The sequence below is a fragment of the Aethina tumida genome, chromosome 1 (assembly GCF_024364675.1).
Source record: "Aethina tumida isolate Nest 87 chromosome 1, icAetTumi1.1, whole genome shotgun sequence".
Taxonomy (NCBI): Eukaryota; Metazoa; Arthropoda; class Insecta; order Coleoptera; family Nitidulidae; genus Aethina; species Aethina tumida.
The window spans coordinates 16,653,068-16,910,945 of NC_065435.1; the positions used below are offsets into that span (position 1 = coordinate 16,653,068).

Sequence of the window (257,878 nt, forward strand, 5' to 3'; positions counted from 1 at the left end):
CATATTTATAAAATTGTGGGATCATATTCCTAAAATTTCGGCATATTCTATATTTTTTAAACATTTTTTAATTTATATTTTGTTAAAACATCCTTATATTATTATTAAAATAATTAATATAAGTCGACGAGTCCTCAAATTCACATAAATTGTTTAAGAGAAAGTTACAAATTAAACTCTAACCCTAACGCTTGTTATTTATTCTCCTTCTATCAAATATAATCTATCCATGGTACAGTGGACAGCCTTGAATAAAAATAGATAAAAATCAGAACAAAAGATATTATTGAAAATAATTACAATACTTTCCAGACATTGTAATTTATTTTTTATATTTTCAGTTTAACACCATAAAAATTTTCATGTAGCACAAAATTTAAAATTGAACAGTTTACAGCAGATATTACTTTAAACGAACATATTAGTGGATTTAAATGATCAAAGGAATACCACATTCAAATGCCACTATTTAACAATACTACAATAGTACGTTACCTGCGTGTAAATACAAGTTTATATTAAAGTGCAAATTAGTTATTTTCAATATACAGTAGGAAAATAATACACATTTTATTTGAATATAAGTTTATTGTAAATTCTTTGGTTAAACGTTATATACAAATATAATTTTACTGCCTTAAAAATACAAATTAAAAAAGAAATGCAATGTAAAATAATTCCAGATCTATTCATAATATTCGAATCAATAAATTTTATCCAACATTAAATGCGGTTTGTGAAAATTTAATAAAAATGTATAATATATATTCATCTAAACTTAAAATATTGTATATGGAGTTTCACATATATTCGATGGCATTCAATGCCGTTTAAGTACTATAAACTATAGAAAATTACTATAAAATATACATAAATTATGCTCTTGCTGACATAACTTCTTTGGTAAGTATAGTCTCACATTTTTCATATTCGTCGGTTATAACAGATCTATCAAGGTCGGCATTTAAGACGACAACTGGCGCAGGAAGGGAGTGCAAAGTTTTATAATATAACCAATCCTCATGAAGTTCATGTAGGGATTGGAGATACTCTAACGGTACCGACTTTTCTTCAGCACGATTTCTTTTCATCATCCTCTCGTACACGACTTCTGGCGTCGTCCTCAAATACACTGAAAATTTTTTAAAATCGATTTAAATAATTGTGGACATTTTACAGAAAATAGATTCTTACCAATTAGGTCAACATCAATATTAGCCTGTGTTGTGACCCATTTAAACCATTCGTGGATCACTGATACACTCGGTCCTGCTAATAAATTGTCTCTCATCATTTTCTCAACAAAACAGTACCTATAATTAAATTATTGTTAAAAATATACAAGATTATATTATGAACAAAGATATAGGGTTATTATAAATTATTTTAATAAACACATCATTGTCATGAACTGCCCCTTTAAAATAATTATATAAATATACTATAGGCATCTGTCTGATGTAAAATGGTATTTATTAGTTAACTGAATGTAATTCAGTCAATATTTTACCTAATAAACCTAAAACTAAACTAAACTCTTGCAGAAAACATGTGAATGATCATTTTGACTTAGAAATCTAATATTCTAATGTCCTGCCTATTTATATAAAATAAAGCATAAATATTGAAAATAATATACTCCAGCTGACACACTTCACAAATTGTTAGAGGGGGTCACACTATAAACTCTAAATAAATATATAAATAAATTTATTTAAATGTATTGATTAAATACAAAATACAAATTTTAAAAAATATATATTCTAAGATATTTTAATAAAATCACGTAATTTAACTTAAATTTGACTAATTTCCAATGATAACAAATTCAGTGTGATTAACAGAATTACTTACCTAGCACTGTAAATTGATCTCTCCATTAGTTTCACAGGTTCGGTGATTGGTTTTGTGTGCTGCTGAAGCATTGTTAGCTGCACATAGGATTGGAAAGTGAAGGCCCACTTTTTCGGATCCTCATACATGTAACCCTTTAAAATGCAAATTTTCTCTTTACACGAAAAATTCCAATTGCATAAAATAATTTACCAAGAGATTGTAGCCTTTACAATTCCTCCACATTTCGATGGGCTCGGCCAGGACGCAAACATCGTTGTTCTGCTTGAAATGATTCAGAAACGTCGTTTTGCCGCTTCCGATGTTTCCCTCCACGATTACGTTGAAGGGGCGATTTTTGGTTTCTCTCAGTGTATTGGCCATTTTATGTATTAAATTACCTGGTAATTATTAGTTAACAATTAGCACAAGAACGGTGAACAGCCAACACGATGGGTTATTCGAGGTGTGTACAGATTCAAGTGTTTGTTGACGCTGTCAATTTAACCGCGCAAATGAAGGGAATTTTGTTATATATTGAACACATGAGGTTTTGCCAACCTCTGATTGGTTCGATTTTCATGTTCAAAATTTAAACATGTGCGCATTGTTGCATATTTTTTTATTGTTTTGTTTTTTACAAACTTTATATTTTTACGTGGGATGCAATAATGATATGAAATAAACGTATTAATTTATAAATTCGTTTAGTACGATGACATAACCTATACACACACTCATGTAACCTACTTTAATTGAACTTGTCTACTTACTGATTTTCTTCATTTTCACACTATGAAATAGTTAAATGTTATGTCTCGTATATAAACGTGTTTAAAACATACATGCACCGGGTATTGCATGAATTGTTGTGTGTGTACACAAACTAAACCCTCGTCTATTTACATGCAGTCAATGTGTCTCCACTTGGTACTTGTGTATCTAACATTAAACAACGTAGAAGTCCCCTTTAGTTAATAACAATTATGTATCGTTATTGACATTAACATTAGTAATGCCGGATTGTTTCAACAAGAAAGTCGCACGATGGCAGTGTAAATAAATATTTTACACCGATTGTATTACATATTCCAATTTTTAGTCTATATTGTTGAGAAATGTTTAACACTAAAATAAGCCGTTGCGTGCATTTCTATTCATAAACTGATTAACTACACTACTGATTTGTAAATTTCTAACGAGTTCTTTGGAGAACAGAAATTTACAGCAGCGTGCGCAAGGTCAGACAGAACAACGTAACAGATCAAACATAATGGCTGTTTAAATTTAAAATTTAAACGTGTGTTAAATATTTTTATTTTGAAAAAATCTTACTTACGAATTATAAATCAATTAAATAATATAAAAGTGGATACTGTGAGTCACAGCAAACAGCATAATTTCACCATATGGTTCATCAAGTGCAGAAGTAATAATAAATATATTTAGGCACTAGACTTCGTTGAATTCGACGATACGTAGGTGCAACATTTTATTTGTACGCACACAAGCACATATGAATTGGTTGGAAATAATCATACTCTCGGACAACACATTTTATTCTCAGAATATTGCCTCAATTATCTAATTGGTGACATTTTATGGATATGTGTAGAATATTCAAGGTATATAATAATGTTCATTTGGAATTTCATAAATATGCTAGAAAATATATTCATCAATCTTTATTAAAATAATTTTAAACATTTTTATTTATTCGGTGAAATCAATGATATTATCATTCAAAATTTTATTTTTTTTTAAACTAGATTATATATTTACTTAAATTTTGGTTCCCCCTTTTTGTTACATTTATGAGAGGTTTGTTTTATTTTCCCTTGTATGGAACTTTTGAATTATTAAAAACTTTATTACAATTCTTATAAATATTAAGTCAAAGTATAATAAAGGATAATGTTGCAATAATTATGTTGTCAAGATTATGGTGTGGTTGTCAACGAATTAATAGGGGATTCACCACAAATATCCACACTGTAAAAGGTGAATCCCAAAATTACGAGATGAGGGACTTTATCCAGCATTCGGGATATAACGACAATATAGATCAAATATAATTTTATCTTTTAGGTTTTAGCTTGTTCTATGAGTAATATTGGAAAAACCACCCTCAAACACTACAATTGTGGACATGTGTAACAGTTTACCTAAACTAAGGTGACCAACTATTTTTTGTTCAAAAAGAGTACACTTTGCAAGTATTTCATAGGTGAAAAAAACTTTATTTTCTTTTAAAAACATATTTTTCTTCGGAATGGATTCTTTTTGCTAGATGAGGATGTTCGTCTAATAATAATCCGAACAACTTTCATATTAAATTTGACTGTTAAGACGACAGGAATGTTTTTACAGAATGTTGCGACTTCTCACTGCTCCAATAATCATTACCTAGTGAAAATACCCTTTCAACAGCAGCATTCGTATAAAATTATACAAATGAGTACTTTCAGAGTACAGGATTTGAAGAGTAGGTTTGCGAAAAAAGAGTACAAAACTCAGTAAATGAGTATAGTTGGTCACTTTACCTAAACACATGTTTAAAACTATGTTTCACTTTTTTAATATTAAAAAATATTGAATTTAGAATAAATAATTAATAATAATAAGTAATGGTTATTATGGAATCTACAAACATCAGATAATGAGACCGTAGTTTAAATGCAAATTTTGACAGATCAGCTGATCCCAACACAGTGTTGTCGATTATAAGTAAATTCCCCATTTTAGGACAATATAATATTAAAATTTGTACATTTCTGAGTAATTTAGTAATAAATAATTAATTGACTGTTACATTATTTACATTTTGCTTTATTGGCTCAAACTCAGAACAAGTGAAATATATTTGCAAATGAAAAGAATAACACAAAATCTACAAAAGTGAAATAATTGTGTTCAAAATCATGTAAGTTATTTCGTACATTTTCCAAACGGCTTTAAGGTAACGAAATATTCTAAAAATAAAAAAAGAGATTTGAGAAAAACCCTCGTCCAAGGTAATGCAGAAACAGCAAACTGACATCGCCGCAGAGACGGCTGTCACAAAACACGTCAAGTTATGTTTCTCTTTTAAAACGGTTTTTAACAATTTTAACAATATGAATAATCAACGTTTTTTGTAATGTTTGGAAATAATTTTAATTAAAATCAAAATGGCCCAGTCTAAACAAAGTCCGCAGGAATTCATTAAAAATGCATTCACACCTCAAATAGCAGTGATATCAACAAAACTCGTTGAACAAAGCTGTAGGAAGAATAATTTGAGTTTTATTGATTTGCTTCAACCCTTTACAAAACTTACTAGCGATGGTAAGGTTCTATTATTACTTAATTGCATAAATATAACCATTGTGTTTTCAGTACACTACAAAGACCCTACAGGTTCTAATGTCACCATTCACAATATCAAACTTACATTCTTGGATGTTAATACTAGACCCCCACAACCCACATTAGCTAGAAAATTTCTGAATGCATCAGTTAGTGAAGCTCCAGATGTACATAATAAACTATTCGTGATTGGTAAATACAAATTGGACATACCGTCATCAACACCTTGGTATGAAGCATGGAGGGACATGTTTTTAAAAGTGCAATATCCTTCTGATCATGAATATACAAAGCACTTCCTTGCCTGTGTGCTAGTTGTCTCAGCTAATGACAATAATCCTGTTGAAACCTTCAATCAGCTGAACCAGGAATTGAATAAGATGCAGAACAGTGCACCAGGGAAGTTGCCAAAGTGGTTTAGTGCAAATGTTTTAAAGTATTATGTCATATTAGAAGATGTGAAAGAAAGCAACCCAACAGTGTGAGTATAAAAAATAATATTTTTTTGTAATGAAAAGGAAATAATTAAAATTATTCCTATTGTATTAGTATTTATTAAGTTTAGTCTTTGTTGTCAAGTTATTTTAAGATGCTGATGATAGCAATATTTCTATTTTTTGTGTTTGTCAATTTATTTAATTTGTTTCATTATTTCAAAAATCATGGATAAATTAAATGAACTGTTATTGTGTAGTTGATACAATTATTGTCTGGCACCTTAATTTAATAAAGTGACATTCCTACACAATGCTTAGAGAAATAAAAATGGTTCTAAATTGTAGGAATATTTGGAAAATTAAGGAAAGTTAAGATTCCAAAAAAAACCCAATTATGGCTCTTTAAAGAGGGTACTTAATATTTAAAAATTAATGTTTTAATGATTTTTTTGTTTCATAATTTGAAGAAACATAAAAAATTGTAATCAAACAAAATTGGAACAATTTTTTATTATTTCAAATATCCTATTTATTGGCTTAATATAGGATATAAGTCATACTATAATAAATAAATAATGTACAACTGTCATTATCAAAGTAATTTGTTTCTATAAATGTTATGTCATAATTTATGACAGTTAAACTTTCTAAATTGTATAGAAGTCTAGAAACTAGTAATAATAATAAACTAATATTGTTTATTATTAGTGCTGCCGAGGCTTATAATGATATAAGAAATGCGCATGGGGCCGCAAATTGCTTCCTTCTTAAAATGAATTCAAGACCACCAGGACCTAGCCAGGACCATTTTCCAAATCCATGGAGTCAATTTATCACTAATCGAATCGATACCAACCAGAAACCCGACAATTCACCAAATTCAGCAAGATTAAATTTAGAAGTGGGACAAGAAGCCAACGAAATTAAAAGTACAGTCGATTATCACCCACTTAGTCCTGATAATGAGGATATTTCGATGGTATGATTAGTTACGTTTGTTAAAGTGTCCGTTAGTTAAATTTACGCGATTTCCAGAACGGATCTATTAATGAAATGAAAGAGAAAACGGAAATTAACGTTGCCCCCGGAGGCCACGGAAACTGCATATCTAACGATGATGTCGAACAGATAAAAATGATGATTTATGAATTCACTAAAAATTGCCTGCTTCCATACGTGTCCAGTCAGATGTTGCAATTGAATGATGTAATATCCAATAAAAAGGGAATGAGTAAATCCTTGTTTAGTGCCACAAAAAGATGGTTCAGTACCAATAAACCTGGAACTGGGACTATCACAGTAAATAATTTAATGTATATCTGGTATACTATAAACTAATAAACATGTTTGATTGTTATATTGTTGTAGTTATGCAACGGATGCTTCCGAATTACAAGTTAGAAGATTGGGTGATTTATATTTTATGTTTGGGAATTATTCTGCAGCCTTCCAGGCTTATCATCTGGCGAAAAGGGACTACCACACGGATCAAGCCTGGCTTTATTTTGCTGGTGCTCTTGAAATGGCTGCCCTTGCAGCTTTTATGTCTGGGGATTCGAACAGGAAAACTTTGGATTATATGGAAGAAAGCATTAATACCTACCTTACAACGTGCAAGTGTGTACACCATCAACATTTAATAATATATTTACACACTTAAATCGTTTTTGATTTCAGGATGCCACAGTTCGCAACCAGAGCGACAATATTAAGTTCGGAGTGCCTGAAAGCGAAGAACATGTACGGTGACGCTGCCTTACATTTGATCAGAATGACAAGCGAAGAGTCAGATTTGCGGTCTGCATTACTACTGGAGCAGGCTGCTTATTGTTTTCTACAGTCGAAAATGCCTAGGAAATATGCGTTTCACATGGTGCTTGCCGGTCATAGATTTTCGAAGGCCGCACAAAGGAAACATTCCCTCAGATGTTACAAACAAGCTTTTAGAATATATGAGAATACAGGTTGGGATTTAGCCAGCGATCACATTCATTACACCATAGGTAGGCAGGCAAACAATTTGCAACAATATACAGAGGCCGTTGAGTCGTTGTCCAATTTGTTGACGGAAAGCAGTAAACAGACAGCCCAACAACAAGCTACGTTTTTAAAGGAATACCTCACTATTTTAGGCGTGAGTATTTGTGTGTTTTAATAACTCTGAGTTTTTATTTTATTTTACGAAGTACTCGCAGTATTTAAAAAAAAAATAGACCTCAAAAAGATTAAACTCAGTACTCAGTAAAGTATTATTGTGAAATAAACTAGCCCAACATTTTACTCTTGTTTAAATTTTTGAAACTGAAATGTCAATAATTCAAGAATGAATATTCATTTGAATATTTGAATTTCAGTAAATTTATCGAAATCGTCTTAAAAATTATGAAACTCAGAAAATTATTGTAGTGGACTTACTAACATCTTACTTATCCTGCGAAAACGTACATCACTATAATTTTTTACAGAATAAACTAAACAATGAGAGTATCAGTGATGTACCTGAGTTACCAGTTCCCCTGTTAGAAAACACGTCATTAAAAGTTCTAGTTGGTCCGACGAGACCTCTGACCACCCCCGGAAAAACGCCTGCTTTAGGAATAAACTTTAATACCGTTGAAGATGCACAATCGGAATCGAAGTGGACGAGATTAGAAGAGATGCTTCTGACTGAAGCAGAGGGCAGCCCACCAATGGTATTCAAACCTATAATTACGTTGTATTCAATTAGTAAATTACAGAAACATGTTCCCATCGCAATTGTAAACGAGCCTATTCAAATTCAGCTGACTTTGAGTAACGTTTTACAAACAGTATTAAATTTAAAAGATATTTATCTGATTTGGAAATATGAAAACGATACCGATACCGTAAGCAATGAAGATGACAGTGCTAAATCAGATGCGTTTGTTAAAACACACACGAATAAAAATATTATTATCGAGGGAAATCAAAAATCTGATATTATATTATCATTAACTCCGTTGTCTATAGGAAAAATAACTATATTGGGCATATGTTATACGATTACAACAACTGACACAATTTTTATTAAAGGAAAACAACTCTTTGATTTACCTAAACTGCCATTAAAAAAACCCACTGATAAAACTACTACTAATAGTCAATTAGTCATTAATATTGTACCGCCAGCACCATGCTTACAGGTAATTTCATTCACTTAACACCTATGTGTTTTAGTAATAAATATTTATTACCCTTGTAGGTAACATTTTCAGAAATTAGTATGGACTTTCTCACAAATGAAATGCAAAGAGTTTCTGTTGATTTCAAAAACACTGGTTCCGTACCATTAACTAATATAATGATAGCTACTTCGACTCCAAACTTATTGAGCAGTTGCGAATTCAAAGATCCTGAATATTATCCTGGAAGTGACGTAATGTCGAGAGAAAAGTGGGCAAGAAAAAATCATATCACTTCGGTGCCTCTGCCGGGCGATCGATTGGAACCTGGCAATTTTGTCACTGTGTACATGTGGGTCAAAGCTCCAGACACGAAAGGGCCCAAATCTGTTGATATATTAATTTATTATGAGAACATTGAAGCTAAAGCTGTACCAAAGTAAGTATTGCAAATGGTATATGTGACTAAATTTGTTAAAATTAATATTTTCAGATATAGATTAGTTAGACACAGTTGGAATTTAACAGTACAAGAGTCAATATCTGTAGATGTGTCACTTCAAGAAAGTCACAATGCAACCAAAGTGGAAGAACTGGTAATGGCAATTAAAGCAACAAATTTAAATAAAGTTCATAGCTCAATATCAACTGAAATCACCTTATTAAATGTTGGAGTACTTAGTAAATATTGGAAGCTTTCTAAAAATATTATTACCCCTAAATATATAAATTTAAATACACAGGAGTCTGCCCACATATTACTTAAATCAAGGAGGGTGGAACAAAACAAATCTGTATTCTCTCTCATATCATTATTTAACAGTGATAGAAAACACATACAACATCTAAATGTGGCTTGCCTTTCATTTGCTGTAAAAGCTGAGCAATATTATTATAATATTTTAAGTGATCAAGGGAACAGTGATAAAGACATTTTTAAAGAGGGTCTACTGTTTTTACAATGGCAAGCTTCAGTTACTGACGCCAACAGTAAAAAAATTGTTTATGGTCAAAATCTTTTGCCGTTAGAAGTTAATAGATACAATTCCAATCAAATAACAAAGGAAGTTGATGCTGTGGTTGTCAATATCAACGATAAAGGCACCGAGAAATCAGAGCAATATGAAAAAATGCTGCAGAAACAAGTGGTGTACAATTTACAATATAAATCTAATATTACTCATGATTTTAATAAAAACAAACTGTGCATTATACCCGTTGAATTGATATTGCATAGTGTGACTGAAGATGAAGTGGATGTTACAATAAACACTGTTGATGCCTGGTGAGTATAAATAAATGCAACATTTTACTTATTTGAATGTGAATGATGTTAAAGTTTTTGTTAATATTTCAGCATAAAAATAAATTACAGTTATGCAACGATTGCTTATCCGTTGGCGTCGACCCAAGTTAGATGGTTGGGTAAAGGAAAAATCATTAAAAGACTAAAACCATTATCGACTAATTGCGTAACATTAAATTTAGTGGTGTCTAGTCCAGGAACATTTAATTTGGGTGCACGTATTGAAGTATTTTGTAATAAAATTAATGAGCGACCAATCCTTCAATCTAGTGAGCTTCAGTCGTCTTTGATTGTGAAGCCTGCTGTAACAAGCTAGCTTTTAGTAAAATATCATTTATGTACATTTTTGTATTATCATGTGTTTATTTGTTATTAATATGTATAAATATATATATTTACAATCATAAAAATACTGAAAATAATGTCTAATTAAATTATTGTTTATATGCGCTGTTTAATTTTATATGTATCCTACGCTCTAATGTTTATTGAATAAATCTTTTCTGTGTTTTCTTTTTTACAAATACCATTCAATGAAAAACGGAGACTATCTATTGACTTCAAAAATAATTGACTGACAGCAGAACAGCTACATACCGTCTTTTTCCGAAAATAAGACACTGACTTACTTTCTTTTTTGGTCCAAAATACGTGCTAGGGCTTATTTTCGGGGGAGGGCAAAAATAAAAGTATATTTATATATTTTTATTAATATTTATTTTATACAATACAGAAATTTAAATTTATTCAATTACAGTCATGTCATCTTCTGGAACATCGTCATAAATAAAATTCTGAATTATATTCTAAATTTCTTTCAAATCCATTTCCTGTTGAATCATTGGTCCGAATCTCTCATGTCTTGCGATATAGCTATCGTTAAATGAATACTTCTTGTCTAAGTAGCCTGTTCGTAGTGCATTGGAAACATCATCATTTTCGGGGGATGTCTTATTTTACAAAAAGTTCCAAATATCACGATAGGGCTTATTTTTGGAAAAAGTCACCAAACTTATTTAATTGATGAAATTATATGATAATTCAATCCAGTTTGAAGTACCTTCATATTTTCTTAAAGATTAATATCAAAATTGACTTGAAATTTACCTATATATGTATATATATATATATATATATATATATATATATATATATATATATATATACCGTTTGGAAAGTCTTTCATCCTATTGAATTTTGAGAGAGACATCATGTATTAGTAAAAGATTCCCACTACGAAGCAATTTTGCAGACTTTTACTGTCTCTGTTGAGCATGATGTCTCTCTTAAAATTCAGTAAGATCAAACGATTTTCTGTTGGTTTGGCGAACTCAAAATATTTTAAAAATCTTATCATATTTTTTAAAAAATATATAATAACTAATAAATAAGATAATAAAGGACTGGGACTTATTTAATAAAGCTAAAACTGGTTTACAATGTTATTGCCAATATAAAACAATATACTTAATTAAAAATACAACAAGAAAACGTCCTAAAAAAAGAAACAAATCCTTTTACATACAGATAAATTAGGAGAATCAGTAATTGAAATCACTTCTTGTTTTGAAGGCAAATAAAAAATAAATTAATTGAGTTATATAATATCAGTGTCTAGTAGAACAGTCTCACTAAACGAACAAAAATTATAAAGATGTATTTCAATAAAGAAACAATTGATATCGAGCAAGAGTAAAGTTTGCACCAAAAAATTTAATAATTATCCTCCAGGATTTTGATGAAGAGTACTTTGGAATGATGAATCCAATCCATGACTTTGTATAGTACGATTACAAAAAATTATTGGTAAAATGGATCGTTTCATGTATAGAGATATCATGAGGCACATGCCTCAATGGAACCATTTGCCAATGATAATTTACCAATTACATGGATTTTTAAGCATGCATCCAAAGTTATTCAAAACTGGTTTAAAGATATTGGGGTTCTCCATTCAAAAATCGAAGACCACGAAATAGATGAATTGTGGTTAAAGAACTAATAATTTAATTTGACTTAACCATTTCATTAAACAATTTTTTAAACTATAACATTAAATATTGAATAATTATATATTTTTTTAATGTGTGCTTTGTACGAAACACATTTTATTTAAGATTTAATTTGAGTAGAAATCATTTTAATTTGGGTAGAAAATGAACAATTATAGAAAGAATGAATCGTAATTATTTTAAATAAAATATAAAATTGATTGTATTTAAATAGAGATGTATATTTGTGTAGTATTTCTCTGGCCACCACTGTATAATATTATATTTAAAAGCGTCAATTTAAATTCTATAATAAATCCATAAGACTGCGTCATTACGGTGTCACACATATTCTTTGTTCTTACAGGAAGTGATTTAATTAAAAGCGAGTACGGTCCTGTAAAACATTCAGTTTCGTGTCAGCATGCCAAATCAATAAAAATCTGAGACAAACCGGTCTCAACGTACAAAACACGAACGTTGTTTTGACTAAGAGAATATAGGATTTGGTGATAAATGTTATAGATAATTAATTTGGTGTATGTATGTGATATTAAAACCACTAAATGACTGCACGATATATAATAAACAAGTAAATATCTGTTATATTGTTGTTTCAAAATCGTGTATGAACGTATCGAAAATTCAGTGTGCTCTCTAGGTCAGATGCATAATGCAGTAAATTTACTTTGGTATAAGTTGATCAACTGGGGACGATGTATATTGGTTCCTATTTTTATCTTTTATTTTCTTTTCTCGATGATCCAATCTCTATTATTATTAAATGTGCGCTAGAAAATGTGTAACTATGTTTTCTTCTTCGAGACTATGTTTGAAAGTGGTTTTATTTAACAAGCTGTGTAAGTGTTTACTTGTAATGTTTATTACTTTGATTTATTTTAATGCTTTTTATTATTTCAATGTGTTTCATCTGTAACCTTCATTATTATTGTTTTTTTAAATTTATAAATATATACATAGGTACAATGCGGTTAGGTTCTTCTCATATAAAATTCATTTAACGGTACTTTATTGTAAACAAAACAACATGCACAGAATATGTGTCAAAGTAACCTAAACTTTCATTGTTGTCGTTTGTTCATTAAAGGCTACTTCCTATTAATAGTGTTGCGATCATTACAATTAAATTTATACATTATTCAACACGAAATTACCCAAATGTTCTGTTTAAAAAACGGACTAATAATTAACATGAGTACATTTCCATAAATAATATTTTAACGAGTTTAACTATTAAAAATTATAAATTATAAACATTAATAACACTAGTTTACAGATTTCGTAGGGTAAAATTTTCTTTAGAATTTGAAAATATTAATGGTTAAAGGTAAAGTTAGCCCCTGCTTTTGAAATATCCTCAAAAAATTAATATTTAGGTAAATTGCGGTTAAAGTTACATATTGGTACGTAAAATAGATATTTTTTATAAAACTTATGTATTTTTAAAAACATGCCATAACATAAAAATATTTATTACTTACTCTATAAGAGATACTAGGAATTTGTCTGTGAGCTCAATATGTTTGTAATAAAGCCCTTTACATAATAAAATAAAGAAAGCATTTGTTTTTATTCGTTTTTTATCACTCCTAAGCCTAAAAAATTTTGAAAAGAAGCCATTTATCATATAATGGCTTAAAAAGTTTAAATTAGACTAAAATACCACTATTACATACCAATATGTGCCATCATATTTTTCAAAAATATATTTTTGATATCTACAAATACATGTTGTCGAATTCTACATAAAATTTTGTTTTAAAACCACACATATTTATTTATTTTAAAAAATAACATTTAAAAAATACAAATTAATATTATACAAGCATTTTAGCATTAGATACGTCAGTACATCTGTCTGTGACTTCATTTTGCTTTGAGTAATCCAATTTAAATGTGGTTTTATTGATTTCAAAGAGTATTTAGCGAGGAAGTTTTTAGTTAGGTTTCATCTCTGTAGACCTTCAGAGTTGCTCATAATCAATAAATGTGGAAGTGGTCGTAATGGAATTTCACTGGATCATCATGTTTTCAATACTGTCTGCTACTTAATTAATTATATTAATAATATTATTTAACCATTTACATCAATTTTAATGATTTTAATTTTAAATGAAGAATTAATTAGATTTTAGTATTTAGAAATTATCACATTTAATCATCTAAAATACAAAATTAAATAATAAATAAAATCATGGATTTTTGAAAATGGTGAATGCGCCGGTTTAAATTCAGATTAGAACAGGCAAATATTCCTTTAAAGAAATTAGTCAGCAATAAATCAAATTACTTTTTAACGTTATACTAGTTTATATGAAGAAATGCATCACGTTGATTTTTCTAAAGTAAAATTTTCTTTAGTATTAAAAGATTGTTTTTTTAAGTAAATCCTTGTTTTTTGGAATATAGTTCATATACAGAATGTTTCCAATGTTTACTTAGTTACAGGGCATCAAAGTTAATCATTTATATTCATTATTTTTTATAAATTAATGTTTACATCAGATCTATAAAAACCCAAGAGATGGAGATATTTAACGAGGCATACCTGTTATAAACATAACATGTAACATGTACAGTGAATGGCAAAAATGGTGGTTTCCAAATTGCCTTTGCACTGTATGTGGTGCCCTCTATATATTTAACTTGTTCACTCTAAAAACTCTAATAAAAAATGAAAACATATTATTAACTTGAATGCTCTGTATCTCCGTAATTTTTAACTATCGTGCTAAGGTAAGATATGGCAAATCTTCAGATTTTCACCTAGAGAATTGGCGGCAGAATTCTGTACAGATCTTTCGGGGACATCCTGTATATGTAAAGTAAATTTTCTTATTTTTTTTTTGAGATAATACATTATTAATTAGATTTTATTATTTAAAAATTATCACATTTGATTATCTAAAATACAAAATTAAATAATAAATAAAATCATAGCTTTTTGAAAATGATAAATGTGCTGGTTTAAATTTAGTTTAGATCAGGCAAATATTTCTTTACAGTTATATATACAGAACAATTTTCCATATCCAGTATTTTAAATATTTAAATGTCCATTTATTTTATATAAATAATAATCCTACGTCGTCAGAAATATCAATTCGACTGTAAATTAGTCAGCAATAAATCAATACGTCGAATATACTAGTCGAGTTATACCAGTTTTGTATGAAGAAATGCATCACGTTGATTTCTCTAAAGTAAAATAATTTTCGTTGGTATTAAAATGTTAATGGTTTTTTAAAGTCCCTGTTTGAAATATAGTTTCCTCGATTTTTACTTAGTTACAGGGCATCAAAATTAATCATTTACATTCATTATTTTTTGTAGGGTACTCTAAAATTAATGTTTACACCAGATTCATAAATACCCAAGAGAAATTATGGAGATATTTAACGACGCATACCTGTTATAAACATAACATGTAACGTGTAAAGTAAATGGCAAAAATGGCTGTTTTCAAATTGTCTTTGCGCTGTATGTGGTGCCCTCCGCATATTTGAATTGTTCGCTCTATAAACTAAAAAATGAAGAAAATTGAAAATAAATAATTAACTTTGATGCTCTGTATCTCCCTAATTCTTAACTATTGTACTAAGATAAGATTAGACAAATCTATAGATTTTCACCTAGAGAATTGGCGGTAGAATTCTGTACGACCTTTCGGGGACATACTGCATATCTATGTAAAGTAAATTTCCTTAATTTTTTTGAGATAATACATTTTTAATTTAATTTTAGTATTTAAGAATTATCACATTTGATCATCTAAAATACAAAATTAAATACTAAATAAAATCATGGATTTTTGAAAATGGTGAATGTCCAGTTTACATTTAGTTTAGGTCAGACAAACGTTTCTTTACAGTTGTAAAATATACAGAAAAATTTTCCTTATCCAGTATTTTAAATATTTAAATGTCCATTTATTTTAATTTAATAATAATTCTAAGTCGTCAGAAATATCAATTCAACTGGAAATTAGTCAGCAATAAATAAAATTACTTTTTAACGTTGGTTATACTAGTTTATATGAAGAAATGGATCCCGTTGATGTTTCTAAAGTAAAATATTCCTTAATATTAAAATGTTATTGATTTTTTATAGTAAATCTCTGTTTTTTTGAAATATAGGTCATATATAGAATGTCCCCGATGTTTACTTAGTTACAGGGCATCAAAGTTAATCATTTATATTCATTATTTTTTATAGAGTATTCTAAAATTAATGTTTACACCAGATCCATAGGTATCCAAGAGATGGATATATTTAACGAGGCATACCTGTTATAAACATAACATGTAACATGTACAGTGAATGGCAAAAATGGCGGTTTTTAAATTGTCTTTGCGCTGTATGTGGTGCCCTCCACATATTTTAATTTTTTGCTCTATAAACTAAAAAATGAAGAAAATTGAAAATAAATAATTAAGTTTGATGCTATGTATTTCCGTAATTATTAACTATTGTACTGAGATAAGATAAGACAAATCTATAGATTTTTAATTAGATTTTATTATGTAGAAATTATCACATTTCATCATCTAAAATACAAAATTAAATAATAAATAAAATCATAGATTTTTGAAAATGGTGAATGTGCCGGTTTATTTTTCGTTTAAATCAGGCAAACATTTCTTTACAGTTATAAAATATACAAAACAATTTTCCATATCCAGTATTTTAAATATTTAAATGTCCATTTATTTTATATAAACAATAATCCTACGTCGTCAGAAATATCAATTCAACTGGAAATTAGTCAGCAATAAATCAAATTACATTTTAACGTCGGTTATACTAGTTTATATGAAGAAATGCATTACGTTAATGTTCCTAAAGTAAGATTTTCCTTAGTATTAAAATGTTAATAATTTTTTAAAGTAAATCCCTGTTTTTTTAAATATAGGTCATATATAGACTGTCCCCGATGTTTACTCAGTTACAGGGCATCAAAATTAATCATTTATATTCATTATTTTTTATAGAGTACTCTAAAATTAATGTTTACATCAGATCTATAAATACCCAAGAGATGGAGATATTTAACGAGGCATACGTGTTATAAACATAACATGTAACATGTACAGTGAATGGCAAAAATGGTGGTTTTGCGCTGTATGTGGTGCCCTCTACATATTTGAATTGTTTACTCTAAAAATAAAACATGAAGAAAATTGAAAATAAATAATTAACTTTGATGCTCTGTATCTCCGTAATTGTTAACTATTGTACTAAGATAAGATAAAGCAAATCTATAGATTTTCACCTAGAGAATTGATGGTAGAACTCTGTACAGACCTTTCGGGGGCACCCTGTATATTACAATTATGGATGGTAGTTTGGAGATACGTGCTGTTTAATATGAAAAAAGTCATTTTTTAGTCTTCTCAATTTTCTAAATTTAAAGTATATAGTACAAAAAATGATAAAAAGCATTTTTGCTTGATTGTATAGAATGCCCTCTTACGAGCAACTCTGAATTCACCGGTATTTTTGAAGTTGTTAATGGTATAAAAACTGAATGTTATAAAAATGTTTGGGTACTGACATAATAACAGTTAATGAAAAATGTTTATTTATATAAATAAAAATTTATCAATTTATATTAATATTATGAACCAACTTATAAGGAATAATATGCTCAACTATTGAATGAAAGTCATTTGAATAGTTTTATTTCATTCATATAACATTATGTTGCTTATATATAGTAGTATACAAAAAGTTGTTACTGATATATTATTTTATATTTTCATGAAAATATATGATATAAAGTTATAATTATTAATTACTACTCATGTAAAAATTCATATGAAAATAATATCACATCAACTATCTTAATGTTTCTGATTATTGTCGTGTTACGATTATCATATTTTTCGTAAAACAATAAATAAAATCATGTGTAATAAATAAACAATAGATAACGGCGTCATATATTATTTTGTAGATTATACATTAGTTTAGTTTAGTGACCACAGAAAACTAATTTAATTAGTTTAATTGTATTTTTATATTTAGCTTAGCTATGATCACATTAAGATTTTACAAATTATATCTTCGTTTATTATCACTCTACATACGCATAATTTAACTTTAATATTTACATATCACTATTTGATTAATTTGCGATTATGAAATATTTTAATTATAATTGCGTATACGAAAAATGGATTAATTAAAAAAATGAAAAGTTTAAATTAAATTTGCCGGTTTTCCATTTAGTTCCTGTGGTAGGTTGGTGCGCTCTCTCAATGTGTCAAGATACTAAAAGCGTACAAATGTTGGTAAAGTAGATAGCTTGAGATCGTTGTGCAGTGACGTATCAAAGCCTCATAAATGTACTATCCTGTTTTTGAAAAGTTGAGCGTTTAAAAGAGTAGTTAATACTGAGTTGCATCGCCTACTGAGATTTAAGGTAAATATGTGTATTTGTAAGGTATTGTGAAACGGTAGTAGCAAGATGGGGACGGGCACATGGCACAGCTTGTGGTGTTGTACGCCAATGGATACTGCAATCTAGTTTTAGAGGGGTACAGCGTATACTGAAATAAGTAGCTTGAGGCTAGCTTGCAATCCAGTGTACCGTGGCGGGATGGAAGTTCCTTCCATCTTGGTTCCAACTCCTTGTTAAGAAGCCGGTTCGTGTTCTATAAAAATAAATTTAAAACTAATACGCTAAAAAAGAGGTTATCTACGTTTGAGTTTGACGATTTGTCGGTTATTTCAGTACATAACTTGACTGCGGAATGAACTAGGTAGGATGATTTAAGTCTAGGCTAAATCTATTCTTTTAAAGTTTAGTATGTAAAGGGGCAATGGCGTGTGCCAAGTTATACGAGGCTATTATTGAGTATGAAACTAACAAAATTTGAGGATTCTGATATGTAGTTATGCTGATTGTATGTACTAAATTAGCAAAACTGAGCTTTAAACAAGGTAACTTGAGCCAGTATTAGCTGAAAACTCTTCCAACCTAACCATCACAAACACATGTTCCAACATTTTATTTTTTGTTTCAGTTTGCACTGAAGGAACTCAGGCTTATGTTCGAAACTTTGTAAGTAGCCTAGTGCATAATAAAATTATGGCAGTACCAAGCCGAGCTAGAGTATATACAGATGTTAACTCACACAAGCCAAGAGAATACTGGGATTATGAAAGTTATGCAGTTGATTGGGGTCAGCAGGATGATTACCAACTTGTTAGGAAACTTGGCAGAGGAAAATATAGTGAAGTTTTTGAAGCTATCAATGTTACAAACAATGAAAAATGTGTAGTTAAAATATTAAAGGTTTGTATATTGCATGTTTTATTTAATATTCATTTTATAACTATTATAATAGTTTCTAAAATTATTTAATTTTGTCTGTGACCTATACATGTAAATTGACAGGTGTGCATTTTCTTTGTCGATACATGTCCATATACATTATATATTTTATTTTATATTTTATAACAAAATAATTTTTACAAAAATTATGTAAATATTTCAACATAAAACTACTAAAATAATAAACATTAATTGGTGTTAATTTAACTCAACATATGACTATTTGAGATAACAAATGTGCTCAGACATGAAGCATATTGCAATTTAAGAATTTTGTTGTCCTTATTTGAACTTTGATTAATAATTGAAGATAGTGTAAAGTTACACTGATATCTTGATGTTATTCATAAACTTGATGTAATAACCAATATTTTTTATCACTGAACCAAATTTGTTTATACACAAGCGGAAAACGATTTGTTTAATGAAAATTTAATATGTATTTTGAACTTGAACTTGTGCATGGTTTAATCAATCATTTTAATTATTTTAAGACCGCATTAATAAGTCTTAACTTATATTTTTGATATTTTTCAGCCTGTAAAAAAGAAGAAAATTAAACGAGAGATAAAGATTTTAGAAAATTTGAGGGGTGGTACAAATATTATTACGTTGGAAGCTGTAGTGAAAGACCCCGTCTCTCGGACGCCGGCGTTAATTTTCGAACATGTGAACAATACGGACTTCAAACAACTTTATCAAACGTTAACAGATTTTGATATTCGTTTTTATTTATATGAATTGCTCAAGGCTTTGGATTACTGCCATAGTATGGGTATTATGCATAGGTAAGATTTCCAAAAATATCGATTTATTGATTAATTATTGATAGATAAAATTATATAATTCGTTTATTGGTTTATCTCGTGAACAGTAGATTATATATTTAAATTTTTTTAGGGACGTGAAACCTCATAATGTTATGATTGATCATGAAAATAGGAAATTACGTTTAATAGATTGGGGTTTAGCTGAATTTTATCACCCTGGTCAAGAATATAATGTTAGGGTTGCATCAAGATATTTTAAAGGACCTGAGTTATTAGTAGATTATCAGATGTATGATTACTCGTTAGACATGTGGTCACTGGGTTGTATGTTAGCTTCAATGATCTTTAGAAAAGAACCTTTCTTTCATGGCCATGATAATTATGACCAATTAGTTCGCATAGCCAAAGTCCTAGGTACTGAAGAGCTCTTTGAATATCTAGACCGATATCATATAGAGTTAGACCCAAGATTCAATGATATATTAGGAAGGTAAGGGGAAAAAATTTAAAATTATATACATTTATATTATTTGTTTGATTTATTTACAGACATTCCCGGAAAAGGTGGGAGCGTTTTGTTCATAGTGAAAATCAACATTTAGTATCTCCTGAAGCTTTAGATTTTTTGGATAAACTATTACGTTACGATCACTTAGAACGCCTTACTGCACGAGATGCTATGGATCACTCCTACTTTTGTAAGTCTATAATAAAAGTCGATGAAGAATTAAAAAACTATGTATGTTTGTGATAAAAATATTGATTTAAAATTTTATTTGCAGATCCAGTAGTGAAGGAACAATGTAGATTGATTTCTACAGTATCATCTTCCCCTACTCCACTCACAGGCAACTTGTCTGTTGTTGGAGTGGGTGAGTAGCAAGCAGTTAAAACACTATTATATTATTTCATGCTATCATAATTGCCATACCCACGTTTGTAAAATACCAGATCAAATCATGTTTTGCTAGGTTTTCATTTATCATAACTACTTCTTTTACACTTTTTATTTTACAAAATTATTTTTACAATTCTTTATATTTCTACCAGTAAATAATAGGAACATCTAGATTTGTTACCATACATTGTAACGAAGGAGTATGTATTCTTTTCCATATGCAATGTACTATATTGTTAAAATATGTGTATTGTAATATTTTTTCTATTAAGAAGTTCATAATGGAGTATGTTCACAGAGAATTATTAGTGGATAATTAAGTTAACGGTAGCTGTAAATTTCTGTAATACAATCTACTAGTAATTTTCTGTATAAAATGTAATGATAGTGATACTGGAATAAAAACTATGTAAATTATTTATGTTTATTTATGATGAGACTTCTGTATTTAAAAATGGTCACACAATATTGTACAACCTGTTACTGTACAAAGATTGCTGTTTGAATTACAGCAGCTTCAAAATATGGGTCAAAACAATACTAAACATTAATTTGTATTAAGAACAATTTAAATAATTTAAATTGTTTGTTCTGAGTTATTTCGTTTGTAAATTATCCTTTTGCAATAAACTTTATAAGAAAAAATAAAAATGTACATTTTATTAACACCAGCTTTTGGCATTTGTTACGCCTTACCAGTATGTTAAAAGTCGTTTATTAGAATTAAATTTTGTTTTACTATTGTGAATACACTGGCGAATCTAAAATTTAGCGGTAATATATTTTTTTATTTTTAAATTATAAAAGAAATATATGTTAATTTACTAATGATGCCTTCCGCTGTCAAATTGTTATTGAGACGTCACGTAATTGAAAATAATTGTATACTTTGTACTTTACTCAAATTAATAAATACTGATTTTGAAAGAAATGTATTCTTGCTTTTGTTCTACATCAACTCATTCACATTTCATCTACATAACTGATGAAATCCAACAAATCTTACCCAATTTTTTCTATTCCCTATAAATTTATTTTTTATAGAGAAATATATTTTTAGGAAGGTGACTTCCTATCGCTTTAAGAAAAATGGATCCTTAAGTAACATCAAATAATATAATTAATATTAATATTTTTTTAATTCAATAATAAAAATAAAGAAATTGTGTCGACTCTGTTAATTTTAAACTGCTGTGTCCACTGACCAATCCTTTAATCATAATATCCATATCCAAAAGTTACCCGTTTCCATTCCAGAAATTTTAAATACATATACGTATATAACTCTATATAAAGATCTTGTATAATCAGAAGTGGTTACAGTTAATTTATATAAACTACCTTAAATTTCACGTAATAATCCAAATTATGTATAATTTTGTTTGTTATTATATTTTGAAATATAAATCATAAATATATTTAAGTGTAAATTTAATATTTTGCGTACGTTTTATATATTTTTTAAATCGATATTCGACAAAACACGGTTGCTATGAGACTAGTAAATAAAAATTGATGGCTGGCTAGTGCTAACAAAGTGAGAGTGATTGGACAAGGTACTCTTCATATTGTTTTCTATCAAAATTTCGCTTGGTTACCAATAACTTTGCGTGTGTCGGTGTAGGAAGTTAAAAAAAGGTAGCGACATTTATAAATTTACTAAAAGACATGTCATATTATGTATGCTGTATTAAGTAGGTACAATCATGCGAAACGTCTAATATTTAAGTAAAAATATTTAAGATAAAATGGGAATTAATTCATCACTTAATCTAGTAATAATTATAATTATTTTAAGTTCATGATATTTTCATTAAATGGATAATTATTTCTACATGTTTTTTTTTATTTTAATTGGTATCTTAAACATTAGTTAAATGTCAAATTGCATTTAAGATAATTAAAATGATGCCGTTATGTGTGTAGTATTACGTATGGCTCAGAATATCTCATAATTCTCTGCCTTTAAGCCACAGTTTATTCAATATTGATATTTTTAAATAACTTTCACTTTTTGATTAGTATATAAAAATTGTAATTCTTCTCTTCTTTATTATCAAAATAAATAAAAAATTACAAAACACCAACTAAGAAAACAAACAAAAAAAGAAAATAAACAAAACTGTTATTCTAAAATTGTTAAAAATATACGATGCACTATTTAAATTGGATGTCACTGTATACAGGATGTCCTTAAAAGATCAGAAAATCTCGAGGTGAAAATAAATCTATTTGTCTTATCTTACCTTAACACAAAAGTTGACAATTACGGAGATTCAGGGGGTCGAAATATTGATATCAAATAATTATTTTATCCATATTTCTAGACTGAAGGAAGAAAATTAAAGTGTTATAATAATACCGATGAACATTGGTCAACAAAATTTTTTTTTTTTTTAAATTCTGTATGCAAAATTATATTATAAAAAATTAGTATTGTTGCAGAGATAAATAAAAAACATTAAGTAAAATGATTCAGTAATTGAAACAATTATTTTAATTGTTTCCGTAAGTTTTTCATTGTTATGGAAACTAATAATTTGAATATTCGTATTGGTTTGCAAAAGCTTTATCAATATAGCAGAATTTCACATGATGTATAAATTGATTTCGAAGTATTGATCCACTTGCATATTAGACTATATATATTTTCATGTTTATATAACATTATCACACATATGTTTTGAAGTTAAACAAGCATGGAAATAACTTTTATATTTTTATGTTCCGTTTTATTTACAATATTTATGTATCTTACTCAATTCGAAATTAAATTGACCTATTTTGACGAAACTAATGCTACATGCAATATATCATGGAATAAAATTTAACCATTCAAAAAATAATTATTTTCCTCACACCAAATCTCTTTTTCACATATATAAAAATTAAATCAGTGTAAATTAAATTAAATTGAACTGGCCAATCAAGTCAAAATTCTAAAGTATAATTAATATATTTTTGTACAAACTTTAGTCTTGTTCGAGTATTCCTTATAATACCAATGATTTCATCAAATCTCTTTTTCACATATATAAAAATTAAATCAGTGTAGGTATCCTTGATTATTAATAAACATATTTTAGATACGAAGAATGAATTGTTTACCATAGGTTCTATTCTCTTGAACTTGGATTTATCTCTCCAAAGTATTACAAGTTAAAATTTTAAAGGATAATTAATATATTTTTGTACAAACTTTAGTCTTGTTCGAGTATTCCTTATAATACCAATGATTTCATCAAATACCTTTTTTAGATCTTTATTATAGACGGTGATTAAATTAAATTGAACTGGTCAATCGAGAACGTCAACTTGATTATCTTTTGAACAATTTTAAATAACTATGGAAGCTTCTGATCATTATCATACATAAAAATCCATGAAACTGGTAAATTATGGTTGGTAAATGATTCCATTACATGTCTCTATATACGAAATGGTCCATTTTACCAATAATTTTCTGTAATTGATGGTCTTCTACCATAACGAGAAAAGATAATCCAAATCCTAACGTTTTCTCCATCGTTTTTGTAGTGTATCTAAGATCCAAGGTTTGGAAGACGAAGAACATATTGTTTACCATATGGTTCTATTCTATTGAACTTCATCACTCCAAAGTACTTCAAGTCAAAATTCCAAATATATTTAAATCTAATCTAAATATATTTTTGTACAAACTTTAGTCTTGTTCAAATATTCCTTATGATACCAATGATTTCGTTACTGAAATACATTATATTATGGTAAAATTAGTGTAATTAGCAGCCCTTGTCACCTTAATATCGTCTATTAGCCCAATACCCGCTACATATCAAGACTATAAAACAACAATTTCTAATTCAAAAATTACATTTGTCCTAAAAAAATATCTATATAAATAATGAAAAGGTTTTTGTTGTTCTTTTTTGGTCCCCCAATTCAATTTATATATGAAAATCTGAAACAAGTAATCTTGAGTGACGTTTTCAATCAAATTACTTGCTAAAAAAGAAATTAGTAAATTGAAAGGGTTAATTATCGTTTAAGGCCCAGTGATCGCGTGAGTGGATTTCACGCGATTCGGGCTATTTCCATTGTGTTCTAATCATTATTAGTGTTAGGCGTGTATTGGTATATTTCTATGTATCGATTCTACTCTATCGCATGATATTCATTTTTAATAGAACATTGTTATGCTGCCAGTCTATACCAGCATATTCAGCACATTAATTGTTACAAGTAATTTTGTTTGTGTAACTTCCTGATTTTATGTACAAATGTATTGAAGGAAGTTTTACTTATTAAAAAATAAGTTCGACACGCAAGCATACTTTCGTGACATCCTTAATATATGGATTATGCCATAAATGGATTATATATCTTTCCTCCTGTTCTCCAATAAATAAAAAAGAATGGGAGACACAATAATATGAGTTCAAGTTTTAAATTTACATCCGAGAAAATAGCTAATAAAATCATTATTATCAGCTTCCGGCTTTCATATTGGAAAAATTTAGAAATATTGGCAAATAATTATCGATATGTTGCACAGAAATTTCAATATCTTTTTAGATGTCGAAGCATACAGGAATGAGTCCTAGGTTGAGCATGCGTGGAGGTGCCATGGTTATGAAAGGAGTTACTATTTTCCTTGCGAGCGCCAAAAGTAGTAAAACCACTACATGTCAAGCTAACAATAAACAAAAACATAAAAAGAAGAAAATGTCAGACAAAGATAATGTGTACAAATGTTCACCAAAACTACTAGAAGCTATAAAGAAGGATACACTCTTTAACAAGTAAGTTTTAACAAGTAATAGTATTTTTACATTATCTTATATATTTATTTCAGAAACGAAATAGAAGCTTTGTACAAAATATATCACAAACTTGTTACAATAAATAAGGTGAAAGGAAAAAAGGCTAGTTCCAGCGCAAATACTTCTTCAGTTATTGGGAAACAATCAACAATTACAGAAGTCGGTAATTAATTTCCTCCTACAAACGGAAGCATATTTTTAATATTTTTCAGGGTATTTGTCGAACTGTTTTTCGTGAAATACTCCACAATACATTCGACATAGTAACTGAAAATTCCCTGATGGATAGAATTTTTGGTGTGTGGGACAAACAAAATTACGGATTAATTAATTTGGAAAATTGGTTCTTGGGACTTTCATTATATTTGAAAGGTTCAATTCCAAAGCAAATTGAATTTTGCTTTTCTGTTTATGACTTGAACGCCGACGGTTTTATTACCAAAGATGAAATGTTTCAGTTACTCAAGTAAGTAGATTTTTATTTTTATATCCTTTATCTTTAATTTCAAGTCGACAGGTCCATTTCTCATTTTCATAAAACTGACATATATTTTTATATCGGCTGAAAAAAATGTTGCTGGTATTTTTATTATTAGAGGGTAAATCAATTTTTAGTTTAACAACCAACAATTTTTTTTATAAAAACCATACAATTGAAATATAGTCATTTAAAATTATACTGTACATGTAGTTTAGCAAAACTGAAAATATTAATGAGTAAAATCATATAACCTATTTTTATGATAAATTTTAGACCTCATGAAGATTTCAGTAACAAATGGTTTTTTAGTATAAATTGGCATTTTATAATAATGATAAGTGAAAGCGCCATCTTTTACACATAAGACATATTTATTTAACATTATAAATTTGCTAATATGTAATAAATTAATTGCTTCAATACTAATGTTACCGAAAATAATACATTCGTATTTTAAGAAAAATTATACTGTACATATAGTTTAGCAAAACTGAAAATATTAATGAGTAAAATCATATAGACTTTTTTTATTATAAATTTTGGACCCTATAAAGATTTCAGTGACAAATGGTTTTTAGTATAAATTGGCATTTTATAATAATGATATGTTAAAGCGCCATCTTTTATACATAAAACATATTTGTTTAACATCCTAAATTTACTAATATGTAATAAATTAATTGCAATACCAATGTTACCGAAAATAATATATTCATATTTTAAGAAAAATTATAGTGTACATGTAGTTTAGCAAAATTGAAAATATTTATGAGTAAAGTCATATAAACTATTTTTATTATAAATTTTAGACCTCATGAAGATTTCAGTAACAAATGGTTTTTTTAGTATAAATTGTCATTTTATAATAATGATAAGTGAAAGCGCCATCTTTTACACATAAGACATATTTATTTAACATTATAAATTTGCTAATATGTAATAAATTAATTGCTTCAATACTAATGTTACCGAAAATAATACATTCGTATTTTAAGAAAAATTATACTGTACATATAGTTTAGCAAAACTGAAAATATTAATGAGTAAAATCATATAGACTTTTTTTATTATAAATTTTGGACCCTATAAAGATTTCAGTGACAAATGGTTTTTAGTATAAATTGGCATTTTATAATAATGATATGTTAAAGCGCCATCTTTTATACATAAAACATATTTGTTTAACATCCTAAATTTACTAATATGTAATAAATTAATTGCAATACCAATGTTACCGAAAATAATATATTCATATTTTAAGAAAAATTATAGTGTACATGTAGTTTAGCAAAATTGAAAATATTTATGAGTAAAGTCATATAAACTATTTTTATTATAAATTTTAGACCTCATGAAGATTTCAGTAACAAATGGTTTTTTTAGTATAAATTGTCATTTTATAATAATGATAAGTGAAAGCGCCATCTTTTACACATAAGACATATTTATTTAACATTCTAAGTTTATTAATATGTAATAAATTAATTGCTTCAGTACTAATGTTACCGAAAATGAATCATTTGTTTTTTAAGAAAAATTATACTGTACATATAGTTTTGTAAAACTGAAAATATTAATGAGTAAGGTCATATAAACTTTTTTTATTATAAATTTTGGTCCCCATGAAGATTTCAGTAACACATGGTTTTTAGTATAAATTGGCATTTTATAATAATGGTATCTTAAAGCGCCGTCTTATACACATAAAACATATTTGCTTAACATTCTAAATTTACTAATATGTAATAAATTAATTGCTTCAGTACTAATGTTACCGAAAATGAATTATTTGTATTTTAAGAAAAATTATACTCTACATATAGTTTAGCAAAACTGAAAATATTAATGAGTAAAGTCATATAAATTTTGGACCTCATGAAAATTTCAGTGACAAATGGATTTTAGTATAAATTGGCATTTTATAATAATGATATGTTAAAGCGCCATCTTTTACACATAAAACATATTTGTTTAACATTCTAAATTTACTAATATGTACTACATTAATTGCTTCAGTACCAATGTTACCGAAAATGAATCATTCGTATTTTAAGAAAACATACGAATACTCTTTAAGTATTGTTTAATGCTATTCTTATTAAAATATACATAAGTATGTTCCAATTTTAATGTATAGTTAAAAATTACCACGTATGTATGTATACACAATACATTATAATATAATTATCACTGCAAATATGCACATTTGTTTGTACATATGTACATATATATTAATATAATAAAACAGTAACATAGATGGCACTGATCTAACTTCTGTGAATTACCGGGTAACAGGTAACAAGTATTATTTTTAATTTGGATCCCAAATCTTCAGTACTTGCTTATGTCAACAGAAAGGTTTTTTAATAATCAATTTAATTATGCTAAAATACATACAAAATTAAAAACTAATGAATAAGTTATACACACAGTCGTAGCCAAGTTTTCTGGAAATGCTTTGTAATCCCAATGATCTCGTTTATAACTTTATTGTATTACCTATAACCAGTTGCTTACTTATTTTTGTTTTGTTCGGTGTTTTATTAATCAATAAAATAATAAAAAAATTTATAGCCAAATATAATATAATATTTATTTGACTAAAATTTTTTTCGTTTCCAAATCAGATGGACTTAAAATGTTTAAAATTTTTATATTAGAAGTGATATTATACAAGGTGTTTCACAACTTATCCGAAAAATTTTAGCCACATACTCAATGTAAATTGTAAAAATTGTAATAGAGCAACCGGAAACGAAATAAAAAATAATTCAATCCATTTATAATTTAACTGTTGTTCCCATTAATTTGAATGCAAACTTTGTTCCACCGAATTCAATTTTATCACACTGTATATATATATATATATATATATATATATATATATATATATATATATATATATTGTTATGATATATAACTTATTCGAAATTTTTAAGCAGATATGTACTTCTAAATATTAAGTCGATTTCTTAAAAAAATTCTAATAAAAGTCCAACAAAAAACGAGATAAAAATTATTAAAGTTTGTAACTTATTAAATATTTATTACAATTTTTCTTATGAATATTATACTGTATATTATATGTAACATAATCTACAGATCTCAATGTAATAAAAAAAAGATGATTGATAATCAAAAAAGGTATAAAAGGCAAATTGCAACAAACTCTTCACAGTCCTTCAAACAGCTATAATAGGTTGCTCATAATCTGCGTCTCCGGGAACAACAGCGAGGACGTTGGAACTATTCCGACGAAATTGTATAAGACGGGCCCAAGTTGCTTGCAGATCAATGAAGAAAACTTTGAACAGTTTTTGTAGAGTAAGGTTTGCTACAAACTTTTATCTCGTTTTCTGTTGGACTTTTATTAGAAATCGATTTATTATTTAGAAGTGCATATCCGGTTAAAAATTTTCGGATAAGTTATGAAACACCCTATATTTCTATATATATATTGAAATGAATATATTTTTATTTTTAAATTTCGGCCAGGCTCAGGTCTGGGAGACGTCATTAGTGCTAGTGTACTCTTATATATATTTCAAAGAGAATACAATACAATAATAATATAAATATAATATAATTCAGTTTTTAGATTGTCCTGGCCACAAATTGAGAATGTTTTGTATGGGCCTCACATATTTAGTTATTTTTCTTATTTTATTACAGGAATTGTCTAATAAAACAACCTCAGGAAGAAGATCCGGAAGAAAGTGTTAAAGATCTCGTTGATATTGTTATGAGAAAATTCGATAAGGATAAAGATGGAAAGGTATCTTTACAGGATTTTCAAGAGACCGTTACAGAAGAACCTCTATTGATTGAAGCTTTTGGAAAGTGCTTACCTTCTGAAAGATCAAAGGATACTTTTCTAACAACTCTAAAAATTACGTGAATATGTTACTTACATATATCATAAAATTAATTTTAATTATTATAAATAAGAATGCCCCAAATCTTCAAGTAGTTTTGATAATTTGTTGAGTAAGAATTATATTAGTAGTTTTTTTACAGCATGAGTGTCATCTGCGGCTTAGGCTAGGCACTTATCTATAAATATCTATTTAAATATAATATATAAATGATAAAAGATGTTTTATTTGTAACAACCATCTCCCTTGTCAAAATTATTTATTTTAGTAAGTGAAAATAATATAAAAATAGTTACGGTGTTTAATTTGGAAATTTCTCGAGTAATAAGAAAACAAAAAAATTGTTCATAATTAAAATTTAATTAATTAATTTAATTTTGATATTTAAAACAATTTAAACATGATAACAGTGCCAATATTTAAATGTAAGTCTATAGTTAATGGTTTTGGCACTAAATCCAACAGTGCTTAGAAAAATTTAAGAGTTAAATGTTTTGACTGTTTCGTCTGGAAATGCCTGAAACATCTAAATATTTTTAACATATTTAATACGATCACCACTGTATACTAAAAAATTATTTTGCATAAAATCCCGAATGCAGTCGTCCTTTGAATATCAGAATATGTTAAGGTAACACAAAACAACGACTGCACGTTATAAAAGAATACTTCAGATAGTCTTGAAAACTGGTCCCACTTTTAATCCGACTTCCATTAATTTTATCATTTTTGACCTTATAAACTAGTCAGAAACAAGGCTTTTTTTAAGAAAAATAAAAATATTAAAAGATCAAATTAATAGATACGCAAAAGACAACAATCTTTAAAAAAGAAAAATTATTTCAACACAATTCAAATGTTTAATATATTGTAATATGTGCAGTGCTGTAACAGACTCATTGTCAGATTCGCATAATGAGCAGACGTTGAGGTTGAAGGAACTAAAACTACTAACCTAGACCTTCAAAATTATGTTGGACAAGTTCTTAGCAGGGAAACTTGTTTATAGTGAATTCCGGCGCAACATCGGACACTTTATTTAAGGGACACTCTGTTACTAGTGGCTTTTACTTGTGTTATCAGTATTTTTGCATCATGAATGGAATTAAAACGAACAGTCAGTAAGTAGTATTAAATGATTTGTGCTAATTAAATAATGTTTAATTGACATGCAACAGTTGATTTCAGTCAAATTTTAAACTTTTGTACTAAATATAACTGATTATGTGTAGTTTTTTGACGAACTAATAGATTATTATACAGTTTTAAACTAAGAAACTTAAACGTAAAATCAGAAAAGACATATTTTACATATTTTTACACTTTGACTATAAGAACAAGGACGACAACTATTATTTATTTAACTATATCCGAAACAAAATTTGTCAAATTATTAAAAATGTGATACAAACTTTTGTTTAAAAATTAAATATTAGTAAAATAGTTTATTTGTTTCGGTACTCTGATGTCATTCGACGACCATTTACATTCATGCGAGTTTTATATTATAATAAATTGTTTTTAATTGTCTAAAGGTTACAATTTCCATGACAAACCAACAAAATTGAACATTATTCTATTCTAAAAGTAAATGTTTGTGTACTATTGCATGCGTATTGATGTTAACAATTACAACTCAAAATTACTTGATAGATAATTGGATATTTTACAGAATAACTATAGAAGGGAAAGTGGAAGTATTTTGTGTGTGTTTATAAATTTATATTTTTTATGGTGCATTGAATATTGTTAATTTTATAATATTTGAATATTCGTTGTCGGTACTCTCACTTATAAAAATTTTATTGTAACATAGTTGAGATGATGAAGTCTCGCGACAAAACCTGTTCTATTAAATAATTATTAATTAATACATTTACTAACTAACGTTGTTTATATCATCATTAAAAATAATAGAAATAATATTTGGATTAACTAATGTTTTGAATGTTGAAAGATTAAAAATATTTTGTTTATATAATAGTATATTTGACAACAAATCTCTGTCGATAATTTATGAAATAAACAAGCTATTTATATATGTATTAAATATATCTTAAATGAAGCTCCTAAAACTTAATTTATTCATTTAAATTTTTCCAATTTATTAATAAAAATTATAAGAGAATTGATCTATTATCCAATCAAATTGTAATAATTTAATCTATTGTAATATTGAAATAGGTAAGTATACCTATAAACTATATCAGTTTCAAGGAGGAAATCATTACATATTTAATAAAATTGATGTTTCTTGAAGGTTATGTTGTTTTATTTATAACAATATTTATACGATTAAACATCTTCAACATGCATTATAAAGCAGATAATTTAAAAAAAGTAATACAGAATATTAATTAAAATTACTAATATCTATTTACTAAAAAAAATAACACATATTTTAATTAATAAAATATATATTTATTTATTTTTAAATCAAATTTCTCATTATATCTTACTATTATGAGTGTGAGACGTAACCTTATTAATAATCTATAACATTTACGTATATTGCATAATGTGTAATTATTTTTAAAATTATTGTTATTATGTTTTCTTTTATTTTAGGGGTTTGAAAAGTAATTTTTTTCTTATGATTAACTTTAAAATAATTTTTATAGAAAAAAATAATCAATAATTTTCTACAAGCAAATTTGTGGTGGGTTCTTGAAACTGAAGAAAACAACGTCAGTTTTGACCTTCTCTTCAGAATTGTGACAAAAATAAATAATAGTCATATAAATGAATTAATTTATTATTTTGCAGCTTCATTAAAGTTCCTAATAATTAATGTCGTAAAAAAACATCTTTTCTATTAACTAAAGCTTGTCTGAGTGAGAATTTACCTGAACTTGGTCAATGTGTGTGTGTGGACTCTAAGTTAATATACAAAAGTCATCAAAATCTTTTTCGGTTTAAGATACTATCCCACCAGGTTTTCCAACTTCAAGCTATTGTCCAGAGAGCAAGAACTGACGTAATCAACTCTTTCTTCGTCGAATGTAACAATACAATCAATAAAAAGGCACATTTGTCCAATTTTTGATGAAATTCATTGCATGAAGCCTCTCTTTAATCATTCATTCATCACAGTTTAAGACTGGCCCATTTTCAAACATGTTACACGAGAATTTTGCTCGAGATACTGCTCACTTCTTTGTTGGTGCAGATTTCAGGACGACCTTGACGTTGTTCCCCTTTAACGCATTCAGTGCCACTTTTAACAGACGACAGTTGCAATGATCATTTGGACTCTTAGTTAATATGCAAAAGTCATCAAAATCTTTTTTGGGTTCAGATACTGTTCCACCAGGTTTTCCAACTTCAAGCTATTGTCCAGAGGGCAAGAACTGACGTAATTAACCCGTTTTTCGTCGAAATTCATTGCATGAAGCCTCTCTTCAATCATTCATTCATCACTGGCCCATTTTCAAACATGTTACACGAGAATTTTGCTGCTTCACTTCTTTGGTGGTGCAGATTTCAGGACGACCTTGACGTGGTTCCCCCTTAATGCATTCACTGCCACCTTTAAACATACGAAAAAGTTAAGAAATACAACACTATCAGTAACAAAATATATTTTTCAGCAAACCGCCGAACTTATTTACTAATCAGTTGAGGGATTTGGCACACATAATTGTAGATTTTTTCATATTGATGGGCTATGTTGTTTTCTACATAGGAGAGACAATTTTTAAAACCATATTCCCAGCACAGCTTAAATCAGTGGAGAATGAAATAGTACTAGTAAGTATGATCACTTCGTTTGTTTTTACCTGTTAATATTACTTTTAACATTAGATTACTGGTGCTGGACATGGAATTGGAAAAGAATTGGCACTACTGTATGCATCTAAAGGGGCAAAAGTTGTTTGCTGGGATATTAATTCAGAAACCAATAGTCAAACTGCCAAAGAAATTGAAGCACTTGGATATGCCAAAGCTTCAGCCTACATGTAAGTAAACGTTCACAAATATAATACATACAAGGTGTAAGATTTGTACAAAATTTTACCACCAATTATCCAAGTGAAAATAGATCTATTTGTCTTAAGAAGATACAGAAGATCAAAGTTGATTATGAGGTAAGTGAGGGATAAATAGCTTTTTCGTCCTTATAGGTGTGACATATCGAACAGAAAAGATGTTACAAATACGGCCAAGAGGGTCATAGAAGAAGTAGGAGACGTCACAATAATTATAAACAATGCAGGAATCATGCCAACCCACACCTTAGAGGAGCACACTGAAACTGAAATCGATCGCATCATGAAAATAAACGTCTATGCACACTTTTGGGTACAAAACACCTCTTTGTAAATGTAACCTAGTTCATGTTTCTGTCACTTTAGATCATTCAAGAGTTCCTTCCTGGCATGAAGAAACTGAACCACGGACATATTGTGGCATTATCATCCATGGCTGGTTTAATAGGATTAAGAAATTTGGTGCCATATTGTGCATCGAAATTTGCCGTAAGAGGTCTCATGGAAGCGTTGAAAGAAGAACTTAGACAGGAGAATTATAATATTATGACCACGACGGTTTACCCATATATGGTGAACACAGGGCTTTGTAAGAAGCCATTTATTAAATTTCCCTCTTTAATGCCACTTTTGGAACCGAAGGACGTTGCCCAGTGTATAATGTCAGCTCAAAGAAGAGATGTATTTCATGTGACAATTCCAGATTATTTACTGTTTCTAAATAATTATGTCAGGTAAGTGCATATTTATTTCGTTTTTTATGGTTATAAAATATTCAGATATAAATGTTACTAGTAAATAATAAAATAATTTTCTGTATACTTATAATTTTTATTGTATTTGGAATATAAATAAATATTTAAATTAATATAATTTAACGGTTATGCAGAGAAATCCCAACAGGAAATAATTGCTATAATGTTAAAAAATTGGAAAAAAATCTGTATTTTTATTTATTTCACGTTCACAACCTTGATTTTTTAATTACAATTTTATTTCGAAAGGAAGTTAATTTAATTTAATGTACATTTTATTCCAACAAAGAGACTGAAAAAATTGAACAGTCAAACTGAAGTAGTAAATTCAGAGGAGTAATAATACATCACTCATTTTAATTTTTATTTCAGGTTGCTTCCAGTGAAGGCAGGCTTGAAGCTGAAGGATTTCATCGATTCGGGCGTGGAATCTGATCTATAATCGAAAATGTTTAGGGTACATAAAAATTACTATTCATCACACTTAAATTTGATTTACAATAGATATTTTTTCTTTAAATGTGCAATTAATACTTAAATTAGAATAAAATCATATTGTTTTTTTACGTAACATTTTGTAATTAGGTTTTTGTATTTAAATGGAAGAGTAATAATTATTATCTTATCAGAATTGTAAATTGAATTTTGTAATTTATTCATAATATGCATTAATAAACGATAGTTTTCTCATTATTCTTTTATTTATTTTTCAAAACAAAGACCATTCTTCTCAGATTTTTGGAGGCACTTAAAACCAATTAAATATAAAAATTAATAATGATCATTTATTTAATAGAACTAAAAAATTAAACAGTTTAATCCTAAAATAACGATGATAAAATACAATACTAACATTAACAACTATTAACAGAAATAAAGTAAATGTTCCAAACAAGTTTAGTAAATTTGCATGTAACTTTATCATTTAATAAAAGTTATATTACATGTTAAGTATATATGTATTGCGTTAATAATGTAAATAAAGTTAGTAATTTCGTTGAAGTATTATGAGTATATAATTCAGAATGCATTAAACAGAAACAAGCACATTAACAAGTCGATTGTCCCAAGTGTATATTGTTGTTTAAATTAAATAAAATTGTGTAAGTGAAAAATATATTTATTATTACAATTGTTCGAAGTAACAAAATTCAATTTAAATAAAATTTTATCAACTAAATAAAAATGAAAAAAAATTATTGGTAACAAATTTAAATTACTTTGAATGGGTACATTTGTAATTTAGAATACGCACAGAATCTATCTTAAAGTTTTTTGTTTTTATTTATGGTAACTAAAAAGACTACAGATAAGATGAAAATATTTGATATGCGCTTACCTCTTGAAAATTGTTATGTTATTTTTAGTTTAACTATGTTTTTATCAATAAGATCAAAGTGCGGCCATTTGAGTTAATTATTGTATCTAGCCACATTATTATTCATAGTACATTACGGTATACTTAGAGACTAAATAATTAAATTCATAGAGAACTCCAAATTTAAGCACCCCCATTGGCTAAAGCTTTCGCAATATCTGCTGTGGTATTTGGCAATTTTTCTTATCATAATTTATGAACATATGTCATATCTTGCTGTTGGAATTTGACCAGTTATTTAAATATATATTTTAGATTGTAAACGTTATATATAAAACACTAATTTCAAATTGTTTGTTTTAGATATTATTTATGAACCTGGCACAATGCCTTAAAGGTTGATAGAGTCACATGTGCAACAAACTGAATGATAATACGTTTATTAATGATAAGATAAATTAAAGAGCATTTACGGGTCAAGTTGAATTTTGGATACTTCATTTAGAAGTGATTTATCACGACAACAATACCAAAGTTAAAAGTTGTGCTTGAAATTAAACAACATGAATAAACTTAAAACAAATGGTCTATCAGAAACGTAAGTATTATTTATACTAAATTTTTTAAATCTATTAAATATTTGTTATAATCATACATCACAAAATTTTAGTAACATTTACATTTATAATAAACTAATGTTAATATGTGCAATAAACATTAAAATTACTATTTTTGAATTTCATAATTAATGGATTTAAGATGTTCACAATTTGCATTTTCATAAAGGTAATATTTAATTCTGTTGAACTAATTTTAAATATTTTTCCTAATTTACCAAAATTATATTATTATTATTATTATAATTAAAATATTATGCGTATAAATTAATGTTACTGTGATTTTCTTTAAGTTGTTGATAAACATTATTACACTTTATATATAGTACAACTTAGATATCTATCTAATCTGTTTGTTGGTTGACAATAATATTCTGCCACTTCTAATACATCTACTTGTAATGATTAATGAGGCTTAAAACAACGCATTAGTTACCAAAATTAGAATCAGTCCTCAAAAAAATAGTTTTAGAAAAGCTTTCATAATGTTGAATTTAAATATTTAGACAGAAAAAAAGAGTCTAAAATCTGTTATCAATTTTATTTTTGTTTTTCACTTATTTTTTAAAAAGTAATCGAAAAAAATAAAACAAAATATTCCCAATTAAATTCGTAAAATCCATAATTTGCCTGTTGCTTCAATTCAGTTCAGTTTTTCACTTGGTACCAGCAAATTCCTTGATGAAGTGCTCTAAAAATCTTCCTTTATCACAACTGTTCTGTTTTTTTATCCGTATATAATAAATAATAATATATAATGTAATATGTCCTAATCAAAATAACAAACTCTTAAGATAAATTGTATATAAATTGTAAATTTAAGTGGTATTTTAAACTATAACCTTGTAAAAAATGTATCATAAATTATTCTTAAGTTAGGCAAATCAAATTACACAAAACGTGAACAGAATTAAAATAACAAATCTCTTACTTTAATTATTCGTAATTTATTACATCATGTAACGTATATAAATTATTTTTATTTTTCAGGAAAACAGAATCAAACGCATTAGCAATTGCGCAAGAGATTGCTTTGGCATTATGTTTGATTTTAGCCTTTTTCGTAAAATTACTGTACTATATTGGAGACTCCATATACAATACTTTTAATAAACCTCTTCCAAAATCTGTCAAAGGAGAAATCGTTTTAGTAAGTTATTAACGCTTTAAGATGCACAAAATTAAAATTAAATAACGAACACTCTATATAAAATTGGCCACAAGGTATAGGAAAAGTAACAAAATTTCTCACCTTAAAAATACCTTTTAAATTTCACATAAATTGGGCAATTATGCACAAAAACAAAAAGAAATAAATTTAAACATTACAGTTAATTACGTTAAAATTAAGCAATTTCCTAGACACCGATTTATATTTTAGATAACTGGCACTGGCCATGGTATTGGAAAAGAACTTGCCCTTTTGTATGCATCAGAGGGTGCAACAGTGGTTGGTTGGGACATAAATGAAGAAAATAATAAAAAGACAATGGAAGAAATAGCCAATAAAAATTATCCTAAGGCTTATTCATATGTGTAAGTATATGTCTTATGACAGTAATTTGTTTGTTTACTATTATTATATATTATTTCTTTGCATAATGCATGTTGACCTTTGCTAACTTGTTGTTAATTGAGCATATAAACTTTAATTCAACGTCATTGTACATCAATTTCGTAATTTTTTTTAAAAATAAAATATTTACCACCAGAATACAACTAACTGCTAATGATAAAATTTTATGTGGTATTTTGTTTATTAGTGGGTTTGCTCAATATTTACTTTAATATGGGAAAATGTTTGATTATTGTTCAGGTGCGACATCTCTAATAGAGAGAACGTACTTCAAGTAGCTGAAAAAGTTCGTAGAGACGTTGGAGACGTTACAATTTTAATCAACAATGCTGGTATAATGCCAACTCACCCCCTACTAGAACATACACATAAAGAAATTGAAAAAATAATGAACATCAACGTGATGGCTCATTTCTGGGTACTTAACTTAAATAATTAATATTATTGTAATAATTAAAATATATAATTTTAGACGATTGAAGCTTTTTTGCCAGCTATGAAGAAGAACAACAACGGACACATTGTTGCTTTATCTTCAATGGCCGGCCAGTTAGGTCTGGTCAATCTTGTGCCATACTGTGCATCCAAATTCGCAGTTAGAGGTATGATGGAGGCCCTCCATGAGGAGTTGAGAAGACACCCCAAAAATAATATTCATTTAACTTCCATCTATCCATTCATGGTGGACACTGGCTTGTGCAAAAACCCCGTTATTAAATTTCCTAATTTAATGCCCCTGCAGAAACCTAGAGAAGTTGCCGAAGTTATCATGCACTGCCAAAGAAATAACATTTTGGAACGATCAATTCCTGGATACATGCGTGGTTTCGTTAACGTGCCAAGGTAACGATGAGCCACACTATTTGATATATGTAATAATTTTATTATTTTTTTTAAGGTGGTTTATGCCATTTAAAGCTGCCCTTGACTTGAAAGACAGCTTCGAAGCTTTTGTGGACACAGATAAATAACTTTCATAACGGTGTATACCATAAGTTTTTATTTTTCTACTTGTTATTGCTTTACATGTCATGTACATGTATCCATAAGAAAAAACAATGAGCCATTGCACAATTTTTTGTTTAATTAAGAAATACCTGTTTTTTTATTAAACCACAATAGCCATAAAAATTACTGGACCATTTCCTAAATTCATTCATTGTTTATCATTTTATTCACTCACTGATGCATACTACAATGTTGCAATATGCTTTAGACAAGATTATCCTTGGACTAAAAAAAAATGTTGACTTGTATTAGTTCAGTCGGTAGGCACATTTATATCGAACAATTTCGACGTGTATTTTTGCCGTAATTGAATTTGAAGTAATTGATAAAATTACGCAAAATTATGTTGAAGGATTCTGAGTTAACCTTTAACGATTAATTAACACAACAAACTTATATTATAAACAATTATACTGTGACTATTTTAAACTTGATTTCGTGGGGAAATGACCCCCAAAAAGCATTCAACTATATAAAAATACTACATCTGTTTTCTTACGAAATCACTGGTGTTTATAAAAAATTACTAAAAAATTAAAATAGAAAAATGAAGCCAAAATTGTCACTCAAATTTTTTGCTTTACTGGTACCAAAAAATACAAAATTTCTTAATTGTGAAGTAATTCCTATGAAATGACTAGAGCCAAAATTAGTACTACTCCCCCTTAATCAGATGGGGCAGGGGACACCCTGTATATGTATAAAAAGTAGCTAACTGTAAATGAAAGAAATGATAATAAAATAATCTGGAGTAGGTAATAAAAGCATAAATATTACTTGGCAACTATTTCGACATAATTTATAAATTAGAATAAAAATATGTTAGCATTTAATATTATTCACCAATGCGGTTTTTTTCAAGTGAAGGCCGTTTAAAACTATTTGACGTGTTAATTGAGGTACCACATATATTAATAATTTCACAACTTTACTGCAAATCAGAATCATTGACATAATTTGCAGTGAAGTGATAATATAGATTACTTACTAATATATATATATATATATATATATATATATATATATATATATATATATATATATATATATATATATATATATATATATATAATATACACATATATGTATGTGTGTATAAAAGAAGCATTATTGATTTTTTACAAGTTAGTACAACATAGTACAGTGTACTAATATGTGCTTAAGTTGATAAAATTACATTAACGTTAGTTTTTATCCATCGCCACCTCTGTTTGTTTGTAATAACTTCATTATCATTCTGAAAAGACTAGTGGGCACTTAGAAAATTAAAAATTGCTATATGTAACGAATTTGACGTATTTTTTTTAAATTTTATATTTTCTGTTGTCATATTTCATATACAATTCAACCACAAGTTTAAATATTAATTATTATACATAAGCATATATTATTTTTAACCGATATCATCTATAAAATAAAAACCAACAAATAAAATTTGTTTGGTGTTGGTAGAAGAAGTGGTTTAATTATATTGTTATAAATTATCGCCATCTTTGTTTTTTTTTTTTTGAGAATCACACAATGGCCCTAAGATAACTAGAGGGCTCTAGTAACTAAACGTAGTGAAAATCACAAAAATCGAATACGACGAATAGTCCAAAACAAATAATAATTTCAACTAAAATTTAAATTAATGAGCTATTTCGACATGTGTATAGTTAGATATTCAGGGACAAAATAAAATCTACCACAATAATCGTTCGGCCTAATCATTAATAATAACGAGCCTAATTGGTCTATTAAAAAAATATTAACAACACTATATTAAAACGTGGGCTCAAAAACGAAAAAAGATATTGCTTTCAAATCATAACAATGAATGATGGTAGAAAAGGTTATTCGATTAATAATTTTTCTGGAAGTAGTTTTCCAATGGTAATGAAATTCTTACACGCAAGGTTTTTCAAATGATCTTGACAATCAATAATTTCTTCGTTCTTGGATGTATAATATAATATTAGTTAATTTATAATATAGTATGTTTATAACAGTACCAACAAGTAACGATGAAAAAGTTAATGATATTAAATTATCAGTTTAAGAAATACGAACACTTAATTTTTATAAAATATACCCATAAAGTCCAAAAATTGATGTTTAAGAATTATTAAATGTACATATTTGTTATATGAGTCATCTTTTTTAAAAAATACATTTATTAAATAATAGTGTCTGCCTCTGGCAATATCTAATCTAATAGTTACTTAAAATACAATAATTATAATGCTGATACGAATATTTACTATTTTATATACATTTTATATTTTTACAGCAATTTTCAAAAATTTAATACCATTCTTCATATGTCATGGTCACACACTTTTCCATCATCTATGTTCCAATGAACATATTTTGAAAATTTAAGGTTGAAATTAGAATGCATACCTTGAAGCCACCAAAATATAATGATCTAGACCAAGTTCGTGTATCTAGTTTAAAAGTTGTTTTTTAACTATAATTAATTTTATTAATCAAAAACTGATCAAATATCGAAGAATAACATCTAATAGAAAATTAATTGAGTATTAATGTACCCATTATTTGTATTCACATGAAGAATTTTAACTTAGATACATAACATATTATGTCCTATAAACATTATTGTCAAAATTGTGACCACATTAGAACAACAGCTAAATATAAAAATGAAATTTTTGAAATAAGAATTAGAATGAGGTCTTCAAGGCTTCATTTTTTTAACCCTTAATATATTACAAATATTGTTAAAAGTGACAATAATTAATCTGTTAGTCAAGATGAGGACAACAAAAAATGAATGTGCAAGTTTATCTATATTTAGATCTTTTTTAGCACTACAGTGTTACTGTTGACACTAAGTATGAAATCAACTAAATGTTTTGGTTGTGAATCGTATAACTATAGTAGAAAAGTTTCTTCAATATTTGTATTCACATGAAGACTTTTAAATTAGAAACATATTATGTCCTATAAACATTATTGTCAAAACTGTAACCACAGTGAAGTTGCTACGTTAGAATAACAGCAAATGAAAATTTTGAAATAAGAATTAGAATGAGGACTCCATGCTTCATTTTTTAACCCTTAATATGTTACAAATATTGTGAGAATAATAGCATCACAGTGTCACTGTTGACACTAAATATCCAATCAATTAAATTATTTGGCTGTGAATAGTATACCCATAGTTTCTTCAATTCTCTGGGAAGTCCCCTATTAAATCCTATTAAGTTTAATGGCCTATACCTGCAAATGTTGACTTCGAATCTTTTAGAATTTTTAGAACAAATTAATGCACGATACTTGTTAACATTCAAGTGTTTTTTTTTTGTCCCAAAATTAGTTTAGTATACTATTTATAGGATATTGGGACAAGGCTGACCACCAATTTATTTATTTCTGATATATAAAAAAATATTATACTTTAGTATACTTTTGGAATCAAAGAAATATAATTATTATCCTTACTCAACAAATTACAATTTATCACAGTTAAATAAAAAATTGTTGGCAATAAAATAATTATCTAAAACATGTTTTAGATGTGAAGATCTTTGAACTTCATGACGAAATAGTTGTCAACAATTTTTTTATTGATATTGCATAAAATGATTTCCTTGATTTTAGATTTTATAATTTAAATATATATTCTTCATTACTATTTTGAAAGTAGATCATAATCAATTTATTTCAACGACGTTTTTATCTTTAAATCTTCGCAAATAACGAAATTATTTGCCAAAAACCTTGGTACAACATCCTGTAAAACTATTCACGGATTAATAATATTTCGGACAGTTAGTTATAAACACGTACACACTAATAACGTAAAAAATGACACACATAAAACTAGTTTTTTATATAATAATAGTTAATTCATTAACCTTACTCTGCATTGTCATGAACAGGGTCATTAGAACCTTGAGAGGAGCGGAAACCTTAAAAATATATTTATATTTGTTAATTTGCGTCCCCAGGCGAGCTAACAGTATACGTCCGACTTTTAGCAAAGCAAGATCTAAAACAAAACATGACGATTTACGGAAAATTGGTCCAGATCATCATTTCAAATCCGAAGAAGATTTTAAGTTAACAACTGATGTCGATGGATGTGAATGTGTGCCGGCTAAAGTGATTACAGTTGTGGATGGATGTGTAGAATAAATCTGATTTGTATACTTATTACTGATAAGTAATTAGTTTTACGAAAATTCATTGTTACATTATGTGTTAAAATGTGTTTATTTAAATTATCTTAGTTATTGTAAGTACACATATTGTTAAACATGTATAAATAAATTAAACTGTTAAACTCATTTATGGTATTATTCTTTTTTATAACATAAAGTGAAATAATTTTTAAAGTTTATGATAGATGAAATTTCAGGTAAGTTTTATTTGAAATATATAGACAAGATATTATTAAAATATACAGGCAACCCAAGTATAATAAATTTGAAAATTATATCACAATTTCTTTATTCATCTATTCCTATTTCAGATTAATAAATTTCAGTTATTGATTCATAAGTAAATAATAAACAAAAATTGTTTTGGATATCTAAAATTTACTCCGCCCGATAATGATTTAACTGGACTCTAGAGAAAATATATGTTGGATTTTCCCATATAATTTCAGTAATAATCATTATAACACAGAAAATCAGTCATATTTATCTTTCGATTAAAAGTCGAATCAATGTCTCGTGTATTCTCCAATGCTTTCGAATTCTAATAATTGGTTTAATTGGATTGATCCAACCATTTACCTATACAATGTGTTTTTAGATTATTTTAAGACAGGGAAAGTTTCATTCCATATAAATTGTAGCGAGTGATGAACTAAATAAAACTTATATTTAGAACAGAATATTATTTTGTTAATATTTTAATTTTTAATTTTGAAAAACATTATAGGATTATCACGAAAAAAATAATTATTTTTTTATTTAAAAAATATATATAAAATTTTTCAAATTGTCCAATTTGACATAGAAAGCCAATACTGGATTATAAAGTTAAATAATTTGCATCCCTTAGGTGACACAATGCCCTCTGTCACGTATCAGCTATCATTAATCAGTGGAAAGTTAAAATAAGTTGATAGATTGGCCTGTACAATCGCCAGATCTTAATCCAATCCAAAATTTGTGGTAATAATTAATAAAAACAACAATTGAACCCATTTTATTTCAATTTCAAACGTATAAATAAAATAAAAGAAGACATTTATAGAGTACCACATACTTTTGATTAGATGTAGCTTATAAACTTTCAAAATTGCTCATCTACAGAGGACGTTTTAAAACAGAAATGTTGACGCCCTCTTTTTTTAAGTTTATGACAGAGGAAAGTTCAGGTAAGTTTTAAATATATAGACTAGATATAATTAAAATATACAGGCAATTCCAGATATAATAAATTTGTAAATTATATCAAAATTTCTCTATTAATCTACTTCTATTTCAGATGAACAAACTTCAGTTATTGATTTATTAGTAAATAAAAAACAAAATATTGTTTTGGATATGTAAAGTTTACTGAGTCCAACAATGCCTTCACCATGGACTCTAGAGAAAATATATCAAGCGCATCGTATCCATTAATGTTGGATTTTCCCATTGAATTTCAATAATTTTGAGAATCAAATAATATTATAATACAATCATATTTAGATTTCGACTGAATGTCTTCTGTGTTCTCTAATACTTTCGAATTCTAATAACTGACTTTATTGGATACAACCATTTACAATGTTTTTTAGATTATTTTAAGACATAGGGAATTTTAAATAGAAAGTTTCATTCCATATAAATTATAGCGAGTAATGAACTAAATAAAACTTATATTTAGAAACGGATATCATTTTGTCAATATTTTAATTTTCAACTTTGAAAAAAATTATAAGATTGTCACGAACAAAATAATTATTTTTTTTTAATTTAAAAAATATATATAAAATTTTTCAAATTGTCCAATTGGACATAGAAAGCTAATACTGGTTTATAAAATTTAATAATTTGCATCCCTCTGGTGATACAATGTCCTCTGTTACGTATCAACTATCACTAATCAGTGGAGAGTCAAAATAAGTTGATAGTCTGCCCAATCGCCAGATCTTAATCAAATCCAACATTTGTGATAATAATAAATAAAAACAACAATTGAAACCATTTTATTTCAGTTTCAAATATATTAATAAAATCAAAGAAAACATTTATAGAGTACCACATACTTTTGGTCAGATGAAGTTTACAGAGGACGCTATAAAACACGAATGTTGACGCTCTCTATTTTCAATCAAAAGAAATATATTTAAAACCTAACCTTAAATTTTACAGTTGTCTTTCAACTTTGACAGAAGAAATGTTTATATGGAAATAACCTGTTAATTTACTGTGATATTATTATTATCTTTCAATGACTCCTAAACGTTTTTAAGTGCGAGTTTTTAGTACGAATTGTTAAATTTATGTTCATTTTGATATGTCGTTATAGTTAATAATCATGACTGATGAATATTTAAAATCCATAATTGATGGAGTATGTAAAGCTGCTCAGGAACATAATATAGGTCATTGTGAAGAAATGGAGGACACAACAACAATATGTAATGGCAGTAGGAGTAACAATTTGCACAACTCAAACAACACTCTTTTGAATGGACATTCTCAATCTCTTGACTTACCGGTAAGTAATTATTAATATTTTGTTCAGTATTATTAACACGAAACTATTCTAGACCTTGATGACATGTGTCACATGCAATGGATACTATGGACCATCCTTTGAAGACCCTATTTGTTCCACTTGTCATGCATTTTTATACCCAAGCAGCGCTTTAATACCTGAGAATTTATCTGTGTCTTATGAGGTATGTATGTGTGATGTAATTTACTAGTTTAATATTTCAAAATGTAAACAATTATATTATTTTAAAATATTACAATATCCAAAGAGAACATTTCTAAAGCCTTTTTGGATTACCAGTACTTCCAGATAAACAAACAATGAAATAAGTTTGAATTATGGAATACATAAATTTGCAGATTATTCATATGTTACTGTACTTATTATTACATATTTGCTATAATTTGTTAATATGTGTCTTTGTTTGATTAATTAATTTAAGATATTAGTCAGTTCTTATCTAAAACCATTGTGTTATTTTAACAATTTCCTTTCATAAGATAGTGACTCAGTTAATTAGTGATTATAGCCACAAATATTTGAAATTTAAGTAAAATTATGAATTTGTTTTACATTCGATTCCATTGAAATCATAAATTATTGTAACATGACATTGGCATTGAACACTTTTTAATAATAGTTTTTTAATAGTCTAGTGACAGTGATTCGGGTAATGAAGAGCCTGATGATGGAGGAGAAATTTTGTCAGCCCAAGACCTAATTGCACCAGATCCAATAAGGTCTGTAGGAGCTGAAACTCTAGCAAGAGAAATACAAAAATTATCTGAATTTACACCGCAAATGGACCAAATCAACATTGAACTGCTGCCCCCAGAAGGTAATAAAATTTTGGCACATAATGCATGTAAATAAAATGATACATTTCAGTCTTGATAATCATGTTCACCTATTTGGACGAAATTTCTTTATGGAGTATAGGACAAGTATGTACTAGATGGAGAGAAATACTGTTTATGTGTGTTAAACCAGAAAGATGGAGAGACTACACAAGAAAAAGATGGCCGTTACTGCCTGTGTTAAACCAAGATCAAGATTGGTATGAGGTAAATGGTCTATAAAAGTGGTCAACAAGAATGTAACTATAAATTTTTTCAGTTGTATTCATCCATGATGCGTAGTTCTTGTTGTGTGAAATGTATAAAGTCTATGTCTTCTATAAAAACAAACGCAAAATGGGATCACAACTCTTGGCGAAGACATAGATTAATGACGGAAGTGCGGTCAATGAGAAACGACCCACTAGACGGGATTGACGCACAAAATTTAGATGAAGCTTGCTGTCATTGGCAGGTAATGATAATCATTTGATATATTTGAAAACACACTTAAGTCACTTGTGTCTGAATTCTTTGTGAGATTTGCTAGTTTTAACTATTTTAGGCAACAATTGAAGGTCCTGCTGGAAGTCCATATGAAGGAGGCTTATTCTTTTTATATATTGAAGTACCCCATACATATCCTTTGGACCCTCCAGTTGTCAGATTCATTACAAAAATATTTCATCCTAATGTTTCAAGACATGGGGACATTGGAATTGATTCTATTCTTCATAACTGGTCATTAGCTTTAACTATTAGCAAACTGTTGATTTCCATACAGTCTTTATTAACTGATCCTTATTGTGAAGTAAGTAAAACTTAATTATTGCAAATAAAATTAGTTATTTATTTATATTTTTTGAACATTTTAGGTTTGTATGGAACCTCTAATAGGACAATTATACATGAGAGACAGAAGACTTTTCGATGAAAATGCAAGATTATGGACCACCAAATTTGCAATGCATGATATGCTGTCTCATTAGGTTTAAAATTACAGGACGAAATTGAAACATGTTTTCAAATAAGAAGTATACTGCGACTAGATAATCATATTTTGCTGTTACTGATTGGAATCAAATGAGACGTTGTACACGCTATATAAGTACCTCGATTCCATTTAACTAACTTAAACATAAACGCGACACTAAATCTACTACACATGTTCTGTAATACCTTGGAATATTCACGTAATTTGTTTATTTTAGACATAACGTTCTACGTTGACTTTTATCTCGTTTATCTACATTCAAGTAAATAAAAGAATTTTTATTTTAAAATTATTTTATATGGTATATAACTTGAAACTTTTTATGTTACACAATATGCTTATAATTTACTTTTTTTAACAAATGTTATAGCAACATGCTTTTGTGTTAATATAAACTTTTTTAATGTTAGGTTTTAATCATTCTGTATTTCTAATGGAGAAACAACTTATAGGTGTATATTTGCATAGTTACTACGACACATTTACGTAATTTACATTTTAATCAATGATGTAGTGTAATGCATACATGTAAACAATCCTAAATGTTGAATGAACCCAGTATTACTTGTTTCTTTCTATTATTAGTATTTTTTTAGTATTATTTAACAGTGCAATATCAGTAATCCCAGTAACGTTTAAATATCAACAACTACGAAACGTATTTCAATTTCTCCATCTGTATATTATATTTTTTACGTTTATTAAAATATATGTGATATACAAACTGAATAAATAAGTACAACGGATACGTGTGTTTCTGACTGTCTTAGTATAGATAAATCTATTTTAGCACCCAGCTCAGTTCCTTTAAATCAATCTAATTTATTTCGTTTTAAGTATATTCAAATAAATTAGTTTATCCTTGCAGCTATTATGTTTTTAATGATTGGCTGAAAACTAATACGAATTAATGATAAATTTCGCCATAACTGGAAAATATTTAACAATTTATAAATAGAATATAATTTGGTGTAATCATTGATTCAAATGGAATTACAAGTGATATTAGTAGATGGCGCTGCATTTTTGTACTCAGTTGAGGCAACAAATTTCTACACTACCATCAAATGCAGTTTCCCACCAGACAATACAAATATATTGGCACCAAAAGTATTATTTTAAAAATATGTTTTGTTTAGATACACAGACGACCAATAGAGATGCGACGATAAGTAAATCATTAATAGCCTATTCCTGCGACCGATGTAAATTGCATTTGTGTTAAGAATAATATATGTACATCACAAATTGGTTGTTAAACGTTTAAGAACATGGAACTCTTTTCATGTATGGTTTATTCAATAAAATTATACATCTTTGAATTCGTTTTAGGAGACAACAGAAATAAATTCTTGTAGGGTGACAATAAACTAATAATAGTGGTAATGATAATAATAATGATACACATTAATTTTGATTAAATGATATAAAGAACAATATATGGATGTCTTTAAGACACTTCTAAGTTCAAAAACATTGATAATAATGAGATGATGAATGAGCGAAAAAAAAAATTGTAAAATTATAGTAATATAAATATATTATTAGTTGTATAAAAACATTTAAAAACTCATGAATAATTAAAAGAATAATGTTTAAAAGTGGCGGTAAGTAAATGTTTATGTACACAAACAATAATGATGGATGAAAGATGGCGCTAGTGTAATAGGAAATTTTATCGCTAGTTTAGCGAAGCTTGGTGTGTTGTTGGGCGGTTGAAGATCCAAATTATAGTAAAAATAAACAGCTATTAAAAATTTTAAATTTACATTTACACGACTAATATATATTTGTAAACGTAAGTAAGTTGTGAGAATCACCGAAGTGATCAGTGTATTTGCGCAGACTCGTGTAATATGGCTGTGAGTCAAAATAATGTCGGGCATTACAAGAGATGCTGACATCGATCGATATATAGAATGTGACGTAAATGAATATGTCGGTACGTTCGCTGATAATATACCTTTGTAAAAATGATCGGTTAAGTTCAGTGAATGTGTACAGTGCACTTGGAAACACTAGAGTTGTTTTAACTCCGCCAACAGACATGTTTTTTTGTTAAATGTGTAACATACACGCAGGTGCGTACGCAGCCGTACTAATAATTTTAACTGGGCCTGCTCCATTCCTGGTAAACGCGCGTTTAACTTAAATAATATTCGGACTTGAAATTACGACGTTCACACGTCCGTTGCATTATCGAAGTTTATTCGTTTCCTTGCCGTGCACTATTGACACGTCCGGGGGAAGCCATATTACCTCCATGTATATCGTTCGTATTTCCCAACATGTATCGCGCCAAACCACCTTGATGTGCGCAAATACTGTTTTGTTCATGTGCATGCGTTAAAAAATATGATTTACCGAAAGAAATCACTCGGTTTTCCATAACAAACGAAACATTCATCATACTTGATTAATTTATACTTAAAATGTATATAGTCATATCTTCATGTAAGGGAAAGGGGGAAACTCCATCAATTATTGATTTTATACTGTAGCATTTATTTATTCTATATTCAAACAAATTTCGTGTATCAATGTTTAAGTGGGTTATATTTATCAAGTTATACCAGGAATGGAGCACTAGTGAATAGTTTATAATGTTTGGGACTTGAATAAGACAACAAATAACTTAAATAGGTATAGGAAACTAAAATTCTAATACCTAACCTCAAATTCGTCTTTTGTTTGTACACATTATTTAGCCTACTTGATTAAATACCTTCGGCTTTTTACAATTTTATACTAAAATTAGCGAAAAAATATTCACATTAACAATTTCAACGCACATATTAGACTATTTAAAGAGACGCCCAGAAATCGGCAAAAAAATTAAGCATTACGTGAACGCAAAACGTACACAAGCCAGCAAAAAACGCGATATTAAAAAATAAAAAATCATTTTTTTAGGGAGATTGTCTTCCATGATACGGGTGAGTGGTCTCGATGATGAATACTTCAAACGGCAATCAGAATAACGCAGATCAAATAGCAATGGTTGTGGGCTCTCCAAGTGGAATGTCTGGTGCTTCTGATGACGATGACGACAACTGCCCCTCATCCCCTGGCTCAGTCTATGAGGAAGGTTCCGACCTCATGGCTGCAGCCATGGGAGATGAGGTCACTGCACAGCTAGCTGCAGCCGGACCAGTGGGTGTTGCAGCGGCAGCTGCCATTGTTTCATCTAAGAAGAGAAAAAGACCACATTCTTTCGAAACAAACCCATCAATTAGGAAACGCCAACAAAATAGGTTACTAAGAAAACTAAGGGTGAGCAACAATTATTATTAATTATATTTTTTAAGAGTAATTTATTACTGGTTCATGATGTAGATATTTTACTGTTATTGATAATTTCCTGTTAAATGGGGACTAAACAATATAAAAACTGTTTAAAATATTTCAGGAATTAATATGAGTAAGAATCTGATAATAAATATCATTTATGTAATAGTGAATTATTTATTTATTTATCTTATGTACATTTTACAATTTACAAAATTTAAATCTTATTAGAAAAGACAACTTTTTTACAAATTGGTCAAGAAATCGCACATATTTGTGTGTATTTTAAATCGAAAAAAGCAATAAAAAATCCAAACGGCTCTTTGAAATATAAAAAATTAACTTAATTCTATTTTGTTACTGTTTATTTAAAACATTTGAAAGAAACAGTACATACATATTTTATTCTATATAATTAATACCGCATTTCGAAAAATAACCATAATCATTTTCACTAATTAGCCTATTCTGTTATTAATGTTTTAAGATGTACAATATTTAAGATACATAATGAAAACCCTGTATCGAACGAGATACTCCTTATAGGATGGTCCTTTTTTTAATGTGTATGTAATCAGTTAAATTGTTGGGAAAAAATATTAATAACTAATAATTAATAATTATTGGGTTTAGGTATAGGACATAATATACCCATTTATCTACAATTAAATATAGAATTTAAAGATTCAATATTCAGTTAAATATGCTGAGGGTTCCATAGAAAACAACAAGGTTATTGGTGCCTTAAGATGTGCAAAATTATACGTAAATAACGAATACCCTGTATAAAATTTATAAGCATTAATAATGGCTTCTTGTAGAATGGGCCTTGTTTAATACGTGTGCCAAAAAAGAACATTTCACCATCAAAATTGGTAACGTTACAGATATTTTAGTTGGATCTATTAAAATTTTTAAATTCAAAAACTATTGAGTTTAGGTTTGAGACATGAAAATAACGAAAGTTCATGTCACTTCCGGTGTAACCGGAAATGAAATTTTGCTCAAAATAGTAGTTTAAGCTGTAATTGCTATAAAGCAAATCAATATCGTTTTCAATTTACACATAATTATAAAAGAGACGATATAATTGTGGTATCCTTGGTTTACTTTTTTTCAGTTAATTTACTTGTTTCACCTTTGAATATTCTTTAAAAACTTTATGATAAATTAACACTTAAAAACTGGAGTGGATCCTCTCTCCCTTTGGTGGTGGTTAATAATAGAAAGTCAGAAAGTAATTTATAAAATATTCAATATATACTTATTGTATATTTTAGATTAACCTTTAAATGTTCTAGAATATTAAATTATTAACTATTTCAAGCAATTTTATTTTCTGAAAAATTAAATGTGTAGTTTAAAATCATACAGTTAAAAATAAACTAAATAAATAAGTTCAGGATTTTCCCACATTATTCACATTTGCTAATATTTAAGTACACTAGAAAATTTCTGATATGAGTTACTAGGGTTTCTTAACAAATATCAAGATAATGTGATATTTTAATTTAGAATAAATTTGTTCAACTTGAAAATAAGTTTAACAGAGGATTTTTCAATACTAAAATAGTTTTATTAAAAAATTATGGCTTGTTGACTGTTTAGAGTAGTACAGAATGAGCAAATTGTTACAGCAAACCATTGACGAATTTGCAACTAGGGTGGGTCAACAAGCCATCGTACTTGTCGCCACGCCGGGTAAACCCAATACGAGTTACAAAGTATTCGGAGCGAAACCGCTAGAGGATGTTATTAAAAATCTAAGAGGTATGATAATGGACGAATTGGAAAATGCTTTAGCTCATCAGGCGCCACCGCCAATGCAAGATGATCCCACACTGTTCGAACTGCCGCCGTTGATCATCGATGGTATACCAACCCCGGTGGAGAAAATGACGCAGGCACAATTGAGGGCGTTCATACCCTTGATGTTGAAATATTCGACTGGGCGAGGTAAACCGGGATGGGGTAGGGAGTCGACCAGACCGCCGTGGTGGCCCAAGGAGTTGCCGTGGGCCAACGTGCGGATGGACGCGAGGAGCGAGGACGAAAAACAAAAGGTAACCCTTTCGAAAATGGTCCAAAAATATTTTTTGATCAACGTATTTATCAAAATAAATTACAGATATCATGGACGCACGCACTGAGGCAAATAGTCATCAACTGCTATAAGTTCCACGGCAGGGAAGACCTATTACCGGCATTCACCGAGGAGGACGAGAAGGCCAACGCCACAGCCACGGCAAATGCAAATGTCAGTGCTTCTGTGGGAGTATTAAAAATGCATAGCTCGGGCATGGTCCCCACGCACAAGATACAGATCCAAGCTAATGGGTCCCCACAAATAATAGCCACATCCCCTGATTTGTCAGGGTCATCTACACAAGTTTGCTTAGATACGGCAGGCTATAGCTCAGACGTCGATGTGTGTATACGTTTCGACAACAATTATTTATTCAAGCTGAAATATTCTGAACATTTACTACTTATTTTCCCAACGCACCTAACAGAGCAAATTCAATTTAAATGTATTCAATACTGTTTGCACACAAGTTACATAAAAAAAATTAGTTTTATATAAATAGCACCACATTGCGTAATAAAATTTACTTAGATTGTTACTTATTTCTATTTTTAAATAGTAAAAATACAGTCAAAGTACTATTATTAATTGTGAGTGAGCTGGAACTGTAAACAACAGGTTGTACATGTATTTTTTTGTCAGTATCATAAAACAGTTTAAAGCTCATAATGTTATAGGTACATGGATAAAAACGGAACAGAATATATCAGACTGCGTGTATTTTATTTTAATTCATTTTTTTAATTTCTATTCTTCGGTAATACTTTTAGAGTTTCGTAGTTATTTTGGAGCATGATATTTTTTTGTCGTTTAGTTATATTAGAATTTTATGTGGTTATAAAAAAATACGTTGTTTATTAAAATATTGTACTTATTTATTATTTATGCCTGATTAGCTTGGTTTTGTTTCTTTATTTTTTGTTTTTATATTTAAATTTGGAGTAATTTGACAAAAATTCTTATGACAAACCGTACTTTCAGATCGCTGCCCAATATACTCCCACCGTTTTACATACTATTACGAACCCAGACGGTACTGTTAGTATTGTACAGGTGGATCCAAACAACCCTATCATTACGTTACCAGATGGTACAACCGCACACGTTCAAGGAATGGCTACTGTAAGTGATCTATGTTCTTATTAGATAGTAACAGTCATATTAGATACTTTTCATTTGAGCATATATCATTATCATCACACATTTGAAAAGAAGTCATAATTAATATCCATTTGTATCATATGATAATTATTATAATAGTGGTAATAGTAAAGATTATATGATTTGATGTGGATAATTTGAGTTTCGTAGGTTAAATAGCTTCATTACAACTATGTCAGCATAAACAAAGAGATGTGAATGAACGAAAAAAAAAATAATTCAAATGATTTGTTGAATTTTCTATTCAACAACTAAACGAATTATGTCATTTAACATTATTTATTCCATTCATTTATGCTGTAAAACCTACCTTTACTTACAAGACTAACTTTCCACTCGTACTAACTTCATTAATCTTTAAACATCGTTTAACCTTATCAGTTACAGTCGGGACAAGGTGACGGTACGCCTGTCCATACCATTCAAACTATCACAGAAAGCGGTGCCCAAGGCGAAGTAGTGGATCTAAACTCAGTGACTGAAGCGACGCTCAATTCGGAAGGACAGATAATCTTAACGGCTGAAGATGGACACGGTAATATAATATTAAAGTTTATAAAGTATAACGAGTACTAAAACAAAATTTATTACATTTCCAGTGAGTGGTGTAATCACTGTTCCTGTAACAGCTTCAATGTATCAAACAATGGTGGCCAATATTCAACATTTGCATACCAACAGTGACGGAACAGTGTGTGTGACTCCAGTTGTGCAAGTTCCTAAGGTAATATTTTTATTAATTTACTTCATTTGTCTCATGCAAATAATTTTTAACGGACGAGATACAATTAAATTTTTAGTGTTTCCTACCAATTTAATTAATTTAAATCAATTAAAATATTCAGTTGAAATAATTACAAATATTCTGACAAATAAATAAAAATTCTCAGGTGGAACCAAACAACGGCGACAACATGGATACGTTAACAGTGACGCCTAGTGGATTAGCGACTCATTCTATGATGATACAAAGTTCGGGTAATGACCCTCCGCAAGTGTTACAAGTCCTTTCTTTAAAAGAGGCAACGGTTTTAACGAAAGCTATGCAAAGCATATCTGACGTCAAAACTGAAGAGACTATAATCAGTGACCAATAGACTTAACAAAGAAACAGCGAATGCACTCGTACAAAAAAGTATTGTAATCTTCAACCCTCCTTTTTATTTTAATTAAGTTTTAAAATCTAACAGTGCAACGTAAATATACAGCTCATTCTTCTATCACCGATTAATGTGGTGTATATTAAATTAATGAAAAGTTTCTTAAAATATACAAACTGTATATAGGATGTTTACGATTATTGTTACTTCTTTTTACTTATTTTTATTACTCTTTTGAGCCAAAAATTGACTATTGTTTTTTATTTTTACCATTAGAATTTCTTTATATTTTTACACAGCCCTCGCTGCATATATCAATATTTTTTTAATTTTATACAATTTTAAGTCTCAATTTGACTGTTGTGTTTTAACTTGACAAGTATGCATGTATTGTGTTCTGTTTACTAATCTAAATTTTATTTATTAAAATATGGCAATTGGGAATATGATTCTGTATAACTTGTTTTACTTCACCAATACTTGTTGAGTTAAAATTAAAATATTTTAAAAAATTATACCATGAAAATAATAAAAAGTATGTATATTTTTAGAAAAATAGAAATTCAGTTCAACTTACAAGGTGTCCCGAGTTGATTGATTTTTACAACAAAAATTAATTAAGTTGTGACACCTTGTACATTAAATTTTAAGATGACTAGCTCACAACGTATTATGTAATACCTAAGACTCATCATAATTCAACACATGTGTGTAAATTAGATTAAGAAAAAAAAGCAACAAGCATTTATTTTAACTATTGGATTCGAAAATCCAACTTGAAAAAACTACTGTCTATAACAGACAACAATGATGTAAAAATGCATTCCAAATACCACAATCACACTTACAATTCGTAATTGTATCATTTAACAAATTTTAACACTCAACAACAACAAATAATGACTTGGCTATAGTATTATGTGAGGCGAAAACCAAATTAATAACACGTGTTAAAGATACAATTACAATCAGATATTATTTTGTTAAAAGTAGTGATAAATTGTGTATTTTATGTTATTTAAAGTGGTGTATTCCGATTGTTTCACAGACATGCGAAGTTCGATGACTTTTTGTAAAAGTAGTTCAGCTTTTTATACAATTGAACCTTTATTTGGAATATTTTTGTTCCCAAATAAAAACGCGTACTCGTCTTTACGGACCTTAAGATGTACTTAACTGGTCCAACTGGCCATAGTATTATGACATTATGTGAACTACTTATAAAATAATCGGTCTCGTGTGTTTAAATTGCAACACATCTTGTGATTTACTTTAAAATATTTGCTTGTGCATTCGTGTACATATTAAAGTCTGTTCTGCGCATAGCATTGTAAGGCAGAGCTTGGAAGTTTGGTCAGTCATATTGACGTAATTAGTCGCACGTGAATATATTTTTGTATATAATTTAAGACTTTCCAGGTTCTTGGGACTAAGTACGACAATACATGACCAAATAATTTAGTCAATGTTGTTTTTGTATATATGTTCTTTAGCATTTGGCCTTTCTCATGATCAATTGTTAATTATTTCTAATTATTAATAATTGTGTATGTTCATGTGTGTAAGCAAATTTTTGTGTGTGAATAATTTATTTGTGCCATTCACATTGCGCTTTTAATGATAGCTCAGTAATCTAAGAAAATCAAACACTTGTAATTCTAAAAATGAGTTTTGATAACAACCAATTGTGTGTAACTTGATGCTTTATAGTAAAGTATGCATATCACAACAATTAAGTGCACTATAATTTAATATGATCACAAACTTTTACACATAAAATACTTGTAAATATTGTCTTATTGTATTGACAGTTTAAAGTTTACATACAAATATCAAACATTAGCCTTAATGGCATTTGCCAATTAACTTGTATACAAATACACAGACAGCACCGATTTTTGGTACTTGAGTGAATGTTTTTATTATAAAACACCTTATTTGTTTATAAAACAGTGTTTCATTTTTATACACATTAAACTAAATTTTACAAATAGTTACCAACTAAATAGAGTTTTCAAGTTGTGATATTATTCCTAATTGTGATAATGTGCAGATATATTTGTAAATAAATAATTGTCTTTACTGATCATGTAAACTAATTAATAGAAAACTGATAGCGTCCAGCATCCATATACTTCAAACTAAACAGTGAATTGTATATACTTTACTATAAAGTATTGTCCAAGAATGTGATTGTGTTTATATATTATGTATTGATTTGTTACGTTGTTTTATTTTTGTTTAATATTATGGATTTTACAAATTTTTTTTTGTGACCAAATTAAAAGAGAGAATTTTCCTCAAATTTATAATTTCTTTGAACTGGGAGTAACTAAAATAGTCGAAATCCTAATAAAACTTTTTATTTTAGCACATTACGAAGCATAAAAATTAAGCAGCGAATCTCTTTAAATATACCTCTGTATATATTTATAAATTTTGAATTTTCAATGAATAAATGCAATTTACAAATGTTCATTTAGGATTTTACAAATATTGGCCTAGTCCCTGCGGATCGACGGCAATTTTCAGACAAATTTATTGACCAAAGGTTTAATTGTAAGTAATTATATTATTTTGGGCATACCAGATATACAAACCGATTATAAGGTGTTCAAAGAAAATATGACCATGTTTTTCATTTTTTAGTTTTCTTTGACACACTTAATCGTTTCTTATAGTTTACAACGGACATTCAAATTTGATTTGAATTCCATTGAGAGGTGTTCAGGAATTTAAATGATTGTGAATTATGATTTTGATTGGTAATTATGTTGTAGTAAACGCTTAGAAGATTATGAGTACTGGAATAATTAAAATTTTTAGTTCATTATTCAATTTTCCATGAATTAGTACTTATTACTTCGTTTGCAATTATTTTCAGTTGACAGTACATTTTTGGAGTAAAATCGCAATATTATTTAAGTTCTAGTTGGAAGTTATTATTTGAAAATATAATTTAGTTGTACTAAAATAGAGTATTTTCATCATAAATAATGTTGTAATATATACTTAGATAGAATTGTACATTGTCAATCTCTGTAAGTACTACTACTTTTTAACAAAATAAATATAATTAAATGTGTTAAACTAGTTTTTTTCGATGTGGTGTGAAGTTCGTTGTTGTTATTTTCATGGTATGCATGTTTTAGAATACAATTATATGGCCAATTGTAATATGTAGCACAGTTTGTAAATTAATAGAATTTGTTACATTAAAGATATTTATTCATAGAAGGCACTATTTTCATTATCCTTGTTTAATCAGTTATTTTATCTGGTAAAAATTGGTCCAAGGAATTTTAAATGATGATCCTAAAACATCAATTTACTAAAATTGTTTACTTTTAATTTAAATATTCATTTTATGTATAGAGAATGCTTATACCTATCGAAAGGTTTTTTAATACTTAATTTAATTGTGCTAAAATATATAGGTTGTTTTGTGGATAATAATAAAGTTATTGATGTTTTAAGATGTACAAAATTGAATGTAATTAACGAACATCCTGTATAAAATTTGGGAGTACTAATAATGGCTCCTTATATAATAGACCTTGGTTAACGTGTATGCCAAAATGAGCTTTTCAGCATCAAAATTGTTGACTTTACAGACATTTTAGTTAGACCATCAATCTGTCAAAAGTTTTGGAAAATAAAAACAGGTTTAGATATATGAAACATTACCTTACAAAGGAGACCCAGCAACATTACCAAGAAAATAACCAGTTAATTACATAACATTACGTTTATTAAGCGATAATTATATCTATTAAACTACATACAAAATTGAGCAAACTCGTAGAATAGACAATTTCTTGTTTGCTGACAGTAGTCCACACGTCAGGTTCATATTTCATTGACTCTCTGTGTATACAGAAAAACATTCTTCTTCACACATATTCCATTAATTATATGCCTTATAAATTTGGAAACACTTGCCGTATTTTTGTCCAAAATTACGAGTTTCCCGTCATCATGACGAAAAAATATTGAAATTTTTAATGTTGTAATGTGCAAGTCAAAATTGGCGCCATAATTTTAAACTGTACTTGTTATGGGTTATAATTTACAACGCCTGCGCTATGATCAAAATGTTTGTTGTTCTGTATACTCGACCAATCAGCATTAACCACGAATTTGTGTTGGTGGATACGATAGGAACACCGGCTTAAGTTTGAGATTTGAGTTCGTGTAACTACATATTTGAATTGTGTGTTACTAAAACAACAAAATATGCTAAAACTGCTAAGTAAGTAGAGCCTGATTGGAAAAATCGTTATATTTAATAATAGATGCAGGTTATGGAAATGGTAAAATGTTTTTCTCTAATAGGTTTTGCCTTTCTGGCAACTCAGACGTGGGCCTTATACTCCCCCAGCTCCAATGTCGTCGATCTAACGCCAAGTAATTTTGATAAATTGGTAATACAAGGTGATGAAGTGTGGGTTGTTGAATTCTTTGCCCCTTGGTGTGGTCACTGCAAAAATTTGGTGCCCGAATATCAAAAGGCTGCAACTGCTTTAAAAGTATTAGCTCTGAATATATTTATTTAACATTATCTATAATAACTATGACATATTTAGGGAATTGTCAAAGTGGGTGCAGTTAATGCTGATGAACATAAAGACCTAGGTGGGCGGTATGGTGTTCGAGGTTTCCCAACTATCAAAATCTTTGGAGAAAATAAGTACAAACCAGAAGATTACAATGGTGGAAGAACTGCAGAAGACATTGTCAATGGAGCCCTTGCAGCTGCCAAACGAAAGGCAAAAGCTAGTTTTGGTGGTGGATCATCAGGAGGCAGCAAAGTAAGTTAACATAATATTTAGATTAAATTAAATAATGAAGTAAGATTCTACCTTTACACATGTTTTCATACAAGTAGACAAAAAGATATTATATATGGTATTATTTCATAGTGATATGATTATTAAGTATATGCTAATTTTCTAGGACAGCAAAAAAGATGATGTAATTGAACTCACAGATAGTAATTTTGATAAATTAGTATTACAATCTGATGATATGTGGTTGGTTGAATTCTATGCACCATGGTGTGGACACTGCAAAAATTTAGCTCCCCACTGGGCTAAGGCAGCAACTGAATTGAAGGGTAAAGTCAAATTGGGAGCATTGGATGCCACTGTACACCAAGCTAAGGCCCAAGAGTATCAAGTACAAGGATACCCAACCATCAAATATTTTGCTCCTGATGACAAACACAATGCACAAGAATACAATGGTGGTCGTACATCCAGTGATATTGTTCAATGGGCTTTGGACAAATTTTCTGAAAACATTCCTGCTCCTGAAGTCCAACAAATTGTTGATGAGAAGTCTGTGAAGGAAGCATGTGAAGAAAAGCCTTTGTGTGTGATTGCTGTATTGCCACACATTTTGGACTGTCAGTCTCAATGTAGGAATGAATATCTCAAAACTTTAACTGAATTGGGAGAAAAGTTTAAGAAGAAATACTGGGGGTAAAATTAGTTATACTATTGATTGTTTTAATTAGTAATAACATAAATGTTTTTGTTTTAGATGGTTGTGGTCTGAAGCTGGTGCCCAACTAGATTTAGAAAATGCTTTGGATATTGGAGGATTTGGTTACCCAGCCATGGCAGTAATAAATGCTAAGAAAATGAAATACTCAATCTTAAGAGGTTCATTCTCTAAGGATGGCATCTACGAATTCTTACGGTAAATAATTTATTTTAAATCAATACAGAATATTACATTTGTGATTCCATTTTAGTGATTTGTCATATGGAAAGGGAAATACTGCTCCAGTAAAAGGTCAGCAATTACCAAAAATAAACAAAGTTGATAGTTGGGATGGTAAAGATGGTGAATTGCCCCCTGAGGAAGATATTGATCTCTCTGATGTAGATTTAGATGAAAAAGATGAGTTGTAAGACTAATAATTTATAGTTATTTTAAATTTTTGTAAAATACTTCTTCCTCTTAATATGTGTTCTATTTAGGTTCTGTGTTTAGTTATTAAGGTATTTTTGAAAGATTGTACATTGAAACGTTAAAAATAAATGACACCTTTTGTATTATTTGTTAATATTGAAAATAATTAACCTATATATGAAATATAAAATTAGAGACTAGTCTATAACATCACAAGGATGTTAATATGCTAAAACATATATGGTCTTGCATTGAAAATTTAAAAGTTATTAAAGTTTTAAGATGCACATGAAAGTAAATAACGTACATCCTATATAAAATTTGGGATTATTAATGATGATTCCTTATGGATGGTCATTGCTTACAGTGCATGCTAAAAATGAATTTTCCAGCTTTAAAATTATTGACTTTGCAGACCTTTTAGTTAGACTGTCAATCACAATTTAATAAAATATTAAAAAACACATAATTGGTATTGATTAATACTACAAAATAAACTGTGTTTATCATTTATTCATAAAATATAAAAACCGTCTGAACAGCTATAAAAATTGAAAGTCACATAAACCTACAATCGTATACGAGACACTTATAATACATTATGTATCTTTGGTTTTAATTTGTCTATAATTAATGAACACATAATTTAAGGCACAAGTCTAGTCCAACAGTAATTAAATGTTTTAATTTAAAACAATCTGAAATTTAACAAATACAATTTAAATTAATAAGTTAATAAGTCTAACCATATCACACAAGCCAATATTTAAGTTTTAACAAATTATATGGAAGACAGGTTATTTTCATTTGTAATGAAAAATATTTAATTTAAAGTTTAAGACACAAGTTCAGTCCAAGCATAGGTAAATGTTATAATGTAACACGTTGAAGACTGCATGGACCACCGGTGGGTCACAACGCAATAACATTACCGGTCCGCGTGCTCACGAGTGGGCATACGACATGTTTTACGTGGCCGTTTGCACACCGGTGGGCATGATTTAAATATAATTTATGTACAGTAGAGATACTGCAAATCTAAGGGTTAAATAATGTTTACCTCGAATTATTGTACACTAAAAAATATTTAAAAAACAATATACTTAATTAACAATAAGAAAAATTCCGGTCCCTGTGTGAGAAATACGATTTTGCAATGCTGTCTTCAACGTGTTAAAACAGTCTGTAAATGCATTTTAAAAACACATGCCAATAATTATGTTAAATGATTGGGTCTGGATATTACAATTTTTAATGAAAAATATATAAAATTTAAGGCACAAGTTAAATCTAATCATAGCTAAATGTTTTAATTTAAAACAATTTGAAGTTTAACAAATATAATTTAAACACAAAAAGTCTAACCATATCACACATGCCAATAATCATGTTTTAATAAATTATATGGAAGATTTTTAGTGGAAAAATTTCTTAAATAAATATCTTCTTTAACTTATTACTATTTAGTCTTCTGTTATATGGCTTCAATTTGTATACTGGAATGCATAAAAATTAATCTAAATATGAAACAAGAGTATTTAACCGTTGTTTAAGAAGTATTCTTCATTTTGAAGCACATTGTATTATCACAAAAATTTGTAATGTTTTTTTGTATATCCTTTACACGTCTGAAGTGAGATCCATTTTGGTGTATAGCTTTTCCTTCTTTTCAAAAAAGTGCATTTTGATCACATAAAAGCAACGCCTACCGTAGAACAAGACAATCATTAAAATGATCCCTCCAATAATGATTAGGGTCGAGGAAAGATGCAAACCATCTGAAAACACAAATATTTTTAATACAATGAACATATTTAAATTTACGCTAATTAATACATACTAGGTAACATAAATTAATTGTTCTACTTAAATTAATTTTATAGCGGAACTAACGAATTAAAATTCAGTTTTTGGGAACGAAGTTATTTTGTATTTTTATGTTCACTTGATCGCACATTTAATTTACGTAGATGTAAGTAATTAACAGTAATATTTACTATAGTTGATCACAAAAAACTCATATGTTTTAATTACACGGTACATATGTCGGTTGAAGGCAAAATGTGTCATTTTTAACATCAGCAAGCAACCTTGCAACTCATTTATATTAATTTAATCAAACTAATAAAAGCTAAAAGGATTTTTAAAAGCAGTTGTTTAATTAAATTACAGACTAAACTAAAAAAATCAAACAATTTATTTTCAAGTAATGGAATATAATACGCAACTAGTTTTTATGGACTGTTATCAGTCACATTTAGTGTGATATCTTATTGTTGAACTTTTGCAAAAGATGTATCACCAAATAAATAAGTAATATTATACTCTGTAGATCATATAGGTATACCCATATTTAATTGATTAACAATGAAGTACAGAGAAAAATTATAAATAGAGTGCTTCATTTTATTAATTATTTATTTCCGTGAACAATGATCATTCATATAAAAACACTTAAAATATATTTTCAAATAGTGATGTAATCATTTTATCATTTCCTTCCTTCGTATAAAATTTACACTGTTAATTCAAATTTATGACAATTTTATCTAGGGGTAATAAAATGTGTTTTTTAAAATTTCGACGAACAAATGAGGCAATTAAAAGGTATACAAAATTAAAGGTTTATATTAGTTATAAATTTCCGTTGTTTGTACTATAAAAACTCACTCGAGAACCCTTGTCTAAAGAGACAAATACCGTAATGTAAATCGAGACAACTATAAACATGATAAATCATGACTACTTGACATGTGATATATTAAAATATTTATATGTATTTTAATATTATTTATTTGTATTACTAGTTACAGATATGTTATGTTATACAAAGTGGTGCCCAGAGAAATAGAACAAAATTTAAAATTAAACATTTTGTAAGATATTTCATGAAAGAATTTAATACAAATTTTATCTAAAAATGTGAAACGACATGAAGTTTCGATTAGAACTCAAAAACTACCAAATTTAGAAAAAATGTGGTTGTTAATTGAAGACGAATAAATGTTAAACAACAAAATATTAACAATGTTTTTTTAAGTATAAAATATTTTGTTTGAATAATCATGAAATAATGTAGTACAATTATTTAAAATAAAATATGAATATTTTCATTGCATTTAATTAGGTCTGTATTTTATTAAACAAGATTATATGTATGTAGTTATTATTGATTCAGGGTTTAAATATATTTCTGATTATTATCAAAAATATTGTTTAATATTTTCTTTATCGATGAAATCGTCAGTTAATATTGAATTTTTACTAATTATTTTAGCTTTTATTTTTTTAAGCATAACTAATTAATATTCTTTTTAATTCAATTTTATATGAACACACTACCTTACTATAAAATAACAATATATCATGAGTAGGATCCTTTATTTTAAATATTAGTGACGTAAACTTATTGTTTATGACTTATATACGAATTTACACCTCATAATTTGCTAATAACTAACAATATTATAGACACAATATAACAATACCATCGCTTCCGTTTTGTATGTAAAAATAAATGCGTCACTGCGTATGTTATCTTTAATTTCATTCGTATTAATGACAAATATTTAAATATGATAAGCTTATGAAAGAAAATTGTATAGGGTATACATTCAATCAGAATATTTCACCGAGAAATATTTGGTGTTATATATAAAATAAGAAATATTTTGAATAGGAAGTCTTATTGGATTCTAGATACTAATCGGGTCGAATATTTTACAGATCAGTTACTTCTAACATAATTAATTAATTAGATTTAGAATAATTTTTGATTGATATGTAGTTTTTTTAAATATACTGTGATGTACATAAAAATGTATTTCCTTTATAATTTATTGTGGTCAGAAGCCGTAATATTTGAGCAGTGTTTAACGGTTCAATTAGTCGGTATATGTAAATTAACAAGCATATTATCTATTATAAATATTACCGCATTCATACACAATTCATTCACCGGAAACGTTAGCAACTTCATAAATATTGCCGAGTAATAAACCTACAGTTTATACTACAAAATAATAAAATGATATAACATTTTCGAAAAATATTACTCCAAATATAATTTCAAAAAATGCTTAAAATTTTGGGTTCAAAATGGTTATTATTTTAATATCAATAAATACTTACACTCTTTTTTTTCCTCCACATTCGTCTGATGGGACAGGTGAAGAAGGCACATACCTAAAATTTTTGTCATCAATGAAAAATATATTAGATTGAAATGAAAACTTACAGATGAAAACAATGAGGAGTCCGTGTTTGAACATTTTGACTATTTGTCTAATTCAAATTAGCACGTTAAAGTGAGAATAAATTTCCGACAGACGCTCATTCACATACCACCAGGCAACAATGCCGTAAACGCTTCTATTCCCCAAGCACCACAACCAAACCAGCGGTAAAGGAATCTGAAGCATGCCATTCGATGCGCAAATGTGGTTTGCGCAACTCCAACAGGAAATTCATTTATATAGAAATTATCGAATTTTACTTATGTATGACGTGCCAATAAGAGACAATTTGTCTTAGGGGACAGATAAGTACCCATTTAGCTAAATTATAATGACAAATGAGGGATAAAAAAAATCTCAATAAAATTCTCAAGTTTGGCAACGTCGGTGGTCATAGCAACAAGTCGATGTCAACAAACAACAGGTTCAAATTTAGATAAACTTAAAATATTATTAGCCACTATGTTTATATATCTTAGCAAAAAGGTAAGAAACCAAGAAACTACATTTGTTACAAGCTACCTATAACACACTGTCTTACCCAGATTGCTATACCAAACAACACAAAAATTAATGCACTTGCTTGGAATAAAGAAGATGGATACATTGCTGTTGGCGGCGAAGATGGCCTATTGAAAGTGTTAAAACTAGATGCAGGTATTAACTACAAAATGAAAATCATACCAGGAGTACTAATTTGAAACAATTTAGGTAGTGAAAATGATTCTGGCACTAAAGTCCGAGGTCTTGCTGCAGCAAGTAATTTATCAATGAACCAAACACTTGAGGGCCACACCGATAGTATTCAAGTATTAATATGGAATGAATCTCACAAAAAATTAACAACCAGTGATTTGAATGGAGTTATAATAGTTTGGATGATGTACAAAGTAAGACACAAGTGGAAATTTTAATGAGAGATTACTTTTAAAACCTAGTAAATGTTCACATTGAATTTTGAAAATACTATAGTATTTTTATTAGCAACTATCCTGCAAATTTGCTTTTATTGTTATACTGACTTGATACTAAATTTTGATAATAAAAGGCTTTCCAATATTATGTTTTCTCATCCTATATTTAAATAAAAACACTTTTCTTTTAATTCAATCATTTATTTTTCCTGTAATTGAGAAAAAATGAATTATCTAGGAAAAACTAGTAAGTTTAAACAGTTAACAAAATAGTTCAGATAATAACAAATATTCTTCTCATATGAATGTCAATATCTTATTCAACTTTTAAGGATTTAATCTCACAATGAAGGTAGCGTTATATCTCCTTAATTTGTTTTTATATGCAAACATAAATGTATTCTTAAAACATTCTTATAAGGGCGCCTGGTATGAAGAAATGATCAACAATCGAAAAAAGTCGACTGTTGTTGGTATGGCATGGAGTTCAGACGGTCAAAAAATTTGTATTATATACGAAGACGGTGCAATAATTGTTGGGTGTGTTGGTGGCAATAGAATATGGGGTAAAGAGCTGAAGCACGTTCAATTGTCAGGGGTTCAATGGTCCCCAGACGGGAAACTATTACTCTTCAGTCTTAAAAATGGACAAATACATTTGTATGATAATCAAGGGAATTTTGTGGTATGTATTTATTATTACAATTATTTAACGTTGAACCTTAAAAATATTAAAAGTCTTGTAATCATTTTGGCAAATTATGTTATAGATGAAAATTGAAATATTATCACATGACACTAACATTGATCAATCGCCTGTTGTGGGCTTGGATTGGTATAATGGTCAAAATGGCTATATGCATTCAATTTGTCCTAACTTGGCGATTTGTTACGGCAACGGTAGAGCTCAAATAATGAGAAATGAGAGTGACTCAGGTCTCACATTTTTTATAGCCATTTAAAAACAATATATTATCCACTATTTTGTAGATCCAGTGATATTAGACACCATGATGACTGCTGTACATTGCAGTTGGAACCATAATGGGTCCATATTGGCTATAACTGGTAGACAACGTTCAGATGACAAAGAAGTAAACCTAGTTCAGTTTTATAATCCATTTGGAGATGTGAGTACCTAAATATATTGTCTCTCATCTAAACTATTTTCCTACCATTGAATTCTAACTACTGAAATGAATTTCCTTCCATTTGGTTTCGTACTGAGTCAGTATTAATGACACAGCTCTTCATTACAGCATTTGAGAACATTAAAAGTGCCTGGAACTACAATATCATGCTGCGTATGGGAAGGAGGTTCTCTTAGAGTTGCCCTCGCAGTCGATTCGTTCGTTTATTTCGCCAACATCAGGCCAGACTACAAATGGTGCTCTTTCAAAAATACCATTGTTTTTACTTCCTGCAGAGCAGGGAAACCCGGAACTTGCATTTCGTTCTGGGATACTAACAATAATCAGGTTTGTTATGGCTTTGATTATGTTATCCACATTGAATAATAATTTTCAGTGTCACACTCGTTACGTGTCCGTCTTGTTGGGAGTCGCAGGATGTGGTGACCATTGTGTAATAGTTACAATTGCAGAAAATGACGATTCATACTATCTAATACTTTATAATACTCTTGGAACTCCTGTAGATGGAAAATACATCAACATTGAGCCAGTAGCTGTCTGCATGAACTCATATCAGGTTGTAACAGCTTCCAAAAATAACTTCGTTATTTGGTATTATAAAACGCCAAAATCCACACTATCGAATACGCGAGGAAAATGTAAAATGTATCACATTGATGACAGTCCTTCAGGAGCAGTGGAAATCATTCAAGAATTAGAAAATACTAATAAAATTTCAGTTAGCACACACACTACGTCAGATCCAATCTGCTGTATGGCATGTTCTGAAAAATGTCTGGTGATTGGCAGAGAATCTGGTGTTATTCAATATTATGCTTTGCCACATGTAGTACTAACCAACAGGTACAAAATATCGACCAGGCCCCATAAAATGGCCATTAACTGCAACACAACGTGAGTCTGATCTTTCTTTGGTTTTATGAACTATTCTACTTTTCTTAATGGTAATCTTTGTCTGTGATTCAACTTTTTTTATTATTTTAGTCGATTGTCTGTGATAGATATGTCAGGCGTTATGACACTAATAGATATAGGAGAAAGTGTGGGCAGATCAGCCAGTTCTGCAGACAAGAATAATAAACTGGAAAGAAAAGATGTGTGGGCAATGTGTTGGGCGTCAGATAATCCCCAATTGCTGGCTATAATGGAAAAAACTAGAATGTATATATTCAAAGGAATATATCCGGAAGAACCAGTGGCTTGCTCAGGTTATATATGTAGCTTCAACGATCTAGAAATACAAGCTGTACTTTTGGATGAAGTGATGGAGAGCCCAGAAAAACCAAGCAAGGATCATTTAATTAGATTGGAGATTAAGAGTCTCAGAGACACCAGACAGTTACTGGAGAAAGTTGGTATCGCTGAAGCTTCACAATTTGTTGAGGACAATCCTCATCCAAGGTTGTGGAGGCTGGTGGCTGAGGCTGCTTTAAAGGAAATGAATTTAACAGTCGCCGAATCAGCTTTGGTGAGATCAAGAGATTACTCTAAAGTTTCTTTTGTCAAAAAGCTTAAGGAAATTAATAATGATTCCATAAAGAGGGCCAGAATTGCCACTTACTTTAAAAATTTTGATGAAGCTGAAAAAATATATATGGAAGCTGACAGGAGGTGAGCATAAGTTGTTACATTGTTTATGGTCGGCACTAAATAATTTCAAAGCACTTAATTAATTTCGTCATTGATTTTCAATGACCCGCATATTTGTAATAAAGTTTCATAATTTGAATGTTTAATTTTCCAGTGATCTTGCACTTAATTTACGTCAAACTTTAGGAGATTGGTTTAGAGTAATTCAAATATTAAAAAACGGAGCGTCCGCCCCAGACTATCTATTGACCACTGCATACAACTCAACAGCAGATTACTTTTCGCAGTTTAACAATTGGTCATCAGCAGTAGAATATTATGAACTAGCTAAAAACACCACGAAAATGATTGAATGTTATTACCATCTGGAGGATTATAAAAATTTGGAATCTATGATCGACTATTTACCTGAGGGTGATCCCCTGTTAGAAAAAATTGGTGATATGTTTGCAGCAAATGCAGTTCACACTGAAGCTGTCAAGGCTTATGTAAAGGTAAGTAACTTGGAAGGACATTATTATAAATTACAGTGCAATTTATTTTTAAGCTTGGGAAAGTAAAACTGGCCATTGATACTTGCATTTTACATAACAGATGGAACACTGCAATAGAACTAGCAAAAAAATATAACATTTCAAAAATTTCTGATCTATTGATGAAATATACGTCTCACTTAATTGAACAAGGCCAAATTATGAAGGCTGTGGAAATAAATGTACAAGCGAAATATTATTATCAAGCTGCGTATCGCGTTTTTGAAGTATTTTGTTGTTATTCATGCGTTTTTTAAATTTTAATATATCTATTTTAGTTAGCACAAGCTGAGGCACAAAAACCAAACAAAAACTTGATGAAAATTAAGAAATTTTACGTGTATGGTGCTAGGCTGCTGGAGAGCCAGAAGACCATTCCAGGATCAGGTACTAATGCCCTCCTAAACTTTTTCTCTTTACATCTCAAGCAGATATTTTCATTTCACTTTTGGCTAAGATTCATGAAGTTTTTTCATATTCTTGTATTTTCTAATAAATAAGTTAGGTGAATCATCCAGACTTATCATTTTGGTACAGCTTAATTGTTTTTATTTAAATATAATCTAAATTTTGTTAATAGGCGACTACAGAATCGACCCTTTTCTAATTGAAAATGCCTGGAAAGGTGCTGAAGCATACCATTATTACATGTTAGCTCAGAATCAGTTATATAAAGGAAAAATTCACGATGCACTTTGCACAACTTACAAACTACAAGATTATTTGGAGTTTCTGACAGAGACTGAAGTTTATTCGTTATTGGCTTTTGCTGCGTACCTTGATAAATCTTTTGCTTTGTGCTCAAAAGCTTTTCTTAAATTAAAAGCGATAAAAGGAGTAAGTTTAATATATATGTGTTACCTTTGATAATTCTCAAGTTACAAAAATTTTAGCTTAATCAAAATGAATTTAATCAATGGAATAAATTATCGTGGGACATATTTAGGAAAAACGAACCAGTCAACGTAAAACGGAAGATGGTCACCTGTGGGAATTGCCAAGCCTCAATTTTAGATTGGTATAAAACAAATAAGGTTTATCAATTTTGTGTGTTCATCATTTTAATTTTAGGAACACCGTCTGTTCCAATTGTCAAGTACATTTCCCCACGTGTGTTGTAACCGGCAGTTCCATCGTAGGACTTGCACCTGATTGGATTTGTAAGGTTTGTCATCATCCTTCTGGTGAAGGAAAAATGGCATTTAAAAACAGTTGCAGTTTATGTCATGCAAAAAATGAAAAAACCGTTGCTGTGTGATAATAGAAATAAGCTTAAAGTTACTTAGCGATCACATCAAAACTATAGATAGAATTGCAAATGTTATTCAATAAAAAATTAATCAAATATCGTAAGTTTTCTTCACGCTTCAGGCTTTCAACATTTACATATGAACAAGTTGGGTGTTCACATTTAATTTTTATTTACATAACTCAAACACATCGTGTTAATTTTGGACAATGTCTTTTGAACTTTGTATCCTCCTGAAGTTCATTGTAGCATGATTTTTAATTATTATATGGTTGAAAACGTTTTAGCAAAATTTCAATAGTAACTGAAACTCTCGGGGTCTATTTGACAGTTTTATTAACCCAACAACAAAAAATACATTATACAAAAATATTGCTAAAGATAGAGTTTTGGAAGTTTTATACGTATTTATATAAAAATTCTCTTAAGAGTATCTGGAAGGTTGGATGTAATGTATGAAGAAAGAACACAGACTGACATGTTTTAGTTACTGCAGTAAATGCAATTTTCATCTATTATAAAACAAATGTATTAAAATATAACAAAATCAATTTGTTAGGATCTTACAGTCCAAGTCTTTGTTTCTGTTGTCCTAGGAAAATGGAGTCAATATTTTTGAACACATCTTTGCTGGACTGAGCAGCATCAACACGGTAGTGGATCCCTCTAATTTGATAATAATCCACCAGGGGTTTGGTTTGGGCGTGATAGGCGTTTAAACGCTTCTTCAAAGCCTCTACATTGTCATCAGACCTCCTGATTAAAGGTTCACCAGTCACATCATCGGTCATGGGCTTTTTTGGAGGAGCAAATTCCTCGTGATACGATCTACCACTAGCTTGATGGATCAATCTTCCAGTAATACGGCGCACTAGCAAACTATCAGAAATGCCAAATTCAATTACTGCATCTAACTGGGTATTACGTTTCTCCAGAAGTTCATCCAACTTAAAAGTAATGTATTTTAAGCAACACTCTTTTATATGTGAGTTATGGTTTACTTACTTTTTCTGCTTGAACCACAGTTCTAGGGAAACCGTCAAGCAAAAATCCATTCTTGCATTCGGGCTTGTCCAGATTGTTGTCAATCATATTTACAACCAAGTCATCACTAACCAGTTTTCCCTCATCCATCACAGCTTTCAGTTTCTTTCCTAAGATAGAGCCTGAGGCAATTTCAGCCCTTAACATATCACCAGTTGAAAGGTGGCATACACAATATTTCTCCTTCAGCATGGGGGCCTATAAAACAAGTTTTATTAAAATATTTTACAAATAATTATATAAGATAATACCGACCTGGGTACCCTTTCCAGAACCTGGAGGGCCCAATAAAACGGCGTTAATTCCGGCCTCTTCGGGTGCTGGTTCGGTTTTCGGAGAAAAAAGGGTTGGCATTTTGGATTGTTAGGGTAACTACAATTAAATAATGGTTACGCTGCTGCTAAATACAATTATCGATAGATAAAACAGTGTCTGATAGTAATTTATATAATGACCTTCAACCGCCTTTATGTAAAAAATCGTACCTTAACCTCAATCACACAAGTCGACGTTTTTGATTACGACAGAGCGTGATAACGTAGGTCTCTTTCGTAGCCATTAACATTAAAAAATATAGATGCGTCTGTGGTGTGTCACATGGACAGGCTATAATGTTAATAATGAAAATTAAATATTTTTTATATTGATTACATATTTATTGTTCGTTTAATTTAGATAATTATATTAATGAAAGTCATCATTTCTATAACCTGTATACAGGGTGATTCATCTAACTTATTCATTAGAAATCTATGGAGATGGTGTCACCAGAAGTAACATTAACTTTGTTATTTTCAATGGAACACTCTGTATATTTTTGGATTTTTAAATTCTGCATGTAATAATTAAATAATAAATAAATTAAATTTTAAAAAACCTTTCCACTGGTATAAGTACTATCTATATGAAAAGTGACTATAAATAAAGATTTTACTGAAAATGTAAAAATAACACTCATTTTCCTATATTTACTGATCGTAGTGTGCTATGGATAGCATTTGTTTTGTATCTGACAACTAACGATTCTTTTAATCTCCATTATTTTATTGTTTTATTTGTTCTGTTACCAATAATCCTTTTGTTACTTACTTTATTTGAATTTAGACAATATTTTGTGCCTTTAATATGTAGAATATATGGTGGAGTAAACTTCTGGCTACACAGGGTAAGTAAAATGTTATAATTAACTGTCACTTTATCTATATTTAATTAATGCTCTTTATATTTATTTATAAACGTTATGTAACGAATTTACAAAATTTTGTTGCGTTGACTATACATATACTTACTTTTTAGAAAATTTACTACTGTACATTAAAAACCCAAAATTTTCCTCGTTTCCCTCGGTTTCCTGTATATATTAACTCCCACACAGTTCATTAAAGAGCAGTCTAATCTATAATTGTAAACCAATGAAATTCAATATCAATAACTGTTAAGTAATAAATAGTAACCTAGATAATGTTTAACTAGTTCAATTAATCATTTGTAACTCAAAAGATAATTTGAAAACTGACTGACACATTTGTATCATGTTCTTATCTAACAAAAAACAAATTAATAAATAGAAACATCGTTTACAATACAATAATCGTTATATGAAAGTGAGGATTAATTGCTTAAGAAAATAATTCTTAATTAAAAATATACTTTATTAATATCTAAAAATTTCTACTAAAGCAATTCATTTATTAGAAAATATAATACTAACACACGGTAATAAAATTCAAGGTAATATATAAAATAATAATTGATTTACACCGTCACTTTACAAATACTTTAAAAGTAGTGAAAACGTTAACACTGAGTGAAATTTTAAATACTACAAACTTCTTATGTTTTGTTAAATATTATTGACTCTTCGAATTGTTGTCAATAATATAACAAAATATAAAGACTTTTTAACAATACAAATGTATAAAAATTTTGGCACCAGCATATAAACTACAGAAAATTAAGATTATTTTGTAAGACATTTATTTGGAAAAAATACTGTAATAAAAAACATACAAAGTTTGTCTTATATAAATATAATTTGAATTTTGAATATGGTTCACAACTAAATGAGTATACACATAAAGATTACAATGTAGAAATGAACAGAAGCATATTATAGCACTTTTAAAACGTAAAACTAACATAACAAACTCGTACCCTACTTATTGTCTGTTACTGTACACTCTATGTCAAAGTGGGCGGTCACATTAGCTATTATATCAACAAGCTAGTTAAAATTTGCAATTAAAACTTACTAATTACATGTGTGTTTTAACTGAAAACTATTCATATTAAACTAAATTTGTGGAATTTGCAATAAAAATGTAATAATAAAATGGTCAATTATATTTAGCCAAAATTTAATTTTTAAAAAATATAGCCGATATATGTATGATTTCCAAAATACACAGCAAAGTATTTATTTGCTTTAGAATAGACTTATTTTCTATTTTAATTACGACAAGCTCTAGAAACTGTACATCCCAGTACAATCTCTTAAATATACAATAAAAGCCTATCAAATATATCATAGTTTAAATTTTGAATAACATACAAGAAGTACGGTACTAAGCAAAATAAAATAATACATTAATAAATAATATTTCTTATTTATGTAACAACCTATAAGTAATTTTGATGGAAAACAGTTTTATTTACTTTTATACAAAGGGTATTTTTTCAAAGTTTGCATTTCAATATTTACTATTCTTCACAAGTAATTTAATTCTCTAAGCTACTCAAAGTTACCAAAAATTTATATTTACATTTATATTTTTTTCTTCAAATCATAAATTGTATTTGCTGTAACAGAATCTAAGGTTTAAAAACGCTTTAAATCTTGATATGTACGAATTATATATTGCTTCAAAATAAAACTATATAATTAACTGTTCTATGCACATCAAAATAAAACTTTAAGGCATGCTAGAACCATGTACGTTGGCTAAAACAATTTATTATTCATATTTTTTGACATGACAAAGCAAATAATAATAAATTGCGGGCTGAAATAAAACTTATAAGACGCTATTGCTACAATAGAATTATTTTTAAAAAATTCATTCACCTTCAGTCTTAAAATGAAAATAATTTCATTAATTATGAATAATTTGGGCAGGCCAACAAGGTAAAAAAATATCACAAAATCAACAAGTTAGTGTTTGACCTGAGCCCAAAAAAATGCTAATATGAATAAATAAATTGAACGTCGAATAATGTTAAATGATTTTATATGTACACATCACCGCGTTTCATCGTTAAATAAATAGAATCTTATTGTGATTAAAATTATTTTGTTACGATTTAAGTTACTCAGAATATTGAAGTAGTCGATCAAAACGTTACAGAGTGAATCTTAAAATAATTAAAGTGCAGATGTACAAGGTGTTCGTTGTTAAATTTTAAAGCTGATAGAAAATGAAATTTATTTGTGGGTTAATATTTAGTGGAAAATAAAACTTGACAGAAAGACAAATATATTTATAAATAAATATAACTGACTAGATGGTACTTTCTGTAATTTAATAATAAATAAGATGAAACAACAAGAAAAGCACTAATATACAAGTTTGACATTTTTATTCAAAATACAGAGCGATTCACCTAATTTATTCATTATGGAACACAGAAAAAAGTATTGATTTGAATTTTTTTAGCAATTATAACTTGAACTATTTTTCTAATTTATTTAATCAATTAATATTAATAAAAATACTTTTCCGGTTTGGCCGGAAGTGTCATCAACTTTATTAATTTCAATGGAACACCCTGTATATTTTTGATTTTTAAATTCTACATGTAGCTACAAATGAAATTACTGAACCTTGGTTCAGCTTATAAGGAAATTAACTATGCAGCATCAAAATACAAACATTGATTAAACCATCAATCTGTAAGAATTTCGGGAAAAAAATTTATAACTTAAAAACTATTGGATTTAGGTGTAGGACATGCTGTAGCCCTTGTATTGGTAATTACATGTAGTTTTTAAAGTTCAAAAATATACGGGGTGTTCCATTGAAAATAACAGCAAATGATTTATTGTTAAAAAAATTAGGGTAATTTAAGTCAAGTTATAAATATTACAAAAATGTTAAATCAGTATTTATTTCTGTTTTCCATAATTACAAATGAATAAGTCATGTGAATCAACTGTATAACATATATCAATGCTAGTAAGCAACTTAAAAAAATTTTCTTGAGTAAAGGAGGAATTTCATTTTTCATATATATTTTCACATGAACACCCTGTAATTGTTACCATATAAAAAGTAACAAATGCAAAAATAGGAAAGTACAAAACTGGCATGCAAAATGTAATAAATAACAAATGTAAAGATTGCAGAAGATTGTGGAACTTATTGCGATAAGTTAATAAGAGTAATTATTTTTATGGGACAGATATCATCTGGCCTACCTATGATAGATCTATTTCTGAATTTATATACAACGACAAACTGCACATATAATTTAAATATATTACATATACGAGGAAAAATTTACAATTAGAGGTACTAAAAGATTGCAGATGTAGTTAATTCATTAATCATCATCATATCATTAATAGTCCTTTACCAAAATTAACAATGAATGAACAAATGGCTCCCAGACACAAAATTTGTACTAAAACGCAACCATTTCATAGCTCGACTAGTCAACAGAACAACTAACAATTTAAACCTAAACTTGCTACTCAGAAGTGTACCCACTATCTCTTTTTATTCAAAAAGGCCTTTTTATGCGAAGACGGGGTGTGCGGTCTGGACGTCGGTCTTTTCCTAGACACCCCATCCTCTTGAGAGCCATTGCAACATGAACACATCTTTTTAACACTACGTCTAGCACCTCTGCCACTAGGTGAACAGTTCATGTGTTCTTCGCAATCGGCCGTGTGCTCCTCGCAACTTTCGTCGTCCTTCAGCATAATGTCCGTTTTTGATATGGCCACGCGCACAACTTTAAAGCTACCATCACTGAGTTCGTCGTCACAACTTATGCTGTGGCTCCTCTTGTTGCCGCAAGGGTGATCGTCGTGCTCCGGTTCGGGACTGTTCACCTTTTCCAGTTCGGTGCTGCCCGTCGTGTCGTCGGAACTGGACACTTCGCCGCTCCAATTTTCCGTCTGCTGCTGCTTGTCCCTCTCGCCTTTTTTCCTATTGCTATACTTGAACTTGTATTTGTTTATTGACGGAGGTGTGGTGTCCGTGTATATGTCTGGAGGTGATAAAGGCGAGTTAAGCGTGACGTCCGACATCGACGCGCAGTTTTGTAAAAGTGTGTTATCTTCACAGGAAGACGCTGACTCGTTACTAGTACTACTTTGGCCATTGGTCAACTGCTGACTGGAATCAAAAACCAATTCGTTGTCAGCAGTGGGATATTCGTCTACGTATTCGAATAAATTTGTTCTTAACGAACTTGAATTGTCGTCGTCACTGAACAAGGTTATCGTTGACTTTCCGTCTTTCCTATCGATCTCCATTTGTTGCGGTCTTTTCATCAAATCCTGCGAGCTTTGATCGAACGACGGCGAATGGTTGGAATCGAACAACAAGTCTGCCTCTGGGAAAAGGTCGCTGGTGCTGGGCTCGTCCACGCCCAGGTCTTCACATTCTTCTGACAGGGACTTTTGCAAGCGCAGCTCCCTCTCTAATGCGGCCTGTTTTCTTTGAATCGAGAGTTGATGGATTTCTCTGTCTAGACGCTGGCTATTATTCTTTTTGTTCTTATTTTGATAGTAAACTTGGTGAGTGGCAAAATGCTTTTGATCTGTGCTGTTGCTGATTTGCTGTAACAAAAACATCAAAATGTATATTTATATAATAAGACTAAAAATGGTTTTTATCTTATTTTGTTGTGTTTGTTTAGTTTATGACGACCATATAAATTGTAGGGTATAAAACAGTGTTAAATTACCTTATCTCCGTTATGTAAAAATTCTTTGCTGTTAACTTCACTGTTACTGCTACAAATTTCCGATGGCTTCCTGTACCTCGGAGGTGTATGCGACAACATTGGACCATTTGATGTACAAGCTGTCACTAATACTGATTGAACTCTTTCTACTTTTATTTCATCTGAAAAAAAAAACATTAAATAAACACATCAATTTTAAACAGTTACTATAACCATAACAAGTAAAGTAGTTTATTTACCTTTAATTTCATTGGATGACATATCTACGGCGACAATATCTTGCGAGGATGGAGACTTATCCGAAGTAATTTCCTCCTTGATAGCCTGCGCAATAACGGGAGTTGCAATGGGTGACGTAATAATAGACTTTGATGTATACGTGAAAAGTTGCTTTTCTGAGCAATTATTGTCAGACGAAATGGCATCTTCTTGTTTGATCTCATCCGCTGAGAGAATATTAGTACTATCTGGCTGAGGTTGAACCGGTTCAGTTTTAATATTATCTTTCGGTTGTGATATGGTTAACAGTAGTTCGGTGTTTTGTTTGTCGCCTTCTTCCACCTTCTTAAGCGTTAGAGGCTGTCCAAGTGTTACAGCAGCTAAGTTATGGGAGTTTGAAGGTAGGATGACTGGAGGTTGAGCACTGACGCCAGCCAAACTCTGTGAGGAAATTCCGGAAAGCGGTTGAATCGTTGAATATTTCACTGTTGGTACGCCGGTTTTTCTAGATTGATTTAAAAAACTTTGGAACAAAAGCATGTTGGGTGCGCCAGATCTGGCCGGTACTGTGGCTAAGATTTTACTACCGCCTGAAACGACGGCGATCTGTTGACCACCTTTGACCATAGAAACAGGCATTATGTAGTTGCCAGGAACTAATACTGCGGTATTTGGCATCTTTAGCGCTTCTCCCACGCTTGAGTCAGCTATAATTAAATTCCTTGGTTGGTTATTGCCGCACGAATCTGAGGACGTCAAAATTAATTGCCTAGAGTTAGTTGAGGTCATACTGTCGTTCGACTCGGTGGTTGTAACAGTTTGAACTTGAGGTTCTTCCTCGGGTACAGAAAGCTGTACAACGCCGCAAGAGCTGTCTTCACTCTCCATTGTTCTTTGATCGTCCGTGTCAGCCTCAGACGCCATGGTGCTGCACTGGCCGGACTTAGAAGATTTAGAGCTAGAACTCTTCTTCCTTTTGGAATTCTGACTTGGATTAGTCGGGGGATTTGATCTGCGTCTTGGAGCCGGTTTATTATTGAGATCCGGTGAGTTTCGTAGTTGTTCAGCATATTCCGCCAATATATCAAATATCCTCTGAGTGGTGTGTTCATCTTCTTGAGGTTTTTGTTGAGGCTTGGGAATTGGGGAAGATTTTGACGCGGTGTGTGTAGTGCTGCTATTTTTTAAAGTCTTCCCTTTGGAACTCTTCGAAGCCACTTTGGCTACAGTCGGTGTGGAAGCCGGAGCCGGAGTAACGCAGGGACTGGAACTGCCTTGCGATGTGACACTTAGAGCCGGCGAGGCTGCCGGTTGTAGGTTACAATAGGCGGCACTGCTCACTACAACCACCGGCGACAACTGAGTGTATTTTTGACCCTGATTCACGTACGTAACACTTATGCGCTGAGGCTGAGCAGCCGGTGAGACTGGTTCACTGCCTTCAGTCGTCGCACTTACCTCCGCCGAAGTATTGGAGCTGCTACGTTCTTTTATTTGCTTGTACACCATATCGAACTCCCTCAACTGTTCCAGAGTTGTGGAGCTGAGGCTCGACGATTGTGACTGTGGACTTGTGCGTATTACATTCGAAGGTACTTGTACTGCGGGCTTGGCAACTCTCGTGTTTTGAACTAACGCAGGTCGTGGTGTGGTTGTGGTACTGGCCCGACTTACGTCTTCAACGACTGTGTTGGTCACTTCTCCATCGGCCTGAGAGTCTTGGCTTTTCTTTCCTTGTAGGGCGGCGGCCAATAACGCGCTCATTTTGCTGTGAATCACCGTGTCTTTAACAAGGGAGATCTGTTCATTGCTTGACGTCGCTATCCGAAACACCTGACCTCTTCCGGGAGGTATCAGATTTATTGCTTGACCGACGGGCATTTGTCGGGTGTAAATGACGCTGCCCTGTATTGGTTGTACGTTTACTGGAATGTTTTTCATGGTGGTGGGTTGTTTTTTGTTTGTTTCTGGAGTAGATACTTCCACGGTGGTCGCTGACGTGCTGTCTGATGCTTCGTTACTGTTGTTCGCGTATACTGATGATTTCCCAAATGCTTGTTGAAACTTTGGCAGTGATGATGATTTGCATATGAACTGAAGGATTGTTCCACCTTGTCCGGATGTTGGTGTCGTCACCACGTTTTTTACAGCGGCAACATTTTTTATTGTATTCACAGCCAACGTTTCTGTGGTGGTTGTTGTTACTTTGCTAACGTTGTTTATCTGGATAAACGAAAATAATGTTAGAGTAAGATTTTTCAAATAACACTCGATATGGCGATGAAACGTTTGTGAATATATTTATAAACTTGGTGCTTGAACCTAACTTATTCATTACATATTATGTGTATATCAAAAATGAACTTTTCAGCTTTAATATTGGGAGGATTTACAGACCTGTTTGATGAGCCATCAAATTGTCAAAATTTTTGAAAAAAAAAATAGAAGATTCAAAAATCTAAAAATGTTGTTGTTCCCATATGTTCCCCATAAAAACTTCTAATGAATAAGTTAGGTAAATCATCCTGTATATTGTTACATGGTAACCTCTAAAAAACACATACAGTTGAAGAGGCATGTAAAATGGAACACAAACGTTTATTTGGTCATTTTTATTCGAAATGCACACTTTTCCAATAAACCATAAACTCAGATATATTCAGTTCCTTATAATTGGAATGTCTAATTCTAAATTAACTCGCCGTGCTAACAAAACATGCCATAGTAAAACAAACATAATTACACATTCTTTTGTGCATGCCTTAGAGCTAGACAACTAATTGATTCATTATATATTATGATAACTCACATGTAAATAATAATTTACATATAAAAATGCTGAATCAACTCCTGAAATTTTAGAGATAACTAGTTCTCTTCCATTATAATTACTTACGTAACTCTATTTATGAGGATCCAATTAGATTAATAATAAACACTCAAGTTCGGCTCACTCAGAAAAATAAATATAGTAATAATATTAGTAAGTACTTCCATGTTTATTTAGTTACCAACACCGGAGAAATACAATGAAATAGTAAATTGAATAAGTCATAGCCAATTTAATACCTGTCAACAACCATTAATTATTAGTACTTGAAATTATAGAACTTCAAAGCGTTTTATTATTTAGTCAGCCGATACCTGACCTAAGTTATCATCACATCCAACATAAGCAGTAGGTGCTCAAAAATCAAGCAAGCAGTGCAGTGATGGTTATTGTGCATGTGTAATTAATTTTTATACCCATTCAAATGTGATAATTCATTTTATCAATTTAAATCAAAACTAAAAAATAAGTGAACAAAAATAATAAAACAAATAAATATATACAAACTAAAAAAAGTTTATTAAAAACAAAATAAATACATTTAAAAACAGCAAAACAAAGGATCTAAAACTAAAATTAAAAAAAAAGTTGTAAAGCAAAAAGACAATAAAAATAATTAACACATTTGTCAAACTGATCAAAATACTGATTTCAATAAAATATAAACTTCTTTGTAGAGATTTCTGAGAACGTTACAGTCACTATTGTACATCATCCTAGAAAGAAAGATTGTATTTTAAATGTCCAGTATTGTCAATGCACCATAGAAACCATGTTGAAATATTTTATAGAACTGTAAAATTACGTCAACTGTCCACATTATAATTTAAGTCTAAAAAAAGAACATTTACTGTGAATATAAATGAAAAAACGTTAATATGGTACATCACCACAAAATAAAATTTTAATATTCATGTTTAAAACCAAAAACAAATTTCAACATGATTTTATTAATATTGAAATTACATATTTTAAGAAAATGATGTGAATGTCTCATAACTTTTTACTCTTCATTATTGGGGCCCGTGTAATTTACCTTTCTGGCATTTTACTAATTTACAATTATTTGAGTTACTGAAGTTTGTAGAGAATTAAGAGTACACCAATTTGAAATTTGAGGCGTGACACTCACAAGTTACGTTAATTTTGTTTTTATTTAATGGAACCCTATAAATATTATTGGATTTTTGAATTCAACGTAAAATTCTCCAATTTGAATGGTTTCACTCACAGAAATTAAGACATTCTTATGTAGCATTTATGTTTTATTAAGTTATCACTTGCAATTATCATCTACTAGAATCAATGTAAGAAAAAATTTGCATTTAATATTACCTTCATGAAAGTATAATTATTTTTAAGAAGCGTAAATAGTTATGAGCCACTCCTGAAATAATTGTTTTATAAGTCAGTCAATGCTACAAGCAATGTTTGTTCAAAAAGCTTGGGCCCATAAACAACGTCACGCTGTTTGAGGTCAGCTTTATACCAATATTTCTAGGTTTTAACTTCCATTGTATTACATTATAATTGAGCCTACTCAACAGTGAAACATCATTTACAGATACTGACACCACAATATAAATTCTACGTGTAGGAAGGAATGAAGATCATGCAACTGTATTACAGGAAAATTATTAATGAAAATGAATATAAATACAAAATGAAACCAAAATATCTACAAATATTCACTATGATAACACTAGTTTACAGCAAAAATATAAAAGCTTTATTTTACAAGTCTTTAGGTTACATCCGTCACTTCCAATAGAAACGAATTATGTATCGTTGGATACATAATTGACTCAACTTTTTAACGAGATTCTGACTAAAAGGTCGGAATGGTTATATTGAAAATTGATATAATTTTGATGTTCAATTACCTCAAAGAAGTGTAATGGAAAATTTCTATATTCCAATATTTGTAAACTAGTGTAATTTGAAACAAAGGAAATTTAAGACCATCGACAGTTATTCAGTGGTAATTTCTTTTGTTCCATCTCTCACATCACAACTCAGGAGGGGTTTAAAAAAATGCACTATCCATACCTGTGACTCTGAAGTAGCGTTCGTCGAATTCGTCGGCGGTACCTTTTGTACAGTCTGAGGATTGTTCGGTCTAATGATCTGCTGGGAGAGTATGTTGATGAGCGGCGAAGATCTGGTTCTCACGCAGTTGGAGGCAGGTACTGGTCCGGGCCGTATGATTTGTTGGGACAGGATGTTGATGAGGGTGGAGGGTTGCGACGTTGTGGGTTTCCCTTGTGTCGGTATAGTGGAAGCATTTGTGGAGGTAGTAGTGGAAGGATCGGTGTTGGTTTGTTCCGGCTTTTCCGTCCTCGGCTGCCCGATCCTTTGGATGTGCGGAGTAACCTGAGTGCTGGTCTGGGTGTTTTGGGCGGTCACATTCGACGTCGGACGACCGCCGGATATTTGGACGACGTTCACGATTGGATTCACGTGGGCCGGTCGCATCAGTTGAAAGTCGTTCAGACCTGGTATTTTGTCGAAGACCGATTTGGGTTTTAGCTTCGAGTCCGGCAACCTTTCCAACCGTACTTGCAGGTCTTTGCCCTGATTCAACTTTTTTAGATCACACTCCTTTTCACCTTTGGAATTCTTGTTGTTGTTTTCGGAGGGTACCCTCGGGTTAATGTCTTGCAAAGGTGATAATTTATAACTTTGTACTCGTTTTGGTGCTTTTTCAGTAACGTCGTTTTCTGATTTATCATTGCTTTTCCTTCTTCTGTTATATTTTTGTGTACCTGATCCTCTATCACCCTTTCCTTTGCTGTCTATACTATTGCAGTGTTTTTGACGTTTATTAGTAAATAAGTTAGTGTCAGTTTTTGTACTGTTCGTTCCTTTATTATCGCCGGGAATTCTATTTAATACAACTGTAAGTTCCTTTAATTTACACTTAAAATTTTGTACATTTATGGAATGTGTAACTAGGGCATCCTTGTCATCGCAAGTAGCTTTAATACTATTTACATCTTTACACACCTCACCTAAATTTTGATCACCCTCTTTTGGTTTTGTAACACAGTCTATCATTTCTCCATTATCCTTACTAAAGGTTCTTTTCCTAGCATAAGTTCTAATATTTTCAGTCAAATTTTTATTCTTTGGTTTTAACTCGTTAATAAATTTGTCACCGCTCACCGGATATTTTTGGTAGTTTATTTTAGAGTCAATAGTGTGACATTTACCCATTTTTTCGGGTATACCCAGAGTTTTTTCGATTAACTCTTGCATTGTTACCCCGTCTTTATTGCACAATAATTGTAACGGCTGGTTAATGTGATTCTTTATATCCAGAGCCGATTTGTTTATCATAGGAACATTGTGGTTCGTCTGGTCGGATGCCGGTGTTGATGTACTGATTGTACTGCTGTTGCTCGTACAGTTGGACGCTTGTGTTGTGGCCTCCATAGAATCCGGCCGAGGTTGACTGTCTGTATTGAACCGGCTGTTGTTGGTGGTCTCTGTAGGACTGTGGATGTGGGTGACCTTGACCGACTTGATTTTTAGTGGTTTTTTCACCATAATAAGAGGTCGACGGTTGTTGCGACTGGGCGAGGAGCTTCTGCGCACGCTCCTGCTGCTTTCTGGCGTACCACTGGAGTAGCACCTCTTTGGTGATTTGATTTTTTTTGACGGCTTCTTTACCTTCGTTTGTTGAGGTACTAGGGTAATGTCGGCCGGAGCTTGTTGATGGTTGAAAGTAAGGGTACTGTTGAGGATAAGTGGCTTGTCCTGATTGTTGACGTTGGTGTTGGTACATGACGTTTGAGGGTTGACTTGGCAGGTGATTTGCTGTGTTTGATTTGTTGCCACTTGCCATCCATGGTGAGGAGGCAAGATGGCAACTAAGCCGTTTTTTGGATCAGCAATATTATAATGTTGACACAAATCTGGTTGGCTTTGACTAAATGGAGTATAATTCGCTTGGGAAGGTGATGGGCTGGCGTGCTGTAATGTCGGCTCCGGAATGTGCATGGATGCCGGTACCCGCGACGTCGTATTCTGTTTGGGAGGTACATTTGTTATTCCAATTTTATACAACTTCTCCGGTACACTTTGACCTGGTTCAATGGGCTTGGATCGTTTCAAACTTGGACGAAACATTCTGAGACTCTTAAGCGTATTTGGATCAGACTTGGGAGTGGTTAATGACGGTAAATGCAGAGTATCTCCCGAACCGTCGCTACCCAAGCTGTAAGGTCTGGAGTCCTGCGAGACTGAATCCTCACTTAAAACACTCATGTGATCGTCAGTAGTAAAATCGTGATCCAAATACTGTTCATAACCTTTTTCGATTCCCGCCAACTCGTCAACAGGCTCCCTTTTAATATCTTTAAATATTGAATAGTCTATATCAATGAATTTGAGCTCTGTAACAATGTTTTTTGTCCTCTCCGGATCGTTTGTATACATAACACATATTTGGTGTAAATCTTCCCAAGGGAGGAGCCAACTTAAAATTTGGTACCTAGGATTTGAAAGACACACGGCCAGATCGTCGCAAAGTTGTGGGGAAATACCTAAGTCGTCAGCTTGCAAAGCTTCATTCAAAGCAATGTTTGTGTTCAATGGAATATTTAATTGTGGCTTGCTCATCCAATCACCGCAAGCCGTACATATCCACGCCAATTCGTCTTTATCTAAATGTGGTGGATGCAGTTTACACTTCCACCCTTGACCAGTGTCCAGCACTTCAAAACCACTTCTTTTAGCCAATTCGATGATTCTTTCTAAACGTTCGTGCGTAGGTTCTAAACTGAAAGCGGTTAATACACACTCGCGACTCACTTTCACATGTTCATCTAATAAGTCTGCTAATTTACAAAATGCGTGTGCCAAACGTTTTGTGGTCTCCGTCACTTTATCCGTCTCGTTGTCGTTCTTCTGCCTCTCCAGGTTGTTCATGTCTGCCGTCAGAGCGCGGATATACATTTCGATGGTAAATGGTTTTAATTTTATGCCAGCCTGAAATATAAAAAGAAAAAATAGTAAATTCACACCAATTTTGTGTTTATACAATAAACTAATAAAGCCCACACAGGAGACTTCAAAAAACCAACACAATGGCTGCCATTTTATCTCATAAATATTAAAGGTTTATTAATAAGAATGATAGGAGACAATTGGGCATTGCCCAACCATGTGGCTCAAATTGAGTACAAGAAAAACAGTGATAAAGGTAATTGGTATTCAGTTTTATGAAAAAAGCTGATCAGGAGTAAAGGCAAGTAATTTAAAATGTCTAGAAATAAAATTCCCATTACACACCCATCTTCTTACCTTTCTATGAACCACGTCACAGAAAACGTATAACCCAGAAGCATCTGCTAGTTGGCTCATACGTTTTAATGATGTTGTGAAACTTTCTATTAGGTTGTCGGTGTTGCATATTGTTATGTAGCTGTCCAACAAACCCTCGACTATATCTCGTTGATCATCGGAAAATTTCACAGCAGCAGTTGAGATAAACACCTGGCATGCTAATATGGCAATTTTGTGACAATTTTTCCAAACTTTTGAAATTCTCACTTGCTTCTTTGCGAACCGTCGAATCAATTGTAAACCATCTTCCAAGGACAACTCCTTTAGCTAAAATGGAAACAAATTGTGCCATTTTAATTTAATATTTTTCTAAAACTAAATTACATTATAGAGGTTTATTATTAAAAACAGTCTGTTCTTCTAGTCAACTCATATTAAAGCCAATGTGGCATTCAAAAAAATATGTATAATATTAGTTATATTTCCAAAATGGCATAATATACAGAGTGTTCCATTAGAAAAAATATATATACCCTCTGTATTTGATGATATAGACAAGGATGGTTATAAAGAATTAATAAATAATAGTAATAAATTGGCCTACTTACCAATGAAACAATTTTTTGATTATCCTGGAACTTATACAGCAGTGCTATATAAATGTCGAAAATGAACCAAATTTGAATTTCATTTCCGTTGAGATTGAAATTTCCGGATTTCGACAGTTCACGAAACTTCATGAAGGCAGTTACTAAATTTAAGGCTAAATCTTCGCACTGAGACTCGCACAATTTTTTTAACCTGTATGAAACTAAATATGCAGTCTCGACGCAGAAAAATTCGATTTCTAAAAAAGAAACGGCACATTAAGCAGGTGATTTTGAATAATTTGAAATATATTACCATCCTGCCCAATTTCAGTATCCTTTTTTGACAAAAGCTTCACTAATGTTGGATCTTCCCACGGATTCCTAACTACATCAGCAAGTTTTTGAAAACGGGCCGAAAAGAGAGTGCTAATTTCCCGAAATTTAAGTTCCACCTTTTCTATTTCCTTTAATAGACTTGCTTCATATGTAGCTACAAATGTTCATAAGAATTGTTAAAAAGGTAAGTAAGACTATTATTTTGAATTATATAGTTTACCTTTATAATCTTTCCATTCAGCTGTAAGCACTATATCAAGGGTATGTAGTTTTGCCCAATCCATAATTTGACCAACATATCGTCTGTCAGTTTGAACCAGGTTTAGTTCACCTGTGCAATACCACACTTGTATTATGGATTGGATTTTTCTTTCAAATGATTCAGTTTTGCTATTTAAAATAACATCATGTTTCTGAAATGAAAATAACAATAAAATGATAGACATTTATGTACTCTTAAGAAAGTAACTGTGAAATTGTTGAAATTTGTTCATGTTCTAAATAATTTTTAATAAAATACATATTAATATTATGTACAAGTCATTTGAATAACAATTTGCACAGAATTACTTTAATAAACAAATAGACTTAAAGAGTATTAAAGGTGAAAAGAGAATTACATAAGAATAGAGCATTCAAAACATTCCACTTACAAGTTATCAGGTGTAAGACAATTTACTTTAAGGGTTATTTACAAAAAGAATTTTTTTACTTTAATGTTAAATAAGAAAATGAAAAAAGCATAATTAACTGTAAATTATAAGTATAAAGAAACCATGCTTAATTAAATTTTCGACTGAAAGCATCTAATTTGAACCCAATTATTTACGATACTTGACAGTTGTAACTGCATGTTATTTTACATATATTTAAAGGAAGATCTTTTTAATTCTGTTATAAACATGTGAAAAATAGTTAATTTGATCTTTAAGATTTATTAACAAATATTTAGTTCATAAGTAATATCTTAAATTTCGTAATTCTAATTAAAATCTTAATGAACTATTAACAATAAAAATGAACTTGCACAATTTTAAATAAAATAAAGTAAGAGTGATTTCATAATAAATAATAAAGTGAGTCTAACAAAAATGGGGATACGAAAAAAATTAAAAAATATTAAATCATATTAACCCTGACTGCAAGTACTGGAAGTGTTTGTCTCAGTTGTAAAATGCATTGAAATAAATAAACAATTGTGTTTGGATAACAGAACAATAGTTGAAGTTAAGGTAGAAACATGTAACAAATATTATTTGTTTTGGGCAATACCATGAAATCACTCCTACTACTACTATGAACTAATATAACGAAATAACAAAGATACGTGCTTTAAGAGGCTTCCCGATAGTATCGTTCATCTTGAATGATAATGCAAGCAATTAAACTATCTCCAAATTGCAATAGCTAATCTGTTGATGCTTTGAAGGTGACATTTCTTTCGGGGCACTTCAACAATACACAATACGCACAGAACAAGGCCAACTGGAGTTCATGTTTCTTTCGTAGTTTTTGTTATTTATATCTGCCAAATTCTTCAATTTTCACCGACGAAACATGGCGGCCATGCGAAATATAAACTACACACTCTCACAATAAACATGCCAAAAGTAAATAAACTAATGTACTATAAGCACTTAATTTGGGTATTTCACCTTATAAACATTTATGAGGAATATTTTTTGCTCATTGTTTACATTTGAATTTAACTCAGGTTTGTTATCTTCCTCCTTTGACGCCATATTTACACCAGTTATCTGCACGCAAACGCCACCCTAATGCGCATACCCCGAATAATAAGGAGAGTGGGAATTTTAAAAATAAACAAATGACATGTGACAATTATAGACCACCCACAAAAATACGGTTTTTTTCTTAATTTTAAATTATACTCATAAGAATATGACACGTAGAGTGTGGCTCATTTAAGTCGGAAACATCCCATTAACATTTTTCTTTGTAAATTTGTTTTAATTAATAATGGATCAAAACATAGGCATTAAAAAATATGGATGCCATAAAAATTATTTTATATATCACCAGGTAGATCTAATATAACGTTTTGCATTATTTCAACTGGATATATTTCAAAATTCACAAAAAAGCACTTATAATGGGTCTGGGTAGACTTTATTTATTTGTTCCTACTAACCAAATAAATTATGAGGTCAGATGTCAAGAATATCTCAAAATATGTGACTAACTCATTAGTTATCACAATTAGCTTAATTTTTAAGGGTTTAATACCATTTTTATAATCTAATAACGACGTAACTCATTCCGTCTTACTTCTTACTTGCCGCTAATTGTTCGCTAAATAATTATTTTTATTTAAATTTTATTAAAATAATAATTTTTTATATTTTCATACCTTTACTTGTCTTCCTTTTTTTCTTGTAGATAAGTATAATGTGGAGGCTGTTCCTAATAAGTCTAATAAGAGTTGAGTTGATATTATGAAATATTAATTTATTTTTGTACTTTTTATTTAATCCTTTTTGTTAAATATTTTTGAAAACTGGAAATGTAAATGTACAAAAACAAAGCAGACTAGACTGCTACCAGATAAAATCAAGGCTTTCGACTCTCAGCGAAGAAATCTCAAAATGTATTTTGTAAAAATTGTCTTAAGAAAATTATTATTTGTATTAATTTTATCAGTCATTCACTTAACTATACATTGCCAGATATGTAAACTAATATTAATAGTCAGCTGAATGAACTGAATTTCTAGTCCATATTAAATAAAATTTAAGTGTAAGTTTCTTAGAAAGCAATTTATATAGAATGAATAGAACAAAGGAAAGAATAAACATTAATAAAAAATATTTCTAGTTTATTCATATAATTTTATACAAAAAAATATTTATTTCAACAATAGATATATTAGATTTGCACAATCTATCAGTTTAATAATAGAAAATTATTACATCAGTTTTGACATTGGGATATTTTATAAAGAGCATCTGCCCTGGTCATTATTCCTATGTCAGATTCTAAATATCTAAAAACTGGTGGTACACCTTCAGTTTGCTCCTGAAACCAAAAGGAAAAAGAAATGAATTAAAAGTAAATATTATTTTTAAATAATTGAGGGCAAAGCTAATAAACAAACCTAGAGCTTTATAATAATTAGTTTACCTTGGATAATAAAGGTTTTATTTCCTTCCAGGAAAATGCATACAAATTTGATTTACTATTTAATGGAGAAAAATCCAATAAATAGGGGGATCCCGGATATGGTAATACAACATCAAATATATCTAAAATGAAAAAATTATTAATATTACTATTAATATTATGTATCCTAAACATACAACTGCCCCTTCCAAATTTTGACTTTATATTTTTATTATAAAATTCAGATATTTTTTCAATAATTGCATGGCCATCTTCCTTAAAATGATTATAATAAGTTGGCCAATCTCTTGGAGTAATACCCAGTAAAAGATTATTTATAACAATACATCGAAATTCTGCTGCTGGATGAATATTTTTCCATTCTTTTAAGGCTATACAAAATGGAACACCTTTTACATTAGAAAAGTCTTCTTGAAGGATGGTAGATATTTGTAAAAATAAAAAGATATCATCAATATTAGAAACTTTCAAATCATTCCCAAAACTAAACATCTTTGCATCCATTGGTGCATGCCAATTATTTTTAATAAAAGCTTTATTATTAAGGGTGTTTATGGCATTTTTCAACTCATCTAGACACTCTGGAGGAAATACCTATAACAATTATAAACTTGTAAAATCTAGAAGGCGTATGGTATTTATACATACGTCTTCTAGATCGTTATCGGTTTCACTGTTTACAATTGTTTCAATAACATGATCTGGTATATTGACCAAAATAGTTTGTATTGTAACATGTTGAAATTTTTCTAACCAAGATGATATTGAAAAATCACGTAACTCAGAAGTCTCCTAAAAAAATTGGTATTTAATCTTGATGTTGATGAATGTTTGAAATTATACCCTCATTATTTTAGTTAAAATTTTTCAAAATATTTTAAATCTGTGTCGAGGTTATATGTATGAATATCAACAACAAAAAGTAAGGTTAACTTTTCTTCCGTGTCCAATTAGGGTAACTTCATAAGAATGAATAACAATTAAAATATTTTGTAGTTAATATAAAGAATTTATTAGATGTTCGCTAAAGAAATAAATTATGTATGAATAAGTTACCCACCAAACTGTACCTAAATAGTTGTTTAAACTATTACTATACTACATAATAAAATGAGTACAAGATGTAAATAAACCTTAAGTAATGGTCCGTGCTCCTTCATTCATTTTGTAGCTTTCATAACCTAAGTTTTTTCCAAAACATGGAAGAACACGCATTAAAAAATGTAAAACATTCATGTGTTTATTATGTACACTACAATAATATTTATTTTAGTTCAAGGATTTCCTTATGTTGTACAACCAACTAACCGAGAGGTGCTTTGCAAAATGTGTATATTCGTTACAAACAAGATCATTGGAATCGGATGAAGCGGAATGCGTTAATAGTTGCTCGTCAAAATTCATTAAATTTAATAATAAGTTAATGCAAAACTTTGTGGTTGCGCAGACAGAGGTTGTTAATAAACGAAACAAGGAATTCGAAGAACAACAACGATTAGCTGAGCAACAGAATGCAGCCCAAGTAGAAGATTCCATACCTCAAGATAATACAACAGTTCAACCTGTTTAATAGGAAATTTTGACTTTTTATAGTGATTTATGCAGATGAAATCTAATGATTATATAAACAATGTTGTTACATATGGCTCCAACAATTTATTGTAAATTTGAAGCCTATAAATATATAAAACTATATAAATATTTATGTAATTTTAAAGATGTATACTGTAAATTATTGTTAAAATGTATAAAATTTTGTTAAAAATTCAACAGATTTCAACTTGTATAATCATTAGAAATTTATAGTTACTAAATATTGTTTATATTTATTACTCTTCCTTAATTATTGTAGATTACAACTTGTAGTAAAGATTAAATACAGGGTGTCGAACTAAAGGATGTATATAAGATTTATATTCCCTATCATTACTTATTGTTCTATACTAAACAGTGTTATGTTTGGTATGTTTTGACAGAATTTCAAGGTAGAGTTCAAGGAGAATGACGGAATCAAACCTTTAAAAGTTTTTTTTAATACATCAAAGTAATAATCACATAATTTTTATCATAATAATTAACTTTTATAATGAATGACGGCGCGCCAATTTTTGAATAATCAAATGTTGGCACCCATGCGATGTCAGTTTCCCATTGGCCGAATTTAATAATCGATAAATTTCGCCGGCGTTCGTAGTGCATCGGTTCAAACGGACGCCATTTGCAGGTGCAGACGCTTTCTTGTGTAGTGACGTGCGCGTTGTTTTTAAAAAGTTTTAAGTGGTTTTTAACGTCAAATGGCTGCACAAAACAACCAGGCCCCGGATCTTGGGGTGAAGAACGAGGATCAAAATCAGAATAACCCAAACACGGGCGATAATCAGGGACATCCGAATAAGAATTTCCAAAATCGTGGTCGCGGCGCCGGCAGATTTGGGGGTCGCGGCGGCAGAGGCGGCGGAAGGTTCGGCGGTCCGCAAGGACCAGATGTGAGTAATTTTTGATGCAACCGGTTTGTTATGATTAAACGCATTGTTTGAGGGACATACTTGTTTCAACATTTGCGAATGTTGAACTTTTGTTTTAAATTGTTGGCTTGTAAACTGCCTTAATTTGCAGGCTGAAAGTACATTTAAGAGAAAGCGTATTTTTATATCACAAAATTATCTACCTTTGTGAAGGCTGAATTAAAGACAAATGGCTTGAGGAGAGTGTATTGAATGTATAATATACTTAGTACATATCAATTGATTATATACATATAATCAAAAACACTAAATTTTAATACTATTTACTACCTATTTTTAACTACAGGACAATTTTAGATACGCATTTTAAATTATTAAATTGTTCATGAAAGGAGTTTGTAAAAATTTATTATAAAACTAAATTTATAATAAACATAAATATAAAACGATTTAATGTCTTCCATAGTTATGAATGTAGGTTCAAAAAAGAGTCTATTTTCTATGATTTTAAATATTTGAAGTTATAAAAAGTGGAAAATAAAGCAAGGTATATATAGTTTAGTTTATATTCAATTATTAACACACTATAGGCGGGTAGCAAAATGATCCAAACTAAGTTGTTGAATTATAACAAAAAATAAGAGATAATTCTTTCAGTTCCGTATGTAAACCAATAGAGTAAAATTATCTCACCCCACTTTTAAAGTAAGTACATTCAAAAAGGTAAAAATTACCCGACTAGCTAACAATCAACAGTTCTCGAGACGGGTATTTTTACCCGACCCGCTTATAGTGTGTTAATATTCACTTATTATCATAGTTTGAAATTATATAATTGTTTAAAATGTTCAGCTACCTTTTCTTTACAATTTAAATAAAATTCAATCAAAATACCGTTTTTACTGCTCAATATGTGTCTTCTTACACTCGAATTTTGTAATGTAAACTGTAAAATTTTTAAATATGTTGACCTTCAAATATTGTTTTACCATAAAAAATTATAGTCGGCAGAGATATAAGAATGATTTGTTAAATTTTCTAGTTACGCATAAAACAAGAAAACTTCGGTGGCCCAAGGAAACGAGGTCCTCCGGGCGGTCCCAATCAACCCATTGATGGCGGCAGGAACGACAGGATCGGAGACCGCGACGGCGGCGAGAGAGGTCCCCGTCCCATGAACGACAAAGTTCAGGAAAGGATCAACCAAATTGGCGGCCCATCCTATGACATTCCACCGATAAATACTGCCGAGAAAAAGTTCAATGGCAGAAATCGTCTGTACATCGGCAACATTGGCAATGAAGTTACCGAAGAGGACTTGACTGAACTGTTCAAATCTTACGGAGAAACCAGCGAAATATTTTTGAACAAGGAAAAGAATTTTGCCTTCATCAAGTTGGATTTCCATTGTAATGCCGAGAAAGCGAAGAGCGAACTGGATGGAACAGTGCTGAAGTCCAGGAATTTAAAAATACGTTTCGCACCCAATTCTACCAGTATAAAGATTAAGAATCTCACACCGCAGGTCTCGAATGAACTACTTCATTATGCTTTTGCTCCGTTTGGTGAGGTAAGTCTATGCTATGTTTATTTTACAAGTATTATTATGTAGACCCTAAATCAATTATTCTATATCAAATGCGTTTGTTCTAGATCGAAAGAGCGTTGGTGTGCGTCGACGAACGTGGCAAACCGACAGGTGAAGGCATAATAGACTTCGCCAGGAAGGGTAGTGCGCTGGCCGCCATCCGAAAATGTTCAGAGGGCTGCTTCTTTTTGACCGCTTCTCTGAGACCGTGCATCGTTGAGGCGTACGATAACGTGGACGACAACGACGGATTTCCAGATAAAAATATTAACAAAAAACATCCGGATTATCAGAAGGAAAGAGAAATCGGTCCGAGATTCGCCAACCCCGGCTCGTTCGAACACGAATACGGTACGAGATGGAAACAGTTGCATGATCTCTACGTTCAGAAAGAGCAGGCTCTTAAAAAGGAGCTGGAAATGGAGAAGGAGAAATTGGAGGCACAAATGGAATTTGCCAGGTAAGAGCCCTTGTCGCTGATTGTCACCGGGATGACGACTAAAATGGTAACATTTTCAGGTATGAACATGAAACTGAGATGCTTAGAGAGCAACTAAGGGCAAGGGAAATGGATCGTGAAAGGCAGAAACGCGAATGGGAGATGAAGGAGAGACAGGCTGAGGAGCAACGTCAGAGAACTGAAGAACAGATGCGTCGCCAGCAGGAGGAAATGGAGAATCGTATGATGGCTCAAGAGGAAGAAATGCGTCGCCGCCAGCAAGAGAATAATCTGTTCATGCAGGCGCACAATTTGGATAATATGCTTAACCAACAGGAGGAACAATATGACATCAATCAGACCAACAATTACGACAGTAAGTGATAATTTTAAATTTGGAATTGTTATTGTTAGTTGTAAGTTATTGTATAAGGAGTAATGCATTTATTAGAATCACACAAGGTACCTCAAAATGGTTGATTTTAACTGTTACATGTAGTTCCAGACCAGAGCAGAACTGACATTCAACCAATTTGGGACTCACTGTACATACAATACGAAAATCATTCCTCTTATGGTCATTTGTCATTACTGAAGTGTTCTTATTAGCTGTCTTTAAATTATTCAAAAATGTTCAGCTCTAGAAAACCTTGTTTTCCCTTATATGTCTACACAGAATTTTTTATGTTAAAATTTGAAAAATGATTAAATATTGTTGGGTTTTGGACGTATGTATCTATATTGTATTTAATTTTATGCAAGGCAAAATTTATAATTTGTTTCACTACTGGAAATTTATGACATTAGCCCAGTACAAAAAAGTGATTTCACATTATTTTTTAAAATAAATGATCTTAAAAAAATATAAAATGCACCTTTAAAGATATTATTTCGCCTTGCCAATTTTCTAATTATTTTTTAAAGATAAATTATTTATAATTTGTAATAATCGGAAAGTATTTATAATTATTAATGTTCATTTTTTTTTTTGTTTCAGCACACAATAATATGGCAATGGTAAGAATCTATTTTCATTTTTTTCCTGTTTATTTCATTTGTACAAAGTCTATTCGATCTTCAATTACTTAAATTTAAAAATACCCATTACAATTTTAAATTCAAGCGATAAATAATGATATATTAAAAAAACAAAACAGTTTCTTAAGATGTTTTTGACACATATGACGTTCATAAAATAGACAATTTTTGATAATTAATAATTTATTTTCTGCTGAATTATATTATATATTTCGTATGTATATAGTTACCTATCTTTATTTAATTGCTACACAAGTCGGATTATCAAGTTAGATCTCATTGTACTATTGACTGTAACTTTATTTAAAACTAAACATACTTGATGTAGATGTTAAATTAGAAGGTGACTTAAAATTCTCTAAACTATAAATATAAAATTGCAGAGCTTAAGCTTTATGTTTTGCAACACTATAACTTGATAAATTGACTTTATAATTTACAAATTTTTTAAATCTACATGCGTATTACCCGTATATTAAATATTATATAACTTCATTGAGGATTTTTGTCCCCAATGGAATAATAATTTGTTTTGGTCTGCTATATTCATGTTTAAACTCGTGAATTTTGTTATTTTTTAACGCGCAAGATGTGGTTGCCATGAATTTTATTATTTTACTTTATTTGGTGCGGAATCCTACGACGGGATTGTGTGGGTGTATTTTGGTTTCAAGCGGAATTTTGGATTTATATTGCGGTTTTTTGGTTTGGTAAAAGTCTATAACCACACAAGGCATTGTGTTTGATTAAAATTTTCTGTTTCATTTTGTATACTTGACTATAATGGATGTTGAGTTTTTACTCAAATAAAAGAGTGAGACGGTGATGAAGAGTTAGGGTAGGAAATATGGTGGTGGTCGGTGAATTTAACTTAATATACAGATTGATTTCTGTGCGTCTTATAATTCTTTAATTATTGTCTCAGATATATTTATGAAAAATTACACTGCGTCTTTTATAGTGGCTAAATTGATTTCGTATCTTGTCATTTGCTCAAGAATTTGGACCCGATTTCGTTTTGTAGACCACAATGCCCAACCTCACTGTGCGAGACATAGAAAGAAAGGCAGGCTATCAATCAAGAATTTAGTACGCCAAGGAGGTTGGAAGCTGTTCCTAGAGCAAAGGGGTACAATTACTAAACAATTAATCATATACTATTCTTGTTACAATTGATGCCATTGGTACTCTGAATTTTGAAATTATTCAAATTATCCACTTCAAAAGATGCATATACCAAAAGTAATTAAAACATTTAAGCTAAAATCATTATTTATTTATAATTGCTTAATAAAAATTATATTAATTTTATATTAATGCTCATATACAGGGTGTCCAGAGCAAAAAGGTTAAAGTCTAATTCAAATTATTATATTATTTATTTAATTATTCGAAAAAATGGTAAAGGGAACTTTGTCTTGGATCTTACAAAGGATTCACCCATTACCATTCAAGGACACCTTATAAATAACCATATGCAGTTGCATATGTTCTACAAATAGAATTGTAGTTTTCTCGTCGGTTATTAATGATAAAATTAATATTATGAGGCCTATTTAATTATTAACATCATAAATGCGTATAATACTTTTGTTTATGTAAACATATACATATAATATACGTATATTATATTCCTTTTATAAAGTCATTTTATCAAGTTTTTAAGCCTACAGCCTGCAATACTCTTCTCACAATATTTGATAATATATTGGTCAATACACCATTTTAATAAGTTTGATTGCAGACTGAACTTAAGTCAACCTAAGTAGCTTAAGGTATTTATCTAAATTTGAAATTTTGTTGAAATTTGACCAATATATTTTGAATATTGAGAGATTGTGCACGTCATCGTGGAATGAAACTGTGTTTTCTTGTATCTCCGAATCCGCCCGTCTGCGCCCACCTTGGTGAACACAATTTTGTTGTATCATCCTTGTAATTGCACATTACTGCGGCCTCTACGTATTCGTACCCAGAATCCTTTGGTTAATTAACGGAATTACTCCTGACGTTGAAGTAATGTGATAAGACTTCCCACAATTACCACTGCGGATTTAATATGAACTCGAAACTTGAAAGGCGGTATAAGGAGACGTATTTACAACCGACCAAATATGTACGTTCTGTTGGAAGACGGTGAAGACTCGGTAGATGCTAGAAAAGATTTTGTCAGTTCCACAGTCTTGCACTGATAACATATTTATATATCAACTCGTTAACACAATTGTGTATTGATTAGGATCCAAAACAATTCATGAGCTCATACGAGCGCAACCACAACAACCGTTTCGAAGGACGTGATTCCAATCACCAACGCGGTGGTGGCGGTGGTGGTCAAAATCGTGGCCACTGGGTCAACGATAACCGCCGTGACGATTACCCAAATAAAAGGCGTCGGTTTTAATAAATGAACACGACAATCGATTTTCTTGTCGGTTAGTCAAGTATTTCTTTTTCATTTAATAATAATACGGACTTACGAGAGAATATTTTTCAAACTATGTTAATTTTTGTCTTTTATTTTTGTGTGAAATTTTTTAGTATGTAAAACGTAGTTATTTTGAAAATATTATATACATATACATCTTTTTTTTATTATTAATTATTGATTGCCATTTACAAACTGCGCAAATTGTAAAGTAAATAAATTATGATTTTTACAATTGATACATATTTTTTATAATTTACCTAAATAGAGTATAGATTAGGGAATAGCTTATTCTCTTGAAATTATGCATATATGTTTTGAAGTGTCATGTGACTTTGTCGTAAAAATACTTAGAAGATTTATGTCTATTATATATAATAATTTGGATTATTTATCATTAAAAAATTCTGTAATAAGTTTGTTTTTTAGTAAATTCCTTTTAGAACCCAAAAACAAATGTCAACTACAGCTGTATTCGAGACATTGCTGGAATAAAATTTCAATATATCGTTCAACTTTTGAAAGAACTTAGCTTGTACTTATCTTTATATTCGTATGATATTGTTCAATTGAATTTCGGTTCGCAAATGAAATAATAATATACTTTATTAAAATGATGGCAACATTTTTATATTAAGAAACGGTTTATCAAGAAGATTGAAAAAGTGTTTCGTGTTTTTAATTACCCTTTTTCTATTAATTTACTCATTTTAGACAAATTAGATATTTTTATATTCTTTTTGTATATTATTTTATTGTAATTTTTTTTCTTCGACAATAATTCTATTTTTTAAAATTCAACTACATACAAGTTTACTAGGCATTTAAAAGCTTATGTTAAACTTTCATACATCATCATATAACAAATATGGGAGGTTTTAAATTTGAAAAATATATTTACATTGTATAAATATTTGTTTTATTCTGTTGTGTCCCAAAATTGTGTGACGAGATTCCTCTAATATCAACTTATAAGTTATACAAAAAATATTGAACCTAAACTATGAAGGAGACACTGAATCACTAATTTAATCCTATACATTTGTTTTTTATCTATAAATACTAATTTAGTTAATGTTATTGCTTTTTGAGGTCTTAATAATTACTTAATTATTTAGAAAACAAAGAAGAGACTAACAACAACAAGCAGACAACATTTTAATAAACTAAACTTAGAAATTGTCAATAGCCAAAATATTTAATTTTATAAAAAACTTATTCCTTATTATTAATTTATTTAAAGTATTTGAAGAACTTATTCCTGTTTGTCCACTGTCTCAGTTTTTCCACTTCCAGTTGGATTCTTGAAAAAAATAAATGTCTCATTCTAGAAAGGATTAAATATTTATTGGTAATAATCTTTCGTACAATAGTTTGAATTTTTTAAATATTTGTTTTTTTTATGTTGCGCTTCAAAGTTATGTCGTGGGATTTCTCCAATAAATTGCACATCCTTACAACAAATGTTTGGTTATAGAAGAAGAGGATGAAGTATTGTCAATGCTGATGACAAAACTGAATGATTAAAATACCTCCTTTGGTGTTAGTGCTGTTGATAGCTTGCAAAAATATGTCTAAACATAATTTGAATATTGCTATTAATTTTTGAATGACTCAAAAATAATATATATGTTTTGTTAAAATTAAGTTAGTTTGAGAAGAACTGAATTATCATTTAAATATTGGCATTTTAAATTAAATCCAATTAATTAAAAAGTATATTAGCATGGTTATTATTTTTATTAAAAAAAAAACAAAATTTGATTAAATTGATAAATATATACTAATAATAAAAATAGTTATAATAAATATATATAATAAATAAAATTTTGACGTGTTAGTAATTTAAGTCTCTTAATCACAATTTATTCACATTTTTCATTTGATACTTGAAGCAATAAATACCTCCTCATTTTGAATGTTTTAATTCTAGTTTAATATTACAACTAATACTACTACTTAAAAAACGGTCTTACTTTTTAGGATATGGCGAATTGCTGTATCGACTTCTGCTAATAATTTAGAATACATTTTTTTCAGGTTTCTGGGAAACCTAACCTTTTGGAGGATAGGTTAAGATATATAGTGCCCGAAATTGGTTGATTTTTGCTAATCCAGATATCCCTAAAGCGCTTACAGAAAACCTGAGGTATGTTAATGATGTTGAACTTAAAAGCTTTAAAAAGCAATAAAAATTGAAAAAAAAAATACTCTAAAGATATTAAAATATTGTTTGTGGCAACAAACGTAACTAAATACTTTTGGCCACGGTTTAGTTCGGATTCACCCAAAACCTCCAAAATCAACCAATTCGAGGCATCGTGAACACGATGATTTTAGTATCTGATTCTTGAAGTGTTAATAAAGTTAATTCTGATAGTGAAAAAAATAAAATTAATTTAAAAAAATTAATTAGACTTAAATTTATATTAAAATTATTTGTAACACATCCTGACTGTAGTATAAAAATTGAATTATCGACGTAAATATAATATTTGAATAGTACTTAGATCAGGATTAACTTTGATTTAATCCTTCAAACAATTTTTGTCTTTAACGCTTAGTGGATTTTGGATATGGATTTTATTCAACTGCTGGGACATCGAATTTCATCAACTGAAAATAGCACAAACTCCATTTCCCTTCCTTTTCTTTCTTTTTCATTTAGAATGTGGACGTTGTCTCCTTTCTCTTTTATTTGTGTGTTTGACTTCATGAAGTTTTGCTGTTGAATTATGTTCAACACTACTATTAACAGATGCGGAATCTTTATTAATATCTTTTAAAGGATTAATTATTTATTATTAATATATTATAATTATCGTTTTGTCGGCCATTTTGAACGGTATTCCCTTATTTTTGACTTCATGTTCCCGAGGATAGCTTCGGGCCGCAGAATTGTGCTGTTTTCAGCTAATAGGTAACTATAATATGAACATTAGATATTTTAGACAATTAAAAATGGCTTAGGAAGTTTAAAAATAATCCAACTGATATTATTTATCTAATATGATGTCATTATGGCAACGATAAAGGTAGCTCAATGACGTATCTCGATGTTATAATGATTATTTGTTTAAACATGTTTTCGTGTAACAAGAAGGTAGTTTCCAAACTGCTAAATACATCTCGTGGGATTTTCGACAACATTTCAGCGCATTCTAATACCTAAATAAAATAAAAATGTAAATGACAAACTGAATAAACTTTTTATAGAATATAACTAAGATACACAGTCAGCTTTTTGGTGTTAGTTTTATGAGTATTATTGTCCTACATCATAATCAACAATTAGCTTATATTAATTTGCATGAAAGTCGTCTGAAGGAGAAAATTTATCAAGACATGTTCATCACTACTATTTTCTTTTGTTATATTATAATGAGATCAACAGGATGTTGGTAATATTGCATCCTTACACTTCATCAGATTACAAATTTTGTTGTACTTCGTCTTTGAGCAATCACACGGTCGAAGCAATATTTTTTATTGTCGCCTCAAATTTTTAGTTATTGATTGACGACATATTTTTATTCAAATGTTGTTAAATCAAAATATTCGGAGATATTTTATATAGTAATATGCCAAGTTCTTTATATGGCATGGAGTTTCACTTTCATCCTGGATGCTTGTGACCCAGACAGAAATATCTTAAGGATTGAACTGTGGAATTTTTTTATTTTATGGATTTAACGTGCAGAATCCTCGATCGAATCAAACTGTACGATTAAAGAGTCTATAATACTTTCTCATCCTTGTCTCCAAATTTTTTTATATTGTTCGATCAAGCAACAAACTTCGGGAATTAATAAACTTCAAAAATACGATTTCATCACAAATGTTTGATTGGGCACTCATCAACCCAAATTAGTTCCTGTTGCCGGCATCAGACTGACTAACATCTTCCGTTGGAAATATCAACCAACATATGGATCAGCTTATTTTGTGTAGAAAGGTCTCTTACTTGTGTCCCTGTTCCCACCATCAAACTGATTAACTTGTCTTCCGTAAGGAAATATTTTTACCTCCGTTAGAAGTATCAACCAACAGATGAAAGGTCTTTCACTCATGTTACAAGTACTGTGCAAGTTACTGACTGAAAACTTCCCCAGGTAGGTGTTACCAATATTAACTTTCTGTGATTGTTTAAAATGTTTAAAATTTACAAATATTGTAATGTATAAGTTTAATTTACTCATGGGTGTCCGAGAAAAACTGTTTTACTCTTCCAACAGTATTATAAATATTTAAAATTGAATTGGCACTACTTAAAGTAACTATTTAATTTAATTTGTGGACGCCATCAAATCCATTTGTTATTTAAATCTAACCATTTAGTGTTTAAATGGTTTTAGATGTGCAAACGTGTGTACTTTTGATTAGGTACATAAAATCATGTAATATTTTCTAAATGGTTTTAGCAACCGTTTGAAGAGTTCTTTATTATCTAACTTGTTCATTACTTTAATTTTTGATTATTGTTTTATTCTACCAATATTACAGCATGAAATTTAGGATATATTATAAATAGAGACCGGATTATTTGCAATGTCAGGGGGAAAATGTTCTGAGTATCTGACTCAAGTTTAATTTAGTAACCGAATGGTGTAGTTTTACTTCGGATCCTCCAACTTTTTGCATTTGTTTGTCTACTTGTAATTTATTATCGGACTTCAAGTCATCTTCCATCAAATTCCACTTTGAACAACAATAATTATTATCATATTTATCTACTCGCAATTTTCTAAGACAAATAAATAAAATTGAATTCACTACATAAATAGAGATTCACCGACTATCAGAAGACAGGAAACAACAATAAAATAACTATATGAAGGAAGATAAAAGGAGAAATTAATGCACACTTGTATGTATTTTTCCCTCAACGCGTGGAAGAAGAGTGAAGAACTAATGGACATTTCAGGATAAGAAAAATTGTAACGAATTGGTATTTACATATTTTTAATTAATTATAATCTTTGTAACATATATGTATTTAGTTTATTTAATATGAGAAATCAAATATTACGTTTTATCGATGATTTTACTAATAATAATTTTATATAAATATTATACTTGTGAACTAGTACTTTTTCTAGTGATGATGTACTTTCAGAAAACTGAACATTAATACTTTGACCAATTAGCCCTTAAACACTATTATTTTGATAATGCTATTGTTATTGAATGCGGAAACTATAAATCTTTATAAAACACTAACAATATTATATCATAAATTGTTACACATTATAGATGTGATGCATACTGATAATTTACTCATAGTTTTCCTGAAATTATATCTCTTAACAAGAAATTGTATTTGTTCGTAATGTATAATATTATTTACTTGCAGAGTTGGGTAAAAATATTTGAACAATGGGTGCTGTCGGTTTGTGTATTTAATTGGTTTTTGCAATTAATGGAATTTGCAATTGTTTTATCAAATTTGCGAATCGACGGTAAAAAAGTACTTTCTAACCAACAATAGAAATTATTGTTAGAAAACGATAGCTTTGTTCCTACACGTATTATTTGTACAGAAGGAACCAAATGCGCAATTTACTTAGAAACATTTCAGTCGGTTAGGGTAATTAAAAAAGTTCAAGAGATTGCTATAAAAGTATGACACAAGTGTTACAGCAGTAATTTGTGAATATTTTTATTAGTTTTTTTCCTGGAAAATTAGACTCGATGAACTGGAAGAGGTTATAATAGAAAAAAGGTATAATGTAAAAGGTTCCATCAAGATATAGCTGAAATAGAGAGAAGATATCAAGGTTGATGGATGGACTAGATGGAGGCTTTTTACACAGTTCAAGTGGACGAAAAATATCCCGATTTACTAGTATTTTTTTAGTATTAGTAAATGCCTCTATTTTGGTCTACAGTGACTTGTAAATAAACATATTCTTGATTAAAAATTTGAAATTTGAAATATTGGAATTATTAAATAAAAATTACTAAAATTACGAAAATCGGTGAAATACCTCAAAAATAGTATCGAATTTGACTTGACATCTTGTGGCACATCATAATCGTCTTTTTAAACTGCGCATGAGCAGACTGTTAGTACTAAGCCGGGAGCAAGAACTGTTTGGTCAGTTTGAGTTGGTACTAGACCTGTTCCAATTTATATTTGAGCAACGTATTAACATGGATCAAATCGTCGATGGTCCATTAGATGGAATATATGTTTTACACAATCGGTACGTCTTTGGATGAATACTAATTTAGTAGGAACAAAGCTAATACAAAATTATTGTCGAATTATATTATTATGGTGTAATATTTTTTTTTGAATTCATTACAGCTGAGCTTATATTTGAATTCAATACATTATAGTAAATATAGAAAATCCAAAAAAATATCAGAGAGCTTCAAAGGTTTAAGGTGCGGAACAGAGTAATCAAAGTATAAAAATTCTTAAACACAAAATATGACTAAATGGTGAACAAATCAAAATTATATATACTATACTATGTATTGTAGTATACAAAGGGTGTTTACACAACTATTATATTTTATAATTTTATATTAATTTATAAAGTATTTTATTTGTAAATTATATCTACTGTTAAACAAAAAAAAATAATAAAACTTAGTTTACTGTCTAAAATAATATATTTACGATTATTATAACATGTTGCAGTCAAAGTTCTTTCATCTGAAAGTTACTCGTTCTATAAATGAGTAAAATAATTTCATGTATAAATTTGGGAATTTAATTTTCAAAGTTAGTAACAACAGAAGTTTTTATGAAGACTTCACACGTCCATAATTAAGAGTCCAAATAATTAAGTTATGATAGGTAACTTATAAAGACGAAGACTACTTTCTAAATATTAGTTCTTGTTTACTGAGGGCTAGTAAAGTGGTATGAGAAATTACATATACGATATATTTACAATGTGTAATAAAAAACTATTTATCTAATTTGTATTTTACGAATGAACTACAACTATACGCCATTAGACCCAACTCTGCATAATAAAATTTAAATAAATATTACTCTATGCACTAAACAAATATATTTTTTTCAATAACTTAATTTTACCCATTAATTACATATATATAGTTAATAAAGTTATAATTTATTTTCACAGGTTACGTCCATCAGACTCATCTCTGGATTTGTGACGTGAATTGCTTAAGGTTAGTAATATTAGAAATAATCTATGTTTAATTATTTATTATTATATTAGTTTATATTCATTTTGTTAATACAATAAAAAAATTATGTTAAATTCTTATGACATAGCATAACTCGGTAGCAGCCTCAAACATCAAGTAAAATATTTTTTAGGTTTTTTAAAAGGAATAGATAGAATAAATAGGCAACGTAGCAGACATATACAACCATATTAAGTGCTTACAGCTTTTCTACTTATAATAGGAAAAAAAAATTGTTCTTACTCTCAACAATTTTACTACATGTAGAATCAATCATTTCTATATTAAATTGTTTTATTCTTTATAGGCTTCGTACGATGAAAGACCAAACCATTTTTTAAGAAAAGTCATTTTTTATGACGAGTGGACTACAATGTGTGACAAAGAAAGCAAGTTGGAAGAAAGTAAGAGTCGATGACAACAGAATGTTGAGTGATTATAAAATTACTCCTTCATTTTACCTTTGCCATTCTGATGATAATATGAAATATATATAACATAAAATACAATTAAATTGAGAAAATAAAATGTCTATGAAATCAATATTTGTTTTTTTTATTTGGAACCCTTACATAACTGATCAAACTATCGATGTAACTAAGAACCAAGAAGATTTGGGTTCTGAAGCATATTTCAATTTATAAAGAATAAAAGAAGAATATTCGCAATTAAATACAGAGAAACAATAAAACCTCTTTATCATCTCTAGTAGCTTCTTAATCTTTATATAAGATTGCCTTAAATATAACGTGTCACACCTAATGTTTGGGAAAGGTCCAGAAGTAGACCTGAGTACCACTGTTACCATTACCATTATCATTTTATGCAAATAAAATAGTATCAAGATTATCGTTTCCGGAGACATTAATACAAATGTATTGTACAGTGTTACTGTTGTAAGAAAGTAACGTTGCAAATGTTAAATCTAATAAAACTTTTGTGCACAAGTGGTCAAAGCTATTTGAGATTCTAAACACAGTTCTCCTGACCTACAACAACAAACCGTGTTGATATGCAGAAGCACAAGTACTTACTATGATCACTACATAGTATCACATTTGAATAATTTATTATTTTATTAAATTGTTACATCACATTATTGTCTATCTCCATTAGAGTCGCAAATTTATCACAGAGTTTATAGACTATTAAGAATTATAACGTATAACAACTTTCAATGAAGTATATGGATTAAAAACATCCCAATAAATTGGGAATTGAAAAAAATTGATCGATTAAATGAAAAAAATAAAACACTTTGTATACATCGTATAAATATTTTAGTAATATAGCGAACAATTAATTAATTAGTTTTCTTTACCTCAAAATAAATTGATTTAATACTATCAACTTAGTTCAAAAATTGATAATAAGAAATCACAGGATTTAAGAAATGCAAACTGGATTGTGGAATAGCTGTAACCAAATTTCAGGTTGAATTCTCCGTAAACGTCTAATGAGTAAGGTGAATCACCCTATATAATAACCATGCGAGAACCTAGCACACTGATTGGCATAATATGCATTTCGATTCAAAGGACAAACAAATATTAACCAGTTCAGTTCAATGTTAACCGTGAATCCAGTTTTATTGCACCACTCAAAATGATAATAAATAATGAGGTTGTCTGCAATTAAATGTATAATAAATATGTATAAAAATTATTTAAGGACTTGATCATTGACGTCAAAACTGCATACACAATCATTGTTTCTTCATAATTTATTCATTCATATTATTATTTTTTCCATTTCTGGTATTAATATTGTTTATATAATGTATCAATTTATTTATTTATAATTATCGGATATTTGTTTCGTCAATACAGATTATTTAATTAATAAATAAAAAATTCACCTAAGAATTATTAACAATTTAGAAAGGTTCAGGACAAGTCTTTGGCGTATCCTTGAAAATATTCAAGTAGTTTTAGTATCGATAGAGGGAGGAGATGGTAAAGTTAATAAAATTCGACGAAATATGTAAAATTTCAATGACTATTTACTTTTCTTGCATTACTTCGTAGTATGTAAGTAAATATGATAATTGAGGTTTTAGTACTCAGACCACGTATGAAATAAATGTGCGTGCAGTAAAAAATTAAGATGTCCTCCTGCATGCAATTCAGACTACCAGATGGCGAAAATAAAATATTTGTATGAAATAGTGTGTTATTTGTTTTAATTTAGTCCTAAACATTCTGTGTTTACTAAATACGTATATGTCGGGAAAGGGTCAGGATTTTGAGATTCCATATTGTTCATTTATAACTATTTAATTCTGTATTACTAATTAAAAATAATGATATCGACAAAACGAAAATGTGTCTGTGGACCGCGACGATCAATTTCTCATTAACTCATCATTTCTTCACTAAAGCACTTTTAAAAGCGATTCGATTATCCGGCCCACGGCTACATTCGGCTACCCATTGGTGCCTTCGTTTTGCTTAGTTTATTTATTATTTGTCTTAATACTAGTTCTCCGACATATACTCTAGTGTGAGGTATAATGCACATTTTTACTCCACATGTCGTCAAATTCATATTCTACTTAATTTAATAATAGATGACGCTGTTTACATACGTGTTTTTCTGTTCATTTCCCACCGAATTCGGTTAAATGGGGAGTCACAGAAAACATTCTAACAAATGTGTAGTTATCCTTAACTTATTAAATAACACTTATTTATTATGATTTACTATTAGATTATTAAGGCATGAGGATTTTAAATATAAATGAATGACTAGAAAGTTTTGAAAATATCTTTTTACTGTGGCTGACTTCATAACATTCCTAACTAATCAAGAAAAATTCTTTGCAGGATTAATGCCTAATGGTTTTTATGATTCTTTGACACACTTTTAAGTTGTATGATGAAATATAAATATAATCTTAAATCAAATAACAACAAATCTTTAATTTGAGAACTGTAAAGACGGTTAAGCCACTACAAGAAGTAGTAGAATTTTGAAAACATAATTTTTGGTAAAACTTGAAATGGCAAAAATATACAAATCGCCTCATCTACCTAACCGTGCTTGAAGGTCGCTTGGGCCAGTTTACCATCGATAAATTATGTTTCATGCGCAAAATCCTGCTGTTGTGGGTTAAAACCATCCGCCATTGACCGCCTCAAATCAAAAGTAAGATATACAGTGTGTTTCAGGGCTTTACAGTAGTGCTAAAACTAATTAATAGTAAATTTAGTACTGTTCGAAAAATTAAATTAACACGAAGTCTGTCATTGGTAGTCATAAATTTCCCTAGCCAATTTGTTTAAAATATATGAGACATCATTTGTGAATAATTATGAACAGATATTCATTTCCTGCGACTTGAAAATTAACAATTCAATTTTTCACATGTCTTTTTAAATGTAACCTCTTAAATTTTGTTGTCATATCTCTTCTCTAAATAAAATTGTTTCAAAACTGAGGACAGATTTAAAATGATCAATTCAAATTATCTAAACTTAATAAAACGTATTTAAAATCAGTAAAGGCTTTATGTAGATATTTATGACGAATTTATCTCAAATATTTTAAATATTACTGGAAAGGATATTCATTTCTTGTGATTAGAAAATCAGCACTTTGATCTCAAATGTAAGTGGAAAATTTTTGTATTTGTATTAGGTATATTATTTTAATTAATTGACTTGAATTATCAATCAAATTGACTACACAATTTTACTTTATCCTGTCAATTAAAAGAAATTCTATAAAAGGTGAATAATTTTCACAAGATGAAAAGCCTTTTTTGTACATCAGCAATAAACAAGTGGGGATGAATTTTTTGGGCGAGATTGAAATTATGTTTCATGAGCAAAATTCTGCTCTTGTGGGCTTAAACCATCCGCCATTGACCACCTCAAATCGAAAGTAAGATATACAGTGTGTTTCAGGGCTTTATGGTAGTGCTGAAACTAATAGTAAACTTAACATTGTTCGAAAAATTCAATTAACACGAACTCTGTGATTGGTAGTCATAAATTTTCCTAGCCAATTTGTTTAAAATATTTTAGATATTATTTGTGAATAATTATGAACAATTATTCATTTCCTGCGGCTATAAAATTAACAATTTAACTTTTCACATGTTTTTTTAATGCAATCTCTTTAATTTTGTTGTCATAACTATTCTCCATTCAAAATTGTTACAAAACTGAGGACAGATTTTAAAAGATCAATTCAAATTATATAAATTTAATAAACCGTATTTAAAATCAGCAAAGGTTTTATATAAATTTTTCTGACGAACTAATCTCTAATATTTTAAATATTAGTGGAGAGGATATTCATCTCTTCTGATTAGAAAATCAGCACTTTAATATCAAATGTCATTGGAAAGTTTTCGTATTTGTATTAGGTATATTATTTTATTAAATTGACTTGAATTGTCAATCAAATTGAGTGCAGAACTTTATTTTGTCCACCAGTTATAAGAAATTCTGTAAAAACTGAATAATTTTCACAAGATAAAAAGCCTTTTTTATACATCAGCAATAAAAAAGTGGAGATGAATTTTTTGTCGAGAATTGAAATTATGTTTCATGAGCAAAATCCTATTGTTGTGGTTTAAATCATCCGCCACTGACCGCCTCAAATCTAAAGTAAGATATACAGTGTGTTTCAGGGATTTACGGTAGTGCTGAAAATAATAGTAAACTTGTTCGAAAAATTAAATGAACACGAACTCTGTGATTGGTAGTCATAAATTTTCCTAGCCAATTTGTTTAAAATATTTTAGATATTATTTGTGAATAATTATGAACAGTTATTCATTTCCTGCGACTATAAAAGTAACAATTTAACTTTTCACATTTTTTTTTAACGTATTCTCTTAAATTTTGTTGTCATAACTCTTTTCCATTCAAAATTGTTACAAAACTGAGGACAGATTTTAAAAGATCAATTCAAATTATCTAAATTTAATAAACCGTATTTTAAATCAGTAAATGCTTTATGTACATTTTCCTGACGAACTTATCTCAAATATTTTAAATATTAGTGGAGAGGATATTAATTTCTTGTGATTAGAAAACCAGCACTTTAATCTCAAAAGTCATTGGAAAGTTTTCGTATTTGTATTAGGTATATTATTTTATTAAATTGACTTGAATTATAAATCAAATGGACGCACAACTTTACTTTATCCTACCAATTAGACGAATTTCTGTAAAAACTGAATAATTTTCCCAAGATAAAAAGCCTTTTTATACACGTACGTGTACATCAGCAATAAACAAGTCGAGATAAAATTTTTTGGCGAGAATTGAATCGATTATCGCGAGGCCAAAACTACCTGTTCCGACTCTGTAATCTCGCGGCGTGGCGCATGGAAATGGAAAGCAGGTCTGGCCAGCCTTTCGATTCGCCGCTCTGCCATACAGTAAGCGACGCTTAGCAAGCGTTCAGCGTTCTCACTTCTCAGTGTACATAGGTAGACTGACATTGACAGTTCGTTAATGTATGTTGGAGCATGGCCTTCGTAACGACAATATTTACAATGATCGAAGAGTAGTCGGCTAACGAGTTTATTAAATCTCACCGACTAAAATGTAAACTGTGTCAGTGTTTTGTATTTTAAATTAATTTTGTTTTATCAATTTGTGTTTGTGGTTATACGTTATTATTTCGTAACAAAAATCCTGCTACCGCAATGTCCAATGCTGCAAATTCAGTCCTGCTGACTACATTCAACCGAGGGAAAAAGGGATTGAGGGTAATCTTTCATAATGATAAAGTTGTATGGGATAACGAAAAACCACCGTCCGGTAAGTCCCAGTTTTTTTTATGCTGTTGAATCATAATTGCATTCGAAATTATAAGTTGTAAGTTCATTTAAATTCCACAATTACTGTTTTGAACTTTGAGAGCCGCTTAATTATTTTATAATTAATTGGAAACAACGTCAACACGAGTAAAAGTGTTTTCCTGTTTTCTCGTGCCTTTAAATATTTCTGTGGAAATCGAGTGGCCTTTTTTCAAACACGATTAACTTAATTAATTAATTAGTAGTCACATTAAAACATCGAAAAATGTTATTTGAAACTTGTGTAGGTGATAAAATTTGTTGACATTATCAATTAGCGGGACCTAGTATGTGTGTCAAAATTATCCGCATCGAAGTAAAAGTAAATAAAAGGAAAATGAACAGGTAAAACTAGTATATGTTTTTACCTCAAATACGCCATATGTCTTCACCAAAGATTGTCAAGGTCGTCATACGGTATCTTGGCCAGTTCTACGGTTGGTTCACCGTTTAGATGTTTGCCAAATTAAAATAAATTTTTTATATAAAATCAAAAATCGTATGTGTAGGCCGTACCTATGTTGCCACAGGATTACTGATTGACGTTTTGCGCAACATGCGGTCTTGCCTTGTCACTGCTTATTATTGTATGCTGTATATTTTTATAAGTTTCATAACTTAAGAAATCATTAAGGATTAAGAAAAATTTATCATTAAATTTAATTATATGCAGAAAAAGGAACGTAATTTTAGTAATTAAAATAATGATGAGTACAATCATTTGACATTTAGTAAAAAACGGTCGTAAATGTTTAAAACGATAATTGCCATTTTTATAGCAAACTTGACTTGAACTAATTTTCCATTTTATTTCCAAATAAATTTCATTTCCAGTCGCAGGAAGTAACATTAACTGATATTTTCAATGGAACACCCTGTATATATAAAATGTCATATATCTAAACTCAATAGTTTTTGAGCTGATTTTCAAATTTTTTGATAGGTCGATGGTCTATAAATACCTGTCAAATCACCAATTATTTAGTCAAGTTATAATTGCTATAAAAATTTCAAATGAATACCCTTTCTTTTCTTCATGAACTTCTAATAAATAAATTATCATATCAATCATCCTGTATATTAAAGGCAATTTCAATTTTCTTCTCTTCGAAATTGCCTTTAAACTATGTGAAACCAATAAACTAAAATATCCAACAATCTATATTTTCTTATATATTACATTATCTTTAGTTAAGATGGAGATATTTAATATAGTCCTTTATGAGAAGATATGAGAAATAGTATTTTTCATAGGTGAAAATTTATTTAAAAATCAGTAATTAAGTCACAACTTTTTGCCACTTTCTTGAATATCAAATTTGGTTTTTAAAAAGATAAACAAAATAAATTATCAGTTACACCCTCTATTCTTACCAGAAATATCGTTATATCTTAACTAAGGATAATTTAATTTATGAAGAATACTATTTTCCATATATTTTATCAAAATCAATAATGAATATCTCGAAATTTATTATAAATATTGTTATATTTTTAACAGGGATAATGTAATATATCAAAAATTATATATATTTTTTTATTTTCCGGGATTTTATTGGCAAATTCAGTTATGAAATCAAGAGTCAAATATAAATAAATAAGTTATTAGACTTTTTCGAAATCTGCCAATTGCCAGTTTTCTTATATGATTACCATTTTTATCGCAAACTTGACTTGACTACTTTTCCAATTTATTTTGAACTAAATTTCATTTCTGGTGTTGCAGGAAGTAACATTAACTTACATTTTCAATAGAACACTCTGTATATTTTTGGATTTTGAATTCTACATTTAATTGCAAATAAAATGGCTATACCATGTCATATATCTAAACTCAATAGTTTTTGAATTATTGTTTTCCAAAATTTTTGACAGGTTTATGATCAAGTCAAGTTATAGTTGCTATAAAAATTTCAAATCAATACCTTTTTCGGTTGTCCATAAATTTCTAATGGATAAATTAGACAAATCGCCCTGTATATTAAAGGCAACTTCAATTTTCTTCTTTTCGAAATTGTCTTTAAACTATGTGAAATCAATAAATTAAATTTTCCAATAATCTCTAATTTCTTATATATTAGATTATCTCTAGTTAAGATTAAGGTAAATTTCGAGATATTTAATATAGTCCTTTATTACAATAGAAGATATGAGTAATAGTATTTTTCATAGGTGACTGTAATAAAGCTGTAAAAAAAATTTATTTGATAGAGTATTTTCAATATATTGTAACCTCTGAACAATTATTTAAAGATCAGTAATTAAGTCACAATTTTTTCCCACTTTTTTGAATATCAAATTTGATTTTTAAAAAGATAAACAAATTAAATTATCAGTTACATCCTCTATTCTTACCAGAAATATCGTTAATATTAACCAAGGATAATTTAACTTATGAGAATACTATTTTCCATTTATTTTATCAAATTCAATAATGAATATCTCGAAACTTATTGTAAATGTTGTTATAACTTAACAAGGGATAATATAATATATCAAAATCATATATTTTTATCATTTCCAACTTTTTAATAGCAATTTAGTTATGGAATCAAGGGTCAAATATAAATAAATAAGTTATTAGTTTTTTTTTGAAATCTGTCTTTCCTTTATTTGATCTGAAACTACCAAAATCAACCAATTTTTATATTATTTAAGATTTAAATATATGTATATGAATATCAAAATCTGGTTAAAGATTAGGTCAAAATCAAAATCAAAAAGTAAATTTAAAAGCACTACAGACTTACTACAGTCCTGAGTAATACTTTTTACAATTTAGACATATGTATGTATGTGGGTTGTAATATTGACCTTAACATACATATAAATAACACTGGTTTACAAATTTGAATTTGAGAAATATGGAAATTTTTCAATGATTTTAAAATAACTTCGCCCCGCCATTTTTTTCTTATTCAGATCATTTATCTATTAACGGTATTTTTTGTTTTTATTTTCGATCTGTGATTTTACTTAAACTAGACTCCAGTATGGAGAACAAACCCAACAAATTATATTTTATTATTACGGACATTAAATTACTCGTCCAACGGTATTCAATTCAATTAAATGAACCATTTGATCTTTCCAGGAGTTTTACCAGCATTTTTTAAATTGAACCATGCCTTGTATATAACAGCATTTGGATTTTCTTGGAAGGAAACCAAATGATTAAAGGGGAAATACCTCTTAATTGTCATACTTTAATCTAGAAAATTTTGATATGAATGCAAAATATTGGAATAACTTGTGGTTGGAAAAAATTACACATATAACGGTAACATTTCATCAGCCATTTTTCATTCGATCAAAACGAATCGAATACCATTGAACGTGTAATTTAATAATCTTCATAACGAAATATAATTTATCACAATCGGACTTGCCTTTCACTCCGGATGGTAGTTTAAGTAAAATCGTAAATCAGAAAACACATATTGCCATCTGGGTGAAAGATGAAAATTAAAAAGAAATGAATATGATTTTCGTGTTCAGCGAACACAAATTACTTTAAAATAATATCAGAGAAAGTTTATGTATTTTCCCAGTAAACTGGAGTATTAACATTTATATTTATTTAATTTTCGTAGTAGTTAACGTACTGATGTCACATCAAAAATAAGCAATTCAAGGTCTATCAAATGCATGCATATGCAGTACATATACGTGTAGTAAGTACTTTTTCTGTTTTATCTAAACACAATTATTCGAATAATTATATAGAATTTTAACTATATATGCATATAAATAGTTTTTGTTTTGTGTACTTAATGAAGCATTAATACCAAGGAACAGTTGATAGCAATTATATACACAGGGTGTCCTCGAAAGTTCTATATAGGGTGTTCTACCACTAATTCTGTACAGACCTTTCAGGGACACCCTGTATATTCTCCTGAATTCGTGGATCTATTAGATACGCCCCTGGAAGTTATAATTTTTTGAAATATGGTTTTAAAAGAATAATTACGCTGCTTTTATATTAAAATCGATAGGGAAAAACGCACGACATGTGACGAATGAAACTGAATGTGACCTTGACTTATAACGTTATCTGCTATCCTGTGATGTGGGCCTGTTTTGGAAATTACGACGTACCTGTAAAAACCCGTTTGTTAAATGTCAGATGAATGGAGCATGTCTTCAGTTTCAGCTACATGTGTTCTTTTTAGGGTTGGCATCACTTTACAGAAGAAAAGTATTGATGTTGCTGAAAATGGCCACCTTAAGATTCGCTGGCTGACGGAGAGACAAGTTGAGATAGGCGAGCTGACTGTGGTGTCATTATATTTTGTCATTAAAGATTCATAAGAAACAAAAGTTTAGAATGGACGAACTGTTGCAGCCTGCGATCATCATGAAAAAGTCTAAGTGGGCCACAGCTCCAAAGATTTGGCTTAGTATGATTAAGAGTGGCAGTAAAACATGCAGACAAATGCAGAAGGCGAAGTACAAATTGACAAGAACAGAAGATTCACATAAGTGGAATAAGATGCCTCAACTTGTAGTAAATGACATCATCAGACAGTGTGATGACATGTATTGATTTAACCATTACTTGTACTATTACAAAAATTATACTGAAACTGAATAAATACAATATTTATGTTACTTCTCTATCTTTTATTACCACCACGCATTACTAATCCGATAAAACGTATCAATGCTCTTGTTTTGCACGACTGACGTCACACATTAGACCAGCCTGTACCGCCAATACCAAAGGAAATAACTATAAATAAAAATAATAATATACATTAAAGTCTTCATCTGTGACGGAAGAAATTCTTAAGAATTAAACAGAGATACCCGTGTAAAGTTTAAATAAGGTCATTCTTTAGTATTGATCTTAATCGTTCATGTCTTGAAACAGTTAAGGAAATTGGAGAGTTTTGTTGAAAATATTAGAATATTTTGCATTGTACACAATGCACGAAGCACAATTGTTGATTTTACTCGAGAAACTATAAAATCCGTTCGCTAATGTAAATTTCAAAACCATTGTTTCTAAGTTCGATTCATTCACACGTGAAGAAATGTTAAAAACATGCGAGATAACCGTGTTTGTACATTTTTTTACTACCGCATTGCTCAACTGACTTGGATGTTTCTCCTGTGTATGGGTATTGTGTAGACTTTTTGTGTATATAGGGTGATTTATGGAGAACGGAACAAGATCAAAATTTCATTTCCGGTTTCGCCGGAAGTGACATCAACATTGTAATTTTCAATGGAACACCCTGTATAGTTTTGGATCTTTAAATTCTATGTATATGAAATTACAAATAACAAATTGAGGGTCCAATTAAAATGTGTGTAAAGTCACCAATTTTGGAAATTGGTAACCTCAGAGAAAACTATAATGTGAAACTATATTTCAATGCTACTTTGATGAAAACAAAGGATATGCGATATAAATTACGAAAGTAAAACGGTTTTAATATTTATCTGTTATTTCATAAATATTTCACAATTAAGGAAACAGACTGTAAACCATTTAAAAATTTGGGGGTCTAATTAAAATGTCTGTAAAGCCACCAATGATCAGTCAAGTTATAATTGCTATCAAAATTTCAAATCAATATTTCAATATATTGTAACCACTGAAAATTTATTTAAAGATCAGTAATTGAGTCACAACCTTTTTCCACTTTTTTGAATACCACATTTGGTTTTTAACAAAATAAACAAAATAAATTATTAGTAACACTCTCTCTTCGTATCAGAAATATCGTTATATCTTAACTAAGGATAATTTAACTTATGAAAAATAGTACTTTCCATATATTTTATCAAATTCAATAATGAATATCTTGAAATTTATTATAAATATTGTTATATCTCAATGTAATATATCAAAAATTATATATTTTTAATATTTTCCGACATTTTAATGGCAAATTCAGTTATTGAATCAAGAGTCAAATATAAATAAATAATTAGAGTTTTTCGAAATCTGTCAAATACCAGTTTTCGTAGATGATTGCTATTTTTATAACAAACTTGACTTGAACTACTGTTCCAATTTATTTTGAACTAAATTTTATTTCCGATGTCGCAGGAAGTAACATTAATTGATATTTTCAATGGAACACCCAGTATATTTTTGGATTTTGAATTCCACATTTAATTGCAAATAAAATGGCTATACAACGTCATATATCTAAACTCAATGGTTTTTGAGTTGTATTCCGAAATTTTTGACAGGTTGATGGTCTAATTAAAATGTTTGTAAAACCACCAATGATCACGTCAAGGTATAATTGCTATAAAAATTTCAAATTAATACCTTTTTCGGTTCTCGAAAACTTCTAATGAATAAATTATATTGTATATGTATATTAATTTATATTTAAATTGTCTTTAAACTATGTGAAACCAATAAACTAAAGTTTCCAATAGTCTATAATTTCTTATATATTAGATTATCTCTAGTTAAGATTAAGGTAAATTTCGAGATATTTTATATCGTTCTTTATGAGAAGATATGAGAAATAGTATTTTTCATAGATGACTATAATAAAACTGTAAATTAATTAATTGATAGAGTATTGTCAATATATTGTAATCACTGAAAATTTATTGAAAAATCAGTAATTAAAGTTTTTTAAAACAATTACGGAAAGAGACTATAAACCATTTAAAAATTTGTGAGTTACAACTATAATTTGAATGGGGTTTAATATAGAGATGACATCTTATCTACTTCATTTCCTTTCATTTCGTAATCTAAAATTGACGTGCTTTGTAATTTTTGACTGTTCCAGACCGTATCATATAACCAAAGATTAAATATTTCCTTCTCTTCTAACAAATTATGTATTTAATCTCTGTCTGCATAAATCTGTTATTATTATTTATAGATAATTCGTAAGTATTACCTAGGTGTAATATGATGCAGCCAATCCCTTTTCTTAGCAATTATGTGCATATGGCAGATATTGATCTAATAAAGTAACTAAATTAAAATGCATTCCGTCACATAAAATAGAACACATAGATTCATGTCCAATTTTAAAAAAACACATCCGCTTATAATGATTTGTCGAAGAGTTTTTCTACAACTTATGTGACTTTAATTCTTTCAAAGTCCAGTTTTCCAACAGGATAATTCCCGACCTCATTGCGAGAGTTGTTTCGGAGTGTTTCCAACATATTGATAACTATACCATGTTTTTTCTAAAATTTATGACAGGTTGATGGTCTAATTAAAATGTCTGTAAAGCCACCAATGATCAAGTCAAGTTATAAGTGCTATAAAAATTTTAAGTCAATACCTTTTTCGGTTGTCCATAAATGAATAAATTAGACGAACCAGCCTGTATACTAAAGGCAATTTCAATTTTCTTCTCTTCGATATTGCCTTTAAACTATGTGAAATCAATAAATTAAATTTTCCAAGAATCTATAATTTCTTATATATGATAGATTAGCGACTGTTAATCTGTCTTTTTAGTTTGATTAAAACACTAAATTCACAATAATACGCTTTATTACAACAAACGTACTTTAACCCTCGACATCTAAAGCTTGACTGCCTGGTTCTTTCTTAAGAACTGCCCCGATTATTAAATGTAAACAAATACTTCAGATTTGCTTATGAAACAAAACTAGTCTAAATAGATGTGAGCACGTCGCATCGGTCCATCGGTGAAGGTGATGACGTAAGCTAACACGGCCTTCCTGACATGTGGGGCGTCCTCGCACCTTCCGCAGTTTTGCAAAGATTCACCTGACACCGGTAATCTGTAAACATTATAACAGCAGTACAAGCTCAAAATATATTCGAAGAACTAAGTCTAAACCTTATTTCATTTAACAAAATAGACTGTTATGTGGCACAGTTAACAACCACCAGAAGCTCAGAGGCGGCTCAACCATCAACAGGTCTGTTACACCCATGACTCTCAAGTGCTATCAAAAGATACCATATTCTAGCCAGGAGCTCAGAGGCGGTTCAACCACTACCAGGTCTATTACCCGCTTGTCTCACAGACACAGAACACAACAATCTAAGCCTGCAGAGCAGGGACCTTAAAAATAGCCTGCCAAGCAGGGACCTTTAAACATAGCCTGCAAAGTAGGGACCTTAAACATAGCCTGCAAAGTAGGGACCTCAAACATAGCCTGCGACGCAGGGACCTTAAAAATAGCCTGCCGAGCAGGGACCTTAATCATAGCCTACTAAGCAGGGACCTTCACATATAGCCTGATACACAGGGACCTTAAACAGCCTACTAAGCAGGGACCTTTACACACATTCACACATCAATCTTATTAAATAAATCTATATCCATCATACCTTATAGAATTTCTGTATCTGGCCAGGTTCGTAACTGTTCATGCGCTGCTATTGTAGTTCTACCTCGGCTGCCAATCCTTCGGAGTGCGTACCTCTCATTAGGTAAACAATGCGTTACCTCAAAGGGTCCGTGATACTTTGGTTTCAATTTTCCTCCATTCGACAGCTGACTATTTTCAATAACAACTTTATCACCAACAGCGTATGGTATTGCCGGCACTCTTTTCTTATTAAAGTTTGTAATTGTTCTACTGGTTACTTCGCACACGCGACTGTGAGCTTGTTGTCTAAGTATTTCAGCGTCCACATCACTTGTCTGTATTGGCACACCATTTAACAGTTCGTTAGTTGCTCTCAGACGTCGATTTTCACCAAACATTAATATCCACGGCGCGAATCCTGTCGATTTGTTCACAGTTACATTAAAATCGTCCTCAATATCAGGTAGCACTTTTGTCCATTTATTTTCGTCTTTTTCATTCAACACAGCACGCATCGCATTAAACAAACTTCTCATAACGCGTTCCACTTGTCCATTACCTCTAGGAACTCCTGTTGCAATTAGGTGTAGCTCAACAGAGTTATCATTGAGAAATTCTCGAAATTTACTCGCTACAAATGCTGTTCCCCGATCAGCTATTATTCGTTTTGGTCGACCCAATTCCATAAATAATGCATCTAATGCCTTTATAGTACATTCGGCATTTTTTTGTCTAATAGGACAAAATCGCACAAATTTAGTAAAAGCGTCTATAACCACTAAAATTTGAGTGCATTTATTAGATTTGACCAAAGGTCCGGCATGGTCAATATGCCACGTATCCATTTTACTTCGTTTTCTGTTGACACAATCCACTCCGTTTTCCAGTAAAAGATTTACCCAACACACACGATCTACAATTTGCAACATATTTGCGTACTGTTTTACCCATGCGTGGCCATATTAAGTCCTCACGTAATTTCATTAACATTTTATCAGCACCAATATGAGACGAGTTATCATGATACAGTTTCATTATCTCTAGTCGAGCTGCTACAGGTACAAAACAACGTTCGCGACCATCATTTGAACATTGTAAAAACACTAAATTGTCTTTCACTATATATCCCGTCTCATGATGCGTTTTGTTTATTATTGTCTGACAAAACACATCCTCTGATTGATATTCACAAATTGTCTTTGGTTTGTTAGCAATAATTCGTGCTGCTAAAATTCGTTTTGTCGGAGATGCTGTATTTCGACTTAAATAGTCGACATGTGCCATTTTATGTCCTGGTCTATATTCTATATCAAAATTAAAGTCCTGCAATTTTATCCACCATCTTGCAACGCGGGGGTGTAGTTCCTTTTTGAGTGCTGTAGCCCTTACTGAATTACAGTCTGTATAGATTGTAAACTTTATACCATACAGATATGTGCGAAAATACTGAGTGGCTTCCACTATCGCTAGAGTTTCCAAATCATAAGAATGATATCGCGATTCACAATCAGTTGTACGCCTAGAGTAATACGCCACTGGATGAAGCACATTATTTAAGTCTTTTTGCATAAGTATGGCACCCAATCCAAGCGAACTCGCGTCTGTGTGTAGTTCGGTAGTCAGTTCCGGATCAAAAATGTTCAAAATCGGATAAGAAGTCAATCGTTTCACTAAATCCAATCGCACATTTTCACATTCACTTGTCCACTCAAAAGTTTTTCCCTTACGTAACAGTGCAGATATCGGTGCTGTCAAAGTTGCAAAGTTTTTCACGAAACGTCTAAAGTATCCAGCCAGTCCTAATAATTGACGAACACCTTTTACATCTTTAGGAGCTGATGTTTGAGCGAGCGCGTCAACTTTTCGCGAACTAGGTTTTACCGTACCGTTTTCGATCACAACACCCAAATATTCCACAGATGTTTGGAAAAAGTTACATTTTTTTATGTTTAAAACAAATCCGGCCTTCGAAAGGGCGTCAATGACCTTTCTTAAGTTCTTAAGACCTTCTTGAATGGTTCGAGAGGGGCACAACACATCATCAACGTAAACAAACGCAATATCGTCTTTAAGTGGTCCAAGGGCTTTATCGATGGCACTTTGATAACACGATGGGGAGTTTATAAAACCAAACGGCATTCGATTGTACTCGTAAAGTCCATCTGGTGTCACAAAAGCAGTTATATGTTTTGAATTCTCTTCTATTTCAACTTGGTGAAATCCCGATTTCATATCAAGAGTACAAAAATATACAGCTTTGGCAAGGGCGTCAATCTGATCTTGTATCCGTGGTAGAGGATAATTATTACGTAATACTTTTTTATTTACGTCACGATAATCTACACATAATCTTGTGTCTCCGTTTTTCTTTTTGACAAGGACTATTGGGCTTGCATAAGGAGATTCACTTTGTCGTATTATTCCACTCTCAATTTGTTCTTTTATTATTTGTTTCACTTGTAATCTTTCGCCATATGACAAATGACGGGGTTTATAGGCCACTGGCTGTAGATCACGTAATGTTATTCTTAACTTGTTTGTTGTTACTGCGGCCGGTGTTTGACTTATTCCATTTTGGATTATTGTTTTTATTTCCTTAATAACCCACTCGTCCAGTCCTGACAAATTTAAGTCATTTTCTTCAAACGCGTATATAGCACAAATTCGTTGCCTATCACTATTATCATATACAATGTCTACACTGTTTGCATTAAATTCAATTTTAATACCTGGTCGTTTTAAAACATCAAGTCCAATTAAAGCGTCAACATCACATCCCGGAATTGATCCATCTGGCACAATTAGAAAATCAATTTCTAATGTCATGGTTGGTGTACACATCACAACACTACTGCGACCCAGAGGCTTCATAACACAATTTCCTACACCAGACAGTATTTGGCAATCCGGTTGAATTTGCAAGTCTAAGGCTTTCGCTATTTTTTCGTGAAGTATTGAGATATCTGCACCTGTGTCTACTAAGTATGATATTGAACTGATCATGGAATTGTTAGTGACCCTAGCTGATGGAAATGAACGGATAAAACGAGTGTTTTTTGCCAGGAGCACTCGTTTTGATGCCTCATGTCATTGTTTTTTACTATAGCATGTATCTTCTGAATGGCCATTCATTCTACAGATGTTACAAAACTTATTTGCTGAGGTGTTGTTGCCAGACGAAAAATTTCTTTGATGTACTCCAGAAGGACCCGGCTGTACCTTTTCCGACATATTCTGTACTTTTTCCGCATTTTTGCAATCCACTGCTTTATGTCCATAGCGTTGACATCTTCTGCAGTTTCCTTGAAACGAACGCTGATCACGAAAGCTATACGGTCGTTTTCGTGACAATTCACGCTCTCGCACACCAGCGTTCAATTTATTCGCATCACAGGTAGCCAACAGTTTTAATAGTTCAGAATCACATGTAGGAGCTAGCAAGGAGATTCGATTTTTCACTTCTGTGTTTTGAATATCGTATTCAACAAGACTTAACACAACATTCCATGGAAAGTCTGAATAAAATCTTCTAATTGCTGTTAATTTGGCGTTACCGTATTCTACTAGTGAATCAAAACTTGAACTCTTAATTGCTAAACAATTTCTGATACGAGTAGCAGGAGTACCTAACTCAGGAAACGCAATTTCAAAATCTCGTCGAAAAGAAGCCCAATCTCTAATAATAGGTTTCCAATGTTGATAAAAGCGTGCTGCACGTCCTCGTAAAGCATGACCAGCTTTTAAAACAATAAGAGTATCGGATATTTCCAGCTCCTGTTGGATCCTAGTAACATCATCCATCCACTTAACCATAGTAAACGGTGTATCATCTGGGTCAAAACTGGCAAGTCGAAACTGCGCCGCCGCGGCACTTACACCTTCTGATACTGAAGCGGAAACAGGTTGCGTCTGCGCAGTCACCCTCAATGTTGCTTGAGTAGTTTGGGCGTTGGCCATTGTCGACAAAATTTCCATGATTTGTTTTTGGAAACTGTTGTTATTTTCTTGCTGCATTTTAAATAACAACGCCATATTATTGTCTGTCTCCGATACACTTTCGGTAATGTTCACAACGTTCGGACTCACTGCGCGGTCGCGTTTTTCACTATTGTCTGCCATTGTTCGTTCACAAAGAAACACAAAAAAAAATTTATTTTTTTTTTAGGTCCTTTCTTCCGGAAATAATTCACGAGAAGATATCCCACTTCTGATGATAGATTAGCGACTGTTAATCTGTCTTTTTAGTTTGATTAAAACACTAAATTCACAATAATACGCTTTATTACAACAAACGTACTTTAACCCTCGACATCTAAAGCTTGACTGCCTGGTTCTTTCTTAAGAACTGCCCCGATTATTAAATGTAAACAAATACTTCAGATTTGCTTATGAAACAAAACTAGTCTAAATAGATGTGAGCACGTCGCATCGGTCCATCGGTGAAGGTGATGACGTAAGCTAACATATATTAGATTATATCTAGTTAAGATTAAGGTACATTTCGAAATATTTAATATAGTCCTTTATTAGAAGATATGAGAAATAGTATTTTTCATAGGTGACTATAATAAAGCTGTAAAAAAAATTATTTTCAATATATAGTAATTACTGAAAAATTATTTAAAGATCAGTAATTAACTCACAATTTTTTGCCACTTTTTTGAATAACAAATTTGATTTTTAAAAAGATCAACAAATTAAATTATCAGTTACCCTCTCTATTCTTACCAGAAATATCATTAATCTTAAATAAGTATAATTTAACTTATGAAGAATACTATTTTCCATATATTTTATCAAATTCAGTAAAGAATATCTCGAAATTTATTATAAATATTGTTATGTCTTAACCAAGGATAATGTAATATATCAAAAATTATATTTTTTTATTATTTTCCGACATTTTAATGGCAAATTCAGTTATGGGTTCAACAGTTAAATATAAATAAATAAATTATTAGACTTTTTCGAAATCTGACAAATGCGTTTTTTTAAACAATTAAGGAAACAGACTGTAAAGCATTAAAGAATTTGGGGGTTACAACTGTAGTTCGAATGTGGTTTAATATAGGGATATCACAGCCAATCCCTTTTCCTAGCAATTAAGTGTGTATAAATGGAACACATAGATCCATGTCCAATTTTAAATTAATACAATAAATTTGGTGCCTTCGTCAACAATACCTTAGACCTTATCTCCGAACTTCTAGTCTAATTAAGTTGTCATGGGATGACGTGTATCAATAAGAAATTGACCACCTTAATAGATCAATGCCAATACAAGTTAATGAGTTCCTGGACGATTTAATGTCCAGCTCATTATTAAATTACACTCGTTTAAATTTTTAATAACATTTGTCTCTATTTCCCCAAACTGTACATTAAAAATCAATGAAATCTAACAATTGGATCCATGTGATCTATTACATATGTCCTTGAGTATAATAAATGTATGATTTAATTTCTGTACAATTGGTTTTACTTCGATTGTGTGCTACAAAATATCCATGATGCCACTTATCAATTAAGATCATTATTTCAATTTTATTAAATAAAATATGAGACTTGATACGTATGTTCCGAGATGAATAAGTTAAGAGACTGAACTAAAACTATAAACTGGAATTACATTCTTTGAATGAAGAAGTGTTTACTATGTTGTTATCAATATAATAATGTCTATTATTGATAATTAATTGTATTTACCTGCATATATAAAATTATTCGACATTAAGTATTAATTAAAATGATTACTAATCTGATATCATTTTATATGGGTGTAAAGTGTATTACGTATATTATGTAAGAATAATGATAATTTGTGATGACATTGGCAAAATGTAAAGTACAGTAGAAGTATTAGTAACATTAGTTTTATATTTAAATACAAAACAGAAAAAAAATGTTTTGGCAATACCATGTCTTGTTATATGGTAATTACATTTATATATTAACCGAACCAAATGAATGGTAACATTGTATTAACACACGCAATTCTTGTAATAAATAACAAATATTGGTTGTTTAATAGGCTAATATTGATAGCAAACTAATAAAAATAAATTGACTAAGGACGACTTTTGTTCGATTATTTTAGGAAAAATATTCTCTTTGCGTCAAAAGTTTTACGTAACATTATATTTCATATTTTAATATCATTTCTAAGAAGATGTCGATGTCACATTCCTTTTTCTGTCGTCATTTAAAATCCTCGGAAAGTTTGTAAAATATTGGTATGACATGTACACCAAGGCTCATATATAGAGCAACTTTAGAAATTGTCATTTATCTTGATAAAAGTGTACACTTAAATATCCATATGATTATGCAGTATGTTTGATAAAAACAATATAGCAATATAAGTGGGTTTAGTTGGGTATTATTAATATTTGAAAAATATTCAAGGGTCAAAAGTAGAGCAAATATGTAGTAGCATATCCATTATTTTTAATAACTTCTAACTTCTTTTAGTAGCTTTTCAGTATAAACTTTCGAAATGTCTTTCGAGTGATTTTGAACTTCTTCGTAGAGTTCATTCAAATTTCTTTGCATGAATTTTCCTGATCAATTTCATCCCAAAGATTTTCAACTGGATTGAGGTCTGGGCATTGTGCTCGCCAAGACATTACACGTACTCCTTGAAAAACGAACCATTCTTTAACTAACTTAGACTTGTGTTTCGGATCGTTGTCGTGCTGGAAGGTTCATCTTAATCTCATGTTATCTTCGGCTTATGATCCTACAGAATAACTAGGTAAATAAAACGATCCATTATCCCGCCTAACTTAACCAGTGGGCCCATTCCGAACCCAGAAAAACATACCCAAACCATGACGCCTCCTCCACCATGCTTGGGATTATATTTTTTATTAATTGATCTTCTCACATATGAAATACTATCAGATTTGAATAATTGGAGCCGACATTTATCAGAAAACAAAATTGTTTTCCATTGCCCATCTGTCCAGTTCACATGTTCTCTTGCAAAAAGTAGTCTCGCTGCTGTATAGTTTGCAGAAATGAAGGGCTTCTTTGCTGGTTTTCTACCATAGAGACCAGCTCCTTTTAGTCTTCGTTTTATGGTACTTACCAACACACTGAGTTCGTTTATTTTTGTTTTCCTGTCTACAGCTCTGTCAGTATTGCCTTTTCTACCACTTTTGAAAACTCCTTCCAGTGTATTCCTTTTGTTAAAATTGTAAATCTTCCTCGAAATGATTTCACCCTTTGTTGTCTAATTTGTATCGATAAATTGATACCATTAGGCATTTTTAGCTTTAAGGAACGATGTCGGACACAGAAGTAAATTATAAAATAAATTGTATTGAATATAGGGTTTGGTTGCTTAATTTATGAACCCTGCCCGAAATAAAATGTATAAAAACTATGTAAATAAAGATAAACGTATATAAATTGATGTACGAAATGTTTAGATAATTAATAATTATAAAAGTAGTTTAAATTAAAAAAAAATGTTCATTTAATTTGTTGCTCTACATAGGAACACGTGTATGTGGTTTGTTGAAAACATCATATCAGTTAAGGTGCCAAACTTTGTCGTCGACTTTTTCCTAACCATTTACAGTTTAACGGAAAAATGTTAAATATAAAAACTTATTCAAATAAATCATAAACCTAACGTTTAATAATTAAAGCAACTTGAAACCATGCAAATTTAATAAGAGTGAAGATTGACATTAATCGATGATAATGTTTAGCAGTCTTGTTCAATTGATGAAAGAGGCGGAATGTTATTATAGTTATTTTCCAAGGAAAAGGCACGGATAATAATTTTTTATGTAAATAGATTTTTTACGGATGGTATTAAAGTTTAATGTTAAATTCTTGAAACTGATAAATGTTTCATGTATTAGTTGTGAGGGAATTGATGAAAATTTCTATCATGTATTCATAAGAGTGGTGAATACATATGAGATGTGGGAGCTATCGTTTGTTTTTGACTAATCAATTTTTAAATAATGTGAAATAGCGTGTTTGACATAGTAAATATTTTATTATGCGAATTTGTTTTTGTATCTCAAGTACGAGTTCATCTTGATATTGTCACCTACATGATAAGATATGACCAACATGAGTGAAAGAATAATTTAATTAATGTTTTCATATTTTTGTTGTGATATTTAAACAATTTTTATTCATAAGTAACTAAAAATTTGATTACTTATTTAACCATTAAATAATTTATTAAGTATGTCACAGTATTATTCATATCACTAGAAATATTTTATGCAATTTATCTAGTTCCATGTAAAAAGTGACTCAGCGACTTTCATAATCTCCGAGTCTGGGTACATGCCATTGTTCACCTTGTACATAATAAAAAATAACGTATGTTACAGCGTTATCACAAACTGTGACGTTTGCTGTACACAAAGTTGAAAATATATAGATATTGATCATTTCTAAATATTTATAGATTATTACCAATGTATGTACCAAATATTTTGATCATACATTGACATTTTATTGGTTAAACAGTCTCTTAGTGTGGAAGGTCGGCAAAATAAAAATTTAAAACATATAAGTGGTCCCATTTGCTAAATTAATTTATACAAAATTAAAAGAAGCAACAGATAAATACATGGGCTTGGCATTGGTCAGGATTTTTTGTCTACATTTTCTATACACTTAATCCATATTCAATTCATGTTTCCTCGATTATGTGTTATTACACAGACCTTTCAAAATAAATATTTGTTTTATCATATTTCTAAATAGCAAGTAATCATTGGTTGCTAAATGAAGCAAATATGATGGACGCTGGAGTACTTCAAACATTTTTTTGATGTTGTCAGCTGGCAGCCATTTTGAATATTTATTTTTTTTTGTACTTAAGTTACTTTCTTTATATTTAATGTTTTTGCAAATCTATTTAATTCTTTACTAAACACACACTTGTCATTCAACTTGTTTTTTTAAAAACGTCTATTGTGTTTAAATGAAATCCAACGTAACCTAACCTAACCCAACATTTTCTATCTTTCATATTCCCTCGATTATATATAATACGAAAGACGCAATCTTTCAAAAATGTTTGTTTAATCATATTTCTATCAGTGGTTGCTAAATCAACCAAATATGGTGGACGTTGGAGTACTTCAAACATTCTTTTGATGTCACCTTGCAGCCATTTTGAATACATTATTTTTTTGTACTTAAGTTACTTTTTTATATTCAATGTTTTTGCAAATCTATTTGAATCTTTACTAAACACAAACTTGTCATTCAACTTGTTTTTTAAAAACGTCTATTGTGTTTAAATGAAATCCAACGTAACCTAACCTAACTCAACATTTTCTATCTTTCATATTCCTTCGATTATATATAATACTAAAGACGCAACCTTTCAAAAATGTTTGTTTTATCATATTTCTATGTTTGCTAAATCAACCAAATATGGTGGACGCTGGAGTACTTCAAACATTCTTTTGATCTTGTCAACTGGCAATCATTTTGAATATTTTATTTTTTGTACTTTATTAATATTTAATATTTAAATCTACTTAAATATTTACAAAACACAAACTTGTCATTCAAAAATTAATTTTTTAAAAACGTCTATTGTGTTTAAATGAAAGTTAGTTACACACTTAAAAAACTATTATTTTCTTACATTACATAATATTTACTTGGATATTATATGTCCAGTGAAACTAATTATTATTAATGATTCTAGGAAAATGAGCCTTTATAATGGGACGAAGATTGTTTCACCAATGAATGGAATGTTAGGTGAATATTAAACTATGATGTGCAATCTATATTACATCCATTAAAATTTCTAATATTTGATAGTGACCAACTTTATTAAAATCTTCTTTTCATCTTTTTAAACTACTAACTTTGGATATATAAAATAAAATGAAATATTACATATTGTTAATCATATTAATATTTAAAATTTAATTTTAAGAAGTTCACGACACTATAAGACTAAGAAACTTGTCCACTGGAAATAACGTTAAAAATTACTATGTAAATAAATATTCATGAAGTCGTTTTATCCAATTCTGAAACAGTTGAAAGAATTAATCAACCAGGCAAGGTGTAGGTTTAGGCTCATATTTTTTCTTCAATTCTAGTAATAAGTTTGATTGAAATTTTATATGAAGGGGTCGTAGCATCCATTTGAAGAATAATAAATACAAATGAGGCAAAGGTTCTCATCAATTGTTTGGAACAGTATTTAAATGTTAATTAATGAAAGTTTTTACTACTTGTTTGATTTCGTTGAACAGAAAACGATTTTCTTTGAATGCAGAATGTATATTTATTACACAGTATCGTAGACGACCCATTTTTCAACACCAGTCACATCTGTTTCGAAAATTGATAGTTGATCCAGTAACAACTATTTAGATGGTAAAATCTGATCTAAATGGTTTACAATCCTTGTGTGAAATTTCTTTGTTGTCTTAGTAATTTTTCGTACCATTTGGGATGGATAGTTTTGTGGAAGGAAGTTTGTGATAAAGGACACCTTAGTCAACAAATGAGGAACATTGTAAATATTTAGTTTCAGATAGTATTTATATGTTTTGAGCTGAAATAAGTCTAAAAGTGTTTTTGACGTTTTTATTTATTTCTTGTTCTTTTATTACTGCAACGAATTTTCTGGGAATAATTCTCTGGTCTGACATCCACTGATCATGATTCTTGAATACCATCCTCTTTCCAGAGTGACTTGTACTAATAGGATCTACAGACACATATGAACTACAAATAAATACCCATACCCATTCCATCCTTCAGAAATTTTCCTGGCTGGCTCATAAAAGATCTGAATCTTGTAACCACATAAAATGAAAATAATATATTTTATTAACTGATATGTAGTGAATGTGTTCATATAGCTATTCTTTTGAAATAAATAGTTAATTCCATTTTTAATATGAAAAATACATAGCCTAAAATTTAAATCTAGGGCCATTTTGGATTCTGCACCCAGAAATTACTCAGGACCAAGGTGTTAACTTGTGTATTAATTAAGATGGTTGAGAAATTATGCTCTTTTAAGTAACTTTATGACTTTATAAAGCTAAATTATAAAGCTTCCTATTAAAATCTATTAGAATTATTTAAAATTGTGCCTTTGCTGATTATTTTTTATTTATTTTTTCAGAGGAATACACACTACCGGTAATGAACATCATCGCTGTACACAGAAATTACTTGCCAAGCACACACCCAGCAGAAGAACAAGAAATTGATCCATACAGGTTTACTATACATTATGCAGAACGACCTAAAGACGCCAAATGGGTTTACAAAAAAATTTGTTTTAAACATACTGACGCAGCTCAAGTGACCTCTTGGGTAACATCAATTTCTACACGATTAAAATGTTAGTTAAAATTAATAAAACAAATGAGTCACACGAATTTAGTTTTGTCAAAGTAATTTATAAATAAAATAATTCGAGTGACTCATAAGTTTTGTACCATAATACATTAAATTTAATTATTTCAGCTTTTAAAACTAGACCAAAACACATTTTACTTTTTGTAAATCCATTTGGTGGCAAGAAAAATGCAATGAAAATCTATGAGAAATATGGGAAACCGTTGTTCCATAAGGCTGGAATTGAAGTAACCGTAAACGTTTCTCAAAGGAAAGACCAGATTAAAGACTTTCTCATACATCACAATCTGGATATGTATGATTCTGTAGCATGTGTTGGAGGAGATGGTACTGTATCTGAATTATTTAATGGATTGGTTCTGAGAGAGTGTAAAAAAGATGGTGTAGATGCAAACGATATTAACCAAGTCTTGCCAAAGCCAAAATTGCCTATTGGTATAATTCCTGGTATGTATTATATTTTTTCTTTCATGGTTCCCTTCCCTGAAAATTTTGAAAAAATGATAATTCTATTTATGGTAAAAGTTTATGTAACAAGTAGTTTTTCATTCATTAACAAACATTTTATTCAAGTGGATACTCAACTATCCAAAGAACTGGGTTTCCTTTAAACATCAATAAGTTTCACTAAAAATTTTAGCAATGATTCTCTTTAAAAGACAACAAGAAGTTTTTTATAAATTAACATTATTTGAATTGATCCTCTGACGTCATCTATTTATTTATCGTAAAAATTCAATAAATGGCCTTCAATTTAAATACATTACATAAAGTTAATTTGTTAACTATTAAGATACATACATTTACAACCCAAAAATTCAATGAACGATCTTCAATTTAAATAGAATTATTCTATATATAAATTTATAAATCAACTTTCGGCTCAATTAAGTTTATTGAAACATTTAAATTTTCTTCAAATATAGACTTAGAAATCGTAAAAATCATCATAAACATTTTACCACAAATTTGTTGATTAGGAGCAATTAAAACTTCATATTAAATTATGTAAAATATCTAAATATTTTGTATTTATTTTAGGTGGCAGTACTGATACTATAGCTTATTGTATTCATGGTACTACAGATCCCACAACAGCAGTACTACAAATAATATTTGGAGATACTCTTGGTTTAGATTTAGTCTCTGTACATGATGAAAATAGTTTGTTGAGATTATTTGCAAGCGTTTTTAGTTATGGTTATTTGGGTGATGTAGCATATCATAGTGATAGATTTAGGTGGATGGGTCCACGTCGTTATGATTACTCAGGTAAATCTAATTTATTATAAATATTGATTTTGGAAACGATTCCTTCATTAAAATATAATAATAATATATCCGGAAATACTGTAAAAACTAGCCAGACTTACTCACTTGATTACAGGGCTCAAAAAACTAGTTGCGAATAAAGGATATTCCGGCCAAATTGCAATATTCTCCGACAGACACAAAATCATAGAGGATCGTTGCCGCGAGAACTGCAGCAGGTGCCTGATAAGCAAGGATCAGGACATCAGCAACTGTCAATGGGAAATAATTGAGGGAAAATATTTCATGGTGAGCGCTGCGAACATCAGCTGCGCCTGTTCGCGGGCTCCAAAGGGCATAGCACCTTACAGTCACCTGGGTGATGGAATGATACATTTGGTGTTGGTCAAGCACACGTCGTTTTTCAACAACATCCGATTGCTGTTCCGATTGTCGAGTAAAAATCAAACGGTTAACGATTTACCCTTCGTCGAGACTTACTGCGGTAGAGAATTCTGTTTCAGAGCCACTGATTCGCCCGGAATATGGAACGGTGATGGGGAAATACAACAACAAACGAATATACGCGCCAAGTGAGTAGTTTATGCCTTTAAATTGGCAGTCATTATTATTATGTTAATGTTTTTCAGAGTCCGTTGCCAATTGCTCACCATTTATAGTAGAGGCAGTCCCCACCAAGATTCTATTGATGTTAAATGCTGTGCTTTTTAGCCATTTTGCCTTATATCAGTATTTGTTAATCAAAAAGTATTGCTCATTAGAAATTATATAAGGTGATATTTGTGATTGACATAATTAATTGTTAACTTAAAATCAATCATTCTATTTTTATATTTTTGTTAAAATATTAAATATTATAAGATGTTACGTAATTTTACGCGAGGCCGCATATACTTAAAATATTTGCTCTATTATAGACTGATTCTCATTCCTTTATTGTAGATATAAATAAACATATAAATGAAAGAGACTTTTTTTGAGGTTGTTAAAAAGAAAATTGTTACCCAGTCCTAGACTTAAGTTGTTTTACATATATAATAAAAATAAAACAATTATAAACATGAGTTTTCCTTTATTTCAGCAAACCGAAATAATATATAAATATATTCATATAAAAACATAGAATATGAGTCAGTGCATTATCGAATTATGGGAGTAATTTTAACAATAATAAGATATGTGTTAGGATATAGCATTTCCATAGTAACTACTAAAAATAAATTGCTATCAAATTTAATAATTACGTATATAATAAATAACAGAATATACTGATTTTCTTCAACACATTTTTACATGTGTTGTTTAAAAACCACCCCACTCCTCAAATAACATGTAATAATTTTCTAAACAGGTAATTTTTCCCATAATTTGGCACTACATATGTAATATCCAAAAAAATCAGTTACAAATCAATATACAATAATATGTAACTATTATACAAAACATAAATAACACTATGTAAACTTTTAATATAAAATATGTACATTAAATTATTTATTTACACTAAACGCAACTAAATTTAACACCATCATCGCTGGAGTAGCAATTCTGGCAGTGTAATTTTTGGTTACGGACCCTAACATCAGTGCCCATTCTTCCATCGCCCAGTTGCATGTGACAAACGCAACATTTGAAGCATTCCATGTGATAAAACAGACATAAACTTTCAATGATCATGGCTGCTCCTCGTCCTGAAACATATTTTATATATTAGTGGATAAATTCATTAAATTAACAATAATTTCGGAGTACTCACCTAATTCACGACCGCAATAGGAGCATTTCTTTTTTCCACTGACACTTAACATTCTATCCTGAGTTTCTTCCATCGCTAATGGAGGATATGATAATGGCATGGCATGTCCAACTGTCTGTGGATTGGTTAAGTATGGATGTTGAATGAAGTCGTTTCTGTTTGGACTTTGGTCAGGTCTACAAAGAATAAACAAAATTTTAATACATTTATTTAAATGTACAATTTATATACAATTCTGAAAAAAATTTTACTTTTCTATTGATTTTGATAGAAATTTACAATGTTAACATAATTACCATGTAAATGTTACAAGCTGTTTCCAGTTTAGAAGTTCTGTTAATACGTATGTACCACCAACTGTTGCTGTTATTTAGCAATGGGGTAATCAAGATTTTACTGTGGACTGTTGAAATGTGTAAATAAATATAAACAGCAAGTTTGAAGTGCATTTCTCTGCCACTTACAAGTTAAAATTTTAAGAATTTTGAGTCGCTGAGTAATTTTGGTAATTATGTTTAATAAAATAAACAGGCTCTCAGAAACTGAATTAAACCAATTTCTGAAAATGTTTAATTTTAAATTTTGACCTACTTTTATATATTTTGTATTTTTATATTTTATTTTATATTTTATATTTTATATTTTATATTTTATATTTTATATTTTATATTTTATATTTTATATTTTATATTTTATATTTTATATTTTATATTTTATATTTTATATTTTATATTTTATATTTTATATTTTATATTTTATATTTTATATTTTATATTTTATATTTTATATTTTATATTTTATATGTTATATTTTATATTTTATATTTTATATTATTTATTTTATATTTTATATTTTATATTTATTTTATATAAAAATATTTACACTTAAAATATTCTACAGAGTTTTCTTACACGAAAAAAACTATGATCTTTCTGCAATTCTATTTTAATAGAACTACATATAGTTACCTACCTTCTTATTTGTGAATTACGCTCGTTGATATTTGTTCTATTTTGGACGCGCTGCGTTAAAGATTGTATAATCGAGTCAGGTAGATGTTTTTCATGCCGCTGCTGTTGCCAGTTGCGATTTGAAAACGCATTCTTCTGTTGATCGGATATTCGCCTTTGTTCAGCTTCCTATAATTAACAAATACGACTTGGCTACATAATTATATATGATAATTAACGATGATTTGACAATATAGTGGCGAGTTCTATATAGACATTCCTTCTATATATTTCTTCAATATATTGAACTAGTAACTCTAGTGACTTACCTGTATAAGCCAATGCTGATTATAGTTTTTCTCCGTTTTAGGTTTGGGTTGAATCCAGTTATCGTTATGTCTCGGTCTTGGTGCGGCACTCAAAGAATGCAGGTTGTGTTTTGAAAGAGGTTGTTTCTTGTGGTCACCAGGCACTATTGGATTAAACAAGTGTTTTGGTTCTATGGGATTTTTTAGAGGTTTCCCAATAAGTGGAGGCAGTGGTTTAATTGGTGGTGACTGAAAAGCAGATCTGTGAATGTCCGACTTTAAATTAGGCAGTGATTTTCTGTTATTCAAAATGTCATTGTTGACCAATGTGAGTTCTGGGGCTGAAGCTTGGTACATGTGCTGAATGTTGGGCATTGATTGCCTGTATTGTATGTCCATATCTGGGATATTTCTATAAACTGTTGGTACATCAGGTACTGATTTACGATATTCCAGAGGCAAATGCTGAAGCTCAGGATTGGACTTTCTGTATTCTATAGGTAGGTAGCTGTCATCACATATGTTTTCTAAAGAGTGTCTGTTATTTTGTAATCTAGCTTTTGTACGACTTTCTTTAAATAATAAGTTTTCCCTTTGTCTTTCTAATTCCTCCTGTTCTAATTGTCTAAGTTCCTGTTCTACTTTTAAAACCTCAGAATCTTGATCATCAAAATCTGATGATGGCTGAAAACCCATAATATTATGTTAGGTTTGTAAAGTTTTAACACGAATGTTTTTTCGTTACCTGAGGAAAATATGGGTTTTTAAACTGCTCACTACCCAAAGATGGTTCAAAAGAAGACGTTTCGTTTTTTGCCGAGGAAAAACTATTAGATTTAGAATTAGTATTTACACATTCAGTGGCAGGATCTCGTGATTGTTCTTCTTTTTCTACAAGCTCAATTATTTCTCTTTCTTTTTTTGTTATTTCATCTTCCTCAGAAGTTATGCTGTTAGTTTGCTGCAAATACAATCATATAATAAGCAAATAAATAAATAAATTAATTAAGACATTTACCTCACTGTCCTGTCTTTCATGACTAGGTGTACTAGAATCTCCAATACTGCTACACCACGTGTCACTCGATAATCGTCCCCTATCTATATCTAAACCCGAATCTTGACTTTCAACTTTACTTAGATTGCCAATTCTATCTTCTTGCATCTTTTTATACAAAGATTTTTCAAGTTTTGACTCTCTTTGTAGATATGTACTGATATCTGGAGGCTTCTCCAGCCCAATGTCTGGGTCAATTTGATCATCTGTAGGTTCATCCAGTCCCAAAAAGCTGGAACGTTTCAAATGGATTTCCTTTTTAAGTCGTTTCGTCGAGTTCATTCGTTTCATGGGTTTTTCGTCTTCTTCGGGTGGCGGTGGTGGTGGTGGCTTAACCTTTGGAGGTTCCCTTAAAGCCGCTGACATAATAAATGGTGAATTATTGAGGAAATCACTCGTTAAAATATCAACAGTTTGTATTGGTTCCTCCAAACTGTTTATATGAACGTAATTTTTAAGTTCCACATTTTCATATTGCGGATGGTTATTAGAAATGACTACATTTTCGTAGTCAGCTGACTTGGGCACGGTTTGATAATCGACGGAGTTGTTCACAATGTCTACGTTCTCATACTGATTTTGTTGTTGATTGTTGTAAGTCAGTGATTTTGTGTCACTGTCATCTACTGGTAAGATTTTTTCTTGTTGAGTATTTTCATGTTGTACATCTGAAGATAAATTATTTGAGGCATCAATTTTAAGGTATTGTAAGAAGTTTTCGGTTATCTTAGTAATATCATTATAGTCTTCATTACATTTTGTGATGTCTTGTTCTACAGGTTCTTTTAAGGGATAATCTTCTTGGAATACCTCCATATTTTTCTCTACAGGTTCTTCGTGGAACTCTTTCATTAATTGTATGTTCTTTGTTTCCTGATTGAGTTTCTCAATACAATTTGGAATTGTATTCGCTGCCGTTTCCAAGTCGGTATCAACAGGATCATCTGCTTGACTAACCGAACAAGACACATCAGCTGTTTGGATGCCACTATCTTCTCTATCAGAAGAAAGACCAGCTAATTCGATAGAAGAAGTGGATGGAATATAATTTAATTGATATTCTTCCGTTCCACTATCATTGTTCTTATTGTTAACATTGTCAAAATCTTTATGTTCTTGTGGAACGTTAATACTACTCCAATCTTTGGTGTTTATATCAAAGGTAGGTGTGCTACTTGATTTTTCAAGTAAATAGGTGCTGTTCCTTTTAGGCCTCGTTTTTGCGTTATTATTCTGGTTGTCGGCGTCATTGAGTTTCATAAAATTTTGTAGTCGTTGTTTAACAGAGACTTGTATGTCATCTTTATCGCTGTTCTTTGCTGCTTGATCAAACGACTGTTCCAAACTTTTCAATCTGTCTTTAATACTTCTGGTGTTTGTAAAATCCTCGGACAACCGTCTAGATGTATTCGATTCGTACGTGTTTATTTCAACAGTTTTGTCTCCTTCAAACAATTCTTTGCGTTTAAATATTTCACCACGAGGCAGTATTGTTTGGGCTTCATTTGATTTGGATAAATCTTTATTTCTAGTAAATATGGATTCATCAACATTCATTTTTAATTGAATTCTGGATCTGTAATCCTGTATCGCACCCTCGTAGGTATATTGCTCCGCAGATGACGGATTTGATGAGTTGTTGACTTCCGCTGAATTTGACTTACAGTTTAAGGTACTAGTATATATATTACTATTATTATTTTTAGAATCATCTATTTTGGTTAAAATATTGGTCTCATTTTCACTTTGGTTTAAAGTATTTGAATTATCTCTAACACTAGGCGAGTCAAAAGAATTCTGTTCTTTTTCATCCTAAAATTATAATAATAAATATATAATTATTATAATTTTTCTCAGATATGTGCATATGATTTTCATATAACCTTTACATTTTATTATTATTATTTATCAACTGGAATCGTTCAATTGATACCACCATAAATTTGAAACCGTTTTTAATGTTAGTTTTGTAACTTGACATACCGTTTTTTCATCGTTATTTTTTATGGGTTGTTACAATCTAGTTATGTGTTCTACTTCATGTAGATGTAATACCTACACACAAGTAACGTTACATGTTTTACGGTTTGTAGTAGTATTTGAATGAACTACAAACTCTGGGAATTTCTTGATTAGTTTTAGTGCTAACTATATCTACATTTTTTTATGTGATATAATTTAATATTTATGAGTTAATTATAATATTTACAAATTTAACATAAATATGTGAAGTGGCATTATTTTTATTTACAAGGTTATATTGATTATAATGCGTTTTCTGTAATTAACAGTTAACTACACACATATCTGAGATTCTGTGAGAATTTATACGTACGAGTATACTGACGTTATCATCAGTGTCAACATCTTTTATACTATTCGTCTTAGAACTACTACTTCCAATACCATAGTCACTTAGATCGTTGGTGTCGTCTTCGTACAAAGGTATCGTCACTTTATGCCTCCTAAAATGTAATCACTGAGTTACAAAACAGTGTTTCTATTAATTCATGATTAGGATTTTATTATAATTGGTCACATTAGCTGTGTTCCTTTAGGTAAAAAAATTAGAATGGTTATACTATTTAAATTTACATGTTCAAGTTTCTCTAAAAGGGAAGAAGAAGGCCAACTAAGTGATTCTTTTATGGAGCCGGTTATTTAGGATATTTATAATGTAATATTAATATTAATTTAGGATATTTTTAATGTATAATCAGATTTTGCCTATCAACTGTAATTTTTGAAGGGCATAGGCCCATATTATTCTTTCAACCTCAAAATGTTTTTTTGGATGGAAACTAGAAAATTTCTGACGTAGATATTAAGATGAATAATAGAATACTATTGGATGGACATATCCTAATCTACACTTCGCAGTAAGACCTATACCACATTCTGAAGAATGTCACTCCATCCTTCAGCAGTATTCCTGCAATTATGGAAGATAAAGACAACCAGTGATTTTGAAGCAAATTTAACAATTCCTCAACGTTTTAATCATCAAGAATTGAATAATCATGAATCTCTCCAAGGTGTCCACATCTTACTTGGATCCAGATTCAACGAAACAAATCTATTTTACTACGACACTCAATTCTGGTATGATGGCAATTTTGGATTCTACACCAAAACATTATCCAGGAACAGCTGGCACCAAAGCGACTGTTGAGTTGTGTAATTCAAGACTAATAGATTACAAAACATTGCAATACACTTATTCTAATTACTTGTTTACTTAACAGACAACTTGTATATCCTACCGAGGGCTTATTTGCTACAAACATGCCATTACCACAGGTCACGTCATAAAATGACATATTATACTTGAATGAGTTCGCAAGAAATCTGTGGTTTTCCGGTGCCTACCACGCCGACTTGTATGCCTGTATTAATATCGAAATGAAATGAAAAAAATTTGAGGCATTTGAATGATAACTACCGTTGCAATCGTGCTTGTGGTTCACAACATTTAAAAATGACGAGAACTGCATTAATTCGGTGAGTCGCATGTTCAGTGACTTTAACAGTGAACGGACAATTTTGCAAAGACCTACACAATGACGGCATCTTGTCCATTCACATGATAATACAATTAATTACCTGTCCCCCATCATCTCGTTGAACGTCTTCCCTTTTCTTCTATTTTTCTCTTGTTCTTCATGTTCCAATTTTTTTACCTCGACCACTCTTTCGATTATGTGCTCCTGTCGTTTCCTTCTGCTACTTTTCCAATTGTCAAGATTCTAAATGGGGCTCTAATAAATTTCAACTGAATTGATAACATTTTAAGTTGCTTACCAGCTGCCAATCTTCTGTTTCCTCTGTTATTTCTTTTCTTTCTCGTTTTATTTCTTCGACTTTTTTTATTTGTTCCTGGGCTTTTTGATATAGGGGACATGGTGCTACTTTTACGAACTGTAAGGGGTTTGCTGCAGGTTTCGGAGGCGGTGGTTTCGTTATTCGGCATTTTGTGGGCAGGTACTCGGTATTAGACTTCTGCAAAAAATAAATATTTTAATAAAAATTTAAATGTATTAAAAAAGTAATGATAATCATCTCCTTCTTTATAAATTTGAAGAAATACTATTATATAACTTTTTAAACAAATATGTGGAAAATTAAGACTGTTTTGTAATTTCTTAGATAATTTTGTTTAAACTCAAGATATTTGTACTTCTTTTTCATTAGGATAATTGTAAGACTTTTTAAGCATACTACATAAAATTAAAAAAAAGTTGTAAAACTGTTTAAGTAGTTATATATAAAACTAAAGGAGTTACGCAACTTTTTATAAGATAGGTATGATATTAAGATTCTATACAAATTTTGGACAGATTTGGAATTTTTAGAACAGTTTTATATAAAAATATGTTTATTCTGAATTGTATTAAGCAGTTATAATTAAAAATAATCTAGTTAGACATTTATATGTTTATAAAATTAAGGCACTTATACAAATTCATTTTTATTAAGACAGATTTGAACTTTTAGGACAGTTCCGTAAAAAAAAGTTTATTCGGAATCATATTAAGCAGTTATAATTAAAATTTAGCATTTTTTAAATGATTACATGTCAAATTGAGACAGTTATGAAGCTTCTTAGATAGAACCGTATAAAATTGAGAGTTGGATAGCTTTTTAGATAATTATGGTCTATATAGAATTACGACTCTTCATTTTTATTAAAATAATTCTGATATTTTTTTAAGTATTCTATACAGTTTTAAAACCATTTTAGTAGACGAATATAAATGTAAAGGAATTACACATATTTTTATCACATAGGTACGAAATTTTAAGTTTTACATTTTTACAGTTTTAAAACTACTTAATTAATTGAATTCAAATTTAAGTCAGATTAAGTTTATTCTGATCAATTTAATATAAATTTAAGACAGATTTGGAATTTTTAAAATACTTCTATATAAAAATAAATTTATTCTGAATCATATTAAGCAGTTATAATTAAAATTTATTCTGGTATACGTATAAAATTGAAACAGTTAGCTTCTTACAGAAATGTATAAAATTGAGGTAATTGGATACATTTTTACATAAGTATTTGGTCTGTATAAAATTAAGTCACTTGCACAAATTCTTTTTTAAAAAGATAATTGTGAGATTTTTTAAGTATTCTATACAAAATTAAAACAGTTACCAAACTGTTTAAGTAGTTGTATAAAAAACTAAAGAAGTTACACAACTTTTTGTCAGATAGGTATAAAATTATGGTAGTTTTAAAACTTAATCAATCACCAAACAATTGCAATAATAATGTGATACATATTCCTTGATGTCATTGATTGAAGATTTTTTTAACAAATATTAATTTAAACAAATAAAGTATTTTTTTAATTATTATCAATATGATTATTGATATATTTAAATAAATGTCATCAAAAGTGGACATAATTATTTTAGTAGTTTCAAGTCATTACTTTTCAGGTAGTGAAGTGACATTTTAATAGATTATTAATGATAAGAACTTAAAATTTCCTTTTAATTATTTTTAGTTTGAGTCACCTCAAAATATTTTGCCCATTTTTGGTTATTTTTTAATGGACTTTTAATTCTGCCTAATTTTAAATTATGTAACAAAAAGTACTCACCTTTCTATCATTATCTTTTTCATGTTCTTGATTATCCATTTTTCAAATTAAATTTTCTTCATGCTTCTATGAGTTGTTGTAGTTTCTGTAACAAATAGCAATTTTATCATATAAGAAACATATTTATATATGTCTTATTATTGTTTGTTGTATCATTATATTGTGATAACATGATAACAATCCAAAACACAATACAATATTTACATTCATAAACCTATTAAACACTTGACTTTAGTTGGAGTAAATATAAACTATTAATTGTTTGTTAAGATATTGTAGTTAGGTAATTTATTTGTCTAATTTATGCTAAATAATAAATTAGTTAACCAGATTTTAAAAAGATATATAATTGCATAAATTGTAAATTACTTGTAAATTTTATATTCGTCTAGTTCAACGTATTATTTATGTTAATTAATATATTATTGTAAAATGCAGACAGAGTGACTCATTTAAATGATTCATTAGAATTTTACAAACATTCAGTCACTCCAATATTTATTGGGTCCCATTTGAAAAAACAAGTTAATGTTATTTCCAGTTGAGCCTCTAATGAATCAATTAGGTGAATTACCTTCTACAGGGTGTCCCTGAAAAGTCTGTATAGAATTTTTCTAGGTGAATACCAATTTCCATAAAAAACCGAAATTATACACATACTTTGTGGTAAATAAGTGGTGGAAAAATTAATTACATTTTTAGAGTATTTTTTTATACTTTATAACTTCTTGGAGTTCGCAGAACTCCTCCTACCAAGAAGTCTAGATACATTTATAAAATTAATTAATATAATCAGAACTAAAAAACTGAAAACAGCAATTATATTACATTATCCAACAAAAAAAATGTTTGATTTTTGAAATCATTGGTGAAGTTTTATAATTAGTTAAATCCTACTAATTATACAAAAATTGGATGTCGTTTAGAAATATATTTTTATAAATTGAAAAAATAATCAATTAATTATACTTCCGGACTCGTTGATATTATATGGAAGATCGAATTACAACATACGGTATTGGCAGAAAGTAGAGCAACTTAAAAAGTTTAAAAATATATAAATTGCTTTTCGGGATTTGGATTTGGATATCCTTTGAATAGAGGGTATCATGGATTATTTTATATATAAAAAAATATTAAGGAACAACATGGTACCGTATTTAGATAAAAATGTGCCATTAAAACTTTATTTTCAACAAGATAATGACCTGAAGCACACTCCAAAATATTTGAAGCAGTGGTTTTTAAGGGAAAAAATTAATGTTATGTCAATTTCCCAATCTAAACTCCATTGAAATCTTATGGGAGATAATGAACAACAAAATAAGACGCAAAGGTTATAGAAATCAGCAATATTTATCACGATTTTGCAAGAGGCCTGGCAAAATATGGATTCAAATATTATTGATCATCTGTTGTTTTCCATGAAAAAAAAAGGTGTTTGGAAGTTATTCATAATAATAAGAATTTTACAATACATTATAGTAGAATTAATTAAAATACTAATTACCAATTATTTTTAGTAATAAAACTTTAAATAGCATAAGTGGCTTTACTTTTTGCCAGCCCAAAACAAATAATCATCAATAAAATTCTCTCTAAAAACTCTTTATTTTTTTTATCGTTTAACGGTGTAATTGTTAAATTTATAAAGGGAAGTTAATTTTCAATATTCATTTTTTTGAATATAATAACCAGGACAAACATTATTTAAATTTTAAAAACTTCCTCTACTTTCTGCCAATACTTTATATGGTACAGGATGTCACGGAAAGTACTATTTTTTTATGTCTACATATTATCTCATACATTTTAATCAATTAATTAAAAATGTAATCAAAGGAAGTAAGTGCCATACAATTTCTAATCAATCAAATAGAATATTAGAAATAAAATGTAAAGAGTACAGTTAGCTTTAAAGCATATGCGACAATAACGACAATAATAAATGCCGTTGCTACGTTTTGGGAAGCACTTTTCAATGGAACCAACATAATGATAGTATGGCAGGCAAAAGGCAACGCTCGATCCTTCATACAAATAATACAAGTTGACACAATGCACGTAATTCCTTACGTACATATAGTGGCGTCAGCTGACTGAATTTTACAATATAAAATAGTAGAATTCATAGTTATCCGTAATAATAGAACACAATAACCAACTTGGTACTGTTATATACGTCAATTTAATTATTAAAACACTGAAACATTCTTTCCGCGCATTTTTCATAAGAACACCTGTGCATACTTACATGGCAGAATCTATTAACTGTTCGTTTCAAATTACAATCTTATAATTGGAATTTAATTTATATCTTATTACCGTACATCTCAAAAACGGTTTGGCAAAAGCAAAATTTTTGTAAGTTTACTATTTTTAATATAACGACTTACGAGGGCTGTAAGATGAATATCTAGCCTAGGTCACAGATGGCACTGCTGCTATTAGAAAATTCCCGTGTTTCTACTTATTATACAGCACTCGTAGTTTTATTTTGCGCAAAAACAAGATGTGACCGTTAGCGAAAATGTATAACTGAAATTGAATAGATAGTCTTAACGTTCCAACAACAACGGGACCCGAATTTCAATCTAGGCCGAAGGCCTTACATATTACGGACACAGTAGCATCAGTAAAGTTTACAACGCGGACTATAAGTCAACGCCATTCATGAAATATAAGGTAAACATTTTACATCAACATCAATCTTCTATGGTAAAAAAAGGAAGGAATCATAGTTTAGCCTTAGGTTCGCCGGCAGACTATATTAAAAATTGATGGGCATGGACGAGAAAGTATAATAGTTCAATTTAGTAAGAAAAATAGACGTATAATAGAACTATTTTGTAGGTACACAATTTTTTCATACAATATTCTTTTGTGTATATAATTCATATTATCAAATATAAACATTGTGCAAGTAATTAATAGTAATCTAGAATCAATATTGTAAACACAGCAGGAAATTCGTTAGAAATTAGTATAACCAATGTTTTTTTTACCGATAATTTATAAAGATTATAAATAATAATAAATATTAAATAATAAATTTATATTTATTTATTATACCAATTATGAACACACTGTATACAAACATATCGGTGAAAATTTCTTGTATTAAAAATAATTCTGTTAGCTACAAATCAAAAAACTAAACCAATAGGTTTCAGAATAAACAAATTTCATATGAAAAAAGATCCTTTCCTGAGTTCCAGCAAAATAAAGGTCTTCTTGAAACACAATTAATGTTCCTTCAAAAACCCTAAGAGATAGATTACTACAAGGGGGTCTTCATTCAAGAAGGCCAGCCAAAAAACCAAAACTATACTACTCTCAGAGAAGAACAGACGAGCCAGAGTTACCAAGTCCCTTTTATACTGGACATTAAATGATTGGAAACGGGCGATCTGGAGTGATGAGTCAAATTTAATCTGGGATTTTATACGTAAATTGACCTTTTCATGAAAGGTTTAACCAAAAGTTTACCATATTCACTGTTAAACACGGCGAAGGGTCGGACTGCTTTTCGGGATTTGAAATGGGTCCTCTCCTTTGAATAGAGGGTATCATGGATCGTTTTTTATATATAAAAAACATTAAGGAACAATATGGTACCGTATTTAGATAAAAATATGCCATTAAAACTTTATTTTCAACAAGATAATGACCCGAAGCACACTTCAAAATATTTGAAGCAGTGGTTCTTAAGGGAAAGAATTAATATTATGCTGACTAGCCATGTCAATTTCCCTATCTAAACTGCATTGTGGGAGAAGTATTTATTTTTACATTTAGCTAGAGGGTTATTACTCTGACACCATGTCACCAATGAGTCAATATAACTTTTGTAGAGTCAGGACTTCTACAATACTATCGACTTGATAATATAGTTTCTGATCATCAGCATAACAAACTCAACAAGTCATTGATGAGGATAAAAGGAATAATAGGGGTCCCAAGTTAGACCCCTGCGGAACGCCAGAGGATGCAGTGTAAGTGCAAGATCTAAATCCGATGATAAGATTATCATTAAGACCAAAAGTAACAAAATGACATACATCTGACTTTTACAATGAACTTATATCTTAAGTCATAAATACATCATATAATGAACACTTTGATAAATGACAGAATATAATACCTTGTCAAATACTTTAGAGAAATTACTTAATATAGAGAGAACTGTAATAATTAAAATTAGACTTCGATTTGATTTCGAAATTTTCTAATTCTAATGTATATACAAACATTTTACTCTTAGTAAGATTTATATTATTAAAAAAGAAAGACTACACTCCAGAGAAGATGGAAATAATAATTAACATGACATTGCTAATATTTTTAAAAGAAGCTTCCGAAAAATGGTTTACAATATTCCTAACAAAAATGAAACAACACATTCAATTGTAAATAAAAAACAACTAATTTTATAGACAGATAAATTTTAAAAATCAGTAAACGAAATTTCTTCTTGCCTTCTTTATTCGAACAAAGCTAAAGTTTGCACAAAAATATAGGAATTATCCTCCAAAATTTTGCCTTCTAGTACTTTGGAGTGATGAATCTAAATTCAACAGAATGGGATCAGATGGTGAAAATGAATAATTATAGAAATAATATATAGTGTAATTATTTTAATTAAAATATAAAGTATTTTGATTGCATTTCCTAATGAACAATAAAATGTTAATGTTTGAGACATAATAAATATAATTATTCACTAGTAACCAATTTGATATATAGGACAAAATTTAGTTGGTTACACCCGCATCCGTTAACCATATAAAATGTGAAAACAAATATGCTGCAATGTGACGTAAACAATTAGAGCATGAGATTTCTTAAGAACAACCTTACATAAAGAAAATGTTCGTGGGAAGAGTATTGTTTTATAATTTAAGAAAAAAACATTGTCAAATGATCATTAAAATTCATGCGAAAGTAATTTGTTCGTATATTGTTTATTCAAAGTAATACATAACAGTTCAATAACTGTATTTTTACGTTAATAAATAAACTACATCGGACATATTGTTATTGACGGTCTAACAGATGTACGTACAAATAAGTTACGTGCATTGAAAGTTAGCGGATGTTTTGTAATAAATGTATACAAGGTGGTCATTGGCCATTATTTATCAACCAAATTTTCCCACCTTTTCTTTATTATCTTATAGAAAAAGTATTACAGGTTTTTTGAAAGTGTTGAATTAGTAAATTTTAAAAAATAGCATACGGGATGTTTACTATTACATTTTAATTTTAATTTAGAATTTATTTGAAATTAACTCAATGTTGATATTCAGTATCTCAACAGTCTTTGGATGTTTGGTCCATTTTACTGATAATGGACTTTGTAGTTAAAATTACAAATTTTATAGTTTAATTATAACTAGTTATCTTTAGCCAAAAGTTTAATACTTTTATCTATAGATAAAATATAAACACATTGGGAAATAATGCATTATCAGATGACACATCAATAAGATAAAATTTATCTATTTTAAAAGAAATTCCAAATTTCTGATGTCATAAAATGAAAATCTATATTCTAGAAATTAACGACTAAATTGAAAAACTTTATTTAAAAAAAAATAAAGTTTCAAATAATTTTCGATGAAAGTTCAGGTCTTGATATTGGTGAACTGTTTATAGTGAAGGGAGGAAAAAAATTGAACTGAGAAAATTTGAGAAGATTTAAAATCACCCTAAGTACCATTAAGGAGGTACACAGCAGAGACAAATATTAAATCGAATGATAAAAAATACGTCTAATTGTTTAGGTGAATTAATAATAATAAAAACCAATATTTGTTATGTACACCTATGTTTGTATGTAGGTAAATCACTTTTATGCAACAAACCACATATGGAGATAAATTGGAGTTGATCACCTTATAAGGAGAATTTCGTTAGTTTTCCAATTTAGTCAATAAATCTGATTAATGAAAGTCAGTGTTTAGAAAATATTTAATAGAAGACATATTTTTTTTACTTCCATTTTTGCTCTTTACAATATCACCTAGTTAATAGCACTACATGTAGATGCACGCAAAAATGTTGAACTAGACCGTGACCATGAGGAAATACTGAATGAATATCAATTTTTTTACGCCAATTTCATTTTATTCAATGGTATTTGAATATAGGCAAAACGTCTATGGAAAAAATTGAAAACAAAAGTAATTCTCAGGATATCTATTAAGTTTATGGAGACTTGATCATTGGTGGCTTTACAAAAATTTGAAGTAGACCATCAACCTGTCAAAAATTGGAAAACAACTCAAAAACAATTGTTTAAATAAATAGAATTCAAAATTCAAATATATACGGGGTGTTCCATTGAAAATGTTAGTTAATGTTACTTCCTGCGACACCGCAAATGAAACTTAGTTCAAAATAAATAATAATAAAATAAATTGAAAAAAAAATAATTATTGATATATTACATTATCCCTGGTTAAGATTATTGAATTTGATAAAATATATGGAAAATAGTATTTTTCATAAGTTAAATTATCCATTGTTAAGATATAACGATATTTCTGGTAAGAATAGAGGGTGTAATTGGTAATTCATTTTGTTTATCTTTTTTTAAGAACCAAATCTGATATTCAAAAAAGTGGCAAAAATTGTGAATTTATTAAAATTTCTCATAAAGGACGATATTAAAAAACTTCTCGACATTATAAACTGACTTTTCTAATTTATTTTGAACAAAATAATAAAAACATTATTATTCCACATGTAATTTCAAGTAAAATGTCCTGTAACTAAGTCCAATTTTCCGTCAAGTTTGACTGCCAACCTTACTTATCCAACTTCAATTATAAAAACTAATTTTTATGTTAAAAAACTTGCCACCTAACATAATTATCAAGTTTTCAAATAATTAACTAGACCGGTGCTCAGTTAAAAATATACCGGAAAATAAATTTAAGAAACTTTTGAGTTGATATACAAACACTAATAAATACGCATATATTTTCGTAGTCGTAAATTTAACAAAAATCTAATAACATCATATATTTTAGCTCAGAAAAAGCTAAAAATACCACGTGAATGTGACGTTCCTCGATGTCGCTAAATGTGAACGATCTTTTTAATATAGGAAACCTTTATAATTTTTTTTTTTTTAATAATAATAAAAACATTACAAAAGTCTATATTTTTGTTTATATTTGTTTTATCATACAAATTAATACATAATTAATTAAATTCGAGTCACCAGAATGATAATTACGAACTAGTTTAATGAACAAAAGTGAAATTTTAAATACTTTCGACACGTTTGTAAAATTTTTGGTTGTTGAGAATAATAACTAGTGAAATCTCTTATACTTATACCACATTAAATTAAGTAAGTATTTTATGTTTTTTAGCTTTCCTTGCAAATTTCTTTATTAATTTCGAGAAAAATTACCAAGTTAATCAAGAGATAGGGAATGTAAAAATAGAAACCAATACAGATACACCGAAATTAATTGTTGTAACCACGTTTTAATTGATCTATACCTATAAAGTTAAGAAAATAACAATAAAAAATAAATAACTGAGAATTATGAGTAACAGTGGCCTTGATAGCAAACAAAGCACTGCTTTAATTTATGTGGGTAAAATCGTAACTCACCACAAGTGCGTAGTAGAAAAAACATACCTAAAAAATAAATATACATGTTTAATATAAAAGTAGTAATATGTCGGTAAATATCAAAGGTATTAATTCAGATATTTTTTAATAAAAAATTTAATTCAAATTTTGTTCTGTGAATATATTTCAATATTCTATATATCTTTTTTTGCTTTTTTTCTTAGACATCTTAAAAAGAGAGATTACTTTAGACATACATATTAGTCTGATCTGTTGGTCAAATATATATACGCTTTTTGCCACTATTTAACCAGACTCTTAATACTAAGAACTTATTCTTGACTTATTATAAGACCATTATAGAAAATTATTGATAAAATGAACTGTTTTATGTATAGGGAAATCAAAAAAGAGAGATTTTTAGGCATGTACCGCCTTCTGGAGACCCATTCCATCCTCTAGCAATCTTCTCGCAGTACTAAAGAGACCACAGAAACATCAACGTCCGATGAAGAAAAAAAACTCCAAAAATGATGATACAAAATATATTTGGCATAGATTGAAAGTATTTCGTAATATTAGCAAACAGCAAAGTTAATTGCCAAGTCCCGTACAGAAGAGAATGGGTTATTACGATTAGAAATTACACTTTATCCACAGTGTATCAAAGAAACTGAATTTCAACACTTCGAAAGTGTCGGATTTACATTATAAAATTGTATTCAGTGAACTGGTGGGAATGATATTCCACTAACACATCCAAAGCAACTTTGTTTCCGTGGCTTTCTTTTTAACTGCGAGAAACAATAACTTATTATTAATAAGTTTCAATTGAATTTGCTGCATACATAAAGAGAGCTATGATCTGTGATCGAACAAAATTTTACAAATGATATGTTAATTAACTATTATTTTAATACGTCAGTATTTATTTATAAACAACAATGACTCTTTTGTAAAAAAAAATTATAATTTTTTCCTACATTTTTTTTCAGAATCCTATTGTATGTACACATTTAATTATAAAATAAATGAATTGAAAATAAAATATTTTGTTTAAATAAATGTTTAGTAGTTTTGGCCTCGTCCTACCCAATTTAAAACTAATCATCGACATCTGAAACCGTATTGTCCTCTTGTTATCGACTATTATTGTGATTTATGTAAATGACAAATTTCCTGTAGTTAAATTCACTATTGAAATTTGTTTACATAATTAAAATAATTTAATTTGTGCACATTCTATTTTACTAAAGTAAATTCTAATATTAACATTTACAATGTGTTTTTGTATTATTGTTGTAATAATTCCTTTTTATCTTTGTAAATAAAATATTTTGATTTCCATATTATTTATTTTATTTTAACAGATAAAGGAAACGTTTTACATAAAACTTTTAGACGTATTTCTGTTTTAGAGGTGTTGTAAAAAAAGTTAATAATATGTACATATTTAGAAATTATTTATTTTGTAATAAATTTCATAAAAGGATTTAATTCCAGTCAATATAAAAAATATACAATATAATTAAACACCAAAAAAAAACTATCAAATCTAAGTGAATTGTGATTAATTGTAACTGTGTAAGTACTAGATTACAAATTGGGGATCCCAAATTATAATATACACATACATATATATATATATATATATATATATTTATTTATAATTTTTCTAATTTATCTAATTTGTATAATTTTCAAATTTTATAATTTAAATTTTTCCAATTTTTCAAAATATTTCAATTTTTCTAATTATTCTAATTCTTTCTTCTAAAGTTAGAATTAGAAAAATTAGAAAAAATAAGAAAATTATAAAATTTTTAAAAAAATTGAAAAATTAAAAAATTTATAAAAACAAATTATAAAAATTAGAAATAATAGGAAAATTATAAAATTTGAAAAATTAGATTTAAAAAAATTAGAAAAAATAGAAAAATTATAGAATTCTAAAAATTTTAAAAAATTTCGAATATTTTAAAAATAATTTGAAAAATTAAAAAAATTATAAAAATTTGAGAAATTATTTGAAAAATTAAAAGAAGAAAGAAAAATTGAAAAATTTGAAAAACTAAACTAATTATAAAAGTTAGAACAATTAGAAATCATGGTAAAAATTAGGAAAATTATAATAATTAGAGTAATTAGAAAAAACTGAAAATTAGATATAAATTAGAAAAATTTTTATAGTTTTTATAATTTATCTAATTTGTATAATTTTCAAATTTTTCTGATTATTCTATTCTTTCTTCAATTTCTTCAATTTTTTCCAATTTTTCTAATTTATTTTTCAAATTTTCCAAAATTTTTAAATTTTTCTAATTATAATAATTTTTCTAATTTTTCAAAATATTCAAATTTTTCTGATTATTCATTTTTCAATTTTTGTAGTTTTTAAAATTTTTCTAATTTTTAAATTTTTCTAATTTACTTTTATAGTTTTTATAATTTTTCTAAATTATCTAATTTTTACAATTTTTCAAAATATTCAAATTTATCTAATTATTCTAATTTTTCAAATTTCTCTAAATTTTTAGAATATATAATTTTTCAAATTTTTTAAAATTGTTTAATTTTAGTTCGTACTTACTACTTAATTATTACAGTCTTACGCTACAAATGTTTGTTTTTATTTACATTTTCTAGATAATTATTTATCTGTAGACATTTAAATTGTTAACAAACTGCTATTGTTGTTCATGTTAGATTGGGAATTTCTGAAAATGAAAATAATTGATGTCGAATATGTGTGTACACCTAATGACTTATTAATTAGTACATAAAATATATATAAGTAACATATCTTGCAAATGTAACGCCATTCACGTTGTCAAGGTTATCGCCCCAAAGTGATATATATATATATATATATATATATATATATATATATATATATATATATATATATATATATATATATATGTATATATGTATATATATATATGGTTGAAACAAACTGGTATGTACATTTATACATATTTACTGTCATTATTACATAACCAATCGATCAGTCAGGAATCACCATGTATTTTATTGGATACCAACATTTTATTGAAATCTTTTCAATGTTTATTTAATTTTTGCTAAATTTCCTGCATATACTAGCAAATTATTTGCATATTGAGCAATTAAAAGCTCGACAGTTGATATTTTATTGCATAACTCCGATGGAATTATTTTAATTATGTTAATTATAGGTAATAGACAATTTTAAACACCATTTCGTGTGCATCACGTATTACATAAAAAACCTGCTAATTTTTGGTATTTAGCATTTATTATAATAGGTGCAGTGAAGCCTGTTTTCGAATACAAATTAAAAAACACTGAATTAATTTTCAAATGTTTTTAGTTACCTTCACTGTGATATTTTTGAATACTTTCATATGACCTTGTAACAATTAAAAATATGCAGTTTTTTTTAACAATAGATCAATGTTACATGCCGTGAGATTATTCATCACACCGGACAACCACATCTTTATACACCGATATTACTTAATTTGGTAATAAACTAAAATGTCAGAGCAATTAATTAAAAATGATTTGATGGAATGTTAAGCGTAAACACAGACACACGTTTCCCTTTTGCTTTACATCACGTAGTACAGTTATGCATGTTGAACATAAATATTAATGTTATATGGATTCATAGATATACTTTATTACACGTAAAAATGAAATATGTGAAAGAGAATAGTCCTTAAACTTGTTCCTGAAATGTCAAACTGTTACAAAATGCGGAATTCGTCAAGAAGAACTGGGTGTTCCAAATTGCTTGATTTTGGTTGTTACCAGCATTTTCAGAGCAGAAATGGAAGTACTGACAATTTTTATAAGGACTTATTATTTTACACTTGTTCCTGAAATGTACCCATTACGAACAAAGTCATTTTTCGTAAGACATCAAAAGGCAAGCAATGTTTATCTGTTGCCACCTATCTGGTCTAGTAAATTTCCACGTTAGAGGTATCCTATCACAAACGTTTTCGAATGTGATGCGACTAGGTCAATCTCATTAAAAATTCAGTACCGGATACGAAAATCCAATGCGTACGATCCGTACGTGCCGTGTTGACTACTGAACATACAAAATATACACATACGAGTAATTCCAGAAGACTTGCATCACCCCGTCAATATACATTTCAGTTTAATGCATTACTTTCTAGAATCACTTGACTTTTACTTATTTACTTTTTTTTATTATTGAATGCATGGTTTTAGATGTTATTATTAACATTTTTTTTCTCATGAATGTTGTATTTATTACTTGGTCAGTCTTTATGTTAATAATGTGGTAAATTGACAACAAGTTTCAACGAGAAAACAATAATTTATGCATATTGCGACAAAACTAATTATAAAAACTATCATCAATTTATTGTGGGTTCAAATTTCTAGAAAATTAGAAACTTCTTGTACAATTTCCTGTATAATGCGTTTGGAGAAGATTATGTAGGTGATATTGGACAAATGGACTGCATTCATATTAAGAGAGGATAATAAAAAATTGGACTATTGCCTTTAGCTTATATCCAGCACAAGTGAGTGTTGAGCCTTTTAATAAATAAAAACTACAATTCTTGCTGGTCTTGATCCTGGGTTGAAGCTGGAAAACCTGATGGAGCAGTATCTAAAGAAAGTCTGAAGATTGCGATAACAGTTTGTTTGGTGGACTGTACATTACAAAAATTAGAAAAATAAAATATTAGAATAATTAGAAAAAACAGGAAAATTAGAAAATTTTAAAAATTAAAAAAATTTAGAAAAATTAATATTAGAATAATTAGAAAAAATTGAAAAATTAGTAAAAATAGGAAAATTATGAAATTTTAAAAACTTTAAAAAATTTGAAATATTTGAAAAATTATAAAAACCATAAAAATTAGAAAAATTAGTAAAAATAGGAAAATTAAATTTTTTTAAGAATTTAATATTTAAACAATTTTAAAAAATTCTTGAAAAAATAGAAAAAATTGAATTAAAAAAATTTGAAAAATTAAAAAAATAAATTAGAAAAGTTAGAATTAGAAAAATTAGAAAAAATAAGAAAATAATAAATTTTTAAAAAATTTGAAACATTTGAAAAATTATAAAAAGTAGAAAAAATAAATTAGAAAAAAAATAGAAAAATTTGAAAAATCAGAAAAATTTTAAAAATTAGAAAAATTATAAAAACTATAAAAATTAGAAAAATTTGAAAAATTGAAACATTTGAAAAATTAGAAAAATTATAAAAACTATAAAAATTAGAAAAAATTAGAACAATTAGAAAATATAAAAATTAGAGTAATTAGAAAAATTTCAAAATTTTTAAAAATTAGAAAAATTTGAAAGATTAGAAAGATTAGATAAATTAGAAAAATTATTAAAATTATAAAAATTAAAAAAATAAATTAGGAAAATTACAAAAATTACAAAAAGTATAAAAAAGATAAAAATCAGAAAAAATATTTGTAAAACAATCAAATTAATAAACTTACTCAAAGTCGAACTTCTTTAGTCAATAAAAATGACTTCTTCAGAAACAAAACGTTAAATGGGAAGCGACTATCTGAATCTGAAACTGTTTTTTCCTTCAGCTGCAAAAACTCACAATATTTTTTTCGTGGCATGAATTTACTTGTAGAAAGTGTTCAAATAGTGATTATTTTAAAATTAAATGTAAATAACTTTGTCCAGTGGGTACTCACTTTGAATGCGACCTGTAAAAATTATAACAGTGCAAAACGTTCACATCACATGAAATCCAATAATTTTCTTTATGTAAATTCATTCCAGTGTCAGATTACTCACTTCCTAAATATATTTTCAAAAATAGACTTTGAATAGACACTTCCGGTTGAAATTTATAATTTTACCGTTGTCCATTCACAATTTAAAATAAAACAGAAACGAATGTCGGCGAGTACACAACTCCTTTGTTATTGATGTTAGACGTTTTGATGCATCAATAAGGTTGAACAGGTTATTGGAAATTTTATTTACATGTGCTGACTATTTATAGATTCAGGTTCCTCAGTCATGGGTATTATTAGAGAGCCAGTTTAAATGTTAAACATTGGATGCAGTTTAAAAAAGAATCACCTTCTGTTCCAAAATTAACCAATACGAATTTCACGGACATTACACATGTGAAGATAATTTTGTAACTATTAAAAAAGTATTTATGATGCACTTACGTGTTCTTTTAATAATTTACGTGTCAGTCGTGCAGGATATACCAAATTGGTTGTCTTTTTATAATATCTACGAACTGACATTCGGCTTAACTATAGATAATTTAATAAATCAGAAATCATATTTTCGGAGGAGTTGTACATATTACCTCGATATTTTAAATTTTTTTTTTAGATAAATGTACCTCCAGAAAGTATCCTTCAGGACTGGAAATACTCCAAGCAGCCAAAGATAACCAACCAGTTGGGGACACACTGTACCTGTTGTATTTGATTGAATTAAAGCTAATACGAGTTTGACTAACAGATTAGATTGTAGGTCTTCTTGGTCGTTAGTTGATATGCGTGTGTGAGTGTGTGAAAGTGAAGCACTTTAAATAACGTGGTGAAAAAACTATCAATGCAAAAACTGTAGCACAATACTTCAAACATACATATTAATATCGTGTGTCATACAGTCGTTTCTTCTTGCCCAACTTAACTATTAAAAGTAGACTGATGTAATGATCAATAATAAAGCAATGCGATATTTAAAGATTAATAACATCGTACCTTTGAGTATGAGCGAAGCAACACGCCTTCACATGAAAAAACAAAACGGAAATGTTTTTATGCCAACGCTGAAACAAGCGGTCTGAAATTTTTCAGCGACTTCAAGCCCCCCCCCCCCCCCCTACAGTTGATGGATTGAAATTTTGTTATTGTGCTCGGAGTCACAGTAAAACATTGATCGCTCCTCCACAGCATAGTGTAGCATACCGTAAGTAGTACCGCAATTTAATATTGCGCAAAGCGACGTAAACAATTAAAAATTTTTAATTCTTCAAGTCTTATGCTTCTTTGGCCAGAAAAACAATTTTACGATTTACGCAGTTTGCACAACTGGACTAAAAGAGGAAAATATATTTGTTTGTTATCATTCTGTATACAAAAATTAATAAAAATAAGTTGTTCTACAAAAACTCTAAGTTTAAAGGAGTAACTAAAATTGCTAATTTACCAAAATTACACATATTGAGTCACCCTGTATACAAAAATATAACACTGAAAGTGTTAGTTATTAAAATTACGACATTCACATTTTTTAAACAATTTAATATTAATTTTCAATGTGTAAACTGTATAAAATTATGTGACTAAAAGTATTTACATAAAACCATTTTTAATGGATAAATTAACAAAAATAACTTATAAATATCTAAATATAAACTTCTACCTACATGAAAATTTACAATTTTTTCCTTTCAAAATACATAATATTCTTAAAGTTTGTTACAAAAATTTAATTTTAATTCTCAGTGTTACTGTGAATAAAATTCTGAAGATACATGAATAAAATAATATAAAAAGTATTATCAAAATTCTCATTAAAATTCAAATGATGAAATTTAAAGGAGTAACTAAAATTGCTAATTTACCAAAATTACACATATTGAGTCACCCTTTATACAAAAATATAACATTGGAAAGGCGTTAGTTATTACTGTAGCTGATAAATTTTATATAAAATTTTTTATTGAAATTTAAAAGAATTTTTAAATAATTTAATATTAATTTTTAATGTGTAAATGTAAAAAATTATGTGGTCAAAAATATTTATATAAAACCTTTATAATGGATAAATTAAAAACATAATTTTCTTCTGTTATAAAAAAAATAATAATTTTAATTTTCAGTGCAACTATAAATAAAATTCTGAAGATACTTAATAAATAAATTAATCAAAATATAAGCAAAATATGTCTATGGTAGATACACTTCTTGGAAAAAAAGATAGGTTGCCTTTACTTTTTGATAGCAATTACGCACCTGTTATCTAAGAGCCCAAGAATACCTGAGGACGAAACAGGTGCGGTTTACTTAGGTATCCATCTTATCTCGCCATTTGTGTGCTGTTCTTAGAAAATTACATTAACTTTACATGGACACAAAACTTTTATAACCTAGTCAAAATTTCACGTTAATTATATCACTTTCTTAGTAATAGAAGAGCGTTAACAACAAACATTTACTTTTAAATTAAGATTACAACTTATGAGAGTACAAATTAATTTTTTGTTTTGTTCCCATTTTGACTATTACACTGAATTTTTTTATTAAATAATTCTTAAATATAAATATTTTTTTTATTTTGAGTAAGGTTAAAATATATTTTAGGAATACAAATTTCTGGCTGACGTACAGTATTGACAAAAAGTAGAGCAACTTTATGAATGTATAAATTGCTACCGTCCTGTATATGCAAATCTAATATAATTTATACTAATTATGAACACTCTGTCTACGAACATATCGGTGAATATTTCTTGTACTGAAAATAATTCTATTAGCTACAAATCAAAGAATCAACTATCGTATTGTTCTTTCAATTCGATGAAAGAAAAATCAATATCACTATCGATTGTAACGTATTTTTCAATAATTTTCAAGATTTGGTAATGTGGAAAGAAAAAATAAAACTGAAAGACTAAGAAAAACCAATAGGTTTCAGAATAAACAAATTTTGTTCTACTCCAAAAAAGATCCTTTCCACAGTTCCAGCAAAATAAAAGGTCTACTAAAAGACACAACTTGGAATTAATGTTTCCTTAAGAACCGTAAGAGATAGATTATTAGAAGGGGAGAATGCGAGCCAAAAAACTACTACCATCAGAGAAGAACAGGCTAGCTAGCGATTTCGAAACTAGCAATCTGGAGTGATGAAATCAAGTTTAATCTGGTTAGCAGTGATGGGATTTTATTTATTCATGAAAGGTTTAACTCAAAGTTTACCATACTCACTCTGTTAAACATGGCGACATGGGGCTGCTTTTCGGGATTTGGAATGGGTTCTCTCCTTTGAATAGAGGGTATTATAAATCGTTTTATGTATAAAGAAATATTGAGGAACAATATGGTAAATATTTGAAGCAGTGGCTTTTAAGGGAAAAATTAATGTTATTAACTGACCATGTCAATTTCCCGATCTGAACTCCATTGAAAACTTAGGGGAGTAAACAACAAAATAAGATACAAAAAGTAGGAGACTTGGCAGTTATTTATAATAATGAGAATTTTACAATATATTAGTATAGAATTAATTAATTAAAAAGCATTGCTTTACTTTTTGTCGGCCCAAAACAAATAATCATCAGTAAAATTAAACTCTTATTTTTTTAAATTGTTTAATTATGTAATTGTTGAATTTACAACATTTTTTTGAACATAATAACTAGGACAAAAATTATTTGCATTTTAAAATACTGTATATACTGTACATACGGGATATTATATCTTAATAGAATTCTACTTTGAGTTAAAGTCTACAAAAAATATTTATCTCAATATTTTTAAACAACAGATAATTGATGGGATTAACATTCCATAAGTTAATACTTTTAATCTCAGTATTTGATAAATGGTATTATTGAATTTATAAATCCTTCAGTGGAATAAATATTTTTCTTTAATTAAATGCATTCAAACGTTAATTAGTTCCACCCTCGTTCCATTTGACACATCCTGTGGTAACTTTTACCGTGGGAATTTTGTACTTCGCAAATAATATTTAAATAATATCCACGACTTAAAGTAGACAGAAAATATTTACAAAAGAAAAACCATTAACATTTGCCATTAAAAGATTTTAGTTAAAAGTTATCTAATTTTGTTGATAATAAGCCATCAATATTTTGCATGCAAATTAATTAATTATCTGGATTGTTAAATTTAGCTTTTATCTGTAAAATGTAATAAGACAAAACAGGATTGGTTAGAGAAAAAGACAAGATAGCCTAGCTATTCAGCATCTCAATTACAGTTTCGTTTGGCAAACCATAAACCCGTTTATCTACAGACGGTTTCTAACTGTGCAACAAACACGCACATTCCGAGCAGAATTTAATTTCTAGCATCCGGGCGATACAGGGACGGGTTATTACTGGCTAACTTGTTGGGGTGGTCCACTGAATAATATTAATTTTATAATAAACCCGATGGTGGTGATGCTCTTAAACGGAGAATATCAATTGTCTTAGAGTAAACAACGTTGCTGGAATTCATCTCAGTCATCACTTTCAACTGTTGATTTAAAGGTGGCAATCAATGCATTGAAGATGAACAACATCAAGGTCGTCTTAAAACCTGCACCATCGAAGAAATTAAGCAATATTCGTGCAACTTAATAAACGAGGATATAAGGTTATATTGTTAGAGGCTAAAATAGGTTGATTAGGACAACTCTCACTGGTTTGAACTACGGAGTGAAGCTGGTAAAGCTTGTGGAACAGCACTTTTAACTCAAGACAGAAATTCATGGAACTTATTCAAATATGAGCTTCATAGTCAATAGAAAAGGCGTTTTGCTTCTTCCACATGTGGTATTAGGAAATTGTACCTCATCCACCCTGTAGTTCAGATGTTCCTCCATGTTTTTAGGTAATAAACGGTTTAATAATTATGAAGAGGTGATCAAAACTGAGATTAATCTTACGTTCAGTTGCTTGTAGAATGTTGGCCAAGAATTGTCGACCATAAAGGTGATTATTTTGTTGAATAAAACATATTTTAAAGTTAAACGTTAAAAACATAAAACAAATCGTTGTGTAGAATCAAACAAGCCGTCCATAAAACGTTGTACGAAGGTATTGTGTGGATAATTTGAATAACCAGTAGTACAAATGGTAGTGCCGAAAAATGTGAGGAATTGCCCAACGTTCAAGTGAGAGCCGAAATAATTTTATGAGTGGCATTGAGTTAACACCTGCCACATAAAAAATACACCCATGAAATGAATACCGGTAGCAAGAAAATGATGAGCAATGGTCACATTCATCGGTCTGGTCCCAACTATGAGTGCATAGTTGTAGTGAGTCTTTTAAAGTGTTTCATCGGTAAATTCTTAACGTCTTTTGAAAATACACGGTGATTTTGCTTTGTGGTATTTTTATTAAATAACTAGATGACTAATTTTAACTTTATTATTAATGTCTGAATTGTTGTTGTGGATGGGATGAAAAGTAACAAGATCTACAACGTGTTACATTTGAGTCACGGTGTCGTTTTGATAAACCCCAATTGTTGTTGCTTGAAATAACTTTATTCACATTTCATAGTTTAAATTCTTATTCATGAGTCACAAGTAATTATGTTATTATTAACAAGTAATTTGTACTCTTTGTATCATAAATAATGTGTGTAAATGTGCCCAAAAAAAATTCCAAGCATATCTTACATTATTACACAATGGAAATGTTAAAAAGATAAACAATACCAAATAAAAAAAATAATCAGACAATTTTTGACGAAAGCTCTTTCTTACATCACAGCGCAAACATTTTTGCATTCCATTTGAATACAAACTTTAAGTTCAAGTTCCATGTTTCTTCTGAATCTTTCAAGGTTGTTCATTCTTTTATTTATTGTTTGTATGTTTGTAAACAGGTAAACCGGTGGATTCAGTGGCCAGGATGTTCGGATATTGAATTTTTGTTACTGATCTTGAAATTCCACAGGGCATGCACACTTTAAAATCCATGTCTGTACTCTAGTTTGCGTTTTATTTTAAATATAAAATATGTTATGTTTATTGTACTTGTATGCATATAAGAAATATCTACCAATAAAGAATTTCTACTGTAATTTATATTAAATTTTTTAGAAGCCATTTTAGGAATATGGATAAATCGACCGGGTTTTTGTCAGACATTTACATAAAAAATAAATCTAAATATATTAAAAAAATATTATTAAACTTTTTTTACTTTATTTATATTTTTCACAATATTACAAATAACATTATAGTGCTTTCTTTAAGTCAATAAATATTTTAGTATATTTCAGATTAACTTTTATTTTTTCTTGACGTCTTGATCCTGAAATTAGCAAAAGTGAAAGATCACAACATAACATTTTAGGAATATGGAAAAATTAACCGGGTTTGTGACGGACATTTACATATATATATATATATATATATATATATATATATATATATATATATAAGCATACTAAAAAAATATTATTAAACATTTTTGTAGTTTAACAGAATACAATACGGAATAAACTTTTTATTGAAGCAATTGTTTTTGGCTATATTATCTGTCAATTAATCCACATATCAAAATTTCGAAATATTTTAAGGTGAACACAAACGTAACATTTGATTAAAATGTATCTTTTTACGGAGCACTTTAAATTAAACTTTTAAAAATTACATAACAAACGGATTATGTTAAAAAATGTTAATATAAACGCAGGTTGCTTTTGACATACTCTCGTTTGTTTTGGAATATAAATTTTATGGAAATCCACACTTTCATTGTCACGCATTTAAATTGTAAATTCGAAATTATTTCGAATTTTGCAATAGATTGAGGAAATCCACCGTCTTAATGCATGTTAAACAATGCACACAAGTCGTATTGCCACATCTTATTTTAACTGTATCGAAAGTGCTGATTATCTTGGATGCAGAATAATTAACTGAAACGTTAATGAACAAAACGTTTCGACACACGAAAATAATATCGCATGAAAATTGTATTAAACGGGCATTTTTTCGTCAAGCAAAATAATGTCGAAAGTGAACATTATATAATACAGATGTTGGAAGTTAAAATACCATCGTGGTGTTCGTAGATTTTACGGTACATAATGTAGTAACGGTATAATGGAAATAAAAATACGTACTGTATTTACTAAATCGTCACGGTCGGTGTAAATGTTAACTTATTCGTACTTTCATATTTACTCTTGATATTCCAAATGTTAAGACCAAATTATTGATAGGATCAGACGTGTCGTGAAATTAATAGGAAATATTTGTGTTAAGTTAATTATCACGTGAGCTTTTAATAAAGCTGTTAATTTCAATTTGTAATATTTCTTAATGGTTTAATTAAAACACATAATTAAACCAACTAATTAACTAATTATGCTTCGTTTGTTATCATTTTGGCGACTCTTTATGAAAAATGTAAAAATTAATCTTCATAAACTTTATATTTACACTATTACAACTAATAATTTTAATTAAGTTGAATTATTTAAATTTATAGAAATCTTTTATTTATAATTATGTGCAATTATAAATAAATACTAAATATTGCCCTCATTAGGAGACATTTGTACGTTGTAAATAGTAGGTCAATAAACTATGTAATATTGTACAGAGATCGTGGAGCGTACAATTTCACTTTTCTTGGGAAACCAAAACTTTCTATCTATATATGTAAAATATACTAGACTTTTTGTATTTTTTCAGCGTACTTTTCAGATCCATTTATATGCGGAGGGTGGTTCGCCCAACTTCCGGTTAGGGAGGAAGTGACATTTACTTTGTTTTTTACCAAATTATTACGTTTTTGAATTCTATGTACAATTCTGAAGCTACTGGACTTTGAATCGTTTTCTTACGTTCATTTATTTTTGAAGTTTTCTCAATGTTTTTACCCAATTTGAAGTAATAACTAAAATATTTATATTACCACTAATTGTAAAGTTAAAAATTTGTTTCTTATTATACACATTAATAAAAATGTATCATATCAGTATTTATTAATAGTATGCCAATATAGTATACAGGGTGTTTAGTATTTCCATTTATATATCTTAATATATTTGAAATTTATTGAAATTTAAAGGGGGGAAAGATAAATGGAAATTTCAAACACCCTGTATAATATTTTGGATTACTACTGTTGACCCCTGATAGGAACACTTTTGCTGATGTGTATACCAAACATGAACTTATTAATATTATTAAGTCACTCAATATGTGATTTTTTTACCAAATTATTACGTTTTTCAATTCTATGTACAATTCTGATGTTATTGGACTTTGAATCGCTTTCTTACGCTCATTTATTTTTGAAGTTTGTTAAATGTTTTTATCTAATATGGAGAAATAACTAAAATATTTGTATTACCACTAATTGTAAAGTTAAAAAGTTGTTTCTCATTATACACATATTTATACAGATATTTTAATTAAGCCACTCAATATGTGAATTTTTTTGAAGAAACTAATAAAGATAGGAAACCCATTCAAAATGCAATAAGAGTAGATAAATATTTGAGATTAATATCTCTTTTAGTTCCTTTTAAATTTCTAATGAATGGATTGGGTGAATCACCCCATGCATATATGAAATTGATGATCAAAAGCATCTTTAGATGCATTGTTTATAATAAATAAAAAGAAATTAGAATTGATAGATCTGTGGTTAAAATTATATAATAAATGTAATTAAACTTTCCTTCCGTTGAAAACCTGAAAGTTAAACCATATTTTAATTTCTCCAGTTTTGTTCCGGCCCGTTTTGTTCGCAACCAACTTTTGGTAAGGCATTACGATATTTTTCCACTTTTCTGTGAGAACATTTTACCGTGTAACATCACGCGTATCAAATTTCGAAACCGATAGATATACTGATACTGATACATTGTAGAAAAATCCATGACACCAATTGATTCACTTGATAAGTTTCAAACAGGAACGCAAAATTTAAAAATCTATAAAGTGATCTTTATATTTTCCTTTAACCAATCATAATTATTTTTTTCCTAGAGGAAATTTCTTAAAAAATGTGGTTATTTACTAATGTATGTTATGTAAGAATAATTTTGAATCATGACCTGCAATATTATTACGCAATTTAAATATATGCACTTTCTATGTCATTTGAACAAATTACATTTATAGACAGATATCTATATTTTATTGAATATACATTTTAATTAATAATATTTTATTTTTATTAACAATTTATAAGCAGTTAGTGGCAGTAAAAGAATATTTACATAATTAAAATGAAACTGTTGAAAAAAATTAATGATTTTATCAAGTCAGTATAAAAATATATTTCAATATTTTGCATAATAAAATTATACATTTTGATGTCTAATAATTTGAGTTTTCACCTAAATGACAAATGGATTATATATGATGTCATTAGACAGTCAATTTTTGCTTCAGAAATATGTCCATTCTTGAAGTACTTGTTATACCAGCAGTCCCATATGTCCCAGATTAAGTACCCTGTCTGTTGAGGATTTCTAACTTTATCTTTATGTGCTGTAGATTTTATACCGAAGTTTTATTTTAAACATCATGGTTCCCAGTTTGTCTTCGATGTTCAGGGTCGATAATTAGATCTAAGACCAATTAGGATTGCTAGGGCAAAGTAAGTTTTAGTTATACAAATCCCAACTGAATACATAGAGTTTATGTCGCTCAGAGAAGCTCTGCAATTAACACTCAAGAACTCCCATAGTCTGCAGAAGTTGTATTTGAGTGGAAACCAATTTGAATAAAATGAAAGAAAAAAGAAACACGTCTGATACTGAAAACGCGGGACGCTTTCACAAAATAATCAAACGAAAGAAGATGCATAAAATATGAGTTAGAGAAAACTTCAGTAAATTTACATTATATTAATTAATAGTTTACAACGGTTAAACTAGATGGAAATAGAAAGTAAAAATTTTAACTTGAAGGCACATTAAAAAAGTTAGTTAGTCTGACCCTCTTTAATTGAAAAATGTTTGAACATTAACGTAACAAATATAAATAAACGTCTATTATTATGGTGTAGATAAAACAGTGATCGATGTGCGATTAAATACTTACTGGTGTATGTAAGTCAATAAATTCTAAACAATGTCAATACATTAACTGGTATCAATGTGTAAATAACATCAAATTATTATTAGTCAATTTACAATAAATTACCCAGACTATAGATTGTTTATTTGTTTTACACAGACACGCCGTTTTAATTTTACGACGACATTTACGAGGTAAATAAATATAATGTGTATAAATTTAGCTAATATTTTATGTTATTAAAAATAATTAGTTCATGTCGAGACGTAAAAACGGGGTGATTACCAAAAATGTCCCGATCAGTGTGATACACAAGGGTCTAAATCCGGCCGTCTAAAATCAGTCCGACCCTGATATCTAGGTAAATTTGGCACATCAATACTACAGTTTGCCCAACACATTACTGTCACGTCTATTACTGCAATGCACAACACCAACGTATGCTGTGAACTATGTTTGATTATTATAAAAGTATTAAATAACGTTGTAGGAAAATTTTTATGTTATCACATGCAAAGCCATAAATTTATGACTGGAATTTTTTGAATGTTTAGAAACTTTAAATGTGTAGAAAAATTCAACGCAGATACGTCTACGTAAGAAATTTTAAACAATATGTGCAGCAAGAAAACATATACTGTTATTAAAACCGTAGTTGAATAAAACAGTAATGTTAGAGCGGCTGCTATTTGATTTGATATAAATAGAAAACACTTGAGATGTTAAGCACTACAAAAAATCAACCCAAAAAGAGATTATGTCGTCGACACCAAACTTTTCAACAAATGTGCTTTGGGTACTCAAGAAATTGGACAAAAAATGTTTCCAAATGAGGCCTTTATTATTAATCGCCACCTTTTTTTCTTAAAACAGATTATTAATTTTTTAATATCAGGAGAATTTGTTTCATATAAGTTACCAGTAAGGGCGGAAGTAACTTTTACTTTACTTTAATAGTATTCTAATATAGTATTGAAAGTTATTGAAATTTAAAAGGGAGAAGAAAGGCTAATGAAAATTTCAAACATCCTGTATAATATTTTGGATTACTACTGATGACCCCTGTTAGGAACTCGTTTGCTAACGTGTATACCAAAAATAAACTTTTTAACATTAGAATTATTGGTAGTACAGAAATTTTAATTAAGCCACTCAATATGTGAATTTATTTTAAGAACCTAATAAAGATATGAAACCCATTCAAAATGCAATAGATATTATAAGAATAAATAAATATATGAAAGTTTCAGGCATGATAATGATCCGAAACTTAAGAAAAATAAAAATTTAGATGATTTCTCCGAATGCTATAGGACTATTACAGAAAATTACTGGGAAAATGGACCATTTCATATACAGAAATATGACGAGAGATGTAATGTTTTAGGCCTGTGTATTTGCTACTGACGATGAAACTATAAAATTAAAAAGAATGTTATATCTTACCTGTTTCCACTTACAACATTTTGATGAAACCATCTTTAATACACTTTCAACTATATTATGACATATTAATATTATGATCATATTATTTCTAAACTTTGGTAAATACTTTTTATTTTATAGAAATTTTATGAAAGTTTTATGTTTGCAAGATTCCTTGATGAAATGTCTGGAAACATTATGTCAAAATTTATGACATAAAATACAAGTAGTAAAAACGAAATTTATTGTAGATGTTAGATTTAAAACATGATAAAAACTATAATTATGATATATGCACATACGTATATTATAAAAATATTAAGCTGATACATAGCGTTTACAAATTTTACTTTACTTTCTCTATTTTTATATCCTGACATATGTATAAAAACCTTTTAAAATAATTTCAACAAATTTATAACTATGTATTTATACATTTATGTTACAAAATCTGTTTATTAATTATTTGAGAAACTTTACATTCAAATAAGATTTAAGACTCTACATGTTTAAAAATATTGTTCAAAATTTATTTTTCAATATTTCTAATTTTACTAAACTCTGAAAAAAATAGTTTCTTTGATAAATAAAAATATTTACTAAATATGTTTACTCCTTGTTTAAAAAGGGTGGTACAAATACTCCTTGGTATTTACGAAGAACTGAAGAAGTTATTGATTCGAAATTTGTATATTGTATAGCAATTGTAATTTGAACAAATTTTCACTTCCGGTTTCGCAGGAAGCGACATCGACTTTGTTACTTTCAGTGGAACACTCTGTATATTTTTGCATTTTTAAATTCTACATCCAATTGCAAAAAAATGACTAGCTTTTGAGTTGAGTTGAGATTGATGCTCTAAATAAAATGTTTGTAAAGTCTAAAATACAGTGGGTAATAAACAAAATTAAAAAATAATTTTATGGTGGATGTTTATAAAAACTAATTATTATAAATGCATATACGTCTCTTTTTTAAAATATTAAGTTTATAAACAGTATTTATAAATTTTACTTTTCTTTCATTAATTTATACTCTAATATGTGTAGAAATTTTTAAAATGTCAATAAATTTATATTGTATGTTGGTCACACATTATTTGAACATTTATAAGTTATACATACATACATTTATCTAATTATTCATTTATATAAATATTTGTGTCACAAAATCTGTTTATTACAAAATTTCACAGATGGATATGCTCAGAATTAATTTCTAATAATAATTATGTCAATAAATTTGGAAAAACTCTAAATAACATTTCATTTTTAGGAACATCAGAATTATTCAAGTACTACACTAGATACTCTGTAAAACTTCTGTACCTCTTCAAAACACTAATCTTTTAAGCTTCTTTTATAAACAATTAATTCTTCAAATTTATATTATAAAAATTTAAGAAAGTTTTATTATTTCTTAAATGTTTGTATGAAGTTTTTGGGATATTACGTCAAAAATTATGGTTTAAGATACAAAGTAAATTTATTGTATTACAAAGTAAATTAATTGTATTTAGAAATTACTTTACTTTTATACCCCAACATGTGAGCAAAAATCTTTTTACAATAAATCTTAATAAATTTATAAGGTATGTTTTAAAGATTTATAATTGTATGTAAAAAATAATATACCAACACGCAAATTACACATGCATCTGTCAACAAAATATGTTTATTACAAATTTTGGCTGTTTTCATTTAAAAAATTTTCCATTTAGGTAAACAAAAATTTACTGGTACAAACAATGTTAGGAATGTCTGGAAAGAAGGTGGTAAATATACTGGGACCGACCCTGGTTAAATATTTCTATGATTTTCTTTTCGTTACGGTCGGTATATTTAAATGCCCTCACTGCAATACATTGTCATTCCCAGCACTGTTATTATTATGCTACCCACCAGAATGGTGTAAAGATTCCGACAAGAATTATTTTCAATTCAAACAATTGGGCCAAACGGACGAAACAAAACTATACCTGACCCGAGCCCTTGTTGTATTTTTTAATGAGCCTAACAACGTTTACGCTATTCCGGCTGTTCACACATTTTTTCGGCAACTATTATCATCAATATGAAGAACCCGAATAGAAAAATTAATAAAGGTGGACAATGCGACAATTAAAGGTAAGTGGCAACCGTAAGTTGAGAATCGTAAAATAAATTACATAATCAACAGGATTGTTGTCAAACGAGATCAATAAAAAATAAAGTCTTCACGGAATACCTTCTTACATTACCTTTTTAGGTAGGTAGCGAAAATCACAAATTATTAAAATCCCTCAGCACAACACAATTCACAGTAAAAATATGAATAAAGTACTCGCACCTAAACGTAAATATATCGACACAGATTTACACCAATTCAAACTTAACCACGAAAGATGGATTCGACAAGAATTCTTACTGCAAATCCCGTAGGTAACTATCACTTCTCGACAATATACAAGTCATACCGCTACTCAACACAAATTCAACTAGTTCAACATGAGCTATACACCTTCTAGGGCATGCGCAATGTTATTGTACTCAAAATAAAAAACTACGTTCTAAAGCGCTTGGAGAGGAGTCACGGTGACTGTCCGGCCGAGCTACGCGCACTTTATTTTGAAGGCCTCGCGTATGATACGGGGTGATCCAAATATACAATATTGGCAACTTTTTTAAAATAAAAAAAAAAATGTCTTGGTTCAAAAAAATGTATATTGTAAGTTAACTTCCCTTTATAAATTTGACAATTACCTAGTTAAACAATAAAAAAATAAAGAGTTTAATTTTATTACTATTATTTTATGTTAATTATTTGTTTTAGGCTGGCAAAAAGTAGAGCAACTTATGCTATTTAAAGTATTATTACTACAAATAATTTGTAATTAGTATTTTAATCAATTCTACACTAATATATTGTAAAATTCCCATTATTATAAAGAACTTCCAAACACTTTTTTTCATGGAAAGCAACATATGCTCGATAATATTAGAATCCATATTTTGCCAGAACTTTTGCAGAACCGTGAATAAATCTTTCAATGTAGTTTAGACCGGGAAATTGATATGATAAGTTCATAATATTAATTCTTTCCCTTAAAATCCACTCCTTCAAATATTTTGAAGTGTGCTTCGGGTCATTATCTTGTTGAAAATAAAGTTTTAGTGGCATATTTTTATCTGAATACGGTATTATGTTATTCCTCAATATTTCTTTATACATAAAACGATCCAAGATACCCTCTATTCAAAGGAGAAGACCCGTTCCAAATCCCGAAAAGCACCCCCATACCATTACCGACCTGTAGCCATGTTTAACAGTGAGTGTGGTAAACTTTGGGTTAAACTTTTCATACATATAAAATTCCATCACTGCTAACCAGATTATATTTGACCTCATCACTTTATATCGCTCGTTTCCATCATTTAAAGTACACTTTAAAAGGGACCTGATAAACTCAACTCTGGCTCGTCTGTTCTTTTATGATAGTAGTGTTTTTTTGGCTGGCCTTCTCGCATGAAGACCTCCTTCTAGTAATCTATCTCTTATGGTACTTGAAAAAACATTCCAAGTTGTGTCTCAAGTAGACTTTTTATTTTGCTGGAACTGAAGAAAGGATCTTTTTTCGAGTAGGATAAAATTTGTTTATCCTGAAACATATTAGTTTTTCTTGACCTTGGTTTTATTATTTTCCTTCCAAATCTTGAAAAATGTTGTAAAACACCCGTTACAATCGATAGAAATATTGATTTTTTTCTCATCGGATTGAAAAGACGATACAATCCGTGATTTTAAGTGACATTTAGTAAAAAAGTTGCTCTACTTTTTGCCAGCCGAATATTTAGTTTTTTTATTTGTACCTAACAAAATTATTTTTAATACAAAAAATATTCACCGATATGTGTATACAGCGTGTTCATAATTGGTATAAATTATATTAGATTTGCATATACAGGACGGCAGCAATTTATATTTTTTTTAAAATTGCTCTACTTTCTGTCAAATTTGTATCTCATGACATTTAATGTTGAAGATAATGAAAACGATATTTGCTAAATTCACAAGTGTTCGAAATGGCTTCACAATAAATTTTTACTAAGAAAAAAATAAAGATACATACATCTATTCAATTAAATTCTATTTATCTGTTAGTTACTTACCTGTCTAGACAATTAAGCCTTTGTTTAAAGTTTATAATAAAAATAAACAATTGAAAAAATATATTTCGGAAAATATGGCAACTAACGTTTTAAAATAATTTAGCCAAAACCTATCAGTTTAAGACACTCTCTACTTGCCGAGGGAATTTTACCACCAATTGACCTCGAGGTGAAAATAGATCAATTTGCCTTATCTTACCTGTATCGCAGTAATTGTCAACTTTTGCACTAAGGTAAGATAAAGTACATTCATCCATTTTCACTTTTCGAGGACACCCTGTATATGAAATTTATGATATTATTTGAGGTAATTTTTCTCCGTTATCAAATCAGACGTTAGACGTCTGGTTTAAATCTGTCACGTCCACTTTCATACACGTCAACAAGACTTCCGTCCGCCCCTTCAAGAATAACTAAAATCATTCTGAAATTTCGACAACTTTAACCATAATGTTTATTCTCCCCATCATACGCATACATACTCTGACTCGTTGAAAAACTTTTTTACAATAATAGTCATAATATTGAGTTCTCTGTGGAAATCGAGATGCCCAGCTATAAACTTATATTTTGACATCTCAAAACTTGCCTCAAAACTCACATATGGTAGGATGGCCGCAATTTATAAGGTCAGAGATCAAAAATTACAAAAATCGATTTTTTCCTCTCGTTTCCTATGGGTTGTACGCTACTTGTACTTCTTATCAATATTAATTGAAAAAATTAATTACTCTACAACTTTTGTTTTAAACATTTTTTCATACGTCGAACCGTTGTCGAGATAGAGGGCAGAGAGCACGCGGCTACAGTATCATTTGAGGTCAACTGGTAGTCCCAATCAAAAATACATAGTATAAAGTTTATAAATTATTGCTAAATATATAATTACCATTTTTATTAACTATTACATTATTATATTTAATCATTTTTTGCTTACTTATCTATTTTTAATTTAGTGTAATTTATTTAATAACACTTACCAGCTCGTGTAGTTAAAAAAATGTTAAGGGAAAAACTTAAATCATATTTTAATTCTAATGTAATTTATACTAATGACTTTTTAAATAAATAAAAAAGAAAAGAAATAAATAAAAAGTCATTAGTATAAATTACATTAGAATTAAAATATGATTTAAGTTTTCCCTAATAATTTTTTAACTACACGGGCTTGTAAGTTTTATTAAACAAATTGACACGAAATAGAAGTAGTGTAAAACCCATAGGAAACGAGATATTTACAAAAAATGTGCAAAAAATCGATTTTTGTGACTTTTGTCCTCTGACTTTTTAAGTTGCGGCCATCCTATCATGTGTGAATTTTGACTCAAGTTTTGGGATGTTAAAATATAAGTTTATACGAGTTTATAGCTGGGTATCTCGATTTCCAAGACATTCACATAATTTTGACTAAGATGACTGGACTATTTATATGGTTGTTGACGAAGGGTATCAATCGGCATATCTAAATACAGAAGCTGTTAAATTCTCAACGGATTCGTCTAAATACTTCAGCATTATAATCACTACGATTTAGACTTAAAATTAATTGAAAACATGAAAAACTACTCAAAAAATCCACAGGAAAAATTTCTAATATTGAGGAAAATGTTCCCTTTGTATATAAATTTATTCAGCTTCGCCATTTTATGTATCTATGTGTGCTACCAATACATATTTTTTACTTAACTTCCAAAATTACCTAAAGACTATCTTTAACTGTTCCAAGTCTTTTTAAGAAATCAATATATATATTTTTTTTAATATTAAAATTTTCTCACTATAAACCTTACTCCATGACGTGACTTTTTTACACCAAACAATATAAAACTTGTATATTGGTAATTTAAAGCCAAAATTGTTGAGTCGCCATTTAAAATTAATAATATACACATAAACTGGAGAATGTGAAAAGCCTTTAGAAAGTTTTCTTCATATAACACAGAAACACAAACAATGTATATACTAATTTAAATTTAATATTCAGGAAACTGAATTAACGGTATTTTCCAATTATTAACGACGAATTTTGATGATTCATTTTGCTGTTGATTTCTGAAATTTACAAATATCGTAAAAATTTTATGAATTTGTTTAAAATGTACTTGAATTTTTGTTTAAATTAATTGAGTGTTTGAATCTCCGGCTGTTACTTTAATTTAAGTGTTATCTTAAGTTAATATGCATTTATGTCATTCTAAATTAAATGTTATTTACACTTGTTTAGATGATAAACCATGCATTAATTTTAAATAAATAATTCAAAGTATTTCCTGCTATTATTACTATTATAACTGTACATATTAATAATAAGTATTGGTGAATGAACTATTGGGGATTAAAATATAATTAAATCAAATATGAGACTCAGTAAAAAACAGTAATCCCCAAAGGAAAAAGGAGTTTCTTTGTACAAAATCAGCCTGATTACAGTCTTTAAATATATAAATATTAATAAGGAAGTTGTTATTTATTTATAAAACTTTAAACATTCACAAACGTAAAATACCTGAAACCCGAAATATTTTTATTAGAAAAGAAAGTTATTAAATAGGGTTGACATGTTTAAAACAGGTTTCGTTAAACGTGTTAAGCAACGTTACATTTAAAACATTATTTTAAACAAGTGTTTGAAACCATACTGAACACGTTTTCTAACGAGATGTACGATATAAATCAATTGTTTGTTTGGGACATCTTCGACCACATAAACTGAATTAAAAAAAAAGTAATCTAAATAAATAAAAAGATACATTTACTATGATAACAACTAACTGACTATAATGTTATCAGAACTACTTTTAATATAAATTAAAATAAGTTTTCAATATACAAAATGGTATATACAGAGTATCCCGTAAAACTATTTACAAACAGATACACTTTGGCTCAAAATAAGTCGATTGGATTACACTTTAAGTAAAATAATCGGTTTATTTTAAATTGCTATGTCTCTACAAAATGCAGAGAAAACTGTTTAATAACCCAGAGAGATATAGAGTTAAAAAATTATTTATTTCTTATTATTGATTTGGTATACAGGAGTTTTTGTTAATTCTAAATTTAAAGAAGGGATATGTATAGAGTAGGAAAAGCGTTTAACCAGTCTGAATTTAGAGAGAGACATCATGCATGACAGAGACAGTAGAAGTCTGTCCCATAGTGGGAGACTTACCGACTCTATTGTACATGATGTCTCTTTCAGGATTCAGATGACGTACTGTATGTAAGACCAGTGTTAACATTGAACAACCATGTTAAACGTCAAACTGTCACATAGTATAATTAATCTAGGAAAAAAGAATTTTTGAGGAGATCAAAAAATTGGCTAATTTTCTTGTCACAAAAAAGTTAGTTATTATAAAAAATGTAAAAAAAATTGAATGTTTAATGAATCTTTTTAAAGCCCAATGTGACAATTTCAGCTTCAACATGCACAGGATGTTTAATTAAAATTTTTAATTTCAAATAAATCGTAAAAACTTGAGCTTTGGGAGTTGCAATAATTAGTTTGAAGGATATGTTTTTTTTTGTTTTTTAATAAAAATAATACTTTGAATTTTTATTCTTATTATTATTGATTGATTAATTTTCCTTTGTGATCCAAACGACTACAATTTTAGTTTAGTAAATAAATGAGTAACATAAATTAGGAAATGGTATGAGTCATTTATGACTGCTACTAAAAAGGTATTATTTTGTTATTGCCGGTCGGGACAATGGAGACATCTGGTAATGGAAGTCGTACTATATGCCGTCAATGAGTCATGGAAAGTGTATTTATCGGCAACCCAGAATACATGCAATGTATATTTAAATTTAAACAACAGTCAAAACATCTATTGACAGGGAATAAATGCATTCCATAAACGGTAACGATTAATCCGCCTGTCTACGAATCGAAAATCGACAGCATTTGGGGGAGAACACTTAAATAATACGATGAGACAAAGTGTGGCAAGGTTTGATTTGGCAATATATCAATGAAAGCCAGTTCGAGAAATCCAAGTGCGCGCGCAACGAACGCAGCTGTTCGTAGTCTTTGTCGGGTTACCTACGTTGCAAGCAATGATTTATTTATACTTGTGATATATATTCGTAAAAACTAAGTAATGGCTGAAAACAACGTAAAATGCTTAACGAAATCAATCGAGGACCACTGTCTGCGTACGGGATGTGCTATAGTTTGTTGTAGTGCGTTTTATTGTGTGTGATTTTTAAGACGGGTGGTAATAAATGGAGGACAACGGGGTTAAATCGAGAACACGTTCACATTCTGCAAGAGCTTTGGTTTTCGACGAACCGAAACCGCCAAGGGAACAACAATGTCCAAATACAAATTCCGATCATCAGGCTACGAAGATTCATACAGGTTAGTGCAAATTTTTTGTTTGTTTACTATGATAAATGACAACAGATTTGTAACTTATATCTAGTCTGTATGATGGAAAGAAATACTCTCCTCTCGGTCAGTGTGTTACAAATTTCTGGGTCAAACGAAATAATCTATTTTTATGGCGATTACAACTTATCTTCCTTCATTGTTATACCTGTGAGTGCTATTATGACTTATTTAAATATCTGGTTAGTGTTAATTTAATCACTAACAATAAAGTATATTTTTATCTTGTTTAAATATTAGGATTTCACACCTGTAACATCATATTATTCAACTGAGAATCTGTCTTATAATTTAAATCTAACAATTAATCACTATTTTAATGAAATTACATAAAATTTAAAAATACATCGCTTTAATTAACTAAATAGAGTGAAGGATGAACAAATTCGACAGGTGAATGTTGCCAATACGATTTGTATCGTTCACTATCGTCAATCCAATTGTGACCTAAATAAGTGTTGATTTAAAAAAGCAGGAAGTGTATTTGAGTTTTACCAACAACACAACCCCACAATTTGACGATGAATTCTGCCTCTTACTTTCTGTGTTTATAAACGTAACAATACGTGTAACTATTATAGTTGCACAGAATTTTAAATATTTTAGATATAACACACATTTAAAATGACTCAGTTTTAGCCGTGAATAACCTTTAGTTAGGCAGCTACATTGTAAAAGAAACAGTAATAGATTATGGAAAAATTTCATCGATTTAATTTCAGTTTAACTCGCAGAACATTTCAAGTTTTGTAAGGTGTGACGAAAGTTAAATGACTCATTTTTAAGACATCTTATGAACAAATTACACATAAAATTCTCCTTTTATTTCTTTAACACAGACATACAAATAAGGAAATCTAATTTTTGACATTTATATTGCCATTATAAAATAATAATAAAAAAATACTTTTGTTTAAATATTATTAGACAATGTATTGGTCCTTAAATTACTTCATTAATGATGACTTTGGAAATACATGGAGCGAATAGTACAGTACTACAGTATTAAATATACTAGATATAAAAATGTTAAAAAATAGTGGATATCAGTAGATCAGTACAAAATTCTATTACAAGATTCCGAGGTGAAAATAGATTTAATAGTCTTTTGCACTAAGGTTAAATAGGGCAAATCGATCTAATTTCATCTCAAGAATTGATGGCAGAAAGAACAGTCCGTACAGAAGTACAGACCTTTCGAGGACACCCTGTTTATGTTGTAATCCCATTTTCCAGAAAACATAATCGAATTAAGAAATATAATTAATTGTTTGTGCTTCTAAATAATAATAATAATAATAGAATAATTGCAAAACTTCACCAATGATTTCAAAAATCAAACATTTACTCTGTACGTTCCATATTCTAAGGTATTGTTCAGCTAGCAAATTAATTTATTTCAAAACGTTTAATTACTGCTTTCCGTTTTTCTTTAATTCTGATTATATCTAGTTTAATAAATGATTCTAGACCTGTTGGTAGGTTTTTATGTTCTGCATACTTCAAGAAGTTATAAACAATAGTTTAAAAAGTTCATTATAAATATAATTTATTTTTCTTCCACTAATTGGTTATAAATTATGTACCTAATTTCGTTTTTTTATTAGTTGCTTATTGTAAAAAATAATAAATTGTTAAATACCTTTGTTTAGTACAAGTAAAATTAATTTTGGTTAATGGAAATCCAATTAAAAAATTTTCTAATGAAATTATGTCTTCCACACCTACAAAATTGTTCATGTAAATCATGAAATAAATTGTAAAAAATATCTGAGAACATGATAGTCATTTAAGTCATTTATTCTGATATTCTTAAACATTTTTTTGACATTTCATTCCCTGATTAGGAAGGAATAAATTCATTAGAAAAATGTGACTGGAATAAAATGTCAAAATTACCTAAGAATGTTAGGTTAATTATTTGCTTAACATAGTTTCTCTGAACACATGCCCATTAATTTTTTTTATTATATCTCCAATCAGTGTTTCCAATTTTTTACTTTCTTACTGTAAAAATTGATACTTGGAAGAAAGAAAAAAAGATTTTTATGCCATGAATAGTTGAACAAAAGCTAAGACATTAGGATGGAGTGAAACTGATAATGAGAAACATAAATTATTCCTTTCTGTTAACACACTATAGGCGGGCAGCAAAACAGTCCAAACTATTTTGTTGAATGATGACAAAAAATAAGAGATAATTCTTTCAGTTCCGTATGTAAACCAATAGAGTAAAATTATCTCACCCCACTTTTGAAGTAAGTACATTCAAAAAGGTAAAAATTATCCGGCCAGCTAACAATCAACAGTTTTCGAGACGGGTAATTTTACCCGACCCGCTTATAAGTTAAGTATGTGTTGTTAGCCAAACTTCTAAATTTTAAGCTGATTTAAACTAATTCAATTAAATTCCCTACATACAAAAATAACACATACAGGTTTTTATTGAATTCTGCATACTTCAAGAAGATAAAAACAATAAGAAAGTTCATTAAAAATATAATTTATTTTTCTATCAATAATTGGCTATAATATTTCGCTTTTTTCGTTTTTTTTTTTAGAGATCGCTGTTTTGCCAGCATCATGTCATAATTATTGTTAATTTAAGTTGCTTATTGTAAAAATAATAATAAGCTAAATTGTTAAATAGTTTTGTTTAGTATTAATTAATTTGGTTAATGGAAATCTAATTAAAAATTTTCTAATAAAATTATGTCTTCCACATCAACAAAATTGTTCATGTAAATCGTGAAATAAATTGTAAAAAATACCTGAAAACATGATACTCATTCATTTAAGTCTTTTATTCTTATACTCTTAAACTTTTTTTGACATTTGAAGTGACACCTGGAAGAAAAAAAGATTTTTATGTATGGACAAAAGCCATTAGGATAGAATGGAACTGATAATGAGAATAATTAATTCCTTTCTGTTGACTATGTGTTGTTAGCCTAACTTAATTTTAAGCTGATTTAAACTAATTCAACTAAATTCCCTACATACAAAAATAATTTAAGCAAACTACTTAAATTTTCGATTAATAAATTTAAACATTCACATACAGCTGAAAATAATAAGCATAAAATAGTTTAATTTAAATATTTAGCATATTTTCTTGTAAATGTCAGGGTATGGCGGGATACGTGTGAAAATATAAAAACAATTGTTTCGTCATCCAAAGAGCGGTTGTTTCTTAATTGTACGCCAAGATATTTTGGTCTCACATTATTAGAATATTTTTTAAGTTGTATAATGGAGAAAGTTTATACTATACTGCATTCAGACAGGCCATAGATTTAAAACAAATGTGTATGTGAATAAAATATACAATCATTTTAGTTTTTAATTGATTTAGTTTGAAGTGTGTATTTATATGTTATCTCAAATATATCAATCATACTTAAATGTATTTACCTGACGATGTGCGTTTTCAACTTGAAATGAATGATGTAATAATGTTCATTTTTATAGGTCAATACCTTTTAGTTACTATAATATATTCAGTCTAGGTTTCTTAAACAACTCATGTAGCAAGAAATCGTTTATTGTGATGCTTATTATGTTAATAAATTGTTTGTTTTGCTTTTATAGACAATAAAATATAGTATACAGGGTGATTCACCTAACATTAAGAAACATTAACATTGTTTCTTCAAATAAAAAACTATAAATTTTATTTCAATTCTGGTAAAATTCTGCACCTACCATATTATTATATTTTTAATTGATTTCCTACCTTCATTTGTTTTGAAATACCACGAGTTATTAACACTCTTCTAAAATATCACACAGTGTGTTTGGTATTTCCGTTTACTTTCTTCCACTTAAATGATCGGTATTTAAAATGTGGAAATATAAACGGAAATACCAAACATCTTGTGTAATACTTTCGGTTAGTTTTAACAGCCCTTAGTTAGGATACTTTTTTTTTAACGTGTATACAAAGAATGAACTTTTCAACATTATAATTGTTGAAAAACAACTGAAGACAAGAAAGTGATCTAGAGTAGAACTGAAATTTGGGACATTATTTATAATGTTGAACCGGAAGTGGCAGTGTATTAAACTTATTTATAGAAAAATAAACAAAATTTGAAATTAATTAGGTGATTCATCACCGTGGATAAATATTTTCTATATTTTTAACAGTATCATTTAATTAAATTAATTGAACACATACCCTATACACACCTGTACATACATTTGAATTGGCACTTGTCCATTACTATTAGTAGTTCCCAAAATATGGGGAGTTTTGTGTCCCTTAATATTTTCAGTAACCTCATCATATTAAATTTGCATAGTTTAGTTTTGTTAGTATAAAATAATCGTAATTTATATTTAAATATATGTTTTTTTTTGTCTAGAACCATCAAATGGCCCAACTAATTTGGTTAGGATACGAAACTCCGCATTGGGCAAGTCCGCACCCTCTCTCTCAGTAAATATGGTAAGCATAAAGGAAAATTGTGTCATCTAATATTTCTTCCTTGTTATTAGACAAAAGTTTAGGTTTTACTGTAAATCTCAATAAATCTTTTATTTCAAATGTAACTTCACAGAGTGATTTACCTAACTTATTCATTAGAACTTCATGGAGAACGGAAAAAAGTCTTGATTTGAAATTGTTATAGCAAGTTATAATTGCTATATAAATTTCAAATCAATATTTTTTTACATTCTGTACAAATTTCTAATGAATAAGTTAGGTGAGACACCATGTAGATAATTAAAAATTAATGATTCTTTTTAAATAGAAATTTTTTCCAATAATTTTTGATTTAAAGTAGCACTTTATGTTTATATTTTAAACGTACCACACCTTTAATTACAAATGTCATGTAGAGGCTTGGAGAAAAACATGATAATAAAATTTATATTATTAAATTATATTTTTTATTACAATATGAATAGTTAAATACAGGAACAGAATTTTATTAGATTTTTATATTTTATCCTTTAATGTTCTAATAGTGTTTTCATTATATAAACATATTTTATTTATATATTTTTTTTTCAGAGAGACGTTGGCGTAAATCGCAGAAACAGCCGTCCTGCTGCAATCCATCGACTGAGTTTTGTACAGACCACATCGCCCGTTTTACCAAGATCTCACTCACCGAGCTGTGGCAGTCCAATAGATAGTCCACGAACGCATAACAGTTTTTTAAATTTCTCATTTGCACCAATAAAAAGGTAAGATTATTCTTCCATTATCGAATATTATTAAAAAAAACACTAAAATCACATTATTGGAGTCATGTAACGAATAACTTTTCTAGGGTACACAATGTGTAATAAATGTGCAAATAAGAATAGTGGCAAAAGCTAATACATTAAAGGAACAAACAAGCCTACTCTCATTCAAGAACTAAACCCTAAATAAACATTCATTATAAGAATGGATGAAAAGTAATTTTTAAATTGGTTTTTTTAATTAATTAAATTTTCAAATATACATTACTCAAAAATATAATGAATTGACAAGAATGGGAAGTAAAGTCACAATGTCACATAATTATTATTAATTATATTTTGGTCCCAATATTATTTATTCAAAAAACCTTCCGGATATACACTTTTCAGCTACAGTGTAAGCCACTTTCATGAACAATTAGCATGAATAATTAAGTTATTTAGTTGTATAACAATTTACTTTCAGGATATGTGCTGGTTATTGTGGAGATGGTAGAAGATGGTCTGTAGCATCGCTTCCATCGTCTGGGTATGGTACTACGCCAGGTAGTTCAAATATGTCAGTAAGTAAACGACAAATTAAAATAAATAAAAATATTGACAATGTTTGTTTGCAGTCGAAATGTTCAAGCCAAGAAAGATTACATCAATTACCACACATACCTACTTCAGATGATATCAGAATGCTTACCCATCATTTTTCCAGTAACGACAGCAACACTTCGTTGCCAGCAGGAAATTATGAAGAAAACCCCATTGTCCATCGTTCTCCGTTGCATAGACCTAGATCGCGTAGTTTAAGGTAAGTTAAAATAGTAAAAGCTACAGCTGACAGGTGACAGGGTTACATTATGTTTTGTTATGGTTTATTGCAGCAGTCCCAGTAGATCTCCAGTTATTGACAACGAAATATGCATGATGAACGTTTTGTATAAGGAACGATTCCCAAAAGCCACACAACAGATGGAAGAGCGACTGAATCATTACATTGATGAGAACAAAACGTTTGACTTCGGTGAAGACTGCGACTATTTACCAATAGTCCGGTTTGTTCACCATCAAGTACTGGAAATGGCACGGGATTGTTTACATAAGTCACAAAATAAACTTATCACTAGCCGTTACTTCTATGAGATGTCTGAAAATTTGGAAAGGTTGTTAACTGAGGTAAGTAAATATAATCAATTATTGTCAACATTTTTTAAATTACAACATTGTTCTGCATGAAAATCCTTCCCGCCAAACTAATATGTAATTTCGATCATTTCTTCCTAGCCCGTAAATTATCATGTAGCAAAACCTGGAGAACATCAACAACATAGGAGCAGCACATAAAAAACTGGGCCTTACGAAAAATTTTGCTGAAGCTTTTAGTTATATTCTTCTATTATCTAAAAACTTATTGGTAACAGGTAAAAACTGAGCTCATATTTGAATTCAGTATATTTCAGTAGACACAAAATACCCAAAAAAAATTCTGCAGAACAATATAATCTTATTTTTTTAAATAAATGTGTTCCTTAATGAAAGTAATTTAAAAATCTGACCAGAAAAGTATTGTTACAGACTAAAGAAAAATCAGAAGACGCCGCCAATCTAGCATCAGGATTCATCAAGAAGCTTCTTTTAATAATATCAAGGCCTGCAAGATTGCTGGAATGCCTGGAATTCGATCCCGAAGAGTTCTATCACTTCTTAGAAGCAGCAGAGGGCCAAGTAAAAGGCACCCAGGGTATAAAAGCCGACATTCCCCAGTATATAATCCAGAAACTGGGCCTGAACCGTGACCCGATAGCTGAGCTGCAACAAGAACTGCGGGACTGCTGGCCGCCGACCGCCTCGTCCAGAAACTCTCTGTGCTTAACCTCAACGCCAACCACAAAGAAACAGCTATCCAATCCCTCCGAGGAAGATTACGAAGTGGTTAAACTAATTTCTAACGGTGCTTACGGTGCAGTTTATTTAGTTAAGCACAAACAAACGAGACAACGATTCGCAATGAAGAAAATCAACAAAAACAATCTTATGCTCAGAAATCAAGTTGAACAGGTGTTCGCCGAAAGGGACATTCTAAGCTTCGCTGATAATCCGTTTGTTGTGAGCATGTACTGCAGTTTTGAAACTAAGAAACACCTTTGTTTAGTTATGGAATACGTTGAGGGCGGTGATTGTGCCAGTCTGCTGAAAAATATCGGTCCCCTTCCGCCGGACATGGCCAGATTCTACTTTGCCGAGACTGTTTTGGCCGTCGAATATCTACATAGTTATGGCATTGTTCACAGAGATTTGAAACCTGATAAGTAAATTAAAACAACAAGGTATAATTGGGAGATACAACTTAATTTTTGAATTTTTTTTAGTCTACTGATTACCGCTCTGGGGCATATTAAATTGACCGATTTTGGCCTAAGCAAAATGGGATTAATGTCTTGTAAGTATCAATGATTGTTTTTTGTTTTTAACAAATTCTTACTTCAACTATTACTTTCAGTGGCTACCAATTTATATGAAGGCTACATAGATACAGAATCCAGACAGTTTTCAGACAAACAAGTCTTTGGCACTCCAGAATATATTGCACCAGAAGTAATATTAAGACAAGGGTATGGTAAACCAGTGGATTGGTGGTCTATGGGTATAATTTTGTACGAGTTTTTAATTGGGTGCGTGCCATTCTTTGGCGATACCCCTGAAGAATTATTTGCACATACTGTTCAAGGTAACTAACTATTTATATAAAACCATACAATTAACACTCAACGAAATTAATTCTAGATGATATTGAATGGCCAGAAAATGAAGACTGGCCTGTTCAAGAGGAAGCAAAGGATCTAATAACTAATTTACTGCAACATTCTCCACGAGACAGGTTGGGTACAGGTGGTGCACATGAAGTAAAGGAACACTTCTACTTTTGCGGTGTAGATTGGAATTCGTTGCTGCGCCATAAAGCTGAATTTGTTCCTCAGTTACAACATGATGAAGACACCAGTTACTTTGACAGCCGAATAGATCGATACAGTCACGAAATAGAAGATGACACAGACGATACAGATGACTCCCCAGTATTCGGTCTGTTTTCCTCTTGTTCCCCACAATATAGGAAGGTTCACAGTTCTTCAAAATTAGCAAACCCTGAGCCAGAACAAACCGTCAACAGCAGTATAAAGATCACGACATCGGTGGTTACCACACCGGATGCCAAGTCTGAAAACGACATGAAAACCGATCAAATTTTTACTCAAGTCACACCAAACAACAAAATCGATAATAGAAAGATTTCGTTAGACTTATCACTGTGCAATATGAGTACGCCAGAATCATCCCAAACCGACAGTGATGATGTTTCACCACAGATCTACAGAAGAAGGAAAACGGGACATGGAAGGGACATACTTCCTAAGTTTTCTATATCTGTGGAAGATGAGCATAGCAGTATTGATACATGCACTTCTTCTTCAGAAAACAGGGAACTTTCTCCTTTAGGAAGAGTGCAGCATTCGCCGGGTATTCCCCAGAACAAGCACAAGTCAAGATCTGTGGTTAAGAGTGCTTCTGCATCAGGATTATCCTTAATGATACCATCAGGTAAAGTTAATAGATATGTGATTCATCTAACTAGCCATTAGAGGTGTATAGAAAACTAAATTTAACATTGTACTTTTTAGATGAATTAATAAATTTCAATGAACGAATACTAAAATATCTTTAATTGTGATTATAATTCACAGAATTTATTGTAATTATAATAAATTAATATTTGTTTCAGATGATTTTCAAGCATCGACACACAGTATCCATTCTCCAAGTGGTGGTGGTGGTGGTTCCAGCACTGCCAGTTCGAGAGATACATCTCCTTGTCGTGAACTGTCACCGCTGGTTACTAGCTTGAAACCTCCAATAATAATTAGAAGGGGACCTAAAGGGTTCGGATTTACGGTCCATACTATCCGTGTATATTACGGGGACACTGATGTGTATACGATGCATCACTTGGTCATGGCCGTTGATGAAGGAAGTCCAGCGTTCGAAGCTGGGTTAAGACCCGCTGATTTGATTACACATATCAATGGGGAGACGGTGCAAGGTCTTTACCATACCCAAGTCTTACAGCTACTTCTTGGCGGTGCGGAACATGTTAGCTTGCGAGCCACGCCCTTGGAGCAGACGACGATCAAAACGGGAGGAAGAAAACGGGAACCAGGTCAAAGTAAACTGGCCAAACGTAGTCTAAATAGGCAAAAGAAACAAAAGAGGGACAGCGACAAAAGACGCAAAGCTTCATTGTTTAGACGGATTAGCAGTAAACGGGCCAGCGCTGAAATGCAACAAATGGCTGCAAGTATACAGTCACCCGTAACGGTCATTCCGAGTAGAAGTTTTCAGTCGTTCCCCAGAACTCAAGACAGCACCACCGTAAGAAGTTGCGGGTCGAACCGCTCCAGCCTATCTCCGTCAGATTCTTTGAGTCAACATTCTCAGAACAGTACACCACAAAGTTCATCTTCCAGTACACCAAGCCCTTCGGCTGCCCCAACCAATAGAAGCAACAAGCAACACTATCAACGGCCATCGACATTGCATGGTCTAAAACACAAGTTGCATTCTAGTGGTTGTCCGAAAACTCTTCATGCCGCTGGACCGTCGTGTGCTCCTTGCGCCCCTACCGTTCCGAACCGGAGGAAATCAGTGGGTCACATCCCTCTTTCGCCGTTGGCCCGCACCCCGTCCCCATCGCCACTTCCAGCATCACCCACCAGGTCACCAAGTCCTCTGGCTTTCCCAATTGGACATCAACCAGGCAGCTCAAACACAACACAGTCGTACAGTCCAAGCGCTGGCACTGCTCCCATAGCGATATGTGCTCAAAACAAGAAAAGCTTCGTTAGACCAAAAGGCGCAGAGCCTGGATCTCCCTTATTGAGAAGGGCACTATCGCCGGACAGACTCCATCCTCGAAGTGCGGAGACTAAATGCTCCATTTCTCCGTTATGTTCCTCAGGAAATTCATCGCCCTCAGTTAAATCATCAAACAGAGGTAAGCACCGTTATTTTAAATGTACAAAATGTGTCAAGGTGTCTTAAATTGGTTAGCTTTCTGGCTTAAGTGTTCAAATATGAATTTGAGGCACCTTATAAGTACAAACACTCATTTATCAACTAATTCACAGGTGGCGGCACATCTAGCGTTTGGCGACCAAATGCCCAATCAGATCGCGATAAAGATTCCGAAGCTGACGTGTCCCAACCAACAGAAAGTATTAACTCGTCCATTGCCTCCGAAAATCGATTATCTCTAAACTTGTCAGGTCCCGGAGAATTACTTCCTCGTATAGCCGAGGAAAAGGATTCGCCCACTAACAGTCAAGAAACGAAACAACTCGAAAAAGATAAGCCCGACAAAATAACGGATGCAAAATCAAAAATCGTTCCAGCTGTTGATATTCAAAAGAGTAAAAAGTGTGATAGAGGTTCGGGCGATGAACCATCGCCAGCCAAGAATATTGATAAAATTAAAGATAATAAAGATTGTGATAAATCTTGTGAATTAGATATTATTAAAGATAAAGATAAAGATAGTAAAGTACAGCTAAAAGAAAAAGCACACGCATTTTCAGATTCAAAATCGAAAGAGGACGTCAAGAGTTTAAATAATTCGAAAGCTGGAAATTTAAAAGCAGAACAAAAATTGCTGGCTAAACCGCCCGCAAAATAAATGTTAATTTTAGAATAATTTGTTTTTTTCTTTTTCTTTTTAAATTATTAATTTTCAAAATACTTCTCACTGTGCCCTCAATTCTTTCAGTTGATAGTTTATAAATGTGTATATTTATTGGTAGTCCGTTTTAGCTCTTAAATGTATATTTGTAAAGCACGCTTACAGTTAGGTTCTTTTGTCAAATAATTGTGTATATTTTGTTAGTTTATATTTGTTAAAGACTGAACACAAACATTATTTGCCATTTTAGTTTTATTAAGGTGGTGGTATTGTATTTTACTATTTCATCATTTCACAAACTTCTATATGTTACTATACTCCACTTAATGAAATGATTTTGGTCTAATAATTTTGTACATCTCCATTTTTATATTCATGTATGTTGTTTATATTTGTGTGTTGTCGTGATTGGAAGTTTAAGGAAGGTTTGTGATACATATTTACAATATGTAACTTCCTTTTAATCTGTAAGATAATAATGGAATTCTGAATTCTTTAAGTTGTTAGAAAATCTAGATACAAAGTCGTCGAGGTGTCCATATCATGAAGTGTAAACAAACTCATCTTTTTTTCTTTATTATTTTGATTATTTCATATTTAATCTTGTATATATTTTTAGCCATTTATTATCTAGTCCATTTTTGTTAAATTTATTTTAGGTTTAGTATAAATTTTATTATAACATCGCAAAAATAATTATACTAGTTGTATCTAGTTGTAGAATTCCAATATTATTAATTCAGACGTATATAAAAACTTGTAAAAAGGTAAATATACGGATTTGGGGAATGCGTCTAAGTGGTGAATTCGTGAAATCTAAGATTTAATTGATATTGTTTTTGAAGTAAATGTTTTGTTTGGTATTTATACATTGTTTTGTGAATAACTCGTATGTATAGTATTATTAAATTCGTATACCTTCATATATTCAGATTGTAATCAGGATATGGTAAATGTGATTATGTGCTTCAAATATAGGTATTTTTTATATTTCCATACTTCTTAAGGCGTCCATTTTAAATTATTAAATTATTTAAATGAATATTACACTCAGTTAAAAAATCGGCATAAAATCACTTTATATATAAAATTTTCTTTTCCCATGGACACCTTTAACATTTGTTTAAACTCTGACATAACGAAAATTTTATGGCTCCATGTATTGCTGAACATTATTATTGTTTTAAGTGATCTGATCATGTGTATCACAATGGGCACTTGCAATATCAAGATGTTTCATTATTTTATTGTTCCATTTTAATGTAATACTTTTTTTAAATATCTATGATAATGTAGTACCTACGGTAATGTCTTGTACTTAAGTACTTAGAATGGAGAAGAAATTATACCTGTTTTATGATGGTTAATTTTATCTGATTAAAATGTGATTTTGATATTTGTCCTAATGTTATACATGTGTTAACACTAAAGAAATATAAACATTTATCTAAATATTTGTATTGTTTTTCAAAATAAGTATAATTTAACAAGAAATTTTACACACATTTCTGATTATTTAAAATGACTTAATATTATTATTATTTAACTGGATGAGCTTTAAGCTCACAACAAAAGATCTATAAGTCCTAAATATTTCAGGGTTTGCTATCAAAAGTCACAGGTAAGGTAAGAATTATTAAAGAAGTTCTTTAAACAATTTTTCTGTTACAAATTATGACTTAAATATCATTACATATTGATTAACTGTTCTAAGATGCTTAATTTGATATTTAACTTTTTAAATAATTTACCGATTTCAGAATAAAAGTTTTTCAGTGTTTTCAAAACATGTATATTAAACAGAAAAACATATTTTATGTCTTCAAATGTACTACTTGGAGATGCTAAAAAGTATAATTATATATTTAACCTTTTTTAAACAAATACAGAGTTTCTAAAGGTTGTAGACAAATATTACAATATTTATATAGGATGTCTTTAATACATTCACGAAGCTAATTTAACAAGATCTATGTTGTCTTTTCAGTAGATTATTCTATTTAAATGGTTCTCTATTAAATAGAAGTGGATTTTTAAAATCTTTACTATCTTTTTATATGTACAATAAACAACACTGGTAAATAAGTTGATTAATAAATACCGCTTATTCAAATAAAAGAATATAAATATTTAAAAAGTATACAATATAATAAAATAAAAGTAGTGATTAACTTAGTTAAAAAGGAATATATTTCAATCAAATATTATTCAATTTAATAAAAATTAATTCAAATTAAATTTTTTATTATTGAAAACATTTATAAATTATTCGAAATGAAACAAATTAAATTTAATAAGCAATGAACGAAATGGACAGTAGTGTGACCTGCGTTTTTTTAACAAAAAAAAACGCTATCGATTCATGTGTCCGTCCTCAACGTTGGTTACGTAATCAATCTTCAATAAAATTATTAATTTTGCAGCATTTATTTCCAACTTTTAATTAAAATTTACAATTTTAATAATTTTTACTTATAATTAATATTTAAAATACATTAAATATCAGCATATTAAGAATAAATTACAAGAAGTACAATTTAAACATATTTAAATTAAAATGAACTAATAATAATGATAATTAACTGTTGACTGTTGAATAAAGTAATGGAATAGTTTCAAATTTCAAAAAAAAATCAAATTATTTTATGGAATTATGATTTAGTATTTAAATATTAAACAAAATTAATATTAATTAACTATTTAAAAAATCGTAAAATAGTTAAAATTTAGAAAATTGTAAAAAATTAAACATATTTTAATGAATTTGGTAGATAATTATTAATTAAGAAAATATTTCAATATTGACTTCAAGTTTAAATAAAATAATTTAAAGGTCTCGTAAATATGCTTCTTAATAAAAAAATTACCTTCTAAATCAGTAGCTTATCTAATAAATAGGGCACATTATTAACGCAAGAAGTACTGCACTAACCCGAACCGCACCACCAAATTAAGTTAAGGGATGGGGCGATCGCGCACCACTTGACTAATCAATCGTTCGATACGGGGATCAATAACGAAAGGGGTATGCGCCGCATTTTATATGTGTATGTGTCACCTCGTCTGATTGGTCAACGCTAGAGTATACGCAATTACATACACATAGTCAATCTGAAATCAAATTTTTTCGTTAAAATATTTCATTTATATTTAAAAATCTTAAATTTTTTTACAATAAACAATTATTTAAACATGGAATATAATAATTAAAAATAATTTGATATACTATTGAAGTATAATAAAAATTGTGCAGTTCTAAATGACAAATTTTAAATAAAACAAACATATTAATTGGAATTTAATTCCATATCTATAGTTGGTCGACGTTTGTTGAAATTATTTCCTAACGTTTCACTAGTAGGAGTGGCTAGCGTCTTCAGAGCTCTGATTTGGTTCGTGTTACTTTAACATTTGATTGACAACTAAATGACAACTTGGACAATTGATGTTCTAGAAATTTCGTTTTGTTCGTTGGCCGTTCTTATCTGCTTAGTGATTTTGGTGTTCTTGAGCACTGGTGTCCATATTTAATCCAGCTTCAATGCTTCTATTTTTCTGTTGAAGTTGTTTCCGTGTTTATGGATTTCAATTGCTTTCTTAATAATTCTCTTGTAATATCCGGTTGTCGAGGCCAGCAATTGTGTTTCTTGGAATTTTAACTTGTGATTTCCATTTAATAGTGCATGTTTAGCTACAGCGGACAGCAGTTTCGTTTGTGCTACTTAATCCTAGTCCCTATTGAACGTTTTGTGGTACCGATGTGTACTTTCCCGCAAGAGTATGGTATGCGGTATATCCCACGGACTATAAAGTAAACTCTATAACATAAAGAGTGGCAGTGGGAAGGTCTCCAATCTTCCTCGATTGGTCTTGTTCTTTCCGAACCCAGTTGACAGGGGGCCGACATCTTTGTCTGCCTTGCGTCTGGTTCAGCACACCCATATATGTCCTGCATATATGCCCTTTGTCATTCATATATGAGCTCTCATATATATGTCCCATATGCCTATGATCTTCGGATCGGTGTCCGGAGAGGGGTTTTTAGTCTTTTATAAGACTTCCTTCTTTGTTAAAAAAAAGTTGACATATGAAGAAACGTCCGTACTTGCAAAAGATGGAAACTTTGCCATTACTCCTCGTGAAATATCGGTAGAGGATATCATTACCAACACTGAGGCTGCCATTAGAACTTTACCAGAAAATGTAGCCCAAGAAATCCGAATGGAAACATATAATATTCTAATGAAAGCCTAGCCACCGAGAAGCAATCTTACAAGTATGGAGTGGCGAGCAATCAGGACTCTGAACATGGATAAAACTATCATAGTTCTCCGAGCAGATAAAGGAAATGCAACAGTTATAATAAAATCGAGAGGATTACAAAAACAAGATGGAAGAAGAGAAAGCTGAGAAACACCAATCTACTAATAAAGAAATCATCTATTCCAGTGGGTATCCAAAAACAATTACTCAAATCAGAAGCGCTTCCACCTTGCTTATATGGTCTACCTAAAATACATGTACCACTCCTACCCATCGATAATACTCTTGAGTCACCAACATATAACTTAACTAAATATCTTACCAAATTGCTCCAACCTCATGTTGGAAACACCCCAACCTTTTCCAAAGATTCCACTCATTTTGTACAGATATTGAAAGGATTACATCTTGATGTAGAAAATAGACTGGTCAGTTTCGACGTAGTGTCACTTTTCACTGTCAATGATTCCTTAAACATCAGACATATTCCCTCCAGATATAGTGGATCTTTTCCGTATGTGCCTTACTGAAAGCTATTTTGTTTGGAACAACAAATTCTATGAACAGACTGAAAGATTAGCACTGAGCAGTCCCCTTTGTCCAGTGTTCGCCAATTTCTTTATGGAAAAGTTTGAACAAAAACCGATTGAGACTTCCAAACACAAACCTTCTGTTTAGTATCGTTATGTGGGTGATACTTCCGTGATATGGAAAGATGGACAAGAAAAACTAAATCAGTTTCTAAAACACCTAACTCTCAACAACAACAATATCAAATTCACAATGGTATTGGAAAAGAGAACCAAATACCTTTTTTGGATGTCCTAGTAAAAAGAATGGTTGAACATTTAGACCATACAGTATACCGAAAACCTACACACGCCAATTGGTATCTACATAAATTATCTAACCATCATCCTAGTCAAAAACAAGGGGTCACACAAACACTAACTGAACGAGCCAAAAGGATATGTGCCACACACCATCTCGCTGAAGAACAAGAATACTTAGAAAAGACTACAGACCAAAGGATACAAGTGATCAGAAATAAGACGTACAATGAGACCTCATACTAATAATAAAGATCCATCTAGTGAGTCCACGATATAAATCTAAAGTTATCGATAGAATTGAAAAAATCTTATTAAAACATAACATCCATACTGTTTTTATACCAACAAGGAAGATTTAACACACCATGCTCTTGCGGGAAAATATACATCGGTACCATAAAACGTTCAACAGGGACTAGGATTAAGGAGCACAAATGAAGCTGCATCTTAAGACAATCAGATAAGTCTGCTGTCTGAACATGAACTAACTTAAGCACCGACTAGTGCTTAAAAGCATATGATACAGGATTTTACAAATTTTGCCTTTTTTATTAAATATTTATTATTTATATTCAATTATTTAAGAATATAAAAGTTAAACAAACCATTTAATTCACTATTAAACTAAAAGTACAATTTTCTTTTAAAAGATTGCCATTATTTAATTCCAATTGGAAAAGTTTAGATTGTGCTTATAGAGGGGTAGAATTTTTTTCTATATGAATTAAAATATAGATAAAATTTTATTTACAATAAATTACAGTTTTCGTTTTGAGTTATACTTTTAACCTATTCAATAGATGGCATTTATGCATGATCTAAAATTTTCCAAATAGATATCTACATTTGTTATCTTTTTTATTGTTTTCGTTGTGATTTTGACAAACGTCATGGTTAACTTGTAATTTTTGTTTATGATTTATCTTAAAAATGGAAACAAACAAAACCAATGGGAATAATCTTGAATCGGATATAAATAACAAATGCATTAGTCGTGAAGAATATATAAATAAACTATCAAAATGGCTGGAAGATGCACGATTATGGCACGGCTTTTGTGCTTCATTCCCTTATTATATGTATGTACAAAATCAAAATCTAAATGATGGTAGTGTACCTTTCGCCTGGCCCAACGATTCTGTCCTTCGAAGAAGAGGCTTTCAACAACCCGATAATCAAAATGTTGGTGTGGAACCTGGTAAGTCTTATTTTTGTTAAATAATAACTTATATTAATACAAATGTATTCAACAGTTACATCTGTTAAATACAATTGATTTTATTAACATTTTTAGAATTTCAACATGGACCAACTGAATACATTATACCTCCACTATGGAAACGACTGGTTGCTGAATCATTAGACTTTTTCATTTTATTAATTATTAAACTTACACTTTCCCTCATAGTACTGGAAACTTTTAATGTGATGTGAGTACTTCTTTTTATTGAATTAATTTTTATTTTGATGTTCCAAATCTATTATGAAAGTTACTCCAAATAAAATCATTGTTTGCTTTTATACTCCAAAATATTATTAGTATAATTATTTTGAGAAGATATGCTACTTCTTCACTTACAACATTAGCCTTAAGCTAACTGACAAAACAAATTTTCACAAATTATAAAACTTTTTTTAACATAACCTAAAAGTATACGAAAAAAAATAATAATAAAATACTAAGGGCATACATGAAAAAGGTTTTTAAATAATATACACAGTTTAATACAAAAATGTTATCATTTTTTAGGAATTTAGAATACTTTGGAATAGATTCTTTCCAAAAGAATTTAAAAAATCCCAAGATCGCCATGCAAATCTATGTGGAATTATTAATATTAGAAGTGTTTCATAAGATAATTGTCTGCATATATGAGGTAATTTAATTATTATGTATGCTTGATTTTTTTTCTTGTAATTACTCCTTCAAACTGCTGAATTTTACTAACAACATTCTTAGTTTCACTCTGTTAATGCCTAATATTTTTACTTTAGGCATATTATTTGAAAGGAGGTATGTGCTCAACACCTGGAAAAAGATATATGGGATTAATGGTCATCTATGTGGAAAACATAAATGTAGCTAATGGGCAGCTGGATGAACATATTGTAATAGTTTCTCGGAGTGGTCCTTTGGGTTTAAAGTATTCAATTCTACGATCTGTACTTAAAAATTTGTTTATTGGTCTGTTGTTACCTGTCTGTTCTTTGTATATATTCAGATTTAACAGAACTGGATATGATATGATGTCTAATAGTTTAGTTGTTGAATATAACCCACATGTCCATCGGGCAAGATAACAATTTACTGTTTTGCCAAACTCTATGTGATATATTTATAATTTTTTTTTATTAGGGACCAAATCATTTGTTTATTATTAAATGAATCGATTTGATGTATGGTAAAATTATTTTTGTTATTTATGATTTAGGGACCAACTAATTTGTTTATAATTTTTCTTTTGTTTTGTTTATGTAATGTAAAATTCTGTTACATAGAAGTGTTGTAAAAATAAATATTTTATTAAAATTTATGTTCGTTGTTTTACTTTCTATGTGATGTGATGTGTTATAAGAAGTTAGTGAAGGAGATTTAACAACAACATTTTATTCGTATATTTATGACAAGTATACCTTTAATTAATATTCGGCGGATACTATCATAGTAGTATGTATATTCTTAAGATAATCTTATTTGGTAACAATTAAAGTTTATTAATTTTTGAGTACTTTTAATATTTACATTTTAATAAAATAAATCTAATACAAATTAAATAATTATTAAATTAAGAAAGATTTTTTGGTTTTCTTTTTGTTCTGTAAAACTAACAATTACAAATTATTAACACTAATAATTTGATTAATCCACCCAATAAATGATGACACTTTTACATAAACACCAGGTACATCCACCCTCGCACATCCAAAACCCCACGAAACTAAACCAGCCAATTCATAGAATCCATCGTCCTGGCATACTAAGGGTCCTCCACCATCCCCCTAAAATAATAATATTCATTTAAGTTATGAATACTTACGTAAATGAATAGACAGTGTATAAATGTGATAGACTTACCTGACATGCGTCATTTCCTTCTTCACCACCAGCACAAAAACTGCTGGCAGGTAAAATAAATATTTTTTCCGTGACAGCATTAACTTTTCTAATGCATTCTGCATCACTAACTATAGGAATTTCAGCCTCTCTAACTCTCAGTGGTATGGGTCCGGCTAAAAAGAAAAGAATATTTACTTACACATCATTTCGTAATTTATTTATTCAATCACACCTTCTCCCATGTAGCCATACCCAGTTACAGTACATCGTTTGCCAGCTGCATGGTTAACTCCCCTGGCTGGCAAACACACTAAACATACACCTTCCTTCAACTCAGCCTGACCATGTAGTTTCAGAAGTGCAATGTCGTTGTCTAGTGTTTGACTGTTGTGATTGTGATGTATGTAAGTTGTGGCTACACGTAACGTTTGAGCTCCTGGACTACCGTATTTTCTTGTCAAATCATGATCTCCCACTCTAACATAAATCGCGTCACCCGACCTTACAATACTAAAAAAATATGAAAGATAATAATGTTTTATATTAATTATTTAGGTAAATATTTACTTAGTTACACAGTGAGCAGCAGTAAGTACCCACTGAGTACCAATTAAAGCAGCCCCACATAAGTACTGATTCAATGAGTTTATTAAAGCCACTTGCCAGCACCATTCCGCTTGTTCACCGTCTTCTCCTCCGACTACTCTTCCCGTTCGAGAAGTTCCTTTCACACCACAAACGTATTTACTGTAAATAGGAGATCTTGTGGTGGTAGGAAGTGGTTTATTTATTTCAGTCGCTATAAATAAAATTTATTATAAAATAAATACAATATAAATATTTCCATGGTACTTACTGACAAGTGTAGTCAAAGGTGTTGTATGGGGAACAGTGTTTGTTTCAAGTATACTGATGTTCTTCATTGACATGTTATCGTCTTTGACTTCTACTGCTTCTTTTATAAGGGACTTTGGAGCACAACATTTTGTACCCAGTTTTTTGCATTTGAACACTTCGGTCATTTCGGCATTTCCTTAAAAACATATAAATTAAAATATTCTGGTATTCATTAATGAATGTGGTACTTACTAAAACATGTAAAACTTAAATACGAAACGATGCACGATCCAGGACATTCAGGTCTAGGGTCCACAGTCGTGGTTGTTGTAGGTTGTTGAGGTCTTGGTTTTGGTCTAGCAGGTGTGGTAGGTGCTCTAGTATTATCACAACAAACGGAACCCCTTTTACAATTTGCTGTGTGTGGAATTAAAACGGAGGGTCTTTCACAGAAAGCAGCCATTATATTAAGCAAACAGAATCCTGGACATCTTGGACCTGGATCTTTAGTTGTTGGTCGCGGCGTTGTACTTGTTATACTCAATTCTACGGATTCTTCATTTGGCTACAATATATATTATATCTTATTATTTTAAGTGAGATTGTTAAGGCATTTAGGTAGAATTATTAAATTAATTTACAAAGCCAAATAATATATAAAATTATTGTCACGTATACTTACTGGTATTGTTATACAACAACTTCCTTCATTTGGGCAACTTGCTTCAGAATCTATGTCATCACAGAATAAGGCAAACAGTCCACCAACGCATTCTCCACTACATGGTTTTAAAGGTGGAGGAGGGTGATGAGGATGGGGCTCTGAATGTACTGGTTTGGGAGGTTGTTTAGCTAATGTTGTTACACCCGGTGTTGTTGGTTTGGGAGTTGTTCGAACTTCTGGTTTAGTGTAATTGTTTTTTGTTTTTGTTGGTATTATTAGATTTGGTGGTGGTTTATCACCAAAAGCGTCGCTTGATACGCAACATCTTAATCCTGTTTTACATAAATTTTCTGTGGTAAGAATTGCTTCACAATAGTCCGCTATTCTTTCAGCTACGCATACACCAGGACATGCTTTTTCTGATGCTGAAAAGTAGGAGTAATTTGCATGGTAATTGATTTTGACAAAATATTTATATTATAAATAAGTAAAAAATAAAGAAATATTTTTTTAGTTTCTACCTCTGTTGATTGTAAAATGCTAATAATACTTACAATTACTATTTTTAATATCATTTGTTGAATCTGATGCTATTTTCTCTACGGTGTCCTAAAATAGATGTAATATTAAAAATGATAATATATAAATAAGATATTAAAATATTACATTTTGAGCAAAATGATTCAATAATTTTATTAATTTAATAGTTTGAATTAAATCTTTAAGAAATATTTTACAAATTTTAAATTTTTTGCTATTTCTCTGGTCACTATATATATGTATGTATGTTTGTGTTGACTTGCAACTCTTCATGTATGTATGTTTAGCTTGAATAGCACAGTTGTAACTTTCCTTTTTAGACTAACTGTAAGTAAAGTATATTCATAATAACAACTTTTCACTTTTACTTAATCCGTAAATTAGTTTTTTTAATTAATTTTAATTTTTAATTGTCATCGAAAATAACCCATTGCAAAATTAATAGAATGCTGAGGCAAACATAAACTTCTCAGTTCGTCCAAATATAATACAAGACTATAAATAACTAGTATTATATGGTGGATGCGCCAGTATTACTTGCCTACACAATTTAGAAAGCATATTTACCTGACTTAAAGTAGTAGTTTTTGTAGTCGTTGTTGGAACAGTCGTAGTCGTCGTTGTAGGCTTTGTGGTAGTTGGAGGTGTAGTAGTTGCTTGAGTAGTTGTTGTTTCTTTGGCTGGTATCGTTATTTCATTTTTAGTAAAATTCGTTGTTACTGGAATGTGCGTTGTGTTTGGGGGTGGCGCTTCTACGCAGCATTTCATTGATGGGTTTGGACAGACGACATCTTCCAAGACGTCATCGCATATCAGAACTGCTAGAGCGTGTACGCATACGCCTGGACAGTCTTTTGAATCTGCAGTACTTGTGATTGTGTCCAAGAGCCCTTAAAATAAGATAAACTATGAAATAATTGGTTATTGAGCATTAATTTATAAATATTGAAAATAATAACAGTTAAATTGTATATAATAAATTATTTTTTTAATTAATGGACATAAAAACAAACTCTGAAAAGCGTCAATTTTAGATTATGAACATAAGTCAAAATTATATTGTTGAATTATTTATTTATTTGCCTCTGTTTATTAAACAAATACGCTTACTCATAATGTTCATGTCACAATGAATGTAACAATAATGTTACAAATGTTATTTGTGTTAAACTACTGTTTTGCATTTTTACAAGCTACAAATTCATATAATACATGCAAAATACAGTAAACATGCTCTATTTTAATACACTGAGTTGAAAATTTTGATGGCCAAAATATGAAGATGAAAACTACTTTATGTGAGAATAAAGAAAAGAATTAAAATATTTAAAATGTGTTTATTTATAGAACAAATAAAATTTTATATGTTTTTAAAATGCAAATTTCAATACTTAATATTCAAAACAAATATTTGTATAGAATTTAACAAAACATATACAAAAAATAGAAATATCAACATATTTGACCTACAATAAAAATATCACAACACATATATATTAACATATGTGTAACATTGACACATGCAGGTTTTTTAAAAAATGCTAAACATATAAATAAAACATATTCTGATAATTCTGGTAACAGGTAAGCTACTTTTACTATTTTGTCAGCATTTATGTCTGTAAAATTAAGAGTGAAATGAAGTGGACATACCATTTTAAATTTGCATATTTCCATTGCTTCAATTAATGGATGAAACAACTTCTAAAATTATAAAAATGTGAAATATCCAATTTAATTTTGAATCTATATTTTCCAATTTTATTTTTAATTGTTTAAATAATTAGTAGTTCTTTTGTGTATCTCCAGAATGAAATTCAGTTTCAACTAGAATTCACTGATTAAATACTGAATTAAACGACATTTAAAATTTATTTCCCAATATTCACCGTTGTAATTTATTTCCTGAACCAGTACCACGAACTTTGATGACACGTTACAAATAATGTCAATACGTTGAATTTGTAAGATCCTATCCAAACCGACCTCATTTTCACCGGGTGACAAAACCCATCTGAGCTTCTAGGAAACATTTACTTTTCATCTAGATGTAACATTTTATTTTAACACTTCACACAAAATAATATTTAAAAATATGGAAATATTTAACAATGATTTTAGTGTATTTTATAGTTGAGTGCCAGTGATAACAATTATGCGATTTTCTCAAATAGGTTATTATATGTATAAATATGTTAATGTAAGAATAATATAAATAATTTAATTATAATAGTAATATATATTTTAATTTTATTTAAAAACTACGTAGTTTTTAGTGTAGCGTCTCAACAGTCGATCACACCGATAATTCACTGTGCTACTTTTATCAATGTACAACATGGATAGAACCGTTAAGTACAAACTTATACCTACATTATATACTATTAAAGGAATACGTAAAAATTCTTCAGAATAATATTACAATCATTTTGCATAAAATTGTATGTATTATAAATAGATCAATAAATTGAAAGACAAAAAGGTATCAAATAAATCGTTGAAAATTTATTTTCATATTGTGGATTTTATGCTTCTGCAATAGATTTTTTATTGCATAAAAATCAATTTTCTTCTAGAGTTACACTTGGACTTCATCAAGAGTGAATACATAAATGTTAAATATATGTACTCTATCTATCAAGTACAAAGTAATTAATATTTACTCAATAGATTATATAATATTAATATAATACAATTGTTACAACAAGTAATATTATTAACATTTAATAATTGAATTAAATGATCTTGTGATCTTGTTTTTATTCTTTATTTACTTCTAAATTGTCGATTATGCTTTTAATAATAAATAATCTTAAACTACCAGGGGGAGTTTAATTAATAATTATTTTTAAAGATAATAAAAATGAATGGCAAAACAATATAAAATGATTTATATCAATTTTAATATTAAGTTTTTGTTTAATGCGTTAATCTCACTGACAGATCAATTGTTAAATGAACGAAATGAATGAATGTTTGACAGTTTTCGTTATATTTTACGTTAGCTATAAATCTAATAAGATATTTGAGAATGAAAAACTGATCTTAAAACGTCAGTAGATACTAAATTCCCAAGTTGCATTAACAAAAGTCACAGATTAACCATTTCCGATATTTTCATTAATAATTCCTACTCTCCCTTCTTTCAAATTGGCAGATAATCAATTATATGCTGGACCTATTAAACATAATTGTGTATAACTAAAGTTACAACAGTTATCGAAAGTGGTTTTATAAACACTTTTCTCTCTAATTTTGAAATGTGTAAATATAAAATATTTGTAACATAAATAGTATTATCGGTAAAATAATACAGGAACAAAACCAATTGTAATTAGGTGGAATTAAGACTGAATATTTTATGACAAAAAAAAAATCAAATATAAATAATTGACTCGTTATATAATACTATAATGTAGTTAAAAACTGATATTTTAATAGAATAATTTATTTGTGGAAAAGTGTGACATATTAAGAAGTAAATGTGATATATGTGATGTATTTTTTAGTTGGCAGTAAAATCATGACAGCATTTTTAAGTACCGAATAAGACTATATTCAATCTCATTTTTGTCCACCCCTTGAATTAAAATTAGACAATAAGTTGTAACAATAACATGGAAAAATATCTGGACTATATGGTCTATAAGATACAACTTCCCATTTAAGTTTCCTTCAAGTGTTTAATGCTGATCTTGTGTTGTCATGAAGAAGTAGAACACTTTTTCTATTGACTAAAGTTTTTCATGAACTTGGCCAATTTGCTAATAGCAGACAATTGCGTTGAAAAAATAAATACATAGAGCATAAAAACTCTTTCAAATAATATATACAGTTTAAAACAAAAAAATTAAAATTTAAAATAAATATCGAGTCAAATAAATAAATCATGAACAAGAAGCGTAAATTACGTAATACATGGATTTACATTTTTTAATTACAAATCGAATATACACCGTGATTCAGATAACTTATTCAAGCAATGTTTATGGAAAGAAGTTATTGACTTGAAATTTTTATGTAATTACTACTTTCTCGTTTTACAGGAAGTGCCATCAAGTTTTTTATTTTTTATGGAACACCCCATATATTTTTTAAAATCTACATATCTACACAGATAATGATCTAACTAAAATGTACGTAACATTATAATAAACTATATACAGGGTGTTCCCATATACTTTATTCATTTAATGCATACTAATTATTATCGAATATAAAAAATAAAATGAAAACTAATTCGATAAAACTTTTAAATTAGATACCATCGATAGAACTATTATTAAAAATGTTAATAAAAACAATGCTTATTTATATAAATTCATTCAAACTACAAACTGTTGTACATATATATTATATATATATTATATATTATTATAATATAATATATATATATATATATATATATATATATATATATATATATATATATATATATATTATTTTGGCAAGTTTATATTTTTAATCATTTCCAAATATGACATAAAAATTAATTTATTAATTAGTTAAGTTATTTTGAAAAATGGTTATACATTATATATTTAAATTATAATAAAAATTAATAATATAATTATAAAATAAAATGAAATGAAAGGAAATAAAAAATATTTATTTAGAGTTGTGGTATTGGTAAAATGTATTTCGTATTAAGCGTTACTTATTAAATAACAGTACATAAAAAGAGTACCGTTGCATGTTGTGAAACTGTGAACAGTTTTATGGATTTGCATTTAAATATTACTATTGGTGAGAAGTGGTTCCTGAAAAGTGGATCAGAGCAGAAAATAAAATTTGGAAAACACGTACCTGACAAAAAACTGCCGGCAAGGGAATCATCTTGGGCCTGCACCCCCAAGTGTGCAATGCACAAAAACACAATAACAAATCTGCTGGTCCTATACATCATTATTGGTTTGTAAATGTGTACGCACACAGTAAACACCAAAAGTTAGTGCATTTCCCGCTAGATTCATTCACTGAGCACTTGGATTTACCGTTGGTGTTCTACCGGCAGTTCTTAGTCTTACGTGACCAGTCGGTGTATTGGTACTACAGAACAATCAGTATCAGTTAGCCTGGTACCCGCTGCTATTCATGATACCACTACTGCACAGTTAGCTTCCATAATGAGAGTCTGTCCTTGACACGATGGTCAACGACCTCGACTTTACCTTGTGCCTAGTACCTCAACATTGACACCTACACCTTACTATCCCGATATACTACTATACCAAAACTCACTAACTGATTCTTTAATTAGGTAATCTCTAACTTATTGACCCACCAACTGACCCATACGCTTTATAAGCACACACACCGAAAGATGTTGCGTCCAACATTTTTAAGAGGACCATCAAATTATCCACGCTTATTGCTTTAAGAAAACCGTTCCACCGAGATTGGGTCAATGGGATGACTTAAAAACACCGTTATTAAAACTCTGACAAATTTTGTTATTTTACATTTGCAATTAATGCATTTTTATAGGTCTAGGCATATTTTCAAAATCTGAATATTTCAAAAGAAATTTGTATTCAATTATGAATTAAACGTAGGTCTGAAAGAACTGGATAAACAGATGCAAACGTTGTAATAAATGGAGTTAGAGAAGCACCTAATCAGAAAATTAGTTCAATGTTACAGCATATTGGTAATAAGATCAACATCAAAATAAATGAAGGAAAATCAGAGACCATTTCATTGAAGTGGTTGTGTGGTTCTCAGGAAATTATCTAAATTGTCGAAGAGGACGATTTTAATAAAATTGTAAATTGAATGGAACTTTGATAAAATACAAATAAAATGAATGAAATTTATCAAAATCTGTTTTAGAACACAGAAGTAAGTTATAAAATAGAATTTAGAAGTAGAAGTATTTTACCAGGCATATTTTAAAAATCTTTTAATGTTAGTTTAAATAATAAATAAAATTTAAAAAATGCGACATAATCAGGAATATTTCAAAAGAAATTTGGATTCAATTATGAATTAAACAGAGGTCTGAAAGAACAGGATAAACTAGACACAAAAATTGTAATAAATGGAGTTTGAGAAGCACCTAATGAGAAAATTAGTTCAATGTTACAGCATATTGGTAATAAGATGAACATCAAAATAAATTAAGGAAAATCAGAGACCATTTCATCGAAGTGGTTGTGTGGTTCTCAGGAAATTATCTAAATTGTCGAAGAGGACGATTTTAATAAAATTGTAAATTGAATGGAACTTTGATAAAATACAAATAAAATGAATGAAATTTATCAAAATCTATTATAGTTAGTTAGTTATAAAGTAGAATTTAGAAGTAGAAGTATTTTACCAGGCATATTTTAAAAATTTTTTAATGTTAGTTTAAATAATAAATATAATTTCAAATATCCGATATAATCAGGAATATTTCAAAACAAATTTGGATTCAACTATGAATTAAACAGAAATCTGAAAGAACTGGATAAACTAGATGCAAAAATTATAATAAATAGAGTTGGAGAAGCACCTAATGAGACAATTAGTTCAATGTTACAACATATTGGTAATAAGATGAACATCAAAATAAATGAAAGAAAATCAGAAACCATTCCATTGAAGTGGTTGTGTGGGTCTCAGGAAATTATCTCAATTGTAGAAGTGGGCGATTTAAATAAAATTGTAAATTGAATGGAAGTTTGATAAAATACAAATAAAATAAATGAAATTTATCAAAATCTATTTTAAAATGCAGAATTTAGATATAAAGTAGAATTTAGAAGAAGACATTTTTATGTATAATATATTCAAATCAGATCAATGTTCTTAAAAAAAATTGTGGAGTAAATTTAGACCAGCCCAATTTTTCAGTTAAGTCAATTCGATTCGAACTTGTGAAAGATTTATCAGATTTTTTGTTTTAGTAACTAAAAATGGAAATGAAAACAATCTATTTGAAAATTTAATATTTGTTACTTACTCTGAAATAACTTATTTAGTGGAAGACAATATCTGCAATTATTATCTCAGAATGGAAAGGAAAGAAAGAAAATTACCACAAATAAATTTAATTTTTTTATTATAAATCTACCATCACATGGAAGTTCATAGGCTACATAAACAGATAATGAATGAGGTAATGTGAAGGAAATTGGCCAATTTATGTCTACATTTAACATATAATTCATATACGTATGTGGAAGGTTGATAAAAAATCAGGCGCTCTCGTAATGACATGGTCGAATTCCATATAGGATAACTTGCCATCTCCATCCACGTCGGCTTCTTCAATAACTTTTTCCACGATTTGTTGCTTTTCTTCTGGTGTTAATTCTTGTCTGGTTAATAGTGTCAGAGCTTGATCAATGTCACTTGGTCCAATATGTTTATCGTTGTCGAAATCTATAAACGAACAAGTCTATTTATTAGATTTTATAATGTCCAATTGTAAGGCTGGTCTAAACAAAGGTATTATTGCTAAACCACAGTGGTGAAGAAACAAAACTTTTTATTTTGTTTAGAGAGTGGTTGTGTCAAACAACACACTCGTCACTGTTTCAATTAATAAAATAAATCATTACTGATAAACAAAATCATACCATATACTTTAAAGGCATAAAATACTTTAATATCCCTCGGAGCTTGTTCACTGAAGACAGACAATAAATCTAAAAAATCTTCAAATGATAAATTTCCTTTTCCGTCTCTAGAAAATACTTCACATATTCGCTTTCTGAATGGATTTTCCTAAAACGTAACATTAGGAAAAAAGTATATCAATTCCGTTTTTATCTTACTCTAAGTTCAGATAATTTTTCGGTACTATCTTCCAACGGAATTTTGATACTAGTGAGTTCATTGTGTTTCATACGTTTTGGTACTAAATCTGGCCTAACTTCTCGAAATCTCTTGTATACCCTACAAGAAAGCTCCACATAAAGTTGAGTATCAAAAGGATCAAAAGCATAATAACATATTTTATTGTTAAATGATATTTAAAGTAGAAGTTTTTATATTTTCTGATGTTATTTATTTGGATTTTTTAATTAAGTAATTAATTTTCAGACAGAAAGGATCATAAATTAATGGCCTTTGCAGAAATTATTGATTATGTACTTTATTATTATTATAATTTTTACCTCAAAATTTCCTTTCTGGTAAAAAACGTACAGTCCTACTAAAAATTAAAATAAGACACAAATTCAAAAATGAAATTTAAATAACATTACCTGATAATTTTCGAGTTGCTGGTCCGTGAAAGTAACCAACTTATTCCCCATGATACGCAGATTGACTAACACTGGCTTAATTCAATCAACCCTTAGTGCTGGAAATGCCGTTTCTATGCCAACAACAAGGAGTGGTCAAGGTAATGTATCCAAATTGTAACGATCACAATAGATAACAGCTGGGTAATTATGTCGCGTGTGCAAAACCATTTCACGATTATATACATCGAAGATTCGTTTATAATTAAATAATTCTAAATTACAATGTAGTTAAGAATAATTATTTTTTCAATATTTATATAAGTTTTTTCGGAATATGTATTTGAACTGTTTTTACCTATACGGATTAGGTTCAACTCGTCTAAAAGAAATGTTAGAAAAAGCTGCACATCACATAAGTCGGAGGATGATGTAAATGTAGAGAAAGTTAAACATGAAGATGGTGTCATATTGCTTCCGAGAAGGTTCAAAGAAAGCAACTGATGTAGTTGGGTACAAAATGGCTAAATATAATAGACACATTTTTACTAATGTAGCAACTAGAAACAATATCAATCAATAGAAACAATCAATAAGTGTCAATTAACATTCCTTTATCAGTGCAAAGAGCGGTACATAAATTAATTATCTTAGGTGATGCGAATGATGTGGATACCATTGTCGTGTGCTGATTACCAATTCCCGTTGTTTGTAGTAAGTAAACCCAATTTGGACAATACAATTATTACCTGGATTTAGAAAAATAACAAGAAGGCTTGTGATGTTTATAAAAAATATTTAAATTTATTGTACTTATTTTAAAACTTGTTTATCATGCTTTTACATTGAGTCCACTTACAATTAACGAAGCCTTGCTTTATTCTTTAATCACAAATCTGTGTAACAAGAAGAGTCCTAAACAACAAATATTAAGGAGTTCGGCCCAGACTAATAGTAAAATATACTGTTTTGTTTTGGTCTATAGATATTTTTAAATATTCTTTAAAATACCAGTGAAATAAATTTTGTAACCTACATATCGTGATATAGTTAGACACAACAGAACAAGAAATTCTACGAACTCGCGGAGCTGGGGAGCTCTAGCTAAGAAGGATCTAACAATCTCCCAGAATCAATTCTAATTTCTTTTGAGAACACACCATACAGAATATTACTGTCAACTGATACAGTCGTAAGTATCTGGACACACCGCAAGTCAATGCACCAAAAATGTGTCTCAAACAATTCCGAATACAAACACACAAATGGAAACTATAGAACCAGAAACAGAAAACAAACATCAAACATTAAATCAATAACCTCCCCAAATAACTCCAAAGATAGCGAAGCTGAAGAAGCCCCAATAACTGCCACTTATTCACCCAATACAGACATGTCCACAGATGCACCAAAATCAAAAAGATCAATTGACTCAATACTTATCCCTCCCCCCTATTCAAGAATCACCTCACAACGATGGAGATCCTCAAATCCCATTTATTAAACCCTAAACAATAAATAAAAAACCAGAGAAATAAAACCAACTGGAGAAAATGCTTGAACCTGCGAAAACCTTTATAGATAAAGGAAAATACATTTTAAATTACAAGTAAATTCTAGATTTTCTTGAAAATGTTAAAGGTTCTAAACAATATACAAATAGCACCAGAGACCTACTGGACATGTTAAACTAAATATACCCACATCTAACCGACAGAAAAATAAAAAGCTTTAATTAAGATGATAGAAGAAATATTGCAATGGAATATAAATGGAGTGTTTAGTCATCTAGAATCACTCCAAATATTAGCACACCAACCAAATATAATATGCCTCCAAGAAACTCATTTTCAGGAATCAAAAGAGTAAGTGGTGGTGTAGCAATCTACATATCCAAAAATATTAAATCGTCCGAAATCCCCTACAAACAAACCTGGAATTAATATTAAATTTCTTCGCAACATCAATATTCTAAAAATTTGTACATTCCACCCAATTATGAACTAACTAAACGTCAACTACGGAATTTATTCATACAAATGCCCAAACCCCGACTTATTTTAGGAGATCTAAATGGGCACAACACTATATGGGGATCAGAAAACACAAATACCAGAGGAACGTTAATAGAATCTGTAATCAACCAAGAAAACCTTACTCTATTAAACAATGGAGAACCTACTCGATACAATGCTTTTACCGGAAATTCCGACACTCTTGATCTTACCATCTGTGAAGCAAATATTATAGATCAGCTTGAATGGAATGTTCTGCCTCACCTTTATGGTAGCTACCACCACCCAATCTTAATAAAATTTATAGGACAATCATAACCAACAACGCGTTCCCTAAAATGGAATCACAATCGCAAACTGGTCACAGTTTACATCGGTCATCGAAGAAAATCTACCGACCAATTTACTCCCGAATGTAGACGAAACAATTGATAATTTTACCAATCTTATCACATCAACAGCAGAAAAAGTACTAGGTTTCTCAAAACTTATCAATAAAAAAACAGTACCATGGTGGAACACTGAATGTGCCAAAGCAATAAAATCCAAAAACACTGCTCTATCAAGAGTTAAAAGACATAATACGGAGTCAAATTGGATAGTTTAAAAAACTTAGGGCTCAAGCAAGATATATACTTAAAAATATAAAAAAGAATCCTGGAACAAATTTGTCGGTACCACTAACAGTACAACTCCAACCTCACTAATATGGAAAAATATCAGGAAAATAAAAGGTTTTAATAATAAGACAATATCGCATTTAATCAGAAATAACCAAAACATAGTAAAGAAATAGCAAGTATTTACAAGGAAAACTCTGATGATGACAACTATATCGTAGACTTTCTTAACTTTCTGTCGAAGAGGAAATGGAAATCATGATTACTAACAGCAGCGACCCCATAAAATCTCGCTATCAGAACTTCAAGACGCTCTAAGAAACTCAAAAAATATCAGCCCAGGACATGATAATATACCTTTCATCTGTCTTCAAAACTTACCCTTGTCAGCATTGGTTTATTTGCTTGACACATATAGTCAATCCTATAGACCAATTGCATTAACATCAACAATGTGCAAATTGTTAGAGAAAATAATTAATAAAAAAGACTAGTGTGGTTCTTAGAAATTAAAAAAACAACTAACGAATGCACAACGTGGTTTTTGTCAAGGAAGGTCCACCATAGACAACATATTAGAGTTGGAAAGCTTTGTCAACGAATCCTTCGCAAACAGTCAAATGTGTGTTGCAGTGTTCTTTGACATAAAAAGTGCCTATGACACAGTGTTGAAACATCTAATCGTTAAAAAACTACAAAAATGGAACTACAATGGAAATCTACTCGTTTTCATTAAAAATTTTCTCAACCAAAGAACCTTTTGTGTCAAAGCCAACGGACATATTTCAAAGAAAAGAAATCAACAAGTGTCATAAGTGTAACCTTATTCTTAATATTGATAAATGATATAATCAAAGAAATAGAATTTCCAACTAAAGCCAGACTATTCGTAGATGACCTGGTTATATACGCAAGAGGTGTCAACATCCATTCCATAAGTAGTCAAACATCCATCCGCCATCTCGAACACTGGTCAAGACAAACTGGACTTAAATTTTTTTCAGAAAAAACAAAGGCCATCCTTTTGAGTTGGAAAAATACCCAACACCAATTAAATCTAACACTTATTGAATCTAACATAGAATTAGTTGATAACATCAAATTCCTTGGAGTTGTTTTTGATAACAAAATAGATGGGAAAAACATTGTTAATCGTTAAGAAAAGTGACTCAACAAGGAATTAATGTCTTGAGATGCTTAAGCAAAAATAACTGAGTACTGATAAACAAAGCCTACTACACATATATCAGAGTCTCATAAGATCAAGGATTGATTATGCAGCAATTGCATATGCATCAGCCAAGAATTGCATCCTTCAGACAATACAAAATATACAGAATGAGTCTTTGAGGATAGTGACAGGAGCTTTTAGTACAAGTCCTATCGAGAGTATTCTTAGTGAAGCCAACGAACCACCTCTCAAATTAAGAAGACAAATACAATCCCTTAAATATGTTGCTACAGTTACATCAACGAAAGACCACCCAAATTCTACAACAACTACCACAAGATTCCACAAAATTTTTGCCAATAAACCAAGTCTTAGCCCCACCTTTGGTAAGAGAATATCTAAGTATAAAGATGAGCCAGACTTGAAAGAACTACCACAAAATTTTAAACAACCAATAAATATGCAGCCACCTTGCATAATCGGGCTCCCTTCATGCGGTACAAGTTTTACAAAATGGGACAAAAATGAAAACAATCATCAAAGAAGTATAAACGAGTTTAAGTCTATCACAGTCAAATACAGTAATTACACCCATATATACACTGACGCATCAAAGACTCCAGAAGGCGTAGGCGCCGCAGTTATTTGTAGAGATTCTCAACATCTTTTTAAGCTCTCACCTGACGCCTCTATATACACCGCAGAGTTATACGCCATATTAAAGGCAAAACAATGCATAAATAACAATGAAACAATGAGCAAAGCATTATGGGAATAAAACAATTGTATAGCAAAGATCCACTTCTACAAGAAATTAAAAACTGTTTGTATGAAATTCAACAAAAAAATAAAATAGTTCGTTTTATCTGGGGCCCTTCACAAAGGTATCGTCGGTAACGAAATCGCATACTGACCGAATGTGAACAATACCGAGAAGAAAGAACAGAAAACAACATACCCAACACTATCCAGGAAATCTTAGGGGACAAATTATCAGTCACTAACCTAATACAATACCTAAAAGATATTGTCTAATGTATAATAAGATATAATGTAAAACTATATATACATATACATATTCACTAATAACCCTTAAGTGGTTGATGCGGTTAATAATAATAAAAAAAAAACAAATATTAAAACTGTATCATCAATCTGAAACAAAGTTTTTACTGCATCTTTTTATTGTTCATGGATGCCTGAAACAGAATTGGAATGATTTGCAGTTGCAGAAGAATATGAAAAGAAATGGAATTTGCCACACTGTTTGGGAGCTTTAGATAGGAAGCATGTGGTAATCCAAAAACCTATACTCAGTGGCAGTGAATTTATGAATTATAAATCTACCTTTAGCATAGTACTTTTTGCTCTAGAGGATGCCAATTTATAATTTAATATTTGCTGATATAGATTGGTAAGGACGAATTTCGGATGGAGGTATCTTTAAAGATACTCATTTTCCACAATCGGCTCCTTTAGAATTGAGAGAAAAATGTATCTCATATTTTTTATTGGTGACGATGCATTTGTTCTAAGTGAATATCTAATGAAACCTTTTTTTGGATATTTTCCCAAAGAATGTTTCCAAAGATTATTGAATATGTCGAGCTCGAAGAGTAGTGGAAAATGTATTCGGAATTATGTTTTTCGAATTTTACGAAAACCATTGCTTCTTGTTCCAGAAAAAGCGCAATTAATTGTTTTAACAGCAGCGCACCAACATAATTTCTTGCGAAGAAACGAGACGTCATCAAATTATTACACACCACCAGGTACATTTGATCAAGAGACAGAAGGAGCTTTGATTCCAGGAAATTGGCGGTAAATAGTTGAAGAAAACAGAAGCTTATTTATACATCTTTCGAATATTCCACGAAGATCAACTCAAACAGCCCAAGATATTCGAAGAGAATTGACAGATGTTTTTTCTGCGGAAGGTCGAATTAGTTGGCAGGACAATTATGCATAAAATACCTATGTATGTACTTAAACCAATCATTAAATAAATAAAAATAAATAATAATAAAAACTTATACGTTGTGAGGGAATGGTTACTTCAACATTCTGAAGTAAATCGAATACCATGGCCCCCAAAATCTACGGATCTAAATGCTAATGAGAACCTTTATCTTTTATGCCAGCAATCAAATTTTTTTATTCATCGCCAAAACTGGAAAAAATCATACTATAGGAGAGAATTTAATAAAACCGTCAATATTAGTATTTCTTAAAACGGTTCTTGAAAAAGATGACAAAGATGTAAAAGCTATGTCACTCAGTAACAATACTGTTAACAGAAGAGTAGACGAAATGACAACTTGTTGAAAAGGTGAAAACGAGAAACTTCTCAGTGCAAATAGATGAATCAACCTTTGAGAGACAGTGAAGCAGTATTGATAACTTACATAAGATATATTAACCCTTAGGGATTAGGTGGTTGCAAAATTGTCCCACCTTTTTGTTAGATTGCCATGACATAAATAAATGAAAAACTCGCGCACAATAAAAACAAATGTTTGTTTATGTCAAAATTTGCTTAAAATCTGCATAGAGTGGTCTGACCGTGCTGTAATTCTAGTTTTTGTACTGTTTAGTAATTGAAGCGACGATAAATAGAGTTTTATTTCATAAAAGTGTAAGTGTAGATATAACTAAAGAAAATGTACGAGTTTATATACAGAAAAACGTCAAATTTTCTATTACATCAAACACTGACATGGTGGGATAAATTTATCCCACCATGCAAGTTTATATTTTTGAGAAAGTTTATTTCACTAATTAGATTGACTTTCTCATTACTATAAAATTTTTGATCATTTAGTTTTAATATTTTATCAACTGATTAGGTTTTTGCTAATTATATAAATTTCTATCCCCTTAGCCCTAATATGAATAATAGGAAAAAATCACCATGGAAGCGAGTAATTGGATTTGAATCTGATGAAGAGGATATTGTTGATTCTAATTCAAATGTATTATTTTCAAACGTTGGCATGTGTTAATGATGTACGCTATTACAATATGTAAGAATAAAGAAGAGTTATTTGAGTTTTATAATCTATTTTTATTTCATCAACACTTGGCCATCAAAATCACAACAAATTGGCGACGAGTTGAAGAATATATTTCATCGAATTCAACTACTTGAAGAACACGTGTTGGCAACAATGACCACAGGCCAGCAGGCCATCATCGAGCAACTAAAGCAAACAATTGCACCTCCTCAGCTGTTATTGCACCCTCCGAAAACTACAATCAAGAAAAAGAAAAATTCAAACACTACAAACAACGATTCAAAATTATCTGAAAATGAAGAATGTTTTCAATGATAAATTATTTGCAGCAAAAATGTTGTTAACCTCCATTGGATCATCAAATTTCAACACATTGGCAGCGTTAGTGGCCCCAAAAATGTCAACTGATTTTACTTACAACCAACTCATTGAAGTATGGAAAACGTGTCCAAAAAAGAACATATTAGTCGCTAAGCACAGATTTTTGGAAATTCGACAAACGGAAGTACAATCAATTCCAGATTATATTTCAATATTAAGAAGAGACACTGCTGATTGCGAATTTATCTCCCCATGTGAATGTGCTGTCAACATAACGTACATTTTCTTAAGAATGCAGTTCATTCGAGGTATTCGGGATACATCAATTCGAGAATAATTATTGCAATCGGAAGATATGAAATTCGACACAATTGCTAACAAAGCCAGTGCACTAGAAGCCTTAAAAGTAGATAGTAAAGAATTATCAAACAAGTCTTCCAAAAGTGATCAACAAACTGTGAATAAAATACATAATCGGTCGTGCCGAATCAAGTTTCGAAAAATCAAAGACAGACAATTTCAAAAATAATAAACCGCCTCGTTCAAAATCTTGAATTAATTACGACAAAATGGACTACGTAACGTAACAATGTATGTTTAAGGTGTGGAAAAAACAATCACATCGCGAAAGACTGTCGAATCGATCATGGTAAGCTAAAGTGTATCGATTGTGGGAAACGAGGACACGTTCAGAAAATATGCATTAAATCCAAATTATCAAACAGAGATTATCAATCAATCAAGGATCAAAAGTTGCTGGAAACTCATCAGAAAGGCAAAATAATTATGAAACGTACGGCATTAATAAAATAAGTAGCAATGAAGGCATAAACAAAATTATCGATATCTACATTCACAATCAAAATGAAAATGACGCTGGGAAATACTATACAACAGTCTACATCGAAGGAAAGCCGCAACAGTTTGAAGTCAATTCAGGAGCAGGTTTTACATTAATTCCTCGTTCAAAATACAAACAATTACATCTAAATGCAGTCATTATCAAAACAAAATCGCTTTCCGTTCGTATACTAAAAACATTTTTGTTCCAGAGGGGAAAGTTAGAGTCAATGTAAGATGTGGACTAAAAATTTAGTCGAAGAAATGTATATTGTGCCTGATAACATGAAACTACTCTTGAGAAGAGTTTGGATTCGTCACTTAAAGGTCAAATTGGAAGAGATCGATATAAACACGGACATCGATGGAAGTTCAGATGAGATTAAAACGTCGATAGTATGGATGAAATCATCAATAATTCTTCAACTGTGTTCGAGCAGCGCATCGGACGTGTGCCGAAGTATACAATTTCAATACAATTACGAAAAGATGTTGGACCAGTATATCATAAAGAACGAAATGTGCCATATGCTCTCCGAGAGAAGGTGGAAAAAGAATTGGATGACCTGGAAAAGGATGGTATAATTACAAAAATTAATAATACAGACTGGGCTTCTCCCTTAGTTGTCATACCCAAATCGAATGGAGGCGTTCGTCTTTGCGTTAATTATGAAGTTGGCGTAAATGAGCGATTGGTAGCAGTGAACTACCCTATTCAAAGAATAGACGAAATCCCAACTAGTTTAAAAGACGCAATATATTTTTGCCGACTTGATCTATATAAAGCGTATACATCTTGTTGTAGATGAAAACAGCAGCATCATCCAGACAATTTCGACCCATAGAGGAACTTATCGAATGAACCGGCTGAGCTTTGGAATAAAAACTGCACCAGCTGAATTCAACCATATTTTAAATCAAATTTTAACTGGCCTTTCTAAGACGCATACGTATTTCAACGATATTATTATACATGGAAAAGACATGCGAGTGTTCACAGAATTTAATTGCATGTTTAAAAAGATTACAAGAATTCGATCTACACGTCAACAAAGACAAATGTGCATTTTTCCAGACTAAGATAGATTATTTGGGTTATGTAATCGAACACAATACAATTTCAAAATCACCATCGAAGGTGCGAGCCATTATCGACATACCAAGATCTAAAAACGTGGACGAAATTCGTCAATTCCTTGGAATGGTTATGTATTACGCAAGATTTATTCCAGATACATCAACAATGACATATCCTTTGAGGAAAAAAGCCAAATTTCAGTGGTCATCATCGTGTGAAGCCAGTTTTCTAAAATTGAAACAAGAGATATCGAGTGAACAAATTTTAATTCCATACGATCCACAGTTACCCATATTATTAGCATGCGACGCAAGTCCGACTGGAATTGTAGGAGTATTGTCACATTTAATTGACGGCGAGGAAATGCCTATCGCATTTACGTCAAGGTCGTTAACAAAATCAGAACAAAACTACAGTCAACTTAACCGTGAAGCACTAGCCATTATATTTGCAGAAAATCATTTTTTCATATATTTACATGGGCGAAAGTTTACATTGGTCACGGACAATAGACCATTTACACGAATATTTCATCAACATTCAAAGATTCCATCAATGACATCATCGAGGCTACTTAGATACGCATCATTTTTATCGGGATTCGATTACGAGATTAAACACAAGAATGGTATAGACAATTCAAACGCAGACTGTTTATCTCGAGCACCAATAGATCAACAGTATAAATCAGCTGATAAGTACATAAATGAGGAAATCAATCATATTTGTGGTATTATATTTAAAGAATATCGTATCGCCATACGGAAAAGTCTTCAAGAATTAGTCCTAATGGAGTTGCATAGAACTCATGTTGGAATAACAAAGATTGCCAGTCGCTATTGGCGAAGGGAGGGGAATCGATAAATCAGTTGAAAAGTTAGTCAAATCGTGTGAAGCGAGTGCAAACGTCAAAAAGTCACCAAACAAGGCTCCAACTCATCACTGGGATCCTCCTACATCAAACTGGAATAGGATTCACATAGATTATGTGGCTCCATTTCAAGGATTCAACTATTTAGTGGTTATTGATGCAAAATCGAAATGGACTGAAATCAAACATTCTCGAGATGCTCCTTCATCAAGTAAAACAATCGAATTTTTTAAGGAAATTTTTACAACACTCGGTTATCCGGAGGTCCTCGTCTCAGACAACACGACAATTTTCGTAAGTACAAAATTTCGAACTTTTTGTAAAAATCATGGAATATTTCAGAAACTCATCGCACCGGGCTATCCAGCTACGAATAGTCTTGCAGAACGAAACGTACAAAGTTTGAAAAACAAGCTGAAGGCCATGTCAAATGAACCAACTTCGATGTCCACAAAATTGCGAGAAATCTTACTGATGTATCGTGCCACTCCATTGGCAGGTGGCAAATCCTCTGCTGAATTATACCTGGGTAGACAAATTAGAATCAAATTAGATGCTATAAAACCAATCAAACACCAACCAAATGAACCAAGCACATTATATGTACGAAACTTAAGCGTGGGAGAAGACGTTCAAGTAAAATTCTATGAAGGAAACCACGTAGTATGGAAATTTGGAAAAATTACCAATAAATTTGGGAAATTACATTACCAAGTATTGTTGGATAACGGATATTCTATTAAAAGACATATTGATCAAATATGGACAACGTTGGTTAAACGGAAGGAAGTTAGGTTTACCGATAAAACTGTTCCGGACAATGACAAGAAAGAAAAGAATCAACAATTTGCTCCAGACTTACAATTGCCCTTGTACATCCCGGAAGAAGTTCAACAGCCAGCTTAAAATGGAAGGAACGAAATCGTGCAAGAAGCAGATAGTGAAAATCGAGATGAAGAAGGTCGTGAAGAAGTTCCAAACCAAGTAACGAGAAGATTGAACCGTGAAAGACAGCAACCATGTTATTTACAGCAATATGTTTTAAAATAGCGTGGGAGATTATGATTCTAATTCAAATGTATTATTTTTAAACGTTGGCACGCATGAACGTTGCCAACATCAGAGAGATAAGGTTATGTTAAGAAATGTGTTAATGATGTACGCGGTTACAGTATGTAAGAATAAAGAAGAGTTATTTGAGTTTTATAATCTATTTTTATTTCATCAACACTTGGCCATTAAAATCACAACAGATATCCAGTCATTACCTTCTGATTCAGAATCGAATATTGATTTTAGTGAAGGCCAATTCTACAAAGGAGAACGAAAGTAAGACAAATATATTCTTCTGAAGAGGATGAAGATGAGCCTGTTCTACTGAGAAGAGCAGTAAGGATAATGTCTTCTTCTGAGGGCGAAATTGAGAATAAGGGATGTGACTTAGCACAAAATACAACAGACCAAATCAATAATATTATACAATTGAGTAGTGACAACAAAACAACACCACTTGGAATTTTTTGTGGTAATTCTGGCCCAGCACAACACATGGATCTTGAAAATCCATCACGATTTGAAATTTGTTGCCAGTTTATATGCGATGAATTAATTAACTTGATTGTTTTTTAAACAAATTTATATGCGGAACAAGAGGGTAAAAGATACATTCCAACAAATGCAGTAGAAATTAGTATGGAAATTAATAAATTGCCCAGTTATAGGGATTATTGGAGTAGTACATCGTATATGAGAAATGGATATATTAGTCAACTAATGACTGTAAGTAGATTTGTATGGATATTGTCTCACACATAATATTCTAACACCTCTAAGAAATAGTGCTAATTACGATAAGCTCTACTAAGTCGGACCTTTTTTGAACAAAATTCAAAATAATTTCATCAATAATTATCAACCTGGTGAATATTTAACGATTGATGAAACTATGATAAAATTTTAAGAACGTAGCAGCTTCAAACAATATCTCCATAAAAAAACTATCAAAAGAGAATATAAAGCTTGGATGTTGGCGAATAAAACTGGGTACTGTACTCAAAATAAAATAACGATAAATCTTGGACAAAAGGTGGTAAATTATCTCACTTGTAATCTCAGTGGAAAAGAGCACGAACTGTTTTATGACAATTATTTTACTAGCGTTAATTTAATGCAAAATTTAAAGGAGCGGCAGATAAATGGTTTTGGTAACAAAACAAGAAAACTTTTACCATCCTTTGCATCTACCAAAGGTAAAAAACGGGGGGAATTTATATCACTCACTATCAGTACAGGAGTAAATGCTATAAAATGGACGTACAATAGAGAAGTATATTTTATCAAATTATCACCACTCTAATCAGGTGTTATCAGTTCTGAAAATGGACAAAAGTGGCAAAAAAGTCTATAAATTGCACTAAAAAAATCACCGATTATTATGCGAACATGAATGCTGTAGATAAATTTGGTCAATTAATGAGTAATTACAATATTGATAGACGTAGTAAGAAATGGTGGCACCGTATATTGTTTTATTTTCTGGACGTTGCAATTATCAATTCATATATAGTTTCCAAGCAATTGGAACAAACTACTGATTTAAAAAATTTTAAGGGGCAATGGTCGGAAGGGTTTATTGCCCAAACTTTAATACAAAAAAACACACCACCAACGTCAGCACTTACATCGCAAATTAGAAATTCTAAACCTACGAAAAAGTGATGCAAACATCTTCCAGAGCAGTCTACAAGAAGACGATATGGAGTCTGCAGTACAAAAAAGAAAGAAGTTCGTAGATCATGGTCCTGTACTATATGTAATGTGCCACTGTGCGTTGGTAAAAATATGTGTTTTAATAAATTTCATTTATTTAATTAGTTGCATGGTGGGGTCTTCATGTCCCACCACGTTGGTAGTACTTCCTAAAATCATAAACAAAATAAAAATAACTTTTATGGGGCAAAAAGAGGGGAAAGAAAAAAACTTTTATACTAATTTTATGTAACACATCGTTCAATAAGTTCCAAGACTAACCCAGAAATGGTCCTAGTAGTATCAAACTGGCCACGTTTCCCTAGAGTACGAACATTTACATGAAACGTGTAAAAATTTCACGTCGATCGGACCACAAACAGCAGAGTTATCGAGGTTAGAGTAAAGTCACTTTGTAATTTGTTCGAAAAATGGAGAAAAGTGAATTTCGCGTGTTGATAAAACATTGTTTTTTAATGGGTAAAAACACCGTAGAAGCCCAGCAACGGCTTGAAAAACATTACCCGGACTTCTCTCCATCTAAACCAACGATTTGTCGGTGGTATGCTGAGTTTAAACGTGATCGTACGGACACAAACAATGCGGAACGTTCGGGTAGGCCATTGGAAGCCCTTACACCGGAAAATGTGAGAGGAATGTCAAAAATCATAATGAAAAATCGCAAAGTGAAGGTCCGTGAGATTGCAGAAATGACACAGATATCTTCTGGAAGCGTATTTACAATCCTTCATGAAAAATTGAGCATGAAAAAGGTTTTTTCCAAGTGGGTGTCGCGATTGCTTTCAGTGGAACAAAACAGCAAACCACAAGTCCATGAAAACAAAGGCAAAATTGAACGAATTGGGCTTTGATTTGCATCCCCACCCCCCCGTATTCGCCAGATTTAGCCCCCAGCGACTACTGGTTCTTTGCTGATTTCAAAAAAAGCTCCAGGTAAAAAAATTTAGCTCGAATAAGGAGGTCATTTCCGAAACTGAATCCTATTTTGAAGCATAGGATAAATCCTTTTATAAACATGGTATAGAAACGTTGGAATGATTGTATCACTCTAAAAGGAAATTATATTGATGAATAAAAATGATGTTTGAAAAAAAAATGTTGTTTTCGTTGTTAGTCTCGGGACTTACTGAACGATGTGTTATTAAATAATCGATACCAGACCCAGACAAGTAAACATACTTTTGAAGCCCGTTGTATAAAACCTAGGTACTTAACCGACGTTATCAATCCCGACAAGGTTGCCGCTTTTCAGGATTGAGTGAATTTACAAATTTTTACTTTTAAATGTCTAACAGTCTTATAGTGAATTTAAACATGAATCAATTTAAACGAAAAAGAATGTTTTAAATAATTTATTACCTAATTAGTTGGTTTATTTTTAATTATTAATATATATTTTCATTCTTTGTTCTTCACAAATATAGACGTTGTTATATTTATATTTTTTATAAAAAAAAACATTTACTGGTTAATTCTTTCCAATATAAAAAAATTCTATCAGACGTATGCATTGCATAATAATTCGTACTGTCAAATATTAATTAATCAAATTTAAAAGTAAATCATCTAAAAGGAAATAAATTATTAAAAAAAAAATTAAATATTTTTTTTTTTATTTTGAAAAATGCAGTAGTATAAAGTAGTAGAGTATAAATTATGATTATCAAAAATGATACTTATGTTCGAAGAATTTAACAGTCCAGCAAAGCCTGTTGTATGTTGATATACATATATTTGGTAAAATCAAGTTTGTTTACTTTATATATATTTTAGCAAGTTGTCGTAGAAATAGACAAAATATCAGAAGTAACAGCTTTCGAAAAAGTTTTAAAGTATCTTAAAACTCTCCCGCCCTCTAATACTGAAAGAGAAGATAAAATATCCAATGTTTGTCGAAATGTTTTTCAAACTGCATCTTGCAGCACATCGCATATTGATTTAAAGAAACCTGAAGCTATTTCTCAAACAGCATGTTTAAATTTTTATAATAAGCAAGTTAGCGAAAAATTAGAAAGTAACTTGAACTTTGAAAATTCTGATATGAATGTTGAAACTGAGATTGATACTGAAAGTAGAATATTTGACTCCTGCTCTTACTCATCTTCAAATTTTCTAGAAAGTGCTGATGAATATGTACCATCAGATACCTCAAACGACTCAGAAATCAAATATAAAAATGAAGAAACCTTGAAATATATCTTAAAAGAACAAAATAAAATAATAAAAAGGACAAATTTAACAGAATACTCGAATCAAAAGTAAGCAAAATAATAATATATACATATATATTTTTTCTTTGTAACTATTTGTATTATTGAAGATTTATTATTATTTTATAATAACATTTTTTAGGTAATAAATAAAAACGTTAAGAAAGATTTTTGTAATTTTTGTTTTATGGAAGTTAGACATTTATTTAGATTGGATAAAGAAGAAGAATTTGGACAGAAAATTTTAAACGTGCCCGTTAACAGTCAAGATAGAAGATTGGCTATAATTTCATTAGGAAAAAAGGGAAATTTTATTTGAAAACAAGAAAAACATGAAATATGACCCGTTAGAAGTAAATTAAGTACACAAAATATAAATGAAAATTATTCTTAAAATGAATATTATCCCTGTGTAACCTGTCTTGGTTATTTTAAAAAATCATATTTATAAAGGCACAGAAAAAAATGTAATTCTGGAATTAGAGATAATACAATTTTACGACAACAGCATCTTACCGAAGCACAATCATTTATAGCAGCAACGGGATTATTAGGAAATTATTTAAATAAAAGTCGTCTTAAAAAAGAAGTATTTGGAATTATGAAGCCAGATGCCATAACCTTGACAGCAAAGAGTGACTCTCTTATTTGTCTATTTGCTGAATCCTACTTAAACAAACATAAAAGAAAACAGATGAACGTTGTTGTTTCTAACAAAATGCGAGAATTATCGTTACAAAAATTTACCACAATTAAAAATCTTATAAATACTTTAAGCCCTGAAATGTACCCAAATATTGTAGCCTCTTGTAAAATTATAAGCGGTTTCGATGCTGTAAATAAAACATTTCAAGCTTCTTCTCTTGCACTTCATATGGGAACAAATTTAATATTTTTGTGTGACGTTGCTAGGAAAATTTTTTTAATCAAAAATATATTATTTCAAGATATAAATCACGAAAAATTGATATCTGATATTTGTCAAGTGTGAGAGCTAATAACTAATCATTGGTGCAATGATATTGCAAGTCTTGCAAATAAGGTTTTGAAAGAAAACAAAAACGAAAAGCAAAAAAATTTACCAGTGAAAATGGCCGATGAATCCTATAAAAAATTAAAAGAAAACGAAAGTATTTGTTACAATTATAAAATACTAGCAGAAAGTACTTTGTGCATGGTTCTAGTTTTTAATCGAAAACGTATTGGTGAAGTTCAATTTTTGGATATTTTAACTTATGGAAGACATAATATCACTATTAATCAGAAAACATGTTTAAGTACACTATCAGAATTTGAAAAAACTATGAGCAGCAATTATTAGAAAGTTGGCACAAAAATCTGGAGCTAAAAATCCAGAACTTTTGACTAGTACCAGATTTAGAAAGCAAATTGCAACAATACTGTAAGTGGTAAATTTTGAACAGCAGGAAATGGAACAGGTAGCAAGATTTATTGGACATACAGAGAAGACTCATAAAGAATTTTATAGGAAAGTAAATAATAGCAATAATAATATAAAAAATAATATAATTAATATGATCTTTATTTTTCTTTGGTTAAATTAACTATCGTTAATTAATAGTTTTTTATTGTGAACTTTCAGAAGATATTTTCCAAACAGCCAAAGTTACTAAGGTTTTGTTAATGATTAATGCGGGAAATGGGTCGGAATTTATAGGAAAAAACTTAAATGAAATACAAATAGCTGAGCACGAAATTGAAGAGGAACATGAAACACTAGAAGACCTGCCAGTGACAAAGGTTAACTTAATCAATTATAATACATACTTAAGAATGACTGTTTGATGTATTTTGAGTCTGTCGTTGATCACATACTTATTGTGCTAGTTGTAGTTAAAAACAATTTTTTCGAACTTAACTAATAACTTTTACATGAAAACTTTTCATATTGACTGTTTTAAATGCAATAAAAATAAAAAAGTTAAAACTCACGGTAATCTCAATTCTTTTGATACAATTTATAAGTATAATGTATAAAAGGATCAAAACAGACTGTATAAAATAAAATTAATGAACTCGATTAAATTAATTACAGATTACTGATTTTGACCAGGCTGAAGGTGACTCAATCGAAAAACATTCCCAAGAACATGTATTACAAAATAATAAGAAGGGTGAAATTGAAATACTGAATGGTAAAGATATAGAAAACATATGGATAATGGAGTCTGATCATCATGTAATTTTAGCAAACAAAAGACTAAGGCACCAAAGAAGAATGAATGTCTCTTTTTTGTGTTTGTTTGTGAACGAACAATGGTACACAATAGTGAAAAACGCGATCGCACAGTGAGTTCCAACGTTTTTTTTTTTTTGTTTGGGGGACAAAGAGGGGAAAGTTTAAAAACCCCTCTCTGGGCACCGATCCGAAAATCATGGCCATAGTGTTTACCATGTATGATAAATTATACATGGGGGGAAATGAACGTAACGTATTTGCATATACGGGGTATGCTGAACAAGAAGACGTGGGACTGACAAAGATGCCAGCCCCCTGTCAACTGGGTTCGGGAAGAACAAATCCAATCTGAGGAAGATCCGAGATCTTCCTGGGGATGAATTGGACTTGCAGGTGTTGGATCCGTTAACTCCCCACTGCCACTGGTTTGTGGAGCGGTACTGAGCCCCAGGACCACGACAAGGTGGATACATCCTGGGGGAGTCCTAACGTTGTGAACATTACCGAAAGTGCATCGGAGAGAGACAATAATATGGCGTGTTATTCAAAATGCAGCAAGAAAGTAACAACAGTTTCCAAAAACAAATCATGGAAATTTTGTCCACATTGGCCACGCCCAAACTACTCAAGCAACATTGTGGGTGGCTGCGCAGACTTAACCTGTTTCCACTTCAGTATCAGAAGGTGTAAGTGTGGCGGCGGCGCAGTTTCGACTTGCAAGTTTTGACCCAGATGATACACCGTTTACTATGGTTGAGTTGATATCCGATACTCTTATTGTTTTAAAAGTTGGTCATGCTTTACGAGGACGTGCAGCACGTTTTTATCAACATTGGAAACCTATTGTTAGAGATTGGCCTTCTTTTCGACGAGATTTTGAAATTGCGTTTTCTGAGTTAGGTACTTCTGCTACTCGTATCAGAAATTGTTTAGCAATTAATAGTTCAAGTTTTGATTCACTAGCAGAATACGGTAACGCTAAATTAACAGCAATTAGAAGATTTTATTCAGACTTTCCATGGAATGTTGTTGAATATGATATTCAAAACAGCGAAGTGAAAAATCGAATCTCCTTGCAAGCTCCTACATGTGATTCTGAGCTATTAAAACTGTTGGCTAACTGTGATGCGAATAAATTGAACGCGGGTGTGCGAGAGCGTGCATTGTCACGAAAACGACCGTATAGCTTTCGTGATCAGCGTTCGTTTCAAGGAAATTCCAGAAGATGTCAACGCTATGGACATAAAGCAGTGGATTGCAAAAATCCGGAAAAAGTACAAAATATGTCAGAAAAGGTACTGCCGGGTCCTTCTGGAGTACATCAAAAAATTTTTTTTTCTGGTAACAACACCTCAGCAAATAAGAATTTTGTAACATCTGTTGAATGAATGGCCATTCAGAAGATACATGATATAGTAAAAAACAATGGCATGAGGCATCAAAACGAGTGCTCCTTGCAAAAAACACGCGTTTTATTCGCTCATTTCCATCAGCTACGGTCACTAACAATTCCATAATCAGTTCAATAGCATACTTAGTAGACACAGGTGCAGATGTCTCAATACTTGCAAATTCAACTGGATTGCCAAATACTGTCTGGTGTAGGAAATTGTGTTATAAAGCCTCTGGGTCGCAGTAGTGTTGTGATGTGCACACATGACATTAGAAATTGATTTTCTAATTGTGCCAGATGGATTAATTCCGGGATGTGATGATGACGCTTTAATTGGACTTGATGTTTTAAAACGACCAGGTATTAAAATTGAATTTAATGCAAACAGTGTAGACATTGTATATGATCCTAGTGATAGGCAACGAATTTGTGCTATATACGCGTTTGAAGAAAATGACTTAAATTTGTCAGGACTGGACTCGAGTGGATTATTAAGGAAATAAAAACAATAATCCAAAATGGAATAAATCAAACACCGGCCGAAGTAACAACACATACAAACGCGAGTTCACTTGGATTGGGTGCCATACTTATGCAAAAAGACTTAAATAATGTGCTTCATCCAGTGGCATATTATTCTAGGCGTACAACTGATTGTGAATCGCGATATCATTCTTATGATTTGGAAACTCTAGCACAGTGGCAGACTCAGGCCTAGGCAACCTAGGCACGTGCCTAGGGTCCGTAATTTTTGGGGCCCGAAAATTAGTTTTTCAATTTTTATAATTAATTTTTATTTAACAGAAAAACGTGATATTCATATTTATTCCTGAAGCGTACCCAAATTATGCCGAATCGTTGATTGATAGAGTCGACAATATAAGATATATTGTATAAAAATTCCACCAAAATCAATAAATGGATCTTTGGAATCATCATCTATTCTACACAACGAAGGGTTAAAACAAATCACTTCAGAACATTTAATAGCGGGGAAGAAGTTGACAGAGATTGGTTGGCTTATACTGAAACCAACAACTTATTGTAATGTTACATCTGTAAATCATTTTCCAAACAAACAACGCTAATGAAAGCCGAATTTTACTCTCTAATTATTGATTCAACACCTGATATATCTCATGTAGATCAGCTGACCGTCAATATTCGCTATGTTGTTGCAAGAAATATTTTTGGGATTTCTACCTATACTTTCTCATACTGGAGAAAACTTAGAAAGTTATTTTAGAATTTTTAAATAATATGGATTTAGACATCACTAACTGTCGGGAACAGAGTTATGATAATGCATTTAATATGTCAGGTAAATATTAGGGATTAAAACAACATTATTTTTCTGTCCATTTTTTACCATGTGCAAAACATTCATTAAATTTAATTGGAAAAGCTGCTGCCGAAAGTTGTATGGAAATGACCACTGTTTTCAATATCATTCAGGAATTGTACGTATTTTTTTCATGTTCTACACATAGGTGGGATGCATTACAACAATTTTGTAAGAACAAACACTTGAGTGTTAAACCTAATTGTGACACCAGGTGGTTGCTCGTTCCGATGCTGTGAAATCCTTAAAGGAAAATGATGAAGAAATTAAACATCGTTTACATCATTTTTCCTCAAACAAAGATGAAAAACCATTAACAAGGTCCGAAGGAATAGATTTTAGAGAAAATAGATGCTCCAAATAAGACTCTCCAGCAAAAAGACGAATCTCTAAATAGTTTTAATATATGATTCATTGATAGATTTCATACAAACTGTTAGAGTTGATTATGACAATTTAGAAAAAGAAGCAAGAAAAATTAACGATATAGCATAAGCTAATGATATAAAACGACAGAAAATACGAAAACTATTTCATGATGAAATTCCAGAACATGAAATAAGATTCAGTGGCAAAGAACATTTTAAAGTTAATATTTAATATTTTGATGTATGCGATTCTTTATTTAGCAACATTAAAAAAGATCTGAGCGATATAAAACTATTAACAATAAATTCAAAACAATTTTTCATGATACTGTTGTTAGTGACTCTTCAATAGAGGAATTAAAATGTTATGAACAAAATTTAAACCTAGCAGAACTGAAAAATGAAGTAATACAATTTAAGAGTTTTATAAGTAAAGAAAATATTATTTCTCCTGTATCCATGTGGTCATTTATTCAGGAAAATAATATTATTGCAACATTCCTTAATTTAAACATAATTTTGAGAATTTATTTAACCCTTCCAATATGCAATGCAAAAATTAAATAGTTTATCATTACTTTATATAGAAAAAAGTTACTATGACAAACTAATTGACGAGTCTGCAGAATTAAAAATGAGAAAAAAGACACTAAAACTTTTTCCTTTTTTTCTTGGAATCCGATAATTAAATAGAATTACATACTATATGTTTTAAAACCAAACTACCAAACGCAAAGTATGTGTCGTAACTGAAAAATAGGCCCGGAATTACAATGTTGCCTAGGGCCCGCTTTAGCCTTAGTCCACCACTGCTCTAGCGATAGTGGAAGCCACTCAGTATTTTCGCACATATCTGTATGGTATAAAGTTTACAATCTATACAGACTGTAATTCTGTAAGGACTACAGCACTCAAAAAGGAACTACACCCCCGCGTTGCAGGATGGTGGATAAAATTGCAGGACTTTAATTTTAATATAGAATATAGACCAGGCCATAAAATGGCATCTCCGAAAAAATGAATTTTAACAGCACGAATTATTGCTGACAAACCAAAGATAATTTGTGAATATCAATCAATCAGAGGATGTGTTTTGTCAGACACAATAATAAACAAAACGCATCATGAGACGGGATATATAGTGAAAGACAATTTAGTGTTTTTACAGTGTTCAAATGATGGACGCGAACGTTGTTTTGTACCCGTAGCAGCTCGACTAGAGATAATGAAACTGTATCATGATGACTCGTCTTATATTGTTGCTGATAAAATGTTATTGAAATTACGAGAGGACTTAATATGGCCACGCATGGGTAAAACAGTACGCAAATATGTTGCAAATTGTAGATCGTGTGTGTTGGGTAAATCTTACTGGAAAACGGAGTGGATTGTATCAACAGAAAACGAAAACGAAGTAAAATGGATACGTGGCATATTGACCATGCCGACCCTTTGGTCAAATCTAATAAGTGCACTCAAATTTTAGTGGTTATAGACGCTTTTTTACTAAATTTATGCGATTTTGTCCTATTAGACAAAAAAATGCCGAATGTAGTCGGCTGCAGAATGGCATTACTAGCCTAAAGGTCGAGTTTCGTTTATTATATTATTCCAAAATTTACATTTATTTTTATTTTAGTAAGTAACAATTTTGTGTGACCATCTTAACGCAATAATTGTAGAATACTTCTGTAAATTTAAAATTTTTGGAGTAGATGTATAATTATATTATTATAATATTATTATTTATAAATTTACATCGTATGATTTACAATATATTTTGTGCATTTATTTTTGATATTAATAGATGAAATAAAATAACTAAATATAAAGCAAAATATATAAATTTTATTAAATAAATATATTAACAATATAAACAAAATTAAAATCTTGTGTAGCCGCCATCAGCGGCTATTACGGCTTCAAAACGATCCCTCATTGAATTCACAATATTGGAGCAATAGTTCCGTCTAAGTAAATCTTCCCATATGTGGAGGCAGTGCTGATACAGGTCCCCAGCCGTCCGTTCGTTGTGGTTCTCCCATATTTGCACCATGAGCCCCCAAAGGTTTTCGATTGGGTTAAGATCCGGTGACCTAGAGGGCCATGGTATTCTGTTTACCTCTCAGTGGGCCACAAACCACTCCCTCACGATACGAGCTCGATGTATGGGGCAATTGTCGGCCGGCTAAAGTGTACGAACGGACGACAACATGACGTTATTAAGAAGGTCCAAATAATTATCAGAATTTGCTCTGGATGGCAAAACAATCAGTTCGCCTGGACCTGCATCGCTCATCCACCCCCACATATTCAGGGTAATCCTACCGGAGCGCCTATTTGGTACAACGTGATTTTCGTTATACCGCGTCCCGTCTTTTCTCCACAATTGCTGTCGCCTATCCATGGTGGAGTGGACGGATTTTTCATCCGAAAATATGGTATTCTGCCAGTTAAAATTTAAAAATTCCTGGCAAAATTCCAGTCTCACACGTTTATCCATCTCACTTAGGGCTACTTTTTGTGCTTCTCCATGTTGTGCACGCCTTATGGTAGAAGTGGACACCCCAAAGTCTCTAGCCACATTTGTCGTTTGGTGGAATCCATTTCGTGTGTAAATATGAACCAGTTGCTTCCATTCTGGATCTCGTTTAGCAATGGCTTCCTGACATTGCTGGGTAATGGGGTTATACGATTTTGTGTTGAATAATTTCGGATCCACCGTCTTACAGTGATTCTCTAAAAATTGTTGAGTTTTTTTAGATATTTAAACTATGCCAATTCAAGAATATGAATATATGCAGTTATTATATTTCATTTCTTCTAATGAAAATGATGCATTTTGCATTTGCAATATGAAACAATATAATTGGAAGTATCTGATGATCTTTATATATGTGTTATATTCCTATTCTCTTAATAAAGTTTTGTATATATTTCACTTACCCCAATATCAGGAAGGCCGTGTCAACTTACGTCATCATCTTCACCGATGGACCGATGCGACGGGCTCACATCTATTTAGACTATTTTGTTCTGTAAACAAATCTGAAGGATGGGGTAGTTTTTAAAAAAGAACCAAGCAGTTAAGCTTTAAATGTCGAGGGTTAAAGTACGTTTGTTGTAATAAAGCGTATTATTGTGAATTTAGTATTTTAATCAAACTAAAAAGACAGATTAACAGTCGCTAATCTATCATATATAAATTACATCGCACAACACGACTCCAAAAGAAACCCAAGACCGATTGATCAGCATAGCAGAATTTATATATTAACATTTTTCGAAAATCGTGTTTTTCGAAAATAAAAGTGGCGTAGTCGGATCGGATGTATTAACGTTTTGGAAACCTCAAAATTGTGAACATTCAATATTATTTTGAACCCGAAAATCTGGTTTCGCGAGTGAACCCACCGTGGACTTTCACGTAACAAAACGGTGCTTTGTAACTGTTGAATAACTTAATTATTTTTCTTTTTGAGTTTCACGCTCTGTGTTGGTGTTTTTGTTTTTGTTAAGTTGTAACTATAAAAATGACATGTAATGATAACTGTCAGTTTTAGTTTTTAAGTATGTCTTACAATAAATTGCTCTGTTGATAAATTATAACAGGTTAGGGGCTCAGCACGCTTCCACTGCGACATTTAGTAAGACATACAACTTCGCTTATAGTGTGCGACTCACTTAAAAATGGCAGAAGATAAGATTGGGGTTCCCCATTTTGATAAGTTAGATGGTAAGAACTTTACATTGTGGAAACTTCAAATGTAAACTTTTCTCGATCAATGTTGATCAATTAGATTATGTATCGGCCTGTGAGACTGCAGAGGACATGTGGATCAGTTTGTTGTCGGTATATGAACGAAAAGATACAGCCAGTAAGATGTGTGCGATCCAATCGTTTCATAAGTACAAGTTTGATGGTGGAGGTATGGCGAGTCATATTGCAAAAATTGAGAATCTGGCCAAGCAATGTAAACTTCAATCACATACCATTGACGATACAACGCTAATGTGTAAGATGTTAGCCGATCTTCCTGATGACTATGAAGTAATTGTCGATACCTGGGATAGCGTAGCTGACATTCAGAAGACCGTTGCAGCACTTAAAATGAAACTATTGCAGCGTGAGGCGCGAATTGAGGGCGAACAAAGAACCTCTAGAAGCTTTGGTGGTGAGTAAAAAGTCAGTTGGTAAAGTAGAAAAGAAGATTGCTAATGGTGAAAGGCAGAAGAGAAATGTGAAGTGTTACAAATGTCAAAATTTTGAACACTTTGCTCGTGAGTGGCGTTCAAAGAAGAAGCACTATGATCGTCATTTCAACTCTGGTGGAGTAACGTTTAATGTTGAAGAGGGTGTTATTTTGTCCGCAAACTCCGATGACGCTTGGTTGGCGGACAGTGGCGCTTCATTCCACATGACATCCCATCGTGAATGGTTTAGTAAATTTAAATTAGTATCGCAAGCAATGAATTTACCAGATAAGTCAGTGATTGAAGTTAAAGGAGAAGGTGCTGTTCCAATTGAAGTATATTTAAATGGTAAATTTAACAAGGCCACGCTTACAAATGTAAAGTTTATTCCTGGATTGAGTAAAAATTTATTTAGCATAGGTGCAGCTTCTACTTTGGGTATTTTCACCATGGTCCAAGGCGATAAAATGTTGTTTAGTCTTAATGGCAATGTGGTTACAAATATAATACGTCACTCAAATAACACTTATCGAATGCTTGCTCGAGTACCAATAACCATCGAAGCAAATATTGTAGAAGACGACTTTAAGTTATGGCACGAGCGAGAGACAGTCAAGCTTGGATTATTGAAAGACATCAAATTACCTGAGAAAGGTGAATTTGTGTGTGAAGCGTGTATCTATGGAAAGTCCAAGAGGCGATCATTCAAGTCATCCGAAAAAACGTACATATAGACCGGGTGAAATGATACATTCTGATGTGGTTGGTCCGATAGCAAGTGAATCCATAGGTGGTGCAAGATGGTACGTTACATTTAAGGATGATACCACAGGTTTTAGATATCTTTATGTGCTAAAGCATAAGAGTGATGTGCTAGAGAAATTCAAGACTTTTGTTGAATTAATTAAAAATCAATTTAATCGGGTTGTCAAAGTACTTCGTTCGGATAATGGAACTGAGTACGTGAACAAAATGTTTAACAATTATTTAACAGAAACGAACGGCGCCTTTTACTCCGGAATAGAATGGGCGAGCCGAGAGAGACCATCGAACCATCTCGGAACTAGCTGCTTCTATGTTGCACGCTCGCAACTTGTCAAAAAGTTTGTGGGCAGAGGCAGTCAATATGGCCGTCTATGTAATGAATCGAACTGCTACCAGTCGAGCACCGAAATCAGCACCGTATAAGTTGTGGACTGGCAAAAAGATAGATCTCATGCACATGAGAGTGTTTGGATCAGTAGCTTACGAACATATTCCAGTTCAAAAACGCGTGAAGTTTGATGTAAAAGCCAAAAAGCGAGTGTTTGTTGGATTTGAAGGAGATAGCAAAAATTACCGATTGTTTGTTGTTCAGACCAGAAAAGTAACAGTTTCGGCAAATGTTACCTTTGATGAAGCTGAAAACTTCGACAAGGAAAAGAAAACCAATTGGCTAGCCATAATTTACAAGAACGATGAAAATGAACAAAATCTGATTGAGGCTCAGCATGATGAACAATCCGAAGATAAAGTAGAACCTCAAGTGGAGTCAATACGATCTAACTACAATCTACGAGATCCAATAACTTTTGAAGAAGCTATGAGTGCATCTGATGCTGATAAATGGAAGATAGCTATAAAAGAAGAGCTAGCGTCACTTCAAAAAAATGATACTTGGCAGGTGGTAAAACCTGTAAGTGGCCAAAAACTAATTAAAAGTAAATGGGTTATGAAATACAAACTCAACCCTGAAGGAAAAATTCAAAGACATAAGGCACGCTTAGTAGCAAAAGGCTATTCGCAAAGGCCAGGCATTGATTACAACGAGACGTATGCTCCAGTGGTTCGATACGAATCAGTACGAACAATGTTAGCTGTAGCTGCAGCCAAAGACTTCGAGATTGTTCAGTTTGATGTAAAAACTGCCTTTCTGTATGGTCAACTCAACGAGGAATTGTTTATGGAACTGCCAGAAGGTGTGTCGGAAACTGATCGAATAGTAAAGCTAAACAAATCTCTCTACGGTCTAAAGCAGTCTCCACGTCAGTGGAATAAACGATTTAATGATTTTCTGAAAAAGTATTCGTTTAAACCTGGTTTAGCCGACAGATGTGTTTACCATGGTGAAATTCTCGAAAAGGAAGTTTTGTTAGCTCTATACGTAGATGACGGGTTGCTAATGTCTCAGTCGAAGGAAGCAATTAATGATGTAATCAATTGTATGAAGAATCAGTTTGATATCACAATTGCTGATAATAGTTGCTTTGTTGGAATGGAAATTCGACGCAATCGCAAGAACCATGAAATATTTATTTCACAAGAGAGCTATTTGAAGCGTTTGGGTATGAAGTTTGATTTAGCTGATTCAAAACCTATTGGTACGCCTTTAGAACCAAACACTTATTTGGATAAATCAATGGAACCCTTGACTACATTTGATGTTTGCAGCCGTTGTATCAGATATAGCGTACTCAGTAAACTTAGTAAGTCGATTTCTTGTAAATCCAGGAATTCAACATTGGAAAGCCGTAAAACGAATAGTAAGATATGTGAACAATACAGCTAGCTGCGGAATATTATTTGGAGGTAATAATGCATCACTAAATTTAATGGGTTACAGCGATTCTGATTATGCTGGTGATAAAGATACTCGTCGATCAACAAGTGGTTTCTTGTTTAAGATTTCTAATGGACCAGTGTCTTGGATGAGCCAACGTCAACCTATTGTAGCGTTAAGTACAAATGAGGCAGAATATATTGCTGCAAGCAATGCTACTAAAGAAGCTGTATGGCTCAATCGCTTATTGGTAAGCATTGGAGTAAATAATAGTTGTCCTGTAGTGTTAAAAATGGACAATCAGGGTTCAATTAAACTCGTGAAGAATCCAGAATTTCATAAGCGAACGAAGCATATTGACGTTTGCTACCATTATGTTCGTGATTGCTATGAGGATGGAAAAATTGAAATAGAATATGTACCATCAAATAAACAACTAGCTGATTTATTAACCAAAGGACTACCAAAAGAGCAAATTACCCGATTGCGTTTAGAAATTGGAATAAACACCATGTATACAGATCGCTCAACTGGTGGAAGTGTTGAATAACTTAATTATTTTTCTTTTTGAGTTTCACGCTCTGTGTTGGTGTTTTTGTTTTTGTTAAGTTGTAACTATAAGAATGACATGTAATGATAACTGTCAGTTTTAGTTTTTAAGTATGTCTTATAATAAATTGCTCTGTTAATAAATTATAACAGTAACACAAGAATTTACGGCGTCTTCGAGTAGTGAACATTTGATTGGAATTGACTTTCACTCAGTGAAGCTCCTGAAAAACTACGACGACTCCTTAGTAGCTGGGAAATTCAGTCGAAGGAAAATCGGCAGATATCGGCAGGCTTAATGTGGCAACTTTTGTACTGGTAAGTCATAGATTACAATTTTAAAATTCGATTACCACGAGGCACGAAAACTTGCTTTCAAAAATTTAGGCATCGATAAATTGGCTCTACTAGGGTTAATACAAAAAACGATTCGCTTGTTGAAGAAACCATTAACCAAATTAGTAATTTAACGCTTAATTCAGGGTTAAATAATTCTAACATTGCTTCTCCAGGGGAGCGATCCTCTTTGGCGGACAGACAACAAATAGATGTATTCCCTGTTCACCTCCAGTTCCACTTGACACGTCCTCTCTCCAATGGCGGACCTCCTCATTCCGGTCGACACGTCCTTGGAGAAATTGCGGTCTTCGGGGAAGAACAAACACATGCGCGACTCATTCCTTATCCTCTTAACGTGGGCACCGTAGTAACAGCCGTTGCGATGCCGAACCCACACCTTCGTTCCGATGGACAGCGACCTCGGCTCCTTTCCCTTATCCGGGTTACTTTGGTAGTTTAGCCTTATCTTGTCCTATACCACTGACGTTAAACATCGTGAGTCCGTCTTTGAGGTAGTGCCGCATTTCCGGCGTAAACTGCTGCATGGCGTACTGCAGCCGCACCTCAGTTTCATCGGAGTCAGATGGTGCCGCGCTCTTCTGACGGTCGATAAGTCCAGTAGGTTCAGTTTCAACTCCTCGAACCGCTCCTTGTAATCTTCATCGTTGGACGAGGACGAGCCATCCGTAGAGCAGCTGCATTCACTCGATGTCTCCATCCATTCATCTTCCGACTTTTCCCCATAATTCTGGCAGTTTACCGGACTCTTATGCACCCGCTAGGAAATTATGGTAACCGAAGGAACCTCTTTGTTCACTTTGCCTTCCCGTTTCACTTTTTATAACGCTGCCATTAATGTTTTATTAAAAGAGACGAATACTTATTGTATAAAAGAAAATAATGAAAAGAAATTTCAAGGCTATTTAATTGATGGCAAAGAAATCGTCCATTTGTTTGATCCTCCCCATTTGATAAAAGGTGTCCGAAATTCTTTATTAAATAAATTATTACATTTTAAGCAAGATGAGTTGGATAAAGTTGCTTCTTGGTCACATATTTATAAAATGGACCAGAAAATGGGAAATTTTAGTCAGTTTTCAAAGTTGACAGACGAACATGTCTTACCTCATAAAATACGGAAAATGAGGGTAAAAAATTGTACTCAAGTATTAGGGCTGAAATCAGTAATGAACTGACACCAAATTCTCAATTTTTTGTGGACCCTAAGGCCTCAGAAACAGCGGACCTTCTACTCTTTTTTGACCAATTCTTTGACAGAGTGAATGGCAGTGCGATAAATCCTCCCATAGGAAAAGATTCCCAGGTCTTTTAACCAGGACCCTCTCGAAAACTTTTTTGGTTAAATAAGAAGTCATGGAGCGAGAAATGTCAATCCAACGTGCACTTCATTTATCCCCTCAACCAAAGCTTTAATAATAAACAATTTTGTCATCACACTCCCCAAGTTAAAGCTGTGAGGAGGATTTATCGACTGGGGCATTGGATAATTTAAAAGACCTCATTACATAAGAAGACACTAACTAGTGTTATACACTCTGTATAAAAGATCAGATTTGTCTACACCATATGTAGCTGGTGCCGTTATTAAAAAAATGTTTAAAAAAACTGTGATGTGTTAATGGCACAATTTTAATGGTAACTGAAAAGTCTTTCCCAAAATATATTCATTAGGCGAAAACGTTATCTTCGTGGATTGCTTTCTGAACCAACAAGTGAATTTACGAATATTTTTCACAATACTTCTTCAATAGTTTTTAATATCCTTCCAAACATCATTCATAAAATTAATTTAAAGAAAATTATATTAAAATGTGTCCAAACCAGAAATTCCGAAGTTGAATCATTATTTTGTGCCAAGCATAAAAATTTAAAATTGTTTTTTATAACATTGTAATAAATATTTGTTTTGGAAAAGCGTTTACGAATCATTTTTTGAATGAACATGGTAAAAATATTTCCGAAATAGCTAGAGAGCTAAATATTTCGGGAAGAAAGAAAATTTTTTCGTTCTCTTTTAGAGAGAAACTGCCAGGAGATGGATAAAAAATTATGAGGTGGAACATCGGGTAACCGCTCAGCCGCGGACGGGTCGGCCGCCTCTTGTACGTCAAATTTTGCGGTAGAATTTGGATTCAGTACCACAACGGTCAGGGGGGCATTACACCAAGAGGGGATACATAAACGTAGGCCCGCAATGAAAGTCCAACTTTCTGAAGAAAATAAACAAAAACGTGTAGAGTTTGCGATGAAAAATCTTTTAAATCGTCGGATCATGGGAGGTTGCAACCTTGGCGAAGGAATGGTACTCGGTTTGATGAAAACCACATCTTACCGAGTAATCGTTCCGGAAGAATATCCGTAAATCTTTGGGGGTGGATGAGTGCCGCTGGTCCAGGGGAACTTCTTCCGCCTCGCGCCAGTTCCGACGATTACCTCGGGGTGTTGGATGAACTTTGTTGATGATAACTGCCCAATACACCGTACGCACGTTGTGAGGGTATGGTTACTTCAGCACCCTGAGGTAAATAGATTATCATGGCATGCATGATTTTGTGGACCTTCGCGAGAGTCCCGGGAACCAGGACGAAATCCTGACATTAAGGACAGAGGTGTCAATTGAGGGAAGTGGTCCAGAATCAAACGTTATTGATGGCCAAATTATTAGAGCGGTTGGACCCACCCAAGTAACCAAAGGACCATCCAGCAGAACCGGTTGAACAGCATGTTACCCGTGTTACGGATAGGAATACAAGGGGGGATCAGGTCTCTTTTTCCGAAGCTGATTGTCAAAGTATTGTCATGGCTTTGGCAAACCGTCCGCATTCTTCATCCCAGTTTTTAGATATTCAGAAACCGGTGTTCTCGGATTCCAGTAAAAACGAGTTGCCGTTACAGTTTATTAAATCGTTTGAAAATTTCTGTGAGGTGAATCATGTAGATGTGGGTCAGAGGTTAGTTCTTGTTAAAGCTTGTTTAAAGGATTCAGCTGCAGATTAGGTTCTAATAAATGATGGTTGGGAAAGTTATGATCAGTTTAAAAGTGATTTCCTTTGGAAAAACAAACAAATGTCATGGAAGAAAGGATTTTGTCAGTCCAAATTCGTTCCGCACAAGAAATTAAGTATGCCACAGTATTTTGTGAAACAAATCAGTCTGTTAAAAACGTTAACTTAATTAATGTTTTGGATCGCTTCCTATGATATGTCTTTGCAGGGAACATTAAAATTTTTAGAACGTTTTTCTAATTTAGAAAATAAAACCTGAACTGTTTCAATTCGAGAGACAGCCGTTAAATCCTACAATCCCGCTATATCTCCTCCTATGTGTTCGGGAAACGCGAGGTCAGGAAAGTAAATTGGGGCTTATTTTCCTGTACCTTAGACGTCCCCTCTTCTTCCATGTATGATTCAGTACATCCTATTTTTCTTATTTTGTATCCAAAGGCGTGTTCTATTATGAAAAAATTTGGTTGGAGACCTGGCGTTTGTTTGGGTAAACGTGAACATAATTTTCTTACACCTTTAGATGCTATTCTTATTCCACAAGGTTTGTTAGAATCTATTTCTTGCGAGATTTTTGGGTCATATTTTAAGTTCCAAGAGTATTGGTATTCAAACCGATGTTGAAAAGGTTGAAGCCATCCAAAAGTTGCCTGTGCCGAAATCGCTTAAGCAGTTAAGAGGTTTTCTAAGTCTGTGTGGGTTTTATAGAAGGTTCATTAAGAATTGCAGTGATTGGTTATTACCTTTAAATAAATTGTTATGTAAAAATGTTAAATGGTTTTGGGGATCTGAGGATCAAGTTTTTAATGAAGTTAAAGCTCGTTTTCTAAATACCGTTGCTTTACATTTTAAAAATTTCAAAAAAAAATTTTATGTTGAAGCAGATTGTTCAGGTTTTGCTTTGGGTGCAGAAATTTACCAATTAGATATCAATGGGGAACATTTGGTTCTAGGTTTTGTTAGTCGAGTGTTACGGGGTCCGGAACTGTTATATATCGTCACAGGAAAGGAACTTTTTGCCATAATTTTTGCATTAAAGAAATTCAGGTGTATCTTATTGGGTAATCAAATTGTTATTCGAACAGACCACCACGCTTTGCAATTTCTTAAACAGTGTCGTTTACTAAATGAACATTTGTCTAGGTGGGTCATGTTTTTAACGCAGTTTGATTACTCCGTAGAGCACGTTAAAGGTAAAGATAATGTTGTAGCTGATGTTATTTCTCGAAATCCTTCCGATTTCGATAATTCTTTGTTTTCAACAAATAAATGTTCTCTTTTATCTGCTATAGTGTTAGGCAGTTAGCTCTTGTTTCTTTTCAGTTAATAATATGCCCGAAATTAAACATCTTTTCGAAAATCATTCGACTTCTCAACAAGATGTTTTCTTAGGATCAATTTTTTCTCATTTGTTGGGTAATCAAACCAATATTAATAAATGACAACAACATTTTTCTAAAATTTGTCAACTATACAGAGGCGTACTATTCTTAAATAAATCTCCTTCTTATACTGTTCTTATTATTCCAAAAAATGTAGCAATTGTTATTTTAAAAGGTTTCTATGAGAGTTATGGTCATGTTGGTGCTAACAAGTTATCAACGTTATTATCTCGTGTTATATATTGTGAAGACCTTGGTAAGAAGTTAAGAAAACTCACTCGTTCGTGTCACAGTTGCCAGATAAATAAATATCCTAATGTTTTGGCACTTCAGCCGGGTGAACTAGTAACTGTGATTTTTTTGGACCTTTACCCACGGGGCGGGGAGGTGTTTCTTATGTATTTGTCGTTCTCGATTGTTTTTCCAAGTATCTGCGTTTGTATGGTATGAAACGTGCTGTAGCTCGAGTTGCTGTTGATAAACAGAATGTATTGTAATTTAGTTTAGGATGATAGTTGTACCAATTGGACAGAACATTTGTATGTATTTTGTGTGTTTGCGGATGGACCGTTATCTGAAATTTCTCCTTGGAAATCCCGAATGATTGCTCAGTGGCCAGGGGCGATCGAAAAATTGTTTTTTCGTTTGGACCTTGTTTGAAGAATCATCATACTGATCACTGATGAAGGAGCAGGGGCGATCAAATGAACATCCCGGTTATGTGAGCCGAGTCCTGGGGCGCCAACTGCGTTGGTTTCATTGTACCTGTTTGCAAATTACGATTTAAAGGATGTTGTAAGCCAGTCGACCCTCCTATGTTCGTCCGACTACCTTACAAAGAGGCGTTTGTAGTGGTTCGTGTTTGAATTTAAGTTCCCGCTGTCTTTGACGTCATTTTTGTTCAATTCAGCAAATAAATCGAGAGTTTAGGGATTCGAATTACTGTACTATTATTTTTGATTTTCTGTGTTCCAAATCATGTTTGTGCAATCATGTGTAATAAGTTTGTAAAAAAGGTTTAGACTAGTGGTGTACAGTGTGGCCATTCAGCAAACCGACTTTTTCGGGTCTAAGACGATTTTGGAGTGCTCGTTTTCGTTCACCGCGTTCGGTTTCCGAATCGAAACGCGACTGCCGTGGATACGCATGGTGTTTTTAGTATTAGTTTTTTCCAATTTTATATTTACCTGCAAAGCGTTTTATATAAAATTTGCGGTCGGCATTATTTGAAGACCTGCCATTATTAGGATAAAATTTTGGAGTCGGTGTGAATATAGTACATTTTTGTTTCAATATAATTATGAAATTAATAATATAACTACAGCAAGACCCCGCTTAACGCTGTTCCGTTTAGCGCTGTTTCGGTTTAGCGCTCTTTTATTTCAACCCGGTGATTCCCCGAAATTGTGCGCAGCTCTAGGTTTCGAAATATGTACATTACATATCCGAATGTGAACATTTCTGCCGGTCTGTTAAACCTTATTGCAAAAGTAAAAAACTTGAATAAAGAGCACTACTGTTAATTGATTATGCTCCAAGCCACCCAACAAATTAATTGGACGTAACAACATGCATTCAAGTCGAAGTGTTTTCTAGCAACACACAACTGCTTTAATCCAACCAATGAACAAAGGCGTTATATCCAATTTTAATGCTTATTACTTGCTGCGAACATTTAAGCATTTGTTTGAGAAAACAAACGGAGATGAGAAGCAATCAATAATAGAATTTTGGAAAAACTACAATAACATGAATGCTGTAGCACATATAAACCTTTTTTGGAATGAGATAACAGAAAAGAGTATGGAAGAACATTTGGCCAGATTTAAGTAGGAGCGATGACAATGAAGATTCTGTCAATATGGATGAAATAGTGGAAGAAATAGCGGAATTAGCAAAACAAACCGATTTAGATGAGTTAAATGTGGAAGACGTCGAAGAAATAGTTCAAGAAACAGTAGTTAGTCTTTTTAATGATGAGCTCAAGGAATTTGAAAGAAGGAAACACAAATATTGATAGTAGTGATTCGAAGAATCAATAATTAAATATAATTATTTGACTGTTTTAATAAAGAATCATTTTACAACTTGAAATAATTTACTTTTATTATAATGGAAATGGAATACATAAAGGTAAAATTATAATATTTTACAATATTTTATTTTACATTTATTTTTATAAAATGATATTCTATTTTGGTGATAACTTTATATAATACAATATTAATTTCGATTTTACGTGGCATTCTTTGCATTGTAGTTTTTGGATATAGTTGTTGTGAATTAAAGTTAAAGTTATAGAAAAAGACTAATTAAAGTGATAGAAAAGACTAATTAAGTGAGATTATTTTATATATATATATATATATATATATATATATATATATATATATATATATATATTTATATATATATATATATATATATATATTTATATATTTTTATTAAACAATGATTCTAATGAAAATTTAATTTCAGTACAGTGTTAATTTAACTATTAAACAGGGGAATTGGTGTAGAGTTAAGATTTTATAAATAATTAATAAATTTAATCTATGAATTTATTGATTTCGACAAAACAAAAAAATGTTTTTAAAAAGATATCCAAATTAGTAAAATGTGTTTAAATATATTAACAATATTTCGCTATTTGTTATGTTTTTATTTTTTTTTTTTATTTTTTTTACAGATTATTCGGGGATTTTATTTTTATTATTATTATTATTATTTTTAATTTAATTTTTGTCACTTAGGTTAGGTTAGTTATTTTTTTTTTTTGTAATTATCTTTATCTATTCATTAAAATGCCAGAATTTAAGAAAACTTGGATAAAATTTGTCGGATCTTGCATTGAGGAAGATCCAAACAATAAATATTTTTATCATTGAAGAGTTTGTGACAAGTCATACAAAGTGGTAAATCTGTTTGCACGAAAATATTGCATGTGGAATTCCTGCAAATAAAAACTTGTTTTAAAAGTACCATGTTGGGGTAAGATGGCAAAGTGCTTTGAAAATTGGTTCACATAAAAAATTGTGTCAATCTTCATGGAGAATATTTTGAAAAACAAGAAACAATTAAAATTTGTTCATATACGTGTATCTAGAAACTGATCGAACATCCAAATGTATCTTCTGGCAATCATAGCTATCATATTTGTCCAATACTTTAATAGTTTTTGTACTTTGTTTATATTAATTGATGTATTTGTAATATAAATATTCCGAATACTACATTTGTGTACAAACTTACAATAAATATTTAATTTTACATTTGTTATGCTAGTTTTATTATTAAATTAAATATCATGGAAGACTTCGTTTTAATCCTAATATTAAGGTACATAATAATATTATTGTGTTTTACTTTACTTTTAATTAATATTGTTAGTAATAAACAACTTTGTATAATTTCTGCGTGATGTTCTGTGATTTGAGAATATTAAATGTATTTTGAATAAAATATTTTTCATCACTTTCAAATAACAACGTATTACACGCTATTATAAAAAAAAACCGGTTTCATACTTCTACACTTGATAATCAAAATTTTTCAAGATGAAAAGACTACGTAGATTTATAATGGTTTAAAATGAACAAAGATCATCCCTATAGAATTAAAAAGGACAGTCAATGCTTTCCCCAATCTTATACGAAGAAAAGAATGTTGTCAGAAGACGTACAGAGATGAAAATTTGATTTTTATTTGAGAATCGAGTTGAAGGGCAAATGATTTAAGAAAATTAAATGTATTATGCAATCGTTTAAGGAGTGATTAAGAAAAGAAAAAATAATTTACTAAATGTTGTTTGATAATTTAATTTATTAGGAAAATGTAATCAGGGAGTTTAATATTTTCAAACAATACCCATTAAAAATCACCTAAGTAAACGAAAATATAAAATATGAATAAATCAACAAAATAGATTATTTTGAATAAAATATTTTTTATCACTTTCAAATAACAACGTATTACACGCTATTATAAAAAAATCCGGTTTCATACTTCTACACTTGATGATCAAAATTTTTCAATATGAAAAGACTACGTAGATTTATAATGGTTTAAAATCAACAAAGATCATCCCTCTAGAATTAAAAAGGACAGTCATTGCTTTCCCCAATCTTATACGAAGAATAGAATGTTGTCAGAAGATGAATGAGATGAAAATTTTATTTTTATTTGAGAATCGAGTTGAAGGGCAAATGATTTGAGAAGATTAAATGTATCATGCAATTGCTTAAGAAGTGATTAAGAAAAGAAAAAATATTTTACTAAAATTTGTTTTATAATGTAATTAGAAAAATCGGGGAGTACGATTTCCAATAACACACATTTAAAATCATGAATAAATCACAAAGATGGAATATAGAGAGAGAAAATCACCAAAAGATTTATATAAGAAATGAATTCCACAAAACGACAAATGTGGCGTGTTCACTTCTAATTAAGCGTGCACTACATGGAGAAGGATTCCATAATAGACGTCCTGCACAGAAAGTAGCCCTGAGTGATATTGATAAACGTGTAAGACTGGAATTTTGCAAACATACATCGAGCTCGTATCGTGAGGGAGTGGTTTGCGGGGAGATTAATAGAATACCCAATCAAAAACCTTTGGGGGCTCATGGTGCAAATGTGGAAGAACCACAACGACCTGTATCAGGTCCAATATGGTGAATTCAATGAGTAATTGATTTGAAGCCGTAATAGCCGCTGATTGCGGCTACACACGATTTTAATTTTGTTATATTATTAATATGCTTATTTAATAAAATTTATATATTTTAAATTTTGCTTTATATTTAGTTATTTCATTTCATCTATTAATATCAAATATAAATGCACAAAATATATTGTAAATCATACGATGTAAATTTATGAATAATAATTTTATAATAATATAATTGTACTTTTACTCAAAAAATTTTAAATTTACAGAAGTGTTTTACAATTATTGTGTTAAGATGGTCACACAAAGCGTTACTTGAACAAAAATACTCAAATGATTGCCCGAACATATGCTAGTTTATGGATCTGGGTGTTACGACGCATTCGATTAGAATGAGCTCAAATCATGTGCGCCACGTTTGAATTAGTTTAAACTTCGTAATCAGATAATCATTCGATTTTTAAAAGTACTCAGGTATAGAAAATTAGAACTTACAAGTGGCCAATTATTAATTGAAAGAAAGTGGTTACCATGCCAGGAAAAACAATCAAATAAATTATCCCTACTTTTGTCCTTTACAAATATAGAGATATTCAGGTAAAAAAAGACTTTATGCAGAAACTGTGTGCCTATACAACTGTATCACACTTAGCTATAGCAGTAATAGCAAGAAAAGTGAAGGATAGAGTAAAGGGACACAAAGATGGCCGAAGAAAGATAAAATATGGAAGCAGCAATGGGAACAAAGCTTACTGTAAGAACATGAACTTTAATTTTGTAGTCTAATGCGTAAAAGCATTTTTCTAACTAACTTAAGTCCCGTATTTATCAGTATAATGTTTACAAGCACCAATGTTTGTGGTGATCCAGGTAATAAACCTTAGCCATTATATTATATAATAAATAAAAAAAATATAATAAATAACAAATTTTCTTGTCGGTTATTAAGACCTTTCTTGAAATAGCTTTTGAATGATATTGAAAAATCTGTTTAGATGCACCGATGCCCCTCATTCATTTCCTGAGTCGCTCAAAAGGAGAAAAACACAAAATAGTCATCTTTATTGAATAGGTTGTTACATTTTTTCCATATTTTTCTACCACAAATATAAAACAATAAAAGACTCAATCTTCAGGGAACCTAAAAAGGAAAATTAAATTAGTTAAGTTAATAGTAAATTGAGACCGGGCTGTATATAAATTTGTATTATGCGACACCTGTGTTGTAGACTGTGTAGAATCTTAGCCAATTAATAGTGAATACATACATCTATTTGATTTGTTTGAAATATATTTTATATGAAAATAAGCGAGTATAATCTTTACTCGATCCTAGAATTAAAATTAATTGTATTACCAAATTAAGGTGGACTTTATATAAAATTCTAGCTATTAAGACTTATTACTTTGGCAAAATTATGACGACTCACAAACATATCCAACGTGGTTGTCATAAAAAAGGATAAAAAAAGACGTAAAACATCTGTGTACTTGATTATCGTAAAATTCTGTGTGTGTGCCCCACATATTATTATAATAAGGTTTTACTTACATGGTCTCCAAGAATCTCCTTCAACAGAAATTTAACTGCAGTTCATCTCTTATTACATTAGTGAAACAAGATACTTCGAACGTGTTCTCAACAGAATTATTCACTTGAAAACCACTAAATTTTCTTTTAAAACTACTAATCAGGCCTTGCAGAAGTTTGATACATCACGATATATACATACAGACAGTTTAATTTTGTACATGGACTTGCAGCACGTTTTCCGTGACATGTCTTGGCCGCCATTCCAACTTCTTTGCAAGTAATTCAAAGACCACCCGCCAGTCGTCGACTGTCAGGATGAACCACTGTTGCCGCCTACACCATTTTACAAAAATTCACTACACGGAATGAAAAACTATTAAATTTCATTTACTCAGTGATAAGAACATCATTCTTTTAGGAGATTTTAAGATATACCCACAAAATACGTGTTAACAAAGTGTTACTTTAAACAACAACGTTTATTGTCTTCCAATATTGGTGTAGAATCATTCAATTGTCTCGATCCGCTTATTTTGGAGGATTCACACCATATATCTTTATTCTTCTTATTTAATTTTACTAAAAAAGTCAATTTACAGTTAATATCAAAAATAAGGAATATAATTTCAGGAAAGATTTACTTTATAGTCTTTTACTTAATGTTGATTGGTCCATATTAATTATTTTCATTAATGTCAATCCCCAATATAGATCCACCTTGTCGTGGTCCTGGGGCACAGAACCGCTTCACAAGCCAGTGGTAGTGGGAAACCAACACCATTCCCAGGATGATCTTGTATTTTCCTCAGATTCCTCAGACTTGTTCTTCCGAACCCAGTTGACAGGGGGCTGGCATCTTTGTCAGTCCTACGTCTTCTGGTTCAGCATACCCCGTATATGCAAATATACGTTCTCTCCCCCATGTATGATTTATCATACATGGTAAAGACTATGGTTATGATTTTCGGATCGGTGCTCAGAGAGGGGTTTTTAAACTTTCCCCTCTTTGCCCCCCCCAAAAAAAAACTAATGTCAGTGATTGCTGTGACATGTTTTTTAAATAACTGTTAGTCTAAGAGCCCGTGGGCGGATAACTATATGTATTTGACCAGACCTGAGTTTTTGTGCATTGAGGCCTCTATACCTACCCTACATGAGATGGGCACTTGGAAATTTAAAAATATAATATTATTACTATCAGAAAATACCAATGGCAGACGACCATCACGCGATTAACATAGTGGCAGACAATTTTGAAAATTACATAAAAATAAAAATTTTGAATGTAAATAACCATGTCTGCCAATGACATATTTTATTCCTAATAGTATTAAAAACTATATTTATCACGCAGACGTTTACATGGCGTACAAACATCAGCAGAAAAAAAAACTCAGCAGAAATTACCAGATTATTTAACGAGTCAACGACTGATAAAAGGTGAATGTGTAACACCACCACGAGTCTCTGAATTTTTATCCTCAGTTATTGGAAGCTATAAGCGTTAACGCCGAAATTGCGAAACTTTTGAGCATTACGTAAATTCTTTGTCACAGGATATGATTTATGACACACAATGGTAACATTAAGACTTCGAAACATACTTGCTTAGGAATAGCGTTAAAAAGTCTTACCAGCAGTCGTAAGGTAGTTGATATAATGAATCATTACGAGCATTGTATCAGTTACAACGCTATTGAAGAGTTTGAAACTGAAGCAACGTTTTCTTCAGTTTCGCGAGCTGGAGTATGTCCAGAGGCGATAAATCGAGATGAGAATCGGTCGACAGGTATGGCTTTTGATAATTATGACAGATTTGTGGAGACTAAGAATGGAAAAGGAATTATATATCAAAACATCGAAGAAGGAGAAGAAGAAGAGGAAGCTGAAGCTACAGCTACTAGGCATAATAAGCGTAGAAGACGATCATTTGAAACGATCCAGTACGAGTTACCACATTGTGCTAAAAATAATAGACTTATGAATTCGTTTAATCAGTATGTTAATCCGTTTAGCCTAGATTTATCGCCAAATCAGCTGTTCAACATAGCTTCTGAGAAAGCTGCATCATCTCAAGTGGAGGAATTTCTTTTACATGTCGAAAAAATCGGTGACGAGCTACGAACAAAATTTATATCTGAATGTGCATCTGATCCCAAAAGATTTGAAAAATCAAATCAATCAAAAAGACACCGATACATAACTTTTCAAGTCTACTTGTGAAGAAAAAGTCTGTAAAAATTGGAGGTAAGATACAAGAAATCAAGTTACAGCGAGATTTATTTGGACGTTTGTTGGGAATTTCCATGGATCACCAAATTGATCTTTTAAAAGTGTTATCGTATCCAATAACTCCGGTACCTCTTGCATTATGTCATCTAGATGGTGGTTTCTGTAAAACCTGAACTGTATATATATATATATATATATATATATATATATATATATATATATATATATATATATATATATATATATATTTATATGATTAATATTGTAACTATAGAAATGTATAAACAGAAAATAAAATGAGTCTGATGTGTCATACATCAAAACAGAAGTGATGTGTGAATAAAATCTCTTAATATTAATGTTCAATCATCCCATCTATTAATATTTCCAACAGGTTATGGGCCCAGACCCCTTAAAGAATAACCAGGAGTAGATATTTTCTCAAAAGTGAAACTTAAAATATTTCTTCGTTTATTTTAAGTACTAAAAGAAAATATGTCGCAAATCGCCTGACTACGATACTTCGTGTTTGCAAGTAGAAGCGTTTTTGGTAAAAAATGACACTTACGTCAGTGGTGATATTCAGAGACCACCAGCTTCAATTGGTAATCAGGACTAACAGAAAAAGATGCAAAAAACATTGACATAGTGGATAGCAGCCGACAGAAAAGCAAAAGCAACAAAACAACAATAATTGACACTACAGAAAATGATAGAAGGAGATGATGTACGTGAACACATCAATAAATACTTTGATGCTGTTGATAAGCTCGAAGGAATGGATGTGGAGATTCATAAAAATTTACAGTCTCCCAGAAACCTATGAAAATTTTCGTTGTGCTATTGAGACACAAGACATATTATCTGAAGCTGAAAAGTTAAAAGTTAAAATACTTGAAGAAGCTGAACCGCGAAAACAAAAATTAAAGGAAAATGATTCTGGGGCAATGGTAGCTGGAAGACATATTTCTCGAGAAGAAGAATCGAGAAATCTCTGAATATGGAGATAAAAAGGTAAAGAAAAAATTTCCATTTAAGTGTCACAAGATAGGTCACAAAGCTGCTGATTGTTATTTTAAAAGTCAGACTAAAGAACGGCCTACGGATTCCTACTACGCCACGTCGTATAGATCCGAAACTGAGTTTGGCAAGTAACGCATCTACACCGGTAGAAGGTAAAGGAACTGTTACGCTTCAAACTTCTATTGGTGCTAACTCAAGGTCAATTGATCTTGAGAATACGTTGTACGTTCCAGATCTACGTGTAAACCTCCATTCTATTGAGAAGGTTGTTGATAAGGATTGTGAAGTCGTATTCAGATGTACTAAAGCTATAGTACGAGATAAAAATTGTAATACAAGGCTTGTAGCTGATAGAATTGACGATCTCTATTACCTTAGACAACCAGCGGAAGCAACACAGATTGCGGACACACACAGAACTAAGACAAACATTCAGATATGGCATGAAAAATTAGGTCACCTTAATTCACATGATCTTATGGAAATTATGAAGGGGGGGATTGCTTCAGGCATTAGATTTAAAAGTGGAGGAAAATTACCACTCTGTTCTATCTGCTTGAAGAGGAAAATGTCTACCCAACCATTTCCAGAAAGAACAACGTGTAGTAAAAGGGCATAATAGTTCACTCCGATGTTCAATCATCCCATCTATTAATATTTTCAACAATTTCAAAGACCGAAAAATTTGCACCTAGTTATAAAGTGTCTAAAGAACGATTAACTTTGTTCACTTTTGTACAGAACTGAAAAAATATTTACGAGACAATAACTTAAGCAACAAGGCTTTGCTAATTTTGGATAATGCACCAGGGCATCCTACTAATTTATCCGAACTATCGAGTACCTTCCGAAAAATACAACAGCTCTGATCCAACCAATGGATCAAGGTGCAATAGCCACTTTTAAAGCATATTACCTACGCCGAAACCAATGGTAAATCTTCAATTAAAACATTTTGGAAAAACTATAACAGCAAGGATGCTGTTGACAGCATCAGTGAATAATGATATAATAATATATTCATGATTTAAACTTAGAATTTGATGGAATCTTTGGAACAGATATTTTAAATTACTTTGGAGCAATAATTGAACTTAATAAAAATGAAATTTTCTTTAAGAAAGCTAACTATTCAATACCCATGTATAATAATGAATCATATGAAAATTCTCAACAATCAATCGTATCGTAATAATTCCTTCAAGAACAGAACGAATAATAAAACTTATTCAAAAGTCAACGAAGGACTTTGTTTAAAACAAACTATAGATAAAAATCTATTACTAGCTGAAGCAATTGTCAAAGTCGAAAACGGATCACTAGAACGATTTCATTCGACTTTAACAGAAATGATAAGAATTTTTAAAATTGAAAATCCTGATGAGTACATTTTACCTAATGTTTTGCCTAGTTTATCTAGGCTTTAGTCCGCCACTGTATGTACCCAAGTTTTCATGTGTCAGCGATATACCACACCGAGGGAAGAAGCAATCCCGATGCCCAGTGTTTTCATCCCTTGGGCATCGAACCTTCCAGTAAAGCGTAGGCTTGTAACGCTGCCTGATGCAGTCTAGTTTGTTTTTAGAATAGTTCATAGTTTGTAATTGTAGAGAGTAGTCATACTCATAATAAAATCAACCTTTGTGTATTTTGTGTTTTACCGCCTAGAACCTTGTAATTTATGTTAATTGAGAAAAACACCGAAACTAATAAAAAATTTGTAAAAATTCGTAACAAAAACACCTTGTTACAGGATTCTGCTACTGGTAGCTCTTCAAACTACTCAGCAAATGCCTTCAAAGTAACAGTTACTATGAAGAAATAGTCGGACAACAAAGGCAATTAAAACATTTTCATAAGATCATTACACAATTTAACACTTCCACTATCGAAGACAGCATTTCAGAGATTTCCCCTGCCAATACCAACTCACAATTTTTAAATTTACTTCACGATCATGCTCTCCAAAATCTAAAAAATTCATTTCAAAAATTATCAAAAAATAGAAACAAAATCAATGCACTTGATTCCACAATTGAATTTGTTACTGGTAACTTGGACCAATCAGACCTGGACTTAATTAATACAAAATTTGAAACCCTGAAGAATGTCAACAACAACTTGAATCATCAGATTAACAGTCTTGTTCTCTTTGCTAAAGAGACTTTTAATAGAATTTCTAAAACTATTTTGTCAGAATACCGGTACGATTTAGATGAATTACCAAGAATTCAATTATTAAATCAAAATTATAATCATTTACAAAATTTCATTGAAATGCTTTTTCGCACTATTTCATTTTCACGATTGGGATACAGTAATGTAGAAATTTTTGAACTCGATGAAATTATTCAAAGGAACTTCCAATTTCTGAACGTCATCCTTACAAAATTATCGAAAATTCAAAATCAACTGTAATTTCAATAATTCTAAAAGTTCCTATTTTCACGAAAGAAGTTACACATTATGCCAAATTCTATTCTTTCTTTTTACTGACGATATTATGATTATTCCACCGACAGTATATTACTCTAATGACAAATGGTTTAAGAATTGCTACCAAGGGACTAAAGAGTTTATTTGGACCGAATGTTCACTTGTCAAACCATAAGACTGTCTAACAATATACGTCAAACACCCAATCAGGTACCAGCTTCAAGCCAATGAAGTCTTAGCATCTCTGCACTAGAGATAAAATCATCCCGTGTGTAATGCCTTCATAAAAACGAGCCGCAGTGATGTTCTGATTGATGATGAAAAATTCTCCATCAACAAAACGAATATATTGATGAGGATACCGTTGTTTCATTCCGACCTGTTGAGTGCCCGAGGAATAGCCGACCTGAACGAGATCCACATCCCTGCAGAACTTGAACTCAAACCTTTTGAAGACATCCACTTACAAAACGAAGTTCATTACTCTTTTTGTGCCATAACAAGAAAAATATTATTTTTAATAGTTATTGTTACACTTATACTATTTAAGAAAGAGAGAATAAATAAGTTAAAATCTCCACTGAATTTTATTTCACTCGAACCTCAGGGTGGATCCACCTTGCCGAGGCCCTGGGGTTTAGTACCGCGCCACAATCCAATGGTAGTGGGAAGCAAACGGATCCAACCCAGCAAGACCAATCCTTCCTCAGAAAGACTTCGCATCTTCCTCAGATTGGTCTTGCTCCTCCCGAACCAGTTGACAGTGGGCTGGCTACTACCGTCAGTTTTAGTCTTCTAGTACAGCTCACCCGCATATGCCTCGCATATGCGTTTTCCATCTGGGTTGTGATCTTTTGGATCGGTAGAGGGGTTTTTCGTCTTATGACTTTCCCCCCTTGATAAAAAAAAATCACTCGACAAGAACATCCAAAACTCCCCATAAACTGATCCGCACCCAGTCCTCCGAAGAAGTGAGAGGCCAAGCCAAGTGTGCCACGTCAAACCTAATCGACGGCATCCAGATATGCTCCAAGCCAAACCGAGTCAACCACTTGAAATAACGACTGAACAGAATAAACCCGCGAACTAGTTAGACCTGCCAGACTGGTCAATGACGGTTACTCCTCAATTTTAAAGATATTTAATGTAATGGGAGTAAAAGTTGGACCTGCAGCAAGAGATTATACGGCTCTTAAGAACGAGACGAGACTACGAATCGCTGATCATCGCCAACGGGCTTGTTCAAAAGAGGGTCGATCATCTCGAAGAAGAGCTTCTTCAGCTCAACAAGCACTTTTTGAGGAAGAGGAAGGTGAATTATATGGGCCTGGAATAGCAGATTAGCTGTAAGTATGATTTTAATCCATTTATAACAGTGAAAACAATCATTTTATCTTTAAACGCGTTTTTCTCGAAACAGCATTTTTCGAATTTGCTGGAGTGATTACTCGGAGACAAATGATCCGATCGCTATCAAACAATCATCCCTATAACATCTCCCCTATATAGTTCTCCATACGATGATCCCCAAGTTTTTTGATCTGATCAAAAATCGAATTTTGGCAGGCCAAAAACGACCAAAATTTTGGGAAAAATTTAACTTTTTTTTTCAACATGCCGCCATTTTGTCAATTTTTGATTTTTTTTGTTCGCCCGAGGGTCATCGTACAGACAATATGTTTTAGTTTAACGAGAATTTTTTTTTTTTTAGGTTTTATCAACGGAGAAGGCTGCAATCACTCCAGCAGTGGAGGACCTTTTTTTTGGCGCTGCCGGAGATCGCGTGTCATTTCAAAAATATTTAATATTTTATTTCAAAAATTTTACTGTGTTTTCTCAAAACATGTATAAATATACCCTCAAAATTTTAAATAGATGGATTCACTAGTTTTTTTTTTTTTTAATTCCCAAAAATGGCCTTTTTTTAGGTTGTCACACTAGGTGTGCCCCTTAAAACGATGGGAGTGCTTAGTTGATATTTAATTCTGAACGTCTGCTGATGGACACAAAACCTTCGGAAAGGTTATCACCGAGCTAGTCAAACAAAATAAAGCTCTTACGGTACAGTTGTTGGTGATTAAGGTTAAAGCCGAAAAGGAAGTACCTTGCCAAAGGTGATATTGCAAGAGGTACGAGGGTTTACAAATTCAACAGTAGACCGACTACGTGACCGATGAGCTCCGGTCCAAGCCAGTGTCAAGCCAAGTGTACCACATCAAACCTAATCGACGGCATCCAGATATGCTCCAAGCCAAACAGAGTCAACCACTTGAGGCCCTAAGTCGGACCTTGCCTTTATCCACAACGAGTGAACAGAATCAACGAACTAGTTAGACCTGCCAGACTGGTCTCTCTAATTGGGTAACATATGCATGGTACAATATACAGTCACTTCAGCCTCCTTACACTAGGCCGTATCCAGTTCTCCAGAGAAATGACAAGCATTCTACGAGGGAGATCTGTTGTTGCTTTGATCATCATCTTTAGAAAACGATGTTCGGAATAATGAAAACAATGTATTCCCTAATGAATAGGGTAGTGAGAAAAGCAAGTAGATGCAAGTTAAAAGACACAGGACACAGTCATGAGCAGAATAGCAATATGACAATAATCTACAACTCTTCGCTGATGAAAAGATCTTACCTCAAACATATAATAACAAGCACCAATGTTCAGGGTGATCCAGGTGATAAACCTTACGTTATTATATGCATATTGTAATTAAGTATATTAATAAACTAGTAAACCGCATGAAGTAATTTGAAACAAATTTTATGTTCAACTTAGTTGGTGAGATGAAATGAAAAAAACCCAAGCACATATTGTTAAACGAAGGTTTTGGAATAATATTAATGACATAAGTCCAATTCATCCCCAGGATCTCCGATCTTCCTCAGATTGGTCTTGTTCTTCAGAACCCAGTTGACAGGGAGCTGGCATCTTTGTCAGAACCTATGCTTTATTTTATTCAGTCAGGCGTCGTTGTTTAAAATAACTCTACAAATTGAAGGAGATAAAATTTCAGCAGCAGAAGTTTGTATTATATTAAACGATATCATACTGCAATGTAAATCAAGATTTAATGATGGATTTTTATCACTAATTCTAAAGAATAAACTGACCGTTTTGGAGGATTCCAATCCCGGAATAAAAAATGAATTCTTAAAAGAAGTTAAAAATTTTTATAAAATTTGCTATGAATATATCGAAGAATGGATAGTGAACTTTAGAGCATTAAATTGTTTCAAATGGACCCTTCTAAATAGTAAAATTGAATGGAAAGAAGTTTCTTCAGCAGTCGAATTTGTAATGAAAGAAGTAAAAGATATTGTTATTAATGACAATTTTTTCTTTGAAGATATTCGAAGAGTAAATTTATATTTAAATGAAGAAATATTGAAGAAATGGAACGATGAGAAAATAGAACTTGACAAAAGATGGGTAGAAATCTTTCGGCATTTTAGAGTAGAACATATCCCACATGAAAATTTAAAAGTTTTAATAGAAATTTCCTTATGTTGTCCAGGCACGAATGCTGCTGTTGAAAGGGTATTTTCACTAGGTAATGATAATTGGAGCAGTGAGAAGTCGCAACTTTCTGTAAAAACATTATCTGCCGTCTTAACAGTCAAATTTAATATGAAAGTTGTTCGGATTATTATTATTAGTCGAACATCCTCATCTAACAAAAAATATCCACTCCGAAGAAAAATATGTTTTTAAAAGAAAATAAAGTTTTTATCGTTTTTTCTTCACCTATTAAATACTTGCAAAGTGTACTCTTTTTGAACAAAAAATAGTTGGTCACCTTACTTATGCACATGCTCACTGGCGGGGGTGGTACCTTTGCCCTCTGACGGGTGCGCGTACAGTATTGCCGTTCTTTCCCCTGGCGCCCTCGTGGATGCTGGTTTACCTCCCCGATCAACCCCTCCGACGTCGGGATGGCGCAACTTAGTGACGATATTTATAATTTTTCCTTGTGGTTGTTGACACTTCACAAATCAGAGCAGTAAATTGTTCCGGGTTATTCATGATAGATCTTTCATAGTCTGCTCCAACAAAAAGTTGATTGCAACATTACATTGATAATACGAAAAGCTTCGAATATATTCTCAACTACATGACTTATGTTGAAATTACTAACCTAACCTTTTGAAGCGGGCCACAGAAGATTGTTCCGGGACAACGTACCCATGCAGACACTTGAGAGAGACTTGAGGTTTCCATGAAAATTTTAGCTTTTTTCAAGTTATAGATGCAAACCCTTAAATCACATGCTATTTAACTTATATCGTTTAACTACAATGCTGCGGAATGATATCAATTGTTTTCGGTGACGCTTGTGTCAGCCATCTTGTTTGTGATTCGGTTAAAAGCGATGTTGCCAAATACATTATTACGTATTAAAAATTAAATAAAATATACAGGGTGTTAAATAGTTGTCAGAAATTTTAAGAAGATGAAACGGTTTCGGATTTTTTTCACCAGGCCTACTATATTTTTTAAAATATCAACATATCCTGTGTGAGATTCTTTTTAACTGAGAAGCAAATAAAAAATCACGCATAAATTGTTTTGTTTTTAAGTAACCAACCAAAGAAATATATTGGAATATACTAAAAATACTAAGAATACTAAAAATGTATAAATACAAATAACACTTCATCTGTTGAAAAATTTACATTATTTTTTTATAAATTTTTAATTTGTAATTAAATGCTTGAAACCTTTGAGAATAAAAGAATATGTTTCTTTAAAAAATTTATTGTACTCAAAATATAAAAAATAATTATGTGTTGGACGGATAATTAAAAGTTCACAATTATAATTTAAATATATAAATGCTTTATAAAAACGGACGGATTTCTATAATTATCATTAATTTCACAATAACATTTTTAAACTTACAACTATGAGACTGGTTTAAAAAAATAATATACATCATGTAAATACTAATTGTCATTCAATTGCACAACAGGAAAATAGAAAAATAGAGTAGTCTACGTGTCTATAAAATAAGTAATGTTTACTTATAATGAAAATAATTTTTGTTCATCTGAACACATTCATTAATACAAATATTTACTAACTTAAATTAAAACAGTCAACAAATAAAATTATTTACAATATTGAATGTCGTCATGATTGAATAAAGGCACCAAACGTGTAAATCTGCATTCAACAGAATGATTCGAGTTTGTTCATAAAATAATAAATTTCTCATGGTGCTAAAAATATTGTTACTGCCAACATTAAAGCAAATAAGGATACTAAATTCGTAGCAGAACCACTGAAATATCCAAAATTGAAAATCTGTATTGCATTTTCTGTTTTCATCCATGGATTTGTTCCATCGTCGAAGTGCATTGGACATTGGTCACCTAGAAATGAACATTTAATATAAACCAAATGACTATATATGTAATAAATATTTATTTACGTTCTCTTTCGTATTCCTGCATTTCAATAGCAACAGAGGCTCCTTCTGTGTAATTCCAAGATGTTACGTCCTGTTTTAAGTCGCAAAATGGTCCGATAGCTAAAATATTAAACAATATTAAACGAGTTCATTTATAAAAATTATTTAAATACTACCTTGAGACATTAAAACTCTATTTAAATCTGATCTTTGGTAAACCCAACACCTATATTTGGATAAGGGATCCAACTCGTCATACGTTATAAGATATGATTTTAAGTTTTCTTTCCAATATCCTATGCACTTTAGCTTGTAATCAGGGTCGCTGTAAATATCGACTGGTCTTCCCAAATGATCCACGGATAGACAATAATTTTCATCGATGGCGATTTCTTTTTGTTCAGTGTCACATACTGAGAAATCCGATATGTTTTGTTTGCAATAAGTATTTGGACGAGGACTCAGGGTCACACCACCAAGAATACGAGTGACAAACGGAGCGTCCCCTTTTTGAGTAAAATTGAATTTTCCAGCTACTGGACATTTAATTGGAACCGGATTTTTCTTCAGATAAAGATCATACTTCCATTTAGCCTTATTCTGAAACTGTACCCAAGAACACACTGTGCTGAAATCGTCCTTTATAACGGCAATTCCTCTTCGGTAACGGATAATATTGTGATGTTGGGGCACAAAGTCAAAACATATGTAATCTTTTTGACATCCATCCACTGTTAATCTAGACATCATGACTCTTGAATCTCTTTGTTCGCGACAAACATAAATTGTTTTTCGGTATCTACCTTCATCTGGATACCAAGTTTCAATAATGTGAGTCTCATTAATAAAAATGTCGGCGTCAATGTTAGCTGTGTTGATCCATTCACCAGTAAAATTTTGAGGTAATCTACAACCGGGCTCTACTATTTCAGATTTAACTGGAAAAAAGAGACATTAATTTTAATCCTCCATTAAAATACTAAAAACGTACCTGGAGTGATGTGCAACCTTTCAGGACTCTTTTCGACCGTTTTCAGTGTGTTACATTCCGCAGTTATCGATACACCAATATACAAATCATCGTCACGATTTTTCAAAAAGCAACGGTACTTTTCATCTTTACGAGACTCTTTGGTGTTTGCCACAGCAAAGTAATGGTTTTTTCCCACAAACCAATCACCAAGACAACTGTATTCAACAACTGAAAGTATATAATGTTATAATGTTGTTTATAATATTAACCAGATTATTCATAATAATCAATTGTATTAAAACACTCACCTCCATCAAAAGTTCCTGTCATTCCTTGGCATTTCTTGTAGGTAATATTAAATTTTTGATTTGTAATCAAAAACTGAGAACCTGCCGTTTGGCAAGACCGAATCTGGGCGTCTGGATTACGACATTCACCAGTAAATTTAAATCTATTTTGGTATGCAAAATTCCAAACACCTTCGAGTGAAGATCTACAATTCACTGGTACATAATTCTCAGAGAACAAAGTAATCAATGGCTGGTGCACATCTAGGGCTCTGCAGACTCTTTCTACTGTGGCCTCATGTTCCAAAAGGTTTTGGCAAGATGCTTGAAGATATATCAATTTAATACATGTGTATATAAATAAAAGTTCCAAACTTACTTTCCATTTTCTCAAGAACATTAACAGTCCTCACTAAAAGTTTTACACAGGTGTAACATGAACCAGTTTTGAATACCATGCTATAATTTACGTGAAAATTGTCACGGTAATCCACGCACACACCCCTTCGAGTCATTGTTGTATCATCCAATTCTGTAAGAGTGTTTCTTCCGTTTTCCCATGAAAACCAGGCTCCCCGTAATATTTTTGGTATTGTACAACCTCCCATACATTGTGGAACTATATAATATAAAATAAGTTTTATAGAAAAAAAAGCATCAAAACATAACCTTGATTGAGATACAGAAAAATGTATTTACTTACCGAATACTGATAAAAATATAAATATTTTGAAAATATTAACGAAATGTTTGTATCGCGATAACATTTTAGGTTGTGGAAGAACCTGTCTGATACAAAGGCACGCCCCAATCAAAACAATTTGTTGTTGACTAATGTCATGGAACTTCGGTTATATATAAATGACAGTTAACGTGATTCATTCATTTAAAAAGCGACAATTTTGGTTGCCTAACTGTCATTTGTACAGAATCTATATTTAATTTCATCAAAATGTAAAAATGTTATTAAGGTTAATTTGAAACTATCAACTAGAGAATATATAACATTTACCATCTAAGAAGAACAATGAAAAATTTGAAAGTATTCTGAGAAAACATAATTAAGAGAAATTCAAATAATAATTAATGAGGGAAGTTAGGAGGTTAGTAATGGAGATATAGGAATGAGAAAAAGTTATTTAATAGATTTTTAACAACATTAGAAAATTAAACATAATATAACCACAGTTATATATTGTCAACCATAAAAATATTGTAGTAATACTATATAACAGAGGTGGCCAACCTGCGGCTCTTTGAAGGATTATTTGTGGCTCTCCCAGTCCCCTTTTCATTTAGAATTATCAAGAGAAGTAAAATAAATGTGTTTAATTTTTAATATTTAAATTCAATACACATATTTTATACTTTTATTTATGTTTAATACCTTTTTTTGCATATCTTTTAAATACTGTGGCTTGCGAAACATTTCAAATTTTGAAAAATGGCTCGGACTATCAAAGAGCTTGGCCACCCCTGCTATATAATTTTGACACATGTATGCAACCAGTATTACTATTTACATATCCACCAGTGAATACTGTATATTTCAATGGACTTGGCAGTATAGTTTTATTTCCAAGATTATAATTGATCCATTGAATTATTTACAATTTAATAATTTGAAAAATAGTCGAATAGTTCCCACCCCCAATTTGATTTAACCAATAACGAACGGTTAGTGCTACTCTAACAATGGACCACGGGCTCATTAAAAAGGCGGCAGCTTTGAATACTTATATATAGGGTTGTAGAGACAAAAATATACGTAGGTCGAAATGCTATTAGAGATCTACTTTGAGTCATAATTGACTTGCGAACTTGCATGTTATAAGTATAAAGGGAACACAGTTTCAGGATCTACAATTATGGAAAAAAATTGTTGAAGTACATTTTGAAAATTTAATGTTCCGTACAATTTTTTTCGTTACGTCACTAAACAGAAACAATTACTAGAAAATATTATGGTATTATACTATATAATTTAGAAATATAATTGCTAGAGCTGAGGTTGTAAATAATAACACTACTGAACATGAGATGGCACACAAAACTGGAGTTTAACAATTAATTAATCATTTTAAAGAATAAAGTAAAAGAATACAATTATTTATATATTTTAGTAATTAATGATAATTAATGACGGTAAGGAAATTAACACAAATATTTTTCTTGGTGATTTATTACGTGTAGTTGTTTTGCAGTTCTCATACCCTTTATTTTGTCTCAGTCATGAATCAAACACACTAAAATGTACAAACTATTGTAAGCTTTAAT

General features: G+C 30.4%; 23 protein-coding genes and 2 long non-coding RNA genes across 38 annotated transcripts; 15 read left to right on the top strand and 10 right to left on the bottom strand.

The window, feature by feature from the left end:
• Positions 1-669: 669 nt before the first annotated feature.
• On the bottom strand, positions 670-3,047 carry LOC109602144 (deoxynucleoside kinase). The gene is made up of 5 exons (XM_020018508.2): positions 2,607-3,047; positions 2,047-2,234; positions 1,855-1,988; positions 1,195-1,313; positions 670-1,132 (listed from the first exon to the last, which is right to left on the bottom strand). Exons 1-5 carry the CDS (start codon positions 2,617-2,619, stop codon positions 876-878), a joined length of 711 nt encoding a protein of 236 aa, XP_019874067.1. The 5' UTR covers positions 2,620-3,047; the 3' UTR covers positions 670-875.
• A 1,860-nt stretch (positions 3,048-4,907) lies between these two features.
• Positions 4,908-10,513, top strand: LOC109602046 (trafficking protein particle complex subunit 8). Its single transcript, XM_020018404.2, has 10 exons — positions 4,908-5,160; positions 5,212-5,662; positions 6,327-6,597; positions 6,654-6,931; positions 6,987-7,235; positions 7,296-7,752; positions 8,084-8,782; positions 8,842-9,200; positions 9,255-10,046; positions 10,119-10,513. Exons 1-10 carry the CDS (start codon positions 5,004-5,006, stop codon positions 10,381-10,383), a joined length of 3,978 nt encoding a protein of 1,325 aa, XP_019873963.2. The 5' UTR covers positions 4,908-5,003; the 3' UTR covers positions 10,384-10,513.
• Positions 10,514-12,711: 2,198 nt separating this feature from the next.
• LOC109604585 (casein kinase II subunit alpha) lies at positions 12,712-21,737 on the top strand. Of its 4 annotated transcripts, none has more exons than XM_020021145.2 (6): positions 12,712-12,918; positions 19,108-19,379; positions 19,956-20,206; positions 20,319-20,678; positions 20,738-20,886; positions 20,971-21,737. In XM_020021145.2, exons 1-6 carry the CDS (start codon positions 12,843-12,845, stop codon positions 21,066-21,068), a joined length of 1,206 nt encoding a protein of 401 aa, XP_019876704.1. In that variant the 5' UTR covers positions 12,712-12,842; the 3' UTR covers positions 21,069-21,737. The 4 variants fall into 4 exon arrangements, with proteins under 4 accessions (XP_019876704.1, XP_019876919.1, XP_019876851.1 ...); XM_020021360.2 differs by lacking the exon at positions 12,712-12,918 and adding an exon at positions 18,347-18,503; XM_020021292.2 differs by lacking the exon at positions 12,712-12,918 and adding an exon at positions 18,652-18,843.
• A 919-nt stretch (positions 21,738-22,656) lies between these two features.
• LOC109600596 (calaxin) lies at positions 22,657-30,359 on the top strand. Its single transcript, XM_020017120.2, has 5 exons — positions 22,657-22,724; positions 25,641-25,867; positions 25,921-26,047; positions 26,101-26,354; positions 30,042-30,359. The coding sequence occupies exons 2-5, from the start codon at positions 25,641-25,643 to the stop codon at positions 30,265-30,267; spliced, it is 834 nt and encodes a 277-aa protein (XP_019872679.2). The 5' UTR covers positions 22,657-22,724; the 3' UTR covers positions 30,268-30,359.
• A 588-nt stretch (positions 30,360-30,947) lies between these two features.
• Positions 30,948-35,681, top strand: LOC109609195 (short-chain dehydrogenase/reductase family 16C member 6-like). The gene is made up of 6 exons (XM_020025862.2): positions 30,948-31,365; positions 33,835-33,994; positions 34,049-34,203; positions 34,369-34,546; positions 34,600-34,967; positions 35,361-35,681. Exons 1-6 carry the CDS (start codon positions 31,340-31,342, stop codon positions 35,428-35,430), a joined length of 957 nt encoding a protein of 318 aa, XP_019881421.1. The 5' UTR covers positions 30,948-31,339; the 3' UTR covers positions 35,431-35,681.
• A 331-nt stretch (positions 35,682-36,012) lies between these two features.
• Positions 36,013-39,573, top strand: LOC109609095 (short-chain dehydrogenase/reductase family 16C member 6-like). Its single transcript, XM_020025748.2, has 7 exons — positions 36,013-36,091; positions 36,670-36,904; positions 37,914-38,073; positions 38,305-38,459; positions 38,740-38,917; positions 38,972-39,342; positions 39,398-39,573. Exons 2-7 carry the CDS (start codon positions 36,870-36,872, stop codon positions 39,468-39,470), a joined length of 972 nt encoding a protein of 323 aa, XP_019881307.2. The 5' UTR covers positions 36,013-36,091; positions 36,670-36,869; the 3' UTR covers positions 39,471-39,573.
• Positions 39,574-43,846: 4,273 nt separating this feature from the next.
• LOC109596664 (uncharacterized) lies at positions 43,847-48,752 on the top strand. Of its 2 annotated transcripts, none has more exons than XM_020012269.2 (8): positions 43,847-43,873; positions 45,985-46,176; positions 46,229-46,360; positions 46,828-47,014; positions 47,065-47,240; positions 47,293-47,487; positions 47,578-47,823; positions 47,888-48,752. In XM_020012269.2, exons 1-8 carry the CDS (start codon positions 43,862-43,864, stop codon positions 47,999-48,001), a joined length of 1,254 nt encoding a protein of 417 aa, XP_019867828.2. In that variant the 5' UTR covers positions 43,847-43,861; the 3' UTR covers positions 48,002-48,752. The 2 variants fall into 2 exon arrangements, with proteins under 2 accessions (XP_019867828.2, XP_019867904.1); XM_020012345.2 differs by lacking the exon at positions 43,847-43,873 and adding an exon at positions 45,852-45,927.
• Positions 48,753-49,722: 970 nt separating this feature from the next.
• On the top strand, positions 49,723-58,878 carry LOC109601293 (DNA-binding protein Ewg). Of its 4 annotated transcripts, none has more exons than XM_020017629.2 (8): positions 49,723-49,804; positions 50,920-51,279; positions 52,932-53,357; positions 53,423-53,551; positions 54,362-54,502; positions 54,923-55,076; positions 55,141-55,265; positions 55,432-58,878. In XM_020017629.2, exons 2-8 carry the CDS (start codon positions 50,956-50,958, stop codon positions 55,636-55,638), a joined length of 1,506 nt encoding a protein of 501 aa, XP_019873188.1. In that variant the 5' UTR covers positions 49,723-49,804; positions 50,920-50,955; the 3' UTR covers positions 55,639-58,878. The 4 variants fall into 4 exon arrangements, with proteins under 4 accessions (XP_019873188.1, XP_019873113.1, XP_019873329.1 ...); XM_020017554.2 differs by lacking the exon at positions 49,723-49,804 and adding an exon at positions 49,815-50,087; XM_020017770.2 differs by lacking the exon at positions 49,723-49,804 and adding an exon at positions 49,815-50,087 and having other exon boundaries at positions 54,929-55,076.
• An 875-nt stretch (positions 58,879-59,753) lies between these two features.
• LOC109601593 (protein disulfide-isomerase A6 homolog) lies at positions 59,754-61,706 on the top strand. The gene is made up of 6 exons (XM_049963415.1): positions 59,754-59,893; positions 59,977-60,170; positions 60,228-60,452; positions 60,598-61,124; positions 61,186-61,344; positions 61,400-61,706. The coding sequence occupies exons 1-6, from the start codon at positions 59,878-59,880 to the stop codon at positions 61,557-61,559; spliced, it is 1,281 nt and encodes a 426-aa protein (XP_049819372.1). The 5' UTR covers positions 59,754-59,877; the 3' UTR covers positions 61,560-61,706.
• Positions 61,707-66,114: 4,408 nt separating this feature from the next.
• On the top strand, positions 66,115-71,331 carry LOC109595047 (WD repeat-containing protein 35). Its single transcript, XM_049961542.1, has 15 exons — positions 66,115-66,281; positions 66,341-66,452; positions 66,507-66,685; positions 67,131-67,394; positions 67,480-67,645; positions 67,700-67,839; positions 67,969-68,187; positions 68,237-68,757; positions 68,848-69,474; positions 69,608-69,947; positions 70,001-70,213; positions 70,265-70,373; positions 70,567-70,823; positions 70,880-71,004; positions 71,058-71,331. The coding sequence occupies exons 1-15, from the start codon at positions 66,258-66,260 to the stop codon at positions 71,242-71,244; spliced, it is 3,483 nt and encodes a 1,160-aa protein (XP_049817499.1). The 5' UTR covers positions 66,115-66,257; the 3' UTR covers positions 71,245-71,331.
• A 223-nt stretch (positions 71,332-71,554) lies between these two features.
• On the bottom strand, positions 71,555-72,887 carry LOC109596251 (adenylate kinase). Of its 3 annotated transcripts, none has more exons than XM_020011788.2 (4): positions 72,765-72,887; positions 72,535-72,651; positions 72,241-72,477; positions 71,555-72,182 (listed from the first exon to the last, which is right to left on the bottom strand). In XM_020011788.2, exons 2-4 carry the CDS (start codon positions 72,631-72,633, stop codon positions 71,799-71,801), a joined length of 720 nt encoding a protein of 239 aa, XP_019867347.1. In that variant the 5' UTR covers positions 72,634-72,651; positions 72,765-72,887; the 3' UTR covers positions 71,555-71,798. The 3 variants fall into 3 exon arrangements, with proteins under 3 accessions (XP_019867347.1, XP_019867425.1, XP_049820592.1); XM_020011866.2 differs by lacking the exon at positions 72,765-72,887 and adding an exon at positions 72,735-72,753; XM_049964635.1 differs by lacking the exon at positions 72,765-72,887 and having other exon boundaries at positions 72,535-72,728.
• A 1,352-nt stretch (positions 72,888-74,239) lies between these two features.
• Positions 74,240-89,191, bottom strand: LOC109599995 (uncharacterized). Its single transcript, XM_049962134.1, has 9 exons — positions 88,788-89,191; positions 87,677-87,869; positions 87,434-87,610; positions 87,139-87,377; positions 86,549-86,857; positions 83,291-86,233; positions 78,432-80,634; positions 78,193-78,353; positions 74,240-78,064 (listed from the first exon to the last, which is right to left on the bottom strand). Exons 1-9 carry the CDS (start codon positions 88,815-88,817, stop codon positions 76,985-76,987), a joined length of 7,335 nt encoding a protein of 2,444 aa, XP_049818091.1. The 5' UTR covers positions 88,818-89,191; the 3' UTR covers positions 74,240-76,984.
• A 1,084-nt stretch (positions 89,192-90,275) lies between these two features.
• On the bottom strand, positions 90,276-91,529 carry LOC109598127 (cell division cycle protein 123 homolog). The gene is made up of 5 exons (XM_020014002.2): positions 91,441-91,529; positions 91,246-91,389; positions 90,774-91,191; positions 90,598-90,719; positions 90,276-90,492 (listed from the first exon to the last, which is right to left on the bottom strand). Exons 1-5 carry the CDS (start codon positions 91,444-91,446, stop codon positions 90,388-90,390), a joined length of 795 nt encoding a protein of 264 aa, XP_019869561.1. The 5' UTR covers positions 91,447-91,529; the 3' UTR covers positions 90,276-90,387.
• Positions 91,530-92,800: 1,271 nt separating this feature from the next.
• Positions 92,801-106,268, top strand: LOC109600662 (hrp65 protein). 2 transcript variants are annotated; one of them, XM_020016870.2, is made up of 7 exons: positions 92,801-93,083; positions 94,105-94,632; positions 94,716-95,110; positions 95,170-95,465; positions 96,087-96,106; positions 105,659-105,707; positions 106,033-106,268. In XM_020016870.2, the coding sequence occupies exons 1-6, from the start codon at positions 92,892-92,894 to the stop codon at positions 105,695-105,697; spliced, it is 1,470 nt and encodes a 489-aa protein (XP_019872429.2). In that variant the 5' UTR covers positions 92,801-92,891; the 3' UTR covers positions 105,698-105,707; positions 106,033-106,268. The 2 variants fall into 2 exon arrangements, with proteins under 2 accessions (XP_019872429.2, XP_049820077.1); XM_049964120.1 differs by lacking the exons at positions 105,659-105,707; positions 106,033-106,268 and adding an exon at positions 98,367-98,971 and having other exon boundaries at positions 92,803-93,083.
• Positions 106,269-111,111: 4,843 nt separating this feature from the next.
• On the top strand, positions 111,112-133,544 carry LOC109599334 (ceramide kinase). 2 transcript variants are annotated; one of them, XM_049961488.1, is made up of 7 exons: positions 111,371-111,505; positions 129,527-129,582; positions 130,973-131,194; positions 131,320-131,658; positions 132,253-132,483; positions 132,599-133,055; positions 133,113-133,544. In XM_049961488.1, exons 2-7 carry the CDS (start codon positions 129,531-129,533, stop codon positions 133,192-133,194), a joined length of 1,383 nt encoding a protein of 460 aa, XP_049817445.1. In that variant the 5' UTR covers positions 111,371-111,505; positions 129,527-129,530; the 3' UTR covers positions 133,195-133,544. The 2 variants fall into 2 exon arrangements, with proteins under 2 accessions (XP_019870915.2, XP_049817445.1); XM_020015356.2 differs by lacking the exon at positions 129,527-129,582 and having other exon boundaries at positions 111,112-111,505.
• LOC126264285 (uncharacterized) lies at positions 119,021-121,660 on the bottom strand. Its single transcript, XR_007547044.1, has 2 exons — positions 119,849-121,660; positions 119,021-119,292 (listed from the first exon to the last, which is right to left on the bottom strand). It is a non-coding gene; the product is annotated as an uncharacterized LOC126264285 (long non-coding RNA).
• On the bottom strand, positions 133,536-169,550 carry LOC109599244 (putative uncharacterized protein DDB_G0282133). Of its 3 annotated transcripts, none has more exons than XM_020015238.2 (11): positions 169,193-169,550; positions 142,167-142,251; positions 140,356-140,553; positions 140,158-140,300; positions 138,890-139,019; positions 136,516-138,366; positions 136,243-136,458; positions 135,519-136,181; positions 135,212-135,378; positions 134,240-134,415; positions 133,536-134,174 (listed from the first exon to the last, which is right to left on the bottom strand). In XM_020015238.2, the coding sequence occupies exons 2-11, from the start codon at positions 142,203-142,205 to the stop codon at positions 133,987-133,989; spliced, it is 3,771 nt and encodes a 1,256-aa protein (XP_019870797.2). In that variant the 5' UTR covers positions 142,206-142,251; positions 169,193-169,550; the 3' UTR covers positions 133,536-133,986. The 3 variants fall into 3 exon arrangements, with proteins under 3 accessions (XP_019870797.2, XP_049817442.1, XP_049817443.1); XM_049961485.1 differs by lacking the exon at positions 169,193-169,550 and adding an exon at positions 156,495-156,559; XM_049961486.1 differs by lacking the exon at positions 169,193-169,550 and adding an exon at positions 149,800-149,828.
• A 5,625-nt stretch (positions 169,551-175,175) lies between these two features.
• LOC109599433 (microtubule-associated serine/threonine-protein kinase 3) lies at positions 175,176-187,869 on the top strand. Its single transcript, XM_020015467.2, has 12 exons — positions 175,176-175,470; positions 179,868-179,950; positions 180,521-180,696; positions 181,163-181,259; positions 181,314-181,498; positions 181,572-181,863; positions 182,263-182,996; positions 183,057-183,127; positions 183,188-183,415; positions 183,472-184,284; positions 184,466-185,734; positions 185,868-187,869. Exons 1-12 carry the CDS (start codon positions 175,335-175,337, stop codon positions 186,410-186,412), a joined length of 4,629 nt encoding a protein of 1,542 aa, XP_019871026.1. The 5' UTR covers positions 175,176-175,334; the 3' UTR covers positions 186,413-187,869.
• Positions 187,870-192,371: 4,502 nt separating this feature from the next.
• LOC109598502 (protein FAM8A1) lies at positions 192,372-194,045 on the top strand. Its single transcript, XM_020014450.2, has 4 exons — positions 192,372-192,709; positions 192,806-192,941; positions 193,262-193,388; positions 193,507-194,045. Exons 1-4 carry the CDS (start codon positions 192,442-192,444, stop codon positions 193,810-193,812), a joined length of 837 nt encoding a protein of 278 aa, XP_019870009.1. The 5' UTR covers positions 192,372-192,441; the 3' UTR covers positions 193,813-194,045.
• Positions 194,046-194,250: 205 nt separating this feature from the next.
• Positions 194,251-201,868, bottom strand: LOC109602556 (protein masquerade). The gene is made up of 10 exons (XM_049970359.1): positions 201,417-201,868; positions 197,178-197,500; positions 196,625-196,679; positions 196,089-196,495; positions 195,659-195,971; positions 195,426-195,602; positions 195,137-195,368; positions 194,802-195,079; positions 194,588-194,742; positions 194,251-194,511 (listed from the first exon to the last, which is right to left on the bottom strand). Exons 1-10 carry the CDS (start codon positions 201,514-201,516, stop codon positions 194,344-194,346), a joined length of 2,208 nt encoding a protein of 735 aa, XP_049826316.1. The 5' UTR covers positions 201,517-201,868; the 3' UTR covers positions 194,251-194,343.
• Positions 201,869-203,638: 1,770 nt separating this feature from the next.
• On the bottom strand, positions 203,639-205,031 carry LOC109603539 (calcium and integrin-binding family member 2). Its single transcript, XM_049970647.1, has 5 exons — positions 204,806-205,031; positions 204,716-204,750; positions 204,374-204,494; positions 204,176-204,323; positions 203,639-203,978 (listed from the first exon to the last, which is right to left on the bottom strand). The coding sequence occupies exons 1-5, from the start codon at positions 204,854-204,856 to the stop codon at positions 203,761-203,763; spliced, it is 573 nt and encodes a 190-aa protein (XP_049826604.1). The 5' UTR covers positions 204,857-205,031; the 3' UTR covers positions 203,639-203,760.
• Positions 205,032-213,163: 8,132 nt separating this feature from the next.
• LOC109604555 (uncharacterized protein K02A2.6-like) lies at positions 213,164-215,620 on the top strand. Its single transcript, XM_020021433.1, has 5 exons — positions 213,164-213,344; positions 213,571-213,715; positions 213,789-214,229; positions 214,669-215,008; positions 215,057-215,620. Exons 1-5 carry the CDS (start codon positions 213,164-213,166, stop codon positions 215,618-215,620), a joined length of 1,671 nt encoding a protein of 556 aa, XP_019876992.1.
• A 13,066-nt stretch (positions 215,621-228,686) lies between these two features.
• Positions 228,687-229,924, top strand: LOC109606588 (uncharacterized). Its single transcript, XM_020023464.1, has 3 exons — positions 228,687-228,732; positions 228,797-229,019; positions 229,123-229,924. Exons 1-3 carry the CDS (start codon positions 228,687-228,689, stop codon positions 229,922-229,924), a joined length of 1,071 nt encoding a protein of 356 aa, XP_019879023.1.
• A 22,103-nt stretch (positions 229,925-252,027) lies between these two features.
• LOC126265707 (uncharacterized) lies at positions 252,028-253,281 on the bottom strand. Its single transcript, XR_007548178.1, has 2 exons — positions 253,067-253,281; positions 252,028-252,971 (listed from the first exon to the last, which is right to left on the bottom strand). It is a non-coding gene; the product is annotated as an uncharacterized LOC126265707 (long non-coding RNA).
• Positions 253,282-253,676: 395 nt separating this feature from the next.
• On the bottom strand, positions 253,677-256,436 carry LOC109595391 (uncharacterized). Its single transcript, XM_020010773.2, has 7 exons — positions 256,305-256,436; positions 255,981-256,220; positions 255,623-255,925; positions 255,333-255,542; positions 254,518-255,279; positions 254,363-254,461; positions 253,677-254,303 (listed from the first exon to the last, which is right to left on the bottom strand). Exons 1-7 carry the CDS (start codon positions 256,366-256,368, stop codon positions 254,143-254,145), a joined length of 1,839 nt encoding a protein of 612 aa, XP_019866332.1. The 5' UTR covers positions 256,369-256,436; the 3' UTR covers positions 253,677-254,142.
• Between the last annotated feature and the right edge of the window lie 1,442 nt (positions 256,437-257,878).

Excerpts from the sequence above, each read along its gene's own strand:
- LOC109601593 (XM_049963415.1), top strand. Across the intron at positions 60,171-60,227 it reads AGGCTGCAACTGCTTTAAAA|GGAATTGTCAAAGTGGGTGC; the intron begins GTATTAGCTCTG and ends TGACATATTTAG. Across the intron at positions 61,125-61,185 it reads TTTAAGAAGAAATACTGGGG|ATGGTTGTGGTCTGAAGCTG; the intron begins GTAAAATTAGTT and ends TTTTTGTTTTAG.
- LOC109604555 (XM_020021433.1), top strand. The coding sequence starts at position 213,164 with ATGGATGAAATCATCAATAATTCTTCAACTGTGTTCGAGCAGCGCATC. Across the intron at positions 214,230-214,668 it reads CCTATCGCATTTACGTCAAG|ATTGCCAGTCGCTATTGGCG; the intron begins GTCGTTAACAAA and ends GGAATAACAAAG. Across the intron at positions 215,009-215,056 it reads CAGACAACACGACAATTTTC|AAACTCATCGCACCGGGCTA; the intron begins GTAAGTACAAAA and ends GGAATATTTCAG.
- LOC109602144 (XM_020018508.2), bottom strand. Across the intron at positions 1,314-1,854 it reads AGATCAATTTACAGTGCTAG|GTACTGTTTTGTTGAGAAAA; the intron begins GTAAGTAATTCT and ends ATTTAATTATAG. Across the intron at positions 1,133-1,194 it reads TATTGATGTTGACCTAATTG|TGTATTTGAGGACGACGCCA; the intron begins GTAAGAATCTAT and ends AAAAATTTTCAG.
- LOC109602046 (XM_020018404.2), top strand. The coding sequence starts at position 5,004 with ATGGCCCAGTCTAAACAAAGTCCGCAGGAATTCATTAAAAATGCATTC. Across the intron at positions 7,236-7,295 it reads ACCTACCTTACAACGTGCAA|GATGCCACAGTTCGCAACCA; the intron begins GTGTGTACACCA and ends TTTTGATTTCAG. Across the intron at positions 7,753-8,083 it reads AATACCTCACTATTTTAGGC|AATAAACTAAACAATGAGAG; the intron begins GTGAGTATTTGT and ends AATTTTTTACAG.
- LOC109595391 (XM_020010773.2), bottom strand. The coding sequence starts at position 256,368 with ATGTTATCGCGATACAAACATTTCGTTAATATTTTCAAAATATTTATA. Across the intron at positions 256,221-256,304 it reads TATATTTTTATCAGTATTCG|TTCCACAATGTATGGGAGGT; the intron begins GTAAGTAAATAC and ends TATATTATATAG. Across the intron at positions 255,926-255,980 it reads TGTTCTTGAGAAAATGGAAA|CATCTTGCCAAAACCTTTTG; the intron begins GTAAGTTTGGAA and ends TATATCTTCAAG.
- LOC109599995 (XM_049962134.1), bottom strand. The coding sequence starts at position 88,817 with ATGAACGATACTATCGGGAAGCCTCTTAAA. Across the intron at positions 86,234-86,548 it reads GTGACGTGGTTCATAGAAAG|GCTGGCATAAAATTAAAACC; the intron begins GTAAGAAGATGG and ends TTTATATTTCAG. Across the intron at positions 78,065-78,192 it reads TTTTACATAACGGAGATAAG|CAAATCAGCAACAGCACAGA; the intron begins GTAATTTAACAC and ends TTTTTGTTACAG.
- LOC109603539 (XM_049970647.1), bottom strand. The coding sequence starts at position 204,856 with ATGGGGAATAAGTTGGTTACTTTCACGGACCAGCAACTCGAAAATTAT. Across the intron at positions 204,751-204,805 it reads AGCAACTCGAAAATTATCAG|GACTGTACGTTTTTTACCAG; the intron begins GTAATGTTATTT and ends AATTTTTAGTAG. Across the intron at positions 204,324-204,373 it reads AAAAATTATCTGAACTTAGA|GAAAATCCATTCAGAAAGCG; the intron begins GTAAGATAAAAA and ends GTTACGTTTTAG.
- LOC109600596 (XM_020017120.2), top strand. The coding sequence starts at position 25,641 with ATGTCGAAGCATACAGGAATGAGTCCTAGGTTGAGCATGCGTGGAGGT. Across the intron at positions 25,868-25,920 it reads AAGGATACACTCTTTAACAA|AAACGAAATAGAAGCTTTGT; the intron begins GTAAGTTTTAAC and ends TATTTATTTCAG. Across the intron at positions 26,355-30,041 it reads GAAATGTTTCAGTTACTCAA|GAATTGTCTAATAAAACAAC; the intron begins GTAAGTAGATTT and ends ATTTTATTACAG.
- LOC109601293 (XM_020017629.2), top strand. The coding sequence starts at position 50,956 with ATGATGAATACTTCAAACGGCAATCAGAATAACGCAGATCAAATAGCA. Across the intron at positions 53,358-53,422 it reads GCGAGGACGAAAAACAAAAG|ATATCATGGACGCACGCACT; the intron begins GTAACCCTTTCG and ends AATAAATTACAG. Across the intron at positions 55,266-55,431 it reads CAGTTGTGCAAGTTCCTAAG|GTGGAACCAAACAACGGCGA; the intron begins GTAATATTTTTA and ends AAAAATTCTCAG.
- LOC109598502 (XM_020014450.2), top strand. The coding sequence starts at position 192,442 with ATGGAAACAAACAAAACCAATGGGAATAATCTTGAATCGGATATAAAT. Across the intron at positions 192,710-192,805 it reads AAATGTTGGTGTGGAACCTG|AATTTCAACATGGACCAACT; the intron begins GTAAGTCTTATT and ends TAACATTTTTAG. Across the intron at positions 192,942-193,261 it reads CTGGAAACTTTTAATGTGAT|GAATTTAGAATACTTTGGAA; the intron begins GTGAGTACTTCT and ends ATCATTTTTTAG.
- LOC109598127 (XM_020014002.2), bottom strand. Across the intron at positions 91,192-91,245 it reads CCGATAACGATCTAGAAGAC|GTATTTCCTCCAGAGTGTCT; the intron begins GTATGTATAAAT and ends TAATTGTTATAG. Across the intron at positions 90,720-90,773 it reads AAAATTTGGAAGGGGCAGTT|ATATATTTGATGTTGTATTA; the intron begins GTATGTTTAGGA and ends TTTTCATTTTAG.
- LOC109602556 (XM_049970359.1), bottom strand. The coding sequence starts at position 201,516 with ATGATGTATAGGACCAGCAGATTTGTTATTGTGTTTTTGTGCATTGCA. Across the intron at positions 195,369-195,425 it reads ACCTTTGACTACACTTGTCA|CGACTGAAATAAATAAACCA; the intron begins GTAAGTACCATG and ends TTTTATTTATAG. Across the intron at positions 195,080-195,136 it reads GCTGCTCACTGTGTAACTAA|TATTGTAAGGTCGGGTGACG; the intron begins GTAAATATTTAC and ends ATATTTTTTTAG.
- LOC109609195 (XM_020025862.2), top strand. The coding sequence starts at position 31,340 with ATGAATGGAATTAAAACGAACAGTCA. Across the intron at positions 31,366-33,834 it reads GGAATTAAAACGAACAGTCA|CAAACCGCCGAACTTATTTA; the intron begins GTAAGTAGTATT and ends TATATTTTTCAG. Across the intron at positions 34,204-34,368 it reads GCCAAAGCTTCAGCCTACAT|GTGTGACATATCGAACAGAA; the intron begins GTAAGTAAACGT and ends TCGTCCTTATAG.
- LOC109606588 (XM_020023464.1), top strand. The coding sequence starts at position 228,687 with ATGGCAGAAGATAAGATTGGGGTTCCCCATTTTGATAAGTTAGATG. Across the intron at positions 228,733-228,796 it reads CCATTTTGATAAGTTAGATG|ATTATGTATCGGCCTGTGAG; the intron begins GTAAGAACTTTA and ends TTGATCAATTAG. Across the intron at positions 229,020-229,122 it reads ACAACGCTAATGTGTAAGAT|CGTGAGGCGCGAATTGAGGG; the intron begins GTTAGCCGATCT and ends AAACTATTGCAG.
- LOC109595047 (XM_049961542.1), top strand. The coding sequence starts at position 66,258 with ATGTTTATATATCTTAGCAAAAAG. Across the intron at positions 66,282-66,340 it reads TTATATATCTTAGCAAAAAG|ATTGCTATACCAAACAACAC; the intron begins GTAAGAAACCAA and ends TGTCTTACCCAG. Across the intron at positions 70,214-70,264 it reads CTGCGTATCGCGTTTTTGAA|TTAGCACAAGCTGAGGCACA; the intron begins GTATTTTGTTGT and ends TATCTATTTTAG.
- LOC109600662 (XM_049964120.1), top strand. The coding sequence starts at position 92,892 with ATGGCTGCACAAAACAACCAGGCCCCGGATCTTGGGGTGAAGAACGAG. Across the intron at positions 95,111-95,169 it reads GCACAAATGGAATTTGCCAG|GTATGAACATGAAACTGAGA; the intron begins GTAAGAGCCCTT and ends TAACATTTTCAG. Across the intron at positions 95,466-96,086 it reads TCAGACCAACAATTACGACA|CACACAATAATATGGCAATG; the intron begins GTAAGTGATAAT and ends TTTTTGTTTCAG.
- LOC109609095 (XM_020025748.2), top strand. The coding sequence starts at position 36,870 with ATGAATAAACTTAAAACAAATGGTCTATCAGAAAC. Across the intron at positions 38,074-38,304 it reads TCAAAGGAGAAATCGTTTTA|ATAACTGGCACTGGCCATGG; the intron begins GTAAGTTATTAA and ends TTTATATTTTAG. Across the intron at positions 38,918-38,971 it reads ACGTGATGGCTCATTTCTGG|ACGATTGAAGCTTTTTTGCC; the intron begins GTACTTAACTTA and ends ATATAATTTTAG.
- LOC109596251 (XM_020011788.2), bottom strand. The coding sequence starts at position 72,633 with ATGCCAACCCTTTTTTCTCCGAAAACCGAACCAGCACCCGAAGAGGCC. Across the intron at positions 72,478-72,534 it reads GTTCTGGAAAGGGTACCCAG|GCCCCCATGCTGAAGGAGAA; the intron begins GTCGGTATTATC and ends CTTGTTTTATAG. Across the intron at positions 72,183-72,240 it reads CTGTGGTTCAAGCAGAAAAA|TTGGATGAACTTCTGGAGAA; the intron begins GTAAGTAAACCA and ends ATTACTTTTAAG.
- LOC109599433 (XM_020015467.2), top strand. The coding sequence starts at position 175,335 with ATGGAGGACAACGGGGTTAAATCGAGAACACGTTCACATTCTGCAAGA. Across the intron at positions 183,128-183,187 it reads CAAAATGGGATTAATGTCTT|TGGCTACCAATTTATATGAA; the intron begins GTAAGTATCAAT and ends TATTACTTTCAG. Across the intron at positions 184,285-184,465 it reads ATCCTTAATGATACCATCAG|ATGATTTTCAAGCATCGACA; the intron begins GTAAAGTTAATA and ends TATTTGTTTCAG.
- LOC109599244 (XM_020015238.2), bottom strand. The coding sequence starts at position 142,205 with ATGGATAATCAAGAACATGAAAAAGATAATGATAGAAAG. Across the intron at positions 139,020-140,157 it reads AACGAGATGATGGGGGACAG|GAGGCATAAAGTGACGATAC; the intron begins GTAATTAATTGT and ends ATTACATTTTAG. Across the intron at positions 136,459-136,515 it reads ATGAAAGACAGGACAGTGAG|CAAACTAACAGCATAACTTC; the intron begins GTAAATGTCTTA and ends TTGTATTTGCAG.
- LOC109599334 (XM_020015356.2), top strand. The coding sequence starts at position 111,391 with ATGTCCAATGCTGCAAATTCAGTCCTGCTGACTACATTCAACCGAGGG. Across the intron at positions 132,484-132,598 it reads ACGTCGTTATGATTACTCAG|GGCTCAAAAAACTAGTTGCG; the intron begins GTAAATCTAATT and ends ACTTGATTACAG. Across the intron at positions 133,056-133,112 it reads CAAACGAATATACGCGCCAA|AGTCCGTTGCCAATTGCTCA; the intron begins GTGAGTAGTTTA and ends AATGTTTTTCAG.
- LOC109596664 (XM_020012269.2), top strand. Across the intron at positions 47,015-47,064 it reads TGAACTGCTGCCCCCAGAAG|TCTTGATAATCATGTTCACC; the intron begins GTAATAAAATTT and ends GATACATTTCAG. Across the intron at positions 47,824-47,887 it reads TAACTGATCCTTATTGTGAA|GTTTGTATGGAACCTCTAAT; the intron begins GTAAGTAAAACT and ends TGAACATTTTAG.
- LOC109604585 (XM_020021145.2), top strand. The coding sequence starts at position 12,843 with ATGTGCGCTAGAAAATGTGTAACTATGTTTTCTTCTTCGAGACTATGT. Across the intron at positions 19,380-19,955 it reads GTGTAGTTAAAATATTAAAG|CCTGTAAAAAAGAAGAAAAT; the intron begins GTTTGTATATTG and ends GATATTTTTCAG. Across the intron at positions 20,207-20,318 it reads AGTATGGGTATTATGCATAG|GGACGTGAAACCTCATAATG; the intron begins GTAAGATTTCCA and ends AAATTTTTTTAG.